This window comes from Ceratotherium simum, chromosome 15 (genome assembly GCF_057802395.1).
Source record: "Ceratotherium simum simum isolate JZ-2026a chromosome 15, ASM5780239v1, whole genome shotgun sequence".
NCBI lineage: Eukaryota > Metazoa > Chordata > Mammalia > Perissodactyla > Rhinocerotidae > Ceratotherium > Ceratotherium simum.
Window position 1 is genome coordinate 38,907,358 of NC_141914.1, and position 288,358 is coordinate 39,195,715.

General features: G+C 40.0%; 4 protein-coding genes across 20 annotated transcripts; 2 read left to right on the top strand and 2 right to left on the bottom strand.

The window, feature by feature from the left end:
• Positions 1–8,322: 8,322 nt before the first annotated feature.
• PARL (presenilin associated rhomboid like) lies at positions 8,323–56,481 on the top strand. The gene is made up of 10 exons (XM_004424670.3): positions 8,323–8,486; positions 17,336–17,531; positions 18,018–18,158; positions 20,577–20,625; positions 37,227–37,322; positions 37,907–38,056; positions 39,867–39,937; positions 52,525–52,626; positions 52,763–52,860; positions 56,156–56,481. Exons 1-10 carry the CDS (start codon positions 8,362–8,364, stop codon positions 56,265–56,267), a joined length of 1,140 nt encoding a protein of 379 aa, XP_004424727.1. The 5' UTR covers positions 8,323–8,361; the 3' UTR covers positions 56,268–56,481.
• A 3,548-nt stretch (positions 56,482–60,029) lies between these two features.
• On the top strand, positions 60,030–70,487 carry MAP6D1 (MAP6 domain containing 1). 2 transcript variants are annotated; one of them, XM_087439941.1, is made up of 3 exons: positions 60,030–60,426; positions 65,684–65,816; positions 66,084–66,356. In XM_087439941.1, exons 1-3 carry the CDS (start codon positions 60,047–60,049, stop codon positions 66,189–66,191), a joined length of 621 nt encoding a protein of 206 aa, XP_087296067.1. In that variant the 5' UTR covers positions 60,030–60,046; the 3' UTR covers positions 66,192–66,356. The 2 variants fall into 2 exon arrangements, with proteins under 2 accessions (XP_087296067.1, XP_004424729.1); XM_004424672.3 differs by lacking the exon at positions 66,084–66,356 and adding an exon at positions 66,363–70,487 and having other exon boundaries at positions 60,032–60,426; positions 65,684–65,801.
• Positions 70,488–70,524: 37 nt separating this feature from the next.
• Positions 70,525–170,637, bottom strand: YEATS2 (YEATS domain containing 2). Of its 10 annotated transcripts, none has more exons than XM_087439934.1 (35): positions 170,459–170,637; positions 169,972–170,101; positions 169,716–169,779; positions 162,687–162,750; positions 162,490–162,578; positions 153,205–153,322; positions 149,958–150,055; positions 149,115–149,207; positions 145,840–146,085; positions 143,987–144,102; positions 134,778–134,939; positions 127,308–127,419; positions 123,568–123,616; positions 118,956–119,132; positions 117,675–117,917; positions 116,004–116,162; positions 113,741–113,844; positions 112,006–112,113; positions 111,321–111,503; positions 103,955–104,213; positions 101,359–101,520; positions 99,775–99,959; positions 98,815–98,973; positions 95,357–95,533; positions 93,810–93,993; positions 87,738–87,866; positions 87,124–87,222; positions 82,042–82,144; positions 80,435–80,508; positions 78,709–78,788; positions 77,834–78,035; positions 75,708–75,934; positions 74,707–74,781; positions 73,856–73,929; positions 70,525–72,381 (listed from the first exon to the last, which is right to left on the bottom strand). In XM_087439934.1, the coding sequence occupies exons 6-35, from the start codon at positions 153,302–153,304 to the stop codon at positions 72,273–72,275; spliced, it is 4,248 nt and encodes a 1,415-aa protein (XP_087296060.1). In that variant the 5' UTR covers positions 153,305–153,322; positions 162,490–162,578; positions 162,687–162,750; positions 169,716–169,779; positions 169,972–170,101; positions 170,459–170,637; the 3' UTR covers positions 70,525–72,272. The 10 variants fall into 10 exon arrangements, with proteins under 10 accessions (XP_087296060.1, XP_087296059.1, XP_087296061.1 ...); XM_087439933.1 differs by having other exon boundaries at positions 162,687–162,759; XM_087439935.1 differs by lacking the exon at positions 162,490–162,578 and having other exon boundaries at positions 162,687–162,759.
• A 15,718-nt stretch (positions 170,638–186,355) lies between these two features.
• KLHL24 (kelch like family member 24) lies at positions 186,356–230,605 on the bottom strand. 7 transcript variants are annotated; one of them, XM_087439943.1, is made up of 9 exons: positions 230,490–230,605; positions 224,651–224,713; positions 218,706–218,824; positions 217,532–218,512; positions 203,982–204,166; positions 202,880–202,998; positions 199,522–199,710; positions 198,252–198,440; positions 186,356–191,368 (listed from the first exon to the last, which is right to left on the bottom strand). In XM_087439943.1, the coding sequence occupies exons 4-9, from the start codon at positions 218,449–218,451 to the stop codon at positions 191,168–191,170; spliced, it is 1,803 nt and encodes a 600-aa protein (XP_087296069.1). In that variant the 5' UTR covers positions 218,452–218,512; positions 218,706–218,824; positions 224,651–224,713; positions 230,490–230,605; the 3' UTR covers positions 186,356–191,167. The 7 variants fall into 7 exon arrangements, with proteins under 7 accessions (XP_087296069.1, XP_014638631.1, XP_087296070.1 ...); XM_014783145.2 differs by lacking the exon at positions 218,706–218,824 and adding an exon at positions 226,314–226,446 and having other exon boundaries at positions 230,490–230,594; XM_087439944.1 differs by having other exon boundaries at positions 230,454–230,580.
• Positions 230,606–288,358: the final 57,753 nt, after the last annotated feature.

Sequence of the window (288,358 nt, forward strand, 5' to 3'; positions counted from 1 at the left end):
GTGCTCTACTACCCCAAGTGCTAGGAGACTCCCCCGACAGTTCAACTCTAGCCACTTCCTGGACAAGGACAGAAACTTCATGGTCAATGAAGCCTTCCTGCCATTCTTCCTGCCAATGAAGTCTTCCAGCCTTCCTGCAGCTACTGGGCACAGCACTGGGTCCTAGGTGGTGGGTGGGGAGTGTGGTGGGATAGACATAGGGATAACTGCCATCCTCTGACTTTCCCACTGCTTCCACTGCATTGGGTGGACCAGCTGGCTCAGATGTTTGCCAACTGTGAGAGGGGAGCCCGGGGCTTAGGGTGGAGCACATCTTTGGGAGCACTCTGCAGCTCGAGCCCCAGAAGATCTGTGCAATGCCCGGTCTGAGCTGCCCCAGCACAGGTCCTAGGGAGGAGGGCCTGGAGCAAGCTGGGAGTCTAGAGACCTGTCCCTCACAAAGTCCTTCCTCAGTCTCTCGTGGCTTCTGCAAAGTTGGAGAAGAGGAAGAACAGGGGTTCACCCAGCTCAGCTGCTCACAGTTCCCCCTAAGACAAGCTCTGTGGAGTGACATTGGAGAGTAGACTTAGTAAGGATTCTACAAAGGTAGCTCAGTTTCACTAGCTCAGTTCCTAGGTTAGGCTAGTTATGCTTTGGCAGGGAAGGATTTTACAAGGTTAGTTAAGGTTTGGCATTGAATCATTTCACAAGATTAATTTGGGGAGTCAAGCCTCACAAGGTCGAGCTAACTAGGTTCAGAGGGAAAGGCATTCAAACAAAACTATAAATATAATAATGCGTGCAAATACTATTGATGCTGGTGCCACTAAATAAAAAATCAGGCAGCTGATTTTCTGCCCTCTCCTGCCCTCTCCTGACCAGAGGGAAGAAGTGCAGGTCCCTGCAGACCCAGAACTTGGAAAGACCTCCCCTAGTCTCTGTGTCAGGCAAAGCCAGCAGCCAATCTAACTGTTTCCAACAAATTCCGCACCAAGTACTCCCTTTACTTTTCACCCAAGGATCCCCAACTTTTGAAACATTGTGTCTCCAGACAGGTCTTGTTTATTAAAAAAAAATGACTTGTATTAAGGAAATGCAAATTAAGATCAAAATGAGATACCACTACACAACTATTAGAATTGCTAGAAATAGGGCCGGCCCTGTGGCTTAGCGGTTAAGTGCGTGCGCTCCGCTGCTGGCGGCCCGGGTTCGGATCCCGGGCGCGCACTGACGCACCGCTTCCCCAGCCATGCTGAGGCCGCGTCCCACATACAGCAACTAGAAGGCTGTGCAACTATGACACACAACTATCTACTGGGGCTTTGGGGGGAAAAAAAAAAAAGAATTGCCAGAAATAAAACCCTGACAATCTCAAATACTAGAACCCTCATGCACTGCTGGTGGGAATGTAAAATGGTACAAGCACACTGGAAAACAGTTTGGCAATTTCTTGTACAATTAAACAATACACCATACAACCCAGCCAACCCACTCCTAGATATTTACTCAAAAGAAATGAAAATATATGTTAACACCAAAATATACTATATGATCCCATTTCTGTAAGATACTTGAAAAGGCAAAACTATAGGACATAAAATAGATAAGTGAAGTGGTTACCAGGGTCTGGGAGTAGGGTAACGGGGTAACTATAAAAGAACACAAGGGAACTTTCTGGGGTGATGGAAATGTTGTGTATCTTGATTGTGGTAATGATTACACAACCGTATGTTCTTGTCAAAAATCATAGAACTGTACACTTAAAAGAGTGAATGTTATTGTATTTAAATATCTCAAATCTGACTTCTAAGAAAGGAATGTCTTACCTTTTTCATTTGATTTAAAAGATGTACATATGAATGAGCCAATGTTTCTAATCAGTAGGATATTGATCATCACTGCTACACTGAGCTGGGAGAATTCCAGCCAGAAATAAGGAAACTTGCTGTATTAATTAGCCTCTGGCCTTTTTGCAAGCAAATGTATAAGCTCCTCTAGGCTTTTTGAGATCTTGAAGCTTTCTGACAGACACCTCATTTTCTGTGTAGAACCAGACCCAGGGCCTGGGGAGCCCAATCTGGGACCCCCTGGGCAAGTAGGGTTCCAGAAAGCAGCAGAAAGCCGAGGTTCTCTTGCCTGGGAGATCCCCACCTTGTGAGCCAGGCAGGCTATAGGGTGAAGAAAACAAAGCAGGGCCCTACTTCAACTGCTTCGTGCTGCACTCTCCTAACCCTCTGTCAGTTCTCTCCTCGTTAGAGCCCTGTGGTATAGCAAGAAATTTATTTGGTCTCTGTCCTAAGTCCTGGTGCAAAGCTCCTTAAACCCTTGGAATTTCCTGAGTGACAAGAGTGTCTTTTGTCATTTGTAAGGAGCCCTTTTTGAGTTTATGCTAATGAGGTGACTTAGGGTGGGGCCCCCTTAGATAGATAACCAGATGGGGCTGGTCACCAGAAGACCAGAGATTAGAGGATTGGAACTTTCAGCACCACCCACCAACCTCTTAGAAGGGGAAGGCAGGGGAGGGAGCTGGAAATTAAGCTCTATAAAAACTCTTGAACAGGGCCGGCCCCGTGGCTTAGCGGTTAAGTGCGGCAGCCGGGTTTTGGATCCTGGGCGCGCACCGACGCACCGCTTCTCTGGCCATGCTGAGGCCGTGTCCCACATACAGCAACTAGAAGGATGTACAACTATCTACTGGGGCTTTGGGGGGGGGGAGGAAAGGAGGGGGTTTGGCAATAGATGTTATCTCAGAGCCGGTCTTCCTCAGCAAAAAAAAAAAAAGAGGAGGATTAGCATGGATGTTAGCTCAGGGCTGATCCTCCTCAAAAAACAAAAACAAAAACAAAAAACCTCTTGAACAATGAGAGTTGATGAGCTTCTGGGTTGGTGAATGCATTCACATACCGGGAGGGTGGAGCACCCCAGTTCTATGGGAACAGGAGCTTCTGTGCTGAGGACCTTTCTGGATCTCGCCTTATGTATCTTTTTATCTGACTGTTCATCTGTATCCTTTATAACAAACTGGTAAATGTAAGTAAATGTCTCTCTGAGTTCTGTAAGCCACTCTAGCAAATTACTCAAATCTGAGGAGGACATTGTGGGAACCTCCAATCTATAGCTGGCTGGTCAGAAGCCCAGGCTACAACCTGAACTTGCAATTGGACCCTGAAGTGGGGAGTGGGGGCAGTCTTGTGGGACTTAGCCCTTAACCTGTGGAATTCGACACTATTTCCAGGTAGATAGTTTCACAGTTGAGATAATTGCTTCATGGTGTCGAAACAAACACATCAGATGGTGATGGATGGTAATTAGTCTTTGGGTGGTGAACATGATATAATCTATACAGAAATTGAAATACAATGATGTACACCTTAAATTTATATAATGTTATAAACCAATGTTACCTCAATAAAAAAAATAAATAAACACATGAGGATCGCCTATCTGGAGCCTGCATTACCCTCTCAAACCCACTCCTACCACTATCCAGCCTCCTGTCTTTTATCCTACCTGACCCCCCGCATGTTAAATCCATTCAAAGGCCGACTCCTCCAGGAAGCTTTCCCTCACGTGGGCTTTGACCTTGGTTGAAATCCTAATATTGCTGTCAATAACCCAACTCGTGTGCCTCGGTTTCCTCATCTGTCAAATGAGATGATAAGAAGAGCTCTTCCTTAGCATTGTTGTGAGTCACAATGCTCAGCACAGCGCCTGGCATATAAATGCTCAGTACACGTTGGTGAGGATCTCTGTCTCGTATACACACATATAAATACTTTGCACGTTTGTTTATGGCCCTAAAATAAAAATGATGATGAGAGAAGCCCTCTCCTGTGGACAGGCTTCCAACTTAGTTTCTAATTATTACTGCATAATGATATGATGATAGCTACTATGTGTTGAGTGCCAACCATGTGCAATGGGGTACCTGACACATATGAAGTCATTTAACCATCAAAATCACAAGGTAGGCATTATTATCTGAATTTGTAGGAATGAGAGTCAAAGCGTCAGAATATCAATAAGACTCAGTTTCCTCGTCTGCAAAGTGGGGATAAGAATGCTAACCCATTGGTTGATACTAAGATTAAATTAAATATGATAATGCATGCAAAATACCCAGCACAATAGCTGGTACATAATAAGTGCACGATAAATGGCAAATAATAATAATAAATACTCCTATGCCTGGATCATGGTCAGTACACCCCCATAGATCCTTTCCACTCATCATCTCAGCTGACTTACCCCTGACTGTCCCTTGAAGACTCTGCTTCTCCTGCAGCCTTTGAATGGAGTCGGCTTGTTCTTCCTCTGTCAGTTTAGGTTCCTCATTCAAACTGAGCAATGAGCAGAGCTTAATAAAGAGCACAGAAGCCAGCCCATGTGGATTGCAGAGGAAGGGAGTGGACGGAATAAGTACCCCTCTCCTCCCATGCTCCAATCTCTTGTTGGTGCCTGAAGTTGGCTGAGACCAGCCGGAAGCCAGAGGGCAAGGGAGCCCATTGATGTGGTCAGTAAAGGTCAGTCTCAAGGGGCCTCGAGCAGCACACAAGAGTGATCTGGAGGAGCAAGCAGAGAACATCCAGCACAACCCAACCTCAGATTTGGAGGTGGACCATATCCTCCTCATGCACTAATGATTCTTTCAGATCACTTGTCTACAGATCACCTTGAGCATGTATTTCTCCTCTGTTGACACTCTGTCCTCTATCTCTGGCACTTCTCTAACACGATTAGTCTGGCCACTGCCTCTCTTCCACTGAAGTCTCAGGATTCTACTCCCAGTCCTGCCATCATCCTGCTGACGCCAAGTTAATGTGAGAAACCCAGTCAACATCCAGGACTCTCAGTTTCTGGGCTTTCTCATCTTTAGTCACTTCCAGCTTTGTTCCTCTTCAGCCATCAGCCCTATGGCCACACCCAAGTTCTTGCCAACACCTAGGGAAGCTCTCCTTCTGAAATTGCAATTCACAGATCCCTATCAAGAATTGTTAAGGCTCTGATATTTCACCCTACTTGAAAGCTAACAAGTTAGCCTGACAGAGTTTCATGGATGCTGGTAGAAAACACAAGAATCTTGGGTCAGAGATGAAGGACAATTTATTACTCACAGCAATAGCATTAGCCAGAGTATCAGCATTTTTCCACTGGCTCTCTGATTTCCAATTCCCACAGGGCAACATGAAGGGGGGTAAATGACACCTACACACTCAGTGGGTTACATTACAGGAGAGGCATGCTGAGCTCAGGGAACTGGAATCTTTTATAATGGGCAGTAAGCATGCCTTTGCCCTGTTGGGTGCTTATGGTGCTATGGACTGAATTGTGCCCCCCTAAAGTCCTAACCTCTAATGTCACAGTATTTGGAGATGGAGCCTTTGGGAGATAATTAGGCATAGATGAGGTCATGATGGTGGGATCCTCATGATGGAATTAGTGCCCTTATAAGAAGAGACACCAGAGAGCTTGCTGTGTCTTTCTGTCATGGAGGCCATAGCAAGAAATCAGCCATCTGCAACCAGGAAGAGAGTTCTCACCGGAACTTGACCATGCTGGTGCCTTGATCTCAGACTTTCAGACTCCAGAACTGTCAGAAATAAATTTCTATTGTTTAAGCCACCTAGTCTATAGTATTTTCTTATGGCAATCCAAGTAGAACAAGATGCAAGGTTATAGCAAACCTGCCTCTTTGCTCTGGAGGAAAACACATTTATCCTCCAAGGTTGTTTGCTTGCTTACCATTTACTATTAAGATGGTAGATATCCCAAGCTCAGTGTTCTTCAGTTGAGATGCAAATGCACTGCATGTTCAGCATCCATCTGACCCATGGCATTGCCACTGTAGGACTTGGAGAACAAGTGGAACCCGTGCAAACATGATGCTTATGCTGCTTGTTGTGCTGTGGGTGATAAAAGTCTCTCGTCTCTGACCCCGGAGTCTCCTGTTTTCTGCCAGCATCCAAACTTATTAGCTTGCAAATAGGGTAAAATCAAATCCCAGACTTGACACCTATAACATAGCCAAAGTGAGTTTATTTTAGTTTTTCAAACAAGTCGTGTCCTGGAAGACATCACAAATGCTATTCTCTCTGCCTTAGAACATTTCAGCCCTTCTCTTCTTTTGGTGACCTCCAGCAGTTTTTCTGGGAAGCCTTCTCCCCTGCCTCCCATTCCTCATCCCTCAACTGTGTCATCTCCTCCTCCTCTAAATTCCCACAGAACTGATCATAGCACTTCTCCCAAAGTATTGTAATTGCCTGTTTATTTACCTGGTCCCTTCTCTCCCAATAGATTAGGATTCTGTGAGGTCAGAGATAGTGTCTCCTAAAATACATCCCAGATTTACTACATTGCCTGGCATACTGTAGGGGCTTAATAAGTATTTATAGAATGAATGTGGTGCTATTATAGTGATTTGCATTGATAAATAAATGAAAAGCAATAGGATATATTGGAGTATATGAGGAAGCCATTTGGTGTAAAACTAACTCAGCCTGACCTTGTTTTTCCAAAAGGGCCTAATGTGGCATGTTGAGCATGTATTGTACATCTGCTTTAAACATTTACTATGTCCCAAAGACAAGAATGATGTCCTTAAAGATAGGGATGTAGTTTCCCCCTACATCAGCATTTCTTTAAGGATAAGTATCTCGTCCTAGAAACTAAGGATTAATTATCGACCTGCTGTGTCACCTTGTGACCACTGACCTGCTGACCACCGACCTGCTATGCCAGCTGAGCATCTCGTGACAGCAGTAAAAGAGATATTCCTGTCATATGTGATGTATGCTCTTTGTTCCAAGACAGTATCTAACCACTCTGTACCCCTACTTCTTTGGCACCCTTCCCTCCTTGAGGCTATAGTCCTCAGACCTGGCCCATAATAAACTCATCCCAATTTTGTTTTGTAGATTGATTGTGGATTATGTGTGTTGACAGCATAAAGCAGTATGAAAGCACAAATGAAGGTCATCTAAATCAGAATGGAGGTCTGAGAAAGATGTTAAAGGAAACCAGAATCTGTCACCCCAAAATATGCCTTTTTGACATAAAAATTATTTTGAGCTGAAGGCAATTAAGATGAAGTAAATGCAGGAAAAGCTCCCGCTTTTCTGTCTAAAGGCAGGAAAGGTCTTTCTTCCTGGAGAGAGGCTCTTCTCAGCCCAGAGACCAGGCACCAGAGGAATCTGCAAACAAACCTTGTTAAAGTAACTCGTATCTTCCTAGTTAAGGAAGATAAGGACCACCTAGTCCTAGTTGGACTACCCCTAGCCCAAACCCCTTTGTCTTGTCAATTCTTCACAAATTTATTGTTTCTTCTTCTAAAAGGTATAAAAGCTTCCTGCTCTGGTCACTTCTACTGGTCCCCTACAGCCTCCCAGAAGAGGTGACGATTGAGGGTGGCCTGAAGGACAAGTTGGTTAGGTAGGTTGAGAAGGGAGAGAAGGGAAAGGTGTTTCAGGTGGTGAGAATAGGACGTGAACTTGGGAGAAGTAGGTGCAAATGATTCAGGATGGCTGCAGCTACGGTCTGAGGCAGGGGTGGAGTGGCAGGAAATAAAGCTGACAGATGGGTAGGCAAGGGCAGTATCATGAAGAAGTTTGAATTTTATCTAGAAATCCAGATTTTCATTTCAGGCCTGGACATTTTGTTAAAGGTATGAGGCACATCTTCTTAAGTGTGTTATAACATGAAATGATAAAATGCATAAAAAAGAAGTCATTTAAGAAAACTTGGGTTGCAGGCCGGCTCCGTGGCTTGGCGGTTAAGTGCGCACGCTCCGCTGCTGGCGGCCGGGGTTCAGATCCCAGGCGTGCACCGAGGCACTGCTTCTCTGGCCATGCTGAGGCTGCGTCCCACATACAGCAACTAGAAGGATGTGCAGCTATGACATACAACTATCTACTGGGACTTTGGGGGAAAAAATAAATAAATAAAATTAAAAAAAGAAAAGAAAACTTGGGTTGCCCTGTTGGTTCCCCCATTCACTTCTCTCCGAGCCTCTGAGCCACTGTAAATTAGTGATGACAATATCTACCTCAAGCGTTTTGTAAGGATTAAATGCAACAACCTAGGTAAAGCGCCTGGCACATGGCATTACTCAACAAATGCTAGTTGTCTTTCCTCTTTTTCCACTGGGCCTCAATGTGGCGGAGGCAGGGCGCCTGTCCCGCGCCGCTCCCAGGTGCGGCTCTAGCGGTGGGGGCAGAAGGGCGGCCCCTGGGCAGGTCCCCGGTGACTCCAGCCAGTCGGCTTCGGCTAGGCCGCGCGGGGGCGCTCTAGGCTGCGCCTCGGCGCTCTATGGTTCTTCCTCGCCCCGGAAGTGGTTCCGTGGCAGGGTTGGTAAGGTCGGGCCATGGTGGGGCAGAGGTTGGGAAGATGGCGTGGCGAGGTTGGGCGCACAGAGGCTGGGGCTGCGGCCAGGCGTGGGCTCCGGTGGCGGGCGGCCGCAGCTGCGGGGAGCTCCCTGCGGCCCTGGGCTCGCCGCGGCTGCTCAGAGTCAGGTAATGACCGCCGCCCTGGGCGGGCTTTGCGCCTCTGGGCCCCTCGGCTCCGGCCGCGCAGGCCCCTCTTGCTGCTTCCAGCTCACCCGGTCCTCGTCCGTCCCTTCCTCTCTCCCTCCGCCTTTCGCCTCCGTCCGGTCTTCGCTTCTCGCCGCGCCACCTTGCCCCGGGGTGCCCAGTGACCAGCCCCCGCCCAGCTCTTCGTGAGCCCGCGCTGTCCCCTTGGCCATCAGGAGGGACGTGACGGGAAGGGCAACTAATCTCTGAGGGCTAATTGCGTGCCACGCCTCATAATCCCGCGAGGAAGGTGTTGGACCCATTGTTTAAGTGAAGCAGTTACACAGCTGGTAGAATGGCAGAGCTGAGATTTTATTCTCTATCACTCTTTATAAAACCTATGTTCTACTACAAATTACCTTCTTTAGAGTTTAGAGAACTAAGAAGACGGAGTCAGAGGAGGGCGTCACTTTACCTCTTGCAAATTGGTAGGAGAGGCTTTTCTATTGGAGAATTGAGACGGTGGAATATTTGGTTTCCAGGTGATTTGGGAAGAAAACTGCTCGAGTCTTCCCGAGTAGAAGCTGTATGAAGATTTTGGTCTATCAGTATTTGTTGTTTTTGCGTTAGGGTAATTCAGTTCTAAATTGCGAGGAGAAATCCCTCAACTGTCCAAGATTCGGATATTTTTTGGCTCTGAAATTTGTTCCTGTTCTTTAATCCAGAGTTTCAACCTTCCCGATTTCTGACTTGGTTAGATGGGTGCCTGGAATCCACCTGATTGATGGTAGCAGAGAACGTAAAGTGTTGATCAACGCGGGGGCGAGCCATGGTAAAGAATTGAGGCTCCAGTGTGGTGGAGCCGTTGCCTAATCTTAAGAATCAACTGGAGTGGTTGTAGAATATATTATTTCCCAGGACCCACCCCGGTCCTGTCAACTTAGAGGGGGGCGGGGGGGGGGCGCAGGGAGACGAGTGGCAGAACCTGTAGTTCTAACAAGCACTCCAAGTGAGTTAGATCAGGGATTTGTGAAAAACTTGCAAATATTGTACTTTAACTTCATGGTACCCTGTAACATGGAGCTTCAAGCTCTAATCTTAACCTCCTGGGGAGATGGAGAATGAGGAAGGAGGTCAGGTGGAAGTGTGAGAGTTCAATGGTCCTGATTCCATTGTTTAATTCGAAATTGCTTAAGGTTTGAGGGGGAAGAAAAATGAATATGGCTAGAAGGAAGCAACAGGTGTGTTAAATATTAAAGATATGCATTAGGAAGGGAAAGGAAAAGAAAAATAACGTGATTATTGAGGAGCCTCCAGTAAAAATTGGAGACCGTTCTAAAAAACAAATGAAGAAATGCATGTGATGTTGAAGGTTAGCATCTAATTTTTTTAAAGTTTGCCGTTTATCAAAGTTTGAAATCAAAGTTTGAAAATGACATTTTTGTGGTTGCATAGAAAAATGAGCATTACGGGAGAACGTAAGTAAGCTGGAAATAGAATATATGCCTACTTGCCTCTGGAAATAAGCACTTAAAGTTAGTAGGAAGCGTGAATTACCTTGTATATAACTTGATTAGGTCTGGTTTGACTTGCTGTGGTTCTAAAATTAGTATGCAGAAGAATAAAGTCACGGATATGGTTAAAAAGCAGAGTTTTGGGCCCAGTCCTTGTGATTCTGATGTAATAGGCCTGAAGTGTGGCTGAGAATTTGCATTTTTTACAAGCACTACAAGTGGTGATAGAAGAGTTCCGTAAACCACAGCAGTCCCAAGGCAGCCCACCAGCCAGAAATGGTTTCTACATTTTTTTTTTTATCATTTTATTGAGGTCATATTGGCTTATAATGTTGTATAAATTTAAGGTGTACATTATTATGTATCATTTTCTGTATAGACTGCATTGTGTTTCTATATTTTGAAAGGATTGCAAAACAAAACAATAATATGTGACAGATTTAAGTTGTTCTTCACAAAGACTAAAATATTTACTATCTGGCCTTTTTCAGAAAAAAGGAGAAAAATCTCAATTTAGGCTCTTCAGAAGCTTTTTACCATTATCAAACTTCTGGCAGCACTTCTGAAAAATGGTTTAGGCTTGAAAGAAGCCTGCATACTTTGTCAGTTGTATGGAACTATCTAAGAGAAAATAGTTGATTGTAGCAGTTACACAGAGCTTAAATTTTTTAGATTGGGGTGACAGTCTTAAGATATATTTAGGTAAAATACTTGACACATTAGTATATCAGGTATATTCAGTTCTTTTCCCTGTTTAATTCACCATCTATTAACTCAAGATGGGTTTTAAGAAAATTTTGGCGTGTAAGAGTTTATGTAGAATTCCCCTCTCTCCTAAATACATCTATTTTCTGTTAAGTAGAATGAATCTATTCTGTGTTTGCTTGGACACATCTTGTCTCCATTTGAACATTAGGCTGTTTCTACTCAATTTATTTGCACAAATCTTTAGTAACATATACGTTAGTGCTGACTTGTACATAAATCTAAGTTGCATTGTCTTTGTCCTCACACTGTTAAAAACAATTCCCGAGACTGTGTTACCTCATTCACCATTAAGCCAACAAATACATAGATATGACTTTTTCTTTTTAAAAGTTGTGGGATCAGGGGCCGGCTCAGTGGCATAGTGGTTAAGTTTGTATGCTCCGCTTCGGCAGCCCCGGGTTCACAGGTTCAGATCCTGGGTACGGACTGACACACGGCTCATCAAGCCACACTGTGGCAGTGTCCCACATACGAAATAGAGGAAGATGGGCACAGATGTTAGCTCAGAGTCAATCTTCCTCAGCAAAAAAAAAAAAAAAAAAAAAAAAAGATTAAAAAAAAAAGTCATGGGATCCTATTAAAAAACTGAACCATAGGGCCAGCCCCGTGGCTTAGCGGTTAAGTGCACGCACTCCGCTGCTGGCGGCCCGGGGTTCAGATCCCGGGGCGTGCACCGACGCACCGCTTCTCGGGCCATGCTTAGGCTGCGTCCCACATGTAGCAGCTAGAAGGATGTGCAGCTATGACACACAACTATCTACTGGGGCTTTGGGGGGGAAAAATAAATAAAATTATAAAAAAAAAAACTGAACCATAACAATTGTGTAGATCTCATGTATTCCTAAGATCTTCCCACTTCGGGCATGTTAGGTTGCTTTCACAAATCGTGAGTTATTGGTAGAAGGAACAAAGCAGCAGAGCGAAAAGGCAGATCTGTCTTCGTGAGTTGGTATATACCTCTAGTGACCACCTCCTCCCATCCCATCCCACCCCCACCCCACCATCCATTTTAGTGTGTTGCTTCAACTTTGTTTCCTGAACTTATTTCAGGTAACTTGTTTATTTTTCCATCTTATATACCCATCTGAATGGGTAGAGCTAAAGAACCGAAGCCTGTAAATGTGATCTCAGGGGCCGGCCCCGTGGCGTAGCGGTTAAGTGTGCGCCCTTCGCTGCTGGCGGCCCCGGTTCGGATCCCGGGCGTGCACTGATGCACCGCTTGCCAGGCCGTGCTGTGGCAGCGTCCCACATAAAGTGGAGGAAGATGGGCACAGGTGTTAGCTCAGGGCTGATCTTCCTCACACACACACAAAAAATATGATCTCAAACATTTGCAATTAGGGACATTTAACATGTTTTTTCTGGTTGGTCTTGCCTTTTAAGAAATTTAAAACAAAAGCTCCCTAAGGACGAGAATGTACCTTGTCATATAATGTGTGATGAAGTACTTATTACATTTAAAGCATGCTTGTACTAACAGAAAACCCAACTCCCACCAACCTAAGCGATTAGGGGAATTGATTGGTTTCTGTAGTTAAAAAGTCCAGAGATAAGGACTGGCTTCTGGTAAGGCAAGCTCCAGTGTTTCAGATTGTCACCAGGACTCCATTTTTCTCCATGGCTTGGCTCTGCCTCCTAAATGTTGGCTTTATTCTCTCGGCATACTATCTCCTTGTAAGACGGCTGCTAGCAGCTCTTGGGGCTATATACTTTTAGATTCAAATCCAGCAGAAAAAGTTCACTTCCCCAATATTACAAACAAAATCTTGAAATTGAACTTCACTGGACCAGATTGGCCTAACTTGGGACATGTGTCCATCCTTGAATCCCTTCAAGTTGCCAGGGAACAGGATGTGTAGATTTAAGCCAGTCAGGAGTTGGTGTGCTTCCCCAAATAGATCAAATGGCTGGAAATTCCAGGTTACTGTTTGGAGAGCCATGGATGCTGGAAGTCAGCCAAAAATGCTCACGGCTGTTAGCTCTAGTGAAACTTTTGTATTGGAATTTTTTGTTTTGTTACAAATCCTAATTTTTGTTCCATAGGGTTAACCTGTAGATAACTGTTCTAATTTAAATAGAAATATTGTCGGAAGAGTGGGGGATTAAAGTGGTTCATGAACCAGTTCAGGCATTATCTAGGACGGGTTGGCAAACTCATTTTGTGAAAGACCAGATAGACGATAGGGCCACACGTGGTCTCTGTCACATATTCTTTGTCTTTTCTTTTAAACAAAATGCATTTTCTTTCAAAATGCAAAAACCATTGTTAGCTGGAGGACCAAATCCACCCTGCAGGCCATAGTTTGTCAATCTGTAATTTAGGAGCTTGTTTAGAAATGCAGAATCTCAGATTTATCCCATCCCAGACCTACTGAATTAGAATCTGATTTTAACAAGATCCGCAGGTGATTTGTGTGTACATTAAAGTTTTTCCCAAACCTGTGGTAGATCTCAACCCTGCCTGCACCTGAGAATCGCCTGGGGTGCTCTTAAAAATACTGATATCTTGGTCCCACTCCTGGAGATTCTCATTTAATTGGTATGAAGTGGAGCCGTGGTATAGTACTTTTAAGAGCTCACCAGGCAATTCTTTTTTTTTTTTTGCGAGGAGGACTAGCCCTGAACTAACATCTGATGCCGATCCTCCCCTTTTTTCTTGAGGAAGATTGGCCCTGGGCTAACATCCATGCCCGTCTTCCTCTACTTTATATGGGACGCCGCCACAGCAATGGCTTAACAAGCAGTGTGTTGGTGTGCGCCCGTGATCCGAACCTGCAAACCCCGGGCCGCCGCAGCGGAGCACGCTCACTTAACTGCTGTGCCACCAGGCCGGCCCCTCACCAGGCAGTTCTAATGTGTAGTATAGGAGAGGAAAAGCTGTTTTCCCTCTACCAATCTTATGTTCATTGGCTGGGGCCCTGTAAATTAGACTGACAAAAGACAGATTAGTGAGAAAAACAAACAAGTTTATGAACTTGTGCATTGCACATACACATGGGAGTACTCAGTGATGAGTAACCCAAAGGGGTGGTTTGAACTTGGACTTATATAGCATTTTAACCAAAGAACAACAAAGTTTTAGAGAAAAGACAAGACAAAGAAAAAGGACTTGGAGTTTCTAGGGCAGCAAATTGTGAGAAGGTAGTATATGAGAGAACTAATGGAAGACAGGGCTAGTGAGTAAAGTTTGTCATGTAGATTTGTCTGGTGCCTTCTCTGGGCTCATGAGGGTCTAGAGTTGTCTCGTGATTAATTTCTCTCCTTGTAGAGAGGGGAGAGTAGGTACACCTTTACAAATTTATATCCTGCTTTTAGGCATTTAGGGGCAGTGCAGAGAGGTTTTTTTGTATCTGCTTCTTCTTAGTTGCCTTCAGCTCAAACTAATCCTTATTCCAAAGTGGTATATTTTGGGGTGTCATATTCTGCTGCTCTTTAGGAGTCAGGATTGAGAATTACTGTTCTAGACTAAGCTTTCAGAGTCATAACTGCCTCTGCCACAGCTGATGTGGTAGATTTAAAAACATGGCCACAATAATTTGCAGCTCCTCGCATCCAGAGTGGGAATCTGTTTCCCTGTTCTTTGAAGCTGGGTTGGCCTGGTGACTTGCGTTGACCAGTAGCATGTGGCAGAAGTAATGTGCAAGGTCCAGAGTCTGGGCCTGAAGAGACCTTGCAGCTTTAGCCTTTTCCCTCTTGGAACACTCCCACTGCCGTGGTAGAAGCCCCTGCCAGACTGTTGATTACTGAAAGATTACTACTGATTTGGAGAGAGATGGCCAGCTGACAACTAGTACCAAGGCTCCAGATGTGGGAGTGAGTCCATCTTAGACTCTCCAGCTCCAGTTGAGCAGTCAAATGACTGGCTGCATGAGTGACCCCAGGTGAGACCAGCAAAAGAACTGCCCAGTTGAGGGCAGGTAACTTACAGAATCATGAGAAATAAGTTAGGGGTTTAGGACATTTAAGTTTGGGGGCAGCTAGTTATATAATAATAAATGAGATGACTGGGGAAGCTGCTGCCAAATCAGGATCTGCTGACCAAAGTAAGAACTATGCTGCCTCCACTGTTATTTTCACTAGCAAAATTGATGCTTTGTGTCCTGCCTTCTCACTAAACTCAATTCTGACTTCAGATATTGTGCCAGTGTATCTGATTAGCAGATCCTGATGACATCCAGAATCCTAACCAAAAGGATACCTGGGAAATTCAGTTTTTAGCTTTCCAGTCCCTGCAGCGTATGAATGTACCCTAGGTAATAGGAATAGATGTTCAATGAGCCAAGACATAGTACTTAATTCTATCCAAGAAGTTCTGAATGTCCAACTGTAATTCCCAATGTGTATACTCTTAATATGTGTATTCTGCATCTGAACTTAACCCTGGGGCCAACTTGTGTGAGATGTTCTTGGAGTCCTCAGCCCCACACTTATTTCTGTTGAGATTCTCAAGGTAAATATTATTCTGGGCAAAAGGTCTAGCTTTGCTTCAAGTCCAGATTCCCAACCTGGTATGTTTGTGTTCCTTTTCAAACATTGTGCTTCAGAATTTTAAATGAGTTGGTGAGATTAAAACCTGCCATTCTAAAGGTAATGTCAGTTAGGAATGCTTTTGGCTGTAAGTAAGTTTATTGTTGTTTAAACTAACAATCATTCTTGACCCCTTCTTTCCTCTAGCAGATAATTACCTTTTCTTTATTACGGCTGAGCGTGGTGGTTGAGCTACAGTGAATACTGAAGTGATAATCTAGTTGTGGTCCAGGCAATAAATGAGATAAGTGTAAGAGTATATTAAGGGTGCTTTAGGACTCGAGGAGTACAGAGGAGACACTCAACCCAAGGGAGTTAAGGAAGGCTTCCTGGAGGAGATAAATGAACTGAATTCTGAAGGGCACAAAAAAGTTAACAAAGGGTGGTATGTACCAGAACAAGAGAGTAGCGTTGCTTGAGTTTGATGGGGTGATGAAAAATTCTTGTGGAGTTTAAAGCAGGGGAACAATATTACATTTGTGCTTAATAAAATGTGGGGGGTGAATTGGAGTACGGCATTATTGGACCCAATGTGTTAGCAAATGGCAGAGTATTCTAGGCCAGAAGGGGTGAGCTAAGGAGTTGTGTTGGAAGTAGAGATTTTGGGCTTTCTGAGAGGGCATTTGAGGAACCGTTGAATGTTTGAGGAAAGGTGATATGAGGAAGGGAGAAGAACATGCAACATGTTAAAATGTCTGAAGTTAAGTGAGCTGTTACTGTAAGCCAGGCATGAGATAAGGGATGAAAACAGTATTTTTATTTGACTGACTTGGTTTTTAATTGGATGGTAAGAATAAAGAAGAGGGAGAACTCCACAATGACTTCTGGATTTTTAACCTCAGTGATTGAGAGAACCGTGGTCCCACTAGAAGAACAAGGAAGTAAGAAAATGGAGCTGTTTGTAGAGGAGGAGGAGTTCCCTTTTGATTTTGTTGGTTTTAAAGTAATGGGGAGCATATCCAAGTGGAAATGTCCAATATATAGTCGGAAATACAAGACAAGAAAATTGAGGTTAGGACTAAAGAAATATATTTGAATAATTTACTTCCTTAGAAGTCATCCAGGGCACAGAAATGAATTTATTCTTTTATTCAACCCAAGTGCTTCAGGGGCTGGATTACAAAGATGAGAAGGCCTGTCTGATTTCTGCTTTCAAGGAGCTTTGAGTCTGGAAGGATAGTGTGTTTAGAGTACAGCGAAAACCAACAGGAACTGGCCACTACATCGTCTACCTCGGGAAGTTACAGTTTTATAAAAGAAAAAAAATGTTCCATGAATTTATATGGGCTGAGTTTGAAATGGAGATTGTAGAGGAACTATTGGAGCCTCCGAGTATATCTATCATTAAGGGATAGGAGAAAAGGGGAAGCCATCAGAAAAGTGAATTTGAAGAGCAGGGAGTGCAGTCTTACAGGAGCTGGGGCTGGAAGGTGTGATCAGTAGTGTCAGATGTTTTGAGGAAGTCCAGCTCTAAGGACTCAAACAGCAAAATCCTTTACAAGACATTTGGTGGGTGTCCCAAAACTGTTAGTGCAATAAATAGGGGGAGAGGTGGGGAATATCCGTTAATTGATATTGGTCAGTACTTTTATAAAAGGAAATAGTTAATTGAATTTGGAGTGACTTCAGGGATAATACTCAATATTTAAATATTTGTTCTGGAAATTGACCAGACTTCAAACAAAATAACAGAGCCATTCTATGCTAATTCAAACCAACAACTTGGAGTTCTCCAGCTTTTTATAGGACTGCAAACTCTGTGTAGAGGATAGATACAAATTATTTTGTTGATTGATACACAGTAACAGCTCAAACAAGGTCCCTGTAGAGTTGGTGTAGTTTTTTGTCTCTCCGCTTTTCCAGAAGGGCACCAGTTCAATGTTTGGCTTTGAATCCTACCTAGGAGTAGGAATCTTGGCTTCGTTTCGGGTACAGAGTGAGAATAAACTGAGACATTGACAATACAGGCCAGGTGGGGAGGTTCACAGAGGTTGACGTTTGCAAGATGCAGCTCTGTTTCTAATCTGTTATTTTCCCCTGTAGGTTTAACTTTTTTATTCAGCAAAAATGTGGATTCAGAAAAGCACCCAGGAAGGTTGAACCTCGAAGATCAGACACAGGAACAAGTGGTGAAGCATACAAGAGAAGTGCTTTGATTCCTCCTGTAGAAGAAACAGTCTTTTATCCTTCTCCCTATCCTATAAGGACTCTTGTAAAGCCTTTTTTTTTTACTGTTGGGGTAAGAGCTCGCGTCACTACGCGTCACTAGGAGTTACCTGCCTTGCGGGTGCAGTGTTAAAGTACTGTTGGTCCTATTTGGGCTCCCTAAAAGTAAAGACAAGTGGAGGAGGATCAAAAGGATCTGGGTATCTGGGGTCATGAATGATTACAGGAGAACAGGAATTTAGTAATTGTTAGAATTTAGTTTACTTATGTAAGCCCTAGAGAAGAAACTTATCTGCCTCTTATTTGGTATAACATTTCAAGTGATGCTAAATTGATATTTTGAATTTTATTTGAAAATTTCTAGCTGTAAATAGGCCCCAGGGTACTGTGAAGTTAGTAAAATAGGAAACAAATGTTCTTTTCACCTAATAGGTTTCACTGTGCCAGATGTTCCTTCTGTTGGTTTGTAAAAGCAATGGAAATGAAATATTGTCCTTCGAACTATGCATAGATCTATTTCTCTCTTAAGTTTCTTTTGTAATATATAAATTTTATATAGTTTACAGGCTGTGCATTTGGATCAGCTGCTATTTGGCAATATGAATCACTGAAATCCAGGGTCCAGAGTTATTTTGATGGTATAAAAGCTGATTGGTTGGATAGCATAAGACCACAAAAGGAAGGAGACTTCAGAAAGGAGGTAAAGATAAACATGGCTTTCTTTGTTCTAGTTGGTCACAATTTTTGAAGTCTGATTATTTATGAAATGTTTTAGTTAATGGCAACATTAGATCAGTAAATGTAAGTAAAATCGGTGCATTTAATATTCTTCTCTAGAATCATTTCATTGCAGTAAATATTTATTAATGTTTTGTATGTCTGGCAATGTTGTATTTGACAGTGTTCCAAGAAGTTTGTCCCTCTGCCCACGGGTATCAAGAAACACCACGGATAGTTGTTAAAAATTAATGTTTTGGGGCCTCTCTCAAATAACCCTGCTGGATTATTTTAGAGTACATATTAGAATCACAGGAAGTTTTTCAAAATATTTATGCCTTAGGGGTAGAGATGCTATGTGGATTTTAAAAAGCTTCTCAGGGACTTGATGTTTACATACCTCTGGTAGATATCCACTGTTGAGTGTTTCTAACTGTGCTCAGGGGATGAGGATGCAAGAAAAGGGTACAAATATAGAGCTTTTAGAGCTTTTCATTGCTGCATATGCAGGTTGATGGCCTTGTTTTCTCTGAACTGATTTTTTAATATATTGCCTTTCAGATAAAACATATTTATTTCACTTGACAATGCTTATTGAGCACTGAAGCCATAAGCTAGTATGTGGGTGCAGGTCCATTTGGTTTTCAAGCACCTTCATTTCTTTATGACATGGTGCCCCTCCAATTTGGAGAGAGGGTTGATGTCCTCTTCAATTTTCTCCTTCCTAGGAACTTAATCCTGGCCAGAGGGAGCCTGAAAGGGCAGCCTTGGGTTTTCTTTTTCCTAGTGATAGTTCAAGGTTCCTTTAAGTAGGGAGAAGGATTCATTCCTCCTTGTTTCCCCATAGACACATACAAGAAGCATGAGCCCTACCTATTTAGAGAGGCTTTATGTCAGAAGAACAATGGATGTAATATTTGCTCTTTTTTTTTTTTGGTGAGGAGATCAGCCCTGTGCTAACATCTGCCAATCCTCCTCTTTTTTTGCTGAGGAAGACTGGCCCTGGGCTAACATCTGTGCCCATCTTCCTCCACTTTATATGGGACGCCGCCACAGCATGGCTTGCCAGGCAGCGCATCTGTGTGCACCCGGGATCCCAACCGGCGAACCCCGGGCCGCCGCAATGGAGCGCGCACACTTAACCACTTGCGCCACTGGGCCGGCCGCAAGGGATGTAATGTTTGCAGGTGAAAACTACGACTACTAGCAGTGATTTTTATTCAGTGCAATATGTTTGAGAAGACAGTGAAACTGAGCTGTTCTGAAATCCTGGATCCCTTAGAAAGCTACAGGTTTCCAGCTCGTCTGCACTATAGAGTTTTGATAGCCAAATGGTTCGTTAGAATGGTGAAAAATGACATAGGCAATATACATAATCTTCATCTAAAGAGGGATGTGTATAATGGTTAAAGTGTAGGCTATAAAATATAAAATTCATGACTATTAAAGAAAATTGAAACAATATATAGATATAACATAGGAAGTGAAAGTCTTGGGAACCTCTGCCACACCACACTATATATATAGTGAATAAGGTCTGAGAGCTCATACATAATTTAGTTATGATTACAAAAATGGAATCATTATTATATATAGATCAATATACATATTAATCTCTAACTTTTTTTTTTTTTACCTTGGATTTCTTTCCATATTAGTGTACCAAGTCTGTTTCAATTTCATAGTTAGACCATGTTTTTTATTAAAAAAACTTTAATCATGGAAAATTTCAAACAGATAAAAAAGTAAAGAGAATAGTATCATGAACCCCTATCATCCAGCTTCATTGATTATTGACACATGGCCAACTTTACTTCATCTGATCCCTTTTCTTTCCCTTTCCTCCCTGCCACTGATTACTATAAAGCAAATCCTAGGCATATTTCATCCATGAAAATTTCAATGTGTCCCTGAAAGATCAGGATTCTCTGTCTGTTTCTTTTTGTAAACCTCAATGCTATTATTATACAAAAAAAACAATTTTAGTAAAAAATATTCTCAGAATTTTTAAACTAGATTGGACCTTGGTGAATAATCACTTACTTGATATCAATCTGTATCTCATAGTGTGCTAGGTGCTTTACGTTACTGATATTCCTCACAACAGTACTGCTAGGGATCTATTACTGTCTCCATTTTATATATCAGGTAACTGAAGTTCAGAAGTAATTTGTCTGAGGTCACAGAGCTAATCAGTGGCTCTGTGTAGAGAATATAGGCTGTTTGCCTATAAAACACCTATGCTTTCCACTCTTCCATATGTTATGTCTGTTGTTCACCAGTGATTTTTACAGATGAGGAATCCCTCTTTTATGCACAAAGCATTTTCTTTCTGGCTTTTCATTTTCTTAGCCTGAAGGTATTTACCATATGGTGATATGCAATTTTCCTTCTGTTTTAGATTAACAAGTGGTGGAATAACCTAAGTGATGGCCAGCGGACTGTGACAGGTTTGTGTTAGCTTACACGTTTTAGCCATTCAAGGGAAGAGAAATCAAACCAAAAGGTACAGTATGTTACAGTCAATGGCTTTTGTACCATGCTCAACAGTGGTTTAGAAGACAGAGTCTCTGTACCTTGAAGCTAATGTAACAATATAAAAAGTAGTGTGGCATAAAGGTATACATGATACTCTGGGTCAGTTATTTTCTAATTTTGATCTAGTATGATACTGATCAAATGATCTATCTTTGTTGTGGAATTCTAGCTTGTAAAATATGTTATGAGTAACTAAAGGGGACATTGATTAAGTACCTTCTTTATGCAGCATGCTTTATACACACTTTCTCCCTTCCTCACAGGGTTGCTTACAGGGTAGTTATCTCCCTTTTTACAGATAAGGAAACTGGCTTTCAGAGAAGGAGCTTTTGGAAGGTCACATGGCTAGTAAGTAGTAGAGCTGAGTTTCAAAACCCAGGTCTGTCTCATTCTAAAGCCAATTTTCTCTTGACTACACCGTGCTGGTTATAAAACCCTCTTTAAATATAAGCATACCATGCATATCACCATGGTAATTTTATTTTTGTTTTTTGTAAATTTTTATAGAAAGACAAATCTGGCTCTTCAAGGTAACAGTTGTGCAATATTCTATGGACTTAGTTATTTGAGAAATTTGGGGAAATGGATTTGTAAGTTCTTTAACAATTGTGCAGAAAGGAAAAGAAATCTTCCTAGAGGAATAGCAAAATATTGCTTTTTCTCAAATATAGTTAGATTTAATGGTACTTTTAATTTTCTGCATCTACCTAAGTGGAGAAAAGGTGCTTATCTTTCTTCATTCAGGCTATTTCCTATGTCTGGAAGGTTTAATTTTTCTGTCTCCTTGTTGGAACCTGGTCCAGTCTTCAAGCTTATGGTTCAGACATTGCTTTCTGCAGGAAGTGCTTTCTTTTTTTCTGAACTCATTATACTTTTTAATCATTTATAACACAACCTGCCTTATATAATTATACATGTAGCATCTTTGAGAACAATGATGAGATTTTTCATTTTGTTGTAGTACCTAGCACATATCTTGCACACAGTAAGGCACTCAGTTAAAATCTGTTGAGTGAATAAATGTTAATGGAATCTTGAATCAAAGGATTGAAATTTTTCAAAGTATATTGTTATGCTGTAGAATTGATTAGTCAGTGAGGTCTTAATAAGTATGATAACTTCAGAGATAGCTCTATAATAGCACATCTGTTTCCATTGAGATTAATAGGTTTTTTTTGGTTTGTCTGCTTGTTTTCTGAAAGTAACCAAAATTAACAGCATTTCCTTAGGGGGTAGCAAAGCTTTGATTTCTTTTGATATTTTCAAAGTATCTCACAATTAGTTGATACCTAGTGTTCTTTGAAGATGGTAAAGATTTTATGCCATTTAACATTTGAAGGAACCTGGGATCTGAATTTAAAACCTTTCTCATGCCAATACATAGTTTATTCAAAGAAGTTGGTATTTGGAGATAGTTAAAAATCAGAATTCTCTCTGTTAGCCACCTTTTTTTTTTAGTCAAATCAGTCATTTGACATGAAGGACATAGCAGTAGAGAGAGACAGATGTGATCTACCTAGAAACTTCGATATAAAGTGCTTTGAGTCACATAAATGCAAATGGTCATGCTAAAGATCTTAAATCCTTATTGTCAGGTTGTCTAAGTGACTTTTAAAGGCTCAGAATGTGATCTGTGCAGTGTTACCTCAGACTTCTTTTGTAGGAAATAAATTATTCTAGTAGCAGTGACTCTAGCTTTACAACATTTGTTAGTGTTCTTTTTTTTTTTGTGAGGAAGATCGGCCCTGAGCTAACATCTGCCAATCCTCCTCTTTTTGCTGAGGAAGACTGGCCCTGGGCTAACATCCATGCCCATCTTCCTCCACTTTATATGGGACGCCGCCACAGCATGGCTTGGCAAGCATTGTGTCGGTGCGCGCCCGGGATCCAAACCGGCAAACCCTGGGCTGCCGCAGTGGAGCACGCGCACTTGTGCCACCGGGCTGGCCCCTGTTAGTGTTCTTAATAATCAATTAACTATATACTAAGATTCTCATGATTAATAAACTTGTGCTTTAGTTATGTCTTGTTTCTTTTCAGAGGGGTCAATTCGTCCAGCTTATTACCTTGCTTAGCTTTCCCGATTGCTTCCTAGGCTGATCCTACGTGAGGTTGGCTCAGCTCCTAGTTTTAATCGAGGATAGATTTGTGGGGTGATAGATTCACACTGTGCCTCTCTCTCCTTGGATTGTAGATGTTCTCTGAGTGTTATTTCTTTTCTTTTTGTGTTTTGAAAGAATTTGACAAGTCCTTAGGAGGCCGCTGACTTAGAGAGTTTCCGGGCTTTGTGAGACCAGTGTGCTTCTTTTCTTTGTAGTGCTCACACCTAGACAGTGGCAGCATGAAAGCTCTAGTAGGTTCAAGATTTCTCACTATCACACCAAACATTTCACTTAAGGATTCCTTGCTGTCTGAATCTAATGGGCTCATGAATTTGGATGGCAAGATTTTGGATATAGCAAGTTCAGACAGCAAAATGTTTTATCCAAGTGCATTTGGTTCCTGAGCTTGAGATAGCAAAAGAAATATCTGAACTTTATCCATGTATCTTTGGTTCCTAGGTTTGGATAAGAACAGTTCAAATCATAAGGAATACTGTAATTTATTTTATTGTTAAGGTGGAGTCCAGTGGTGAGGTGAAAAACCTCCCTTCCTTAGAGCTGATGTCAGGTTTAGAGTCCCTAGGTTTTGGCTCTTCTATCTCAACCTGTCCTTGGGAATCACCTTTTCAAGATGTGCTGGAGAACTGGTCTTAATCCTTTTTGGTTGGTTGGTTGGTTTGCAGATTTTTTTGGTCTTAATTGTTACATAGAACTCTCTCTCCAAACGTCACATTGCTCTGAAAAAAAGTTTTTATAAGTTCAGTTGGTATTTGTGGGATGAGGGGTGAGTGTCAGGTAGCATTTTTCAGAGTTAGACATGTCCCTGGTGCTTTTACATTTCAGCTAGTCTCCTATTCTATTGCCTTGATCCACAGGCCTTTTTTTTTTTTTTTGCTGCGGAAGAATCACCCTGACCTAACATCTGTCCCAATCTTCCTCTTTTTTTGCTTGAGGAAGATTAGCCCTGAGCTAACATCCGTGCCAGTCTTCCTCTATTTTGTATGTGGGTTGCCGCCACAGCATGGCTGACAAGTGGTGTAGCTCTGCACCTGGGATCTGAACCCATGAACCCGGGCTGCCGAAGCGGAGCATATGGGCTTAACTACTATGTCATGGTGATCCACAAGGCTTTTAAGCATATACTGGAGATCCCCAGGCAGACCCCAAGGAGAGTATTTCCCCTTCCTTTCTAGCTTTTAGGGATGCCTATGAGGCACTTGCCAGGTTTTCCTGTTAGCTCAGCAGAATGCTGATTACTATATTGGGATTCAGGTAAAGCCCAGAGAGAAGAACCTGCTGAATTATTGTATCCAATGGAGGAGGGGACAGGGAGGAGGAGGATGGGAAGAGAAATCTCAAACTGTGCCCCAGTTCCTCTACTAGTCCATATCTATTGTCAGCTCCAAGTTTAGGCACCACTGTACCCCAGGCCCTTGATCCTTCTGCCCCAACCTCTAAAGTCTCTTCTTTGTTCTTTGCTGTTCTGTTTCTACCAGGATTGGTTTATTTTTTAGTTTCAATTTTCTTTCCCCTTATACCTTTCAAAGGTTTTGAGTTATACCTCCCAGACTAAGGTCTCCTTTCCTATTCCTGAAGTTGCTGGTAAGGCGGTGTTTCACTTGGTCTTCTAGTTAATCTTGACCTTTTAATCTGTCATTGTTTTTCTTGTAACTCTTGGCTTTCCAGTCTTCAGACAAGTTATTTCTGAAGAAAGAAAAACAAAATTAATTATCGGGTGCCAACTAGGCTTCAAGTACTGTGCAAGATACTTTATATACATACATACTACTATTAATCCTTATTATTATTCTTAATTATAAGAGGCTTGTTAGTAGTATTCTCATTGTTCAGATGGGGTAACTGAGGCTCAGAGAGGTTAAATAACTTGTCTGAGATCACACAGCTAGAAAGGGTGGAGATTGGAAACAAATTCACTTCTTAGTTGAAATAATATGTTTTTTATTACATAATTTCACTTTCTACTACAGCAAACCATCACTAATGACCTTTCTGTAAACCACACTGCCTCCCCTCATCCCGATATCTGGATGCTAATTTACAGCCCAAGTTGCAGCAAATTGTCCCAAGGCAGCAGGCAAGCACTCAGGGAAGAAAGGGAGCACTTTTTGGCTATGTAGGTTAGTCTTAGTCATTGTAAAATGAATAAATATTCATCGTAACAGATTAAAATAGTGTTAAAGAATATGTAAATGAAAAATAAATCTCTCAGTGTAGGCTTCCAGTTCTGCAGTTTCCCTCCCCATAATAACCGTTGCCTTTTTTGCTGCTTGTGTATTCTTCCAAAGTATCTATTTATATATACGCATTTATATCCATCTATCTAAACACAAATGATAGCGTGCAATACATGCTCCTCTGCGCCTTGATTTTTTTTTCCACTTACTATTTTTTTATTTTATTTTATTTATTTGTTTTTCCCCCAAAGCCCCAGTAGATAGTTGTACGTCATAGCTGCACATCCTTCTAGTTGCTGTATGTGGGACGCGGCCTCAGCATGGCCAGAGAAGTGGTGCGTCGGTGCGTGCCCGGGATCTGAACCCGGGCCGCCAGTAGCGGAGCACACGCACTTAACCGCTAAGCCACGGGGCCGGCCCTCCACTTACTATTTTAAAGGACATTCCATATCAATACAAGTAGGTCTATTGCATTCTTTTTCTCATATTTTATTGAAGTATAATGTATATAGAAGAACATGCGCATGTCAGATGTATAGCTAATTTTCACAGAGGACTTGTAACTAGCACCCAGATCAAGAAATGGAAATCTCCAGCACCCCAGGCTCATTATTTTTAATGGCATTGTAGTAGTCCATGGAAATGAATACTATGTAACAAGGCTTTCTATTAGTGGATATTTAAGTTGTTTTTAGTCTTCTATAAATAATACTGCAGTGAATATCCTTATATATAGATCTTTGCACTCTTGTGCAAGTATATTTTTAGGATAAGTTACTGGAAATAGAGTTGCTGGGTCAAAGAGTATGTGTGTTTAAAATTTTGTGTATTGTCAAGTTGCTTAAAAGAAGTTGTATACCAATTTAAATGTCCTCCAGCAATGTATAGAGTTTGTCGATTGATTTCTAAAGGTTACTCACAGGGGAGGTTAGATATTCGCATCTGCAGAGAGAGTGGTTAGTGATTATTGTAAAGGCCTTTTTCTCTTTTACTGTGAATTTGCCCCATTCTTTCCATCTACCCATATTAGTTTCAAACTGTCTATATCCCAGTAGGGGGATGGAAGATGGATAGTCTCTCTGGATTTCCTCTTGATTCCAGGAAGGTGTGGGACCAGTCCTTAACTAGTTTGGTGGATACTGCCCAGGAAGAGAAATTGTAGCCACTTTGTGAGGCCGACAGGATGATCCCTGTGCTTATAGTCCTGGTTCCCAGGGAACCTGAGGTAGGAACCACTTGAGCTCAGTTCTTGAGCTGCTGTGGATGTATGTGCTTGTCAGTGCCTGGACTGACAGGACTGGCTTCCTTCAGATAGAGGAGCTGTGGAGGTATGAACTGGCCCACCTCAGAAACAGAGGGGATCCTGTACTTAGTTACTGGCCTCCAAGTGGGATAGTGAGTCCTTTTTTAGGAAAAGAGAAAAAGAGGTTGTATCACCTTCCTTGGGCTAAGGAGGAAAATAGACTGAGGTCACTGACCAAGCAGTGCTTCCCAAATCACTGCATCTTTCTTTTCAATTGAGATATAATTCACATATCATAAAATTCACCATTTAAAAGTATACAATTCAACAGTTTTTATTATATTCACAAGGTTGTATAACTAGCATCATTATCTAATCCCAGAATATTTTCATTATCCCAAAAAGAAACCTCGTACCCGTTAGCAGCCACTCCTCATTCCCCTCCTCCCGTCAGCCCTAGGCAACCTCTAAGCTGTTTTCTTTCTCTATGGATTTGCCTGTTCTGGACATTTCACATAATTGGAATCACATAACATGTGGCCTTTTACGTCTGCCTCTTTCACTTAGTGTAATGTTTTCCAGGTTCACCCATGTCGTGGCGTGTGTCAGTACTTCATTTCTTTTTATGGCCAAATAATATTCCATCATTTGGATAAATCACATTTTGTTTATTCATTCATCCATTGATGGACATTTGAGTTACTTCCACTTTTTGCCTATTATGATAATGCTGCTATGGACTTTCATGTGTATGTTTTTGTGTGGACATATGTTTTCATTTCTCTTGCTAATATACCTAGGAGTGGAATTGTTGGGTCATATGGTACTGTATGTTTAATTTTTTTCTTTTCATTGTGGCAGAAAACACATAAAATGTACCATTTTTAAGTGTACAGTTCAGTAGTATTAAGTATATTCATATTGTTATGCAACTTCTCCAGAACTCTTTTCATCTTGTAAAACTGAAACCCTACCCATTACACAACAATTTCCCTTTTTCGCCTTCCCCTAGCTCCTGTTAACCACCATGCCACTTTCTGTTTCTATAAATTTGACTACTTTTAGATACCTTGTGAAAGTGGACTCATACTGTACTTTTTTGACGGGCTTATTTCACTTAGCATAATGTCCTCAAGGTTCATCCGTGTTGTAGCATGTGACAGGATTGCCTTCCTTTTTAAGGCTGAATAATTGATGTCATTGTGTGTATATACCACATTTTGTTTATCCATTCATTCATCAATAGACATTTGCGTTGCTTCCGCCTCTTGGCTGTTGTGAATAGTGCTGCTGTGAACATGGTAATGCAAATATCTCTTGGAGACCCTGCTTTCAGTTCTTCTGGATGTATACCCAGAAGTGAGATTGCTGGATTATATGGTAGTTCTATTTTTAATTTTTTGAGGACGCTCCATACTGCTTTCCATACCAGTTGTGCGATTTTACAATTCCACCATCAGTGCAGAAGGATTCTAATTTCTCCACATCCTCACCAACACTTATTTTGTTTTCTGTTTTTATTTTTATTTTTTTGATGGTAGTAGCCATCCTAACGGGTGTGAGGTGACACATCATTGTAGTTTTGGTTTGCATTTCTCTGATGATTAGTGATGTTGTGCATCTTTTCATATGCTTGTTATCCATTTGAATATCATCTTCGGATAAATGTTCAAGTCCTTTGTCCATTTTAATCAGGTTATTTGGCTTTTTTTGTTGTTGAGTTGTAGGAGTTCTTTATATATTCTAGATATTAACTCTTTATCAGATATGTGATTTGCAAATATTTTTCTCCCATTCTGTAGGTTGCCTTTTCACCTATTGTGTCCTTTGCATAAAAGTTTTTAGGTTTGATGTCCCATTTGTCTATTTTTACTTTTGTTGCCTCTGCTTTTAGTGTCATATCTAAGAAATCCTTGCCAAGACCAATGTTATGAGGCTTTTTCCCTATGTTTTCTTCTAGGAGTTTTATGGTTTTGGTCTTTAATCCATTTTTAATTTTTGTATATGGCGTAAGGTAAGAGTCCAAGTTCGTTCTTTTGCATGTGGATATCCAGTTTTCTTTTTGAAGAACTGCCAAATTGTTTTTCTAAAGTGGCTGCACAGTTTTAACATTCCCTAAAGCAGTATGTGAGGATTCCATTTGTTACTGTCTTTTTTTCCTAATATATCAGCAACTACAATTTTTTTTTGTATTTTTTTTTAAACTTTATTTATTTTTCCCCCCAAAACCCCAGTAGATAGTTGTATGTCATAGTTGCACATCCTTCCAGTTGCTGTATATGGGACTCGGCCTCAGCATGGCTGGAGAAGCAGTGCGTCGGTGCGCGCCCGGGACCCAAACCCGGGCTGCCAGCAGCGGAGCGCAAGCACTTAACCGCCAAGCCACGGGGCCGGCCCATGTATTTTTTTTATTGTGGTAAAATAATACATACCAAAATTTACCATTTTGGCCATTAAATGTACAATTCATTGGCATTAAGTACATTCAGTGTTGTGCAACCATTACCACTATCCCATTTCCAGAACTTTTTCGTCATACCAGACAAACTCTGTACCCACTAAATAATAACTTCCCATTTCCCCTTCGCCCCGGTAACCGCCATTTTACTTTCTGTCTGTGAATTTGCCTATACTTCATGTAAGTGGAATTATAAAATATGTCTTTTTGTGCCTGGCATCTTTGGCTTACCCTACTATTTAAGGTTCATCCATATTGTAGCATGTATAAAAATTTCGTTCTTTTTAAGGCTGAATAATATTGCATTGTATGTATATGCTACATTTTGTTTATCCATTCATCTGTTCGTGGGCATTTGGGTTGTTTACACCTTTTGGGTATTGTGAAGAATGTTGCTATGAACATTTGTGTACAAGTCTCTGTTTAGAGTCTCTGCTTTCAATTCTTTGTGGCATATATTTAGAAGTAGAATTGATGGATTGTATGATAATTGTATGTTTAAATTTTTGAGGAACTGCCAAACTGTTTTCCACAGTGGCTGCATCAGTTTACATTCCCACCAACAATGTATAAGAGTTTCAAGTTAGGGGTTGGCCCGGTGGCGTAGCGGTTAAGTTCGCATGCTCTGCTTCGGTGGTTTGGGGTTCCCCGGTTCGGATCCTGGGCGCAGATCTACGCACCGCTCATCAAGCCATGCTGAGGCAATGTCCCACATAGAGCGACTAGAAGGATGTACAACTATGACATACAACTATCTCCTGGGGCTTTGGGGAGAAAAAAGGAAAAAAGGAGGAAGATTGGCAAGAGATGTTAGCTCAGGGCCAATCTTCCTCAAAAAAAAGTTTCAATTTCTCCATATCCTTGCCAATACTTATGTTCCTTTTTGATTTTTTTTGATAGTAGCCATCCTAATGTGTGTCAAGTGATGTCTCACGGTTTTGACTTGCATTTCCTTAATGCCTAGTAATGCTGAGCATCTTTTCATGTGTGATTGTCCATTTATTTTTCTTTGGAGAAATGTCTATTTAAATCATTTGCTTATTTTTTGAGTTGTCTTTTTGTTTTTTTTTTGTGAGGAAGATCAGCCCTGAGCTAACATCCATGCCAATCCTCCTCTTTTTGCTGAGGAAGACTGGCCTTGGGCTAACATCTGTGCCTGTCTTCCTCCACTTTATATGGGACGCCACCACAGCATGGCCTGACAAGTGGTGCATTGGTGCGCACCCGGAATCCGAACCCGGGCCAGGGTCCAGCCCTGTGGCGCAAGCCATTAAGTGCCCGCGCTCCGCTGTGGCGGCCTGGGGTTCGCCGGTTCAGATCCCGGGCATGCACTGATGCACCGCTTGGCAAGCCATGCTGTAGCGGTGTCCCATATAAAGTGGAGGAAGATGGGCATGGATGTTAGCCCACAGCCAGTCTTCCTCAGCAAAAAGAGGAAGATTGGCAGGTGTTAGCTCAGGGCCGATCTTCCTCACACACACACACAAATATATATATATATATATATATGTATATATATATGAAAAAAATACGAACCCGGGCCACCAGCAGCAGAGCGCGTGCCCTTAACTGCTATGCCACGGGGCTGGCCCCTGTCTTTTTGTTGAGTTGTGAGAGTTGTTTATATATTCTGGAGTCTAGATTCTTATTAGATATATGATTTCAATATATTTTCCTATTCTTTGGTTTGTCATCACTTTATTAATAGTGTTCTTTGAAGCACAAATGTTTTTAATTTCCATAAAGTCCATTTTATCTGTATTTTTATTTTATTACTTGTGCTTTAAGTTTCATATCAAGGAAACCGAGGCCTAATCCAAGGTCACAAAAATTTACAACTACCTTTTCTTCTAAGAGTTTTATAGTTTTAGCTCTTTCATTTAGGCCTTTGATTCATTTTGAGTTAATGTTCGTATTCAGTTTGAGGTAGGGGTCCAAATTCATTCTTTTGCTTGTGGATATGAACTTGTCCCAGCATTTGTTGAAAAATTATTTTTTCCTCATCGAATTATCTTGGGACCACAGTAAAAAATCAATTGACCATAAATGTATGGATGTACTTCTGGACTCTCAGTTTTGTTCCATGATCTGTATATCTATCCTTATGCCGTATTGTCTTGATTACTGTAGCTTTGTGTTGTGAGTTTTCAAACTGGGAATTGTGAGTCGTCCAATTTTGTTAATATGGAGTAATTACATTGATTGATTATCATATGTTGAACCAATCTTACATTCTTGGGATAAATTTCACTTGGTCGTGATTTATAATCCTTTTTATATGCTGCTGGATTTGGTTTGCTAGTAATTTCTTGAGGATTTTTCCATCTCTGTTCATAAGGGATGTTGGCACAGTCATGTGCTGCATAACGATGTTTCAGTCAACAACGGACTGCATATACAACAGTGGTCCCTTAAGATTAGTACCATAGAGCCTAGATGTGTAGTAGGCTATGTCATCTAGGTTTGTGTCACTCCGATGTTTCCACAATATCAAAATCACCTAACAAAGCATTTCTCAGAATGTATCCCCATCATGAAGTGTGATGCATAACTGTAGTTTTCTTGTGATGTCTTTGCTTTTGATATCAGGGTAATACTGGCTGCATAGAATGAGTTGGGAAATATTCCTCCTCTTCTGTTTTTTTGAAAGAGTTTGAAAAGGATTGGTGTTAATTCTCCTCTGTGTTTGCTAGAATTTACCAGTTGTAAGTTGAATGGTGTCACCCAAACTTTATGTCCACCCAGAAACTCAGTGTGTTTTCTTATTCGCAGTAGAGCCTTTGCAGGTGTAAGTAGTTACAGTGAGATCATATTAGAGTAAGGTGGGCCCTAAATCCAATGATTTGTGTTCTTATAACAAGAGAAGAGGACATAAAGAGACATGCAGAAAAGAAGGCCATGTGAAGAGTTGGAGGCAGAGATTGGAATGATGTAGGCACAAGCCAGGCAATGCCAAGAATTGCCAAGAGCCACCAGAAGCTAGGAAGAGGGAAGGGAGGAGTCTCCCTAGAGTCTTCAGAAGGAGTCATGGCCCAGCCAGCAACTTGATTTCAGACTTCAAGCCTCCAGAACTGTAAGAGAATACATTTCTGTTGTTTTAAGCCACTGAGTTTGTGGTAATTTATTATAGCAGCTCTAGGAAAGTAATATATCAGTAAAGCCATCTGTTACTGGAATTTTCTTTGTGGGAAGTTTTTTGATTATTAATTCAATCCCTTTACTTCTTACAGGCCTTTTCAGATTTTGTTTCATCTTGAGTCACTTTCAGTAGTTTGTCTTTCTAGGAATTTGTCAGTTTCATCTAAGTTATTCTCATTTATTGGTATACAGTTGTTCATAGTCCTCTTATAATCCTTTTTATTTCTGTAAGGTCAATAGTAACATTTCACTTTTATTCCTGCTTTTAGTAATTTGAGCCTTTTTTTTTTGTTGGTCTAGTGAAAGATTCATCAATTTTGTTGATCGTTTCAAAGAGCCAACTTTTGGTTTCATTGATTTTTTGCTATTTTTCTTTTCTCTACTTTGTTTATCCAAACTCTTGTCTTTATTATTTTCTTCCTTCTGCTTGCTTTGGTTTTACTTTGCTCTTTTTCTGGTTTCTTTTTCTAGTTTCTTAAAGTGGAAAGTTAGGTTATTGATTTGAGATCTTTCTTCTTTTTTAATGTAGGCATTCACAGCACTGCTTTTGCTGTATCCTATGCTTTAGTATTGTCTTAGTCAGCTTGGGCTGCCATAACTAAATACCATAGACTGGGTGGCTTAAACAACAGCAATTTATTCTCTCACAATTCTGGAGGCCAGAAGTCCAAGATCAAAGTGTCAGCATGATTGGTTTCTGGTGAGAGCTCTCTTCTTGGCTCATAGACTGCCACTTTCTTGCTGTGTCTTCTTATGGCAGGGAGACAGAGCAGGAGCAAGCTCTGTGGTATTTCTCTTATAAGGACACTTACCCTATCATGAGGGCCCCACCCTCATAACCTCATCTAAATCTAATTACCTCTCAAAGGCCCCATCCCCAAATACCATCACATTAGGGGTTAGGGCCTCAGCATATGAATCTTGGGGAATACAATTTAGTCCATAACAAGTATGTTATGTTTTTGTTTTGATTCATCTCAAAGTACTTCCTAATTTCCCTTGTGATTTCTTCTTTGACCCATTGGTTATTTAGGAGTGTGTTATTTTCCACATGTTTGTGAATTTTCCAAGTGTATTATTGATCTGTAATTTCATTCCATTGTGGTCAGAGAACATACTTTGTATAATTTCACTGTTTTAAAACTTATTGACATTTGTTTTGTTTTGTATGAACATATGGTTTAGCCTGGATAACGTTGCATGTGCACTTGAGGAGAATGTGTATTCTCTTGTTGAGTGGAGTGTTCTGTAGATGTCTGTTAGGCCGAGTTGGTTTATAGTGTTGTTCAAGTCTTTCTTTTTCCTTGCTGACAATCTAATTACTCTATCCATTATTGCAAATGAGGTATTGAAGTCTCCAACTATTATTGTTGAACTGTTTATTTCTGCCTTTGGTTCTGTCAATTTTTACTTCATATATTTCGGGATTTTATTGTTAGGAGAATATATGTTTGTAATTGTTGTATCTTCTTGATGGATAGCAAGACGATAGTATATCTTCTTGACTCTTTTATCACTATATAATGTCCTTCTTTGTCTCTAGTAACAAATATTGTCTTAAAATTTTGTCTTGTTATGCTTGTGGCCTTCTAGATCCCGGGAATATGTTAAGAGGTTTTTGGAAGCCCCTGTGGACGTCTCATTCCGCAGCTTTTTCTTTTAAGATTTTTTGTTTACTCTGTTTGCCTCAAATATTATCTACCACCTCAGGCAGCCTTGAACTTAAAACACTTGCCTGTAATTGTTTTTGACAAACACCCCCTAGGAAAAGGAGTTTTGCATTTGAGCTCCCAGTCAGGTCAAATGCAGGCAGCCTTGCAAGTGAAGTCTTCCAGGGAACTGTTATCACATAGCTCAGATGATAACAGTTCTTTGGTAAAGAGGCTTTGAAAGAGTTCCAGCTCCGTTCTGCTACCTCTGATGATTGCCAGGGTGCACTGGGAATGTGGATTGTTTTCATGGTTAACTTATAGCTGGAAAGTAGGGAGTGGGACTAGGGCAAATTAAAATTTCTCAAAGCTTGCTGTTCTTGTCGAGATTCAGCCATTTTTAAAAAATAAATGCTGGGTTGCTACAAGCCTTTGGCTAATTTTTAGAGTTCTGAAAAAGTTGATTGTGAAAAATTTTGCCAATTTTTTCATTGCTTTTATGAAGGAGAGAATTTTTGAAAGTCCTTACTTCATTATTCTTGTTGGTGTAATCTAGTGCATCACTTTTGGTAAAGGTAGGCACTGAGGCAGCAGCAACCTTCCTGAATCAGTAGTGCCAAGCTTGTCTAAGAAGTTACTGAGTCAGGAGCAGGCAAGTAACACTCCTAAATGGAGATACTAGCAGAGACCTTAAGCAGTTCTACTTCTTGAAGGAGGAGGAGGGAACCATTATTCTTGGAGCAGCTGCATACTAGGTGCATATACCTTATTTAAGCCTCACTACAACCTTTATGAGGTGTAGTATGTGTTATCCTCATTTTACAAATGAGAAAACTGAAGTGGAGGGGATGAAATGCCATAGGTCACAAAGCCACTAAGTGGCGTACCTAGGATTCAGACCTGAAAAGGCTGTTCCCTTTCTACCATGTTTTTCATATATTGAATTGTCACTGTGTGACTGCTACATTTAATTGTGCTTTCTCATTTAATCATCACTCAACTTTTCAAGGTAGATTTTATTACTTCCATTTTACAGAAGAGGAAACTGAGGCTGAGAGGTTAGGCCTCTTGTCCAGGTTATAGTGTAAGTAGGACAGAGTCAGTTCTGCTAGACTCCTTCACCTTACCTTTAGACAGTATGCAGTGCTGCCTCAGTAGGCCACACATCCTCTCCTGCTCACCTGCTTCTGCGGACCAGCCTATGCTATTTCCCAGATAAAGAGCCCTTTTTCTGGTGTCTGAAGTCCTAGAGTGACCAAGGTCAAAAGAAATCCTCTTAGCTACCCATGTCTTTGTGTCTCATAGAAAGAGCACTAGATTAGGAATTCTGGCTTGGCCACAAATTTGGCTCTCTGAAAACATGTACGTCTTAGAGCTTCAGTTTTGTCATGTGTAATTGGCCTTCAAAATGGATATGCAAGGAAGAAAATACTTGCATTTGACTTTTCTCATTTTTTTTTTTAATTTGTTAGTGTGTTTTATAATGCAGTACAGCGGTTCATATAATAATTTGGGTACGTATAGTCAGTTGTTCACTGATAGGATGCCACTGGTCTAAAGAAGTGAGGGGTTTGACTATAGTGTGTTCCAGTGCCAATATTCTGTCCTGATTTACCAGAAAGGCCCTCTTGCATTTGGGTTGAAAACTTGGCAGTGTTAACTCTTTGGCTACTGTTAACCCTGATGTCTTTAGTTATCTTTCCCTGTTTCAAGTCTTTTTCCCTAGTTGTAATGTCTTCAGAGACGCTGTCTACTTCTCTGCAGTGCTGTGGTGCTTGCGGTTTCCAGAAGTGTGTGCTGTGTGTCACCAATTTCAGGAAGTACCCTGTGGAACTGGCAGAGTAGGCAGAGTAGTTGTTGCCATTTTTCAGCCTAGCAGGCAGAATCAGGGGCTCTCTCTTTCCGTTGAACCACAATTGGAACAAAGTGCAAAGCCCTGACTATCTTTGTGATCATGGAAACCTGGGGCCAAACTATTCTCTGGTCTTCTTTACCCTGAGATGTCAATAGCTATGTACGACAACCTAGACCTCAGAGAGTTCTCTGAGTAGTAAAGATGTTTAACTCTCCCAAAAGAAACTGAAGAACCCCAGGTAACACTAATCACTGCTCACTTCCTTTGGGATAAACCCGCTGAGGTCTGTTCCTCTGTCTGAGGAGGCTCTGCCCTTTCTCTGCCCACCTCCCCTGCCCAGTGTTCCGGGCTCCTCATTGGAAGGTACACACAGTGCTCTTATTTGCTTTGCTTATGACCCCTTCTCCTCATCCTTTCATAAATACTTCTCACCAACTTTGAAAGAGTTCTAGTTAGTTATTTACCAAAAATGATATAAAAGCTGTCACAGTTCCTACTAGTAAGATATCTGGTAAAATTGATAGAGTCAATTCAGTTAAATGCAGTGAAACACGATTTAATGTGCTATGGAAAAAGGAAAAAATGCTGCCAATTCATCTGTGACACACCACCAATTGTAAGATGCGTCCTGATTTCGGATATTAAAATGGGAAAAATATTTTAGAATCTATGAAAGTAGTAGCTTCATTTCCTGCTTAGCTCTCAAGTGGGAGAGCAAAAATCGGATAGACGAGGACTGCCAGGAGATAGCTGAGAGCCTTACAGAGTGAGCAAATATGGAAGCCAAAGGTAACTCCAAGAGGTAGCAGCTGGCAGGGACTGTACAATGAGCATCTTCTAAAATAAATCCTCTCACCAGGATGTGGCTGGAATCAGTCCGTATTGTCATTAAAGAAGTTGGAAGGTCTAGTTGCCAGTTGCCTAAAGAGACTGGAGGAATCAATAAATGTTGAAATTCCTTTAATTAGTTCAAGTAGATGAGTGCATACTATGTGCAAGGAATTGTGGTACTTACAATCAATGAATTTTTTATGTTTTTATTTTTTTATTTATTTTTTTTTATATTTTTTTAATTTTATTTATTTATTTTTTCCCCCAAAGCCCCAGTAGATAGTTGTATGTCATAGCTGCACATCCTTCTAGTTGCTGTATGTGGGACGCGGCCCCAGCATGGCTGGAGAAGCGGTGCGTCGGTGCGCGCCCGGGATCTGAACCCGGGCCACCAGCAGCGGAGCGCGCGCACTTAACCGCTAAGCCACGGGGCCAGCCCCAATGAATTTTTTAAAGTTTGTGGTTTTCATGGGTAACTTAATTTCTTCCCTAAAATCTGACTAAATAGTTAATTTTATAATTAAGTAAACTTACTCAATTTAATGGTAGTTCTAGCAACATCAGTTCTTGGAGAAAAATAAAACAGTCACCCAACTCCGACATGCATCCATATCCATATCTATAGGTTTAAGAAGCGTACCATTCCCTGTGGAAAAAGAAGTGATGTTATATAGCTTTTCTACTCAGCAAAAGAACCTAATTCTGTACGTTACTTCTGTCTTTAGCTTGGCCGTTTTCAAACAATAATTATAGATCTGTTTATTGAGAAGAGTAAACTGAAGAAATAAAATATGGATCTGAGTGAAGGAAATTAGCTCCTAGAGTATTTGCAGTTTTCCAGGAATTCTCTGACTTTACTAACCTGTGACAGTTTTGATATTAAAAACATTGATTTCACTTACTTTCCTTAGCTCACTTTTCTTCCCAAGTATATAATATTCTTATATAATTGTGGTAGAAAATATTATTCAGGTGGACTTTTGGTCAGACTTTCTTTGCTCTCATTTTTAACCTCCCTAAATTGTAAATATTTATTTTGTAGGTATCATAGCTGCAAATGTTTTTGTATTCTGTTTGTGGAGAGTACCTTCTCTGCAGCGGACAATGATCAGATATTTCACATCCAATCCAGCCTCAAGTAAGTCTAACTTGTGCGATTTTATTTTGAGGTAGAGATAATATGAAAGAAATATTCTTTATGTTAATTGAAATGCTATAAAAAAGATGAATTACTTGTCAACAATTATAAGCAAAATCTGGAGGATAGGCTGTAAGCTCCTTGAGGACAGGACCTCATCATCTCTCATACTGCCGTGTCCCAGGTACCCATAATGTGCCTTGGGCATAGTAGGTATCTAAATATTTTTTAATGACTTAAGATCCATGATCACTACAAGTTTACTTTTTGAGGAGACTATTATGTATATACAACTGATATCTATAATTAAAATAATTTATTAATTCTGTTTTCTAACTAACGTTTGCCATAAAGACAAGTTGCTTTCATTGAACTGAGAATTTTTATTGGTTGTTTACTAAGTAGAAAAGAGACTTAAGACAGCTTTTTACCACTTTGAAAAGTGCTATCTTAAACCATCTTATTTAAACTTTTAACTGGCTCTGTTTTTGTTTCTCATGTTTGATTTGTTTCATAATAATACCAGAAAAAGTTTAGATAATTTTTACTGTGTGTTCACCTGACTGTTTTTCTTTCTCTTGTAGAGGTCCTTTGTCCTCCAATGTTGCTGTCCACATTCAGTCATTTCTCCTTGTTTCACATGGCAGCAAATATGTATGTTTTGTGGAGCTTCTCCTCCAGCATAGTGAACATTCTGGGTCAAGAGCAGTTCATGGCGCTGTACTTATCTGCAGGTAATAAGCTTTAATCTCGGGGCCTTTCAGAGTGTGAGCACTCTCACCCATCTGGAGCAGGGACAAAGGGAATGATTAAAGCCACATTCTATATATAGTAAATGCTCAGTACATATTTGTTTCTCGTATTGTTTGTACAAGATACCACAGGCTGGTGGGGCTCTTATCTTTCCTGCTACTGATTTTGCTGATTCCCTCTTACAAGAATTATTTAGGTATGTTTAGTTTTAAATTAACCAGGAGAGACAGGAGTTAAGGTTTAGTGTAGAATTTAAGCATGTCATTATTATCTTACTCAAGCCCGCTATTTTATAGATTAGTGGTTCCGAGACTTCCCGGCTGTCTCAGTCATCTGGATCTTTGTTAAATTACCGTAAGCTCATTTCCCGCAGTGTATTCAGTTTCCAGAAAATGTTAGATCAGAGCTATCCAATAAGATTTTCAAGAATGAGTTTATTCTATCTTTGTTGCAAGCATATATGTTATTAGCATGGAACCATTTGAGTCATGGTACTGGAGATAGCATCATTTCCTTATTTTGACTAGGAAATGGTAGCACAGGATCCCAGGTTCCTGGATGCTGCTAAATTGGCAATTGGTCTGTTAAATTTTATTTATCTGTTGGCAAAATGTGCTTAATTAAAACCACAAAGTATAAAAATTTATACTAAATAAAAATTTAGGGGCCGGCCCAGTGGCGTAGTGGTTAAGTGCACGTGCTTTGCTTTGGCAGCCCAAGGGTTCATAGGTTCAGATCCCGGGCGTGCACCGATGCACCACTTGTCAAGCCATGCTGTGGCGGCATCCCATATAAAGTAGAGGAAGATGGGCACGGATGTTAGCCCAGGGCCAGTCTCCCTCAGCAAAAAGAGGAGGATTGTCATCAGATGTTAGCTCAGGGCTAATCTTCCTCACCAAAAAAAAAATAAATAAATAAAAAAAAATTCATTCCTGAAATCCATTCATTTAAAAACAGTATATCTGGCAGTTATGTTATAGTGAAAAAAGCACCGAGCTTGGAGACGGAGGACCTAGGTTCAGATCTTATTTCTGCTGCCAGCTGTGTGATGTTGCAGAGAAGACTGTACCTCCTGAGGATAATAATACTTAGTCTTTCATGACAAGGGGTTGTAGAAAGGATTAAAGAAAAGCAACTACCACAAGGCCTAGAGTGAGTACTTAGTGTTAAATAAATACTCATCTAGTCCTTCAAAACTAGAAGCTGAGCAATCAATATCTTTGGCCTGTAGGATAAGTGTAGTTCTTTTCCCCAACCACTAGTTATGTTGCTGTAGGTACAAAGTGTCTGTTTCAGGTGCCATTAAGTCTTGCTCTATAGGAAGTTGCTTTTTAAAATGAGCCACACTCAACGTAGATGACATTGGAGCCAGAGGGACCTGTAAAGGATCATCTAGTCTAGACCTGCGGCAGAATCATTTGGCGAGCTGGGTAAAATATAGACTCTCTGGTCTCACTCCAGAGATTCTGATTTAGTGTTTGGAGTGCAGCCCAGAGGATTCCCAGACAGTTGGTTAGTTTGGGAACTAGTCTCTTTTCATGTGATAGATGAGGAAAATGATAACTGAGAGGTAAACTGAGTGACCCTATGTCACTCAGCAAGTTGTACAGTAGGTCAGACTTTTCTTTCCCTATAAGATACCTGAAGTAATAAGGCAGGATAAGTATTCATGCCTGTACCTTGTAGTGACCCAGGTAGAAACCCGACACTGTTAGTCTCTTTGGGGTGGAGATCAGAAATGAAAACCATTTTTATATCTCACTAAAATTACTGAAATGTTACTTTTCTCAGGCGTTATTTCCAGTTTTGTCAGTTATGTGTGTAAAGTTGCCACAGGAAGATATGGACCATCACTTGGTGCAGTAAGTATTTCTAATTTAAATTTTTTTTTTTTTTTGAGGAAGATTAGCCCTGAGCTAATATCTGATGCCAATCCTCCTCTTTTTGCTGAGGAAGATTGGCCCTGGGCTAACATCCGTGCCCATCTTCCTCTGCTCTATATGGGATGCCACCACAGCATGGCTTGATAAGCGGTGCATCAGCCTGAGCCCGGGATCCGAACCTGCGAACCCTGGGCTGCCGAAGTGGAGCACACGAACTCAACTGCTACACCACTGGGCCAGCCCCCAAGTTCTTTTAATTTAGTTTTTAACTTCATTTTCAAATTTTAGACTTAGAAAAAAGTTGCAAAATGAGTACAAAGAGTTCCTATATACCCTTCACCCTACTGTTAACTGCAGAATTACAGTACAATTATCAAAACCAGGAAATTAACATTGAAACAATACTATTAACTAATCTATATCTAATTTAGAGTTTATACATTTGTAAAGCCTTGTAAATTTCAGGCTATAGCTTTTAACCATTGATCATTTACATATACTTGCTGGAACAGAGTACATATCAAGAGGAGTAGTGAGAACAGTGGGTATCCAATCTCCATAAACCAGAGAGCCTAATCTAGCATTGGAAAATTCTACGTAATTAGATTTGAATCTGGTACTGTATCTTCCTATTTAGTCAATATTTGAGTGTCTGCTCTGCATATTAAACTACTTAGACACTGTAATAGAGACCGGGGATACAACCAGTGAATAAGATGATCAAAATCCCTGCCCTCAGAAGCTATCTTCTGGATGCTCAAAAAAAATATTTACAAATATGTTTTCTTTTGAGTTTAATGGCAGATTTCTAGGCACATGGAAATCTTTACATAATATTTCTTTAAAGACTACATATTCAATTTGTACATATTTAAATACTAATGCACTTAAATGCGTTCAAATAGGGAATTTCATATTTAAAGGAACTCTAAGAAGGTCCAATTTTGGAAAAGAATCCTTATGTAAAATAATCATCCCGTAATTTGTGTGTTCCTCAGATTTGTGTATACGTAATTTTCCTAATGAAGCCTATATCTTGTCCTGTGACCTACATTCTTTCTTAGCTTTAGCCTCCTTTTTTTCCTTCATGGAATGTTTGTTTTCTATATAAAATTTGGTTCTGGTATAATTTATGTATTTCAAATCCTCTTCTCAACCTCATTCACCAGCTAAGCACCTGTTATGTGAAGGCAATGAAGACCACTAGGATGGATAAGAAGTAGACTCTGACTTCAGGTCTAGTTTAGTTAGGGAGAAAACATTGTTCACACATCTAATACACACTGAAAGGCCTGAGTATTCTCTAGAGAACTTTGGGGGTTCTGAGGGTGGGGAGAGTTTTCTATTAGCTGAGAAGATCTGGGAGGGCATTTTAATGTTATTCCCATTTTAAAGATAAGAAACTGAAGTCCGAGATGAACAGAGTGTCACAGCATGGTGTTGGGAATTAGACTGAGTTTGAATCTCAGCTCTGCCACTTACCTGTGATTTCCAGGACATATTACTTAATCTCTCTGAACCTCAGTTTCCCCGTATAAAATGAGGATAACACATGCTATTTCTCATCTGCAATGCAAAGGGTCTTGCGAGTGCTTAGCATAGTAAGGAGCATGTAGTAAGAAATGTGGAAGTGATAGTTCCTATTCAGTCACCAGAATCCTATAGAGCCATGGCAAGATAAAATTATTATCCTCAAATACTTTCATTCATCTTGGTTAAAATTAAAAATATATTACCACGTATAGTGATATTTTTAATGAGAAATCTGGGGAGGGAAATGCTATTGACAAAATTGTGTTAGAAAATAAGAAGTATTGGTCTTACTGGCTTTGTCATAATCCTTTGTTAAAAGATGAAAGAGACTTAAAGAATATTTGTCAGTTACCACATTGGCACTAGGGAGCAGGAATACTGACTAGTGTTGGTAAGGGTTTTGTTTGGTTAGAGCTATGCGTATCCTAAATCTCCTTTAAAAATTGAGTTTCTTACTAGTTATTGATAGGAAGCTTTTCTCTAATCTGCTTTTCAAAAGTTTTTTATCTGCGAGATGTAACACTTAATCTTGAGATGGCAAAGATCAGTCAAATGTTTGTTGTAGGAAACAGCATTTGTTAAAATGTTAGAGAAATCTTTTTCACTTGAAGTTGTAAGTAGTTTATGATAGGCTGAATTTGCTCACCAACACTGTGATAACCTGCTTGCTATAACTTCATTGGTTTGACTATCATTGATCTAACCTGTACATAAAGTGAACTCGCTTGCTAAGTTAGGAAAGTGTCTTTAGTCTCTTCCTTACAAGGTTGCAAGTTAAATAAAATGGTCACTAAAGCAGATCTATTTGGAATTCCATTTTGATTTACCTATACTGTTTGGAGTACATCTCTTTGTGTCACTTTTTTAATGGCTGCTCTAGGTTTTGCAATATGTGTACATCACTTATAACAGTCTTTTGGTGGTGTCATTTTGCCAGTTTAAGTGAAGTGAACTGTTCCTCCCTTTTTGTCCGTATGCCCTCCCCAAATTCTAATATAATTGTCTTAAATATTTCCTTTACATACATTTAGAATATCAGTCACTATTAGAATTTTTGCCTCAACCATTAAACATAATTTAGAAAATTCCAAGGGAGAAGGAAAGTCTATTGTATTTAGACATAATTTTAACTTTTCCATTGTTCTTCCTTCCTAATGTTCTAAGAGTCCTCCTTCTATGATTTTTTTTCTGTTTAGAGAACTTTCTTTAGCCATTCTTTTAGGTAGGTCTGCTGGTGACAGATTCTCTCCATTTTTCTTTGAGGATGTCTTGGTATCCCCTTTATTTCTGAAGGATATTTTCATGGGATATAAACTTCTAGGCTGACAGTTCTTTCAGTGCTTGAAAAAGGTTGTGCCGCTTCTTTTTGGCCTCCATAGTCTCGGAAGAAAAATCCTTTGTGTTCGAATAGCTTTTCTCATATAGGTGAGGTGTTGATTCTCTTACTGCTTGTTAGACTTTTTTTTTCCTTTGTCTTTAGTTTTCAGAAGTTTGACTGTATGTCTTGTCATGGATATCTTTGTGTTTTCCTGTTTGGGGTTCGCTCAGCTTCTTGAATCTATAGGTTTATGTCTTTTGGGAAATTTTCAGCCATTTCTTCAGATACTTTTTCAGCTTCACCCTTTTTCTCTTCTTCTGGAACTCGGTTGACATGATGTTAGATTGCTTGTTATAATCTCATGGGTCCCTGAAACTCTTTAATTTTTTTAAGTCTGTTTTCTCTGTTGTCCAGATTGGGTAATTGCTGCTTTGTTTCAAGTTCATTTATTATTTTCTCGGCCCTTTCCATTCTGCTTGAGTCCATCCGTTAGTGTTTTTATTTAGGTTATTGTATTTTTCGGTTCTAGAGTTTACATTGTTCTTGATATCTTTTATTTCTTTGCTGAGCCTTTCTGTTTTTGTGCTGTTTTTTCTCTTGTTTCAAATATGTTTGTAATTGCTTGTTGAAGCATTTTTATGATGGCTGCTTTAAAATGCTTGTGAGATAATTCTGACATCTGTGTCATGGTGTTGGTGTCTATTAATTGTCTTTTCTCATTCAAGTTGAGGTTTTTCTGGTTCTTGGTATAATGAGTGATTTTTAAATGAAACTTGGACATTTTGGATATTAGAAGACTTTGAATATTGTTTAAGTGTACTCTTTAGCAGGCCCCTCTGGCGAGCAAAGGGAGTGCACTGAGCATGACTGCCAGGTGAGGGTGGGAGTCCAGGTTCTCCACTCAGCCCCCTTTGACTCTGTGGGGAGAAGGGCTCTTGTAACTGCAGGGCAGAGTGGGGAGTTCTGGGAGTTCAGGCTCCCCAGTAGACCTCTGCTGATACTGCGCTGGCTAGGAAGAGCAAGGGTAACTTGTTACTGCTGCCCATGGGACCTCCACTGACACCACCCTGTCAGGGGTATTGGGGTACTTCATTATAGTCTGCAAGGGTGGAAGTCTAGCTCTCCACTCAACCTTTGCTGATGGGGATTGGGCCACAGTTTTTTCTGTGGTGTTTGGCTGGAGTAGAGGGGTTATTGTCTAAAAGCTTTCTGTCTTGCTAGGCTACCCTTTCTTGGTCCTTTGGCTGGAGAGAGCATTTTTGGGGGGAGCAGACCTATCTTGTCTGAGTTCATTGATATTTATGGGTTGTGAGCTTCTCCAGAGCCCAATTTGTGCTATATGAGGCCAAAACAAAACCCAGGGAACTCACCACTGTGTCATTCCGTAGATCCCAAGGTTCCTAGCTTGTGTGCTTTCCTCTTGCAGCTTTTCAGAGTCTAAGTTCTTATGTTTGTTTTACATATAAGGGTTTTTAGCTGTACTTAGCTTGTGGAAGCAGAAGGCCCCTTAGACCAAAATCTTTTAAATTCATAATGCAAAAAGAAAATCACATATGGGGCCGGCCCAGTGGTGCCAGCGGTTAAGTGCGCGCGCTCCGCTGTGGCGGCCCGGGATTCACCGGTTCAGATCCTGGGCGCGCACCAACGCATCGCTCGGCAAGCCATGCTGTGGCGGCGTCCCATATAAAGTAGAGGAAGATGGGCACAGATGTTAGCCCAGGGCCAGTCTTCCTGAGCAAAAAGAGGAGGATTGGCAGATGTTAGCTCAGGGCTGATCTTCCTCAAAAAGAAAAGAAATCACATATAAAAGCCATTGATATGATAGATATGAAGATTATATAGATATTGAATATCATTTACTTAGAAAATAAGTGAAAAATTATATGTGCATATTGATTACAAATACATAACCAGTGTACATAAACAAATTATTGGTGGAGAATAAAAGAGCTTCACCTCTAACCAAGAAGGCAGACCTCTGGGGTCTACGTGGATCAGGATTCATGACTCTCTGAAATCGTATCTAAAATATATGTGAAATCTTTCTGAGGATAAAGGGCCCATTTTCATTATGTTCTTAAAAGCCTCTGACTAGAAAAGGTAAAAATAAAGAATCTCTGCATGGGGGTGGGCCCGAACATTTGTCAGAAAAGCAAGTTGTGATTTATTCAGACACATAAATATGTTTAAATTTGTGTAGATAAAGGTCCCTTTGAGAAAATTCTAGAAGGATAATGGAACTGCCTATCTTTAAAATAGTATATAATAAGTACAATAAGTTATAGTTAGAAGGAAACAGGCTTTACATAGAAATGCATAGCTAATGAGAATTTTCTTTAGTATTAAAATACCTGTGGGGCCGGCTCCGTGGCGTAGCGGTTAAGTGCATGTGGCAGCCTGGGTTCAGATCCCGGGTGGGCACCGACGCACTGCTTGTCAGGCCTTGCTGTGGCGGCGTCCTACATAAAGGGGAGGAAGATCGGCACCGATGTTAGCTCAGGGCTGATCTTCCTCACAAAAAAAACAAAAAATATATATATCTGTAACGAGCATGTTAGAGAATATAATCATCCATGGAGAAGTAATTTAGAGGGACCTAACAGAAATTTAGCTCTTTCACATCAGCTAATCAAATTATATTTGCTTCATTTTGTGAAAAAGTGTAATTTTGGGTTTTTTCTCTGAGAAAATAAGGTTTCAACTTGATTTCTTCTGGGTTTTGTTGAGTTGACTTTTTTAGGTTTTGTTTAAAAATAAACCTAGGACACTGAAGTTGCACATATGCTGTAAAGCCTGGAAGGTGATGGGCTCCTGTTCACTTTCACATTCTCAGTTACATTGATATCTCCTCTGCTTAATACAGTATGTGCTGATAGATTTTGGGGGCAGATGTTGAAGTTCCAGCCAGAATACATCTTTCAGAATAAATATAAACACGGCCATTGTAACATGCTGCACCCTAGAGGAACTGTGACCCAGCAACTTTTGTGGGGAAATAAGCCAGCCATCTTCTGAGGTAGTTCTGATACCCTGGAAAGTTGCTGTGACCCATTTAGGACATGGAGTAGGGAACCAGGGAAAGGTTGAACAAGTTATGGAGGCTGTGTGCGTGCATGTGTGTATTTCCACAAAACCAGTGATCTCCCTGTTAAGGGAAGTCAGGATTTCAGAAGACCCTCGTGTGTTACAGACTTGCCCAGAAGCCAGTTTGGTCAATATACAATAGCAGACAATTGATCTTAAATATAGCATGTGGAATTCTGACTCCTAACCCCCACTGTCAGATTGGCCGGTAACACTGACACCCAGCCTATCCCCTTTACTATGTAGTTGAGGCTGTTGTTTCCTTGTTCTTTCACTTTTTCAGCCTAAGCGCTGGGTTGTCTTTGTCCACTTACCTTAACTCAGATCTTAAGTTCTCCTTCCAAGGGATATTCATGCTGTCTTTCCATCTTGCAGTTACCCCAACCCATTCCTAGGAATGCAGCTTGAGCTGGTTTCCCTATTTAGGCAAACCGGCAACTAGATATTAGGGGCTGGGGACATCTGGGATCCCTGGAACTCATGGTGCTCTTCTTTGAAGTGTTAGTGAATGTAAGATAATCCTGTGTTCTGAAGCAACTCCTCACGTAGAGGACACCAAATAAACGGTGATTAAGAGAGGTAGATGCTATTTTCCAGAAATAGCCTTTATAATATGAAAAAGTAGGGATTTTTCCTTTTAATTACAGTCAATTGTAGGAGCACCTTTTAAAAATCATTTTTCTCTTACGTGTCTTTTTTTAACATCCTATTTTGAAATAGTTTAAATCTTACAGAAAAGTTGCAGGAATAGTACAAAGCATTCCCAGGTTTTTGAAATAAAACCTCAGGTTTACTGAGGTATAATTGATATACAAAAAACTGCCTGTATTTTAAGTTTATAATTTGGTAAGTTTAGACATGTAGATCCCCATGAAACCATCACCACAGTCAACATAGTGAACATATCCATCATTCCCAAAGGTTTCCTGGTGCTCTTCTGGAATCCCTTCCTCTTCCTGTCCCCCCCATTCCTAGGCAACAGCTTCTCTACTTTCTGTCAAGGTAGATTCATTTGTACTTATTTTTTCGATTTTTATATTCATAGAATCATACAGCATATACTCCTTTTTGTTGTTGTTCTGGCTTCCATTACTCTGTATAGTTATTTTGAAATTCATCCATGTAGTTGTGGTATCAGTAATTTATTCCTTTATATAGATGAATAATATTCCATTATATGGATTTACCATAATATGTATATCCATTCACCTGATGGACATTTGAATTGTTTCTAGTTTTGGCTGTTATAAAAAAGCTGCCATGAGGGCCGGCCCCGTGGCTTAGTGGTTAAGTGAGTGTGCTCCGCTATTGGCGGCCCGGGTTCGGATCCCGGGCGTGCACCAACGTACCACTTCTCTGGCCATGCTGAGGCCACGTCCCACATACAGCAACTAGAAGGATGTGCAACTATGACATACAACTATCTACTGGGGCTTTGGGGGAAAAAAGGAGAAGGATTGGCAATAGATGTTAGCTCAGAGCCGGTCTTCCTCAGCAAAAAGAGGAGGATTAGCACAGATGTCAGCTCAGGGCTGATCTTCCTCACAACAAAAACAAAACAACAAAAAAGCCACAAACATTTGTGCACAACTCTTTGTATGGGTGTATGCTTTCATTTCTCTTAGGTAAACACCTAGGAGTGGAATGACCAGATCACATGGCAAATACATGTTTAACTTTTAAGGAACTGCCAAACTGTTTTCCAAGTGGTTGTAGTAGTTTACTTTCCCACCAGCAGCGTAAGGTTTCCAGTTTCTCCACATTCTCACCAACACTTGGTGTGGTGAGTCTTTTTAATTTGTGATAGGTATACAGTGATATCTCAGTGTGGTTTTAATTTTCATTTTCCTAATGACTAATGATGTTGATCATCTTTTTATGTGCTCATTTGCTATCCATCTATCTCCTCTGAAGTGTCTGTTCAGTCTTTTGCCTATTTTAAAAAATTTTCCTTTTAATTGAGTTTTTCTTTATATATTCTGGATACAAGTCCTTTAGCAGATTTCTGATATGCAGGTATTTTCTTTTAGCCTGTATCTTATCTTTTCTCTTAACAGTGTCTTTTGAAAGAGTGTAAGTTTTTAATTTATATGAAGTCTGATTTATTTGTTTTCTTATGTATCGTGCTTTTTGGTCTCATAATTATGGAATTGTTGCCTAACCTGAAGTCACAAAGAGTTTTCTCCTAAAAGTTTTTATTTTATGTTTTACGTTTAGGTCTGTGTTTCACTTTGAAAGAATTGCAAAATACTCTTGAACCAGTGTCACCAATTTTTAACATTTTGCCACATTTTACTTATCATTTTCTCTATATACCCATGCTTTTTTTTTTCAGAACCATTTGAGAGTAGGTTGGATATATCATGCCCTTTTTTTTTTTTTTTTCTGGTAAGGAACATTAGCCCTGAGCTGACATCTGTGCCCCTCTTCCTCTGTTTTGTTTATGGGACGCCGCCACAGCATGGTTTGATCAGCAGTGCATATGTCCGCACCCAGGATCCGAACCTGTGAATTCCGGGCCACTGAAGCAAAGCACGTGAACTTAACCACTATGCCACCAGGCTGGCCCCGTACATCATGCCCTTTTACTCCTAAATACTTCAGTGTATATTTCCAAAGAACATGAACAGCCTTATGTATCCCACAGTACAGTTATCAAATTCAAGAAATTTAATGTTGATATAATACTTTCATTTAATCTATAGAACATATTCTAGTTTTGTCAATTGTCCCAATAATGTTCTTTGTAGCTATTTTTCCCCCCTCTAAGATCATGTATTGCATTTAGTTGTCGTGTCTTTTTGGTCTTCTAAAAGCTGGGACATTTCCACAGCCGTTTTTTTTTTTAAATTGAGGTATAACTGACGTAACATTATATTAGTTTCAGATGTACAACATAATGATTCAATATTTGTATATATTGCAAAATGATCACCACAATAAGCCTAGTTAACATCCGTGACTATACATAGTTACAAAATTTTATTTTTCTTTGTGATGAGAGCTTTTTTTTTTTTTTTGTGAGGAAGATCAACCCTGAGCTAACATCCATGCCAATCCTCCTCTTTTTGCTGAGGAAGACTGGCCCTGGGCTAACATCCGTGCCCATCTTCCTCCACTTTATATGGGACGCCGTCACAGCATGGCTTGACAGGTGGTGCATTGGTGCGTGCCCAGGCTGCCAGCAGCAGAGTGCGTGCACTTAACCACTACACCATGGGGCCGGCCCCATGATGAGAACTTTTAAGATCTGCTCTCTTAGCAACTTTCAAATATGCAATACAGTATTATTAACTATGGTCACCATGCTGTACATTACATCCCCAGGACTGACTTATTTTATAACTAGAAGTTTGTACCTTTTGACCTTCACGCATTTTGCCCCCTGCCTCTGGCAACCACCAATCTGTTCTCCGTATATATGAGCTTGTTTTTTGTTTTTGTTTTTGTTTTTTAGATTCCACACAGAAGTGAGATCAAACGGTATTAGCCTTTCTCTGTCTAACTTATTTCACTTAGCGTAGTGCCCTCAAGGTCCGTCCATGTTGTCGCAAATGGCAAGATTTCCTTCTTTGTTTATGGCTGAATAATATCTCATGGTATATGTATATATAGCACATTTTCTTTATCCGTTCATCCATCAGTGAACACTTAGGATGTTTCCCTGTCTTGGCTATTGTAAATAATGCTGCAGTGAACACATGGGGGTGCATATATCTTTTTGAGTTAGTGTTTTTGTTTTCTTTGGATCAATACCTAGAAGCGGGATTGCTGGGTCGTATGGTAGTTCTATTTTTAATTTTTTGAGGCACCTCCATACTGTTTTCCATATGGCTGCACCAATTTACATTCCCATCAACGGTGCACAAGGGTTCCCTTTTTTCCACATCCTCGCCAACACTTCTTTCTTTTTGACAATAGCCATTTTAATGTGTGTGAGATGATATCTCATTGTGGTTTTGATTTGCATTTTCCTGATGATTAGTGATAGCACTTTTTCATGTACCTGTTGGCCATCCGTCTTCTTTGAAAAAATGTCTAGTCAGATCCTCGGCTCATTTTTTGATCGGATTGTTTGTTTTTTTGCCATTGAGGTATGTGAGTTCTTGGTATATTTTGGATATTAACCCCTTGTCAGATATGATTTGCAGATATTTTCTCCCAGTTGGTAAGTGGCTCTTTCTTTTTGTTGATGGTTTCCTTTGCTGTGCAGAAGCTTTTTAGTTTGATGTAGTCCTACTTGTTTATTTTTGCTTTTGTTGCCTTCACTTTTGGTCAGCTTTTTTTTTTTTTCTTTTTTTATGGCATTAACAGTTTTGAACAATGCAGGCCAGTTATTTTATAGGGTGTCTCTTTCCTCACGATTAGCCTCTGATTGTGTATTTTTGGTTGGAACGCTGCATGAGTGATGTCGTGGCCTTGGGTGTCATAGCTGGAGGTATGTGGTGTCCATTTGCCCTCTTGTCCATTTGGTGTCTGGTTAAGCTGTTATCCAGCTTCTCTATTGTAAAGTTAGTTTTCCTTTTCTTTTTAAAATTAACAAGTAATTTGTGAGAAGATTCTTTGTGATTATGTAAATATCTTGATACCTTGTTCATCAACCCTCCTCCCCTACCCAGAAATAGCATCCATTGATTGATTGATTATTCTAGCTTGAATCCATTTTTACTGTGATGGTTGTTGTAAGGGTGAAGGTGTACATCTAATTAGCTTCCCCTAATGTTAACATCTTCCATAACCATGGCTCACTTATTAAAACTAGGAAGTTAACATTGGTATATTACTGTTAACTGCAGACTATATTTGGATTTCCCCCATTTTTCCATGATGTTCTTTTTTTTTTTTTTTTGGATGAGGAAGAGTAGCCCTGAGCTAACATCCGTTACCAGTCCTCCTGTTTTTGCTGAGGAAGATTGGCCCTGGGCTAACATCCATGCCCAACTTCCTCTGCTTTCTTGGTGGGACGCCTGCCACAGCATGGCTTGATGAGTGGTGCGTAGATCCATGCCCGGGATCCAAGCCTGCGAACCCCGGGCCACCAAAGCAGAGCACGTGAACTTAACCACTACGCCACCAGGCCGGCCCCTCCATGGTGTTCTTTTTTTTGGTTTCAGGATACTACATTGCATTTAATTGTCATGTCTTTTTAGTATCCTCCAGTCTGTGATGGTTTCTCAGTCTTTCATGACCTTGATACTTTTAAAGAATAGTGGGAAGATACTTTGTAGAATGTCTATCATGGGAGTTTTATTATTTTTAATAAGTAAGATTTGTCTCTATTAAGAACTTTGGTAGAAGACAAATAAACCAAACTGACTGCTTCCCTTTGCTTTCTCCCTGGTCTCGAGCCACACTCCACACTCCAGCCAGACTCAGCCTCTTTGCAGTCCTCCACCTCACTGTACTCGGACCTCCAGGCTTGGTTCAAGCTGGTTTTCTACCTAGAACACTTTTCCCATCTCCTCCCCTTTTATCTGGCCAGCACCTGGTCACCATTCCGTGCAAAGCTTGGTGTCACTTATGAACCCTGAGCTCTCCCTCCCACATGCTGCCACAGCATGCTGTGCTTCCCCATCGTAGCTGGTCATAGTTTGTTGTTTTTACGTATGTCTTTCCTGCACTCTGTAAGCTGCATTAAGGAGGGACTGTTGGTTTTGTTTCCCTTGTGTATCCCCCACATCAAGTATAGTGCCTAGTACGTACTAGGACTCAAGTATTTGAATGAATAATTACCGTGAGATTTAATGTGAATTTGGGATTATGATCCAGTTCTACCATTTAGAGGAATTGGGAACATGTCTAGCATTGAGAGAGGTTAATTAAATTAGCATAATTTATCCAGGAGATATTTCATAGCCATTATAAATTTAAATTATGAAGATTACATAACAACCTGGAAAAACATATAGTAAAAGAAAAAACTATCTAAACAACAATCATAATTTCAACAATAACAAAAAATGGCTGATTTATTGATCATAAGGTTGTGAGGTTTAGATTTTTAGTCTCTAACGTGAGGTTGTTGGGGGAAGTGCTGCTCACGCAGGCGGATGCCTGGTCCCCGGGAGGATGCCGTAAGGGGCAGATTGTGCAGAGCCACGGGATAAACATGGCATGCTTTCCTGAAACAAAACTTTTGCTCAACGGTTTTAAGGAAAATGTTTAGTTTTATTATGAAGTAGTATGTAAATTTCACGTGATTTTTTTTTTTAAGATAAAGTATTATAGTTGGAAAAAGTTCCATGCATGTGGGTTTCTTTGGGCAAATTTCATGCTCACTCACTCTGTTTGGGGGAGCTTTGAAGTTTGAGAGGTTCTTTTATGTCATTACATAAAATGATGCATGTGACACGCTTAACACTCTCCCTGGAGTTCATGAAGCACTCACAGGCTGGTTGTTACACATCTTATTGCCTGTAGTTGATCCTTTCCAGGTGGTTACTGCGTGAGGGACTTGGATCCCCTTTGGCTGATATTTTGTATGTTAGTAACTGAAAGCTTTTAAACTTTGTGTCACCTAGAAATATGTGGCTTATAAACTTCCTGGAAAAAGTATTGCTACTTTAGACATTAGTCACTAAGCAGTTGAACATTGAGAGTGTCACATTTTCACCAATGTGTTAATTTGCAGTCGGGCGCCATCATGACTGTCCTCGCGGCTGTCTGCACTAAGATCCCAGACGGGAGGCTCGCCATTATCTTCCTTCCAATGTTCACGTTCACGGCAGGGAATGTGAGTATTTTTATGAAGTGAAGTGCTGGGGTCAGTGGTGATATTTTTACATTGGATTCTTGCCCTTAAATTAGAAATGTCCATGCTGGAGGAATCAAAGTTGTACTAGTTCTTTTTCTCTTTTGCTGGCTTTCAGGCCCTAAAAGCCATTATTGCCATGGATACAGCAGGAATGATCCTGGGATGGAAATTTTTTGATCATGCAGCGCATCTTGGGGGAGCTCTCTTTGGAATGTAAGTTTGTGTGTGATTGATTGCTACACTGCTTTCTCTCAGGTCATTTCCCTCCCCCCACCCCCACCCCTAAGGAAGGCAGAGTAAGGCAGTTAGCTCCATGAAGCAGGGGCATGTGGGGTTGGGAGGGCGAGGAAACTTCAACATGGTTTGCCTCGGCCTTGCCCAGTTTCACCACGTAAGGTGGGAGGTAGGAATATCAGCCACGCTCCTGCCTCGCTCATTTATAGAGAAAGACCATCTGTGCCTCTACCCTACACTCACCCTCAGGTCAGCCCAGTGTCTGTGCTGTCCTCTCCTTTCCCCGCTCTCAGGCCTCCTCTCCCCTGCCCAGCCCACCCTGCTTCCATCTCCCCATTGCTGGGCAGACGCACTCAGTGGGTGGAGCTCTTCCTCTGCCTGTGGTGAGTGTGCGGGTGCCTGCGGTGTGACCGGAAGAGAGGCCAGGGATCATCAGCCAGCCGTTGAGCACTTACTGAGCATCTGCTGTGTGGCAGGCACTGAGCTAGTCCTTATGTTATACTGTAATTACCTCCATTTTGCTGATGGGGAACTGAGGCTCAGAAGTGATCTTTCCCAGGTCAAACAGCTCTTAAGTAGCAGAGCAGAAATTGAAACCCAGACCCAAAGCCTTTCCCCACTTGTCACATCATATTGAGTGCAGTTGCATTGTGCTCACAGGATCTTCCTTGTGCTTCAGACAGTGGACTTTTGCCTAGAACCTAGTATTGCTGTAGTGACTCTGTTGTTGTCTGTCTGATGTGCTGGACCCCCTAATGGCCTATCTTTTCTTGCATAAATGTTGCCCTTTGCCCTTACTTGGTTTTTACTTTGTTTGATGACAATGGAAAAACTTAGATTTTTCTACCTTTTTTTTAATTAAAAAACTTATTCTAAGTGGAGCAGTTTTGCCCAGTAGGCGGTGGAACTAAATGCTATTATGCCATTTATAATTTTCAGTGATGGTTAAAGAATAGCATATGTGAGTTCTAGCTTTAATAGCAGCACATTATAAATAGTCAAAACTGACCCAATATTACAGTATGAGGAACATAAAGACTTTTATGAAAAAGTGTTCTGTTTCATGAACTCTAAATTTATCTGGATCATTCCATGTATACTTAAAGGATCTTCTCCCCAGCAGGTTTTTATTCTTCTGAAGTATAATTAGATGACCTTTTTCCATTCTGAAAATAATTGGATCAAATGCATTTTAAAGTCCAGGATCTGAAAGGCAGAGGAATCCTTTCTCTTTGCTGTTTCTAATTTCATCTCCTTTCATTTACTAGATCTTAGTCATATCCAGAATTCATCTTTTCTAACATCTTTAATCTAGATTTAGAAATCTAAAGATTTAGAAATCATTACTAATGGTGAAGATTCCATTAGTGTCCAGCACATTTCCTTGACTTTTATGTCCTCCACCATATTTTATGATCTGTACCTAGTACTGTTGCAATAATAATAGCTAACATGTATTGAATATTTGCTGTGTGCCTAAGCTAAGGGCTAATTTAATACTCTTAAAATCCGTTGAGGTATTCCATTTTACAGAAAGGAAACTGCTTAAAGAAGGGAACTTGTCCAAGGTCACACACCTACTCATTGCAGAGCGTAAGTTTGCGACTGAGCATAGACTGTGAGGCTGCTGCTGCAAAAAAAGATATCTCAGAAATTGGTCATTTTGAAGTGTTTCTCTAATTTTAATTTAGCCAAATGACCAGTTATACTTAAACTTACGAGTATAATCAGAACAGTGTACCTGTAAGATTTAGCGTATTTGACCCTTTGCTTGAAATAAGTAGGTTAAAAAGATTTGGGAAGACGCTTTATTAATGGAGAGTTCCTGACAAGTGATTGATTTCTTGCAAGAATTTTACAATTGCATTTGGATCTTAGGGTGATCCTTTTTCTCTTGTTTTACGTTCACCACAGAATTTGACTCTAAACCCAAAAGAATTTTGCTACATGCCTATTAATTTGCATGTTTTTTAAATGCCTTTTTTCTTTCTGTAAATTTGATTGTTTATTTTTCGGAATTTTAATGGTGATTATTTTGATGGTCAGATTTTAACTATATTTAGTGAATATTAAGATTCAGGTACAATCCAAGCACTTTATAATAAATACATATCAGAACATTTAAAAAAGTTAAAACATTAAGCTGCTATTCTGATACCAATGTTAAGTCAGAGCCTTTTTCAGTCAGGTGTCTGGGAGATGCAGAGATCAACAAAATCTAGTCTCTGCCTCAGGGAACGTGAAATTTGTTTGAGAAAATCAGGGCAAAAATAAAGGTTTCAACAATAGCAGCTTTCATTAACAGCCATTCCAAGTCAACCCCATGTCCTCCAGGAAGCCCTCCCAGCTTTCCCCCAGCCCAGCGGGGGAGTTAGGTGCCCCTGAGTTACACTTGCAGCCTCTGCTGCCCTTGGCTAGAGTGCCTGGGCTTGCAGTACCTGGGCCTGTGGGCTTCTCAAAGGCAGGCGGGCCTCTTCTCGTTCGTCACTCACTGTGTGTTCCTCATCTTGTAGTACATGCTCCCGGATGCTGCAGAATAGTACAATGGTTAGAGCATAGGTTTCGGAGTCAGATTTGGGTTCTAGTCTCAGTTCTGGTGATTCCCAGTTGTGCAGCCCGAGCAAGTTAAGTTAGCGAACCTCTCAGTGCTTCAGCTTCCTCGGCTCGTTGCTTCCGGCTGCTTTTAGGCAGTTTTTAACAGGAGAATGGGGATTGGAACTATATTTTACAAGGTGGGCGGAATTTGGATCAGCAGACCACCCTTTGTGTAGCCAGGCAGAAGATGACGAGAAGCATTTAAACTGTTATAGCCATCATTAGTAAACTCTAATTCTGACATTTCTTACACTTGACGGAATAAAGAGTCCAGGTATAGAATCACTTTGACCTGCAGGTGAGTCCTTGATTGACCACTTAGGAGCTGTTAGCACCTCGGGCAAATGACTTGCTCTCTGACTTGGTTTCCTCATGTCTGTGATGGGAAGAGGGATGCTTAACTTGTAGGGCTGTGGTGAATCAAAAGTAGTGTGTGTGAAGTGCTTACTCTTTTCAGAGCAGTCACACGTGGTCCCATCCTACTTCCGTCTTTTTCATATTCTGTATATTAAGGGTAAGTCAATGATCTACATTAAATAATCAGCTATTTTAGTAAGCTAGATAGTAAATGACAGTGGCATTCAATTTTTAAAATGTCAACTTGATATCATCGTGGTACTTAGCATTTGTATGTCATACTGTTTGAATGTCGGACCTGGTTTGTTTTTCTTTTCCCCAGATGGTATATTACTTATGGTCATGAACTCATTTGGAAGAACAGGGAGCCTCTAGTGAAAATCTGGCATGAAATGAGGACTAACGGCCCCAAAAAAGGAGGTGGCTCTAAGTAAAACTGGGGTGAGACGATACTGGTGCGTCTGGTCCATGCTGCCTGAAGCCCCAGGAACGCGTCAGCCCTGGAGTGACCACATCTTTGTTCCTGCCTGGAAGACACCCAGCATCTAGCTTTCCCAAGTATTATAAACTATGTCCGCAGTACATGTCTTATTAGACGTGAATTATGACAAAGTTGTGAAATAAAGGTTTGTATCTCTAGTTTGTAAACTCGAGGGTGTGTCTCTCTTTTGAAGAGCACTACTGCTGCCCTGGAATCTTGCTGTTAGTTGTAACATTTGACATAGTTTGAGCGGTGAACCTGGCAAGAGTGCATAGGAAAGACTTGATTGCAACTCAGAGGTTCATGTTTTTTGTACATTGGCCTTCTAGCATCCCTGCTAAGCCTTTACTCTTACTTACCTACCCCTTTTCTTGGTTGGTTTAGAGGTAAAAGTTGAATATCTTCTCCCTGGCATGGTCTGCATAACAGCTGCAGTATTTTCTAAATTTTCCTAAGAAAGATAATGTTTTCTGGCAGTGAGTGGCATATACAAAAAGCTATTTTTAAGTTTTGCTTTCTAGGTTAAACTTGTAGCTAAATTAAGAGTTAGAAGGAAGTATTTTGGATAAATTCAGACTTGAATCTGAGCCTAATTGCATCTTATGTTTGAAAGTGTACATTCTTTGAATTGCAGGATCTTACTGAAGTAGCAGGCAGTGGTCGTCACCAGAGTTTCACAGTAGTGGAACTCACTTGTTGCCCTCCTGTTTAAGAATTGTTTCTAGGAAGTACAGTATAAGAATTTTAAGGTTTTCCTTTGAAGGATTTATAGGAGAGTTTTTAGTCCTTTGGTGACCTCAAAAGGATTATACCAGATCTTGCACCTTGCACTGGAGAGGGAAGGTCCCCAGCTTGTGAGGTGCTGGGCTCGGAGCATCAGGCTTTATGGAAAGGAGAACGACTCGTGCCCACCTCACACGGTATTGAGAGCTGAATGACAGCACGTGCCTAGCACAGAGGAATTGTCCAGGGTTGGCAGTTCTACATCTTTTTTCCACCAAGCCAGCCTCTTCTCCACTGTGAAGTGCCAGGTGTGTTCTTACCAGGCAGAGGATTGTGTTCTAAACTAATGTCACTTCCAGGAGGGATTTTTTTTAACCCAGGCTTCATTTTGCTAGTAAGGAACCAGGGCGGGCGTGTGTGGGAACCACCCAGTGTCACACTGCTCTGCTTTGACATTTCTGAGTACGTTAAGCTAACAACCCTGTGACATACAGATGAGGCAAGAAGTGTTTTTCAGAGATGGAATGGGAGGCTGAGATCACATGGACATTCCATATGGAATCCAAAATGAAATTCATGTCCTGCTGGGCAGACGAGGAAAAGTCAGTGAAGGTGTGTCTTCTTCCTGCTTTGGGATGGTTAGGGAAGGAATTAGAAGGTCAAGTCCCTAAAGCACTTCTCTGTCCCTTACATCTGTCTGTGCTGGAGCCTTTGAACAGCTGAGTACCGTTTTCACCATGAGAGGCCCTGGGGAGGTCAGCACCCGGCTCTGGAAGCACAAGCCTTACTGTGCACAGCTTTGGCAGTTGTCCCTACACTCCTGTTTGCCCACTAGGGTATTTTACTTTCTTATGTCTTCTCTGCTGACGCTTATCACCCCAAGGCCATGCTCTGCGGAGCTCATGTGCCTCTCAGGCTGTGCCGCCTCCACTGGCCTCACGTGTGGGGTCCCCAGGAGTGCACCCTTAGCTGCTCTTGTCTCACTGCACTTCCTGTGGCTTCAGTTATCTTCACGAGGATGTCTTCTGAGCTCGGACCCACTGAATATCTGTACTCTAACTCAGTACGTGTGTCTACTGCAGGCCAGGTATGGCTCCAGGTGCTGGGACCCCACTGCGCAGGCACCTCAAATATCTCTCCTGGCTCAGGGAGTGATATCACCAAGTGGAAGCCAGAAACCTGGGAGCCATTCTAGATTTCCCTCTCACAACTCTTATTTCTAGAATCCAGCCCCTCTCCACTCCGAATGCCTGTGCCTTAGTCCAGTCCCTCGTCTCTAACCTAGACTGTTAAAACTATTCTCCAGCTGGTCTCTAAAATGTCCTTGTACTTCTCCATATGGCCGGAGAGTGCTAAAAACACTTTAGTCATTCCCTGTTGTCGTCTGTGAGAAACTTTTAAACTCCTTAGTGGGGCTACCGAGGCCCTGCGTGGTCTGGCCTCTGCTGCCTGTGGCTGAATTCTTATCCCCCCGGGACCCGGCATTCCCACCTGACCCAACCACCCTCCTTCACTGCCTGCTGGACAGGCAGCAAGTCCAGCCCCCACCCTCTTTTTGCTGTTGCTTTCTCCGGTTCTAGTACATTTGTTTGTGGGTCTCTCGCTCACTACACTGTAAACCTCTCAAAGGCACCCAGCACTATTCCAGGTACACAGTAACTGCTTTTTGTTGTTTGATGAATGAAGAAATAAAAAACAAGAAAAGCTGCTCTTTTTTCTGCAGGATGGAGTATTTTAGTCACCCAGTCTTCCAGGTTGCTAACGCAGGGCCCCAGTGCACAGAGGTCACACAATGGCAGCTTGCCCCTGGCGGGAGAGCAGGTGTGTAATCACGCATTTTCTTCACAGTATGCCCCTCTTCTGCTGCCTCTTGGGCCACGGCCTGACCAGGGCAGCTGTTGTCACTTTGCTATGACTTCAAGCTGAGCCAGGCAGTGGTTTGCGAGTGGAATGTATATTCTGACTGGCCAGGGCTGTACTGCATTCCTCTCGGAGGTGCAGGCTGGATACGGTCCAAGTATATGCTTGGGATGGAGCTCTGGGTAATTAATGCTGTTTCAATAGTGTTATTAGTAATTGGTCTGCGGTGCACACTGAGGGCGTGTGTCAGATATTCAGGAAGTCTTTTGAGTGTGGCCAGGGAGGAGTTTCGCATACTGTCATGCATTAAACAGACTGACCTTTAGTGGGCAGGATTACCCAAACTCAGCTTTGCATGCAGGAGGGAAGGGAACTTTTTTACGCATAGTGGCCAAAGATTTGTGGCAGCTTTATAAAGCTAAATAAAGCCTTTGTGGCCATGCTTTAAATTAGGGATTTTAGAACTTGAGGAAAGGTCAATTGAGGGCTAATGCCAGTTCTCAAATGAAAACTGGATTGGTTGTCACAGATTTAGCGTCGTAAAGGCAAATAGTCGGTGTCTCACCGGCTGATCAAACCCATGTTCTCTGGGAAGCATGGCCCCGAGTCTTGCCTGTGATCCCCTCACCGCCGCACCTCCCCTGTGTGCCCGCGAGTCCCCGCGGTGCAGCCGAGCACAAGCGCCGCGGCCCCCGGCCGGTGCGCGAGACCGAACGCCCGCGCGGAGCGGTCTGCGCCCAGGTGCCGGCCGAGGGTGATCAGCCAGGAATTCTTGCCTTCTGGTCCTCTGTCTGCGAAGCTAGATCCGATTTATGAGATAACATTTAGGGAACTTTGGCTTACATTATGAAACATTTTTCAAGTTGGACACTTGTAAATGCTTCCAGGCCGTTTCAGTCTCCCCCGCATCCCCGCTTCTGCGCCCCTCCAGCCGCGCGCTCTTCCCCGGCCGGCGCCCGCTCCAGCCGTGCACACCCGGGCCCCGGTCGCGCAGGGCTGTCACCGAGCCCTCCCGGCTCCCGGGATGGCTACCCCCAGGCCGGGGGGCGGCGCTGCGGCGGCGCGGGGAGGGCCGCGGGGGCGGGGACGCCGAGCGGGGGCGGCGCGGCCCGGAGCGCCGGGAGCCGAGCAGCGGGCGCCGGGGTCGGCATGGCGTGGCCCTGCATCAGCCGCCTCTGCTGCCTGGCGCGGCGCTGGAACCAGCTGGACCGCTCCGACGTGGCGGTGCCGCTGACCCTGCACAGCTACTCGGAACTCGAGAGCGAGGAGCCGGGCCCGGGCGGTGCCGCCTCGCGCAGGGGCCGGGCCCCCGCCGGCGCCCGGAACCCCGGCCGGGACGTGCCGCTCACTCAGTACCAGCGGGACTTCGGCGTGTGGACGGCGCCCGCGGGGCCCAGAGATGCGCCGCAGGAGCGAGGGCCAGGGCGGGGCGGCCGGAGGGGCAAGCCCCCCGCGCCCTCCAGCCGGGGGGTCTACGTGCTCCCCATCGGCGACGCGGACGCGGCTGCAGCGGCGACCACGTCGTACAGGTACGGGGCTGGGGGCAGGGGAGCGCATCGCATCCAGACCCCGTGGTCGGAGGAAACTGAGGCCGGGAGCCATGAGGACCAGGGTGGGTGGGGAAGAGGAGGCGCCTGGAGCTCCCATCCTACACGACTTCGAGAGGTGCAGGTGGTCTCGGAGGTCATCCCCTTTGGTCCCTGGTCCACATCATGAATTTTAAGACTGCAGACGTCGCCTTCCCTGCTCCCTGCCCAGCCTCAGAGTGAATGAGCACCTCGGCTGAGGGGTAGCTCACTGCCTCACTCACAGCCCGCTCCCGTCGTGGGCAGCCATGTCAGAAAGCCCTGACTTCGACCGAGTTAAGATCTGCTTCCCTTTAACTTCCTCCAGGTGGGCCTAGCCGTAGGAGGGGTGCGCGCAGGCTGTAGGGGCGTTACTGGTGAGGACCAAGAGGGCTCCCGAGTGGGTGGTCCCCTCCATCCCACTGAGTGACTGAAGCCAGTTGCCTTGGCTTTCACTGAGGACAGGTCTGTGGGTCCTCCCCACCCAAACACCCCTCCTCAGCTCTGCCCCTGGACTACTGAGGGCTTTCTCCCTTCTTTCTCTTATTACAAAAGTAATACATACTCACTGTAGAAAAACTGGAAATTACAACAAGGAAAATTAATATCCCCTAACTCCACCCCAAACTTTCTAATCCTTAATCTGCATTTGAGTGCATATCCATTTATAATTCTTACATGGTTAGGTTGTTACTGTACACATTATTTTCACCTATGGTGGATATCTGTCCATGTTACTAGATGTTCTTCCACATCATGAATTTTAATAGACATGCAGTATTTTGTCTGATGGGTATACATTTTTCCATACATTGATCTAGCCTGCCAGCTATCTATAGGTTTATAGATAGCTAGATAGATCAGTCTCCAAATATTATTAATCTACTCATATCATTGAATATTTAGGGTGTTTCTAATTTGAGGCTATTAAAAACACTGTTCCTTTGATTCAGTGACTCCACTTCCAGCAATTTTCCCTACAGGTATCCTTGAACGTGGGGTGGGAGCTAAGGATTATATGTATAAGGTGTGTTGCAACGTTGTACAGCAGGAGAAGGAAACAGTCCCACTGTCCTCTGATGTGGAGGACTGGTTAATTATAGCTCCACCATAGGCTGGGCTACTGGGAAGCCCAGAATGTACTGATAACAGATCTTCAATACGTACATGTCAAAAGTGCAAGATGCAAAACAGCATGTCTGCTATTTGTGTTTTGAAAAGGGATATTGATATACACATATCTGCTCAAATAAGCACAGGATATCTTTGAATGGACTTGTGAGGAAATGGTAACCTTTGGGGAAGGGAAGAGAGGGGAGGAGGGATGCTGCTGCCAGGGTGGGAGGAGACTGACTTTTCACTCTACTCTGTCTCTTTCGAACTGTTGTTGTTGTTTTTTTTAAACATGTACATGTATTACCTTTTAAGAAAAATTTTATTTTGGAGAGAAAAATAACTTCTGGGGCCAGCCCCCATAGCCTAGTGGTTAAGTTTGGTGCACTCAACTTCGGCGGCCCAGGTTCAGTTCCCGGGCGCAGACCTACACCACTTGTCTGTCAGTGGCCATGCTGTGGTGGCAGCTCATATAGAAAAAGAGGAAGATTGGCAACAGATGTTTGTTATCTCAGGGAGAATCTTCCTCAGCAAAAAAAAAAAAAAAAAACAGACTTCTGTGATTAGCATCCTTAGACCTAAATCTTTGCTGATATCATGATTGCTTTAGAATAAATCCCTACCCATGGAATTAAAGGGCCAAAAAGGTATGAACTTTCCCCCTCAATTTTATTATTTTTAAAATCAACTATATTGAGATATAATTTCCATACAGTAAATTCATCCATTATAAGGGTACAGCTGGATGACTTTTGTATACACCTGGGCACCACCGCCATTATCAAGACATGCAGAACATTCTATCTCTCCAGAGGTGCCTTCATGGGCGGGGAGTTTTTAAGGAACTTGATGGGGAGCGGTGGTTGCAGGGTGGGTGGGTCTTGTGTGCACGGAGCTCAGGCTGAGCTGCTACAAGGCCTGTGGGAATGTTGCGGGCAGAGCAGACACTGAGTCACAGTGCTCAGGCCCCAGCCAGGCTGTGTATGGTTCTGACCACTGCACGATGGGAGAGGTGCCTGAACGGAGAGGTCTGCACGGCCGGAGGTCCTGGGTGTGCAGCGCCTTCAAATGGCTGCTGTTCCAGGTGCCAGAAGCAGGACAGGGGTGGAGCTTGCAGGAAGCCAGCTTCAGCTCAGGGAAGGAAGCGCTTTCTACTAATTAGAACTGACTGACGGTGGAGTGAGCTGTCTTGCGTGGTGCTGAGCTCCTCCTTCCTGGGAGTGTTCAAGCAAAGGTGATTAGAAGTGGTCCCTCACCCGTGAGGAGCAGATTGCACCCCAGCTCTGCTGATACTCAAGGTAGCAGTTATTACTCTCTGCTTAGCACGTCCCAGGCACCAGGCTCGGGACTCCCCACGGATTATCTCCCCAGACTTCACAACAACCCTCTGGAATCACTTCAATTCTTGCTGTCCCTGTTCTGCAGATGAGGAACTTGAGTGAGCGGCTGGCACAGGCCACAGGGAGCAAGGAGCGGAACCCAAGTGTGTCTCGCCTCTGAGACCCCCACAGGTTATCATCCCCTAAGATGCTGCCTCCTCTGAATCACTTCGTTTCTTGCACTGTGTCCTGCAGTGGTGGCAAAGTACTGGCAGGGGTGGGGACTCGTTGGAGCTCTCACTTTCTGGTTTATGAACTTGGTGGGTCATTTGGCCTCTCTGACCGTCTCATCTGAAAAGCAGAAATAGCAAGAGCTTGGCTGCCTGGGCTCCCAAATCCCCACCTCCGGCAGAGACATGGGACCACTGCTGACCTTGGCTCCCCCCAGTGCTGTGCCAGCTGACCTCTGGGACCCTCCCTCCACCTCCCAGCTCTAGGACTGGGCATGAGCAACTCCATCCTGCCTGCCTTCTTTAAACAGTTCAAACACAAACTGTTTAAAGAAATTCAGAGAGCAAAGAAAATGCCATCAGGGAACCAAAGATATCGGCACTCGTGGCCACTCCTCTCCCCCAGCAGATTCTGCCTCGCCCGGCCCCTGGTCTCCACATGAGAACGGGCCTGCCTCACTTGCTTGGCCAGATGGGCACAGTGGATCCTGGCCCCAGCCAGCCTGGGGCCGTCCTCCTGACCAGCTCCTCCCGGAGCCTCCCTCCAGAATTCGCTCTGCCCAGGTTCTAGCTCCACCCGCTTCTGGAAGAGCTCCTTCCTCAGTCTCCTCTTTCCTTCCTGGGAGAGTCAGTTAAAGGCTGAGAAAGTGCCACAAGACTTGACTCCCGCTGTCCCAAGCGCCCACATGAAGGCTCAGAACTTGGTGCATGTGGATCAGTAGCCCCGCTTTTCAGCAGAGAAAACTAAGGCTCAGAGAAGTTAAGGGATTTGTTTGAAGCCACATTGGGCTGAGAACCCAGGCCTCCGGATCCTCTTTCCAGGGTCCAGGGCTCTGCTCTCCACATTGCCCCGGGCGGCCCCTGCCCCTCAGTGGGAGGGATGGCAGCCCTCAGGGTCAGGCTGAGGCCCATGTGAGGCCGACAGTGTAGAACCTGCCTGGTGAGAGGAGGCACACTGCACTCGGCTAGTCCTGGATTTTTATCATCTTCTTTGGCCAGAGCCATTAGTCTGCCTTCCTCCTCCCCTGGGCAGTCCCCCGGTCCTGCTGCTTCCATCTTTGATGTCCCTTCTCCATCCTCACTGCTGTCCCCTCTCTCACCTGGGCTCCAGCACCAGCCCTGCCCCAGGAGCAGCCACAGGCACTGCTCTAGTCCCCGGCTCTGGTCGCTTCCTGCTCTGGGGCCCCTGCAACCACCCTGGGGCAGGAGGATTGGGCTGCCAGGCCCAAGGTGCAGCCCCACTGGGGACAGAAGGGCTCGCCCAGGGGAGGACCCGCTTCCCCAGGAGAAACAGAGCAGCAGATGGCTCGGGCAGCTGGTCTTTGGAGCCTCGCAGCTTCAGAAGCAAAGATTATCTGCTAGGGCCCTGGCCCAGCTCGCCTCCTGGCACCCGCGTGCTGACCACGGACGGACACAGCTGCTCCCTGCACACGCGGCCTGCCCAGTGGTGCCCCGCCGTGCCGCTGCCGAGGAGAAAAGGCGGCTTTGTTGACCTCAGGGCCTGAAACCCTGCCAGGGCTGTGGGTGGGAGGAGACAAGAGCCGACCCAGCCCAGAGGTGGGTGCTGCCCCTGGCCACAGAACGTCACCTCGGCCAGGTGCTCCTGCGGACACAGGTCTCTGCCTTCCCGAGCCCACCATCTAGAGGGGGAGCTGATAGAATTAAAATAGGGCTTTTTTGTTCAGAGGAATTAAGTCTTCTTCAAAAGAATGCTACTCTGAGGACACGGAGCTAGGCTCTGCCCGCTTTGTCTCTTCCCTCCAGGGAGCCAGCTTTCCCAAGTGCAGACCAGCGTCCCATGCACGAGTGTCCATGTGCACAGCAATGCAAAAGCTGGACCATCTTGTAGTTTTTTGAGATGGTCATTAGATTTATTCTCTTTTGTGGGAGTTAATAAGACAAATTACTAAAAACTCAACACTGAGCCTTATTCTTCTTTCTCCATTGCGACCAGGCATGGAGGACCTTCGCTCTGCTGGGCGCTGTCTAGGCTGACACCTCCTCTGGACACAAGGGCTGCCAGTGACCTGGGCTGGAGGCGAGCAGTTGGTTCCGGGCCTCTAGGGCCCCTTGAAGTGGCCTGGAGACAATGCAAGGAGCACCAGAGGGAAGGGCTGGGGCTTGCCTTGTTTCCGAGGCCCAGCACACCCAGGTGCTGGCAGTGTGGGATGAATACGATCCAGGTGCTGACTGGGCTCCTTCCTAACTCCCTGCACAGCCTGAGCCTGTTGCTCATCTGCAACGTGGGAGTAAGCCTCTGCTCCGACTTCCTTCCGGGATCAGGGGGAGCGGACTTCACGGTGGAGCGCTCAGAAGTCAAGGGCAGGGCAGCTAAGACCTGCTGCCCCCGGAGCTGGCTCTGTCTGGGGAGTGCACTTCCTCTGCTAACTCTGTCTTTGTAGGGGGAGAAAGGAGCATCTGAGGCTGAAGCAGGATTTCAGCAGTGGATATTCGCCGGGAAAATATTCCAAGAAGCACGGGGCGAGGGCGGTGACCCCTGGGGAGTCGGGAAGGGAGGGCTGACCCTGTGCAAGGTTGTCACCGTGTTCTCTGTTCCAGACAGGAATTCCAGGCCTGGACTGGAGTGAAGCCGTCGAGATCCACAAAGGCGAAACCTGCCACAGTCGTCACAAGCCGCAGCTCGGGATGGGACAGCAGCCCTGGGGCCAGCTTCCAGGTCAGCCTGAAGCTGGTGCTGCAGGGGGTGTGGGACAGAGGCCTTTTTTCTAGGTTAGGGACTAGGAGTCTTTTTTTGATGGTGTAAAATGGCATTAAGGCCAGGGGCAGCAGTGTCTGAGCACCCAATCATCCCTTGTCTTTGTCGTTAGCCAGGCGGCTGTCCCCCTAGGGCTGGCTTCTCCGGTAGCAGGGTGTCTCTTCCTCCCCTAAATCCCACTCTCACCCTTGACCACTGGGCACTAGTGATGAACCTTCCAAGTCCCTGGCACTTGTGTAAGAGGGAAGAGAAGATGGAAGGGAGGTGGGGATGGTTCGGCTTCCTGATTCCACCCACAGGAGGCTTCAGGGAGCAGAATGGAAGGTCCATGTGCCGTATTTGACCTACTAATGCAGTGACCCTGCCCACTGTGGAAGTTTCCCCTACGGACCCTTGGTAGTCTGAACTCTGGGAGGACAAAGAGGAGGCTCTGGGAGGAGGGAATTTTTTTCCTGGAGCTGGGGCGGAGGGGAACAGGCGAGGAAAAGGCCCACTGATACGTGGCCACATTTCATTTTTCAGGTCCCTGAGGTGAAGAAGTTTGCTCCTAACCCCTCAGCCATCTTTCAGGCTTCAGCTCCCCGGATCCTCAACGTGTGACTGCCCATCGAGAGGCGAGTGCCACGGGCTGGGCCAGAGCCCACAGCCACCAGGGGACTGGGGTGAGATCTGGGCCCGGACGGTCCCCTGCTGTCAGAGGAGGGGGAAGGGTCCTTCTTTCTCACTGTGGGGCACCACTCCTCTCCAAGCTGCCCCCAGGGCTGCAGGCCTGGCACAGAGCAGAGGCTCAGATGGACACGGCACCACCCAGCTCAGCTCTGGGCCTCACCCATCCTCTTCTTCCTCGAGAAGTGTGCAGAAGGCTTCAGATCTGTTTTTAATTGATCATAATTTTTGGCCATCCTTCAGTTTTTAAATCTGAAGAACTTGAGGATCAATTCTATTGTGAACTGAATTGGTCCATGGGGGCTGAGAAATATGGACACAACAGTTCCTTGAAAGAAACAATAACGTCCACTTTGTTGTTTTCCCAGGTTGTATAATTTTATACCCTCTGGTAACCCAAGGTGATGTCCTTGGATATTCCTACAAACGGCCCCACATGTTCAAGTTGCAGAAGAAATCATAGGTTATCACTGCATGTGACTCATGACGACGCTGAGTAACCAGGAAGGAGTTTCCAAAAGAAATAGAATATCAGTCACAGGGTTTCAATTTCAAAGACATAATTTCATTATGGCCAAGATGACCCTCAGGTTTTAACGAAACATTTCTTGGGATGAGTGCTTGAAGTTTTGAATGAATGAATGACTTTTACCTTACGGTAGCTTTCTGAGCCCCACATTTTATTACTAATTCTAGTTTTTCCCTTAACATAGTGATGACTAGAAGGGAACTACCACACACACTAAGAATTGGGAGCATTTTTTGGAAGAAGGCGGCGTTAGCCTCATTCCCTGAAAGACCTCAAAATGTTACCTACACCAGTCCTTACACCTCACGCCTGCCCTGCTTTCACACTCAGTCACGAGGAGCTCGCTACCTGTGGAGGAGGAAAGCTCTCCTGACTTTCGTGCTCAATTCCAGCCAATGAGGCCACGTGGAACAAGCCTGGTCCCCTCTTTGCACAGCTGCTCTTCAAACATTTGCAGGAGTTTATGTCCCTTCTTAGAGATTAGAGGCACAAGCTTAGGAGTTGTTGGTAAGGAAACTCAGGATTTCCCTGAGCATCTTTATCCCTCCAGGCCGCAGTGGCTCTGGTCTGGTGAGCACTTACTTAAGCCACAGGAGGTGGCATTCAGCTTTTAGAGCCACCTCACCCGAGGAAGTGGGGCCATGTTTCCAGCTCAGGCTGCAAAGGGGGCTGTCCCCTGAGGTGCTAGCTCTGGCAGGCACAGCCCCCCCTCACTCCAGCAGAGGAAATGCTCTGAATCATTTTAAAGGGAAAACCAAAACCATATGCTTACACAAAGGTTCTATTATTTCAGACGTCACTGGTTGGCATGTTAGATGTTTCTACCAGAAAAGAGACTGCCTGCTGGGCATGGTGGGAAATGAACAGATTAACTGTACAATCTCAGATCTTACTAAAATGTAAAAATGTACTGTTTCAATTTCCTGCTAATTTCTTTAAATTAATTATAAATGAGCACCTTCTCACACGTCTTCCTTTATCCTCCTCTTGGTATTGAGGACTTGAATGTATCATGGCCACTGCTGGTGTCCGGCAGAGGCTTGTGAATCCTGAGAACGCTCCTTTTGGGCTGCAGGCCACACTGGTGTTATCTGAGTATTTCACAGAAGCCACCAACCTCCCCTCTTTCACGTCCCCACCCCCAGGAGCCTAGGACAAAAGGACTGTCTTTGAAGCTAGTCTTGGCCTCAAATCCTGGCTTCTCCATGCACTAGCTGTGAGCAGCTGAAGCTTCCGTTTTCCCCGTCTGCACAGTGAGGCTAACATCCCCTACCGTGCTAAAAGAATCTGTGTTCACGTGCAGGTGCATGGTGCAGTAAATGGCCAACTAAGCATGGCGGTTGTAATTCTTCTTTCCTGCCCAGGCGCCCTTCCCCACTTCCCAAGGAGCCGGCTCTATTCTCATCTGCAGCTTTGGTCCATCTGATGCCACTGACAGTCCCTCCCACCAGACCCTGCCCTGTCACCCCGCACAGCTGGCAGTGGCCCCTGACCCCCACCCCAGCCCGCCTGGGAAGCCCCAGTCATTCTTTTGCCCTACAGATGGACCCATCATCAGCTCCGCAGTACCTTGGCTGGGACGGAGCAGACCTGCCCCTTCCTGGCAGTGTTGACTCTGCAGCAGCAGTGGAAGCACCCACTGCCTAGGGCACGCTGCATGCTCAAGAACCTTTTTAGAATGCACCAGAACAGACAGCTTTTCACAAACACCTCAACCCGATAACCTTCCTCACTAGACTTCACTAATTATTGGGAGATCTGGGTTCTGAAGAAGAAACTTCCCACTCACGCTAGGTTGTAGTAAGGGCCAACATCATGTAAGTGGAGTGGCCTTAAGAAGCACCTGAGACAGGGGCCGGCCCCGTGGCTTAGCAGTTAAGTGCGCGTGCTCTGCTACTGGCAGCCCGGGTTCGGATCCCGGGCGCGCACCGACGCACCGCTTCTCCGGCCATGCTGAGGCCACATCCCACATACAGCAACTGGAAGGATGTGCAGCTATAACATACAACTATCTACTGGGGCTTTGGGGAAAAAAAAGGAGGAGGATTGGCAATAGATGTTAGCTCAGAGCCAGTCTTCCTCAACAAAAAGAGGATTAGCATGGATGTTAGCTCAGGGCTGATCTTCCTCACACACAAAAAAAAGCAGCACCTGAGACAGAAGTCTCAACCATGGGGTCCTAACCCACATATACATATAATATACACAAAGACAGGAAGAAATGCACTGGAATATTAACGGTGGGTATCTTTGAGAAGGGGAATTATGGGTAACTTAAAATTTTTTACACCTTACTATATTTGCTAAAGTTTCATATTATATAATAAACATTTTTGTATTCTGTAAAAAGTTTTTTAAAAATAAAAAAATAGTTCAATCTGTTAGCTAATTTCAGCGAAAGAAAGAGTCCAATATTAATTATTCCATAACCAAAGTTCACACTGCCAGTAGCCGCCTCGGCCAGCCGTGAGGATGCACTAGGAGGCCCAACCAGAGGGAATCCCCCAAGGTCCTTTCCACAGCCATGTAGACCAAGGTCCCACCTCTGTGTGCTCCCTGGTGCTTCAAACTCAGAAAAACTCACCAATACTAATACTTTCACACCTGTAATAACTTTTGGGTTTTAGGCCAAACTCCAAAAAGCAGCTTCTGAGAAAACCTTGGACCCGCTGGCTGGTGGCCCTGTGGCCCACCTCGGGCAGATGGGGGACCTTCCCCTTGGAGCAGGGTCACCTCTGCTGGCCCCATTCACACAGGCTCCTTCAGTCAGGAAGAGCGAGTCCTCAACTAAGGCACTGCCTGTGACACGGAGTTTTAACTCTGTTTTGTGGCTCCTGTCAAAGCATGGCTGCAACAGTTAACAGGAAGGGATCTAAGCAATGGCCCTACTCTCCTTCCGCCAGACCACTTGCTCCCTAAAGGCTGACACTGAGTGAAGTCTGGTCCCATACTTGGACTGCATCACGTGCCTCCTCCCCGCAGAACATGTTGCCTTTGAAGAACCAAAGCTTTCAAAGCCTTTAGTTCTTAGTAAGAGTGGATATAAAAAGTGGTCATTTCTGGAATGTTTCTGCATCTTTGGTAATTTTTTAGCCATTATGACAGCAGATGGTCACAGCAGGGCGGTGTCACAGGAGTAACTCTTTCAGACCTTGGCACAGACAAACCAGTACATTTCTCGGTCAGACAGCAGGAGCTGTTTCCCTCTTTGTCTTGTTTTTGAGGAGGCTCTGAGCTAAGTTAGGTAGTTTTCCTTTGCCCCAAGCAGTCAGAAATCATTATGTCCAGGTCAACATGGATCCTCCAAATTTTTTTTGGACTTTTGTATAACTGTAATCTTTTATCTTGCGTAGCTGCAAATTCTTTTTGGAAAGAAGTGGAAGAATTAATTTAAACACACAAACACCTACCCTTTTGCCCCACCCCAGCTCTTTGTGACCTAACGTAAGAACCCTCCCAAAGTGTAGTGCTTCACACTCAGAAAACCCATCACAAATACTAAAAGATTTATTGTAGATATTTTTGTTACACAATTATGTTACACATTATGATACAAATATATTTGAAACATTAACACATACAGGGACTGTTAAATCATTTAATATTTCTTTTGCAAAAAGATAATTTCCTTAGGCTTTCATACCTGTAACAAATGACTCTGTTCTCACTGGGATCGAATCTTCCACCCTGTAGGCTGCAGGCACAGTCCCAGCTGAATGGATCTGCACACTTGCCCAGTAACCCTGCTTGGAGCAGTTCATGTACAGAGTAGCTGAGCCTTTACTACTAAGCTGTTTTATTACTAAGCCAAGGCATGGCCTACACCTTGCTGAATAGATTTCCTTCTGCATTTGCAATCCCCAGATGCTGAATAAAAAAGGGCGGATTTCTCATAGTCACCTCCCTCCTTCTTTTCCTGACTCAAACATCTATAGGACTCGTGAAAACATGAATTATGTTGCTTGGATAAGTTTCTTTGACTCTGACTCACAGGTTTCAAATTTTCTTTGAGCAGATTCCTAACTGAGAGTAAATTCTTTCCTTGACTTCCACACAGATTGTTAGGAAGATTGGGACATAGTGTCTTTAACGGGACTGGACACCATCCAGGGCACTGCTAACCTTCCTTCTACTCACTCTCCCTCCCGCTGAGAGGGGCTCTGCTCATGGACACAGTCCACTCTCACAGCCCCTGAGCACCGACCTCCTGTCTCCCAGCTCTGGCAGTCATTGTCTACCTTTAAGGCACTCACAAGTAAGTGTTTCTTTGAAACACTTTTCATCTTGAGAAAAACTCCCTGACAGAGAACAGGACACTAAATCCACTGACAGGATGAACAATGCCAGCGGGCCCGTCGCAGGGGCTGTTCCTCATCGGCCACTCAACACGATTCAGCAGCAGAAGCTCCTGCAGACCACACAAATGGTGTGGAACCAGCTCTCTGCCTGGCACGCAGGCAAAGCTGGTACGAGTCTGCCAAGTGCCCAGGGTTTGTGGGTGCTGTCTATTACTAACACACTAACATGACTTCTTGGTTATAGTCAGACCTTCTCCTGACCTATGCTGGGATCTGTCTGTCCCTTGGCAATGCTGAGACTGGTTGTAGTAATGCTCCTGTGCTTCATGAAAAAAAGAATTCTGTTCAGTTTGCAGCCTCTCAGGCTTTTATATTTTCTCCACGTTATTACCACTTCCTGTAGCTGACCCACATGGGCGGAGTGTGGATCCTCCATACCACGGCCACCCGCTGAGTGAAAGCCCAATCCTCCTCCAGATGTTTCCAGCTAACTGTTGGGGTGCCTGTAGCCCCAGCCCACTGAATGGGTGAGATCTCTAGCCCACCAGACTCATTTTCTGCCTCTTGGAGGGAGACTCAGGCCCAAGGTGCCCCCCGAAGACACCCAGAGGAGAGAAGGACCTGATCCACATGGCCCAGCCAGCTCTGAGACTCGCTCACGGAGCCTTCCCAGAGGGTGAACAAATGTAAGCTAAGAGAGCACGCATCCACTCACAGCTTCACTCCAGAATCAGGAAACAAACTTCTGCCCTAAAGGGATCTGATCTGGGACTGAACACTCTGATGTTACACTAAATTAGGTGGAGGCGATGGTTTGGCAGCCATGATATTCTGAGGCACACAGAAAACAACCTCCTTCCCCAAACAGAACAGTCATCACAGTTGAAAGCTTCGGATACAGCTTCAAATCCTGCTCTTCTAGGGGCATCTTCATTCCATTCACTGATCTTCATTCAGTATCCCCATGTGTTTGTTTGTGAGGAAGTCCAGAAAAGGAATGTTGCAAATGGCCTGGTGAATATTACTCACTGTAATTTCTTTGGGAATCCTGGCCCAAAAAACAAAAGGTGTTAGGTATAATTCTCTCAAGCGTTGAATAATTTAATCACTTAATTTATCAGAAGGCCCATCCTCTGCACAGGCCCTAATAGACAGGGATAATAATGAGTGACAAGGCATGGTTTAGGGCCACTTTGGGGAAGGGGAGTGGCCGGGAGCGTTCTCTCTCTCTCTCCCCCTCCCTCCACCACTCTCTCTCTCTCTCTCCCCTTTCCCATTAATTCCCTTTAAGTTCGGTGAAGATCTGGCCCACCCTCTTCCCAGTCAGCCCTATTTAGGGCTCAAATCTGACTTCCCGGTCACATGCATGAGATGGATTTCAAGAAGTTGGTTGAATGATTAAGAAAAAAGATTGAGGGTTGAGAAAAGAGAAAGGCAGTAAAGTGGACGGCAGAAGAGATGGTATTTTTGTAATTCAGTCTTAGACTGAAAGCACCTTGGAACTCTGGGACCACATTTCCCATCTCTGGGAAAGATGGGAGATGGAGCTGTGCCAGGCCAAGTGTGATGTTAGATGTTCTTACCAAAAGCACCCAAGTCACTTTATCTCCACAATCAGGACCACGGAGGGAGCAGGGGCCATAGAAGGCGCTCAGCCCCCCTTGGGTTTCAAGCAGGACAACGAACAGCACTACCGGAACGCCTTTGTTTCCCTTTCCCCTCCTTGTTCTTAAAGAGCTCTCCACACTGCCCGATGCATTATATTCCTATGAGTCTGACCTAACAGTCCTCTGATGCAGGCCTCTTCGTGTCCTCAGGCACTTTGTGACAATTTTACAAATTTACGACAGCCTTAAGCATAATGGGATAAAAATCTGTTTCCTTTGAAAGGAATGCCAGGATGTGAAACAAAGGCTCCCTGTCTACCATTCTTTCAGGGCCTCGGAAAAGAGCAAAATTCAGTGTCCCAATCAATGATAATCAGAGAGGCAGCAAAGAGCAGTGATGAGCCTGTAGGCTTTAGAGCCAATGAGACTTGAGTTCGAATCTAGGTTCTATCATGTACTTGCTGGGAAAGCCAGGTAAGATCACCTTTCAAAGCCTGGTTTCCCGATTTCTAAAAAGGGAGTAAGAGTTTTGCAATGAAAAACAAATTATGTAACACATGCAATCTTGGCCCCAACATCTGACACTTCACGGACACTACTATCATCTTTACTTGCAAAGAGCTGGTATTTGTTCAACCCTGTAACGTAACTGAGTCCTGCTGAACAGTGTCTATGAAGTAGCGATTGGGAAGATACAAGCCCTGTAGGCTTTCACAACTAGGAGATTCTCTCAAAATGACCAAGCAGACCCTTGAGTCTGTCTGGCTCTGAGAATGTCGCAAGCACTACACCTCCATCTCCTCCACACCTCCATCTCCTCCTGCACTGATGTAAGTATCAAACATCTTGACGGGCAACTGAACTGTCAGGAGATATCTGTAAGCCTGACACCACCGACTGAAGAGGTCACAGTACCTGTTGTGAGATGCTGTCTGGTATCCAACCGCCAAAGCCTGTCTCAGGATGTCACTCACCAGCTGCTCCGTAGCCTGCAACAGAAGATGCTGTCACTCTCAGAAACAGCCATCTGCTTGCTGGCAAGAAGGGATGCATTTGACCCCATCCCACACCCTAAACTTTGGAAACAGTTGTATCTAAGGATCAAAAGTCCTTAAGGAAAAATTAAAGGTCCGAATAATAGACCACAAATAATAGGTCACAATGATAGAGGCCATGATTCTGAGAAATTATGAATGGGGGTAATTTTCATTAATCAGACATTGTTTTTAAGGAAAACAGGGGAGAGTTATTCGTCAGGTATCCCTGCTACTGGAGGGGGCCCCCAGGAAAGGAACTGTGAGCCAGGCTCAGGCTGGCTAAGGAAACTGGTTTTGTCATCTTCCCACATAGGGATGGAAGAGTTGTGGCTGTTTCTCCATTGCTGCTGTGACACGTGGAGGAAAGCTTTACCTCTGTCACCTCCTAAAGCAATGAGAGCACTGACTCTCACCTCAGACTGCTTAACAAGCACTTGAAATGGCACTAAAAAATATCACTAGAGTGACATCAGTGCAGAAATCTTACTGCAGATGCTTCAACACTCAGAGGAACCACAATTTAATTCATTTAAAGATCAGAAGGCAAAAAAAAGAAAACTTTATGCCTAAGATGAGAAATCTTAAAACTTGTCATCTCTGTTCCGTTTCTGTCCTTGTCCCTTACTCAAAACAGCCTGGGATCAGACTGTCCTGCCCGCCTGGCCCCTGAGTGCTTCAGTCCCTGGTGGCAGCTCATATGAGGCCCCTCTGCTGCCACCACACACCCACCTTTAAAATCATGTCCTCCACCACTGACGCATACACATTCTTGTGAAGTGCCACGGGCTGCAGGGTGATCCCAATCTGGAAAAGCAGAAGAAAACCATTTGTTCCTATTTCTACATTAAAAACAACTCTGCAAACAAGCACACTTCTCTGATACCCAGAGAGATGTCTGGTTGGAAGATAACTCTACAAATGTTCTGGACAAAACTCACAGGGAAGGAACACAGAATACAACCACTGGAACAATATATTATCCTCTTTCTCCATGTTTCTGAGTGATTATTACAAATGCCTTTAACATCCTGCTTTTTCTCCTACATCTCCTTCATGGGAGAACATGGTCAGGATCTACCATGAATTCTGACGGTGGCATCAACACCCTGGAAAGCCTGGAGTCAGACTCTAAGGCCATGTTTGCAAAAGGTGATGAAGCACTTGGAAACTGCATCTTGCCCTGTTTGTCATTTCTTCCTGGAAGTGAATACAAACGCTGTCTTTCACTTCAGGGCCTCAGCAGCTGTGCAGGTGGCGACGCTAAGGGGCTGCTGAGTTCCATCCCGGTGGATAACTGATACTCTCCAGTCACAGGTGGTGTGTGGTCTACCACACGGCAGGCAGGGCACTGGGGAGCTATACACACATCAGGGAAGGCTCACCCTCGGAAGCGTTAACTTGGAAACATGAGGACATGACTCGTGAGGGAAAGGTGCTTCTACTGAGGCAAATGAGAAAAACGGAGATGAAAGTAAAAAACCGCCTATATCTAGCTGCCTTTGCTTCAAGTCCATGTTCAAGAAGCAACCTTTTCACGTCATTAATTTTCTTGCCCAAGGGCCCTGCTGTGGGAAGGTGGGTGCCCAGAAAGCATACCCCAAGTTTGCTGGGCAAAAGTAAATCACAGATTTACTTCACCAGGAAAGTCTGGTGTCGGTTTACAAGGCTGGACGTCTCAGCATCTCGCACCTGGCTTGTGATCTAGCAACACCACGGGCCTCGGCCCCTACCTTCTGTGTGATGTCCCCAATAAACTCAGACCCCGGTGTGGGTGGCAGGTAGAATTTCATTTCTTCCTGTTTCTCGTCCTGTTCTTTCTTGATGTTTATCTTTAGCGGCTCCGAGAGGTTGAGGATATCCACCTCCTCCTCATTCTCCGGTTCTCTCTTCTGAAACTGCTGCAGGTCCTCCAGTTTCCGGCAGAGCTTGTCAGCAGAGGAGAATGACGACGGGCACTCTAAACGAGAGGTAATCAGTCTTAGGACAGCTGTCTGACAGAGGAAAGGACTTTCCATCTCCATAAGGCCAACAGTCTGAGGCCCAGTAACAAGGAAGTATCAAGGGAGCTGACCTTCTTTCTGGTTCTCAATTCTGTGGATCTATAGTCACAAGAACTAGTAATTCATGAGGCAGACAAGCACAGGGACAGGCTTCTTGTGTTAAGATATGTGATGTAACTGCAGTCTAAGACAAAACGACAGTACATCTTTCTAACTTATGCCACCCAAATCTAGGCCATCCCCCCACCTCCCAAATATTAATGACTAAACTGATTTTTTTCATGTTTTAAATCTGGAAAATTTAGAAATACACAGAGAAAATAAAAATCACCCATATTCTCACTGCTCAGAGATAAGAACTGTTAACATTTTAGTGTATGCTGTGCATCCGGTCTTTCATAAGCTGATTTATACAAAGCCTGACAAAGAGTATCAGAACTTTAAAGACAGCAGGGGCTCTGGGAATCTTCTAGTGCATCCCTTTCTCTTTATGGATGAGTAAGTGAGGTCCAGACCAGGGACAAGATGGGCTGTGAGGGCACCCAGCAGGGTGGTGGCAGAGCATCCAGTTCCTGGCTTCTGTTTTACTGACTGGGCGCTCACAGATTAATCAGTCATATTAACAGAAAGCCTAGTATGTGCAAAGTACTGTGCTTTACACACTGCCAGTGAAGCACGGAATAATCAACATGGTCTGTGCTCTCAAAGAGCTTAGATACACAAATCTGACAAACCCTCAAGGTTCTGATATTAGGTACCGCTGGAGATCAGAGAAAGGAGAGGTTATCCTGCCTCAGGGCTCTCAGGAAAGCTTCTCGGAGAAAACAGGACCTGCGCTAAGTCTTAAAGGACCCCTCACACCCTCCCTGTGCTCCAGGTTCCCTCAGACCAGGAGGTGGGGCTTCTGGTTTTCTATAGAAATGGGGGTGGGAGAAGAAAACAAGCTTTCTTTTTTTTTTTTTTTTTTAATAATTTTATTTATTTATTTTCCTCCAAAGCCCCAGTAGATAGTTGTATGTCACAGCTGCACATCCTTCTAGTTGCTGTATGTGGGACGCGGCCTCAGCATGGCCAGAGAAGCGGTGCGTTGGTGCGCGCCCGGGATCCAAACCCGGGCCACCAGCAGCGGAGTGCGAGCACCCAACCGCTAAGGCACGGGGCCAGCCTGAAAACAAGCCTTCTTATTCTCTAAGGTGAAACTCAAAATATTCTTCTTACCATGTATCCTTTATGCCCTGCTCCCCAGCTCTCCGCATACAGCACAGCTGTTTGTGTCTTTATCATAAAACAATTCATTTTATCTGCAACACTATTATTTGTTTACATCTGTGCCTCCAACACTGGGTAGTGCACCTCCTAGCGAGGTTTGAAGATACAGTAGCAGATAAGGCAGCAACCGCATCTTCAAGGAGACTGGATAGTCCTCAACTATCAGGGTTATTAAGGTCACAAAGGAAGAAGTCGCTTCTACCTGGAGGAAAGGAGGTAAGTCTTCAAAGAAGAAATGATGCTGAGGAAGGGGACGCCTGAACACACAGTGTGTGCCTGTTGTTTGGCATGGGCCAGAATGTTCCCAGCTGGGGCACAACACTTAGGACACTTGGGCACAAATAGTTCTGCAGGGAGTGTACTGGGCAGAGGCGGAAAGGAATATATAGCCAGAGGTAAGCAAAGGCTCCTGTTCTCTAAGGCAACTCTTCGAGTCCTCGGTCCCTTTATCTCAGCTGACGGAGAGAGCACCGAAAACCGCCGGGGTTGAAGTGGTCTGAGAACCGGAGGCTGAAGAACGTGAGTGTGCCCACGGAGACAGCTCTCAGGCTGCCGATGAGGCTCAGCGAGTTCCCGTGCCGGCTTACCTGGCTCGCTGTCGATCTGGGTCAGCACATCCTCAATAGAGTCCCCGTCGCTCCTCAGGCTCTCGGGATCAGGTGGGGTGTAGCCGTGGCAGCGACACCAGTGAGCAATGTGCTTGGTTTTGAGGGGAGTCAGGTGGTGAAATCTTGGATTCTTCTCCAGTATTTCTTGTAAGACTTTTCGCATTGTCATTGCTCTTTGCCACTTAAAAAAAGATTTTTTTGAACCATAATCAAATTCTTCAACTTAGCAGCGTGTTCAAACAAATCACCCAGTTGTAAATTACCATGCTAACTTAACTTGTTAGAATCATTTTTTCTAAGAAAATCTGATTGTTACTCCTCAGCTTAAAAAAAAGTAAAGGAACTTCTACCTAATGCTTATAAAATTAAACTGAAACTCCTAGGTTTGGCGTATAAGGTTTTTCACCTGGTCTCAACCTATGATCTCCCACTCTCCCTCCCTTCCCAACCTTCCCCAAGCCCATGGCACTAACTTTCTCACAGCTTCCCAAGCATTGCTTTGTACATGCTCTTTCCTCTTACAACCCCACTGTCTGGCACAGTAGCTGCCACATTAAGTTCTCAAGAAATACTTGATTTAATATATTTAAATTCATAAAAAATTTTTAGAAACTTTTACCAACACAGGAAAAGAAAGTTGACCTCTCAAAGGCTAGCTACAGGTCTCTGAAGAATGAGTTTTTTAACTGAGGAAAAAATTCTACCATCAAATATTTAACAAAATATGCTGCAAATTTTATCATTGTTCCACATGACAAGATTTATGGAAGCACCAGGATGCACATGTTCTGGTTCCTTCTCCCCATAGGCCCTCGGTAGTGGCCTGCATATCAAACAGGCAGACATGGGGTTACCTCAGCCGCTCTCCTTTTTCCAATGTTCCAGCCGTAATACTGCTCCACAGACTTTGCAGAAAAACAGCTGGCATCTTCACCTAGAATGCACATATCCAGCAAACTCTGAATAAAGTTGTTATGATTTAAATCAAATCTTATTTGCTGGAGGGATATCCAAAAGTTTCTTTAGACCTCTTTATTGGATATATGTTCATTACTGGGCAAGTTCAGAGGCAGTATAACACAGAAGGGCTTCCCCTTAAAAGAGATGGCATCCCATTTGTGTGTACTCAAACAACATCCCTCCCTGGGAAATCAGCTACTGTGGTAGAGAAAGCTTCATGGCAGTAGATGACCTGTTCAACTAAGTGGAACTAGCATTCCACTAGGAGCAGGAGTAGCGGACCTGAGATCTAGCCCTGGCCTTGCCACTGGCTCACTAAGTGGCCTTGAGCAACCCACATGACCTCTCTCGGTGTCAGTCTTCCCATCTGTAAAATGAGACTCTTGGGAAAGATGGTTTCTGAACTGCCTTCCAGCTCTAATATTCTGTATTTATATCTAAACTTTAAAAAAATGAGAGAGTTTTGATTTTTTTCTGGTGGGCTAGGAAAATGTCACTGAAAGTTTACTTTGAACTACCTCGAAATGACCCCTCGAACTTCAACCAAGAAAAAAAGAGGAAATTTCTTTGCTATTTCAGTTGGAAAAAAGTCAGCAAGGTTGGGCTGGCCCCGTGGCTTAGCGGTTAAGTGCACGCACTCCACAGCTGGCGATCCGGGCCCGGATCCCGGGCGCACACCGATGCACCGCTTCTCCAGCTATGCTGAGGCCGTGTCCCACATATAGCAACTAGAAGGATGTGCAGCTATGACATACAACTATCTACTGGGGCTTTGGGGGGAAAATAAATAAATAAAATTAAAAAAAAAAAAAAGTCAGCAGGGTAGTCTGTGCCTGGCCTATCATTTTCATATTCCCATGAGTGTGATGTGATAATCTGCCTCATCCTGTCCCTCTAACTGTCCGTGGGGACCCTGCCCGAGAGCATACACCTAAGGATCCACAAGCTGTCTGCCCCTCAGGAAGGGCTGTCGATTCTGTCAGAACAACTGGGGCTGGGAAGCAAATCACTCAGTCTTGCTAACAATGAGCAGTGATAGAGCAGACTTCATTGCTGGAGGTCTTGATAATCGTGCATTTCTACAAAGTGAGCGATACTGAGTGTCAGACGAAAGATTATCGGCTTTGGAGTCAAATAGAACTGCGTTTGTGTCTGACTCACCACCCACAGCTAGTGATCTTGAGCAAGTTACTTAACCTTGCTTATCCTTGGTTTTCTCATGTGTAAAATGGAGATGATACGACCTATCCCATGGGAGACTACGATTAAACAAGATAGTAAACGTAACGAGCCTGCATGTAACCACTAGGCAAATGCTAGCTTCTTTCCTTATTAAAAAACATTAAAAACTAATGCAGTTTTAATGATATATACAAGAGATTTATGATTTACATACAACTATAAGTGTAAAAAATTCCTTCCACAGATCAAACACAGTGAAAACAGTACAAGACTAACTGGTTGACCAAGATATTGTGAATTCCAAAACACTGCAAATGAGCTGTAGCTAAAACCTCTTAAGATAACTACCACATCAATATTAATTTACAATACCAAGTGAATTAAGTTGACTCAATAGCTTAAAAAAATACATCCATATATTCAGTATAACTGTCTTACTTTTTGCAGTGATTAATGGAATCTTCTTAACTACTGCTGTTAAGAGTTGCTGAATAGTTTCTAAATGGTCAATCCTGAGAAGGATAAAAGAAAACAAATTAAAGTAGTAAATACATGTAGCAGTTTCTAGCCATATGTATACACACATGAATTTATGTACACAATCCCCCTTTCCAAGGGAATTAAAACTTAACAAGTTACATCAGCACGTCTTTCCTTCCATAGATAGCCTTCTTTATTAACGAAGAGTACTCTGTGCTTAAAAAGAAAAAGTCAAGGGGCTGGCCCGGTGGCGCAGTGGTTAAGTACTCTCGCTCAGCTTCGGCGGCCTCGGGTTCCCAGGTTCGGATACCAGGCGTGCACCGACGCACTACTTGTCAAGCCATGCTGTGGTGGCATCCCATATAAAGTAGAGGAAGATGAGCACGGATGTTAGCCCAGGGCCAATCTTCCTCAGCAAAAAGAGGAGGATTGGCATTGGATGTTAGCTCAGGGCTAATCTTCCTCACAAAAAAAAAAAAAAAGAAAGAAAAAGAAAAAGTCAAGACTAAATAAACAGAGGAGATGCCAGGAATGGCAAATTACGCAAATATCACATTTTATTTTATCTGTATTTTTAAATTAAATAGGCACATAGGGGGCCGGCCCCGTGGCTTAGCGGTTAAGTGTGTGCACTCCGCTACTGGTGGCCCGGGTTCGGATCCCGGGTGCGCACCGACGCACCACTTGTCCGGCCACGCTGAGGCGGCGTCCCACATACAGCAACTAGAAGGATGTGCAACTATGACATACAACTATCTACTGGGGCTTTGGGGAGAAAAAGGGGGAAAAAAAAAAAAAGGAGGAGGATTGGCAATAGATGTTAGCTCAGGGCCAGTCTTCCTCAGCAAAAAGAAAAAGAGAGGAGGATTGGCATGGATGTTAGCTCAGGACTGATCTTCCTCACAAAAAAAATAAATAAAAAATAAATAGCCACATAACCTTTTTGCAGTGTGACTGCCACTGGAGCAGAAAAATTCCAACACACAATGCCTCTCTGAGTTGTTAAATTTATGCCATCACCTATCATGTGGAAGTAGCTAAGTTTCTATCATCCCCAGCAGTTTGAGACACTTCAAAATACGTGGTCAGAGGTGGGTTCCCAATTTGGAAATTAGAAAATCTTATGCAGTCTTTTCAGAAGAAGCAATGAGTGTGTATGGCCGTGTGTGTGTATGAAAAGGCAGCTGTTTAAGATGAGGCAGGTGTGGAGACTCAGACACAAAATGTATGCACACCTGAGTAATGACATCAGGAGAAATTTCACACCCGAGGATTTAGCAAAGAAAGTGCATGTTGGCAAGCTCAGCCGGAGGGAGGTCTGTGATTCCACCTCAGCTGATCAAGCGCCGCCCCGGGTCACGTCAACGTGTTAAATGAAGACTCCCGAGCTGCCCTCAAGTGGTAATACTTGCTCACTGCACATGGACAGGTTTCCACCCATCGAGGGCGCTTAGCTCTACACACACACAACCCTACACAGACTCAGCTGTCACAGGAATGGTTTTTAAAAAGTATCATAAAAACACTGAAAGCACAACCCCCTTAGGAAGGATTGAAATAATCACTTAATGACATAGTTTCCCAGCTCAGAACTTTCTTCTGTTTTCACTGCTGTCTGACCCTCCTGAGAGAGGCAGCTCGGCCCAGGCGTTTCTGGTTCAGTCTTCACTACAAGGGAAGAGCAACAGAGAGAGAGCTGTCAGGGTTCAAGGATGGAAGGACACGTGCAGGCAGAAACAAAGGCTTGTCCATTGAAACTCAGTGAGGACACTGCCACACCAGCTGCTGCAGGGACACAGCCAGGGACTGAGACGGCGCCTGCCATCACAGGACCAGCAGACAAGGGGGAACTGTTGGCCTGGTCTCATGAGGAGCAACTCCAGACTCACGACAAGGAGGGGCACCAAAATGACTTTTTAGATGTTTCTCAAAGGGCCAACCACACTGCTATGTGAGACCACTCACACACTCTCTCTCTCTCTCTCACACACTCTCTCCCTCTCCCTCTGTCCCTCTGTCCCTCTCTCTCCCTCTCTTTCTCTCTCTCTCTCTCTCTAACAATGCCACATTAAAATACAATGCTGGCCTGTTCTAAGGATATCATCTCTTGCATATCATCTCTCCAGTCAAGTTTGTCAACTTCCAGCATTATCTCAGTGTTCTGAGACACAAGGCAGAAAGCAAAAACCACATCCGCTGTGCTTGGAAATATTCCTGCTAATCACATTAGGCTTTTAATACAGTCACGCGTTGCTTAACGACAGGGATATGTTCTGAGGAATGCATCGTTAGGTGATTTTGTCATTGTACAAACATGACAGAGTGTACTTACACAAAACCTAGATGGTCTAGCCTACTATACACCTAGGCTCTACGGTACTAATCTTACGGGACCACCGTTGCATAAAGGGTCCGTCACTGACTGAAACGTGGTTATGTAGCACATGACTGTATTACCACGTCTACTGAGGAAGACAGCAATGTCTCAGGACCATGTGTCTTCCTTTACTTCCACAGTCTTCTCTGACCAAAAACCATGACCACACACTTAGTTTCCACACAGCTTCCCTCCTTTCAATCTTTCTCCTTATAAACCAGCTTCTGCATCAGCACCAGACAATTTACCAAAGACCTTTGTAGTGTCATTTCCCTATTCAACATCCTTCAGTAGTTTCCTATATAACAAGAGTCTACAAATGATATCTATTAGTACATCCTTTTCCCCTTTTTTATTGATGTATAACTTGCATAAAATGCACAAATACTAAGTGTACAATTCGATAAATTTCATCTATGTATACACCCAGGTACCCACCACTCCAATCAAGATATAGATTATTTCCAGTCCTCAACGAGGCTCCCTTATGCTTTTTGCAGTTCCTCCCTGCCAAAGATAACTACCTTTTGTCCACTTTGAATTTCATATAACTGGAATACGTACTCTTTTATGTCAGCATCTTTTTAGCTAGTAGAAATAACAGTGTAATGGACTTTTGCTGTATACGTCTTTTGGTGGACATATGCACGCATCCCCTAGAAGTGTATTTGCTGGAACATAAGGCAGATGCATGTTTAACTATCAGAAACTGCCCAACTGCTTTCCAAAGCGATTATATCAATTTATAGTCCCACCAGCAGTGTTTTCGAGTTCCAGCTGTTTCGCATCCTTGCCAACACTTGGTATTGCCAGTCCCTTTAATTTTGATGATGCAAGAGTATCTCACTATGCTTTTAATTTGCATTTCCTTGATGACTAATGCGGGTGAACAACTTTTCATATCCTTACGAGGTATTTAGATATCCTCTTCTGTGAAGTGCCTGTTCACATTTTTGCTCTTTAAAAAACAGATTAGTGTCAGTCTTTTTCATATTGATTTTTAGAAGGTCTGTATATATCCCAGATGTGACTCCTTTGTTAGATGTATCTATTGCAAATATCTTCAAGTATATGGCTTGACTTTCACTCTTAATTTTGTCCCTCTGATGAAGTGAGGCAGTGTTAATAAAGTCCAATTTATCCATCTTTTCTTTCTTATGGCTAGTTTTCTTGTGTGTTCTGCTTACAAAATACCTTTGCCCAAGGTCATGACGATAGTCTCATATTCTCTTCCAGAAGCTTTATTGTTTTACTTTTCACATTTAGGTCTATGATCCGACTCAAATTAATTTTTGTTTATGGTGGAAGTAGGGGCCAAGGTTCACTGTTTTCCCAAATGGATATATCCAATTAACCCAGCAGCACTTATTGAGAAGAACATCCTTTCCCTACTGAATTTGTCATAAATCAGGTGACCATATACATGTGGGTCTATTTCTGGGCTCTCTTTTCTGTCTGTTATTCTGTCTACTCTTGAACCAATACCACATTCTCTCAATTACTGTAGCTTTATAGTACACCTGGTGGTCCCAAGTCCCCTAGCTTTCTGTTCTTCAAGACTGTTCTAGCTATTCTAGGCCTCTGCATTTCCATATACATTTTAGACTTAGCTTGTCAATTTCTACGTACACACAAAAAACAACAATGAAGGGATTCTGAATGGAACTGTATTGAATCTATGTGACATTTTTGGGGGGAGAACTGATAACATATCAGGTCTTTCAGTAAAACATAAATAAATAAAATAAGTAAAATTTATTATATGTATAATAAATTATTTATAATTTACTGTATTTATAATTGTATATCCTTCCATTTATTTAGGTCTTTTTAATTTCTCTCAGAAATGTTTAGTAGGTTGTTAACATTTAATTTCTGTATGAATGACCTCGCTAGTTTCACTGTTAGCAATACATATTCCCCCAACCCCTAGTGATTCCAAGAAACAGAAGAAAGTCCTCAGAATAAGCTCAGATACTAGGGTCCTATAGGTGTTACTCACTTTAATCTGGCACTCAAACAATTGTAGAATTACATAATCAGCACTTTCAGGTTGAGACAGCTATTCTACTATCTCAGAGAAATGAAATGCTCTCAAAGACTTGTACATTATAGCCCCAAACTGGAAACAACTAATGTCCATCAACAGGAGAAAGGATAAACAAATTACGGTATATTCCTACAACGTGCAATACTCAGCAACAACATAGATGAGTCTCAAAAACATCACAGGGCGTGAATGAAACCAGACACAAAAGAATGCCTGCACTTCCATTCATAAAAAGTTAAAACATAGACACCACTAATCTATCGTAATAGAAATCCCAACAGTGGTTGCCTAGAGGAGTTGGGGATTGACTGGAATGGGCACAAGGTGATGGAATGTCTATATCTTTAATGGGATGTTGGTTACATGGGTTTACACATTTGTCAAGACTCATCGAATGGCATGCTTAGTATCCCTGCATTTCACTATACAAAATTTTACTTCAATTGAAATCAAAACAGAGATGCTCTGGTCCCAGTCCAAAATTAACAGAATCAGAATCTGTGTGAGGAAGGCCTACGATATATCCCTACTATTGAGGAGAAATGCTGGTCCAGACTAATACCAATTCTTTCATCATCACCTTTTGATAAGAGGTTGGCAAATTTTTCCTATAAAAGACTAATCAGTAAATATTTTAGGCTTTGTGGGTCATATTATCTTAGTTGGAACCACTGAACTCTGAGGCTGCAGCGCATCCACAGACAATATGTAAATGAATGGGCATGGCTGTGTGCCAATAAAACTTTATTTAAACAACAGGCAGCAGACTGTAGTCAGCCAACCTCTGCTTTAGACGGTCATGCTGTAAGTTACAAATCCACCTCCTCTCTTTTCCTGGCAGGCCTGAAAAGCAAACATATTTCAAATTCTGACTGCATTGCATTCTAGCTTTCTAGACTTGGGAAGTATATACTTAATATCTCCAAACTTCAGATTCCTCATTTTCAAAATGGGCATAATAGCTATCTTGAAGTATTGTGATAATCAGTGATATACTGAAAGCAGCTAGCATGGGGACTGGTACATTTTAGGCTCTTAACACTTGGTAGCTATCATTATTGTAGATGTTACAGATGTCAAAATGTGTTGCTCTCAGGGCTGGCCTGGTGGCGTAGCACTTAAGTTCCCTCGCTCTGCTTCGGTGGTCCGGGGTTCGCAGGTTCAGATCCTGGGCACGGACCTATGCACCCCTTGTCAAGCCATGATGTGGCAGCATCCCATATAAAGCAGGGGAAGATGGGCACTGATGTAAGCCCAGGGCCAATCTTCCTCAGCAAAAAGAGGAGGATTGGCAATGGTTGTTAGCTCAGGGCTCATCTTCCTCTCACACACACACACACACACACACACACACACACACACACACAAAATGTGCTGCTGTCATCCACTGCACTATCTCGATCTATTCAATAGTCAGAAATGTCCCCACTGTCAGCTTGCCAGAGACTGGCCCTATCTAAAGCTCCTTTACGGCAACTATACACCTCAAATGAGTCCCTCTAATTGGTCTACTTCCCCAAACAACCCCTCTGAGTCTCTGTCTCTACTGTTCCCTTAATGTGGCATGCCCCTTGATCTCTCCACAGCTAAAAATGCTCCACGCTTTTAAAGTCCAGGTTATAATCCATGTCCCACATACAAAGTCCTATGGCCCTTCACATCCCCACCACCCTGACCAGATATCCTAGATTGAAGTATTTCAGCATTCATTTTCCAGATCACTAATCCAGCATTTATCAGTCATTGCTTGCTGTCTACTGCAACTCTCTTCAACCTGATTATAAGTTCTTGGAGGGCAGAAACAATGCTTTATACATCTCTGCTCAATGTCAAGTATACTATATAAACACTCAGTACATTTTTTTGCGTGTGTGTGAGGAAGATTAGCCCTGGGCTAACATCTGATGTCAATCCCGCTCTTTTTGTTGAGTAAGATCGGCCCTGGGCTAACATCCGTGCCCATCTTCCTCCACTTTATATGGGACGCTGCCACAGCATGGCTAGATAAGTGGTGCATCAGTCCGCACCTGGGATCCGAACCTGCAAACCCCGGGCCGCTGAAGCAGAGCACTTGCACTTAACCGCTATGCCGCCGAGCCAGCCCCTCAGTACATATTTTTGAAGCAACTGATTCACAGATGCTGAAAATTCAAGGGATTCAGATTACATTAATGTCTTGCGTGAAACTTCTGGGCAAAAATACTATGATAAACTACATACCTTTTGTAACGGTTGCTGGAGCAGAGCTGGGGACAACAGGAGTCGGGGCAGCTCCAGGCAGAACGGTAGGGGACTTGTTGGTAGAAAATGACTGAACCACTAACAGGCAAACAAGGAGAGGAGGATACAGGAAACATAGAAATTATTTTAATGAGGATGATCTCACTCCCAGGTGATAGCCAATTTTAAACTAAAAACACAAAAACAATTTCAGTACAACAAAAATGGTAAGGTCCTTTTTTAATACAGTGATTTGACAAGATGGGCTGTTTACTATTAGTACCAGGGTAACTGAGCTATTATCTTCAACTGTGGAATTGGGGGCTTGTTACTAAACTAAGAAAATAAAAATCCAATTAACCTGAACTCTCACAAATGCTAAAAATGTTCCCCCTCTACTCAACTCCAGAAACGGGCAGCATTCAGAAGGCAACGGACCATCTGGGCTTTCCTTTCAGTCCTCGAGTTGGTGCTCTACAGTTCAACGTGCCAGGGACACTGCGACAGCTGAAGGGCAGGCTGCACAAGGGAGCGGCAGTCACCCACTGACAGGATACGGACTTTCCCCCAAGACAGACCTGGAGACAACCACACCCCGAGGGTGAAGGACGTACCTTTATTCACAGGCATCAGGATAGTCTGCACTCCTCCCGAGGTGCTGACACCGAGCGGTTTGAGCTGGCTGGGGATTGTCAGGACGGCCTGCTGGGGATTGGATTGACTGGAGTGAATCTTTAACAATCCTAAAATAAGTTGGAAGATAAGGCCAAGCTGAAGATCAGATGCTTCCTTAAAGTTCCTGCCCTCTTTAGCATTCATATTTTCTCACAGGAGGAAGTTTTAGGACATTTACCCTTTTAATAAACAAAGAGCTAGAAGCATGAGGCAACAGACTGGGCAGATTTCACAAAGAAACAATGATGTGACTATAATGATTTATTTTTACCCCATAATCATAAAGTAATACAGAAATTTTTGGAAAAGCAGAACTAATAGAAATGAGAAAAAGTCACCCAAACTTCTACTGCCAAGACAACTAGTATTAACATTTTGAGATAGTTCTCTTCCATGTTTGTTTTCTATGAAAATTTATTTTGTACATAGCTGTGATATGTGCAAACTGGATATAAAATTTTGTATTTTGATTTGGGTAATTGTCATTTTCCTACTTAAAAAACTTCTCTGGTTCCTGACTGCCTAGAGAATGTTTCCAAAATTAGTTTCAAAGCATTCAGAGTCCATTTTAATCTGGTCCCAAGTTATCTGCACCCCCTTTACACCATCCCTATATATCTAATACTTCAATCTGTCTACTCACCATGCCTTATAGTTTCCTATCTCTGCGCAGCCCTTATTTTTCAAACATCAGATATGCTCCACTTGTTTTAGATAGGGTCATCCTCTCCCATTTACCTTTAAAAGGAAATTTCCATACTCGCATTTTGAGTACAAAACCATTCTAGGCATTCAGAAGGCCAGGAAAAAAATGACAAAGGGCATTTATTGTGAGACAGAACACAAGACACAACACAGCACATGTTATAACATGACAACTACTTAAAAACAGCATCAGAGGCTAAACATACTTTAAGGCACTGGAAAGCAACTGGTTTGAGTTAAGGAAATGAATACTCAAATACTTTCTAAAACAAAGCCTTAAATAAACAAGAAAATCTTTTTTTGGTACAGATGAGTGTTAAATCAGTCAAGTAGCAAGTACTTACTGAGATGTACTCTCAGAGAGTACAATAATGACCTGAAGTTTTCATATTTTTCAAATTCGTATTTTTATCAAAATATTATATCCTTGTCAGTTGAAAAGTAAGAAAGTGCTAAAAGGCTTATAACTAAAAATAGCCTTTCTTTGCTCCACCTCCCTATGCTCACCTAGTCCCCAGTAGCATGCACTTTTAACCCTTTTGGTCCTTTCTTTTAATATTTCCTTCAGTATTTTAAAAGAATGTGTATATTGTAGGCCTTGATTCATTTTGATGTAACATTTTGATCTTATATACTGACTTACTAGTAGGGTAGATAAGCATTTTAAGGCACTTATACCCTCTCTTCCCCATACTCCAATATTGTTCTCTATTGATCCAAAGAATACATACCATGATATGACGAGTCCATTTTATTTTCTGGAGTTAATAATTTCCTCCTTTTTCATTTGCTTAGTTCTCTCAATATCTTACTAAGTCTGCCTGCCTCCTTCAAAAATGCTATAAACCACCCTGTAATACAATTCTCCACGTAGTCAAAAATAATTTATAGCTCCATTTTTATAAGAGTTATCCTTCCCAGGGCTCTCTGATCTGCTCCAATTTGGACTGTTGATTTCTAGGCCTGCTGCAAAGTTCTCATCCTAGGAACATCCTTCACCATTACCCTGGGAATTCCCTTTGCCTTCCTTCTATGTTGGATCCCATTTCTTCCTCTTTCTTGGTCTACACCTCTTCACTCTGGTAAAACATATATTTTCGTAATGTCTTGAGTCAGGGTGCAGAGGAAATAAATACATTTGAAACTCTGCCTGTCAGAAAATATTTCTACCCTCACACTCAGTGATGATCTGGCTGACTACAGAATTCTAGATGGAGAGTAAATTTCCCCTAGAATTTTGAAAAGCAATATTCTAGCTTCCAGCACTGCTGCTGAGAAGCTCACTAATGTAATTTCTAACTTTTTTATTCCTTTTTTCTCTAACAGCTTTTACGATCTTCTCTGACCCTGGTGTTCTGATTTCACAAACAAATTGTGTCTCGGTGTGAGCCATCTTTCATTCACTGTGCTGGACACTGTGCCTTTTGAACCCGGAAGTTGGTGCCCTTCAATTCTGGGATAAATTGTTTCATTTCTTGGATCATTTCCTTCCCACTATTTTCTGTTTTCTTTCTGGAACTCCTTTTAGTCTGATGTTGCCGGGACTCCCTGATACATCCTCAAATTTTCTTTCTTAGTGTCTATTTCTTGGTCCGTTCCCTGCTTCCACCTTGTGGCCCACAATTTAGTCTAAAGGCTTCAGCCAGTGACCCTGTTAAAAGGTAAGGCAGATCATGTTACTCCGTAGCTTAAAACCCTCCAATGGCTTCCCTTGGAGTAAATGTCAAATTTCTCACAACAACCTACAAAGGCCCTATGGGATTTGGCCCCCATCACTCTTTGTCTCCTAGTACTCTTTCCCTTGCACACTCTGTTCCAGTCACAATGGTGACCTTACCCAAAACTTAATTTAATTTAAAATTTTAATTTAAAAATTAATGGTTTGATGACATGCCTACCCAGACTAGGGAAACTAAAGAAAAAATAAACAAGTGGGACTTTATCAGATTAAAGAGCTCCTATAAGACAAACGAAACCAGAATCAAGATGAACAGACAACCCACCAGCTGGGAGAGAATATTTGCAAAACATACATCTGATAAGGGGTTGATCTCCATAATATATAAAGAACTCACACAACTGAACAACAAAAAAACAAACAACTTGATCAAAAAATGGGCAGACGAAATGAACAGACACTTCTGCAAAGAAGATATACAGATGGCCAATAGGCACATGAAAAGATGTTCAACATCACTAATCATCAGGGAAATGCAAATCAAAACAACACTAAGATATCACCTCACGCCCGTTAGAATGGCTATAATCACCAAGACAAAAAACAACAAATGTTGGAGAGGATGTGGAGAAACAGGAACCCTCATACACAGCTGGTGGGAATGCAAATTGGTGCAGCCTCTATGGAAAACGGTATGGAGATTCCTTAAAGAATTAAAAATAGAGATGCCCTATGACCCAGCCATCCCACTACTGGGAATCTATCCAATGAACCTGAAAATCAACAATCCAAAGAGGCTTATGCACCCCTATGTTCATTGCAGCATTATTCACCATAGCCAAGAAGTGGAAGCAACCTAAGTGTCCCCCGACTGACGATTGGATTAAGAAAATGTGGTGTATATATATATACAATGGAATACTACTCAGCCATAAAAAAAGACAAAATCGTCCCATTTGCAACAACATGGATGGGCCTGGAGCGTATTATGTTAAGTGAAATAAGCCAGAAAGAGAAAGACAAACACTGTATGATCTCACTCATTTGTGGAATATAAACCAACACATGGACAGAGAAAACTGTACTGTGGTTACCAGGGGCAGTGGGGGTGGGGGGTGGGGGGTGGGCACAAGGGGTGAAGGGAGTCATATATATGGTGATGGACAAACAAAAATGTACAACCCAAAATTTCACAATGTTAAAAACCATTAAAACATCAATTAAAAAAAAAAACAACAGAATGCAAAAAAACCAAAAAACAAAAAAACTTATTTCTTGCAACTTTGGGAAAAAAAAAACTGGCCATGAAAATCTGATGAATAGCAGCAGAGCATTGTCTGATACAGTGCCAGAAGATGAGAGGACGGCGCAGGGTTCTGCTCTGCTGTAACAGGATCATTAGGAGTCAGAATCAACCTGACAGCACTAACAAACACAATGGGTAAACAGTTATTTGTACCTAAGTAAACTGTACCTTTCTTCAAAAAAAAAAAAAAAAATTAATGGTTATACTTCAATTAAAAAAAAGAGTATACACACAAAAGAAATATTAATAGTCAGTGAGAAATAGTTTGATTCTTTTAAGAAAACGTTATACAGAAAGTTTCATGAGCAGCATCTTAGGAAATCACAACTTAAAGCACAGAGACTTCACTTACTACATGTTAAAACCTTCATCAGAAAAGGGACGGGGCTTCACTTATTATTAACAGTAATTCCTTCTCTTTCCACACTTTCCACTCCAGTCCTAACACAGTGCTCCAAACACTCAGTCAGCAGAGAACAAGTACTCCTATGCTAGAACTGGAGGTGGACGCCATGGGAAAAAGAGACCAGCCTTGACCTTCTGCTCTCTAACTACCCAGAAAGCAAATGAGACACAGGGGCTTGATTTGGAGTCATGTATGGAATGCAGTGTTAATAGTAACAACAAAAAGAACAACAATATCCACAAACTTTTATCCAAAGGCACTAAGGGGTGTATCTGTATGTGGGTGGGTGGGTGGGTGGGTGGGTGTGTGTATATATCTCGGTGATACTCAACTTTTTCTGTATTATCAGTGCCAGCTGGTAAACTGTTATCAATCTGCAACAAGGCAATATGTACAGAAATTAAAAGTGTTCAGAAACTTCTGTAACTGTTTGACATTCTTGTGACATTTTTATTGTACTTTACACAAGTATCTATACTGGATTGTAGAAAAACAGAACTGATCTTTCAAATGTGAGAAGCAGTGCTGTATATTATATCAGCCCCCTGGCATCTGGGACAGCAGTACATAATCAGACACATTAATATTTCAGCGGCAAAACACAAATATTCATATTAAGTAGTATGAATAGCCTGTCAACGGAGGTCAGATTTTGCCCTAAAATTAGTTATGAAAAAAAACAACCTTCGGTTTTCACAGCTTTTTGGATTTTAGAATTGCAGTTAAGGGAACGGGGACTAATGACAACACCAAAAATGATAAAGCAGCAAGTATTTATATAATGCCTACTAGACATCAGACAGTATTCTAAGCATTTACATAGTAACTCATTTTAACCCTCTCAACTATATGGGGTAGGTATTATTATCAACTTCATCTTGTAGCTGAGAAAACTGAAGCGAGTTATTTTAACTAAGACAATCTGGCTCTAGGATTTGTGCTCTATGTTACCCAAAGAAGTAAAAGGCACACTTTTCTGGGGCCATTTAGCATGGGCACAAAGATATCGTACATCTCACCAGACCTCAGGCATGTCACTCTAACACTGCCCAATATAATAACTATAATAGTTAAAAATCATGACTTGGGGGCTGGCCCTGTGTCTCAGCCGTTAAGTGCGTGCGCTCCGCTACTGGCGGCCTGGGTTCGGATCCCGGGCGTGCACCGACGCACCGCTTGTCCGGCCACACTGAGGCTGCGTTCCACATACAGCAACTAGAAGGATGTGCAACTATGACATACAACTATCTGAGGCCGCGTCCCACATACAGCAACTAGAAGGATGTGCAACTACGACATACAACTATCTACTGGGGCTTTGGGGAGAAAAAGGGAAAAAAAGGAGGAGGACTGGCAATAGATGTTAGCTCAGGGCTGGTCTTCCTAAGCAAAAAGGGGAGGACTGGCATGGATGTTAGCTCAGGGCTGATATTCCTCACCAAAAAAAAAAAAATAATAATAATAATAATAAAAAATCATGACTTGGAGTCAAAGCTAATTTGTATTTTATAAACTTTGTTTATGAAAGCAAAGAGATATATGATGTTTTATATTGAGTTCCATACAAAACTGATGATTTAAAAAAAAAAAGAAATTGGTACTTTAAGGAAAGCAAACTCTCAGTTCTCCATAAAGTTACATTATAAAAGCAGCTAAAATACCCAAGAGTTCCAGATGGCTAAGGTTTTATTATATCACTTAAAAATTATTATTCAATCCATAAAATCACCTCAGACTTAAAAATTTATAGGTAAATTTTAAATAAGAATAATTTATCTAAAAAGCAGCTATATGGAAAATGTTGCTGAGTTTACTATTTTTAACAACTTATCATACAAAATATTGTTTAAGACCTTCCAAAAATATTCTATCCCAAAGAAGGGAGAGAGAAATAATATCATTATAATACAACTGACCCGATACTGTGGCTTTTCCGGAGATGGGGTTTGGTGTGGACACCAGGGATGTGGCACTGATGACAGAGGGGGCAGCAGTCTTGCAGGTTCCCACGGCGGCCTGGCTCACACATACTTGTTGCTGCCCAGAAGTTTTCATTACAGAACCTATAGTAGATGATGAACTGGGAGCTATTCCCTCTGTCTGCTCATCCACAGGGCCAGAAATAATAGAAATTAAGAAGAAAGCAGTGTAACTTACTTAGAACAGTGACTGCCATGTAGCATACTCAATAAATATTATCTATTAGTTATTTATTACCTACTTATTAAATGGCACGCCATTTAAAAAGACTGCTTCTCTAGTTCGGTGGTTCCTACACTTTTGGATTTCATGGACCAGAAAAATTTTTTTATTTTAAGACAAGGAGGTATCATAGGGTTACCACATTAAAAAAAATTCACCACCATAGGGCTGGCCTGGTGGTATAGCAGTTAAGTGTGCGTGCTCCGCTTCAGAGGCCCGGGATTCACAGGTTCGGATCCCGGGTGCAGACTGATGCACCACTTGTCAAGTCATCCTGTGGCGGCATCCCATATAAAGCAGAGGAAGATGGGCACGGATGTTAGCCCAGGGCCAATCTTCCTCAGCAAAAAGAGGAGGATTGGCAACGATGTTAGCTCAGGGCTAGTCTTCCTCCCAACCCCCCCCCAAAATAATTTACCACCTATTATATCACTTTATAAAAGGGTATTTCAACACCAAAAAGTAGGAGGACATAATGTCAGAATGTAAAAATGGAATAAAATGAGCTTTATTAAAAATTCATTATAATGTTTTAAAGTTTGTCACATTCCTTCAGCAAACACATGGCAGGCATAGTGTTAAATGCTAGGGCCCAGAGATAAAAGCCTTCAAGGAGGAGAGGGTTACCAAACCATGATGAATGTTACAGCAGGCATAGGTACAAGGCACCATTACAACTGAGAGGAGAGTTACTACTTCTACCTCGGGATGGGGTGGTGAGAGCACTGGAAAAAGCTTTATATAAAAATATGGCACTTTCAGGAAATAGTCAAAAGGTAGAAACAACCCAAACGTCCATTGACTAATGAATGGATAAACAAAACGTGATACATCCGTAAAACTGACTACTATTCAGCTATAAAAAGGAATGAAGTACTGATACATAGTACAACATGCAAGAAGCTTGAAAACATTATGCTAAGCAAAATAAGCCAGACACAAGAACAAAAGTAGATTAGTGGTTGCCTAGGACTGGGGGGAGGAGGGAATGGTGAGTGACTTCTATCGGGTACAGAGTTTCTTTCTGGAATGATTAAAAAATGTTCTAGAATTAGATACTGGTAATGGTTGCACAACCTTGAGAACATAATAAAAACCACTGAACTGTACATTTTAAAATGGTGAATTTTATGGTACGTGAATTATATTTCAATTTTTTACAAAACAGCAATATGGCCTACTGGTATGCCTGAATATCTTCCTTATGTTTTTACTACTTTTATGTTTCACCATGGTTTTCTACTGTCATGCTAATTCTCACCTGTTGCACAGGACCATTTGCAGAGAGGGCCACAGCTGGGGAAGCGGCAGCTGTGATAACCCCTCCTGCTACTCTCAGCATTGTGGTTCCAGGCTTTGTGAGTTGTGATGTGGCTGGCACAGACTTCAATGTGCTATCAGATATTTTCATTAGAGATGCCTGTCCCCCAGGGGTTGCCTGCAGAAACAAAATGGGTTGAAGTAATAATGTTACCCTGGTCAATACGTACCAGTTATTCCTCACCTACACACGCCTCAAGAATTAGAGCAGGTCTAAGAAAGTCTTGCTAATCAAAACTACAGGAGGTGGTGTTTGTGCACCTTTTCAACAAGCTCTTGAGTTTATGACTTTTACCTACAAATGTTCCTTTACCCCTAATGTAGAAGTCATTATTTGGCAGCAGCGTCTTCAAAGATACCAGGCCATCTGTTATCAAAATAATTGAGTCCAAAGTTCTCTTAAATGTACAAATAATCTTTAAACATGAAAATTTAACCAAGAAGAGCCAGATTTAAGTGGGTAAATTAATGGTGCTTAGCATTTTAATACCAGAGAACCATTCAACAAATTAGCTTTAGTGGTTTAAATCAAGGATCAGCAACCTTTTTCTGTAAATGGCATGAGTAAGCATTTTCAGCTTTACAGGCCATATGGTCTCTGTTGCAACTCCTCAACTCTATGTTAGAGCATGAAATGGGCGTGAAGGTATTCTAATAAAATGTTATTTATAAAAACAGAAAGCCTTAGGCTTAGTTTGCTGACTCCTAGTCTAAATGATTGCTTTGTGCCAAAAATTAATGTACTCCATAAACAGATACCATTTATCAGTCTCTGAGGGCTATGTGCTAGGAATGGCAGAAAGCATTTTTACATATTTATGTCATTCAATTTTTGCATAAACTTCACAGTGTAGATTTTAGTCCCATTTGACAGATGAAGAAATTAAGCTCAGTAACTTTTCCAAAGTCACACAGCTAGTAACTGGAGGAGTCAATGATTAGAATCCAGAAGTAGTAGCCATGGCATAATTTGCATTGGAGTCTTATGCAAATTAAATCCACAATGAGATATCTCACATGATTTATGGGAGAGTCAAATGGTACAACCACTTTGCAAAACCATTTGTCAGTTTCTTATAAACATATACTTACCTTATGACCTAGCTATTCTATTGTACTAAAGATCTATACGAGAATGTTCATAACAGTAACATTCGTAAGTCAAAAACTGGAAATAATCCAGTCCATCAATAGAATAGTCATGTAACAAAATACTACTCAAGAATAAAAAAGAACAAACTACTGATACATATATGGATAAATCTCAAAAACATTGTGTTGAACAAGCTAGACATAAAAGAGTACACACTATGTAATTTTATTGATACAAAGTTCAAGAACAGACAAAAGCTAAGCTAATCTATGGTGAGAGAAACAGAAAAAAGGTGATTGAAAAAAACTGGAAAGGGAAATGAGGGTATGTTTTAGAGTGACGGAAACGTTTTCTATCTTGTTTGGGATAGTGCTTACATGAGTATATACATTTGTCAAAACTCACTGAGCAGTACACTTATGATCTGTGCATCATTTTATGTAAATTACACCTTAATAAAAGGCAACAGTAATTGTCTCAGCTGAGGCAGAACAGGGAGAATGTCACTGTACTGGCTGCAACATAAGCAGATAAGAAGAAATCAGCTAAGATTTTAAAGAACTGTCTAAAGAGTTGGGGGCCTCATATCTGATTGAAATAGCTAAGAGCATCTGACCAAAGGGAACTTAGTACTCCAGGAAACCAAATGCTGGTAATTTGAAAAGATCAATAAAATCGATAAACTCCTAGCAAGACTAATCAAGAAAAAGAGAGAAGATACCTAATTATCAAAATCAAGAATGAAAAAGGGGACATGACTAAAGATTCTACTGTCATTAAAAGGCTAATAAGAGAAAACTGAACAACTTTATGCCAATAAATTCAACTACTTGGATGAAAGGGACAAATTCCCTTAAAGATATAAACTACCAAACCTCCTTCAAGACAAAATAAATGAACTGAATAGTTCTGTATCTATTAAATAAATTGAAATTGTAGTTAAAGACCTTCTCAATTAGGAAACCTCCAGACCATTCTGGTTTCACTGGTGTATTCTAAACAGTTAAAGAAGAAATAACACCAATTCTACACGAACTCTTCCCAAAAGAGTGAATAGGAGAGAAAAATTTCCAACTCATTTTATGACGCCAGCACTACTCTGATATCAGATACCAAAACCACACAGAAATTACAAAGAAAACAACTGACCAATAACCCTTGCAAAAATTCTAAACAAAATTTACTAAATTAAAAGCAACAATATATTAAAAGAGGATAATACATCACAACGAAGTGGGGTTTACCCAGGAATGCAGGGTTGATTTAACATTTGAGAAATCAATGTAATTCACCATATTAACAAATTGAAAAAGAAAAACCATATCATCCTCTCAATAGAAACAGAAAAAGCATTTGACAAAAATCCAATATCCAGTCCATGCTTTGAGAACTGCTGATCTACATATAGTCACAGAAAATACATTGTTTTTTGATAAATGGTATCATATTCTCTCCTTTTTTTTTTTTTTTTTGTGAGGAAGATTGGCCGTGAGCTAACATCTGTGCCCATCTTGCTCTATTTTGTATATGGGACGCCACCATAGTACGGCTTGATGAGTGGTACGCATAGGTCCGCACCCGAGATCCAAACCTGCAAACCCCAGGCCACCTAAGTGGAGCGCACAAACCTAACCACTAAACCACCGGGCCAGCCCCCTATTATACTGTCTATATCCTGCTGTACCTTGTTTGTTTCACTTGGTTAAGTTTTTGAGATCTAGCTATAGATTCTCCTGCAGATTATTACAATATCCCTCACCCAGTTAAAATTCCTTGTCATTATTCTTTGGCTTATACTAAAGAATGCTGTGGAAACATGTGCCAAACCCCCTATAGCATTTACTTACTATATGGATATTGTGGCTGAAATCACCTATTACACTATTCAGAATCTCCTATACAAAGTCCCTCCAGAGAAATTTTAGAATGAAGCGTCAAGAAAACCTTTGTTTCTTCTTAGGAAACATTACGTGGTTATTTTTTTTTCCCCTCTCACAAATAGTGTGAACTTTATAACTGCTCATTGCTTCTCATTTTGCTTTGGCAAATTTTATTAACTATACAGGACATTACTGTTTGCATATCTAAATAACTCTCTGGCCTTATCTTCTCATTCTACTTACATTTTCCCAAATCTCAAGATTTTATTCTTATTTTTCTACACTATTGTTCATTTTCTTATGTAATCTTAATTACTTTGTGGAAAGAGATAAGCTGTCAATATTTAAATAAATGCCATAATCACATAACCACATATTTGGGGTGTGTGTGTGTGTGTGTGTGTGTGTGTGTGTGTGTGTATTCACCTGGGTAAACAAAGCGGTCTTTTGTCCAGAGATGACTTTTAATGTCTGCTGTCCTTGAGCAGAAGATGTGCTGACTCCCAGCGTTCCTTGGACCACTGACCCAGTAGTCAGCTGTTTTCCAGATGTCTGGGGTGACGGCTGGCCAACTAAAAAGGTGCCCTAAGTTAGAAACAAATCAAGACCAGTAATTTAATCAGTAATTTGTTAAGTTCAAATGACTTTCTCTGATCCTTTAAATCACAAGGTCCCATGTTACAAGCTACAATGCTCCCCTTCAATTCTGCAACTAAGTCAAAACCATTGAAAAGAAGAGCTCTGCTCTCAGTGTCACTACCAACAGTCATCCCCACTTCTCAAACTTTGCACAGTAGTTACAGAGCAGGCTGTTGGAAACTCAGGTTTTACAATCTAGTCCTCAAAGCTGGATTTAATCATTCCGACTGATAACTATCCATCCTTCTCAATAAGAATGTCTGGAACCTAAATTCCATTACCATCCTTAGAGAGAAGCCAAGACTTCAGTGACAAGGGAAAGAAGGTGGAAACCTGTTTCTAATCTTAAACCAACCTAACTCCAAATACCATAACTTGATACTATCTCCTTGGTTACTCCCTTCTAAGAGAAAATTCTCAACTGCACATTAATACTATTCATTACCTCATGGATTTAGGAGGCAGTAGCATAACAAAAATCTTTGAGTCAGAAAGATCTGGGTTTAAATCCAAACTCTACCACTAGCTTAGCAGAGAGATCCTGGATAAGTTACTTAAATCTTTCTGAATCTCTATTTCTTCTTCTCTCAAAACAAAACAAGCCCAAAATAACATAGATTTATAACATGGCGAAAACGTTAGTACTGACCCCTGATCCCAGAGCTGTAAAGGTAAATTCACTATAATTAAAGGCAGTTATTAAATAACTAAATGGTTTTAAAAGATACCAGTCACACACGACCAGACCTGAGGAGTCTGCTTGAGGATGTACGATGTGTAAGTCAGGTGCTGGGATATCCCTCCCGGGCCCGCGGGGCTCTGGGTTCCTCCTGTTCCTCCTCCTCCACCGCCGCCACCTCCACTGCCACCACCACCGCCACCTCCTCCTCCTCCGCCACCACCACTACTGGCAGCTGAGCTGGACTGGAGGCCTGAAAATAGAATGAATGACAGCAACATCATAACAAGTATTCAGACTTAAGAGAAAAAACAGATGAGCCCAGAGATATTTCCTATACAGCACTACCTGTTCCCTTTCCTGTTTTGCTCCTTTTTTGTAATATATCCATTCTGTGACAAGAGTGAGGAGAACGTCCTAGAGTTAAAGACTGAAATTTACTTACTTTCAACTCAATGACAGTTGACTAGTTCAGCTCCGAGCATGAGGAGGAACTTATCTTTGACAAGTGTTTTGACTTAGTTGTGGGAGATAGAGTCTGAGGCTGACATTTTCTAACCAAGTGTTCATTTTAACCAACACTTGAATGTGCTCAGAGAAACGCTTTCACACTTTTTGGCATCTGATTCAACTACAGTGAAACCGTTGGAATTTAGTGTAATGCTACAGTACTCTCTCTTTCCTTGTCTCCTCCTGCCCTGGAAAAAATTAAGATTTTCCTCATATTTATGACTCCAGAGCCCCATTCTTTTTTGCTTTTCAAATTCCACTTTAAAGGCTTTGGATCCTTTTTTACTTCCCTTTCAGTGATTATAACATATATAAAATAAAATCTAAGTAGCTCTCTGGATGAATTTTGGAATACTTACATCACACTTTGCTTACGTATCTAACTTTCTGATATATCATTGCTTAGATATGAGGAAAAAATACTAGGGTGAGAGAGTGGAAATGACCCATTACAGTCAGTAAACAAAAAAAAAAAATTAGCTTACACACTGCATTTTGGCAATTCCTTTTACCCTTTTAATTCCTTTTATCCTTTCCTTTTCAACACTATCGAAATTGTTTTTCTCTTTATGTCAAAGCAAAAGTTTATATAAGTCTAGATAAACCACCTCATTTCCTTGGGGCTTTAAGACTTATACACTAAGGTTGAGCCTATTATTTCTCTTTCCTTCTCCAAACCTAGCAAACTTAGGATGCACGTCTAAATGACGGCAAGCAGAGCCACTTGATTTCAATCCTATTTCTATCCCCTTCAAAATAAAAACAGGCTTCCAGCTACCTTCTCTCTAGGTGTCACCAGTTTTCAGATACCACTGAAAGGAAGAACTCTTCTTCATTTAGGTTCACATAGACAGCTTTCTCCAACACGGCCTCAATAGCCATATCTCTCTGATGTAATTTGCTCCTGATCCCAACCTCTGAGTAGATAAACCCAAAATAAAAGTGTCACCTCCTAAGACTACGATTATTTAAACCCACTTCCAGTTAAATTATGTTTTAAATCTATTTGGGCAAATGCTACCATTATACCACCAAACAGAGCAAAGGAAATGCTTGCCGAAACAGGTAAGAACAGCCCCTCTGGTGGATGAGATGAACATACTCAGAGCCCCAAGAACCAAATGACTTAATGGTGGACTAACTAGCATTGTTGGTAGCTCGCAGGATGGCTCCTTGGGGGATCAGCAGCAGTTTTCCTTTTCCTGAGGGGTTCTTGCTGTTCGTTGTAAGGTAAAGTTTAGTGCCAGGAGGCAAGTTCGCCAAATTGGCCAAATTAGTGGCTGGTAGCTGCAACGTTGCCATTACTAAAATGGTAAAGAAAAAAATAAGAGGAAAAACAGTAAGATAAATTGGAACTGAGGGCAATGCTATCTCTAAAATTAAAACACAGAGTAATAAAATACTTATTAAAAAACACTACAGTTTGTTAGTGTTTTTAATACTTACTTAAAAACTCTACAGTTTATTTCCTAGATGTACAATGCTTTAAAGGCTGATATTCTTGAATATCTTGCTAATTAAAAAATCATTTACATACTAGAAGAGCCTGCTGCTATATAGGAATTTATATCTGTATATAAATAGGGTGACCTTACATCCTGGTTTGCCCAGCCAGTTTCAGTTTACACCTATAATAGCGACTCTTTTTACTCTCAAAGTACTGTGGCTTAAACAATCAATGAAATAATCACCCCATCTGTGGATGAAGACACATTTTCCCCACCATTTGTCTAAAGTCCCTTTAGTCAATTTCTAGTAATGGATGAATCTACTGATTTGAAACAAGACTTCTAGCCTCCTTCACTTTCTAAGAACAAAAAATGCTACAGTCAACAACTGGCACATTTACTGCAAAACTATAATTCCTCTTTTTAAAGTCTCACCTACGTCAAAGAGCTTTTGCTTACCCCTTAGAATTTAATTCTCAATGCACATGGCTTAAAACCTCTAAACATGAGTCTTAAAGGACACTGGCATTACCACATTTTCTGCAGTTACTTTGAATTCAAGTCTCCATGAAATGAAGCCTACAGAACCACAGGAGTCACCACAGGGAAAGGACCCTCACAGCCCCCTCCAGCCTCTGGAGGAGTCCTTCTCCTCATTACCACCTCACTGTGCAAAGCCTGGGAAGCAGGAATCCTGGAAGCTGCCCCCAAATACCAGGGACTGATATTAAAACTGAGTGCCATCCCTCTCCATTATCACCAGAACCAATCCCCTCCTACAGCACTGTGCCTCTCAGCCACGCCAGAAGCTCAAACCTCTCTGGTCAGCCACCCCAGAAGCTCAAACCTCTCTGGTCAGCCACCCCATCTGGAGTCCCATCTCCACACTGCTCACAGGTCTGATGTGAACCCATCTCATCCCTTCCTCCTTCCCAAACTCTTTCATCATGCCCCCCAGGAAGTCCTGCTGTGATCATTACACCCTCTAGAACCTCAGCCTCTTTGAACATGATCTCTTTTTGTGGTAATTAAACCTGTCAGTCCTCTGAAGACGTGACCTCCCCAGCAGCCCCCTTTAGCTAAGGCTGTTTTTCATCTCACCTCAATATCTGAGGGCTGGAATTAGAGAGGAGCCTTTTTGCTCTCCAGTTTGGCTTTCAGACCATTATCACATCTCAATCCAGAAAAAAAAAATCCAGGCTCCTTTGAGACTCATGCTTGGCTATGCCATCTCATCCCTCTCTTTTCTGCTCTCATTTACTGAACTCCCAGTCACTTCTCATTTGCTAAAGACTGACTCCTGACTCAAAGTCTTGCTCTTTATGCTAAAGACTGTCATTCCTCAGTGACGGCATTGTAGACGACTTATTAATTCTCTGGCTTCTCAGCTGCTTGATTCTCTAAACTCCAAAGCTCATTTCTTCCAATCCATCTCAAGCACTCATTTTTAATGCCACAAATGAACACTGTCATCACCAACAATTCACCACCTCTGAAATCCTTATTTTGGACATCCACTACCTTCTGTCCTTCCCGCTCACTGCAACAATTCTTTAGCCTCATCAAGACCTTCAAAAATTAGTAAATATCTAATGTTTTAGGGATATTTTTTCATGCCCTCACAGAAATAACATATCAAGGCCTAAAACGCATTCAAGGTGTTTAAACTTTTGTTTGGTAGAGAATGCACTAGTCAAGTATCTCAAAATGCTGCTGGCAAATGACCATACCAAGATTTTAAGTCTGAAATACAACCCAAAGTGGAGAGGAGGAAAATGAGAATTATTCTTTAGATCTAAAAGCAGTATCAAGAACTACCCTGGGGGCCGGCCCTGTGGCTTGGTGGTTAAGTGCGCGCGCTGCGATGCTGGTGGCCCGGGTTCGGATCCCGGGTGCGCATCGAGGCACCACTTCTCCGTTCATCCTGAGGCCGAGTCCCACATACAGCAACTAGAAGGATATGCAGCTACGACATACAACTATCCACTGGGGCTTTGGGGGGAAAAAAATAAAATAAATAAAATCTTTAAAAAAAAAAAAAAAAAAAAAAAAGAACTACCCTGTATTTTTATTATTCTTGCTAAAACATACACACACAAAACTTAAAGCAAACTACTTACAGACCTCTGTGTAAGATGTTACATGAAAAAGACTAACATGTTTTTATACCGTCCTAATAGCATCAACCTACTAGATATTCCTAGACAGAACAAATACTAAATAAAATCACTAGCAAAGAACATTTTGGAACGGGCTGCTGCTGAAAGGGCTCTCAATTAGTATCAGTTACCTGAACCCTGGGATCCACTCTTCTGAGGGCCAGCAGCAGTGACCTGGGCCTTGGTTAAGGCTTGGACCGGCTGAGCGACAATGGTTCCTCCACCTCCACTCACAATTGCTTTGGCAACTCCTTGGGTCACAACGTGCTTTGGACCAACCGCTTTGGCGACAGAAGAGCTGGCCTTGGCTACGAGGATCTGGCCACCACTGATTGCCACAGCCTGTTTCACGGTTGAAGGTAAAGTAGACCCAACTGGCACCCCAACAACCTGTGCAAAATAGAGGAGAGTCCAGCAAGTGCTTCCCAGGCCTTTCGGGAGCTCTTAGAACAGAACAGTCACTCTGTTCTAAAAAACAAAGCAAAGGCCTAGATATAATACTTGGAGTCTAATTCAATCATCTAGAAATGCTACCCCCTGATAGATGTGAACCACAGCAATATTTCTTACGTTTTGGATATTATTACAATAAAAGGTTACAGGTTCTGTCTTAACCCCAGCTACTATCTATAATTTATTTTAATTCTAAAAAGTAATACGTTTTTTATAGAAAATCTAGAAATACAGAAATATAAAGAAAAATATTCTACACATCCAGAAATAATCTCTTAATATTTTTAATATATTTACTTTCAATTCTTTTTAATGTACATTTTAAAACACAGATTAGAATCACACATATAGTTTTGTAATTTTTAAATTTAACGTATTATAATTTCCCAATGTTATTAAAACATTTTTAGATGACCAAATAATAATATATTAGATAGATATACCATAATCTATGAAAACATTTTACTACTGTGTGGATATTTAGGTAATTTTAAACTTCACATTACGAAAAACTGTGCAATAAACATTCTCACATATGAACTATAAACTCCACTATATACTTTTAAGTATCACCTCTTCAGTAACCCCTTCTATAGTATCCTCATCTGAAATGATTATTTCTTCATCTCTAGAATGCCTAACAATGCACATCATGTATTATATACTACATGGGATACCTCTTCCAACTGATTTTTAAGAAAAGTTATCTTTTTCTATATACTTCTAATCTTTCCTTTCCTTAAGGGTAGACATTTGGTTAAAAAAGAAAAAGTATAAGCAAGAAAAAGACTCGAGTACCCAAATTATGAGAGTTAGAAATATCTGGTTCTGAAAATACTGTAAAGTTAACTCTTTCAAGTAAGAAAATACTATGAAGCTCTTTGAAAACAAAGTTGATAGTAGGATGTTACATTAGAAGAAAAAATTTAATTAATAGCAAATTGGGGCAGTGTTCCCACTCCCCAGTTCTTTATTTCATAAAAAGAACTTCTCATCAGAAACTAGATGAAAAGACTTTTATAAGGTTATAAGAATGGCAAAAGATCTGCCTTCTAAAGGCAAAAAAATAAAGTAGGAAGCACTTCTCACCCATTTTTAAAGGGTGAAATTTTAAAGTCTAGTACTACCAAGAATTGGCTAGAAGATATGAGGAAACAGGAACTTTATGTCACTGCTGGTAGAAAGGTAAATTTGTACAGCCACTCCAGAGAGTACTGGCATATCTACTAAAATTGGAAATTCACATCCCCCATGTTGCAGCAATTCTACTTTTAGGAACACATTCTAGAGAAATCTTAGACATGTGCTCAAGAGAACATGTACAGAATGTCCAAGTTAGCATTATTTGTAATTACAAAGGATTGTAGACAATCTTAATGTCTACAACATGTAACAACATGCTTAGAGGAATGGATAAACTGTGGTATAAGACAGACAATGGACTAGCGTACATTAGTAAAAATGAAATGACCTAGAACTATATATATCAACATCAACAGACTTGGAAAGTACAAACATTGAGTGAAAGGAGAGCTGCAGAAAAATAAAAGTATAAACATCTCTTATGTAAATCTTCAAAACACACTAACAACATTACATGTTACTTATGGCTATATATTTACTGTAATAAAAGTACGGACTAAAAAGCTACACATCCAAATTCCTGATGATGCTGCTTTTGGGAAGAACAAAGTGGACTTCAACTTTATCAGTCATGTTTTATTTAGAGAAAAAGTGATTTGAAGTAAATATGAACATATTAATTCAGGGTGGAGGATGTGGTTATTGATTATATTATTCTTTGTATTTTACTGAAATTTTAGAATCTTTCTAAATTAAAAAATAACAGGATTACTTAAGAGGTGAAACAAAATGAAGGGGATTTTTAAGTTAAATAATTACTAAATCATACATGGTTTCTTTTCAAAGAATATGAATATAGTAAAATACACTTGCCATGTGCTTGGATAATATGGCTGATGTAAAGAAAGTGGTCCCCTAACCAACTGGTATAAGCCACAGTGTAAAGAGAAAAGAATATATGTTTCTATAAGCAGTGAGACCTGGTTTCCCAGTGTTGTTCCACCAGTTAGTAGCTGGATAAGTTGTTAACCTCTTTGAGCTTTAGCTTTAGACACTGTAAAATCTATATAAATATGGATCATCTATAAAATATGGATAATAATATTTAACACCTAAGATCATGAGGCATAAATGAGAATAAGTTTATACAATGCCTAGCCAACATGATATACATAGTAAATGACAGCTGCTGCTCAACACAATGCTCGTTATTATTCACTGAAGAATGGTAATCTGTGAGGCTGCATGGAGACTCAAAGGACAGAGAGCCACAGGACAAATATTTGTCTCCGTCTTCAGCATCTGGCCAGGGCAGAGGACCTTGATCTTAAACTCTAGATTCAGTTAATCAAGTAGAAATTAAAGCATGTAACATCTGGTACCTGCTTTAGAATATTCTAGGAAGAGAAATAAGATTAGCAAAATGCTGATAATGGCTGAAACTGGATAATGGGTACATATGATGCATTATAACAGTCTCTCCACTTTTTATGTAAGGTTAAGGAAGGAGGGAAGGAAAGAAAGAAGAAACAGAAGAATCAACCAGTGAAAGAAAAAGCAAGTCAACCTAGAATGGAGAGGAGAAATTTTCCCGGCTATCCTGGCTTGGTTAAAACAACCCCAACCCCTTATGATTATCCAAATCTCTTTATTCTGACTGTCTGAGCCTCATTCTGTAGGCAACAGAGTGTTGTTGTGGCTGCAGAGCTGGGCACAGTCAGTCCCCCTATTGATGTGGAAGTATATGAACTCTTCTTCCTAATCAAGAACTTTTCTGTGCATTTATAAAAAAAAAAGTTCCTTAATGTAGAAAAACATTTTTGGGGTATGGCAGAAACTGCCAGTTGAACCCCAATATCCATTCTTTGCTTCTCTCTCATAGCAATAGAATCCCCAGTTTTCAGCTGGAGATATGGCCACATACAATATCGGCTGTATTTCCCAGCCCCCTCACACCTAGGTTTGCCATCTGACTTCCAGCTAAAGAGATATGAACAGAAGGGATGAGTGTTTAACTTTTGGGTTATGCCTCCTCCCTTCCGTTTCCCTCTTCCTGCTGGCCAGAAAAGTGAACACGTGGCATGAGATGAAGTGGCCATCTTAGCCCACCAGATGAAAACAAACTTTGGAGAATGGCAGAACAATGAGAAAACAGTCTAGACTCTTGATGATTACGGAACCAATACAGAACGACCTACAGGTCTTTTGTGTGTGAGACAAATAACCCTATTTAAGCCTCTGGTTTTTGGATTTCTCTGTTATAGTTGTTGAACTTTTTTTCCCAAGACAAGAGTCTTCACATTTCCTAAATATATCAAACTTAATAATCCATTGTATAATGTTAGCTCAGGGCCAGTCTTCCTCAGCAAAAAGAGGAGGACTGGCATGGATGTTAGCTCAGGGCTGATCTTCCTCACACACACACACACACACACACACAAAAATACTACTACTAATAATAATCTATTGTATAAGCTAAACTACAGTCTGTTTTCACGTTTCTAAGCTAACAAAAAAAGCAAAGATCTTAAAGGAAAACAATACATACATATTGGACCTATTTTACTTTCTTTCCCAAAATTCCATGCATCTGACTTGCTTTTCCCTCCTTGTGCCAACCTCTATCCTCACACTCAACTGTTTCAAAATTTCCAGAATATGACACACTTAATCTCTCCAAGAGCCAAATAAAACGTGGTATTCCAACATGGCCACAGGAGGGCAGTTTTTATTAGCAGAGTTTATCCACTAAAAGCATAGACTCACAAGTTTAACTCCCTACCCCGGCACCCTTTTTCCTAAAAAACTGAGAATGAGTTAGTCTGGCATTATACTGGGGAAAACTCTACGCACAGCTGTCCATGGACACCACAAGGAAGGCTCTTAAGTAGGACACTATAATCCCCCATTAGTTTTTCTTTTTTCTAACAATACAACATTTTGACCTAGAACCCAAATTTACCTACCAACCCTTCTCTTCTCATTCCATAATACTTCTCTCTGTATTCTTAATTTCCTTCTAATTTCACAAAGCAGACATCCTTTGTTCTGTATTATTATAAACACTTCACTTTGACTGATGCCTTGATTCACTGTTTCTATTTCTACCCTCCCTGTGCCCTGTACAGATCTTTGCAAGTCAGAATTTACTTTAGTAACCTGAAGGTAAGGATTCTGTATATGTGATTCTCCACCCAGACACTGAAAAATGCAGCCAATTATAATTTAGTACTTAATGATAATAACTATTACCAAGGTACTCATGCATGGATACCATATAGGACTTGTCCCCAGTCACATAACATTACCTACTATCATTTACTGGGTCCTTTATATACAATGATCTCTAATTCTACACTCTGAAAGACAAGAGGGTATTATTCTCTTTTACTAGATGAAAAAAACAAGGTTAAGAGCAGGTCACAGAAGGAATGAGTGGCTGAGATCTGAGATTTGTAACAAGCCCTAATTCCAAAGCTCATAATCTTTTTTCTCTACCACACTGCTTCCTTCCCACATGAACCCACTAATTCCTCAGTTGTCCCTCTTCATGTCAAAAGCAGCACCTCTCTCTACTTTCATGAAAAAGATAAGCTGTGTTTCTATTGTGCCCAAGCTGTATGGAAGGTAAACAGTACCATTTTGTTCACCCTTCTGTTTTGTGGCATAATTTCTAGGAATGCACTTCAGCAATAACCAGGACAGTCTGTACTTGTACACAGCTCCTCATCTCGAGTCCAAAGCACGTACTAAATTTCCTAGATAAACAGTGAAGACTTTTCTCCTGCTCTACTGTTTCTTTGCAGTTCTTTCACACTCTTCTGTGGCTCTTCTTTTCAGGTGCCCTTAAACTTTATTCAGGGCATTCTAGCACAAATCCATCCACTTTCTCTTTGTCCTACATTGCCATTAGATAGGTGGCAATGTGACAAAAAAACTAATACAGTTGTTCAGCATTACTGGATGAGGGGATGTGCAGAATGCGAAGTGGCAAAAAGCGAAAACTAACTTATCCAGAGCTTCTGAGCATAAACAGCAATGCTATATTGATTCAAAAACCTAAATCAGTAATATCATGCATCTCTAGGCGAAGCAAAATAGATTGTGAAGAACATATAAGATGTGTCTGAGTAGAAGTCCAGATGACAATAACTGATTCACAAAAAGACTTTGAATAATGCTTGCTCCTAGGGCCAAAACAACAGAGGGAGGATTAGGAAGCAGTGGGGGTGCCTGTCTTAGTGATTCTGGCTATGGAAGCCCCAAAGTCAAATTTGATGCTGTAGCTCCACGGTTCTTAAATTTGTCTTATCATATGAGTCAGTAGGGGAGCTTGTTAAAAATCCAGATTCTCAGGGCCCCCAAGAAGATTCTGATTCAATAAGTTTGAGATGGGGACCTCAGTATCTACATATTTTTAATCATCAGATGAGTCTTATGACCAGATAAGTTTGGGAAAGTGGTTAATGGACTCTTACAGATTTTAGAACCACCTATAACACTACGAATTTCTACCTTGATCCACATGTAGCTATCTAGACTAACCAAAATATCTAAAATCTTCTTGTATTTTAAACTATTCCTCTCAATTCACTCTCCCTACATAGGCTGGCTTTCAAGTTGAAAAACAAACACTTCACGTAACATTCTTAATAGCTTTAGAAAATAGCTGACCAAAAAGTGAGATACTTTAACTCTGGATGTTCTAAAAGCATGCTTAGGTTACAGACAACGACTCACAAATTTTAATTAGTTCTAGAATGGGCAGTTTTGAAGTCAGCAGACCTGGGTTCAAATCCTCTATCACTTAATACCTGCAGGCTCTCAAGGCAGTTGCTTAACCTCTCAGAGCCACAGCTTCCTCATTTGTAAAATGGGGGTGAAAATATCCACCTTACAAGGTTGTTTGAGGATTATTATAGATAGTGTATAAATAAGAGAATGACATGCATAGACACTCATTAGCACACCAGATGCAGGAAAACATAGATCTATGAACTACTTTACAGCTCTCCCAATACATCAATTTCCCACACCTCTAAATCATGAAGAAAATAAACTCTCGAAAGAGCCAAGAATCATTAAACAGATCACACAGCTTGGACATCAGAGATGTAGACTACAGGGCTGGCCCCGTGGCTTGGCGGTTAAGTGCGCGCGCTCTGCTGCTGGCGGCCTGGGTTCGGATCCCAGGCGCGCACTGGCGCACCGCTTCTCCGGCCATGCTGAGACCGTGTCCCACATACAGCAACTAGAAGGATATGCAGCTATGACATACAACAATCTACTGGGGCTTTGGGGAGGGGGGAATAAATAAATAAAATCTTTTTTTTTTTTTTTTTTTAAAGATTTTATTTATTTAATTTTTCCCCCCAAAGCCCCAGTAGATAGTTGTATGTCATAGCTGCACATCCTTCTAGTTGCTGTATGTGGGACTCAGCCTCAGGATGGACGGAGAAGTGGTGCCTCGATGCGCACCCGGGATCCGAACCCGGGCCACCAGCATTGCAGCGCGCGCACTTAACCACCAAGCCACAGGACCGGCCCAATAAAATCTTTTAAAAAAAAAAGAGATGTAAACTACAGCACTCTCTTATCAGAAATAAACAAGTAAAACAGCAGACCTCAGTCCTGTCAGTTACCCATTTTAGACTTGAATGAAGTGGAAAGCTGTGTCCCTGAAGTCAATCACCTTGACTGGCAGAGAGAGAACACAGCATCCCTTTGCCTCTTCAACTGTTCCTGGACCCTCTATAATACACACCCCTGCGCTTGTCAAGGATTGTTGCAAGAGCAGATGGGTTTAACATCAACTGACTTGCTTTTCCAGTGGGGCTTTCAGCTACAGGTTTTTCTGGGGTCAGCAACCCTGTCACCCTGAATCTTCTCAGCACCTGCCAACTGTTTAGATAAACAACTTTCATTTACATGCTGACTTCCCCATCCCTACCCAACACAAACCTTGGAGGGCTGAATCTTTGGTGACTGGGCAGTCCCTTCTCCAGCAGTTATGACCTGTTTTTGAGGGGACACAGCTATCATGTGACCCCCTTTCACAGTCACATACTGAGGGAGTGGTGACTGGCTGGCAGCTCCTGTTGTGGGCACGTGAGAGGCATCACCAGGTTCCTGTTTGATGATTACCTTGCAACAAACACGATAATGACACTGAATAAACATCCGATAAAAAAAGTTACTAACATCTGAATCTATTCTGTTTGCAGGTATTAATGAATTAATGAAGCTTTGTCTGTAAAGAATGACTCCATCATAAGGGTAAAAATACTGCTTAGATATGGCTCATAACACCTATTAAGAAGACCAAAAGTAGGATCTGGACTTGATCGTGTGTATCTGCAAACTCAATCTAGTCATTTGTTTTAGATATTGGTGGCAAAATGGCAGCAGAGAGAAACACACACACTGTTTGCGTTCTCTGAAGTTCCCATCTTGCTGGACTCCAAGGGCTGCCCTGTGGACACCTTTAAATAAACGGAAGCATGTCTCAGAAGTGGATCTGGTCTTAGAATTGAGACATACTAAAAAGTTACATGTTGTGGGTTAGTGTCCATCAATTCAAGCCACAAAAAAGATTATATAACAAGACCACAGCAACTTGTGGGATAATGCCCTAATAAATACTCACTTTTGTGAAAGCTCCAAGTCCTCCAGTTATAGGTTTGGGGCTTTGAACCTTAGGATGACTCCCAATTGGGCAAAGTGGTGGCATAGACGCAAACAAAGAATCCTCCTGCTGTGTGTGTAAAAATACATATTATACAATTAGGATAAAATGAGTGATTTCAGATATTCTAGTCACTTGTATTTAATACAAACCTATGACATTCTCTAGCAAGATAAACAACCAAAAAAAACAAAAGAAAATGAAAAGCCCAAAACTCTTTGAGTCTTCCAAGCCTCTACACCTGCATTTTAATACTGTTTTAGAAACCAAATGCAAAGAAAGGCTATAACTTGGCAAGAACCTACCATCTGTGCCCCACTGTGTGCTGGAAAGACTCCCATAACACTACCTCTAATACGTGGTTGACTCACTGGTTTGCATGTCTAGTCCCCTGCCAAAGGGTATGCTACTAAAGGACAGGCACAGTATTTTATTTCTTTTCTACTCTTAGAGCCTCGGCACTAAAGAAATAAGTGAATGAAATGGGCAGTTACGGTATTTCAGTATATACACTCTAGAGTACTCACAACTTGATTTGTTATTTTTACTCCAAATAAATACTCAAGACATGGGGATATTTTTCAACAAGGATTTAAAAAACAAAACAACAAAAAGAACTTGAACAATTTAGCAAATATAAACACAACAAAGGTCAACATCCAAAATTACCATCATTTGTTTCTAATTCTCAATTACAAAATGCAAAGCTCAGAGGCAATTTGCCATAAATAAATGCTAGGGGCAAGACACAAAGTTAAGAAAACTGCTTAAGTGTAATGAAAAGATCATCAACAAACATTAAAAAATAGACTGGCAGAGAATTAAGACCTTCAAGGGAATTATTACAATTCAGGCATTCATATAACACAGTGGTCACAGATTACACTCAATTTAGAGAAAAACCTTGCCTTGGACCAGGAAACTATTCAGTATCATCAATATTAAGCGCCTAAATATAAGAAACGCTGTGTTAGCATTCGTCATTAAGAGATGATCTTTGAATTCTCAGGAGTTCTCAGCCTGAGAGGCAGCCATGACAATACCAAATAAGCTGAATAACTAACCAAACAGCAGGGACTGTCTTTGCCAAACAGTGAGCAGATATCTACTACCCTGATCTGAACAAGTCAGATCATATCTGAAGTTCTAAATCTCAAAGGACTTCTTACCCTGAAGAAGCAAAAAAAAAAAAACAAAACAAAAAAACAACCTTGTGGAAAGATAAGAATTATTTTCAAGTAACTAAATGGCTAACGTAGAAAAGGAAATATATTTACTCCTTGTTGGTGCAAATACAGGAAAAAAGGAATGTATTGCCAGATAAATATTTTTATAAGGAGAAATTTATAACAAAGCTGTCCAAGAGAAAATTAGGCTACCTCCTCATCATAGTAAGTTTTCATATAGATACTGGGTGAACAACTGATAGAAGTGTTGAGAAATATTTTCTACACTAGGAAAAGATCCAGGGTAAAGCAGGGGAATCTGGAGATGATGATCTTCAAGATATTTATTAGCTTAAGATTCTACTTTATGAAATTTGCATTATCAACTGAAAAATTCTTGAGTTTAATTTAAATGTACTGTCTTCAGAAACTAAAATTTGCATTATCAACTGACAAATTCTTGTTGAATTTAATTTAAATGTACTGTCTTCAGAAACTAGCAAAGTGCAATAACACAATGAGAACGTTACCTTGACAGCAGATGTTACAAAACTACTTCCATGAATTTTAGGAATGGGGGAACCTGTTCCTTGGGAGGCCTGGGAGGCAGTAGAGAGCTTGTTTGTAGGACTTCCTGATAAGTAAGGCAGATTTAAAAATAAAGTATAAACAAAGTAAAATTTACAAAATGGAATTTTCCACCACCCTACCTTTTTCCCCACTATTTTTTTTTTTTTTTAATAATTTCATTTATTTGTTTTTTCCCCCAAAGCCCCAGTAGATAGTTGTATGTCATAGCTGCACATCCTTCTAGTTGCTGTATGTGGGACGCGGCCTCAGCATGGCCGGAGAAGCGGTGTGTCGGTGCACATCCGGGATCCGAACCCGGGCCGCCAGCAGCGGAGCGCGCGCACTTAACCGCTAAGCCACGGGGCCGGCCCATTCCCCACTATTTATTTTTCATTTTCAAAGGCTGAAAACTCACGACCATGAAAATTATTATAGAAAAACACTTAAGGATTCATCCTACGAAGCTGACCACTCTACTAACCTGAAAAGGGACAAGAAGCTAGTAAAGACGTGTAGACGAATAAGTAAACATTATAGACTCTGCTACTTACATAAAAAGACATACTATAGCATAATGATATTGGTTATTTAACAATGTGTCAAAATGTACGCATTCAAGTGAATGCTAGCTCCTTCAAAGTAGAAGGTTACACCTATTCCAAAATGCTGCCAACATTCAACACTTTGTATTCCATCTGTACAACTGCCTTTAGGGCTGATAAAAATAAGTCATATTATCTACAGTCAAGAATAAGTCAAGACCGGGGGCCTGCCCCATGGCGTAGTGGTTAAGTGTGCACGCTCCGCTGCTGGTGGCCAGGGTCCGGATCCCGGGCGCGCACCCAGGCACCACTTGTCAGGCCATGCTGTGGCGGCATCCCACATAAAGTGGAGGAAGATGGGCACGGATGTTAGTTCAGGGCCAGTCTTCCTCAGCAAAAAGAGGAGGATTGGCATGGATGTTAGCTCAGGGCTGATCTTCCTCACAAAAAAATAAAAAATAAAAAATAAGTCAAGACCAAAAATGGCATTTCCTCACCTACTCCTTTTATCAAACTTGCCTGCAAAGACTTTCAGCTGATTCCTAAAACTAAACATCCTCAAAGGACACCTATTTGGCATCGCCAAGGATATTCAAAAGGCTATTAGGTAATCTCTGAAAGCAGTATTTTTAAAAGAAGTTCCACAATTATAATCATCGTTAAAAGACATAACTTTTTCAAAAAACTACTTAGAAAGGCTCGACATACATTCACGTGTGTTAAAATCAAATATGTAAAAAAAAAAACAAAAATCAGTCTCATTACCTTACAGTCATCTCCTTTATTCCATTTCACTTTTCCCTATTTCTCTTAATTAGAAGTGAAAGCTACAGGAAAGTTTACACTTAGGAGCATGTATTTAAATAGTTTAATTGAAGGAAATACATAACTCGTTAGTGAAAATACTTTAAAAAAAAACCTGAAAAGCACTCTGTAGCTATAGGAGATTATGAAGACAAACACAGTGAATCCAAAGACTTCTTATTATAGAGTTCTCTTTTTATAACCAAAGAGTTCAGTCTCCCTCTCACATGCAAAAATTTTTTTTTTTAATTTTTATTTATTTTTTTTCCCCCAAAGCCCCAGTAGATAGTTGTATGTCATAGCTGCACATCCTTCTAGTTGCTGTATGTGGGACGCGGCCTCAGCATGGCCGGAGAAGCAGTGCATCGGTGCGTGCCCGGGATCCGAACCCGGGCCGCCAGCAGCAGAGTGCGCGCACTTAACCACTAAGCCACCAGGCCGGCCCTGCAAAATTTATCTTAGTCACAGAAAAGCAAACATCACTTTTTTATTTGACTGGGGAGAAAGACATATGGCTCACAAAGCTATTCTTGTTCTAAAGCTTAGTTTGGAAAAAGTTAATAACCACATTGCTTGCAGGCTCAATAAGAATGTCTTCCAAATAAAAATAAAATCAACTCGCATTTTTTTAAGAAAATTGTCTCACTTTCAATTTTTAGATTTTAAAAAGAAAATAAATTCCTAAAAGTATAACTTTTACAAAAAAGTAAATCTTCCCTCAGAGAAACAGTACTGGAGTTCTTCTTATATATTCCCTCCTCTTGTTTATGGATGAAGATTTCATTCTCCTATTGTATGGCTACTAAGTCACGCTAGGATTTCATCTTTAAAAAAGATCACATCTTTTGGATTGCACAAATATTGATCAAACACACACCTGTAGTTGGAGTGGTGGCTCCAATTACCTGCCCCGGCTTGTCCATGATAACATAGGGATTACTGATAACAGAGCTGGCAGTGCCCTGCTTCACGTGGACTGGAGTGGACGTTGGGGTTCGAGGCAATGGTGATGGACTTGGAGTTGATATAGGGGAACCTTTATAATAAAAAAGAGAAAAGACAAACAAAATAAACTAAACAAGATGGATATATTCAACCCATCTAAGATGCTGAAGGTAACGGAAGAGCGGCAGGGCCACCAGGACAAAGGCGACAAATTGGGAAAAGAGAGTGGAACTGTATGTTTCAGGCACTGAGCAGCAGCAGCAGTGTAGCTGAGGCCAGGGATTAGTGTGCTTCACCTCTAAATCCTCATCCCTGGACCAGCAGCAGCAGCAGCATTGGGGAGCTCATCAGAAACAGATTCCAAGATCCTACCCCAGTCCTACTGAATATACATCTGTATTTTAACAAGATCCCCTGGTAGGCACATGAAAGTTCAAAAAGCAGTGCTTTACATAACAGTGTGCAACTGAAGAATCCCTAGATAATAAATGTCTTAACAACTTGAGCAGGTTGTTATAATACTGTTTATACTTGAAGACACTAAAATTAGGGAGGAAATTAGTAAGTGAACAACTAGACTTAGGCACCAGGAGTCTCGATTTGCAATTAATTTCCAATAGGAAAATAAGAAATTTACGCACTCAAAAAACAAAAGTCTCTGTCAATACTACGTCACAGCCACAATCCAGAGAGATCCGAGTTCCCACAGAATGCTCTCAAAGGTTACCAATGTACTGTTAAACATTCTCAACTGTTTTTTATTGATCAAATTGTCATCCACGAATTTCTCTAAACTTCAAACTAATTTATACGTTCAGCCTCTTCCACCTCTGAAGCAGCAAGTTCCAAAATGCTTCTAACTGACAGGTAAAATTACACATTCTTTACGTTTCTTCAATTTCAAAGACTTGGATCATATTTCTGCTTAGTTGTCTATTTTTAGCACCAAAGTCTCCTTTTTTCCCCTTCTTAAATGAAGTATGATAAGGAAGCCTCCCACTAACGAGATATTTCTACTGACTCTCTTCTTTATCTTTTCTGAGGTGGTACAGCCAAAATCATGAAGTATATTCCCACTAGAGGTTTACCTAACATAATGGGAAAGTGTCGTGAGGCAATGGACGATTCAACCTTAGTGAAAATGAAGCTTCGAAACTACCTACTAATAATAGGAATAATTTTCTAGAGTGGTTAGAAAGTATAAAGGATATTTCAATCCCAAACCAATGCCAACTCTTGAAGCTTAACTCTAAACTAAAAGCCTTCTAAATTTTCTTCTATCTCTAGTCACTCTGGCTTCCATATATAATCCCAAAACTTAATCCCTACTTTACTTTCAACCACGCATCTTTGCAAACATTTGACCTGTGCTGATTCTAGGAGATGAATATTTGCTTTGAATTTCATTTCTTTCCTCATTCAAAAATTGTTTCCACATGAATGACTTTTGCTTTTGCTTTGTGACAGCTTTGCTTTGCTAATTCAATAGTGATTAACTTGCTTGTTAAATAAACAAAAACCCTGCTTAGAAGTACCAAAAAAGAAAAGCCATGGTACTTTGTTTTGTCATTCCAACATTTTTGCACACATCATCTGTGTATACCTGAAACAATCTTGCAGCTCATGGTGATAGGCTGGAAGGATTTTCCAGGTGACTCAGGATTAGGAACCTGACTTTGTGGCACAATTTTGCAGCTTGATGCTATTGGCTGAAAAGCTGAATTGCCATGAGAACAAAAGGTAACTTTCTGGGATGTTGTCATTTTGGTAGGTGTTCGTTCCAATGAAGATGGCAAAGAATAAAAGGTAGTGTGTCTCTCAGCTTCAGTGTTGGCTGGGAATCCTGCTTGAAATGAAACAGACAAACGCTAAAAGTCATCAATCACTTCAAAATAATAAAACCTTACCACTGCAGGAAAAGAATGAAACAATAAAAATCCATTATTATTTCAATAACCATTTAAACCATTACCAGTAGTAAAACAAATAGAATCAACAGTATTTATTATCCTTTATACATTTTTTGGTGAAATGTAAATATCATGCCTCGAATCATATTTTATTAAAATGCTTTTTTCAAGAAATTAGAAAATATATTAATCATAAACTGTATATAATATAAAAAGTACACAAGTTCATTATGTTCTCCCATTTTTTTATATATGAATTGAAAAACTGTTTACATTAGAGAAGAGGAAAAACTCTAAAGCATTCACTTAATCTAATGATGTCTTATCTTATTAAATGCCCAAAAAGATAAAACTGGAATTTAAAGAGGAATGAAGTCGAGATTCTATAAAAGAACTAAAGTATTAACATCACATTAAAATGTAGGCTTAGAATTCAACTAACACCATTTAGAATCAATTTTGTATCTCATATGTATATGTTATATAAGTGAACATTTAAACACTTAATTATACACATATACTTATTAAATGAAGAAATGTCACAGTCAAAATACATTTGTTGATGATGAATCATCTACTGTATTTTAAATAAGATTAGATACTTAATATTCAAGATTCTTGTTCACACAATTAGAGACTGAATCAGAAAGTCTACCTGTAACATATTAGAAGAAACTATTATAATCAAAGAATAAAAATTTAATGCTTTTTAGCGAGTTCTGTGTTCTATAAAATGTTGGTAGAACTTTATGAAAAAAAATCTTCTGAGAAGAGTAAGGCTTTAGCTATTTTCATAACAGGACTGTGTAGTAGAGGCAGCATGCTCACTTGTGGAAAATTTATTTTCCATACACTCTTAAGTCTCTGAAGGCAGCAGTGCAATATCATATTATGCAAATGAGAGAAACAAATGATCCAGAATGACTCCTCTGTACAAGAAAAAATGCATTTCCATATAAGGAAAAATATATTACCTTTCTCCACACAGGTATCAAGTACTGGCTCATGTGACTGCTTTATCGGTGAGGAAGCTTTCACTGGGGCTGGAATGGTCAAAGGCAAAGATGGTGGGGCATCAGAGATGTCTGACTCGGAGGATTGAGGATAAACGGAGTCTTCTCCGAGGGAATGCCGGTGGAGCTCAACATCCACTACCTACACAATGGGGCAACAACAGGGCTCAAGAATCCATCATCAGTGTCACAGAAAGCCCCACACCTGTCTACGAACGTGGAACTGTAAAGAGATGTGACAACTGATTTCTAACCATACTTCAAAGGCAATTTCAATCCCAAGAACTAAAGGACTTATCCCAGAATACACCTAGTGTGCCTTAATAGATAACTCAGTGAAACCAATCATACAATCAGGGCCTTTCCATTTGCTGTTTCAATGCCTTAGAACACTCTTCCCCCAAACCTTCACATGACTGCCTCTTTCTCACCATTAGGTCTCAATCAAATGTCACCTTCTCAGAGAGGTCTTCTCTAACCAACCTAGCTAAAGCAGCCCCTTTGTGCCTTGCTCCTCTCTTCTTTATTGTGCTTATTTTTAAGTGAAATTATCTTATTTGCTTTTATGTTTACTGTATACTTTCTCCCCATTCTCAACACAACTAAGAAAATAACTCCTTGATATCAGCTATCTTGTTCATTTCTGTGTGTCCCTAGTACCTGGACCACTGTCTAGGACACAGTACAAGCTCAATAACACTCTCCGACATAACACAGCACACTTCTCTAAGCAGAGTAAGGTTTAACTAGCTAATTCTAATTGTAATGGCTACTGCTGATACATCACGAATACCAAAAAAAAAGGAGGGGAAGCAGTAAGGGGAGGGAAAACAAAGTTGGAAGTCTCCCACTTCCTGATTTCAGAACTTATTATCACAAAGCTATAGTAATCAAAACACTGTGGTACTAGCATAAAGACAGACATATACACTACTGGAATAGAATACACCCTCACATATATGATCAAATTATTTTTGACAAGGATGCCAAGACCATTCAATGGGAAAACGACAGTCTTTTCAACAAAGGGTGCTGGGAAAACTAGATATCCACATGCATTAGAATGAAGGTGAGCCCTATTCTTACACCATATACAAAAATTAACTCTAAATAGATCAAAAACCTAAACATAAGACCTAAAAGAATAAAACACTCACAAGAAAATATAGGGGCTAAGCTTCATGACATTGGATGTGGCAATGATTTCTTGGATATGAAACAAAAAGCAGGGGCAACAAAAGAAAAAATAGATAAAGTGGACTATATCAAAATTTAAAACTTTTGTGCATCAAAGACACAATCAACAGAGTAAAAAGGCAACCCACAGAATGGGAGAAAATATTTGCAAATCACATATCTGATAAAGGACTAACATCAAGAATACAGAGAGAACTCCTAATACTCAACAACACAAAAACAACCCAATTCAACAACGGGCAAAAAATTTGAATAGACATTTCTCCAAAGAAGACATACAAATGGCCAATAAACACATGAAAAGATGTTCAACATCAATAATCATTAGGAAAATGCAAACCAAAACCACAATGAAATACAACCTCATATCCATTAGGATCCCTACTATCAAAAAGATAGAAAACAACAAGTGCTGGTGAAGACGTGAAGAAAATGGAACCCTTGCGCACTGTTTATGAGAATGTAAAATGGTGCAGCTGCTAAGGAAAATGGTGTGGCGGCTTCTCAAAAAATTAAAAATAGAATTACCATATGATCCAGAAATTCCACTTCTGGGTATATACCCACAAGAACTGAAAGCAGGGACTCAAACAGATAGACCCACCTTCTTAGCAGCATTATCCACAATAGCCAAAAGATGTAAGCAATTCAAGTGCTCATTGCTGGATAAATGGATAAACAAAACGTGGGATATACATACAACTGAATATAGGTATACCTTAGAGACACTGCAGGTTCGGTTCCAGACCACCGCAATAAAGCAAAATCACACGAAATTTTTGGTTCCCCAGTACATATAAAAGTTATGTTTATACTATACTGTAGTCTATTAAGAGTACAATAGCATTATGTCTAAAAAAATAATGTACATACCTTAATTAAAAAATATTTTATTGCTAAAAAATGCTAAACTTCATCTGAGCCTTCAGCAAGCCAAAATCTTTTTGCAGGTGGAAGGTCTTGCCTCGACGGTGATGACTGCTGACTGATCCGAGTGGTGGCTACTGAAGGGTGGGGTGGCGTGGCAATTTCTCAAGAAGTAGAACTTCTTTCAAAATTGGAGTCCATCTTCTCAAATCCTGCCACTGCTTAATCAGCTAAGTTTACCTAACAGTCTAAACCTTTTGTTGTCATTTCAACAATCTTCATAGCATCTTCACTAGGAGATTTCATCTCAAGAAACTACTTTCTTTGTTCATCCATAAGAAGCAACTCCTCATCCATTAGTTTCATCATGAGATTGTAGAAATTCAGTCACATCTTCAGGCTCCACTTCTAACTCTAGTTCTCTCGCTGTTTCTACCACATCTGCAATTACTTTCTCCATTGAAGTCATGACCCCCTCAAAGTCATCCATGAGGTTGGAATCAACTTCCTCCAAATTCCTGATATTCTGCTTCTTCCCATGAATGAGGAATGTTCTCAATGGCGTCTAGAATGGTGAATCCTTTCCAGAAGGTTTTCAATTTACTTTGCCCAGATCCATCAGAGGAATCACTCTCTACGGCAGCTATAGCCTTATGAAATGTACTTCTTAAATAAGACTTGAAAGTCAAAATGACTCCTTGATCCATGAACTACAGAATGGATACTGTTAGCAGGCATGAAAACAACATTAATCTCATTGTACATCTACATCAGAGCTCTTGAGTGACCAGGTGCATCGTCAATGAGCAGTAATATTTTGAAAGGAGTCTTTTTTTCTGAGCAGTAGGTCTCAAGAGCATGCTTAAAAAAGTCAGTAAATGGGGCCGGCCCAGTGGTGCAAGCAGTTAAGTGCGCGCTCTGCTGTGGCGGCCTGGGGTTCGCCAGTTCGGAGCCTGTCCTTTGAAGCTTTGAAGCCAGGCATTGACTTCTCCTCTCTAACTATGAAAGTCCTAGATAGCATCTTCTTCCAATAGAAGGGTGTTTCATCTACACTGAAAATCTGTTGTTTAGTGTAGCCACCTTCATTAATTACCTTAGCTAGATCTTCTGGATAACTTGCTGCAGCTTCTACATCAGCACTCGCTGCTTCACCTTGTACTTTTATGTTATGGAGATGGCTTCTTTCTTTAAACCTCATGAACCAACCTCTGCTAGCTTCAAACTTTCTTCTGCAGCTTGCTCATCTCTCTCAGCCTTCACAGAATTGAAGAGAGTTAGGGCCTTGCTCTGGACTAGGAGACTGGCTTAAGGGACTGTTGTGGCTGGTTTGATCTTCTATCCAGACCACTCAAACTTTCTCCTATCAGCAATAAGGCTGTTTCACTTTTTTATCATTTGCGTGTTCACTGGACTAGCGCTTTTAATTTCCTTCAAGAACTTTTCCTTTGTATTCACAACTTGGCCAACTGATGCAAGAGACCTAGCTTTCGACCTATCCCAGCTTTCAACATGCCTTCCTCACTAAGCTTACTCACTTCTAGCTTTTGATTTAAAGTGAGAAGCATACGACTCTTCCTTTCACTTGAACACATACAGGCCATCGTAGGGTTATTAACTGGCCTAATTTCAATATTGTTGTGTCTCAGGGAATAGGGAGGCCCAAGGAGAGGGAGAGAGATGGGGGAATGGCCGGTTGACAGAGCAGTCAGAACACAGACAATATTTATTAAGACACAACACTGTCTTACATGGGCACATTTTGTGGCACCCTAAAACAATTACAATAGTAACACCAAACATCACTGATCACAGATCACCATAACAAGTATAATAATAATGAAAAAGTTTTAAATATTACGAGAATTACCAAAATGGGACACAGAGACATGAAGTGAACAAATGCTGTTAGAAAAATGGTGCTGAGGGACTTGCTCGAAGCAGGGTTACCACAAACCTTCAATATACAAAAAATACAACAGCTGCAGAAGTGCAATAACATGACGTATGCCTGTATCATTCAGCCTTTTTTAGGAAGGAAATTCTGATGCATGCTATAATATGGATGAACCTCGAGAACATTATGCTAAGTGAAATGTGTCAGTCACAAAAAAAAAAAAAACCACTGTATGATTCCACTTATATGGTACCTAGAGTAGTCAAATTCATAGAGACAGAAGATAGAACAGTGGTTATCAGGGGCTGGGAGGAGATGGAAATGAAGAGTTATTGTAAATGGGTACAGTTTCAGTTTTCCAAGATGAAAAGAGTTCTGGATGAATGGTGGCGATGGCTGCACAAAAATGTGAATAGATTTAACATTACTTAACTGTACAATTAAAAATGGTTAAAATTATAAATTTTAGGTGTATTTTATCAAAATTTTTAAAAAATGAAACAAAAAAAGAGGAGATAAACTTTTAAAAAAATTTAGCACTCATTTTTTTTCCTAATTAAAAATGAAGATCAATTTTCATTCTACTTAGTCCCAAATAATACTGTAGGGAAAAACCTACCGTCTCTGCTCCAAGAGTCTGCAAACCAGTGTAAGTTCTATCCAGCTATTGAAAGACAAAAGCAAGAGTGTTAAGTTTCACAGTTCCTTACATATAAATCTTAGGATACAATCTTATTTAAAACCCCTTTCACCACAAGTCTTTATACCATAGGATCTACGTTTTTATGATGTAAACTATCAATTCATCACTTCAATAAAAACCCTCAATTTTCTGGGGGAAAAATTGAGTAAAATTAATAATAACAACCTCAGACATATAGGTAGTTATTATACTTTTAATATAAACTATATACTTCTAAAAACCTATTCTAAGGACAATCTAAAAATGGAGGAAGTTTTACACAAAAAGATGTATACTGAAGCATCATCTATAACCACAAACTGAAAACAATATAAATGTCCAGCTATAGAGGAATGCTTAAGTAAACCACAAACCGTCAGTTTGTGAAGTATTATGCAGCCACTTAGATGATATTTACAAAGACTGTGTAAAAACATTTTAAAAGACAGACTATAAAAATACATATGCAGTGATGACACAATTATATACTTAGGATGTATTTACTAAGCACTTCTGAAAAAATGAAAATCTAAGCAATATAGGCAATGCTAATCACTTCCAATATATTAGCATCATGGATGATTTTAGAAAAGAGAAAGGAGCATAAACTGAGGGCATGTTGATAAGATAAACAAAAAAGTTTACAATTACATACCAAGACGCTAAGTTCTTATTCCCGTGTTTTAATTTATATCCTATCACTTTAAAAAAAGGATTTGGGGCAGCTTATCAATATAAACATTATATAGTAAGATCAATGGGGGGAAATGGTTAAGTTGGGTAGAAAGGAAAGAAAAGACAGGGAAAACATGAAGCCAGGGGTAGGCTGGTAAATAGAAAATTCTAAAGGCTTGCAAGAGGTAGATTCAGGTCTGGCTGAGGTCCTTAGCAGCCAACACAGAGAGGGGACAACTCAGTCACGAGATCTAGTGCTCATAACAGAAACGCAGTACAGGGTGGCGTCACGGTAGTTCCATGGAAGAAATCTCGAGTTTTATACTTAAACCTTGGCCGATAGTATGACTGTTAAAAAGATACAGGCAATTTTAGGCTACATTCATTTTCATATTCTCCAGAGCATAGACGTCTCTCTGTAATCTGCACTGGCCTGTTTCACTCTTGGGACCACATTTTAAGAGAGATGTTGATAAAAACAACTGGTATCAAAATGGCAGGAGGTATGGGAAAGCATAGCATACAAGAAATGTTACAAGAACAGGTTTTGCCTGGAAAAGAAGTGACTTAAGGAGAGACATGAAGGCTATCATTAAACATTTTTAGGCTTCTTATAAAACAAAACAAAGTCCTGTTCTGTGCTCTTCAAGAAATCAAGCTAGGACAAATAAGATCAAGGTTTAGAAAAAAAGGCAGTTTTAGGTAAATTTATGAAAGAATCTTCCAAAAGTTTATTTACTAAATGGATAAATGTTTTGGGAATTACTGTACTCCATGGTGATGGCTGTGGATGACTACCTGTCAGGGATACAGGATACGGGAATTTCACACAATCTGGGAACTTTAAATTTTACATAACTCTAACACTTAGAGTATTTAGTATTTAATGTAATTATTACAGTATCAAATATATTATGTACTACAGAATTTCAGAATACACAGAGATCACTATGGGCTTAAATAGCCAGGAAAAGTTACATAGGAACTTGAAGAACGGAAAGAATTCAAACAGGCATTCGAGGAGGGGAAGAGCATGAAAGAAGACACAAGAAAAGAAGGCCCAATGCATTTCTGGGACATGAACAGACTGACCTGGCTGGAGTAGGATGTTCACGCAGGGGATTAGAGTGAGAGAATTTAGGGGAAGTATGTCAAGTCAAAATGTGAAGAGCCCTGAATAAGGGGCAGGGGAGTCTGAACTTGAATAACAGGAATTCAAATCAAGGCTTCTCAGAGAGGAATAGATTAATGGTTCTCCTATTTCAGGAAGACTAATCTGATGGTGGTGTGCAGAATGGACTGAGGGAAAAAGAGACAGATTAGAATTAAAGAAGCTAATCAGGAGAGGGTAGAGTAATAGCCTCACAAGAGCAGGAAGGGTGAAGGGTAGAATATAAGAAAGATTATGAAGAATAATGGTCTGCAACTGAACAAATATTTAGAACAAAGAGGGAAGAATCAAAGATGGCTTTGAGAGTTAACAAAGAAATAACAGGGAAAAATGATACTCCAGTACAAATAAAGATCACATGGTCACAATTAAGGTCTCAAGGCCAATCAATACATAATAAACAGTAAAATTAAGTTTTCCAGAAAGACTGGTAAGAAATACTTTAAATACTATTATTTTAAAACACTGTCTCAATCTTTCACTAGAAACTCTAAGCGATATGGACAAGAAAATATGTATGAAAACTATGTAAACAATTCCCTTTATTTTGGGAATTAGGGTTGGGCCCAGTGCAATATAAGATGGTATGTGCAGTGTTTAAAATAAAAGGAAAACAAAACTATTTTAGATCTTCTTCTGAGTAAGTGGGACCATATCCTGTCCTTCTGTATGTTCTTTATTTGTTTTCAGTTCTTCTCTGAGACCGTAAGGCAATCCAGTCTTACAGTAATCTCTAGAAAATAACTTAAACATGAAGTTAAGCAGTGCTCTCTATCACCAATGGAGGGCAAATTTCAGCATGCCTTAAGGTTGAAAAAGGTGCATTTGTAGAACAAAGGGAACAAAAAAGGAATTCTGCAGATGTACTCAGATTCATTTAGTTCAATTTTGGGAGCCATTAATGGGAACAATACGGTAAACCATAAAGCAAGGGTGCTTTGGGAGAAGTTCAATATTAGGATTACATCTTACATAGAGAAAATGTACATGAAACTATTATAGAGAGGGCCCAAGGGAACATTAAAAAAAAATGGTCTGTCTTCCAACAAGTTAAATATGTTTACTATATAAAATTGGGAAAATATTAAAAAAAAAAAAAAAAAGACAGAAAAAAAGGGCAGGGGAAATTGCCCACAATGTCATTACTTTAATTACTCCAACATTTTGGTATACTGCTTTTGTGTTTTTTACACCTATTTAAAATCATGGTTGACCTCATACTATACATATAGTTCTACACACTCTGCTGACTTACTATAATGGTAGTTTTCCCCCATGTATAGAAAACACTTTGTAAAATACAATTTATAATGGCTGCATAATAAAGCAGGTGGACGTAAGAGTAAAAGATTTCTTATAATCTGAATCAAAAGTATTACAACCTCGTAGAGTACTTTATATTTTCTAAAACATGTTCACTTCTATCTTTATCCTTAGGAGATAAGCATATTCTTTATCCTTATGAGATAAAAAGACAAGGCTTATTATTTGCCTCATTTTATAGCAAAGTAAATAGATTAAAAAAAAAAATTTCAGTAACTTAGCCCCAGGTGACACAGTAACAGTGAGCTCTGATCAAAGGTTCAAGTCTTCTGATTATCTGACCAGTTCATCTTTTTAAAGAGTACAGATTCTGCTGTAAAACGAGCCCTCCCCCAATATTCAGAGGAGAAAGGAGTGTTGCAGCAGCAAGCATAACACATTCAACAAGATCTACTCTGCTTCCACACCCCTTGGCCTCTTGTCTCAGAAGGCCTAACACTACCACTATGTGTACCAGGTGAAAAGAGACTTTGATTTCTGGGAAGTAAGGTTTTGTTACAATACCTTCAGATTGTGTATGATATCTATCCGCTTGTTCTGGCTGTCCTTGAAGTGAACTTGAACTCTGACAGGAAACTCACCCCAGCCTCTCCTGGTCAGGTGAAAAGGAGGCTCTCTAGGGGAAAGCAGATATTAACACATTAATCCACGTTCACTCTCTCATTCTAGACAGGAAAAGTTTTCTCAGATAAGTTAGAAAGTCACATCCTTCTGACAATCATTTAGGTTTCCTCATTTGAAGTTAAATTAATATAGTGAATTCTGCTAAAATGCTAATAAAAGAAAAATACAACTCAAACCTACATTAAATTTCCAACTACTGAATACTTAGAGGTAAGACACTTATATAATCCAATGTCATTATTTTCACAGACAGGGAACTAAGGTGATTTGATGGATGTCACAATATTAGAGCCAGAATCCTTGTCTGGTACTTGACAGACACAGACCGTGAGGTACAGGTTCCCTACCCCCGGCACTCATATTTATTCCTCCACTTGGCAAAAACAAAATAAATCACGAAAATGCTCAATCTGAAAGCGACAATTTATTTGAAACTATCTGCTAAGAGAACTTAAAAAGATTTTATGTTCACAAAATCATCTTCCTCAAACAGTGACTATGATTTTAGTGGACAAAGGGGAATATATGTGAATGCTAACTGGACTAGAGAATTTTCAGGCAAAATGTAATTTGGGAAGGAAAAAAAAAAAGGAAAATTGATGAAAAAAGACTATCAAACTTAGTAATTGGTGATGGGTACATGAGGGTTCAGCACACTATTTTTGTGAATGTTTGGAATTTTCCATAATAAAAAATCTTTTAATTTGACTGAGAGATCTTTAAGTACTCAAAAACAACATGGTTTAAGTTAATGGGGAAAAGAGAATGCCTTTAAAATGAAAATGTTCATTATGAATCACTGGCTAGGAATTACTGTAATGAGAGAGGATGCCAAGATTGCAAGGAGAAAGGAACTTTCAGCAGGATGTGCTGTTGGAAAACTAAGGAGAGACATGAATTCAGTAAGGGCAGACTCCAAGGACACAACCGGGGAGTAGTCTAACAACAGGTCTGAACTGTCAACCACAGAGCCGGAGGCTACCTGGAGAGCCCAAGACAGGAAAAATCCCTGAGTATGAGAGTAGCCTAGAAAGTGGAGAAAGCAACACTTGTGTTATAACCCAGAGAGAAAGGAAAGCAAAGCAAACTAGAGTGCCCTGGATAAAGAAACCAGTTGAATACCAGCTCAGTTAGTAAGAGAAGTAGCCACAGTGTTGGCAAAGATTCAGACAGAAATTGAAAGATAAGCCTGGGGTCAAATGAGAAGGTGGACTTGAGACAGCAGTTTGAAAACAGATCCAAAGCCCGAGGTACAGTGGGGCCTAGAGCGTGGTGGACTTAAGAGTAATTAAAGGAAATTCTACTGATGGCAAGTTTAAATTCCAGTAAAGCTAAGCAGATAGTCTAAACTCACTGTGCAATATGTGGCAATTATACTGTTTGTATGCTGAATTTCTCTCACTCCGGATACAGTAAACTAGCTGTGTTCCTCAATTTTACGTACACAGGCTAAACTTCAGTGAACGGACAGGAAGGACTGCTGCCAAGGAAGACAGACAAACAGCACAAAGGCCAGGAAAAACAAACAATGCTTTTAACAGGAAATTCCTCCATAGCCATATTTTTGGAAACAAAAAATGAATCTAAGACCTACCAACACACAGGACATCACCTATGGAAACGTTATACTTCAAAAGATATACGTATTTCACACAAAAAAGGACTGCCTCTCCTGAACAGACTTCCATATTTCTACAGCCATGCGTCGCTTAACAATGGGGATAGTTCTGAGAAATGAATCATTAGGCGATTTCGTTGTTGTGCGTTTGTGTAACTACACAAACCTAGATGGTACAGTCTACTACACACCTAGGTTATATGGTACTAATCTTACGGGACCACTGTCATATATGTGGTCTGTCGTTGACTGAAACGTTGTTATGCATGACTGCAGATTCCTCATAAAAGGTGAAACACATTGGTGACCAAGAAGGAAAACCACAGAATATAGGAATAAAAAAATAGCTTTACTAGAAATACAGAATGGAGTATAACTCCTTGCACAACTAATTAATTCAAGTAACCAACCAGTCTTTCAGGATCATTTCTAGTGACCCAGAACTGATTACTTAATGAGACTCTCCATTACATTTCTGAATAGCTCTGTTATAAAAATATTTCACCTTCCTCCTGCATGTTAGTTCTAGTATGCCTTCTGGAGTCACAAACAAATTTTCCCTCCCCATGAAAGAACTTCAAAAGAACTAGGACATTCCCTTAAGGTTTTTCTTTTCAGGATGAATACATTCTGTTCCTTATAACAGCAGCAGAAGCAAACACATTGTTTACTATGATCCAACCACTGTACTAAGCCCTTTATATCTATTAACTTATCTAATCTTTATAACCACACTATACAACATCCCGAGACACAGAGTGGCTGAATAACTAACGTGCCCAAGGTCAGAGAGCAAACAAGTAGTGGAGCCAGAACAGAAACCTAGGCAACAGGCTCCAGGGCCCACGCTTTAACCACTAGCTAGTCCATGTCCCTGTGGTATCAGATCTCCTCACTACCCAGACGACGCTCCTCCCAGATGCAGAACAGCATGGCTAGATCTTGTCAGACTATAGGGTATGGCAAGTCTACTTCTCATAAATCAGCCTAAGATTGCAATACCCTGCGGAGTGATTTGTTTTCACTTTTTACTTTTCTAACGTGCCTACTAGAAAATTTAAAATTACATATATGGGTTATAATATATTTCTATTGGACAGTGCTGCTCTAGAGAGTTCCTACATTTGAGCTAAATGAAACAGATACAAACGTTTTGAAGAGGCTCACTAGGATGTTTTCAAGAGCCCAGCCCACTCTAGTCTCTCATGCACCAAGGGCAGGATTATTTTACTAAACTTCTCAAAGGCAGGAACCACTGTTCCTCATCTCTGCAATGTATCAAGTCCTGAGCCTAGCATACATTTAGTGACTGCCTTGTGCCTAAAAGCAAAGTTTATGAGCACAGTTTTTAGGAATTTGACTAAGGATGGTCACAGCAACTGAACCAAATGTAAAAAAGATGTTTCTATAGGAGCAGAATCTTCCCATGCTCTTTACCAGGTAATGTGCTGTGATGAGAAGATTCAGTGTGCATGAAACACACACATGTGCTTCTACTCATCACATTACTTTAGATACCTGATGCAAGAAACATCCGAAGAGCCTTATACAGAACACAAAGAGTTCTAGTTAAACCTAGGACACATGTTAATGTTCTGTCCTACTTTATATTGGTTATACCATACCTGGAGTTTAAAGTTCAGTCCTAAGAAGAGTATTTTAAGAAGAATATAAATAAACTGGAGTGTGTTAGGGAATATAACCTGGATAGCAAAGGAACACAAAACAAAGTCACATGAGTGACAACTGAAACAAAGGTGGATATGTGGCCTGGAGGAGACTGGAAGAGACCCAACAGTTGCTTTCAAAAATATCTGAACAACAGCTACATGGAAAAGGGATTATAATGATTCTGTGTGGTGTCATAAAGCATATTAAAGTTTACTGTTTAGAACTTAAAGGAAGTTAGGTCTCCCCTCAATATAATGAAAAACTTCCAAATACAGCCACCTACAAATGGAATGGCCCACTCAGGGATTCAATAATTCACTCAACAACAAACACGAAGTGAGCATTTACGTCATGCTAGGTAATATGCTAGACCCTGGAGATATATAAAGACAGGAAAGAAAAGGTCCCAAACATCAAGAAGCTCCAAGTCTGGTAGGGGAGACATATATGCAAATTAATACATGTAATCATAGACTTATGTATATTACTTGCTAAGAAAACACAGAGGTGTGGCTGATCACAGCAAATTATTTCTCCAGAAGTTTTAAACACCAGAAGCATATATGCAAGGATTTCTTTTAAAATACTATTTAAAAATCATAACTTCATAGTTAATAAGTATGACTTGGGATGTGGTAATGGTGTGATTCATAGGCTGTGAAAAACTAAGCAGTCAGATATGTCACAGCAGCCGATCCAGGCAATACTGTCAGAGTGGCATGGACTAGACTGAAAATAACTGTCAGAGCTATTTTGATGATGTGAAACCTCATAAATTGCACAAAACCAAGTTCACTTATTATTGGCTGAAGATACCCCAGATGTACAAGATGAAAGAGAAATTTGAAGATCTTGTCCTTGGCTTTCCTCACTCTGTTAACCACACATCCTGATAAGTGTGATCTGCCACACATTTACCTACAGAATAGTAAAGACTTCTTAGTGAACATAATTTTATGTATTATGGCATGATACATTTTTTGCAATTAAAGTAAATGAGTGTGTTTTACAAATTCCAATTCTTGGAGTGAGAACTGAGAAATAAAACAGACATTGGCTTGCATTGTTAAGTATTAAGGGTTTTATCTAAGGAGTTTTTAATCTCAGTTTTTGGTAAATCAGATGTTTATCATCAATAAAAAATGTGATTAATATATTTTAACTGATTTACATAATTTATATTAAGTGAAATGTTTTCCTAAGGCAGCATGCTTTATTTTTTACCATAAGAGAATTTCTTATTGATCTGGACACTGAAATATATATTCTTTTTATTATTTATATTTTTATAGACATAGCACTTTTTAAACTTATCTATTTCCTATCAAACCCACTAAAATATCTTTATTAAAACACTGGGCTAATTTGGAATCAGGATATCTAAACTCAGAAAATATTGTCACTCTGTCAGCTATTTTAAACTATAAAATATTGTTCGTATCCCAAGCATTCAAGTAAATAATCATTTACTGTAATTTAACCTACGGAAGAAAGTAGGGCAAAGAAGGATGCCCTGAGGAAGTAACCTCTGAGTTATGTCTTGGAGGATAAACGGCAGATCTTCAGAAAGATAGCCACAGTGTACGTGTGCATGGGTGTGAATGAAGGAGACAGGCTATAGGAAGATGGTACTCCTGGCAGAGAAAACAAGTCTAGTCACCAGTGGACTTCTAGGAGAGGCTAGTTGAGAAACAGGGCATTTCTGAAGGTTTCATGAATCAGGCACAGATTTAAACCAAATCACAGACAAGTTCTTTTCAACACTAATGTTTAAGAGCCTAAGAATGAAATTGCTCCTTTATCAATTAAACTCTACTACTGGAATAAAACAGAGTATCAACATTTTTCTAAGGTTGTATTCAGTGAAGTATGTCAAGAAAATGAAGCAAGTTTAATAAACAGTAAAAGAAAAAAATCTTGTTAGCATTGGAAAACTACTACACTGATTGATTCTCCTGGGTAGAGAAGAGAGAGAAAGATTTATTATCATAAAAAATGTGAAAACTAATCATTAATTCAATGCAATTTCAATCTATAACTTGATAGTTGGATTCTTTTTTTTTTTTTTTTTATTGCAGTAACATTGGTTTATAACATTGTAAAAATTTCAGGTGTACATCATTGTACTTCAATTTCTGCATGGACTACATCATGTTCACCACCAAAATACCAATTACAACCCATCACCACACATGTACTGAATTATCCCTTTCACCCTCCCCCCTCCCCCCTTCCCCTCTGGTAACCACCAATCCAATCTCTGTCCCTATGTGTTTCTTTATTGTTGTTATTATTGATAGTTGGATTCTAAAGTAATATGGAACAACATATATACTCAAGACTGGCCAAGAAAAAATTTTAAAATAATAATTATCAGGGGAATACACTCTACCAGATATCAGAATATGCTATAAAGCAAAACAATTAAAATAGTGTAATACTGGTACAGGAATAAGTATTATTAACAGAGTTTAGCATCGGATCCATATTTATGTGGGAATTTAGTGTGTGTTAAAATGTAGGGAAAGGACAGATAAGCTGATAATTGATATGTGGACAACTATCATCGATATGAAGAAGCTAAACATACTGTATCACCTAGAAAACATTTTATTTCCCAGGCTGGCACAGTGGCATAGCAGTTAAGTTCACGTGCTCCGCTTCTGCGGCCCAGGGTTCAGAGGTTGGGATCCCCGGCATGGACCAACACACCACTTGTCAAGCCATGCTGTGGCAGCATCCCATATAAAATAGACGAAGATGGGCACGGATATGAACCCAGGGCCAACCTTCCTCAGCAAAAAGAGGAGGATTGGCAACAGATGTTAGCTCAGGGCTGATCTTCCTTACCAAAAAAAAAAAAAACCTTATTTCTACATATTCCACTTTCTGACCACCATCTCCACTCCTAATCCAACTCTTCTTTGACCCCACTGGGACTTCCACTTCTTGCCCATACCAACTTCCACTGCCCATCACTGATCTTATATAATTTCCTTCTCTCCTTACTCAACTTTGATTCTATGTATATCACTACCATAACCTCATTATTAAAGTGAGGAAATCAATGAACTGGGAGATCAGGGTTTTGGGTGAACTGTCTATTTGCATGTCAAAGTATGAATGATCAAGAGTGCTGGTAGAGAGAATCAGTAAACTAGGTGCTGAAACTGTTTTGAAAGAGGAGAGTGACTGGGAAATTAGTAGGTGCTGCAACAAGGAGCAGCAGATCATACGGTGCTTCAAAGGAGGTAAGGTTTTTCAGGAAGGAAGGAAAAGGTGGTCTGGAAGCCACAAACGTGAGCAAGAAAGACACGCACCCCACCCCTAGACACAATGGCACATGGTGTCTGAGGGAAAAAACAGCTGCTACTTGAAAGTTGTTCTCAGGAGAAGCAGTGTTCTCAGGAGACAGCCATGTTTTACTTAAGAGTCAAGAGTCAAGGGAATGTTCTGAAGAGAGCTGAAGATATAGATTTCACGGATAATAAACCACAACCACTTCCAGATACAATGAATGTATACGTGATATGTAATGTCAGAGAAAGGCGTAAAGAACACATCTAAATGAAACAAATTTCACAAGTGTATATATTACCATTCCATCTTTGTGAAATAACAACAACAAACAACTACACTAGGTTAATATATATAGGAAATATATCATTAGGGGTTAATTCTAAGAGGGTGAGATCATAGGGAACTTTCGACCTTAAATATTTCTGTAATGTTAAAATCCTGTATTTAATTCTATTATATTCTAATATTCACAAAAAAGAGTAACATTTTTCTATTTATCTGTATTTATATAAACAAGTTTAGCTATTTCCAGGTGGAAGCAAAATCAGCTAACATAATTCGTATGGTAACAATCTGACAGGAGGCAACAGTGCCTGTTCAGTGAGACAGTAACATGCAAGAGGAAACCACAGTTAAAACTATAATATGACTAAAAGTCAAAGCTGAGTAAATTATTAATACAAGAATTTCAAGGGAGTGTTCTCCAGTTAAATCACTTTTCTTCCACTTCAATAAATCTGTACTTCTTCAAGTGTGCTTACCGAACTTCCACAAGGTCATTTGGTTTATAGCTGGGATGAAGGAAGAACCAAACTTTCTTGACAAAATGATTAATGCTGGGTTCTCTACGAGACCCTCGGACATATACCATCCACTTGTGGGTTGATTGATCATTTTCTTCTCTCTTATCAGGAGGTATATACCTACAGGAGAAAAAAAAAAAAAATTCTTTTTCCTTCAAAAACCTAACAAAAGAACTCCTACTTAAAACAAGATTAAAAATCAATTACAAGAAGAAAACTGGAAATTCACAAACACATGGAGATTAAACAACACGCTAGTGAACAACCAATGGGTCAAAGAAGAAATCAAAAGAGAAATCAAAAAATATCTTAATACAGGGGCCAGTCCAGTGGCATAGTGGTTGGGTTCACACGCTCCACTTCAGAGGCCCAGGGTTCGCAGGTTCGGATCCCGGGTGCAGACCTGCACACCACTTATCAAGCCATGCTGTGGCAGGTGTCCCCCATATAAAAGTAGAGGAAGGGGCCAGCCCGGTGGCACAAGCGGTTAAGTGTGCATGCTCCGCTGTGGTGGCCTGGGGTCCGCCAGTTCAGATCCTGGGCACACACCAATGCACTGCTTGGCAAGCCAGGCTGTGGCGGCCTCCCATATAAAGTGGAGGGAGATGGGCACGGATGTTAGCCCAGGGCCAGTCTTCCTCAGTAAAAAAAAAAAAGAGGAGGACTGGCAGATGTTAGTACAGAGCTGATCTTCTTCACAAAAAAAAAAAAAAGTAGAGGAAGACAGTCAGCAAAGAGAGGAGGATTGGCAACAGCCGTTAGCTCAGGGCTAATCTTCCTCGCCAAAAAAATAAAAACTTAAAGCAAATGAAAATGGAAATACACTATACCAAAACTTAAAGGATGCAGCAAAAGCAGTTCTAAGAGGTGAGTTTTTGAGTGATAAATGCCTACATTAAGAAAAAAGATCTCAAATAAACAGCCTAACCTCATAACTCAAGGAATGAGAAAAAGAACAAACTAACCGCAAAGTTAGTAGAAGGAAGGAAATAACAAAGATCAGAGTGGAAATAAATGAAACAGAGACTAAAAAGACAATAGAAAAGATCAACGAAATGAAGAGCTGGTTTTTTTGAAAAGATAAAACTGACAAACTTTTAGCCAGACTAAGAAAAAAAGAGAGAAGATTCAAATAAATGAAATCAGAAATGAAAGAAGAGACATTACAACTGATAACACAGGAAGACAAAGGATCATAAGAAACTACTATGAACAATTATATACCAACAAATTGGACAACCTAGAAGAAATGGATCAATTCCTAGAAACATACCAACTTCCAAAACTGAATCATGAAGAAATAGAAAATCTGAACTAAACAATTACTAGTAAGGAGACCAAATCAGTAATCAAAAACTTCCCAAAAAAGAAAAGTCCAGGACCAGATGGCTACACAGGTAAAGTCTACCAAACATTTAAAGAACGGTTAATACTAATCCTTCTCAAATTCTTCCAAAAAAATAGAAGAGGGGACACTTTCAAACTCATTTTACAAAGCCAGCACTACCCTGATATCAAAGCCAGAGAAGGACACTACAAGAAAAGAAAATTATAAGCCAATATCCCTGATGAACATAGATGCAAAAATTCTGAACAAAATATTAGCAAACAGAATTCAACAGTATATTAAAAGGATCATACACCATGATCAAGTGGGATTTGTTCCAGGGATGCAAGGATGGTTCAAGATCCACAAATCAATCAATTCGAATATGATACCCACATTAACAAAATGAAGGATAAAAATCAGACAATCATCTCAACAGATGCAGAAAATGCATTTGACAAAATTCAACATCTATTCATGATAAAAACTCTTAACAAACTGGGTATAGAGGGAGCGTACCTCAAAATAATAAAGGTCATATATCACAAGCCCACAGTTAACATCATACTCAACAGTGAAAAGCTGAAAACTTTTCCTCTAAGATCAGGAACAAGATAAGCATGTCCACTCTTGCCACTTCAATTCAACATAGTATACAGTCCTGACCAGAGCAATTAAGCAAGAAAAAGAAATAAAAGGCATCCAAATCAGAAAGGAAGCAGTAAGAAGGAAGTACTACTGTCTGATAAATATAGAAAACCCTAAAGACTCCACCCAAAAACTGTTAGATCTAACAAACAAATTCAGTAAAGTTGCAGGATACAAAATCAATATACAAAAATCAGTTGTGTTTCTATACACTAACAATGAACTATCAGAAAGAGAAATTACGAAAACATTTCTCTCAGAAAAGAGAGCCCAGATATAAACCCAGGCATACATGATCAATTAATTTATGACAAAGGAGCTAAGAATATACAACGGGAAAAGGATAGTCTCTTTAACAAATGGTACAGGGAAAACTGGACAGCCATATGCAAAAGAATGAAACTAGACCCCTATCTACACTATACACAAAAATCAAATCAAAATGGATTAAAGACTTAAATTTAAGACCTGAAACCATAAAAATCCTAAAATAAAATATAGGGGGTAACCTCCTTGACATGCATCTGGGCAATGATTTTTTTGGATTTGACACCAAAAGGAAAGGCAACAAAAGCAAAAATAAACAAGTGGGACTACATCAAACGAAAAGATTCTGCACAGGAAAGGAAACCATCAACAAAATGAAAAGGCAATCTACCGAATGGGAAAAAATATTTGCACATCATATATCTGATAAGGGGTTAATATCTAAAATATATAAAGAACTCACACAATTGAACAGCAGAAAACCAAATAATCCAATTTTAAAATGGGCAGAGGAACTGAACAGACATTTCTCCAAAGAAGGTATACAAATGGCCAACAGGTACATGAAAAGGTGCTCAACATCATTAGTCATCAGAAAAACGCAAATGAAAACCACGACAAGATATTACCTCACACCTGTTAGAATAGCTATCATCCAAAAGACAAGAGATAAGTGTTGGTGAGGATGTGGAGAAAAGGGAATCCTTGTGCCGTTGGAAATGTAAATTGGTTGCAGCCATTATGGAAAACAGTATGGAGGTTCCTCAAAAAATTAAAAATAGAACTACCCCATTTCTATGTATATATGCAAAGAAAATGAAAACAGGATATCGAAGAGGTATCTGCACTCCCATGTTCACTGCAGCATTATTTTCAATAGCTAAGATATGGAAACCTAAGTGTTCGTCAATGATGAATGGATAAAATGTGATACAGATATACATGGAATATTATTCAGCCGTGAGAAAGAAGGAAATCTTGCCATTTACAATAACATGGATAGATCTTGAGGGCATTATGCTAAATGAAATAAGCCAGACAGAGAAAGACAAATACTGCATGGTATCACTTATATGTGGAATCTAAAAAAGAGTCAAACTCATAGAAACAGAGTAGAAAACTGGTTTCCAGGGGCTGGGGGGTGGTGGAAATAGAGAGGTTGGTAAAAGGGTACAAACTTTCAGCTATAAGATGAATATAGTCTGAGGATCTAATATGTAACATGGTGACTACAGTTGACGACACTGTATTGTATACCTGAAATTGAAAGTAGTACAATCTGAGAGTAGATTGTAAATGTTCTCACCCTTCCCCACCAAAAAAAGGTAAATATGTGAGGTGATGAGGGATGTGTTAATTAACTAGAGGGGAGGAATCCTTTCACAATGTATACATATATCAAATCATCACAATGTACACTTTAAATATCTTACAATTTCATATGTCAATTATATCTCGATAAATCTGAAAAGGAATTTTAAAATTAAAAAAAAAAAAAATTCCAGCAATATTTAACAGCTATATCACCTAACCAAACGGGGTCTTTGCGGTTAATGTCTTCCTTTTTTAAACATTTTTTGTGGTCTAAGGAGCACTCCCTTGAAGTTTGTTTTGTTTTCTGATTATCACTATACAATTAAAAAAAAAAATCAACCTCGCTTTTCCTGCGAAGTGGGTATATGTGATGGAAATAAACTGCCATATTTTACTCCTAGGTTAGGGACTCTCTGGCCTTTGGGTTGATTTCATTCATTCAGGTTTCACGGAGCGAGAACTCTGTACTCCTCTGGTTCCTATTCATTGCTGCAAAGAAGGTTGCAACTGGTCTCTTGCCTTTTAAAACCCAAAACAAGCCATTCCCTTAAGTCCTGACCATGGTAAAACTAGCACCTTTAGCCCTCCCTCTTGCAGGTTCTGTCTTTAAGAGGCCCGCTTGTTACAATCCGTTGGGAAATATGATCATGACCTTCTATACATTCATCTCTGCCTAAGATTATCCTTAGTAATGCAGGAGGCCAAGTTGCCTAACCTGGTTCTTCTTCAGGAGTGTTCTTGTCCAGTTTTGACCCTTTGCTCTTCATATATAAGAACCAGCCTGTGAATTTCATGAATGCTGTTGAGATTTTAATCAGAATATCTACATATCAATTTGAGAAGTGATATCTTTACAATATTGAGCCTTCCTATCCATGAACATGGTATACTGCTCTACTTGTTTAGTTCTTTCATGTCTTGCAATCAAGTTTCTATAATTCTTCATGAAAAACCAGCATGTATTTTGTTTGACTTACTACATTTTTTATTGTTATAGTAAATATATCTTTTTTAAAATCATGTTTTCTAAGTTTGTGGCTGTCATACAGAAACAATTGACTTCTGTATATTTATAGTGTATTCAATAACCTTGCTAAGCTCTATTATTAATTCTAAAACTTTTTTTGTTTGGAGGAAGATTGGCCCTGCGCTAACATCTGCTGCCAATCTTCCTCTTTTTTTTTTTTCTTTTTTCTCCCCAAAGCCCCAGTACATAGTTGTGTTTCATAGTTGTAGAGTTGTGGCTCTTCTATATGGGACGCCACCTCAGCATGGCTTGATGTGCGGTGAGTAGGTCTGTGCCCAGGATCCAAACCGGCAAACCCCGGGCCACTGAAGCGGAACGCACGAACTTAACCACTATGCCACCAGGCTGGCCCCTAATTCTAAAACTTTATCAAAAATTGTTTTAGATATCTCTACATAAACAATAATATCATCTATCTGTTGACAACATTTTTTCTTTTCTAATCCTTATACTTTTAATTTTTCTTTTTGACTACATTAGTATCTCCAAGTGCAATACTGAATAGGACTAGTGATACCAGGCATCTCTCTTCTTGTTCCTGACCCTAAAAGGAAGGCTTTTAACAGTTTACCGTTGAGTATGATTTTGCTGTAGGTTTTTTTAAGATCGTCTTTATCTGAACTAACTAAATTCCCAGTTTGCCATGAGGATTTATCACAAACAGATGTTGAGTTTTGTTAAATGTTGTTTCTGCATCTTTTGAGGTGATCATGTTTTATTTCCTTTAATCTTTAATGTGATTAATTATATTTATTAATTTTATAATGTTAATCCAAACTTGCTTTTCTTCGTCATAAAGTATTATCACTTCTACAATTACTGAATTGTTTGCTAATGATTTTGTTCAGTATTTTTGCATCTGTAATCATGAGTGTGAATGTCTTATAATTTTCCTTTTCTTATAAACTCCCTGTCTGACTTTATTAACAAAGTTAGGCTACCCTCATAATGTAAGTTGACAAGTGTTACCTCTTTTTCTCCAGATTTTATATACCACTGGAATTATCTGTTCACTCAGCCTGTAAAGCAATCTAAGCCTAGTGGTTTGGTTTGGTTTGGTGACGGGAATGTTTTAAAAATAACTAAACTTACTTAGTAGTTCTAAGACTATTCAAGGTTTTCTCTTTCTTGAGTCATTTTGATTAGTCATTTGTATTTTTCTAAGAATTCTCCATTTCATCTAAATTTTCAAATGTACTGGTATAACGACAGTCATAGTTTCTTCTCTAACAGTGCAGCATTGTTAGTTTTTTTCATTTCTTATGTTTGTCTTCTCTTTTTTCCTTAATTAATTTCCCAGGTTTGTACCTGTGTTTATTATTTTTTCCTCTCTAATTTCTTCACTCTCTCCACTGCACTAATTAAGTGAGATGCTTAGTTCATTAATTTTAAGCTTTTCTCCTTTTTTTTTTGTGAGGAAGATCAGCTCTGAGCTAACATCCATGCCAATCTTCCTCTTTTTGCTGAAGAAGACTGCCCCTGGGCTAACATCCGTGCCCATCTTCCTCTACTATATATATGTCAGGCTTACACCGTGGCCCGACAAGCGGTGCATTGGTGCGCGCCCAGGATCCAAACCCGGGCCACCAGCAGCGGAGCGTGCGCACTTAAACGCTACGCCTCGGGGGCGGCCCCCAAGCTGTTCTTCTATTGCAGTCATTTAATACTATAAATTTCCCTTTAAGTATCCCTTTAGTATTATCCTACAAGTTTTGATGTTATTATTTAGTTCTGAATATTTTGATGTGATTTTTTAATGACTTATGAATAGCTTGGAAGTGTTTTGAATTTCCAGAGATACAGAGGTTTTCTAGTTATCCTACTGTCATTAATTTTTCACTTTACCGCACTGTGGTCCAAAAAAAAGAGTCTGTATGATACAAGTCCTGTGATATTTGTTTAAACTTGCTTTATGGCTTACCGTGTAGTCCATTTTCATAAATGTTCCCTGTCTGCTTAAAAATGTTTCTCTTTCAATTGTTACGTGTAATCTTCTATTGTGTACATTAGATCAAGTTTTATTAATTGATATTCAAATCTCTTATATTGAAACAAGTATTTTGCTTGATCTATCAAATTACTGAGAGGTATATAAAATCTCTCAGTATGTTAATGCATTTGGCAATTTCTCCTTGTGGTTCTGTAATTTTTGGCTTAGACATTTTTTTTTTTTTTTTTTTTTTTGTGAGGAGATCAGCCCTGAGCTAACATCCGCCAATCCTCCTCTTTTTTTGCTGAGGAAGACGGCCCTGGGCTAACATCTGTGCCTATCTTCCTCCACTTTATATGGGACGCCGCCACAGCATGGCTTACCAAGCAGTGCATCGGTGCGCGCCCGGGATCCGAACCAGCGAACCCCGGGCCGCCGCAGCGGAGCGCGCGCACTTAACCGTTTGCGCCACCGGGCTGGCCTCTGGCTTAGACATTTTAAGACTATGTTGTTAAGTGCATAGAAGTTTAGAATTTTTGTATCTTCTTGGTAAACACAACCTTTTATCATTATACATAATAACTGTCTTTACCACCAAGCTTTTGGTCTTAAAGTCTATTTTGCCTGCTATTAATATGCTACACTGATTTTCTTTTGGTTAGTATCTGTTGGTTGTATCTTTCTTAACCATTTGTTTACTTTCAATCTTTCTTTATTTAGATGTCTCACTGATAAACAACAGAGATGAATTTTAGGTTATTTTGTCTAACACTTTTTATCTTTACCTAGATAGTTAAATCCATATGCAATTTTTATGACTGCTGATTAGATTTAGATTTGTTGTTACTAAATTATTTTATACTATGTCTTGTTTTTTCTCTTCTCCACATCCCTCCTCCTGCTCCTGTCTGCCTTCTTTTGGAATCAGGGTTTTTTTTTTTTCTTTTATTCATTCAATTCCCCACTCATCCTTACTAGTTTTAAAGTTTAAATCTCTTGTGTGTACTTTTAGTTGTTATCTTAGCTATTCTTTTTTTTTTTTTTTTTTAAAGATTTTATTTATTCATTTTTTTCCCCCCAAAGCCCCAGTAGATAGTTGTATGTCATAGGTTCACATCCTTCTAGTTGCTGTACGTGGGACTCGGCCTCACATTGGACGGAGAAGTGGTGCCTTGGGGCGTGCCCGGGATCCGAACCCGGGCCGCCAGCATCAGAGCGCGCGCACTTAACCGCTAAGCCATGGAGCCGGCCCTATCTTAGCTATTCTAACAAGCATTCTTAACAAAGTCTAAAGTAAATCAATATTTTTATCCTCTTCCAGGACAAACAAGGACTTCACAACACTAATGCCAATCATTCTATCTCTACTTAAAATTCATGGTTAACCAGTATTTCATCTAGCTGGTCTTTATAAGAACTCAAAAACCTAAGAATTAGACATAATGGTTTGAAAATGTCAATGACTGTTTCTCCCCAGTCTTCTTATGGCCTGGTGGGTCTACCTGGATTTCCAGTTTTCACCTTTTCTGGGTCGACCTGTTTTGTACTACAGTTAAGCCCTCAACTCTTAACACTTCACATGGACTACTAGTTCCCTTAGTTGAATGCATGCTAACTCTAAAATGATCTATAGAAATTAGTTGCTTTAATCATATTTTATGCTATTTAATATTATTACATAGAGCATTAAGAATCTCTGTTTTTGTCCTGAGATTTTTAATGCACTTCTTTTTTTTGCTGTTATTAGTGGTCCATTAACCGGGGCCATTTTTTGTCGTTGTTATTAGTGGTCCATTAACTGGGGCTTGGAAGTTTTCCCCCTCCAAATCTGACTATTTCCCCCAAGACAATTATTGTAATACGAAATCCTTTATTTTCAATAATTAAACCTAATTACAATTTTCATAAATACATCAATTTATTCATCAAATATTTATCAAACACCAAGTACTATAAAGTACAAAAACAAACCAAACATATTTTCTATCCTTAAGAGATTCCAGTCTAATTTGAGAAAAATATACGAAAACAGGAAATGACCATATAATATGATAAATATGACAAGAGAGTATAAAGGAAATATATCTAATGAGGGAAGAGAAGGCAAACAAGACTTTGTGAGGAAATAACATTCTTATGCTATTTGAAGATTTATGATGTCTTTATCCATTCCTAGACACTTAGCAAAAACGATGATGCTCCCACAAGATATCATGAGATAGCCTTTTAGCTTAGAGGAATTCTGCCTTCAAGACCTGCTCTGCAACCTTTTGTTATACATTAAAAACATTTCAGTTTGGGCAATTAAATAAACATTTTTAGGAATTAACTAAGGTGCCTAAGGACAGAACTAGGTCAAGAGAAGTCAAAAGTTTCCCCAAACTTATCCATCCTTAATGCTTGATGAAATGCACCATTTGTATAAAAGCTCATGTCTTAGAAACTTTTACCAAGCACAATGTACTCTGTCAAAGATTAGCAGACACACTGAGGCCGAGTCTCAAGTCTGGACCTTGGTTTACTTTTGAAACAACTAAGAGTCTGGGAAAAAGAACCCCTGAGGCCTCTTCCTACTGTAATACTATGATAAGAGTATGCCAGAGTATTAACATAAATGGATGACTGATAATAAGACAATTCAACTGGATACTCACTTGGACACATTGCCCACTACTATTGTTTTCTTTACAAAAAGTCGTGAAGTCTCATCTCCTGTGAGATCAGCATTCCGCTGCTCTGTTTTATGGGAGCCAGTAACACTAGAAGTGTCCTGAAAGAAATCATAATCAATTTTCATTTTCAATTTGGACAATTTTTCAATAGGCAGAAACCACAAAATCATACATGGTATAAATGGAATAACTCAGAATTTTTTTGTGTGTGTGTGAGGAAGATTAGCCCTGAGCTAACATCCACTGCTGATCCTCCTCTTTTTGCTGAGGAAGATTAGCCCTGAGCTAACATTCGTGCCCATCTTCCTCTACTTTATATGGGACGCCACCACAAGCATGGCTTGACAAGCGGTGCGTCGGTGCACGCCCGGGATCCGAACCTGCAAGGCCTGGGCCGCCGAAGCAGAGCGTGCACAATTAACCGCTTGTGCCACCGGGCCGGCCCCCCCCAGAATTTTTTATTATTACAAAATCCTCTGGCTTTGTGGCATCTCTCAGAGCATGAAAGAATACTTTTACTCTAATTTTTGCATTAGTTTATATAAAATTTGTACACTATAACTCCATGTGTATGTTTTTAATACTCATACACGTCTGCTTTGTATTTACTATCACAATGGTTACCTCTAAGAAACGGTAAGGGGGAAAGGGGTCAATGGAATTTACTTTCTTTTTAACCTTCTGTACCACTAAAAAATTTTCAGTGAGAAGTAATATAAACACAATGGTTAACTAACAGTTTGACCATGGAGACAGACTGCCTGGGATTAAATCCTAACTTTTCCATTTACTAAATGCGTAACCTTGGGTTATTACTTAACTTCCCTGTCTCAGTTTTCTCATCTGTAAAACAAGGATGATAACAGTACCTATCTCACATGATTGTTTTGTACAGTTCTTAGAAAAGTGCCTGGTACACAGTAAATACTAAATATTTATTACATAAACATGAGCATGTAAATTATATAAAAGACAGTAAGTTTTTAAATCCTATGACCAGTATCACCTAAATTTTTTTAATTAGAAAAAGAAAAACATGCAGTATTTGCCCAGAAATAATACTGGAAAGAATCAACTAAATCCAAACATTAAGAATTCTGATTTTTGGGTGGTGGCATTATGAATGACTTTCCTAATTTTTTTTTAACTTTTCTGTATTTTACAATTTTCAACAACGAACACATATGAATTTATAATCAGAAAAAATTTTTAAATTTATTTTTATCAAAAATAAATCAAATCCTTGATGTCTGAGTATGTGGAAAGCATCCTGGAAATTTACTCTACCACAGAACACCTGACTGAGAAAAGCCATTGGTCACATCCAATAAGGATTCTACAGGCCAAATATTACACCAAGAAGTTCCGAACAGCTTGAGACGGGAACTCAAATGACAAACTGGCAGGTTCAAAGAGCAATAAATGGTTTTCAATTCTATTTATTACTTGTCGAATTTCCTCCAGTTATTAAAGCATCCAGAATATAAAACTTCACAGAGAAACTGCTGAAGAGCTATTGCTCTTGAGAGAACAAACATGATAGAGTAGAAGGACCTTGGGCAAGGTCACAGCACTGCCAACTCCTGAAGGTTTCTTTCCTATCTACACGAATAGCATCCAGGAATTGTGCCATGCACAGGAGCACTGAATTCTAAAATCAGAAAGACTTCAGTTTAATTCTCAATTCTGATATTTTTGTACAAATATAACTTTAACCTCATTGAGTTTCCCCATCTCTAAAAGAGAAATAATTAACTTAAATGAAATAATATGTGCATACTTAATAAATACTAGTTCCCTTTTCCTTTGGCTCCCTCCCACTCATCCAACTATACCCTTCCAGTATTTCGGCTTGGTCTCTGCTCCATGTTGTTTGAGAGTCTTTCCTCTATATCCATATTGCTGTTATTGTCTTTGTCAGATAAGAAGTCATTGTGCTGAGATAAAGAATCACTTTCTGAATGATTGGCTGATGGTGTTTCTGATCTCTGATTGGCAGGAGATGATGACCTTGATGGTGATTCCAAAAATTTCTTGATAGCAGGATGATTAAAAACCATTGTATCACATGTCTTTGATCCCTGCAAAAATGAAAGCAAGCAAAACAAACTTTTAACCAAATCACCAAAAGTAGGCAAAATTTTGATCTTTCCAAAACCCTCATCTATTTCGGGATCATGTTTAAAATCCTTCAAAATTTCCCCACACCCAGAAAATAAAGTCCAAACTCCTTTAAATGGTCTGACCAATAAAACAAAAACTAGAGAGTGATAAATGATTATGCAAAGATCCTAACACTAAAAGCTAAAAATGCAAGGTCCTCTGAAGGTAAATGAAAAATAAAGATAAACATATAGTAACATATAGAAAATAAGATTTGACTTGTAAAAAAATAAGTCTCACATTCCTTTACACAAACACATCAACTGCTCTAAATAAAACATTCCTGTAAGAAAATATAAAGATAAAAAAAAGTATATGTAAAATAGCTCCAACATAAAAGTAAAATATAGTAAAGAATGTTTTAAAATGATTAATACTGATGTATAAAGTTTGCCCTCAGTCCAGTACTGAAGCCTAGGGCATTTCTCTGTATCTTGTTACTTGCATACAAAATACAGTGTGTTCTTCTCACGTGATACACTGTAGTTACGTTCCTAGGAAGCCCAGCTTTTAAAAATTTTACTATTAAAATAATTGTTTTAGTGAGGAAAAAGGAGCCAGAGACTAGTGTTTCAGAGTCAAAGCAAAAAGTTGATAAATTTCAATAAAGGTTTCTTTTAAAGCTATAAATTATTCTGTTCCAGCAAACTAAAAATAATTAAATGACAGATCATAATAGACAAAAAGATACCTAAATATCCTTGAATAAATCCTAAATCAGAATATAACACGACAAAAATGAGTGCATTTCTAGACCATCAAATAGCACAGTTCAGAACTGCTAAAGAGTGTTAATAAAAAAAGAGGCAATAAAATATTAAATGAATAAACAGCTCTTCAGAGTAGCTACAGTCCTACATCATGCAGCTGCTAGCTCGTGATGTCCATCTTGTTGAATCCAATAGCAAGCCATAAAGCTGATACCAGAATCTGCCCTGGATTAAATAGTGTCTCCCAAAAATTCATGTCCACCTGGAACCTGTGAATGACTTTACTTGGAAATGGGGTCTTTGCAGATGTCATCAAGTTAAGACGAAGTCATACTGGATTAGAGCAGGCCCTAATCCAATGTTAGTGTTCTCTTAAGAGGGAAACTTGGATACAGAAAAAAACAGAGACGACATGGAGAGAAAACATCCATGTGAAGATAGAGACAGAAACTGCAGCAATGCAGCTACAAACCAAGGACTGCCAAGGATTGCCAGCAACCACCAGAAGCTAAGAGAAGGCAAGGAAGGATTCTTCCCTAGAGCCTTCAGGGGGAGCACGACCCAGCCAACACCTTGATTTTGGACTGCTAGTCTCCAGAATCATGACATAATAAATTCCTGTTGTTTTAAGCCACCAAGCTTGTGGTTGTTATCGTAGCTCTAGAAAAGTAGTTCAGACTTTAATATGTATTATGGGAACTCCTGCAGTAGAAGAAACATCTGTCTACCATCTAAAATTAAACTCAAATAATGCTCCAGTTTCTCTAAGGCACTATCAGGAGTATCACCAATACCAGGTACAATAAAGCTCCACGGGATGACGTGAAAGCCATGACAAGTACCTGTTATTTGTAAAAAGCATGGAAAATGATACAAAGCAGTATCCCATCATATCCCCCACCAAGCCCTTCCACCATTCTCACTGAGCCAGTACTGTACAAGACGGAAATTATCTAATTCTAATAGAAAAAACTTAAGGAAAAGAAATTTAAAAAAGAAAAAACAATCAAAAGTTATGCTGAAATTATCAAAACCCCAAACATGAAGAAATACTCCTGTTTCAGCAGTTCAATCCTATTCCCATCCTAGTGGTAATCACATTAACCAACTGATTAAACTTAATATCACCAACAGTAGCACAACCTGATATTACATGTCTCCTGATGTGATACATGAGGTATACAGCACCACCTACGAAGTATCATTGTCCAAAAGATGTAACATTAACCAAATCTTTAGACCTGACTACCAGTTTACAGAAAAATAAAGGGAATGAAGGAATAACCCAAGGAAAAACATAAATCCAAAACATGGGACATTCTACAGGATAAATAACCCGGTCTCTTCAAAAAAGTCAGTATCACGGAGGAAAAAAGTTGGGAGAACCATTCCAGATAAAACAAGACTAGAGAAACAAAACAGCCAAATGTAACCCATGAATCTTGATTGCATCCCGGTTCAAAAAAAACAGGTTTAAAAGGTATTTTGGGAGCAACTGGGAAAATATGAATATGGACTGGTTATCATATAATATTACACATCATTCTCCTAGGTATTGTGACTACATAGAAGATTGTCCTTTAGGAAATATGTGATTAAAGTGTTTAGGGGTGAAGTGTCATGATGCCTGGAACTTACTTTGAAATGTTTTAGAGAAAAATAAGATAGATAAACCAAAGATGGTAAAACATTATAATTGCTGAAACTAATGATGATGCATAAACAGGTGCTTATTTCAACTTTTATGCAGATTGAAATCTTTCATAAAAAGTAGGGGGAAAAAATCAGGGCTTCTTATAAATAGGGTAAATCTACCGAAACCAAAAATTGCCGTGAATTCATTAGCAGTAAAAGGTCAGAGGAAAATCAATCGATCTATGACTTACTCCAAAGACAACCATCAGCAAATGAAGAGGAATAAGATAAGTTAGAATAGGGTCTCAGTCATCTTTGTATCTGCAAAGCCCAGCAACAGTGCTAACAATTAGTAGGAGAAGGATTAAGTAAAAAGGAAAATATATTACCTAAGATTACTGAGTGTAGAGAGGTATGATTAAGGGATTATGGTTGAACACAATAAGTTTAGGTATATTCCCAGGAAAGTAGGCTAGGCTTCTTGAATTCTAAAGGTCAATATGAGAAATGTTTCAAAGGCAGGGATTCCACATCAACACTAATTTCCCCTTCACACAACAAATATGGGTGGCCAGAAATTACTGTATATGAGGGAAACTTACCTCAGAAACTTTTAGAAGTCCTGCAGAAGCATAGTAGTTTGCGACAATGCAGGCACGAAGTTTATCCATCATCCTTCTTGCCTCAATCAGTCGCTAAAAACAAGTATCAACTCATTACTTTAAAAAATGGAAATGACAGAAGAGATATACCAACAACTCATAAAATAAGAAATGCAAATGACCAAAAAAAGTTCAACTTGTCTAATAATCAAAGACAGACAAATAAAAATGACCATTTTCCACCTATCAGACTGGCAAAACACTTACAAGAATGACAAAAACCAATGTCTGCAAGAGTATACGGACATATTAATATGTATATTTATGTGTCTATGTGCATATTTGTTAAGAAAGATCCACAAAGATATTGAGCACAAGAGCAAAGAGGAATTATCTTCTGGAATGGAATCCCAGATAATTTTTTTTATTTATCGTTTTCTGCAATTTCATTTAAACAAACAAAAAGCATATGTCTTTTTTCCAAAAATGAGACAACTCTTTTCAAAAGATGAACAAAAGGGAAAAACAAACCATGATTCTATCTCAATAGATTTCTTCAATTCATCACAGATAGATTTTTTTCAATAGCTTTGTTTTTTTTTTTAATTTATCATCATTGGGCCGGCCCCGTGGCTTAGCGGTTAAGTGTGCATGCTCCACTGCTGGCGGCCCGGGTTCGGATCCCGGGTACTCACCGAGGCACGGCTTCTCCGGCCATGCTGAGGCCGCGTCCCACATGCAGCAACTGGAAGAATGTGCAACTATGACATGCAACTATCTACTGGGGCTTTGGGGGGAAAAAAAATTAAATTAAATTAAAAAATTAATTTATCATCATTATACCTGGTCAATGACTTCAATTTCATGTTCCTTATTCTTCATTTCCAGGGCAAATTGTTCCTTGATAATAGTCTCAATCTTCTGCACAGCAGCATCTCGAGCTGCATAAAAAACATAAAATAATTCAAGGCTTAATTAAGCAGCAGCTGTCTTGATTTAAGTCAGCAAGCAACAAAAGAAACCCAGGAAACAGTAACTCTTAAGTGGAGAAACCTAGAGGCCATCACTTTAACCACAATGATGAAAAGTTAACATCACTAATATTGGGGCAAACTGACCTCATGTATTCTGTGATATGATGCACTGAGAAGACTACATCCCTCTGTGGCATTCCTGCCAAAAATGCTGAATCTAACCATGGGGAACATCAGACAAACCTAAATCGAAAGACATTCTACAAAATAACTGGCTTATACTTTTCAAATATTAAAGTCAAGAAAGACAAAGAAAGGTTGAGGAAATTAAAAGAGATTAAAGAAATATGACAACTAAACGCACTGTGTGATCCTGGATTAGATCCTGGAGAGGGGAAAATAGTTATAAAATAAAATACTAGGACAACTGGTAAAACTTGAATATGGACTGCAGATTAAATAATGCATAAATGTTATCACTTCCTGGTTTTGATATGTGGTTACATAAGAGAATGTCCTTAAGAAATACACAGAGGTCTTTACAGGTGTCCACTTTATTTTCCGATGATTTATAAAGAATGATATGCACATATAAGTACACACACACATGCATTTGTGTATGTTGTGTGGGTGTGTGTTTTGGGGTGGGGAAGAAGAATGATAAACTAAATGAGGCAAAATGTAAACAACTGGTGAATTAATCTGGATAAAAGACATATGGGTACTCCTCGCAATTTTTCTGTTTGAAATTGTATCAAAATAAAATTACCAAAAAAGAAATCAACTCATGAAGGTTGTGAGAGAAATGTTTGGTGACCTTTGAAAAACCATACTCCCAAGGAAAAAGAAAGAGTTAGCTAGAGAGATAGGTAGTCGGTGACACTAGAGCAGTTCATAAGAAGGCAAAAGCTTCCTTCTGTAGAGAAGGATCTAGCAAGCAATTCAGCAGTTTCTGATCACAGCTAGCTGAAGGAATGAGCAAATAAAGAATTCAAAAGGAAAGAAAATGCCTCTGAAGATGATAGAACTCAGATGATGACTACTCAAAGTAATATGCAACTCAAAGAGTTAAAAATATCAGAATATGAAATGTAGCCTGATACTAGAGAATAAAAAAAAAAAAGAGCCAAATGACTGCTTGAAAAAAACTGGGATTTTGCAAAATGATCCTGTGTTTGTAATATGAAAAAATCACCACCCATGCTTTGGAGTATATGAAAAATTGCAGGAAAAAATTGGACCCTTTGATCACCATGCCATTTTCTCTCCATAAAATATGCCATTAGATTGGCAATTTAAAACTAGTAAATGGTATAAACATTCTGGTAGATATGTGTGCACAGAGGCAAATGACTGATTTTTCTCATATTTGAGGAAAAGAGTATTTTCTAGTAATACTGTACATATCCTTGTATATGTAAACCTTGTATAGAGAAACCAGCAGACACTCTTAGGGGAGGCTGAAAGTCAGAGACTGTGATCACTAAAGGCTATTTTATCATAAGCTCCTCAGAAAGAAACACTTCTAAATTATCTTTCATGGAATAAGTAAAAACAAAAACAACAAAACAAAACAAAACAACATAAGCAAAGGGAAGCATCCTACCAAATCTACTTTGAGGAAAGTTCTGAAAAATAAAAATATAGTTTGGGATTAAGTAGAATATGGACACCAAGAGGAAAAACAGCAAATTGTCACTCAGTAACAAAAACTGTCCCTGATTAGGCTGAGTATTTGGGAACTTATATTAGTTTAAACTGAAATGACTTTGTTTACTAAAACAACCAGTTTTCCCTATTCTTATTTTTATTAAAAAAAAAAGTTATGTCATGTGATACATTTGAGTAATGGATTTTAGTTTCATGATACTTGCACATTTATTTGGCTTATTATTCAAACATTTCCTTGTGAATAAAATTACAACTGAATGGAGGGGAAAGGTTGCAGTGAAATGTTGTCATTATTTGGAATTGGATTTGATAATTTTCCATCCACAAAGACTTTTGGGAGGTACACATGACTTGATTCCACTTACAGAGACAGGAATTTTCTTCAACTCTTAAACTCTAGGGATCCTAATCTGTGAGGAACTGTAACACCTTATCTATGACTATGATGACTTCTTTACCCAGCTATACATATTAACTTATGTAAATTTATTATTTAAATAAACAGTAATACATTTCAGCAATAACGTGTTTTATTTATTTTATTTTTTCCCCCCAAAGCCCCAGTAGATAGTTGTATGTCACAGCTGCACATCCTTCTAGTTGCTGTATGTGGGACTCGGCCTCAGGATGGACGGAGAAGTGGTGCCTCGATGCGCACCCGGGATCCGAACCCGGGCCACCAGCATTGCAGCGCGCGCACTTAACCACCAAGCCACAGGGCCGGCCCAATAACGTGTTTTAAAAACTCAAATTTAGCAACTTTTTTTGAGATAGCTTAAAACATTCTGGGTAACTATAAACACACAGTTGATAATTTGCTCTTCAACTAATTACATTATCTTGGGTAAGTAATTTAATGCTTCTCAGCCTTAACCACTAGCAGCTAAGTGCAGGGGTTAAACTAGATTAATGTTTCCCAAATTTGCATCATTCATATATCACCTTCAAGATAACCTACGACATCTGAGAACTATGTGAAACATCTAATTAACACAATTAAATAATATTTTAAAATAATTTTAGCCTTATCCTAAGCAATAGTAGTCATGAAACTGCAAGTTTGATAAGACCAACATCTCTTCTATAGACATTAAAATAATATATATCTACTAAAATAAAAAACCTTAAACCATATACCACCTACAATCATCTCAAATGATACCACACTGTAGGACACATAAGACTTTAAGATTATATCTAACATACAATGATAGCTAAAACTTATAGCCTGTCTCATTATTGATACTTTAACTATCTACCTGATTGTGTCCTGTCTTTTATGCCACACATAGTGTATTACTATCAATAGAACACTTAGTTAATCCCTCTCACAAACCTCTTCAAATTATACACAACGGAAATGCATTTCATGTTAGTTCCTATAAATCAAATGGGGAGGCATATGTCAACAAAGAAATAATTTCCTAAGGCAGGTGAATTTCTACCTGAATTCTCAATTGCTTTATGCCGCTTATTTGGAAGGGCCACAGATACATCCTCATAATCAGGGTCGGTTTCTTTGATTGTTCGCTTGATTCCAGACATGATGACATTCGTTCTTCACTGTGAAGCAATAATAAATTAATTAATAACATTGCTTGATACTAGTACTTATAAATATATGTGTACACACATACAAAGGGAATAAATATTATATAACATTGATACTTATAAGTCTTGGATAAATTTGTACATATCCCTTTTAAAGCCAAACGCCTAACTAACTTCAAAAGTTTACTGAAAAAAAAAATCATCATCATCTGTTACAAAGCATGAGTTTCCCTTTCAAGAGAAAATCCTTTAACAAGGCAACATATTGTTCAGACTTTTCAAAAGGAGCCAAGCTTTCAAAGAAGGGCCCTATAAGGAAAGGAAAGAAACCCGACTTGGATGAAAGCACAGTAAGCCCACACAGTATGTTGGAATGCACAATGCATCAAGCACGTTACAAAATATAAGCAATTGAGTTAAGATCTCAATAAATAATTTATTACACAAATTTTCTCTCTGGTACTTATACAGGGCCTGCTACATAACAGGTACTCAATAAATGATCAGTAACAAATATTGTTACTGATCATTTATTATTACTCATAATAAACACAAACTGTACAGACATAGTAAACTAACAAGTTTGAAATATGGTAAATAAGTCTTAGAAAAGTCTTTGAATAAAACAATCCATAAATTTTCTAGATCTGCATTGTCCCAATATATTAGCCACTAGCCATGTGTGGCTATTTAAACTTAATTAAAATTAAATAAAATTTAAGATTCAGTTCCTTTTTTCCACATTTCAATTTTTCACATTTCAGAACTAGCCACATTTCAAGTGCTCAACAGCCATCAGTGGCTAGTAGCTACTATATTAGCACAGATACAGAACATTTATATCATTGCAAAAAGTTCTCCTGGACTCTGCTCATCTTCCAAATTGTGTTTCATTAAGCACTTATTAATTTTTCAGGAGTCAGTTTAGGAAATGCTGTCCAGACCAGCACTGTCCAAAAGAAATACAATGTGAGCCAGAAAATTTAAAATTTTCTAGCAGCCACATTAAAAAAAGAAAAAAGAAATGGGTGAAATTAATTTTAATAATATATTTTACTTAACCAACGTACACAAAATATTATCATTCTAATAATGCAGTCAATATAAACAAATTAGCGATAAGATATTTTACATGATTATTTTTGTACTAATTCTTTAAAACTAGCGTGTATTTCACACTTACACACATCTCAATTTGGACTAGCTACATTTCAAAGGCTCAATTACCACTTGTGGCTAGTGGCTCCCTTACTGGGCAGCAAGGGTCTACTGATAAACAGATAGATAAGAAAAAAGGTCCAGGGTGGTTAGATAAGTTGCCCCTTAGAGCGTTAATCTATGACACAGAAAATACAAGAAGAGCTCCCTGATTTCCAAACCTCTGCTCTACCACTAACAGAGATTATTTACCTAACCAAAGGCAAAAATACACAATACATATTTACTGAGGAAATAAAAAGTTTTCAAATAAAATTAATGAAAAACTTAACTCAAAAATATTTATCTTTTATTCACTCAATGTTAAAACAGGAATAACAATTTCAAAGTCTCTTAGCTCTCAGTCCAGGCTTGCACCCATCTCAGAGACAGACTCACTTGATTCAGCTTGGGGAGAGACTCATTACGCAACGTAACGATATATACGTAAATCTTGGATCAAAGAGAACATTTTCCCTATAACTGTTATTTTGTGTAATATCCCTAAGCTTAAAAATGTTCTAAAAAATCTCTGGCATTTATAAACATCCTGAATCAAGCCATTTAATGTCTGTTCACAATCATTACCACCTGCTGTAATTTAGAATAAAAATGAGTCTTTATTTTTGGACAGGCACTGAATCCAACTATCATCTTCGGTTTTTAAAGCTTATAGAAAGTGAGAGTAAAGTCTTGTTCTTTTAGCCTTCTCTATTTGGTCTGCAACTAGTTTTAGACACGCTGAGAAAATCTTGGGCATTTATACATTTATATAAATACATTCTTAAAAGTCAATAAACTGCATTCCTTCTTCCTTAAGGCAGATGGGGAAAAAAACACTTTCTACTCTCAAATAAACCTAAACTCAGAGGTAGATACCCCCCAGCAGACCTCCAAATGTGCTCTGCGCCATACCATTTTCCTCAGTGACCACCTGTCTTCTACAATTTGCCAAGAGTCTTATGGGATTATCTGTAACAACAGTGAGTCCAGTACCATCCTCTCTCCTCCATTCCATGGACTTCATAATCTGCATATTCTCCTCCCACCCCCAAGTAATCTCAAGAGTGACAGTAATCTCTGGCTCTTCCCCAGAAAGGCTGGTGATTCCCTGAAGAAAATAGTATTTTATTTTGCCCTCACTTAAAGGATAAAGCAAAATTCTCTCTTTTTTTTAATTGATGTCATAATAGTTTATAACATTGTGAGATTCCAGTTGTACATTATTATTTGTCAGTCACCACATAAATGCCCCCTTCACCCCTTGTGCTCACCCCCAACTCCCTTCCCCCTGGTAACCATCAAACTGTTCTGTCTGTGTGTTAGTTTATATTCTACATATGAGAGAGGTCATACAGTGGCAAAACTCTCTTTTGCCTTTTGCTCTCAAACTGGGGGAACAGAAGGGAAAAATGGGAAGAATTTGGTGGTGAAGGGGGTGGGGTGGGTGAGGAAGAAACCAGCAGTGAGTTAACATGTGCTGCCAAGGTATTTCATATTTCATGCAGCCCTGGTAATAAAGCTTTTCCTGACATCTTTGGGCATAGTCTTGAGCTTCCTAAATAAACACGTTCAGGAAGATTTAGGTCTGTATACACATGCCACATTCAAGTATACACTAGCTAAGGCGAGGCACATCTGCCGAGGCATGCTCTCATCATGATGTAATACATGAGCTAATGCAATGTATAACCATGGACCCATGGCAATATTATGTTTTGGATTCTTCTTGTCTGACTTGGAGATTTATGAAAAGGAAATGTGAGCAGTTGTTAGATATTGTCAGATTCAACTTTGAAACAAAACGTCCTACTAATCCTCTTCAGGTTTTCAAGCAGATGAATCAGATGAAATCGAAAAGAATACCGAGACACGGTTATGTGAACTGTTTAAAAAATCTGTTACTGTTTATAATTTATGTCTACGAGAAAAGACTTTCTCCTTACCGTGGGACCAAATCCAAACACAGAAATACGTGTAATGCTGATTCCTCCAATGTAAAATTTTTATCTCATTGAAACAGCCTCATTATAAAAAGTAAATGTTATCAATTTATTTATTTATTTTTTGTGTGTGAGGAAGATCAGCCCTGAGCTAACATCCATGCTAATCCTCCTCTTTTTGCTGAGGAAGACCGGCTCTGAGCTAACATCTATTGCCAATCCTCCTCCTTTTTTTCCCCAAAGCCCCAGTAGATAGTTGTATGTCATAGTTGCACGTCCTTCTAGTTGCTGTACGTGGGACGCGGCCTCAGCATGGCCAGAGAAGCGGTGCATCAGTGCGCGCCCGGGATCCGAACCTGGGCTGCCAGTAGCGGAGCGCATGCACTTAACCGCTAAGCCACGGGGCAGGCCCAAAATGTTATTTATTTAAACTTAGAAAATACATGTTTTTTTCCCATGCACAACGTAAGAAAGCAAAACTACCCTGTATCACACCCATTCAAATAATATAAACAAAAGAGTTTCTGACAAAGGTTAAAGACCAAAAACAAAACAAAACCTTTTAATGTTCTATACTTTGAAATAAACCCTAAAAGAAAAATAATTTTTAAAAGAAACTGTATAATTAAAAACACAAAAATCATGTACTATTCTTAGTAAAAGGTCTTAATTCTCATGTCAGAGAAGACATAGAACCCCTAGAACCTAGTCCTAGAACTCTGTTTGCAAACACCACATCTTATAAGACATGGCCAATTCTTGGGGGAAGGAGTAAAATCTGATAAATAAGGCATTTGAAAAATCTGCCATGTACTATGTGAGGTATCTTCTCAGCACAAAACTCTACGATCCTCATGGCATTTGAATTCATTAGCACCACTGAATTTTGTGTTCTCACTCAAGACAACTTTTCCCATCTGATTTAAAAGGGGGGACAGGGAGGAGTAGTGCATCCTTTTCTTTCCATCTGCTTCCAGACAGATGTTCCTAAGATGTTAAAATGATTTTATAATTCTTTGGCCCTGTCCTTTCTATATGCTTCATTTCAAACAAAATATTTTCCTCTTTGTAAACAAGACAACTAGTTTTCCTTTATTAAATATCCGAAGGAGAGAATCTACAATCCATTCCCCTCTATTTTAAAAAATGTCTACAAAAACCAAAACAGGAGAATAGACAAACAAATCGTGGTACACCCAATGAACTCCTGATCCAAGCAACAAAAGGGATGAATCTCAAAATCATTACGGTAAGTAAAAGAACACAGACACAAAAGAGTACATACTGAATGATTCCATTTATATCAAGTTCTAGAACAGACAAATTAACCTTTGGTGAAAGAAATGAGAATAGTAGGGTGCTGGTGGTGGGGACTGATTGGGAAGAGGAACGAAGGCTCTTTCTGGGATGACAGAAATATTTTATATCTTAATAAGGGTGTGGGTTACATGGGTATATGCAATTTTGAAAACTCATCCAACTGTACACTTAAAAATTTGTGTATTTCATTGTTTGTAAACTATCCTTCAATTTAGAAAAGGACTATAAAAATATTTATCTGATCATGTCATCCCTGCTTGAAATCTTCCAATGGTTTCCCATAACACTTAGAATAAAATCACACTCCTTAACATGACCCACAAGATCTTAAATGAATTGGACCCCACCTCCCTCTCCATCCTTAACCATTAAGATCCAGACACACAGGTTTTCTTTCTGTTCCTCCAATACACCTCAACCTTTCCTTAGGGTTTTTGGATTGAGCGTTCAGTTCCTCCTGCCTGGAATGCTCTTTCCCCAGGTTAGCGTTCCCAGATCCCAGCTCAAATGCCCACCGTATCAAAGAAGGCCTTCCCTGATCATAGTATCCCACATAGCTCTCTCCACCTTCTCCCTCCAAATTTCCTGGAAGCTCTCAATAAATTATTTGCTGAAGAAATAAAGAAGAGGGCCGGCCTCGCGGCTTAGCGGTTAAGTGCGCGCACTCCCCTGCTGGCGGCCCGGGTTCAGATCCCGGGCGCGCACCGAGGCACCGCTTCTCTGGCCATGCTGAGGCCGCGTCCCACATACAGCAACTAAAAGGCTGTGCAACTATGACATACAACTATCTACTGGGGCTTTGGGGGAAAAAAATAAATAAATAAATAAATAATTTTTTTAAAAAAGAAAGGAATAAAGAAGAAATAACTAAAATACATGCCAAAATATAAATATCCACAGGGAACATAACTACTAGCTTACACTAGCTTTCATCATTCCTTTCATAATACTTATAAATCTATTTGTTGATACTGCTATATCTTCAAAGGCACTATAGCTAAATGTTTAAATAAAAGGATGTGCAAAGTTAATATACACAGACACATGCAAACAAAAAGATACCGGGCACGGCAAGATTAATAACAGACAGAATAATTTAAGGCAAAAAACATCTAATACAATAAAGATGATGTTACTATTAAAAGACACAATCAAAAAGATATGCTATAAATTATACACCAAACAACATAGTGTCAAAATATACAAAACAGGGACAGGCCTGGTGGCGCAGCGGTTAAGGGCTCACACTCCACTTTGGGGGCCTGGGTTCGCAGGTTCGGGTCCCGGGCATGCACCAACGCACCACTTGTCAAGCCATGCTGTGGCAGCGTCCCATATAAAGTAGAGGAAGATGGGCATGGATGTTAGCCCACGGCCAATCTTCCTCAAGGAAAAAAGGGGAGGACTGGCATCGGATGTTAGCTCAGGGCTAGTCTTCCTCACAAAAACAAAACAAAACAAAACAAAAAACCAGAAATATAAAGAGAACTTAAGAAAATTTGAACACATCTCTCTCAGAAATTTAAAAGATCCAAAAGACAACAGATAAAACTACAGATGATACAGATAATGCAATTAACAAGCCAGATTGAACAGATACACATAACTCTGAACCCAACAAAGAATAATCCATTTGAAATATCTATAAAAACTCATTAATATTAAATTATATAATAGGATGTGAAGAAAGTTTCAACTATTGCAAAATGTGGAAATGTTACAGCCATATTCTCTGATCCTAATAAAATTAAATATGAAATTATTAACAAAAGCTCACCATGATATAGAAAATAAGATACTCTTCTAAATAACTTATGGCTCAAAGAGGAAATTAAAACAACAATTTAAAAATTAACACCAATGAGGACACAATATATCTAAACCTATGGAGATGTAGTCAAACGCATCCTCAGAAGAAAATGACAGACCAGTTTTCATTTGTGAATACAGATGTGAATCCAATCCAGCAGAGTATTAAAAGAACAGTGCATCATAACTAGAAGGTTTTATTGCCAGTAATAAAGTGTTGAGGAGATCCAGAAGCAAGGTGATGTGTACTGCACATGCCTGAAGTTGGACCCTTAGGAACATACTAATGCAATCGACTTCCAGTAATCCAAACAGATATGATCCATCTCATGAATTATATTTTGCAAATTAAAAATAGCAGCAGCTTTTACCCCAACACCATCCAGACTTCCCAAAGACTGCCCAACGTGTACTCTAAGAATATATATCCATTTTAATATTATACTGAGAAAAATCATTAGGCATACAGAAGTCCTAGCAAAAGAATCAAAATACATATTGCAGTGTCAATTTAAATTTTTTCCTCTATTTGAAGATTACTCATAGAACTATCATCTGCTATTGATATCTAACTGAAAATATATACAGCTAATTTTCTCCCCAAAATTATGCTAATTTTTCATAATATAAGCAATCTGAAGTAAATTATAAGACTCAGATCAAGGGAAATCTAAAAGGGAGAAGATTCTTTTCTGATTTTCCCTGGAGTTGGTAGTGACAAAAACTCTATCCTAATTATTGTAAGCCAGGTCTTATACACAAAACCATCTGAATATGCTCTCATTTGTTGACCAACATAATCGCTGTTTCTTCAACTCATCTGGTATGTAAAAAAAACAGGTCTTTTAAATAAAAAGAATCACAATTTTACACTGGACCAGAAAGGTGGGAAGCTGACAGAGGTCAGTCATTAGCATCAAACTGTGTGGGCCATTCAGGGGATGTGTATCATGCCCAATATGACTATAAAGAGCTGAGCAAAATGGAAAAGCTAGACAGCTGAGCTCAAAAATTTTTTTTTCATTATTTAAGTATTATATATTTCCAGGTCAAAAACACCTACTTTCCTATTATAAATAAAATAGCTTAAAAGATCATACAAGTTGTTACATAAGGTCCATTCAGGCCAACACTCTGTCTTCAATCTTGCAAAGCAACATGAAAAGAGTTTAGGATAAAACAACTATTCTCAATTACCCACGCCACTGCTTCTATCCATTAGTGCAACAAGCGGAGAGCTTAGGTAAGTTCTACCCTTCCTTTACTCCACCACTTCAACATACTTTTTCTGGACAGAATGAGCCATATAGGATGTTGAAGGGTTTTGAGATATGTAAGGTAAATTCTTCTTAAGTTGACAGAAAGAAGGGAAGCCATATAACCCTTCCAGTGACTTCCTTGGAGCCACTTTCAGACAAAGATCATTGGAATTGTCTAACATGAGAGTTCTGACTCATAGAACAACTCTTAGTTTCAGTTGTGAAGCCATTAAAGTTTTCTTTCCAAGAGAAGGAAAAAAAAATTTGTCTACAAATCCAGGTTGAAAAAGAAAGTGAGGAACTGGACCAGTTCAAGTTTGTGTCAAACTCTTGGACACCGTCACTGAGAATATATAAATTGAGCCAAATCTTGCACACTTCACTAAACAGGGATTTTTCACTGGAGCTTTCAAACTGACAACAAGTCCTATGGGGATAAGTCTCATGCCTTTCTATCTGGAGCTGAGATTCTAGAAAGGAAACAAGCACCTTAAAACATAAGACATTTTTTAGAAAATGGTTTTTCTTTAGATCAATACTGCCTAATCTCGAAAATCTATCTATTTACAAAAGTCTACCTATTGATGAAATTTTCTGGAATTAGATAAAGTGATGGTTGCACAACTTTGTGAATACACTAAAAAAAAACACTGAGTTTTACACTTTAATGAATTTTACGGTATGTGAATTAGATCTCAACAAAGCCATTATAAGAAATAACAATGATAAACTCAATATATATTAACCTTAAACAGAAATCTACTTACAGATTATCCTTCCCCAAATATGCGTGTGTGTGGTATGTGTATGTACACTTGCAGGGGGCAGGGCAGTCAGCAGGGGAACCAACATCAGGAAGACCAGTGGGGGTGGGGGAGGGGTATGTAGATTGTTAATATTTTTAAATTTAATTTTATTTTGAAATATTTCAGATACTCAAAAAAGTATAAAACCATCAGTGAGGGGAATACAAGGAGGTTCAAAAGTATTAGTAATTTCCTATTTCTTAAGCTGGGTGGTAGCTAAGTGGGTATTTGCTGCTTCATTATTCTTCTTAAAAACATACCTCCTTATTATATGTGCTCTTTAGTATATACGATGTTTTTCACAATTTTTTTTTTTTTTTGGTCAGGAAGATCAGCCCTGAGCTAACACCGAATGCCAATCTTCCTCTTTTTGCTGAGGAAGATTGGCCCTGTGCTAACATCCATGCCCATCTTCCTCCACTTTATATGGGACGCCGCCACAGCACGGCTTGACAAGCGGAGCATAGGTACCCACCCAGGATCTGAATTTGCGAACCCCTGGCCACCAAAGTGGAGCGCATGCACTTAACCCCTGCGCCATGGGGCCGGCCCCCACAATTTTAAAAAATAAAACAAATTTAAAAATAAAACAATTATGTACATTCATACTATAGAATAAATCAGTTCCACTATAATGTGACATACGCATTTCTAAAAATCACCATGCTGTGTAAAACTGCATAATAAAAACCACAAGGCTTTATGGGAAAAATGGGGTTGGGGCACAACACTCAAAAATTTTACCAGTGGCATAAAAAAAGAGAACCTAATAAAAACGATAGCACAGCTTTACACATTAAATGGTTAAGAAATACATCAATGCTACAATAAATATGGCACTTTACCTTGAAAAAGACCTCAAGTTTGCTTGTGGAAGTGGGCATTGAAAGGTTACAGCTTTTGAGTTACTGTGCAGTGGTAGAATGAGGGTAATCTGCAATCAATGGAGAGTTGTAACACCAGATGTGGACGGGTGTGGCTCATCACACAGCAGTAAGCTGAGGGTAAACTGAGGTCACTGGAAGATGTTTGAGGTGTGTACCTGTGTGCGGCTTGTGTATTCCTTCCAAGGCTCAGTTCAGCAGGGTGCAGTTTTCTGCATTCACCTAGTATTTCTTGCAGATGAAATCAGACATAACCAAATGAGAAATTCACATTATATCCAAATGGTTCCCTAATATATCAATTGCAATGGAACAAATTCATGTTTTCTTACAGCAAAATTGACTGTTTTGTCATGCAGCCATTAAAAAGAATGTGCTGATATAGAAATACTTCCAAACTAAACTGTAAAGTAAAAAAACCAGGGTGCAGAACAGCATGTATACTTTGATTCCTTCCGTGTAAACCAGGGGAGAAAGCTGGAAGAAAAGATCGAAAACAATTAACAACAGCTGCCTCTGGGTAGAGGTTTTGCTTTTTGTTCTATTTCTGACTACAATGTTTGAATTTTCTAACCATGTACATGCACTACTTGGGGGAGGAAAACGCCAGAAGGACTAATCTGGGAGATGGGTTATGGGTGTCTTTTTGTCTCTTTCAGTTTTCTTCTTATTTCTCTATATGTTGAAAAGAAGACAGCTACAGAGAATACAGAACAACTGGAACCCTCATACGTTGCCAGGGGGAACATCAAATGGTACAAGCACTTTGGAAAAACAGGGTGGAGGTTTCTTAAAAAGTTAAACATACCCTACCATATGACCCAGCCATTTACCCGAGGGAAATAAAAGCAAATGTCCACGCAAAAACCTGTACACAGATGTTCACAGCAACTTTATTTGTAATAGTCAAAAACTGGAAACAACCCAAATGTCCATTAACAGGTGCATGGATAAACAAATTGTGATACCCATACAACAGAATATTATTCATCAATAAAAAGGAAGGCGCTGATAACATACAACATGAATTAATCTCAAAATGATGCTGAAAGAAGCCAGCTAAAAAAAAAAAGTATATACTATAAACGATTCCATTTATATAAAACGCAAACTAGTCTATAGTGACAAAGCTGGTCAGTGGTTGCCAGGCGACGGGGCAATGACAGGGAGGGGGAAGAGAGGGATCACCAAGGGGCATAAGAAAAATGGGGGGGATGATGGATATGTTTACTATCTTGATTGTGGTGATGGTTTCACAGGTGTACAAATATGTCAAAACTTACCAAATTGTACACTTTATATATGCACAGTTTGCGGATGCCAATTGTGCCTAAATGAAGCTGTTTAAAAACACACACACAACTATTAAATATAATCTGCCAAAAAACAAATAAAGAATATACAATGAGAACCCTCATACATTGTTGGTGGAAACGTAAAATGGTGCAGCCACTGTGGAAAATAGTTTGGTGTTCCTCAAAATGTTAAACACAGAATTACTATATGAACTAGCAATTCCACTGAGGATTGAAAACATATGTTCATGCAAAAACCTGTATGTGAATGTTCACAACAGCATTATTCATAATAGTGAAAAGTGGAAACAACTCAAATATCTATCAATTGATGACTGAATAAAATGTGGTATATCTATACAACGGAATACTATTAAGCAATAAAAAGGAATCAAATACTGACACACGCTACAACATGGATGAACTTGAATATATCATGCTAAGGTCATATATATCATACAAAAGGTCACATGTTAAATGATTCTATTTATATGAAATGTCCAGAAACAGTCAAATCCGTAGACCCAGAAAGTGGATGCCAGGGAAGGACCAGAAGAGGGAACTGGGATTGACTGCTAATAGGTATGGGGTTTTTTCTGGGGTGACAGAAATGTTATAGAATTAAGACAGTAGTAATGGTTGCACAACTTCGTGAATATATTAAAAACCATTAAATTATACACTTTAAAATAGTGAATTTTACCTTATGTGAATTATATCTCAATAAAAAAGTATATACATGCTCAAATAAACTAATTTTTTAAAAACAAAATAGATAACAATCACCGATGAATCCACAACTCGGTGAATAAAAACATTACAAATAAAGTTGAAACCCCCGCCCCTTGGCATTCTCTTCACCCTCAGCCTTCATTACCACCACATAACAGGTCTCCCCCAACACACTCCCATAGCTCACTCTTCAGATAAACAGAATAAACAATCCTTGGCTAGGAGAACTAGTTCTTCTACCTCTCGTTGTCTGCAGTCATCAAAGTTCACATGCCTGAACATCTCATCGTTATCTTCCAATGGGTTCATGTTTTACCTCTACCTTCTCTTCGCTCACTGAAATGCTATTCATCCTTCAAGAATCAAATTAAATTCCCACTCATCCATGAAGTGCACTCTAGCTTTCAAAAACTTTCTTTTCTAACTCCCACACAATAGATAAGGAAACAATCTGCTTGGGTAAGTCTTGTTTTCCATGAGGGAAAAGTGCACCGACCCTCAACCCTCACCCTCGATTCAGCAGCAGTGTAGAAAACAAATTGAAAGAGGGGCAGAATTAAAGGCATGGAGATGGGGGCCAATTTAAGGAGGTGGCAATGAAGATTCAAATAAAAATCTATGGTTCAATAAGAGAGGAAGATCAAGTATTTCTGAGAAATCTATCCTAAGGAAATATGCTCAAGGCAGGGTGATATACATCACATGTGGGCTGCACTTACAAATCTACAACTTAAATGTTAGTTCTCCTCTTTCTATATATTTTATAACAAAAAACTGGAAATAGTCCATAGCAAATTATAGTGTATCCACTGTTTTTATTCACAGAGTTGTGCATACATTGGATTTTAATATGGGGGGATATGATCTTATACTAGAAAACCCTAAAGATTCCACAAAACAAACTGTTACAACTAATAAATTAATTCAGCAAAGTAGCAGAATACTAAGTCAGCACATAAAAATTAGCTGCATTTCTATACAGAAACAACGAACAATCTGAAAAGGAAATTACACAAACAATTCCATTTATAATAGCATCAAAAAGAATAAAATACTTAGGAATTCATTTAACCAAGGAGGTCAAAGACTTATACAATGAAAACTACAGAATATTGCTGAAAGATATTAACGACATAAATGGAAACAAATCCCATGTTCAAGGATGGTAAGACTTAATATTGTTAAAAAGTCAATACCACCCAAAGCTATCTACAGATTCAATGCAATCCCCATCAAAATCCCAATGACCTTTTTTGCAGAAATAAAAATAGAAAAACCCATCCAAAAACTCACATGGAATCTTAAGGGACCCTGAATAACCAAAACAATCCCGGAAGAAAACAAAACTGGAGAACTCACACTTCCTGATTTCAAAACTTACTAGAAGCTACAGTAATCAAAACAGTATGGTATTAGCATAAATACAGATATACAGACCAATGGAATAGAACAGAGCCAGAAATAAACCCTTGCATATATGGTCAAATGACTTTTGACAAGAGTGCCAAGACCATTCAATGGGGAAAGGACAGTCTTTTCAACAAATGGTGCTGGGAAAACTGGGTATCTACATGCAAAAGAATGAAGTCAACCCTTCTCTAACACCATATACAAAAATAAACTCAAAATGGATCAAAAACATAAATGTAAGACTTAAAACAACAAAACTCTTAGAAGAAAACATTGGACAAAAGCTTCACAACATCAGATTTGGCAATCATTTCCTGGATGTGACATCAAAGCCACAGGTAACAAAAGAAAAATTAGACAAATTGGATTTCATTAAAATTTAGTGCATCAAAAGACACTATCAACAGTATAAAAAGGCAACGCACAGAATATATTTCATAGAGTGTTGAGAAAACATTTCAAAGAATATTGAGAAAATATTTGCAAATCATATATTTGATAACAGATTAATATCCAGAATATAGAGAGAACTCCTAAAATTTAACAACAAAAAAACCCAACTCAATTCAAAAATGGGCAGAGGATTTGAATAGATATTTCTCCACAGAAGATATACAAATGGCAATGAGCACATAAAAGATGCTCAATAGCACTAATATCAGGGAAGTGCAAATCAAAACCACAATGAGGTATCACCTCACGCCCATTAGGATGGTTACCACCAAAAAAAACAACACAGAAAACAATTAACTGTTGGCAAGAATGTGAAGAAATTGGAACACTTGTGCACTGTTGGTGGGAATATAAAATGGTGCAGCCGCTATGGAAAACAGTGTGGCGGTTCCTCAAAAAATTAAAAATAGAATTACCCTATGATCTAGCAATTCCACTTCTGTGTATATACCCAAAAGAACTGAAAGTAGGGATTCAAACAGGTATCTGTACACTCACGTTCTTAGCAGCATTATTCACAATAGTCGAAAGATGGAAGCAACCCAAGTGTTCATTGACAGATGAATGGATAAACAAAATGTGTTATATACACACACTGAAATATTACTCAGCCTTAAAAAGAAGGAAATTCTGACACGCTACATGCTGAACCTTGCTGACATTATGCTAAGTGAAATAAGCCAATCACAGAAAGACAAATACTGTATGATTCCACTTATATGAAGTACTTAGAGTAGTCAAAATTAGAGACAGAAAGTAGAATGGTGGCTGCCAGGGGCTGGGGGGAAGGGGAGAATGAGGAGTTATTGTTTAGAGCATAGAGTTTCAGCTTTATATGAAAAGAGTTACAGAGACGGATGGTGGTGGTGGTTGCACAATGCTATGAATGTATTTAATACCACTGAACTGTGCACTCAAAAATGGTTAAGGTGAGGGGCTGGCCCAGTGGTGTAGTGGTTAAGTTCGTGCGCTTTGGCAGCCAGGGTTCGTGAGTTCAGATGCCAAGCGTGGACCTACACACGGCTCATCAAGACATGCTGTGGTGGCGTCCCACATACAAAACAGAGGAAGATTGGCACAGATGTTAGCTCAGGGACAATCTTCCTTAAGCAAAAAGAGGAAGACTGGTGAGAGATGTTACCTCAGGGACAATCTTCCTCCCCCCCAAAAAAATGGTTAAGGTGGTAAATTTCATGTTATGTGTATTTTGCTACAAGTGAAAAAAAAAGTAGACAGGAGTTAAATGATAAGTATGGTTTTTCCATTATTAACCATGTCCTTCCTGATGGGGCCTATGTAATAAATGCATTTATTCCCAGGGGGTAAAAATACACTCATGCGCTGCATAACGAGGTTTTGGCCAATGATGAACCGCACATACGAACATGGTCCCATAAAATCAGTACCATAGAGCCTAGGTGTATAGTAGGCTATACCATCGAGGTTTGGGTAAGTATACCCTATGATGTTTGCAGAGAGATGAAATCGCCTTATGACACATTTCTCAGAACATATCCCCATTGTTAAGTGACATATGACTGTACACGGGTGGGAAATTCTGCAAGTTTTATGTCAAGCTATATATTTTTAATGATAGAGAACTCTTGACAATCAATTAGAAAATGACAAATACAGTTAAAAAGATGCACAGAGGACACGAAAAGAAATTCAAAAATGGCCACTAAATGTGAAAAATGTTCAAACATACTAGTAATCAAGGAATGAAAAATTAAACAAGACACTATTTTTCATCTATCAAATTTAGTTTGAGGGTTGGGCCGGCCGTGTGGCTTAGTGGTTAAGTGTGCCCGCTCCGCTACTGGCTGACCGGGTTGGGATCCGGGCATGCACCGACGCACCGCTTCTCCGCCATGCTGAGGGCCCGTCCCACATACAGCAACTAGAAGGATGTGCAACTATGACATACAACTATCTACTGGGGCTTTGGGGGAAAAAAAATAAAGGAGGAGGATTGGCAATAGATGTTAGCTCAGAGCTGGTCCTCCTCAGCAAAAAGAGGAGGATTAGCACGGATGTTAGCTTAAGGCTGATCTTCCTCTCAAAAAAAAAAAAAAATTTAGTTTGAGGGCAGATGGAAATAAGGTGTCTTGAAGAAGGGGTACTTTTTTCTAATTTACACTCATTGTCTTCACTTCCTTATGTTCCATTCAATTATTCCAATCTGGTTTCCACCTCCCACTTCTAGAACTCTGAAAAGTAATACCAATGACCAAAACCAATAACCTCCACATTGCCAAATCCAACTGAGCATCTCACTAAACATCTCAGAAGCACTAAAGAACCCATTCTCCATCTTCCAGAAACTTAGACTCTCTCTCTTGGCTTCCATGACACCAGTCTGCTGCTTTTTCTCCTACCCCACTGGCTGTTTCTTCTGTCCTGTGCTCAATCTTCTTCCTCTACCACACCTCAAAGTACGGGAGTGTCTGAGCCCTGATTTTTCACTTCTCCATCTATACTCTTTTCCTAAGTGATCTCATACAGTCCCATACCTTTGATTATCATCTATATACTCAGTATTTCAAATTTTTATCTCCAGCTCTAGGCTCTCTCTTCCGTGAGTTCCAAACCTGTACATCTAATTGCCTCCTCACCATATCTACTTCATAGCTAATATGCACCTCAAATTTAAAACAGAACTCATTCGTTTTCCCACCTCAAATTTCTCTCTTCCATCCTTCACTTGCTCACTACATGCCATCTACTCAGAGTTGCTTAAAACAAATATCAAAAGCAGAGTTCTCCCTTTCCCTCACCAATCCACTTCCAAGTCTTGCTCATTCTACCTCCAAAATATTTTAAAATCTTTCTAGTCTTCTCCATCTCCACTGCCATGGACCTATGCCAGGTATTGCAAACAGCATCCTAACTAATCTCCCAGCTTCCATTCTTGCCCTCTTCCCCCACAGAGCAGTCAAAATTATTCTACTTGCATTCTTAAAACCTTCAAAATATTCCCATAAAATCTAAACTCCTAATCAGGACATCATCTGCTCCTATCTTTGAAAGACTATACACAACCAAAAACATACACTCAATGATAATATCTCTAGGCAATAAAACTACCAGTACTGTATTTTTACATTTTTCTATGATGAATACTTGCTACTTGCTTATTAAGAAGGAGGAAATGATATTGCTGAATACTATATAATATTACATGTTATGAAATATGAGAAATATGAGAAAACACGTTAATGAGAAAAGAGAGTACAAAACTGTAGGTAAACTCATTGTAACTGTTATAAGCTTAGAGGAAAATATCAGCAAACATACCAAAACTCCAAGAATGATGTGTCAGGGCTGTAGGATTACTGGTGATATTTTCGTCTTCTACGTTCTAGTTTTTAACATAATCACATTCACAATAGAAAAAAAAGGTTATGATATAAACCTCATTGTCTCCTGCAATCTTGCCACAACCCACCAAACCAGCCTTTCTTCCAAGAACTCACTTTCCCAAGCGTTCCACCCCAACCCCGCACTGTCTCACACCTTTAACTCGGACACCATCCCTGGAAGATCCTCCTACCTTTCTACATCCTACTCACCCTTCACCGGGGTGAGGGACGGCAGGGATGGAGACAGGTTGGACGGAGATTCCAGGATTCTTGTCGGTAAATTCACAACTTGCCGGTGCTGGGGCCAAATCTCGTCTCCAACTGGTGGCACAGGGCACCAAGATTAACATCCTAAAAGCTCCGGGCACTGGGGCTCAAGGGACCCCATCCCCTCAGAGAGCGCTGCGCCCCTTAGGAAAGGACCCTCACACACACCCAAATTCCGGGTTCCAGCTTCGGAGACTTGCCTGACAGACACAGTCACCGTGGATCCAGCCCCCGGCGCCCGATCCTCTCCTCTCCGCAGTCACCCGCTCCCTCCCTCCCCTCGGCAGGGGGCCCGCGCGCCGCCGGGTGGGGGAGGGGCGCGCACGTGCCCGCGCCGCCCCCGCCCAGACAATGCTCCGGAGAGCGGCGCGCGCGCCCGGCCGGTCCGATCCCGCTCCCGCCAACACTCACCCTTTTCCCGGTCTCCGGCTGAAGCACAGGCCCCGCCGGGGGCCGCGAGAGGGCCCGGGCGAGGAGAGGGAGCGGACGAAGCCCCGCGGAGCCGCCCCGCCACGAGGCCCCAGCGACCCCGGAGCCCGCGGAAGCACACGGCTCGGCGGAGACCGCTCGGCCCGTTCGCCGCGCACGTCAGCAGCAGGGGCGGGGCGGGGTGCGCGCGGCGGCGGCGGCGCGCGCGCGCGGCCCCGGGGCGGAGCTCGCAGGGATGTGGGCGGGGCCAGGGCACAGGCTGGTGCTGGGGCCCGGGCCCGCGCGGGGGTTGGCGGTTGGCCCGGGCCCAGACTCTGACCCTGGCCGGCGCTGCTGCGCTGCCTGGGGAGTACGGGCGTCGGTGCTGGGAAAGGCAGCGTCATTTATCAGTTTCCTCTTTAGAAGAAGATGGCGAGGTCCAGTCCGAAGTTTCAGAGAATATTCATTCTGCCGGCCTTTATGAAGCTTCGCCAGTAATAACAACAGTGGCTATGATTTTTGTGTGTGTCATCTCGTACCAAGTTTTGTGCTAGGTGCTAGGAATACAAATAACGATAGTTATTTCTAACCTGTTCTACAGATGCAGAAACTGAGGCTCGGAAAGATTGAGACTTATCTAGGTCGCACAGCTAGTGAGTGACAATCCACCAAGTCCAGTTTTCGTCCTAAATATCTCTTGAGCTCACTCTTCGCTTTTCTTCTCCCTGTACCACCCTACCCCAGACCCTGGTCACCTCTCTGTCCAAGACCGCCGTAGCCTCCCAACTGGTCTCCAGTGATCTGTTTCTGTCCGCCTTCAATCTCTTCTCCTCACTATGTAAAGGTTTACCACTGGAACTGGGTCGTAGGTTTAGAGGGGATTCACTTCGTAATTTTTTGTACTTTACATATATGTTACCAATTTTTGGATGTATTTAATGTTTAATAAAAATGTTTTAAAAGATTTACTTCTTTATCTCCAATAGCAAGCCCAGTACATTTCACATAGTATGCACTCAGAAAATATTTGTTGAATGAATGGCTAATAGGGCCAGGAACTGACTCCAGAGCCCTTCATGGGAAAGAAATAGAGGGATTTATAATATGTCACGCTTGGTCTCCTGACCTTAGGGTCTATTAGAGGTAAAGACAGATTAACAATATTTATTAATCTAATTTTTATTGCATTTCTATTCTGTGTTCTGGCACTGTGTGCCAAGCTCTGTGTTAGGCACTGAGGATCAGAAATGAACAAAACAGTTCCTGCCTTTGTGAAATTTGCAGTCAATTTTATCGGAAAGGCCTCCCTGAGCTTAAGCTAAGACCCAAAGAGAGAATAGGAATTGGGGAGATAAAAATAAATTTCATGGAGAAAGAGGTAGGGTAAGAGGTTATCATGAGTGTGTCAGTGTTCCCCTACTTTTGGGGTCTAACCCTGAGGCAGAGGCATAGAAGTACCCAGCTAAGTGGAGGGGGAGGGAGAAGCCCACTTCCCATGGCCCAGCTTGGAAGGCTGCTGGATTCTGGCAAGAAGTCTCACATTGAGCAGGGCTCAGGAGCAGACAGTGGCATTGGGGAGGGAGGGGGTCTGAGATGATGCTGCTGGGTGTCCACAACTTGCAGATGGCGTGCCAGAATCTCAGACTTCTCTGTATGCTCCCTACCAGGCAAGCAGAAAGTAGAATGGTTGAGAGCCATGGACGGGGCAGTGAGCACTGTGCCAGAGGCCTGGTAATCCTAAACAGAGGCAATGATGGACTGATTGGCAGGGAATGGCTGGAGAATGTGGCTCAGACCTCAAGGATGGGCAGAGCCAAAGACCCCAGCAAGAGCTGAAATGCGCCCAAGTCAGCTGGCGAGAGGAGCAGGGATGGAGGAGTGGAGAGTGGGAAGGTGAGACGTCAGACTCTCAAGGTGCTGAAGCAACAGATCATGAGCTTGCCAGCCAACAACCTCAGCAGCTGATGCCAGCAGGGCTGAGGTGACCAGGAGTGACCAGGAAGCACAGGCCAGTGAGGACCCAGGCTACAGCTCTGCACACAGATCTGAGACCCTTCTGGCCACCACCTCGAAGCTTCCGTTGCATCCCACAGGCCATCTTGGGAAGTCAAGAGGAGGAAGGGGAAAGTTCTGACAGGACTGCAACCTTGAATTGATTGAATGTTTACTCAAAATGAGACTATTAAGACCAGATAACTTTCATTGGCAGGTTTAAGTTTAGCCCATTCCCCGATAGGAATGAGAGTCCATGAAAAAGTTTGCATCATTTAAAGAGAAATAACATAGCTACAGATTTTTATACGTATGCATGCAGTGTGTACATTTCAATAACAGATAAGATCTAGGAAGGAAGTGGACAGGGTGCTGAGAAAGCACAGCATAGGGGGACCAGATCTAATGTGGAGGGAGAAAAGCCCTCCCCGAAAAAATAGTAAGTGGAACCTGAAGGCAGTAGGAGCTGCTGGGGCACGATTAAGTCTGAGACAAAGTGAGAGAAACCCAGGGTCACTGAAGCAAGAGCAGAGTGGTTAGGGTGGGGCTGAGAGTGAGGCAGCAGGAAGATCACGCAGGGCAGGGCGGTGGGTTAAGATTTTGATCTTTACCGTGTGAAAACAACAGGAAGTCATCAAAGGTTTTTAAGCGGAGGAGGAAGGTATTCAATTTGCCCTTTAAAAAAGACCACTTACCCAGCAAATGGGTGGGGAATGCCTGGAAGGGTGTGTGAACAAAGCAGCAGCCAGACAGTTGGAAAGCAATTTGAGTGGCCCAGGTGAAAAATGAGGGTAGCTTACACTAGACAGTGGAGATGGAGGGAAGTGGAAAGATTCAAGAATTGTGGAGAAAATACTGAGAGACTTGGTAATGAACTGGGAGGGGACTGACGAGGAAGGGGAAGGGGACTGGCCCCTGCTAGGTCTAATGGCGTGTGAGAAAAAGCTGCCCCAGCCTTCAAGGGGACAGTGCCCTGTGCTGGGGCACAGCTGGTGGTTGGATTTCAGGCCCCTCCCTGGCAAGGCCTAGTCAAGCAGCAATCACCTGCACAACCACTGGAGGTGGGCCTGGAAGGAGAAGATGAGGAGGGAGAAGAACTGAGGGTCACTCCCAGGTTCCTGGCTTTGGCAAATGGTGGGTGGTGGTGCCATTTACCGAGAGGAGGGAGACTGAAGGAAGAACAGATTTTGTATGTTGCGGGGTAGGTGAATCAAGAATTCCCCTGGGGATATTTTAAGTTTGAGGTATCCACCTGAAGAGATTCAACAGGCATCTGTACATGTGGTTCCGAGACTCAGAGGAGAACTGATGGGTGGTGCCGTCAGTTGCCGCCAATACTGTTGTCAACAGGTAGTTGGTGAGAGCTGGTGAGATTGCAGTGGAAGATAGTACAGTTCAGAGGGGTTGCACAGTCACAGCCTACAATGTCACACTGCTTTAAACAAGCCAACACTCCAAATATTGAGAAATTTCACATACTAACCTGGATTTCTCCTTCTCTGAAAAATCAGAAGCTGTGGTAACCTGGACCTACATTCCTATAATTAGTTATTAGCTAACACTATGTACCAGGCAGTGTTCCAAGCACTTCACAAATTTAATCTAAGTAACAACTTTATTATTATTATTCATACTTTAAGGGAGAGAAAACTGAAGCACAGAAAGGTTGAGTAACGTGTCGGACAGCTGAGAAGTGGAGCTGGGTTGCAGACTCAAGCAGTCCTGCACTGAGTCTGAGAGCTCAGCTGCTGCACCACGGATGCATCTGGAAAGCTGCAATCCCATTTAGAGGAGCCCTAGTGCCTTCAGGAGGGCTGAAGTAGGTCCCACTACCCCCTGTTGTCTTCCTGACTCCTCCATCCTACTCTGAGCATCAGTTGCCATTTATGGTTTTACTCACACCGCTGTTTTCTCGTATTAGAGAACGATTTCTCTATACCCATGCCTCTACCAAGTAGAAAATTAAAAATATTAAATCGAGACATCTAACTTCTATGAGTAAGAATTAAAAAATTCTTTATTTGTGAAATCTCTGTGTGTCTGGTCAGATAAAATTGGTAAAAATGGGTTAATATTTAAATTAAATATGTATGAGAAACTCTTAACTGTGTTTCCATGCTTCTGAGACAATCATACTTCTGAGTTGATCTGTCATTCCCAAGTACAGGAGATTAAAATGACAAGGCAGCTGAAACGTTAACTAACTTTTTTATTTCAGACAGTTATACTTAGATAAGGTTGATCTTAGACAGTGGTGGGGCAGACTTTGACAATCTGCTTAAACTTGGTTTCAAGTCTTGGAAAAAAGATATGGTTTAGTCAGTTTGCGGTCTTGTCTTATACACTCTTAACTGGGAGAGGGGGTGGGGTGGATTAGATTGCTCATCTGTCTCTTCCTTAGTAAAAGTATAGGAGGAGGGAGGTGGGGTGGATGTTAAATGTACAATATTAATGAAAGGAAAAGCAACTATTATTGAAGTTAGTCAAGAATGTTCCGGGAGTGTTGACATTGACCCAGGAAAAGGAGCTGGTAGTTGTGGGGACCTCACGCTGGGAGCTGCTGCCCAACAGCCTCTTGCAGGGCTACAGTGGAGTGGGGTGGGGGGCAGCCTGAAAGCAGCAATCAGAGAAACAAGGAAAGCCTGAGAAGGGTGGTGAACCTAAAGCTCTGCCTGAGAGTAGGAGAGGGAAGCTGGTTCAGATGGAAAATTATTGCTCAACTCTGGCCCAGAGATACCCAGAGCCAGTATCCTAGCCTCTTCCCTAGAAAGACCAACCACCTTTCCTAAGATTAACATGAGTGGGACCCTTGGAGCTCTTAGGTGATGAGGTTCCCCTACCAGGATGCAGATACTAATTAGACTTGTAAAATGAGAACCTCACTTTTTTACAGCCCCAAGCAAACTGGTAAGTAGTTAGTGCCTGGGAATTACACTCAGGCAGTCAAAAATAAATGATTGTCCCCAACCAGGTCCAAACAAGAAACCAAATGTCTGGTTGGCCTATTTGGATTTTGGCAAAACCACATCCCACCCTTGTGATCTTACTGGACGCTATCATAACCCAAAAGAAGCCATGTATTTTGCTTCTCCTGTGTGGATTGTGCAGTCACCACAGAATACAAACTTTGGGAACGGGGGAGATGATGCAAGACATGTTTTCATTCATGTGGGGAAAAAAAGGGATATTTGCCCTGAAAGGAAATTTTCTATGGCTGGAACTGGTTGGGTTCTCTGTATTTGTTTTAAATAAAAACAAAGCCTCTAGATTTGGAGAAATTGGAACTCTCATACATTACTGGTGGGAATGTAAAAGGGTGTAGCCACTGTGGCAAACAGCTTGGCAGTTCCTCAAAATGTTAAACACCGAGTTACCACATGACCCAGCAGTTACACTCCTAGGCAAATACCCAAGAGAAATGAAAGCATATGTCCACACAAAATCGGTACACGGATGTTCATAGCAAAAATGTGTATCTCAATAAAGTTGTTAAAAAAAACAAAAGCCTCTAGGCAGAGGCTAAAAATGTCTGAAAATTACTTGTAAAGGTAGGTAAGATAAGTATAAAATTTCAGCTATAAATGGGCTGGTTCTGGTGGAATCTAGACAATGTGAAAGTGGGAACAAACAAAAATAGTTCTACATAAACTTATGGGTCAACTTTTTAAAGATGAAGACTTCTGATTTTAATTTGGTTACATTTCCTTAGATCTTTAATCAGCTTTTCGGTGTCCAGTTAATACAATACTGAGATATTTTCATTTGTAGCTTATTATTATTTTTTTATAAGTTTTTTTTTTTTAATTTTATTTATTTTTTTTCCCCAAAGCCCCGGTAGATAGTTGTATGTCATAGCTGTACATCCTTCTAGTTGCTGTATGTGGGACGAGGCCTCAGCATGGCCGGAGAAGCGGTGCGTTGGTGCGCACCCAGGATCCAAACCTGGGCCGCCAGCAGCGGAGCGTGCGCACTGAACCGCTAAGCCACGGGGCCGGCCCTCACGTATTGTTGCACTTCCACACTACAGCTCTCTGTTATGAAAGATAATGACACTAGTGCTGAGCTTATTTGTTTGTTGACAGAATTTCTAATATCTTTTAATATCCTTGATGATATTTACTTGTATTATCCTCTGCTGGCTTTCATCATGATCTTTTCCTGGCTTCCTATTTTTATGGCTCATCTGTTCTAGAAACGCCCCCAAGTGCCCTTAGTCAAGAGGTATACTCCTGACTGTAAATAGCCCTCATTCCCAAATATATTAAGAGGCCTCTGGTGGCCTAGACTGAGCCAAAACAAATAATGTTGCATATATCAGGAAATGGATTACTGCCTAGGGTGCTATCCTGTTGACCCTGATGTTAGAAGTCTTATCCTGCCTTCACAGTGGGACCCCCAATGGAAGACTGTGGGACATTGTCCCTGTAATCAGATCTCATATTCCTCCAATGCAAGTGAACAAGGGGATTTTAGTTGGGAAGAGCACTCTTCTATAAATTGACCTTGGCAGTGAGACATACCACATGTATAATAACTTTCTTTTCTCCAAACATCTCCCAACTTTCTTCCTTTATATGACCATTATGCTCCTCCTTCTATGCTTATAAAATGCCTTATTCATATGTTCAGAGTAAACTCATCCAGCTTTGGTGTTCCCCAGCTGAGCAGCGGATAATGTCAGAACAGTCATAAATGTGCCTAGAGAAGACTTGTTCACATTATAAAACGAACAAAAGGAGGAGAAACTGCCAGGGAATTTTCCCTGCTGCTTGATGTTCTGTTCACTGCAGATAAGACCAAGCGGAGAATCTGAGTAGTCAGAGTTTGTGTGTAGAATGAGTTTGGGTCTTCATGGCCCAAAATGCAGACAGTCTGTTTTAAAGTAAAAAAAAATCATAATATTGGGTATGCTAGCTGGGAAAGCACAGATTTTTTTTGACCCCTAATTGTATACAGTTTGTACAGTGTCAACATTTATATTTTGTATAAAACATTTATTTATGCGACAAAATAGGGATTAGAAGCTGTGCTTCTCCTCTCCCCCTTCTGCCACCCACTCTCCCTCCTCTTGTAACTCTCTCCTTTGAGATGTGGCCTACACAGTAGCTTGGCAGACTTCACATCCATTCCCAACCCTTTCTCCTCTGCCTTCTTCTAAACAAGCTGGGAAGTTCAACACTCAATTTCCTACCCCAGCTTGCAGCCAGGAGTAACCAGGTGACTTGGTTCTAGTCAAGAAGATGAAACCACAAGTTCAATGAATAAAAAGAGAGACTTCCAACGAAAGGCAAGCATTCTAGCTAGTCTTGCCTTTGCCCCTCTGTCTTCTTATTTCTGCCTTGAATTTGTTTTTTTTTTTTTGTTTTTTTTTTAAAGATTTTATTTATTTTATTTTTTCCCCCCAAAGCCCCAGTAGATAGTTGTATGTCATAGCTGCACATCCTTCTAGTTGCTGTATGTGGGACTCGGCCTCAGGATGGAGGGAGAAGTGGTGCCTCGGTGCGCACCCGGGATCCGAACCCGGGCCACCAGCATTGCAGCGCGCGCACTTAACCACCAAGCCACAGGGCTGGCCCTCTGCCTTGAGTTTGGATGTGATGCCTGAAGGTACAGCAGCCATCCTCCAACCATGAGATTACAAGCCAACACCTTAAAAATGGTGGGGTGGAAAGAAAGCAGGAGCCTGGATCTTTAATGATGGTATCAAGCCTTTGTACCAGACCTGGGTTGCCAACTTGCTATGTAAGAAAAATATCATTTATTTGTTTAAACAACTTGTGGCCAGGCTTTCTGTTATTTGCAGCCAAACACATTCCTATATGACACATGAGATTTCTTCAATGTGTTTCTTTCCTTACTCTCCTCAACTTCTCTGATAGTTCTTTCTCAATCTCTACCCCAGGCTCCTCTTCCTCTGCCTGTGCCTAAATACTGAGGTTTCTATGTCTTCTATCCTTGGTCTGTTCTTATTTCTTGAATAATTTTTTCCATGTGCACAATTTTGACTGCCTCCTACATACCAATGAGTTCCAAATCTGTACCATGAATTTGGGCCTCCATTCTGAATCTGAACCGTTCTTCTCAAGTGCCTTTAAGACATTTCCCCTTGTGCGACCCTGAAGCAAATTCAGCCTACCCGCGATTAAACTCATTTCTTCCCTTCCAAAGCTAACTTCTTCTCCCCGCTTACCTATGTTGGTTAGCAGTTTCACCACCGACTCAGTTATCTGAGATAGAAACTTTGGAATCTTCCACTCCACATTTACCTTCACTGGTCACATCCAGTTAAGTGTCCAGGTGTTACTGAGTTCATTTTCTAAATTCTTCTTAGGTCAGCTCTCTCTCCTTTAGCCTCTCAGCTTTGCCCTGGTCCAGGTGCCCAGCCTCTCTTACCTGGATTCCTGCCCTCGCCTTCTAATTGGTGGTGCTGCCTCCCTACTCTCCCCTTTAATGCATCTCAACTACCGGGTCACCTTTCTACAACACAGATCTAATCACTTCTCTCTACTGTTTAAAACACCTCCCAGTGCTCCGCTCCCATTGCCTAGGGCCGTGGTTCTCAAATTTTGCTATGCATCAGCATTACCTGAAGAACTTGTTCAAACACAGATTACTGGGCACCTCCTCCAGAGTTTCTGGTTCAGTAGATCTGGGGTAGGTCCTAACATTTGCATTTCTAACAAGTCTGGGGTCATGCAGGTCAGGGACCACATTTTGAGAACCATTGACCAAGGCTAAAATCAACAGTAAGTTGAAGGTCATTTATAATCTACCTTCCCAGTTTCTGGCTGTTGCTCACCAGAATCCTTAAGTTATTTCCAAGGTCACCTTCCACTTTTATGGAAGGTCAAGGTCTTGACTCATTCTCTTCCCCCTGCCTAGAACGCATGCCCCCCTTCTCATTCCTGGCAAACTCCCTATCAATTCTTCAAGGAAAGTCCAGCTCCTGCCTTCCCTTCTCCCGAAGAATTAATTTACTGCTTCCTCCTCCACATTCTTTTGACATTTCTTTTGGCACTTCGTGCGTAGGGTACTTTAAGTCTTGCTACTTAAACTGTGGTCCTCAAACAACAGTAGGGACATTACCTGGGAGCTTGTTAGAAATGCAGAATCTCAGGCCTCACCCCAGACCTACTGAATTAAAATGTGCAATTTAATAGGATCCCCAGGTGACTCCTGTTCATATTCAAGTGTGGGGCCTCATGCTAGACCTTGTGATAGATGCTTTGATGACAATATTTCCTTTGATTCCTTCAACAGCCCCATGGCTCATTATTATCATCTACAGTTTATAAAAGAGGAAGTGGAGGCTGGTAGTAACAGAGTTGGGACTTAAACCCAGGGCCACCTGGCTTCAAAAATCTGTGCTTGCTTTACTATACCAATTGTCTCCCTATTACAGGTCTCTACACATAGCATTGTAATTATCTATCCATAAGTCTGTCTCCCTGTCCCTGTGAGGAAATGTGGCAGGGCAAAGTCCTATTGTCTCTAGGCTTCAGAGATGAAAACTGCCCATTGGAAACAAGGAAGAACCTTTGTTCTTTCTTACTGTCAACTCCAGTTCTAATAGCAACTTTGGGTAGGATAGGCTTCCTTTTTTTTTTTTTTTTTGGTGAGGAAGATTGTCCCTGAGCTAACATCTGTTGCCAATCTTCCTCCTTTTGCTTGAGGAAGATTGTCGCTGAACTAACATCTCTGCCAATCTTCCTCCACTTTGTATATGGGACACTGCCACAGCATGGCTTGATGAGCAGTGTGTAGGTCCGTGCCTGTGATCTGAACCTGCAAACCCTGGACCACTGAAGCTGGAGCGTGTGAACTTAACCACTATGCCACCAGGTGTGCCCCAGGATAGGCTTCTTGAAGGAAAGAGTTTATATGAATTTTAAAAATATAACAGCTTTGTTGAGATATAATTCATACACCATATAATTAACCCATTTAAAGTGTACAATTCAATGGTTTTTAGTATATTCACAGAATTATGCAACCATCACCACAATCAAATTTAAAACATTTCATCACCTTCAAAACAAATGGCATACCCATCAGCAGTCACTCTCCACTTTCTCCTAACCCCTCCAACTCTAGGAACCACCAAGCTACCTTCTGTCTCTATAGATTTGCCTATTCTGGATGTTTCATATAAATGGAATCATACAATAGGTGGCCTTTTCAGACTGGCTTCTTTCACTTAGCATCATGTTTTTATTTATTTATTTTATTTATTTATTTATTTATTTTATTTATTTTGTGAGGAAGATCAGCCCTGAGCTAACATCCGTGCTAATTCTCCTCTTTTTGCTGAGGAAGACTGGCTCTGAGCTAACATCTATTGCCAATCCTCCTCCTTTTTTTCCCCCAAAGCCCCAGTAGATAGTTGTATGTCATAGTTGCACATCCTTCTAGTTGCTGTATGTGGGATGCGGCCTCAGCATGGCCAGAGAAGCGGTGCGGCGGTGCGCGCCCAGGATCTGAACCTGGGCCGCCGGTAGTAGAGCGCGCGCACTTAACCGCTAAGCCACGGGGCCAGCCCAGCATCATGTTTTTAAAATTCAGCTATATTGTAGCATGTGTCAGTGCTCTGTTCCTTTTTATTGCTCAATAAAATTCCACTGTATGATATACTACTTTTTATTTATCTATTCACCAGTTAATAGACATTTGAGTTGCTTCCACCTTTTGGCTGTTATAAATATTGCTGTTATGAATATTGATGTATAAGTTTTTGTGTAGACACGTTTTCATTTCTCTTGGTTATACACGTAGGACTGGAAATTGCTGGGTCATATGGTAACTTTATGTTTTAAGTTTTTGAAGAACTGCCAGACTGTTTTCCAAAGCAGCTGTAGCATTTTAAATTCTCAGCAGCGGTATATAAGGATTCCATTTTTTCCATAACCTTGCCAACATTTGTTATTATCTGGCTTTTTGTTTATAGTCATCCTAGTGGTATGAAGTGGTATCTCACTGTGGTTTTGATTTGCATTTCCCTAATAACTAATGATGTTGAGCAACTTTTCAAGTGCCTATTGGCAATTTGCATATCTTCTTTGGAGAAATGTCTGCTCAGATCTTTTGTCTATTTTAAAACTGGGTTATTTATTTTATTTTTTTATTGAGTTGTAAGAGTTCTATATATGTTATGAGTTGAATTGTGTCCCTCCCCAAAAGATATGTTGGAGTCCTAACCCCCAATACCTCAGAATGTGACTTTATTTAGAGATAGAATCTTTACAGGTGTAACCAACTTAAAATGAGGTCCTAGGGTGGGCCCTAATCCAATATGACTGGTGTCCTTATAAAAAGGGGAAAACTTGGACACAGAGAGACATCCACACAGTGAGAACACCATGTGAAGAGGAAGGCAGAGATCAGAGTGGTGTAGCGGAAGCCAAGGAGTGCTAGAGATTGCCAGAAAACACCAGAAGCTACATTGAGAGGCAAGGAACAGATTCTCCCTCACAGCCCCCGGAAGAAATCAACTCTGTTGATACCTTGATCTCAGACTTCTATCCTCCAGAACTGTGAGACAATAAATTTCTGTTGTTTAAGCCACCCAGTCTGTAGTACTTCATTGTTGCAGTCCCCTGATACTAGTACACTATATATTCTAGATGTAACTCCCTTATCAGATAATAATACATTCACAAATATTTTCTTCTATTCTGTGGATTGCCTTTTCAGTTTCTTGATGTATGCTTTGAAGCACAGAAGTTTTTAATTTTCATGAAGTCCAATTTGATATTGACTCTTTTTGCAGGATTAGTTTTTGAGGCCAGTCTTTGAGGTTTGTTCTGATCTTGGGAGGGATCTTCTTAGCTGTTTCTTTCCCTGGTTCTCACTGGTAAACTAGCTGGGCTACAATGTCATCTTTAATCTCCTGGAGCTACCAGCCTCCTCTTAATTGCCTACCGCCTTGTTTTCAAGAGCTCTCTTAGGCTTGAACTTCCCCATACTCTGGTTAAAATAAAGTCAGTCAGCTTTACAAGCAGAGTGCTGGGTTGGGGTGGTAGCCTCTGGTCTGCCCAGCTTGCGTTTTTTGGTGTGGAACCTCAGCCATACAAGTGGGAGCTGAGTGGAGGAAGGGTGCCTCCATCTCTTAGTGCTACTTGCCTGGAAATTAGCCTATGCAACACAAAGCTGGGGGGGATCAGATATGCTAGTGGCCTGCCCCTCCCAGGGAGATTCTCTTGACTGGGAGCTGGGAGGAGCAGCATCTTCTTGACCACACTCATTTGGAGTATAGCTTCTGTCGTATTGAGTTCCGGGGGGAGAGTGAGGTAGAGAGTGTGTAGCGGCTTAAGTGCTACAGACTCTGTCTATTCTTACTAAGTTTTAGTAGATTTTCTTGAGTAAATGTTTCTTCACTTACTATATGCCCTTAGGACAATTTCTAGAGATTTAAATTTTGTTTTTAAATAATTTCCACCAGTTACAGGTGTTTTGCTGGAGTATGGATCTGTGGAACTCTTCACACCACAATTCTAGAAGTAATTTATGTATATTTGGATAAAAATGGGATCATTGCAGACGTAGGGGTAGGGGTACAGGTGCGTGTTATGGATAGCAGTAGCGGAGTAAGTCAGGAATAAAAGATTGGGCAGCAATCCACTGGAACTTCCAGTTAGTATAACAAGAGAGAGGCAGTAGCTGTGAACCAAACCGGGGACCACTAAAGAACTTTGGAGGCTTTATAACTTCCCTATTCCTTTGTTTTTCAACATACCCTTTCTGCTTCCCATAGTGATTATCAGTGTAATAAATATTCATTTCCTACTCTGTGCCAGGCCCTTTGCTAGGTCTTGAGGATACAGTGTTAGGTTAACAAGACAGACTTGGTCCTTGCCCTCAAGGAAAGAAAAGTAAATCAATTTGGCAAACCCAGAAAGGCTTCATAGATGTGGTAGCATTTGAGCTGGGCTCAGAAGCAAGGAGAGGGTTGCTACTGAACCTAAATTCAGACAGAAACCCAAAACCTAATTATAAGGTCAGGGAAAGACACTATGTGTTATGTAAGATGCCAGGAAATCATCAGAAATATGATCTAACATATATTGATGAGATTTTTCAGTTCTAGGCAAATTCAAAAATAGGCCATTTGTCATTGGCACTTTACTTTCTGGCCATTTTCTCTCTCCTTTCACATTCCAGTGACCCCCAGGCTTTCCAAAACCACCCACTAGTCTTGTGTCCTCTTAGAAGCCGATGCCAAGATGAGATCAAATGCGCAAGGATTTTAATAAAAACGTGCAAAGAAACACTCTGTGAAGGACAACATGGAGGGAGAGAGCCAGAGAAGGCTGGGAAAGCTATTAGATCCTAAAAGCAAGTCAAAGAGAGAGGCCAAGGTTGGCTAGAAACATCCTACATTGCCGTGTCATCTAATGAGGTTGGACAAAGCAGAAAGAGAGCCTCGGAGCCAAAATCCACCATCAGAAGAAACCTGTCTCCCAGGAACAGGTGTGCCTTGGTATTCCTGCCACGACTCATTGCTGGGAGCAGCTGGTGGGAGGTGTGGCCTCAGCACAAATGCAAGATTGATTTCAAAGCCAACAGCTGGGGCCTCATTTGGTCATTTATTCTCCCTGTGGTTGGAGGTCAGTCAGGCCCATTTCTATGGCTGCCACACCTTGCTAGAAAGCTTCTTGGAAAAGGATTGCTCTCTATTTTGCTTTGCCTCCTGTTTACCCACCTGTGAGCACTGAATTCCTATAAAGCTTTACCATCTTTGGTATCACCCACCAAAACTCAGTAGAATGGAGTTTGTGTGTTATGTTAATATGATCTTTTCCTCCTTCCATTTGGGCAAGATGCCTCCCTTGATCACATTTTCTCAAAATAAAAAGATATGAGTGCTCAAAGCCTTGACACTTTGGGCTGATTCCTCTTTAGCACTTTGGTTATAGTACATAGGTATCAATTATTATGTTTATCAAACTATGACTCAAATTCTGTTTTAAGGTCTATTTTGAACAGGCTCGTGTATAGCCATAAAAACCAGAATGCTGCTTTTTTATTCACTAAAACATTAAGCACCTCTGTAATAAGTATTAGCATACAAAAATGAACAAGTGATTTGTGCATCTTAATTTATGAGTGACTTAATTTATGAGTGACAACAAGGAGTGCTCATGCCATTGAAAGAAAAGTTTAATGCTATTCACAGTTTTCCTAGAAACAAAGAGGCATGGCATGCCGTGCAGGGCCACAGGGGAAGCACCAGTGTCAGTCAGGAGGCAGAAAGAAATGAGGGGAAAACATAGGCCAGAGCCTTTATTGGGGTTTGCATGGGAAAGTCAAGGCAGGGGAGGGTAAACAGTTTAGGATTGGCTAGTTTGAGTAATCCCGGCAGGTTTGAGACATACGGGTTGTTCTTAGTTGTCTGGTACCTGGCTCTAGAGTGATTTAGGGCAGATAGAAATATTGGCTTGGTATGTGAGTTAAAGGAGGTGGTTGGGAGCATGGACGAGGGATTACTTGGTTTATATATGAAAGGTGAGCTCACTGACACACTGTTTACTGTCTCTAGAATTAGCTAGTCCCGGGAGGGGCAGTCTTTCCCTAGATAGGAAGGTCCCCCAAAGATGTCAAAATATCATAAAATATAGAAAACAAAAAGACCCCCAACATAATTAGGAGGAAACCACGTCTTCTGATTTTCTTAATCTCCATTAACAGTTACAGCAGAGAAGCAGAAGGCAGGTTTAGCCCATTTTTTCCTTCATTCCATTGAGAGTGCAGGTGATGTTTCTAAGAGAAAATTTAAAGTATAAAAGGCTTCTATTCTTTACCCATCATCCCTGGTTCTCCAAATATAAGCCAACGAATACTTTTAATTCTTTCAACTCCTTCCCTGCCTTTGCATATTGCATTTTTGTCCTGAACCAGCTGCATGGAGAAGGAACCAACATTCTCCTCTTGTGTGCCAGAACTGTGTTCACTGTCTGACATACATCCCAGTATCTCATCTCCTTACAACAAGCCTGTAAGGTGAGTATTTTGACTGCACTTTCTAGAATGAGGAAAGTATGGCTCAGAGAGGTTAAATGGCTTTATGGCAGAGCAATGGTTGGAATCAAGTCTGATAAAGCCTCTGCACATTCCAGGTGTGGCTACAGAGGAATTAAGCCAAATGAAAACACTTGTTAAAGCACTCTAACTCTCCATTTTATTTTGATGGCATAATTTAAAAACGAAGCATAAAAAGCTAAGCATTGCATGCACTTCTATAACATATTTTATATCTTTTCAAAATTTTACTTTTGCTAATGTAAAATCAGACATTGCCTGTCCAGCAAATAATAGGCCCTCTCTTTGACACCTGAAATAAAATTTCTTAAGTCCTTTACTTTCAGTATTACTGTACGGGTACTTTTGAGAACCAAATCAAAAGAACACTGGAATGCAAGTGTTATGGATCACTTTCTGGTACTTAAAATTTTTTTCCCTTCTTTTTTTGAGGAAGATTGGCCCTGAGCTAACATCTCTTTTTTTCTCCCCAAAGCCCCAGTGCATAGTTGTATAACCTAGTTGTAGGTCCTTCTAGTTCTTCTATGTGGGATGCCGCCTCAGCCTGGCTTGATAGTAGGTCCATGCCCAGGATCCCAACCGGTGAACCCTGGGCCACCGAAGCAGAACACGTGCACTTAACCACTGTGCAACCAGGCAGGTCCCCCAATTTTTCTTTGAATAGGTAATACTTCCATGTGGTTCAGACTAAAAAATTGATTATATATATACACATACAGGTATATGTGATTATATATAAATATGTAAATACACACATATATTAATAGGTATTTTCCCCTATCATTTTTCCACAACTACTTAGATATATTTAAAATAAAACAAAACAACAAAATTTTGGTAAACAAAATTTAATACGACCACATAGTCAAGTAATAATGGTTAAAAGACATTTTATTTGATACAACTCTTAAAAAATTAAAACTATGCACAAAATATATTTAAACAAGACAGAAGTATTAATGTGCTACAACTGAATTGAGAACAAAGAAATATAAAGCACTTTTTTTTTTTCACTGTGAAGACTCTGGAGCCTCTAACTGAAAGCAAATGACATTTGGCTGCCACAGGTCTGTACAAGTTGTAAGCATATTATACTCTTGCTCAACTCTGTAATTTTGTTGTCTTAGCTCCAGAAACTCTCATCAAAAATTTAAATAAGGAAACTGCAGGGAGGGGTGATGGGGAAGGGAAGAGTAAGAACTTTTTCGAGAAAGATAAATGAAAAAGCCTGTAGAGGAAAAAGAAATAGTACATAAGAATGGAACAAAAATAAGTAGATTTACTTTTTTGACATTAGATGTAGATAATGCAGATGATGTTTACAAGGGTTTAATCAATATAAGATAGACGTTTTTCTGAATATCTTAAAAAGCACCTTAGTATAAAAAACAAAACCCAAAATGTAATAAAACTCCCAACACCCAACAACCTTTCTTAACATTCGCATTCTGCCAAGCAGCCACACGGTTGGTGCTTATTAAAAAATTTAAGAAGGGAACTTTATTTACTCTATAGGAAACAAATATGAAACTTACCTAAGGTAAGCTTTATTTAAATTGAAAAAAAAAGTTGAAATAGCACTAGAGACCTTAAGGCACATACACAAACTCAGATGCAGTTATCTTGAAAACAGTAAAACAAATTTGTTTCTTTGGAACAATATATAAAATAAGTTATGACTATTGCTGTTTTTTAAAAAAATTATTTATGATGATCATCTCTAGCACTAAGTAAATTTAATATCTAAGGAAATCACATAAATGTAAAACATTCATAAAAAACATTTAAAAAGGTCTGAAGTATACTGAAAATGTCTCTGGAATTATCAATTCACACTCCTGGCTCAAGTGGTTTCTGGTGCCTAGTATTAGATGTGACAATAAGTATAGCTAGCTAGTCAAACCTACTGCCTTAAAGGTCAACCAAATTCCCCATTCTCGTTACTTGGTATGGTGAATTTATTTATTTAACTAAAAATAATAATGGGGTGAGGTGATATAAACCTGGCTTTCAATATAATGCACAACAAATTCTAATAAGGCCAAAATTATGTTGAGGTTACCTGGTGTCTTGAGTTTAGTAAAATAAAGGCAGTCCATAGGAAGCCTTTGAGAGATATGATTTTATCACTTGGCACCACATAAATAACAATCTCTCCTCTTTGAAAATACAGTCTGGAGTAGAAGATGTCTTTTCCACACATAAATCTCAAGACAAAAGGCACCCACAAACAACTCAATCTCTCTCTTTTCATGTATGCGTTCTCACAGCAATTCTTTTTTTAAAAATCTATTGCCATATCCAGACAACAGGAAAAAAACACACCTGGTTTGCATATTGACAAAAGTGGTATCATTGAACCTTTGTCTTTCCTGAGTTTCAAAAAGGGTATATGACAGTAGAAATACATAAGCAATTCATATTCACTGAGAAAATGTGTCAGTTCACAAAACATTTTCATCTTTCTAAATATAAAAAAAATGAATGTTCAACTACTGCCATGTGTGAAGCCCCTTCACCAAATTAAATTTACTCTAGAATCATGAACTGAAAGTTATTTAGTTATGGTACTTTAAACACCTCAAATACACAAAAATGACAAGTTAATACCCTCCCTGAGTATTTACATCATTTTCTCTTAACACCTGGTTTAAATGGAGTAAATACCTATATTTCAGCCATCTAGGGAAAAAAAAGATTACTTAAGATCCAATAGGCTACCATTCCATACCTGTGTAGTAAAGTCAGTGGGAAGTTTAGAGTAGAAAAGGAAGAAGGTCTTCTGTTGTAAGAATCAGATCACTTTATAGCTCACTCACATATAGGAACACATGAAAAGGACTGAAGTTCATGGGGGAAAAAAAAAAAACCCACCCAAAACTGTACTTTTCTATTGATCCACAAAACATACCCTTGAATTCCCTTTCCACTGAGGTATCACAGCTGGGTATAGCAAACTCCTTTCTACCTCCAATTTGTTTTCTGACCTTGTAAAACTGTATGTATCATATAGATTCTGACTGTATACAAGTCATACTAATTAATACTCATCATGTGCTTTCAAATGTAAAAAAGTATTCTAGAAATGCCCAAATTAAAAAATCTTCTGGAATTAAATTTAATAAGGTCAACTAATTTTTATTTTATGTGCTTTTTTCTGATCATCACAAACTGATAAAATTCTTGGTGTTTGTATATATGTGTGTACATGACCACACTACCTATCTACATATATACACATGTATATACATACATACTAACCCAAAGGCTTCTATGAGCATCACCTATCAAAAGAAAATCTTGTCAACTATGTGATGACAGTACAAATATAATCTGACACCAATTTGGTTGATAAATCCATTTTGATATACTAATTATACCTTCAAATTCTTTTTTATTTTATCAATGCTAACAATATTATTTATCAAAAATCAGTAAAGGAAGATAAATAACTAAAGGAAGTTAAAATATCAGTTGGGTAACTTTCAAAATTGCTACTTTAATTTCATAGGATTCAAGCTAAGTTCTTGATGGCCTCCTTAATTTATGTAGTTTTAACTTATGTAGCGAAAAAAATTCAACAATGTTGGTATGAGGCCTATGTTTAAACAAATTCTGTTTTGTAGGATTTGATTTCAAATTTACTACAACAAACACATGAATATTAAAAATAAATGTATAACAAAATACAAGCAAATAGTTAATACTTTTACAGTAGACAAAAGTACTAGAATACAAGTTATCTTCAGAAATTTTTTTGTGTGTGTGAAGTATCTGTATTTATGGATGGGCATGATCTTACAAACACACATGAAAATAACAAGTATCATTTGTATAATCCTCAGCACTTACAAAATACTTTTCTCGTACATTATCTCATACCACAAAGAATTTCTGAACTAAATAGGTTCCATTATCTACAAAAGGTATAATGCAGAAGTAGATGTTTACTCTAAAATTAAAACAAGTATTCCATTTGTACCTACAATGGTCTTTCAACTAAAATGATAGAAAATTGTTTTCTGAATTGCTCTGATAATTATCATAAAAAGTACATATTTCCTATTATGATTTGAAAAATAAAAATTCCCTAAAAATTTGTAGGTTTTTTATAGAGTTTTCCTCAGAATTCAGATTCCAGCTAAGCATTAAAGTTGATGCCCTATAACCATAGGCATAGGGTTATTTGAAATCTCTGTATCATTCTAAGATAAGAAAAAAGAGTAGTTTTGATTATCAATGATAGGTTTTTGATTACTACCCAGGTTTTAAAAGGAATCTGGTGGCACTATAATCACATATTTGCATCATCTCTCTTATGACAAGGAGTATATAATTATGATGTGAGACGACAATAGTGCCTAGGAAGTAAAAATACAGCCGGCTGCCTGGAACATCCCTCAAATGTTGTAAATTACATCTGTCCACCCAGGAATAACAATAATGACTTAATGCTGTACTTCCTGCCATTCCATTTGCCTTAGAAAAAAATTTTACATTCCTCTCTGAAAACTAGTAAGCTTTATAAACTGGAGTTGACAAATCTAGACAAAGGCAACTTGTTGTACAGAAGCTTAAGAATGTTGATCAATATTTTACACAATGGGTACCAAATGAAAGATTTATCTTAGGAGACTGCAACCACTGCTGTTAGTTTTTTCAGATAGCTAATTATAAAAGAAAAATGGACCCACTGACATAGGTGGTCCCTGCTTTATCCTTTAAAGGCAACTTAACAGTAGAGACTCCCAGGATTTTTAGTTGTTTTCACAAGAAAGTAGGATAACCAGGGAAGAAGTCCTCACCCAAAGCACCATACTAATGAGGTCAAACTCTACTGGGCTAGGGAGAAAATCTGTCTCTGTTTTTCACAATATTGCAAAATGGATTTCAATTCTTTTGCCCAGTTCAAGAAAAGGCGCTTCCTTTGAGAGATGATACAAAAATATTTTGAGAGCCACAATGGGTCATTTTCCCTCCAATGGTCTTAAATACTTTTTTCTTAGGAATTAACCTATAATTCCAATCCCCATTTTACTCGCTTTTGTATCTCCTACTCAACCTCCTCCCAAAAGTATATATAAGATAGCAATTCTAATAACGAAGTCATGATAATTCGGTATTTTATGATACTCAAATTGTTCATTACATTTTTATCAATTGTAGGAAAAAACGCTCCAATAGAATTAATCAGTTTATTTTTAGTGACAAAAATTTTTAAAACTGATTTTTCCCCCTTAGAACGCATTCTAAGCATTATGTGATTCAACATAAATGAAGACTTAAGTTACGTAATTTTCTATATATATATGACAAAAAAAAAAAAACAGTCTTGCAGATAAACATACATAAATGAAGAGACCATTCACAAATTCCTGAAAGTTACGCAGGCAGACATTATTTCCTACTCCACATAGGTTTCTTACAAATACTTACAAAGGTAGACTCTCAAAGCCAAGCAACAACCACTATTACCTTCAACAACAACAACAAAATTTTTTTTCAATTACAGAAAGGTTTTATTACAGTTTGAAAGATCGATATTTTGGGGAGAAAGGCACCACAATTATTATTTTTACTTTTTTGTGCATATGGCACAAAGGAGATATGTCAAGTTCCCACTCTGGAGTTTTTAAAACCTCTCATCTTGGATGGGTGTGGCTTCTTGGGTGAGGTATCCTGGCTTTAGAGCTTAAAGCATTTCTCATTGTATCTATGAATAGTCACACAGCCATGATAGGACACTGGCCTGGGCATTGCAGCCACCCCTGTGATGATACTTGTTGCAGGATCATAACAGAGAATAGTGTCTGTGGCTTCTCCATTTTCCCGTCTTCCACCCAGGATATATATTTTACCATTACACACAGACATACCACAGTTTTCCTGTTTAACCAAATACATAAAAAAAAAAAAAAATTAACTGTTGAAGGTAAGGGATTTGGTAGCAAACAGAAAAGTAAAATAATATATGCTTTAACACAGTCAAAAAAAGGAGACATGAAATAAGCTCCCCTTTGCCCAACTCCTGCTCTAGGTGTTGGGTGTTAGATAATTTTGCACAGGTGAAGTGAGTGTTAAAATAGAATATATGTTAGTAATTGGGGCCAAGATGTGGGAGGTGAAGTGGAGGTGGAGCACTGAGAGAAGGGTTTTAACTTAATGGTAGTCAAACAAAAACATCTTTGAAGAGCTTGGCTTGCTTCTCCTATTCCAGGAAGCTTCTTCATTATAGAAAGTGGCTGTTACATGACCAAGGAGTAGGTACATTATTCATTATATGGGATTACTCACAAGTTGAATGAATGAATGAGAGAAAGAGCTATAACCAAATTAACAAAACACTGTTATTAGGGGCCTTGGCTGGACATAGAAACTCTTGAAATAACATTTTAGTTAACTTTCCACACAATGGGATTCTTAGCTAAATTTTACTCTTCTCTGTAAATAATATAATTACTATATAAAACAAATATTCTTGCAAAGATGAGAGTGATTCTTCAAAGAAAGAAATTACACTAAAATTGTCTCACTATTGCATAGATCTGGTTATGCTGCAGGTCAAATATTCTTCTATTTACATTTCACTTTAATTCAGAAAGTTATTGCATATCATTATCCTGTTTCCATATAACCAACAATGAGATGGGTTCTACCAATGAGTATAATAAACATTTCTACTTGACCAGATTTGCTATATATAAATTTTGCTCTTGTACAAGAAATTAAATCTTGGTGGACTTATATAATAGAGGATAGTATCTTCAAGCCTAAAAGAATTAGTGAGTACTTAAAAATGCCTATGTTAGAGTTTATATATACCCAGAATTACTTGGCCCACTTTTATCATTAATGAATGACAAACTTTTATCCAGAATACCACCTATGAATTGTACCAATTACGTGCCAAACTATAACATTTTTCGTGTAAGGCACAATAAGCTCTTCTCTAAATTCTAAAAGTTCTGACTACAATAAAAAATAACATCCTGAGTTTTCAGGTACAAGCTAGCTCACTCTATTGACCCTTACAGTCACTTTGATGATGATTCTTAAATTATATAATTACAGGATCTTGTTATTAACATTATTTCAGATAATGCTCAGAATTAAATGAAGCAAGCAACCCTGAAAACAGTTATTCATTCATATCATAAAATTACTTGTACCAGATATAGTCGTTTATTTCATTCTATGAGAATCTCAAGAGTAATAGCAGTTAGTAACAAAAATAATTTATCGATACATGAAGTTTTAATTTTATTTTTCAAAACTGAAATGAAACACAATCTTTATTTAAAAAATATTCTCCTTAATTATTATTTTTTATAATGCTTAAATGTTAAAATGCCAACAATAAAGAAAAAGAATCAGATTTCTTTTCCCTTTTTTTTTTTTGAGGAAGATTGGCCCTGAGCTAACATCTGTTGCCAATCTTCCTCCTTTTTTTTCTCCCCAAAGCCCCAGTAGATAGTTGCATGCCATAGTTGTATATCTTTCTAGTTGCTCTATGTGGGACACTGCCTCAGCATGGCTTGATTAGCGATGAGTAGGTCCGTGCCCAGGATCCGAAACCCAGGCTGCTGAAGTGGAATGCCCAAACTTAACCGTTACACCACCGGGCAGGCCCCATCTTTTCATTTATGATTCTAAATTTTAATGACTTTTTTTTTTTAATTTTATTTTTTAATTTATTTTTCCCCCCAAAGCCCCAGTAGATAGCTGCATGTCATAGCTACACATCCTTCTAGTTGCTGTATGTGGGACGCGGCCTCAGCATGGCCGGAGAAGCGGTGCATCAGTGTGCGCCCGGGATCTGAACCCGGGCTGCCAGCAGCAGAGCTTTCACACTTAACCGCTAAGCCACGGGGCCGGCCCATAATGACATTTTAAATATCTGGTCTAATGAAGGATAAAAAAATCTTCATCACTGACTTAAAAAAAACTTCCAGGGCCGGCCCCCTGGCTTAGCGGTTAGGTGCACGCGCTCCGCTGCTGGCAGCCCAGGTTAGGATCCCGGGCGTGCACCGATGCACCGCTTCTCCAGCCATGCTGAGGCCACGTCCCACACACAGCGACTAGAAGGATGTGCAGCTATATGACATACAACTATCTACTGGGGCTTTGGGGAAAAAACAATAAATAAATAAAATTATAATTTCCTATTAAAAAAAAATTTCCACATTTTTAAAGGATGTTCCTGATGAAAGTTAAAAAGCAAAATATGTTTCAAACAGCAAGTTGTGGCTTTTAGGAATTATGCAAAGTCAGGAAGCATGGAAATGGTGAGGGACAGACAGAAAAGAGCTGGATCCATTAGGACTGCAAAAAAAGAGCTCATTTTTTCAGCTCCTTTTTGTTGTTCAATATTCTAAGCATTTTAAAAAACATAGCCTTGGACTCGAATAACTGTCTACCATGAAATAACAGTTGATTTATCTTTTTTCATTGATTAGCATTAAAAAGGTAGGCAAATACTTACAGATGGTTCAAAAACTGCCTATCAATAATGTATACATAGATACAATTAGAGATACTGGTGGCAAGAATGAACCAGGGGAGAAAAGATAATCTCAGAAATCTCAGTATTTTTTGCTTCAAGAGATCTGATATAGAATACTAGATATGGACTTCAATGGTTTGTCCTTTTTATAATAACATTTAATGTACTCCTGATCTAAATGTTTCTCCTTGGAAGTTCTAAAGTCAATGTTACTCATTGTTTAATTAGAAAAAATGTGCCAGTGTATCCTGTTGTTTTTTCTTAGTTTTATCTCAATCATTTAGTTAAAAACATATTCATTGTATGCCTTGTATTACGCTACATGCTGGCAATTATCTTCCTAAGGTCTGTTATCATTTCATACAGTATAGCCAAGTTCTAAATGAACAGTAATTCTTAGTGAAAATGCATTATACTTTAAAATATTCACTGTAATAAACCAATAAAGAATAGCTTTAAAAAATTTAGAAATAAGACTAAACACTTGTCACATGGTGAATGTGACCATAATGTGAGTCTTATGGGGTAGGGGACACTCTCACCTCTACAGAGTTGGAGACTGTCCTTTCCAGGAGAGGCCACTGAGCTAGAGAAATGTGGTCCATTTTACTTAAATGTGATATACGAGGGACAGAAGATTATATTCCCTCTGTACCATAAAGCTGAAGATCCTATTATGTCCCTTTCATCAGTTGAGGCAATGTTACTCTGAATATATTACTAATTAGAGACTATACCCCAACGTCAACAACTTTAGAAAAATGGCGTTATACTCAAACCCTATTCATTATCCTTACATATCTCTTACATATCTTGCATATAAGATTGTCTTAGGTCCCTCTGTTACTTCACTCTCTCATTTGTTTATTCAATAAATATTTACTGAGCACCAATAAACACAAGATACATAAGAGATGAGTTATAAAAAATAGTATCCTTAAGAAGACTGAATTCTAGTATAGAAATAAAGATTTATACCCATAAGGGAATTTATGACTGCCATAACAGAGGTATAAGTGCAGTGACAGATCAGAAAAAAAGACATCAATTCTGATCAGGGTAACCTCAGTTTGTTGTAACTCTGAAGTGGTCCTTGAAAGATGAGTAGAATTACAAGTAGAGAAGGCAGAAAAGGCACTAGAGGCTAAGAGGACAGCATGAACCGAGGCAAGAACACATACGATTTGTATAGCAAATGCAAGTAACAGATACTTAATGTAATTGGGGTAAAGTTGCAGAAATTGAACTTGAAAAGGCAAGCAGAGGTCAGACAACAGAAGGCCTAGAATGTAGTGGGAAAAGCTTTGGTTTTTATTCAGTATGTTTCCAATCAGAGGAGAGACATAATTAGATTTACTGGAAAATAACTGGTGGCAAAATGGGTTAGAGAAGCAAGACATTAGAGAGAGGAACACTAGTTAGAATATTATTGTTTCAGTTTAGGTAAGAACTGATAAGAACCTGAACAAAAGCAGGAACTATAGGAATGGAAAAGAACAGAAGAAACTCTGAGGACACAGAACTGATATGCTGGATTGAGGCAACTTAAGAGAAAGTGGGGAAAATCTAAGAAGTTAAGTTTCTAGGTGTGAAATAATAGGAAAAAGAAATATTGGTCTGTGCCTCCAGTTCCTGCCATCGACCTCCTAAACCCCTTGGAATTTCCTGGGTGATAGCAGTTTTTTTTTTTGTTCTAATGAGGCAATTCTTGGTGGGCTCCTGGATGGGGGCTGGTCACCAGAAAGATCAAGCCATAATTCATCCCAACCCCCCATTTTCTGGAGAGGGGAGAGGGCTGGAAATTGAATTAACAATTGATCATGTCTACATGATGAAGCCTCCATAAAAATCCCAAAAGTACAGGATTTGGAGAGCATCAATGTGTCAGGAGGGTAGTGTCCTCCAGAAGGACAGAAGCTCCCATGCTTGAGACCCTTCCAGACCTCACCCTATGTACCTCTTCATCTGGCTGTTCATCTGTGGCCTTTATAATATCCTTATTATATAATAAACCAGTAAACTAAGTGAGTGTTTCCATGAGTTCTATGAGCTGTTCTAGCAAATTATCCAACTGAAAGAGGGGATTGTGGGAACCTTGATTTATAGCCAGTCAGTCAGAAGTACTGGGGACTGGGGGCCGGCCCGGCCCCGTGGCGTAGCGGTTAAGTGTGCGCGCTCCGATGCTGGCAGCCCGGGTTCGGATCCTGGGCGCGCACCAACGCATCGCTTGTCAGGCCATGCTGTGGTGGCATCCCACAAAAAATGGAGGAAGATGGGCATGGATGTTAGCTCAGGGCCAGTCTTCCTCAGCAACAATGAGGAGGATTGGCATGGATGTTAGATCAGGGCTCATCTTCCTCACCAAAAAAAAAAAAAGAAGTACTGGGGACAACCTGGGACTTGCAACTGGCATCTGAAGTGGTGGCAGTCTTGTGGGACTGAGCCCTTAACTTGTGGAATGTTACACTAACTCCAGGTAGATAGTGTCAGAACTGAACTGAATTTTAAGATACCAGCTCAAGATGGAGAATTGGTTGTTGTGGGAATAAACCCACATACCTGGTGTCAGAAATGTTGTGAGTCTAATGGAAAAACAGAGTTTGTCCATTCACTAGGTTGTCTGGGGAAAAAAAAGTAGGCTTGGGGAAGAAGGTGAATTATGTTTTAAGTTTGAAGTCTTGGAACATCATGGAAAATATCAAACTGGCAGTTGGAAATTTGAGTCTGGAGCACAGGAGAGAGGCTTTAATGGAGAAGATTTGAAGTCATCAGTACTGAGCAGTAAATGTGATCACTTAGAACAGAATATAAACTGGGAAGAGGGGAGGGGAAAGAGGCTCAAGGAATACCCATATTTAAGGGTTGGGTGGAAAAATAAGAGAATATAAATGAGACTGAGGAGATTATTAGTAATGACCTTTGGGGGTACCACACCTCTAGAGCTGTTATAGGTAGAAGCAGATTTCCAGCGTCAGAACCATCAAGCATTTTGGTGGTGGAAGGAAGGAGAGTAGAACCACGAATCAAAAGGCCGAGGTGAGGCCTTTCTGGGGGCAGGGGGTGGAGGCAGAGTAGGGGTATAGGTGGAGTGTGTGGATGAAGGAGACCCGAGCACAGCCATTTCCTTTATAACAAAAAACAACAAATTACCTAGCTTCTAACCACAGAAAAAAAAGAAACCAGTTTGGGAGCATTTCTTCTCTTTTGAAATATGCAAGAGAAGGATAAGGACTGGAGTGGGAATCTGAAAAAGGTCAAGGGAGAAAAACCAACAGCCCAAGTGCAACAGCTACTTCACTATGCTGTGGGGGATCAGATTGGCCAGCCCAAAATGTGTCTCTTCGGCTTGAGTTTTTTTTTTTCTTTTTTTTTTGGTGAGGAAGATTGGCACAGATGTTAGCTCACGGACAATATTTCTCAAGCAAAAAGAGAAAGATTGGCTCTGAGCTAACATCTGTTGGCAATCTTCCTCCACCTCGTATGTGGGACGCCGCCACAGCACGGCTTGATGAGCAGTGTGTAGGTCTGTGCCCAGGATCCGAACCTGCGAACCCTGGGCCGCAGAAGCAGAGCATGCGAACTTAACCACTGTGGCACTGGGCAGCCCCTGGGCTTGATTATTTTTAAGAACAAAAGACTCTCAAAGAAACTTCGACCTTCCCCCTAACTGCCTGAAAGAATTTAAAATAGAAAGGCCTGTTCCAGGAAGGAGCTAATACCATAAGATACCTGCAGTGTAATGTAAAATGTGTCTCTCAGGTCACACTGTCTACAGTTGGACCATCTACACTTCCATCTCCATGTGAATTGCCTTCCTCCCCCTTGAAGTCCCAAACCCCTACCCCCAACATCCTCCTTTGTCTTTAGCTGAAAATGGTATTTAAGGCGGCAGTTTTGGCCATTTTGGTGAGTTACTCAGTTTTCCTGGGTTTCTCCCATGTATACATGTTATTAAACTTTGTTTGATTTTTCTCCTGTCATTCTGTCTCATGTCAATTTAATTCTTAGACCAGTCAGAAGGACCTAAAGAGTAGAGGAATTGTCTTCCTCCCATACAATGGGATGGTAAAAAGTAAGTTGTTTGAATAAAACAATTCCTTGGAAGGAGTTCAAATACCATATGGTTTATGTGGAATTTTAAAAAATAATGAAATAATTCAAGCATATATGAAATATATTAATAGTGAAATTACAGTGTATTCATAATGGTCATGTAGTTGGTCCTTCCTCAATTGATTTTTCATTTAGACCGTTTTATGTTATTACCTGTCGGCTGAATGTATTCTGTACATGCATCCAGTAATCTTCAACTGGATCATAACAGTATATTGCCTTGGTCAGTCCACCAGCAACATAAATCAGGTTGTTTAAGGAGACGGCTGTTATACACCTCTTGGCAATAGGGATAGCTGCACGAAGTAGCCAAGAATTGGTTTCTGGATCATAAGATTGAACCTAATGATATATAGAAATATTTAATTAAAATTTATAAACAAAAATGCAAATTTACTTAATAAAAAGTCTACTAATACATAGAAACATGATTAAAAATCAAATCCTATTAATTTACAGAATTAAGGGAGGTTAGCTTGATAGTGAAATGTCTGAATTATAAAATTCTCAAAAGAAATGCAAATTTATTACTTTCAAGCAGAAGAGAGTAACAAACACAGATTGTTTCCAGGATGAATGGTTGCCAGCTTTTTACTTACTTCCATTAAAATTAAGTCTAGATTTTTAAAAAATTGCATTATATAAGATAACTATGCCTCAATCTGAATACAACTTCTTTACACCTCTAAGGAGTCCTTTCTTCAAAAGAACACAAGTAAATCTCAATTCAGCATACTCTGATTTATCACAAATTCTGACTTAATGAATTCTAAATATGTAACATTTGACCACATTACATTAAAATTTAATTGAGAAAAAGAATGAGTTGATTGACAAAATTCAGTTAACTATTGCTAAATGAGTTAGGCACTAGAAACCTGTTTCCAGAATAAACAGGGTATTTTCTGAGGTGTCAGGATGGCACATGTTCTTTCGTCCCAGGAGTTCAATGAACGGCAACAACTTTGAGCCGTCCTCTACTTACATTACAGAGGTTTCCTTCCCTCTCCTTTGTTCTAAAAAATACTTTTAAAGTACGCAGAAAATGACCCAGTTGGAAGCAGTATAATTAGTTACTGTGTCTTCCCCTTTGCTAATTCACTTCCCAACTGTGTTTTGTGTGAATATTTTGATTCTGTAGAATACAGAAGTAAAAGGTTTATTTATTTAGTACAAGATCTCCACATTGAGATTAGTCTCATTTCAAAAAGATTGGATCAAGCTTTTTACAGAAAATTGTCAGATATATTAGGATCTCACTTTAGTAACGTGAAACTCAATGTTTTCACCCAAAAGTATAAAATACCAGACAATTTTTAAAAGGCCCCTTACACTAAGAGACCCAGCTACCTACTTGATAAGACTTCTGTATTTTTCTTCTTGTATATTTTATTGGTAATTTCTGTAAGAGAACATGGCTTACCTTATCAGAACAAGTATTATCATCAGGTCCTCCACCAATCACAAACAATTTGCCTACACAGCTAGTCACGGCAGGAGAACTCACTGCTTCCTTAAGGGGAGCAACTTCAGTCCATCGATTTGAAAAGGAATCATAACATTCTACGCTGCTAAGTCTGTTTTGCCCATCATAGCCTCCAACAACATATACCTATATGTAAAATACATGGAAAAATCTTAATTATCAAAAGTCTGAATTTTTAACTAGTTGGCTAAAGAATTAAGGGATCTCTCACCTTTAAAAAGCCCTTGATAATTATAATTGCAATATGTTTAGCTCAGTTTCTGAAACTTTTTTTTAATTATCACCCTTTCACCACTACCAAGGAGCCTTTTTAGACTTTTTTTTCATAATAGCCCCCTCTAATGAAATCTTAATACACACATGTATTGTATATCTGTTTATGTACTGTCTGTATATCTGTGCTTTATACATGAAACAGGACAATTTTTTTCACCCCTCTGAGAACCAATCTTCTCTCCCTTTGGGGTGATGTTGCTCATGTTGAGAATTACATGATTTAGCTTAAACGCTCACACTCATGGATGAGGAAAATATTCAATTATTATAAAGTAATAAAGCTATAAAACTACAATATTAGGTAAGGATTACTAGACTATGATATCTTTGAAGGCAGGGCCTATCTTGTTCCTTATTTTAGTCTCTACAAGTACCTAGAAAAGTACCTGACACATAATGAACTTCAAAAGGCTTTCATGTACTTTTTCTTTTCACAAATATGACGAAAGTAGGGCAAGTTCATATCTTTATATGAAGTGAACTAATCAACAAGCCATTTATTAAATGACTTACATGCAGAATAATCCATTAAGCATCATGAGATACACAAGAAACTTGCAACCTAAAGGACCTCTCGAGTTTAACATCCACAATTATTTTAATGGACAGTCACCATCAACTCTTCCCTCCATATCTAATGAAGACCTATGGAGTCTTTTTTCACAGCATCTCTCACATCTGGTCCCTTCCTTTTGTTTCCCACTGCCACTATCCTACCTCAGGGTCCATATCATTTCATACCTCTCAATTAATCTCCTGGCTCCACTCCTGTGCTCTCTAAACCATAAATTAATCTTCCTAAATCACCTCATTAATTCCTTTTAATAGTTCAACAATGAATGCCTAAGGGTCAAGGCCACACTTTAACACTGTCATTCAAGTCTGCCTACAATCTATCCTTCTGTGTTCCTCCAGATTTCCACAGCAGCCAATGCTACCTTGCATTTCTCACATTATGTTAAAACGATCTGTTGGTGGGTTTGTTCTCTCAACACCATGCAGCTCAGGGAGGTTAAGTAACTTACTGAAGGTCATGCAGCTAGAAGGCTATGGAAACTGTGGCACAATGTAGCAATTAAGGGTTTATAGGCTTTGAAGCCAGGAGAGGCAGGGTTCATACCTAGCTCTGCCTGCAATGCAGGACCTTGGGCAGTTTACCTATCCTCTCTGAGACTCAGTCTTAATGTTCTCAATTTAAAAATGTAGTCAATAGTACCTATCACATAATATAATTTTGAGGCTTAATACTATTCCCCTACATACATACATTAAAAATAAATGCTGTGAGCATCAAGATAAAAGCCCTCTAGATTAGGATAATCGGAGCTTTTGCCCCTAGTTTATAACTGTCTATGTAACTTTGGGCAAATAACTTGATCTCTTTGGGTTCAATTTCTCTACAAATTGAAAAAGTTACATTAAATAGTCTCTCAGATTCCTTCCTGCTCTAAGATTCTATATTCCAAACCATCGTAGCTTTCTTTAACAGAGAGCATTTATAAATTTAAATAATTTTATAAGTTTGAATTCAGCCTACATTGTAATTTTTAGGATAATGGTTTCCATGGATTGACTACTTGTTGTGTAAGGTAGAAAGAATTCCTTTTATTTCTTAAGTTAGTGCTTCCAAGTTTTGGGTACCTTCAAGTCAAGTATACTAATATTTGTCAAATAAATTTGTGTTCACCAATCCATATATGGTATTTGAGACATAATAATTTTCATTATCTTTGTACATCCAGACTAAATAATTATAATTTTTTAGTTAGACTTCATCTCTTTCCAATCCCTTATTTTAGCCACCCCTCTCCAGTAATATTTTGTCATTCTTGAGGCATAGCTGCCAAAACTACAATATAGTAAGTACTGACAAAACAGTGCTTTTAGAAAATATTCTATTAATATTTTATTTCCACTACATCTATCTCAAGGTCCTCATTATTTCATTGGCCTTGTAGACAGTGGCAGCACACTAGATCAACATCCTTAGGAATTAACAGTAGCTTTCAAAATGTGCTTTGAGAAGCTCCAGTATTCTATAGTATCGAGATTTCAAGAAGCCTCTCAGGGGGTGGGGGAGGGGAAGAGGACTGATGGGAGGCTGAGTGGGAAGGGTTCCTGGCACCATCTCTGCTTCAACCAGAGCAGTTCTGTTTTCTCATGGTGGCTCTAAAATGTCTCCACAGGAGGCCTAAGAGGCAGTAATCTCTTTAGAAAGGAGTACTAGGGAACCAGTCAAAAATACATGTGCAAGCAGGTATGCTGCTTTTACTTAGATTGTTCACTAATTTGAGAGTGCTTTGGAGGACCTGATAGAGATGGAGGCAGGGAAAAGCTAAAGAGCCCAAATTAGCCCTTGGTATAACCACTGTATTTTTATCTGTTTTAGGTAATGGATTTTTATATTAGATTTAACTTTAAAAACGAGGGTGTAGTTGCTTTTAACAAGTTAGGAAAGCACTAGTCCACAAGTGATTCTCATGTTCCTAAGAACAGCGAATCATTCAGAACTAAATTATATATTTAGCTAATATTTATTAGCTGCAGTAAGTTTTCTTCAAAATATGTTGGTGAGTTTATCTTAACACTTATTTTAAATTGTTTTGTCCCTACTTGACCAAACAAAAAGATAAAATAACATTTGTCTAGATAAATATATCTCTGCCTGACTGCCAGAGTCAGTAAAAGGAAAGAGACTGCTTGGATTAGACATTGGCCTGTTTTTGTCCTTGATGTAACTCCTTTATTTTCCAATGCTTCTCAGGCATTTAGACTCCAGTGGTGCATGAGAAGAGAAATGTGCTGCACTGCCATGAATTCCAAATTGGGAGAACAAAATACCCATTCAAAAGTACAGTGTCAAATTGTTTATATCTTCAGTTTATCTATTGAGGTTAGAAATGGAAGGAAATACAATTTAAATCCAAAATACTCACAGGATGAGTAAAATGAAGGATTCAACTGTGGTATTTATTTTGGAAATGTACCAGCAAAAGTAATAAAAAGTACTTTCTCTTACTTTACCAAGGAGGACAGCCATTTTGTGACGCCATCTGCCTTTATTTAGAGAAGCAACTCTGATCCAAATATTTAACTGTGAGTTATAAATCCAGACATCACGGCCATTAATTCTTCCACCTTGAAATGCAAAATAACGCACATACAATAATATATATATCACCAAAGGATCTAGGCCAAGGCACAGATAATGAAAACATGGGATTTATTCTCCCAGTCCAAGAGTTTGAAAATTCAGTTCAGTAAATGAAACAAGGACCCTCTCAAAGCTTAAGGGAAATAGTTCTACAGAGCAGATTTAAACTGCCAATTGTTATCTTGAGAAATAATCATCATAGGTCCCAAATAATAAAATGCAGAATATGAACTTTATAAATGTATAAGATTGTTAATGCAGGAGTCAGACATTAGAAGTACCCAAACAACAGAATTCTTCTAAAAAGATTTTTTAAAATCACCCATTTTTTAAAAAAGATACCATTGTACAAAATAAAAGTATGTGTTGTTATATTGTTCAATGTGTAGTAATACAGTAATCTGCAAAGCTGGTAAAATTATTTAACCAATTAACAGACTTCAGACCAGAGATACTACAGCTATGCTTTGTATAAGTCTGTCATTTTATTGTCTGTTTGATTTTAGAGGTAACATATCACATATTATTATAAAAGAAGTTCAAATTAAGAATTTTAAGGAAAATCCTATTTCATAAACTTCAGGGAGGATTTCAAAAAACACGGGTGGATTAGAGATGCTTAATTCTATGAGTACTTTTCACTTTGCATACTTTACTGTGTTCCTTAAAACAAAGTAAACAGTTAAAAGTTTTAAAAATTATACCATATTCTATATGCATTTGAGAGCATTTAAAATACGGTATGACTAAAGGCATTTTCTGATGGATCTTTTGTAAATCATTCTACATAATTTTGTGCCTGTTTTTAAGAGTAAAAAGTCATTCTCGGTTTTATTTGTTATATAAACTGACCTGCCTAAAGTGGGCATATCCACTTTCGTTGTTTTCTTTTGAGACACTGTTATCATTTAAAACATCCAAGCTGTGTTCAAATTAAAAGTAACTACTGTTATTAATCTTTATTTACCTGAAACAAGAATGTCATTCCTTAGCGCACAGACAGCATACTCTGATTTGGTAAATTCTGGAAGCTTAGCCAAAGACTTCCATTCTCCTGTCACAGGATCATAGCACTCAGTGTAGGGAAGATTAAATCCTCCAACTCGTTCACAACCTCCAACGACAACTATCACCTCAGAATAGCCAGTTGACCTAAAATAATTGTTATAAGAATGTATAAATAATAAATTAAAATACACTAGAGATTGTTTAAAACTCTAAAAACCATTGTCAGAAAGAAAGTGGAACACTATTATAAAGTAAACAGTTAAGTCTATTCTCTGGGTGTGTGTCAAATAATACAGGCTGCCAACTATTTACTTTGAGAACATTTACGAGGGATTTAGTGACATCATTTTTCCGTGGAAAATTTCAATGTGTATTTTTTTCTATGAGTTTTGCCTTAAAAATTGGAAAGCAGTCCGAAGATTCTAACTCAATTGAAACCCTGGTAATATTAAGGATGACTTTCAAATGCAAATTTTGCAGTAATTCACATATGTATAACTACACAAGGTAAGATAATGCACTTTTTCTATTAAAAAAAACTGATTCATAGTATAATCTAAGTACTCTTTAAAGGAGTATATGTATTGTTCAGAAATTATTTTTTAAGATAATTTTTTAAAAGTTAAGTAAATTAAGGTAATCCAACTCAAAATGTTGGCCAGTCACTAAAAATGTTAACAGAGTTTACAACAAAGGATGTTAAAGGAAAAAAGCAAGATGAAGAACTGTACAGAAAGTCCGATCAATACTATGTAAAAAATGTGTCTGGAAAGAATATACCAAAGCACTAATGATGGTTATCTCTGGATTGTGTGGCTTCCTCCCTTCTATCAACACAAATTTTCCAAACGATAATGAGCATGGGCTATTTTTAGAGTGGAAAAAACAACTTTTGAGAGGACTAAGAGCATCCTAAGGTTTGTGTTAATCACTGGCTTCTCTCATTTTGTAGTTTAAATTTAAGAGAGACAGGAAAAACTAAAAGCTTATCTAACCTTTTTTTTTGTTCATAAGGCTCTATAGATAGTTTGGAATTTTAAAGTTATTTGGCTTTTACGTTTTTTCACAAATATAATTAAAATGAAAAAGTCTAGTAATTGCCTTCTACGGTTGCTACAATTTTAAGTCTCATGACTAAAAATGCTAACAATCCCTTTTCTCTTACTTAAACGTGGAGGGGAAAAAAGACTACAGCAGATACGGATTTGTATAGTTTTAGGTAGTGTGATGTTTCACAATTACACTAGAAAAAACCAAAATTAAGCAATACTGCTATATCCCTTTAACAGAGCTCCTACGTTCTAGCTACACTTATTTACATCTATTTCAACTAACAATCATTCACTTATTCACACCAGGCATACTTTTTCCATTATCAAATCGGAAATATATATTATAGAAAAGAATTCTGCCCATAGATGCAATAAAAATTACTTCTAGGAACCCATCAACTTATATAACCCTAACCTAGTATTTAGTAACACATTATCAGAAGAACTCAGATACTATCAATAATATTTACTATTTTCCAAATAATTCCAAAATGAAAATACTGAAATACAGGGTAGCACCAGAGACTTAGTAGTATAATTACTGACTAATTTATCCTTCTTTCTACAGAAGTATCATTTCCTAAAATTACACTTAAAGTACCTCTAAGACAAATCCATGGTGATATTCCTCAAAGCTTTATTTATTGATTGACCAAAACAAAAACTGCTACACACTGTCACTGGATTTCAATCATTCTTAATTGTTTTAACGTAAAATCAAGGTAATTATTACATATTATAGAATTTTGTTTTATACTTCCATTATAGCATTTTACTTGTTTTATATTTTCCTTTTGCTTGAACTTGCTTGCCTTTTTCAAGACTTCTTAGCCCAATCAACATATATTGTCTGTTTTTGTACCTTGGAACAAGAAGCAACAATAGCATGAAAAACTAATGGCTAAAACATTTAGCCCCACTAAATAAAGGATCATTTCAGTGTCTAGTAGAGTGTGTATTTATCTGAAAGGATCAGCAAACTAGTAGCTTTGCCTGTACTGAAGGTCTTATTTGCAACCAAATGGCTTTTAACTTAATTAGATACAAGTCTGGTGTTCTCATTAGAGACTGTTAACCCAACAAAAACAGTTATTTTTATTTCTTGAGCTTGGAAAAATACTTATCTCAGGCAGGGAGATGACTACCTTAAGGGAAATAAGTTACTCCAGCTTATGAAACAAATAAGAGAAACCTCAACTAAACTGGAGTCGGGAAGGCTTGTAGGGGGAGCTCTCACACCCTATCCTATACCATACTTCCTCAATTACTCCAGATAGGAAGAGATGGAGGCCTGCATCTTCCACAGGAAGTAAAACTATTTTACTACTGAAGGAGACTTCTCTCCCAACCCAGCAACAGCCCAATGAGAAGCGCCATAGCTCAGCCAGTCAGAAGCTGCTGCGGCCCTGAACTGTTCCTTTCCCTCAATGGACTTTTGTTTAGAACAGCCCCTCCATACTCCTCCTTATTCTCTATAAAAGCAGCTCCCCTCCTTTCTTTTCCAGATCTGCCTATCATAACATGCACATCCTGAATTGCAATTCTTTTGGCTATTCCCGAATAAACTGACTTGAGGGTAAAATAGGTGAATTTGCCTTTTAAGTTGACAAGCTGACAATGGTAACTAGAACAAAAAGGCAGTCAAGATGATAGTGTAGGATGAATAAAATTCTAAATACTCATGCAATCTATTTTTTAGAGTGAATGTTACTTTCTCACTGTTTGTTCCTATGAAAGCATGACAACCAAAGTATCTTTTTTGACAATGGTAACTATTTTTTAAAAAATCATCATCCTCTTTTATCACAAATTTGAGAAAAGATTAAATTAAATGATCACATTCTTTGATTTATGTGAAAAATAAAATAGTTATAAATCCACAGGATATTCTAAACCAAATTAACAAAATGTATAATAATTACCAGGTTAAGAATCTCAAAGGACTTGCTGGCTGAAATAACAAACCTACTTATTATTAATACCAAATATGTCAGAGACAGGTGAACTGCCAAACTTTCATCAACAAAAAGGGGTCAAAACATGATCTTTGCTAATGGGAAGAGTAACTGAATATATTAGAAAAACACAATAGGAAAGGCAGTGTGTTTCATATAGTGGGAATTTGGAAGGGAGAAGAGAGAGACGTTAGTGATATAGTCTATTCACCATTCCAAGACTCAAAAACATCTGAAAATCAAGCCATCAAACCAAAATAGAGATATGAGACTTTGAGCCCCAGAGAGACTAAACGGCTCTCTAGTGTATGAGACATGATAGTTACTAAATTCAATGTATTAATTTCTCTAAAGAAAGAACTACATATCAAAAGAGGGGATTGGTCAGCCTTAAAAGCAATAAGTAAATGAATGAATGAAAGAGTAAATAATAACCACAGAGGCAAACATTTCCTGTACCCACTCTTGTTAATGTCTAAAGGAAAGAGAATCTTAGCTAACTTGAACATTATTGGTTCTTTGGTAAGAATATTTTTATGGTGGGTGAGACTTCCACAAGCTATAACTAGGTGAGAGGATTCTGGTCCTAAAGATCTACTAACTCTCTTTGTTTGGATTTCGTGCTTGCAAAACAACCTTTGAAAATTTTGGCTTCCCGTGTAGTGACTTGCCCATAGTAAGAGAAATACGCTGGACAGACTGACTTAAAATATCCAGTCTGTCAACAAAATGAAAAGACAACCTAACAACTGGGAGAAGATATTTGCAAACCATATATCTGATAAGCGGTTATTCTCCAAAATATATATAGAACTCATACATCTCAAAAACAAAAAAACTAATAACTCTATTAAAAAATGGGCAAAAGATCTAAACAGTCATTTCTCCAAAGAAGATATAGATTGGCCAACAGGCACATGAAAAGATGTTCAACATCATTAACTATCAGTGAAGTACAAATCAAAACTATAATGAGACATCACCTCACGCCCGTTAGAATGGCTATAATTAACACAGGAAACAACAAGTGTTGGAGAGGATGTGGAGAGAAGGCAACTCACATACACGGCTGGTGGGAGTGCAAACTGGTGCAGCCACTATGGAAAACAGTATGGAGATTCCTCAGAAAATTAAGAATAGAACTACCATATGATCCAGCTATTCCACTGCTGGGTATTTATCCAAAGAACATGAAAACACGAAGGTGTAAAGATACATGCACTCCTGTGTTCATTGCAGCGTTATTCACAATAGCCAAGATGTGGAAGCAACCTACATGCCCATCAAGGGATGAATGGATAAAGAAGATGAGGTATATATACACAATGGAATACTGCTCAGCCATTAGAAACGATGAAATCCAGCCATTTGTGACAACATGGATGGACACTGAGGGTATTACGCTAAGCGATACAAGTCACAGGGAGAAGGTCAAATACTGTATGATCTCACTCATAAGTAGAAGATAAAAACAACAAATAAACACATAGAGACAGAGATTGGATTGGTGGTTACCAGAGGGGAAGGGAGGAGGGAGGAGGACAAAAGGGATGATTAGGCACATTTTTTGTGGTGATGGATTGTAATTAATTAGTCTTTGGGTGGTGAACATGATGTAATCTATGCAGAAATAGAAGCATAATGATGTACACCTGGAATTTATACACTGTTATAAACCAATGTTACTGCAATAAAAAAAAAAAAAGAGGGAAGCAGAAGGGTCAGTTAAAAGGTAACGTGACAATAGAAGTTGAGAGAAAGATTGGAAGATGCTACACTGCCTGCTGATTTTGAAGATGGAGGAAGGAGCCAAAAGCCAAGGAATGTAAGCGGCCTCGAGAAATCAAAAAAAGGAAAGAAACCAGATTCTTCCCTAGCACCTCCAGGAGGAATGCAGCCCTGCTGATACGTTTTGAACTTCTGACATTCAGAACTGTAGTATGATAAATCTGTGTTTGTTTTAAGCCTCAAAAAAAAAAAAAAAAAAAATCTAGTCTGTCTCACAGTTCCATTTCTTATTGCAAATAAATACATAAAGACTAGAAGATAAACGAGTTATCAGTCTCTCATAGTAAATGTTAAATCTGCCCCTAATAGTCTATTCTTACTGTATTAAAAGAAAAAGTTGCTGAGCCTAGAGGAATCATTGGATCATGGTGAATTCGTCAGTATAAATGACCCCTTATAAGCTACTCCAGCCATAAACCTTATGGCTTTCTAAACTTGGTGAGGACACAGGCTTTCCATCTGAAACTGGAATAGGCAGAATGGGTTCTATTAGGAAATGGCTGTACTGATCAAAAGACTCAAAATATTTACTTTTAAAAATCAGCAATTATCTAAGAATTTATCATCAGGAACTAATCACAGATGTGCTTAAATACCACAAAGATGTTCATCTCACTTACTGGTAAAAAACCAAGATGAGTTTAAATGTGGGGAAATGGTTCTGGTATATTGTAGTAGATTTCATGTCATGCAAATATGTTTACCATCTATTGAAAGATAAAAGCAAACTATGAAAAAGATTACAACTCTGTAAAAAAAAAAATATATAATATAACAAATTCATAGAGAATAAAAGTGAAGGATAAATCCAAATGTTACAGTATTACATCTTGGAGACAGGAATATGGGTGATATTTTTTGCTTATCTCATTCTCTAAATTTTCGCCAATTAACATAAATTACCCCATCCTCCTCCTCTTTGCCCCATGTTAAGAAAGAACAAAGGAGGGCCCAGCCCAGCGGTGTAGTTGTTAAGTTTGTGCACTCTGCTTTGGCAGCCCGGGGTTCACAGGATCGGCTCCTGGGCATGGACCTATGCACCACTTATCAAGCCATGCTGCGGCAGGTGTCCCATATGGGATGTTAGCTCAGGGCTAATCTTCCTCATCAGAAAAAACAAACAATAAAAAAGACCAAAGAAAAAAAAAAAATCACACCTTACTGTTAATAGCCACTGCTGGGTCCTCTGCTCAACCTAGTATGGGAGGAGATTTTCGTTTTTTTTTTTTGTTTTGTTCTTGTTTTTTTTTGTGTGAGGAAGATCAGCCCTGTGCTAACATCCGTGCTAATCCTCCTCTTTTTGCTGAGGAAGACCGACTCTGAGCTAACATCTATTGCCAATCCTCCTCCTTTTATTTCCCCAAAGCCCCAGTAGATAGTTGTATGTCATAGTTGCATATCCTTCTAGTTGCTGTATGTGGGATGCGGCCTCAGCATGGCAGGAGAAGCGGCGTGTTGGTGCGCGCCCGGGATCTGAACCTGGGCCGCCAGTAGCGGAGCGCGTGCACTCAACCGCTAAGCCACGGGGCCGGCCCTGGGAGGAGATTTTCAGTGATCACATTTCTGCTATAGGATCCTGCTCCCATGGCCATAGGTAATGGTCCAGAGAAGGCTGTCTGGCTGAATCAGAGATTCTCTCTCCACAAGAGAGGAACAGATTCAGTCTCGCTAAGTGAGTAATACAGAAACCTAAAACCCATGAGTGGCCATATTCAGCCAGATTAGTAAGAGAGACTGATGCAGAAACACAGAGAAAAGCAGAACCGAGAGGCAGAGAGGGGGCACAGCGTGGTTTCTGATAGCTTTTCAGTAGCCTATTCCAGGCTTCTTTGAGGTCTCGCTGAATTTTCACCCTTAGGTTCTACAAGATAATGACTCCTGTACCCTTTTAATAAATCTCCCTTTTATGCTTAAACTGGTGAGCTGGTTTTAACTACTTGTAATCAGAATTCTGATATACTAGAGTTCAATGGATTGCAGGAAAAAAAACACCTACAAAGAGTTTTCAGACTTAGGAAAAGATGCCCAATCTTCTACATTTAAAAAGAAACGCATCCACTTCTCCCGCCATGCTGAGGCCGCGTCCCACATACAGCAACTAGAAGGATGTGCAGCTATGACATACAACTATCTACTGGGGCTTTGGGGGGAAAAAATAAATAAATAAAAAAAAAAAAAAAAAAAAAAAAAAGAAATGCAGGGCTGGCCCCATGGCTTAGTGGTTAAGTGCGCGCGCTCCGCTGCTGGAGGCCTGGGTTCGGATCCCAGGTGCGCACCAATGCACCGCTTCTCCAGCCATGCTGAGGCCGAGTCCCACATACAGCAACTAGAAGGATGTGCAGCTATGACACACAACTATCTACTGGGGCTTTGGGGGAAAAAAATAAATAAATAAAAATTATTAAAAAAAATAAAAAAAAGAAATGCAAATTAAAATTATACCATTTTCACTTTCCAGAGTAGCAATGATTTAAAAAAACTAATAATATGCTGTGTTGGCAAAGGAGTAGGGAAATAGGTACTTTCATATTTTTGGTTGAAATATAAATTGGAAGACAATTTTTACAGTATCTACCAAAATTAAAAATGCACATATCCTATGATTGAGCATTCCACTTCTAGTAATTCACGCTATAAATTACCAGTGTATATATGCAGATATATCTTCAAGAATATTCACTGAGTGTTGTTTGCAATGGCAAAAATCTAGAAATAACCTAAATGTCCATCATTAACAGATGGATCAAATAAATTATGGTATCCATAGATGGGATCCTATACAGCTCTTAAAAAAGAATGAATTTGAAAATTTCCATAAAAAAAGTAAAAAAAAAAAAAAAAAAGAAAGAGAAAAGACCTGTATGTGGCGATGTAGAACAATTTCCAAGATATTTTTTTTTTTTTTGGTGAGGAAGATTAGCCCTGAGCTAACATCTGTTGCCAATCCTTCTCTTTTTGCTGAAGAAGACTGGCCCTGGGCTAACATCCGTGCCCATCTTCCTCTATTTTATATGGGATGCCACCACAGCATGGCTTGACGAGCGGTGCGTCAGTGCGTGCCCGGGTTCCGAATCTGCGAAGCACGGGCTGCCGCAGCGCAACGCACACACTTAACCACTATGCCACCAGGCCGGCCCCCCAAGATACTTTTAAGTGATAAAAATACACACATACACATTTCTATATGCAAAGAATATTTCCAAAAAAGAGTTCTAAATGCTGGTAACAGATGTATCCTTTGGGGAGGAGAACTAATATACCAAGGGTCAAGTAGAGGGAGGCTTACAATGTATACCTTTATGGAAAAATGTTTGAGTTCAAAATAACAATGAATTAACATATACAAACATGCATATAAACATGCATCCTATAATACAATAGAATATTGTTAAGAGAGACTGGAACAAAAAATTCAGAACACTGAATTTTAGCCCTGGTCCTGCCGCTAACTAGCTTTGTGACCAAGAGCAAGTCGGTTCACTTAACTGTGGCTCTGTTTTATCACCTATAAAGTAAGGAATGAAGGAATTTATTAAACAATCTTAAAACACTATTTCTTAAAAAAAAAAAGTTTATCTTAGTCTTCTCAATTGGTTTCCAATAGGAACTTGAACCTTGTCCTCATTATGGCAGTTAGGTTCCTATATTCATTATACAGTAACTGATTATTAGACAAGAGGTAGTAGACAGTACTAGAAGAGACAAGTGCTTAACTGATTCCAACCTCGAAATAATGAGCTTATTAAATCTTAGCTATCCCTATTGCTCAATGGAGTGTGGCAAAGAACATCAATTTTTCCCATATATATGAACAATTTATGCTTAAAATACACTATTTGATACTAAGTATTTCTGACTCTCAAACCACATTTCCTATTCTGTGAAAGTATAGCATAAATTTAAAATGTATTTTGATTATTTTCCTCATGAAACCAGCAAGAATTTTTATTAGGCAGTTTTGTGTCAAATACTAGGTTATGTTGGGCCAGCCCAGTGGCTTAGCGGTTAAGTGCGTGTGCTCCGCTACTGGTGGCCCGGGGTTCAGATCCCGGGTGCGCACTGACGCACCACTTCTCCGGCCATGCTGAGGCCGCGTCCCACATACAGCAACTAGAAGGATGTGCAACTATGACATACAACCATCTACTGGGGCTTTGGGGAAGAAAAAAAACAAGGAGGAGGATTGGCAATAGATGTTAGCTCAGAGCCGGTCTTCCTCAGCAAAAAGAGGAGGATTAGCACTGATGTTAGCTCAGGGCTGATCTCCCTCACAAAAACAAAAACAAACAAACAAACAAAAATACTAGGTTATGCATTTTTCATATGGTATTTCCAATCCTCACAACAATCTTAAAGGCAGGTAGTATGCTTCTTTTACACAAGAGGAAACTGATACAGAGAGAAGTTAAAGTGCCTTGCCCAAGGTCATGGAATTAACTAGTTGTGTACAGCCAGATTTTAATCCAGGCCTGTCTGATCCTGAAGCCAGTACTCTAAATATATCATGATGCTTGCACTTGGTGTTTATTAAAAATAGTATTATGTATCAGTCCAAGAGATTTAAAGTGGCGTAATATATATTAATAAAAAGACAACCATTGGGGCCAGCCCCATGGTCTAGTGGTTAAGTTCAGCACATTCCGCTTTGGCGGCCCAGGTTCGGTTCCTGGGCACAGACCTACATCACTCATCAGGCCATGCTGTGGCGGTGACCCCATACAAAATAGAGGAAGATTGGCACAGATGTTAGCTCAGGGCGAAATTTTCCTCAAGCCAAAAGGGGAAGACTGACGGCAGATGTTAGCTCAGGGCAAATCTTCCCCAGCAAAAAAAAAAAAAAAAAAAAAAAGACAACCATTGTTCCTAAGCTTTATTCCTTCTGTGATTGGTCTCCGCTGTTTTTCCTCCATGCACCCAAGGGTTTACAATTGACAGTGCAGATTATCAAAACCTCTCATGCTCTTGGATGCACCTTGGGGTTTTCTCTGTCATTTAAGAGACATGTGGTATATGTAGGTAGAATATCCACTATAGGTTGAGCTCTGGAGAATACTTAGCACAGGATAAACCCTAAAGAAATATTGGCTGATGTGAGGAGTATAAACTAACTGTTCAGTGGTGGGATCAGACTGTCATCACCCTAATCCAGAGTTAATCTTTGCATCACTAATGGTGGGACAACCAGGTATGCTGTGTCTCCTAACGTGATGTATTACCTTGGATGACTCTAGCCAAAAATATTTAACTTGTCTCCATCAAGCTGAAGCTTGTGGAGCCAACTTCTAATTTCGAGGAAACATAGCTAAATGCAGCTAAGTGACACCAAAAGGAAGCAACCAGACTAATACAGAAGGTGGAATATTTTTTCTGGACAACCTGCTCCTCAACAAATCAGAATCATGAAAAAAAGAAGTTGCTCTGGAATAAAAGAGACTTCATGGAAATAACCAGATGCAATGCATACTCCTGCATTGGATCTAGGTTCATTAAAGAACACTGGGGAAATCTGAATATAGATTAGGTATTAGATAATATGAAAGAATTATTAACTTTAAGTGTGATATTATTTTGCCTATATTATTTTTTTAAAGATGCATCCTCTAGTGAAAAAAAAAATACATATATATGTAAAAGTTTAAAAAAAGAAACACTGGCTGAATGAATGAATGAAAGAGAAAGCTCTGGGCTGGAGATAACAGGTTGATAGTGAATAACCTGCACGGTGATTAAAACCATGAGAATAGATGAGATCACCCAGGAAAGTTTATAAGGTAAGACAACGAGATGTGAACCAAGGGGAGTATCAACATTTCCAAGACTAGATATAGAACATCAAATTGAGAAAGAGAAGTAAACGGACCATGAGGAAAATGGTATTCCAGAAGTAAAGGAGGAGCGAGTTTCAAGAGGAATTAAAGCAATTAATAATGTCCAATCCTAAAGAGAGATCAAGATGGATAAAGACTGAAAAGAGGCTAACAAATAATAAATAGAAGGTCAGTGATGACCTGATTGAGAGGAGTTTCAGTAGAGTGACTGGAGCAGAAGTCAGAGGAGTGAACTGCAGTTGAAGAAGTGGAGACATCACTCCTCTTTCAAAGAAGTTTGGAGTATTTCACAAAGATGAGAACCTGTACAAATAATACACATTGTTCAGGTAATGAAATTCCTAGTGACTGGTACTAACATGCAGTAACGAGTAAGTGCAAGACTTCAGAATATAAGGGACAGAAGGTGATGGCAGAGTTGTAACATTTAAAAAAAAAATTCCTCCTTACAGTCCTCATATAATGTCTACATAAAATAAATATCTGCTATTATATTTACAATAGTCTGCAAATTCAATATAACCATAGTTTGGTTTTTTTCTACTTGCCTCCTAAAGAAAGGTGATACTGCAATCTTATATACATGTGTGTTTCACTGTACAAAATGGATTGGTTCCCTTAAAAATTGGATGTAAAATAATTTTTGTAACTGAAATAATTAAGTGAATCAGGAAATTTATCTATTCACTATCTGAGCCTAATTACCCTTAGGCTGCAATCTGATTTCATTCAGGTCAGACCTTTATAAATATTAATAACAAATGACTTATTTTGATTTTATAACATATAACCCTTAGTCCCTATTCTAATCCTATGAGGTATATGGGATAGGTATTATTAGCCCTATTTGACCCCAAACCATTCTTCTGCTACAAGGGGAAATGTGTGATTTTCCCCTTAGAGGAATATTGTGTATCCAGAAAAGTTCTGGAACAGCCCCCAAACTGTTTAGCTTTCTTAATACATTTAAAAACCCTGGTCTTTCCACATTCTTAAGCTTAGTCCAAGCCTCTAAACAGTCCTCAAAAAAAAAAAAATCAGTATATTTATAGAATAAAATTGTATGTTTTTTGTCCTTTGTTAAAAAACTCGGAGTAAAATATTTTATATTTCTTTCTTATAAAACAATTACTTTTTTTAACTGAAGTCAGCTATTTTTTTCCAGTTTTGAGATATAACTGACATAAGTCAGCTGACTTTGAAGGAAAAAATGCACTCGAACCCTAATACAAAGAAATATTACATTAATTTTTGAAATAATAGTTACCCTATATTTTATGCAATTTATAAAAAGTTTAGACTGTCAAGTACTGGAAGTTTTTTTAAAGTGGGTCAGATCTACACTATACTATATAAACAATAGCTAATAATTTTTAAGCAGTTTCTATGCATTACTTTCTATGCTGAGTACATTAAGGATTATTGCATTTAGTAGTTTCAATGACAAAACCTGTAAAGTAAGTACTATTTATCATCATTCTCATTATACATATGAGGAAACAGATTAAATCTTGCTATATCCAAACTATTATAGATTTTAGACATGCGATCTCACAATATGCTGAATTTTAGTCACATTCCAAAACAATGATAATCAAAACCAAAGTTAAAAATGTGGTTTGAGAGCGATGCTATAGGAAATTGATAGGAAAAGTAAAGATGGTACGGGAAAATAAAAATAACCCCTAGTTTCACAACAACGTGAATATAACACTACTGAACAGTACATTTAAATATGGTTAAGATGGTAAATTTTATGTGTTTTTTACCACAATAAAAAAACTCTAACATTAGCTTTGTTAAAAAAATATTTAAGATTCTTTACTGTAATATTTCTCAAAATAGCCATTTCTTGCTTATTCACAGGAAAGTATATTTACTATTATTCCTTCTATTATTAAGCCATGGAGATTATTTTTCTATAGTTTATGAGTTAAAATCTATGGGTATTTTACAGAACTAACCCATTGTAAGAAGATACAAATATAGTACAGTACTTAACTGCATTCCTACCCCTAAACATAAATTTTTCAAATTCTCTATGATGATGATGTGATTTTTATAATCAGAAAAAAATTTAAAAATTGAGATTGACATTAAATACAGTAACTGTGGCAATGAGAAAAGATCTGAGGCCTGGGTTTTACATCTGCGAATCCACTCAATGTATACCAGCTTACTTACTTCACCTCTATAGTTCATGTTGTCTGTTGTGAAAAAGCTTAGAATGTGAATGTGCAAATTGTTTTTTTTTTAAAAATAGAGGCAGTCCAAGAAAGTCTACCAAAGTCTAGCTATTTTATATCCAAACACCTTCCGGAAAGAAAAGTGGAGTGGGCCGGCCCCGTGGCTTAGCGGTTAAGTGCACGCGCTCCGCTGCTGGCGGCCTGGGTTCGGATCCCGGGCGCACACCAACGCACTGCTTCTCCGGCCATGCTGAGGCTGCGTCCCACATACAGCAACTAGAAGGATGTGCAACTATGACATACAACTGTCTACTGGGGCTTTGGGGGAAAAATAAATAAATAAAATTATTAAAAAAAAAAAAAAAAAAAGAAAAGTGGAATACTTTGGGACCCAACACAGGTTATAAGAAATTAGCAGAAATATGTTGAGACATGCACAGTTGCAGAGACTCTTTGTAACAAACACTCTCTGATAGTTCAGAACAATAACAAAAAATGCTATTGTTGAATCTAGTCTTCCCTGGGAGAGACATTCTAACAATTTACATAATCCAAAACAAATCTTAAATTATATAAAGCCACATGTAGACAATACATATAAATGACTACACTGAGATTACATTTGAGAGGTTTAAAAATATTTTAAAAACAAAATCTTTTGTTACCTATATTGTAGTTAACTTGTAAACAGTTTTCTCACCTTCGTGGCCTAGTCCTTGGGGACATCATTTCATTCCCAAGTATGTGGTACCGTCTTGCTTCATGCAGCAACTGGTAACACTCAGGAGAATTCTGAATCAATTGGTCCACCTCAACTGTTTGAACGAAGTAGTTGGGATGCAGCAGAGGGAGTCTCACATGTGTTAGGAGCTCATGTAACAGCGGTCTTCTCAGATCAACAGCACGATAGACCCAACGCATGACGGCTTCAAAAACCATCTCCTCTTTACCAATAACAAGTTCATCACTACAAATATAATCAATAAGTTCATCTTTGTCAAGCTCAAGAAATTCTTCATGCTGGGACACATCCTCAAAAGTCTGTAATGCAAAATTCTTGCATTTTGTGAAGAGTGTTTTGAGTGAATGGGTATCCGCAAAGCGCTGGATTCCCAAGCAATTACAAGGATCAAGTTGCTCCTCCAAGAACTTCGCACATGCATCACGGAGAACACTAATCTGAAAGAGGCTTGATGTTTCAAAGAGATATTGTACATTCTCTGTGGTGATCTTCACCTTTCCAGTATAAACATACTGCAGAAAACATTCCATAGCTTCAGCTAAAATACCATTGATTTCAACCAACATTTCTCGGCTTTCCTTGTGGTCATTACAAAACATAGCTCTGAAGTAGCTACTACAGGCTGAGAGAACAGCTCTATGGCAAGGAAATTCTTTTCCTTCCACACAAATGATAACATCTGTGAATAAGCGGCTATCTCGGAATTCATTAAATATCTGGAGTATGTTTTCAGCATGGGATGATCCTGAAGAGAAGTCAAAAAACTCACGGCCTGTCAGAGATTTAGGGTCCATTTCAAAAACTTTACGCTTAGTTGCTGGGGAATCACGCACCCCGAGATCCTCTCTGTTTAGTCTTCGTCCCAATATTAGTACCATTGTTACATCAGTTGACTATATAATTGTTGAGAAATTACTGTTAAGGATCTTCTTTATGTGGCTAAAAGTCAAAAAAAAGGAAAAGAAAACATTTTAATATGTAAAAAATTCAATATTTAAATTACATAATTTCATTTGATGTAAATGACAACAAAATCACATAATCAACAGAGTATAGAGCAGTATTTCATTTTAATAAAAATTGATAAATAACAATTTGCATTTGCATAATTAGAAGATTAGGGGTAACTTACAATAGTACTCCTTAAGCCCCCCCAGCTGAAATGGTACTACGAACTTTGTGAATTACTAATAACTTCTGTCTCCCCTTTTACACAGCTGGGTTTCATCTGACTGGAGCGTTGTCAGAATGCTGTAAGACAAAATTTGACTACACTCAGAATCCTAATATAAATGTTTATTACCTTAATATAGTGTTGTTAGAGAGGAATTCAGCTATATCAGTAGTGTTTAAAAATACACGTATTGTTTGACCAGCAAGGCTCTTTCTAGCAATCTATCCTAAGGAAATAATGAGGAATACGTGGAAAGATTTATCTACAGAGATGTTCAATCCTGTATTAATAGAAAATACTTTTTTGTTGTTGTTAGGGCCAGTGGAGTCAATTCTGACTCCTAGTGACCCTGTGTACAGCAGAGCGGAACCCCGTCTGGTCTTTTTGTGCCATCATCTTACCTTCTGGCACTACATCAGACAATGCACTGCTGCTATTCATAGGATTTTATGGCCAATTATTTTGGAAGTGGGTGGGCAGGTCCTTCTTCCTAGTCTGTCTTAGTCTGGAAGCTCTACTAAAACCTGTCCACCATAGGTGACCCTGCTGGTATTTGAAATACCAGTGGCATAGCTTTCAGCATCACAGCAACATGCAGCTGCCACACTGTGACAACCGACAGACGAGTGGTGTGGTTCCCTGACTGGGAAAGGAACCTGGCCACAGTGGTGAAAACACTGAATCTTAACCACTAGAACACCAAGAACATACTTAAAATAACCTAAATACCCTATAACAGGGGATTAGTTAAGCCACACTACATCTTAAGGATGGAACACAGTCTAGGCAGCCATTAAAAAATTATGTAGACTATTTAATGACATGGGGAAGTATTAACCAGATAGTAAGTGAAAAGCAGATCACAAAACATATGCTAAGAAAATAGAAAAAAATTATGTATCAGTGCATTTAGGGATAGAAAAAAGAAGGCACATATGCCAAAATGTTGTGATTTATTTATCTTCTGTTTTTCTGCATTTGCCCCAAAATTTCTACCATAAATATGTAGTACTCTGTTTTTAGATTTTTAAAATGCATATTATCTATGCCCTGCTCACTTTTGCTAATAAGAAACACCCCCACATCTCCCTCAGGAATGACTATGAATAGGTAACTAATGGACTGAGGCACTGGGCTATAGCTATCAATTCTCTGAAATTTTCATTTTTAAGATGGTTCTTCTACTCCTACTCTCTTTTCACATTTCTCTAAGTTGATATGTGACTCCAAATGAAACTGGCTTAAGAGCACTCAGAGTAACTCTTAACTATTCTTATGCCTTCAGAATCTCATACACAATCCCTTCTAAAGGTCCCAGCTTCTTCCTGAAATATTCCAGCAGTCAGACATCCAGACCTAACTATGGCAGCCTCAAGAAGGTGGCTTAAAAACATCAGAGATAACCCCCAAAATGGGATGCCATCCTACATTCACAAGCCACAAATAAAATTGAGACTTGAGAGTTAATAATCTCAATTTAAGACTGTAATTTGTATACTCTATCACATATTAAATTGTATCCCGTTTTTTAAGTCCTTATGTGACATAATGGGCAAGAAAATATGAAATATCAAAATCAAGAAGCAACTCATTCTATTATATATATCTCCTCTTTTTCATATTCTTATTCATTCTTATCTTTGTCCTCTTTTCTCAATCACCCTCAAGACCCAGACATCCTAGTTCTAATCGTTCCAACTTTCATCAATTCCCTCACTGGGTTTACTTAATTTTGTTACTTCCATCATTATCATCATCAACAAATACTTACCGCGTGCCTACTATTGTCAAGATACTGTGCTAGGCCTACGGTTTATAGTGTAAGATATTGATGTTGAAGGTTTTCTTAAAAAATGTAGCTGAGACAAAGCATATTCACAAAAAGATAAATAACAATATAAGGTAACACAGGCAATAGGATGCCACATTGGTATAGGCAGCATAGTTCCCACTTAAACTTCTATTAAATGTTTTTTACCTCTTCATATAAATTAGCACTTAATCTTCCTGAAGTCTAGGTGATAGGATTTTCCCTGGGCAGATGTACACCAGGCTATTCTAAGTACTTAGGGAAAAGTACCTGGCTGTAACAACACCTGAAGGACACCTAAATGCTTGCATTTTGTACAGAATCTTTTCTCTTCCATTCCTCTCTCCATCTCCCAATTTTGCAGGTAAAGTCAGAAAAAATTCAAGCAATTTTATCAGTCAAATGGAATAAAGACTCAAATAAAACAAATACTATTTTCACCTGGGATCACTAGGTAGGGCTTCAGAGGCAGTATGCTGATGGGGAAATCCCTGCTGTGGGCATGTGGACTGTGATTTTTAAAATCCTAATATGACCGAAAAAGGGTCATTTTGGTTCCCTCTAAGAATCCTGGCAAAAAAATGAGGAAGTTCTTGGAAATCTACCAGATAAAGCTTAAGGAACTATTAAGCGCCAAATCTGTGTACTGTCTGTGTATCAACTAATTTTATGAAACCATGGAGGCTTTATTTCCTTATATTAAGGAAAAAAACAGTAAGAAACAAAACAGAACACCACCACCACTAATCTTTTTTTAACGATTACCATGTACCTGGCACTTCCTAAACTCTTCATAGGGATTATTTAATTTAATCCTCATAACGACCTTATGAGGTTGGTACTATAATTAACAAAAAAGTTGGTTTACAGGCTTAGGACTTTGTATAAGATTAAGATAGATTTTTCTAAATACGTAGGAACTATTTACAAAGTATATGACAGACTGACAAAGGATAAATTTTACCCTTACTTCTAAGTTTAAAAAAAACAACAGAAAATTCCAAGTATACAAATATACACGCAATTTATTTTCTAAATGTGTAACAAAGGTTTGTAATGTAATGAAACAGTTATGGCAACGGAAGCTCAGGTAGAAGGCCTGTTTAAGTGAACACACAAAAGTTAGGGCCGGCCCCGTGGCTTAGCAGTTAAGTGCGCGCGCTCCGCTGCTGGCGGCCCAGGTTCGGATCCCGGGCGCGCACCGACACACTGCTTCTCCGGCCATGCTGAGGCCGCGTCCCACATACAGCAACTAGAAGGATGTGCAACTACGACATACAACTATCTACTGGGGCTTTGGGGGGAAAACAAATAAATAAATAAAATCTTAAAAAAAAAAAAAAAAGTTAAAATAAACCCAAGAGAATGCTTATGAATGGCTGGTTTTTGGAGCAATGTCAACAAAGTAACTACCTGATATTTAGTCAGTAAAATTAGTTTCTCTTAAATTTGAGGGAATATTTGTCTACACATATGTTATGGTCTAAGTAACCCAGATTTTGAACTGTGATCTAATTATACTTTGGAGGTTTTAGGTAACAGATTTGCCTGAGAACAAATAACAGCTTCATTTCATTTTGTTAATTTTAATACCTAAATAAATAATATTACTGCTGAGTTTAAAATATTTTATTATTAGTTTTAAAATTATCACTAACCAAAAAAAAAGGAGGGGTTTCCTCTCATCTCTTTTAAGATTTTCCTGATTGCTTAGAGAGTTCATGTTTGCCTCACTGTAGGTCATCCCACTTCCTGGGTTGTATCTGTCCATGCATGTGTGTCCATGTCCACGAGCACAAGCACATATATACAGGTTAAAATTTAAAAATTAATTCATAAGGCATAAAAACACTTCCAAATTCCAAGCTCCCATACATGGGCAGTAGCACAAATCTCAAACATGCTTTTAATTTGAAGCATAGAAACTTATCCCACAGAGAAGAGAGATCACTACTTTGTCTGAATGTCAACTTTTTGTTGTTGAAACTGCAAAAAGTTCCAAGTATGTAATATCACAAGTGATAAACATTCAATTATGACAAACATAAACTGTGTTGATATGGAATATAACTCATATTTTAACCTTAATGCTTTATTAATCTAAAATCAAATTATGGTTGAATTAGTCATGAGTCAGCTTCCCAAATCAAGAACTTATTCTCAAAATCAGCTTATTTAATTTAAATTCTTATTGCATTTCAGCTTCAAAAAATTCACACAATCTATTGTTTTTGACCAGTGATACAATTATTGGCCTTAACAACAACAAAAATCTTGAGCCTTCTGCCTCCAGTCATTTTTGTTTTCTCAAATGAAAATGTGTTCAGAATGCGAAACAAAATAACATACTGCAAGAACTAAGAATTTCCCTTTTTGGCTAAAAGGGATAAGTTGGAAAACATAAATGAAAATTTACTTTGCTTTCTGTATCTAATAATCTTACTGTATCTGATATTTGTTGTCTGGTATGTTACTGTATCTGTATCTGATAAATTTGGAGATAGCATACTAAGTGAGTTAAGTACTAATATAAGGCTGATTAAAATTTTACAGGAGTTAAGAGTCTGTCTTTTTACGCTATTTTCTGCCCCTTATTCTCATAGCAGGTTCCTTGACTGCTGGCTGACAAGGTCTTCCACTGCTTTTACCCAATGTAAAACTGAAAATCCTGGATTAGAACAGCTATACAATCACCTTCTATTACAAAGCATTCAACAACAACAAGATACTTGTCTACTGCTTTGTATGTAAGAGAGACTATCTCATAGATTGGGGTTGTTTCCTTCCAAGTAGCTTTGGCCTGGCTTTTTGGACACCCTCACTTTCTCTGGACTTTCTGAGAAGTCTCCCATTACCAGTCTCCACAACAGCATGAAATAGAAACTCTTCCTATTGATGACAGGGTAAATGATTTCCACAGGAGGGTCTTAGAAACTTGAGATGCATTTCAAAGCGTACCTTTTGGGCTTTCAGATGTAATTTACTAGTCTGTTTTCCCATTTTACACAAATAAAGTATTTTTATTTTAACTAGTAATGGTTAAAAATGTAAAGAGAAGTTTAATCACACCTCAAAGTACAGTATCTAATATAGGTTCAAGATTTATCATAAATGAACTCATACACAATCAAGCAAACAAAATGAAATTACAGATTGAATTCTCCTAAAAATTTAGCAAATATCAAAGCATCATTATTTCCATCAGAAAAATGTAAGCAACTAAGTAGGCATCTCTGGACAAAACAAGAGGAAAGTGTTTGTTCCAAAGAAATACAATGACTGAAAATTCTATCTAGATAAGTTAGTGGATGCAAGGGTGATCAGACTGTCACGTCAATGATTGACTGCCAAAGTCACACTATTTGTCCAGAAAAGCTAGTATCCCTTTCTTTTTTCCCCTCATTTCTTCAGGAGCTTTATTCCTGGAGCTACACTCTCACTTTTTTTTTTTTTTTTTTTTTTAAAGATTTTATTTATTTTTTTCCCCCCAAAGCCCCAGTAGATAGTTGTGTGTCACAGCTGCACATCCTTCTAGTTGCTGCATGTGGGACGCGGCCTCAGCATGGCCAGAGAAGCAGCGCGTCGGTGCGAGCCCGGGATCCGAACCCGGGTCGCCAGCAGTGGAGCACGCTCACTTAACCACCAAGCCACGGGGCCGGCCCATACACTCTCACTTTAAAGGAAGACTTTTCTTAATGGAAAGATTCTTCTGGTTAGGGTATGGAGGGTTTATTTCCAACTGCAGAACTGATAAATGTTGTAGAACTATTTTCTGATTGCTAAGTAGATTTAAAATTACATGTTTTTGGCCTATGTCCCAGAAAAATGAGTAGAAAGAACTTATTTTATTGTCTTTAAGATTGGAAAAAAATGTAGAAGAGGGACTGAGGATATCAGGAAGGAATAGAAAGGAGTGGGTAGTTTATTTAGTAATGGAAATGACTGTGATACTCCCTTCCTTTATGATCTTGAGGATAGAACTGTTCCCTGTGACTCTGGTTGTCCTAAGTGTCTCCTAGTTAAAGAAAGGAAAACGGTTTAGATTCTCTAATAACAATGTTTAGATAGTTTATAAATATTATAAATAAAATACCTTTTTAGCATTTGCTTGATCAAAGCCACAGTCAAAATATCTGTGTTGTTTTAATTTCCACACCTAAAATAAATGGAGAACAGTGACATATAAATCAGATATGAATCACTTCATGTACAGCTGGCATTATTTATTAATATGTTGAAAAAAGTTTTTAGTAGATATCAGTTTCTGACTGGAAGTTTACTTTTGCATAGAAAATCATTACTGAATAACAATTCCTCAAAGCAAATTAATAATTTTATGCTATTTTACATACATACAAATTAGTTTCCTTATTTATCAACTTCCTTACTTGACAATTTTATCCTGAAATAAGGTTTCTTGAGTGAAAGATGAGTAAACAAATATTCGTGTCAACAGCAAGCTATTGGTGGCATTGAGATGAGAAAATTCTGCCTTGGATATCTGAAGAGTGTCTGGTAATTGAAATTTCATCTGAGTTTGGGGGCATTAAGTAATTGAGTTGGTCTATCAATATTACCAAAAGCAAACAATTTAGTCACTATATATTATATAACTATGGAATCAATCTGAGAAAATTTCAAGTATTTTGGGTAATTCAGGAGAAAAATTTCATTTTTTAATCCTTAGTTATCTAGATCATCCATATAAAATCTCCAAGGTTATCAAATAATTATTTTTTAACCTTTTCTTTTTGGTGAGGAAGATTGGCCCTGAGCTAACATCTGTGCCCATCTTCCTCTATTTTGTATGTGGGACACTGCCACAACCTGGCTCAATAAGCAGTGTGTAGGTCAGCGCCTGGGATCTGAACCTTTGAACTCCAGGGCTGCCGAGGCGGAGCGCGAGAACTTAACCATTATGCCACCAGGCCGGCCCCTATTTTTTAATCTTTTAATATATAAATGCATATTTCTTCTGCTTTATTGACACTTATAGGCTTAGTACCTGTAGAAACCAAATAATTCAGCACAATTCCTTTTTTTTTGGTGCAAGGGGAGGAGAGGAATGCTTAAGAGAAAATACGAGAACCTTGTACTGTGCACAGAATAGGAATAGTATTTAAACACAGTGGTTCTGGTTTCTGGCCCAGATATCTATAAATAGAACTCATAAATTCTTAACAAGTTTAGGCAAATTTAAAAGTTGATCCTGAAAACCAAGATATGGACTACCGATTTTTTATACATATATACACAAACACATATCTCTATACCCTGATTATGCTATGACTGTGAGCTGAATGTTACCTTGCATGTTTCCTTACTTGTCAGTCTAACTTGTGTGCACCCTTGGTAAAAAATATTTCAACTTGGTCAAATTAGGGAAATGTTAATTCTAGCTAAGTAAGTGTTTCTTCCCGATGGACAGTAAGATCCTAAGTCCACAGAGAAATTCATATCAATTCAAGAAACATTATTTACAGAGAGCCCACTCTCTATCTGGCACTGGGGTCGCAAATATTGGATTCAGAACCAATTTTAGACTCTGTGGGATTGGCTAAGATTAGAACCACACAAGAACTCCAAGACTGAGACTAAAATAGATTCAAATTCTCGGTGCTTTTCTAGCAGAAAACACAGGTGTAAACTGAATAGATTCTCTCATGACTGATCTGGTCTAGAATTGTACTTTAAGGAGTGGAAGGGCAAGGCAATTTACCTGGGCATTTTCTGCAGGGTTCTGAGGTAATACTTACCAACCTAATAGGTAAGGGCAAGGGACAGAGGAGGTCAGTGTACAAAGTCCAAAGGAGATATATAATATCAGAATTGATCTAGAGTGTAGCTGTACTGCAATCAAGCTTATTTTTCCTTTAGAATGCAGAAACCCTATACAAAGAAAGAAGTTACTATCAGCCTTAAAGACACTATGGATTAATGAGGGGCTTATAAAGACTAACAATACCAGAAAGCAACGGAAACCAACAACATTTTGACTAACACGGTCCCTACAACTCGCAACATGCTATGCTCTACGCTAATCCATTTTCTCAAATTGAATTTCGAGTGAAGAACCACATAGCAGAGACAACAAAAAGACTAACCAGAAGAGGTTTATCTTTAAAGATAGACAGTAACTCAAAAGAAGGAAAGCCAGAAAACACCACAACATAGTAGAAACATTATTTTAAAATAACTAGAAAATTATATTTAACATGGTACCACATATAACCAAGCAGTTTTTATGAATTTCGATATTTTCACCCTATTTTCTCAAAAGCTAATTTATTTATTTGAACCATTCTATTTAATGACGACTTTTTAAGAATTATGTTTACACTCTTAAATTTTCAATTTAAAGCTTTACTCTTGGAGCAGTGGTTCCTGAACCAAGTTTTATAAATGTTATATTTCAAGTCCAGTCTTCAAGCTATTTTCAACATTTCTAATTTCTTAATGGGACCACCAAGAACATATTTACCCACCATAAGATATGAGAAACCAACTGAAATCTTAAACTTGTTTGCCTAGAATTATAGCAACTAATGATTATCCCTTGTTTACTAGAACCTCAAGTGGTCAATACATTATGACTACGATTAATAAGACAAAGAGAAATAGGTATCTGATGATGAAAAATTTAGGAGTGCTTAAACGTGTCAGACTAAACAATATGTTTCTATAAAAAATAATACTATCTTCTCCCAAATCACAGAACAAAAAAATCATATTTGTTCATTCAGTGTTTCTCTCCCTTGCCTTAAAACTTTTGGCTATTAATATTCCCCAACCCCCAAAAGAAGAAAAAAAACACTGTTAATCATCAGACATCACATCTACTATCAAGCTGCCTTACTGAGCCTACTCATGCTTCTCACTAGATTTGACATGTAAACTTAATGTCTTTCGGTTTTGTCCCGCTAACATGTTTACTTTTAGGTATTTAATGCACTGTTTTACTTTAGAAACGAAAGACCTATAGATATATAATACAGTTATGTTTTCTGCTAGCAAAATTGTTTTTGGTTCTTATTGGAATTAATTAAATCTGCAGTGCTCTCCCACTTTAAAAAGTTTGAGATCCAGTATTTCAGATGACTTCTCCCATATATAAAATTTAGTGATTTCTATTTATCTTAGGGGTGACACAAATTAATTACAGAAATAACTTTTAGAAACCACTTTTAAACTCTTAAATATCAATTTAGTAGTCTTTAAGGTGTGACAAATGTTGAAAAATCATAGCCCTTGGGTATTGAATTTAGACAGAGTGACAAACACTTCAATTAAAAGGTTAGTTTAGCTATTGTATTTTTAACAGGAGAAAGAATAGGATTTTAAAATGTCAACAGCTGTCAGGTGGCCACATACCCTTTGTTTCAGTTAACAACAGAAATAGAATTATACAAAATGTATTATTCATATACTTGAGAATATTTTATTTACATTTTTCATTATACAGTCCATATCTAAATACTTATTGAAAAAGGATGTCCCAAATTTCTAGTAAGAGAAAAGTATACACAAAAATAACTGCAGTCACTTATTTAATAAACAGTATTTATTGTCCACAGGCTTGACCTTTGGGTTTTAATGAAATGGCAGAAAAACAAGGAAGTTAAAACAAAGTTTTTTGAAAAAGCATAAAAGTTAATGCTTTAACATTGCATGCTTTAACAATGCTAACAACTTCGACAAAAGCCAGGAAAATTTAAATTAAAGCTAATAGTCAGCCCCAATTCAGAATGTTATTTCTTCTTCCTGTTGAGAGACTAAGTCACAGGCTATGTCCGGAAAAGCACACTTTTAAGTGGTGGTTTTATTTTTCAAAAAGGTTAGAGGTGTGCACTTTGTACTTATTTAGATATGTTACATGCCCTCAATGCACAAGTGATGAGGTAGTTCGGGATTACGGAAGCTGCTCCCACTGGTGTAGTCATCTCTATTTGAATTTTAAAAATATATTAAGAATGCGTAATGAGAACCGTTCGCATTCAATTCCTGCTTCACTCAGGGAGCCCAATCCACCTCCTACAGAAACGCATTAGTCTTGGGTGAATTCCTAAAGACTCACACGAAAAGAAAATCTGATAAAACCCAAGCACCCTATTAACTCATGAGATTAGGAAAACCACATCTTCAACACACGATGGTTAAAACGGTTGTTCTAGTAGATTTTATTACTGTTATCTTAATTTACAATTTTAAAACAACAAATTTGCAATTCGCTCTCACAAATTTTGAATTACCACGGGGAATAACACATAAAAAGTGAACCATAATACCCCAAACACAGAAAACAACTCATCTAAACTGGGGGCAGAAGAATCTTTAACTTTTAGAAGGATATCCTCAAGCTATCTTTTTTTAAAAAGTAGAATTCTAATTTCACATTTTAGTCGACAACAGGCAGATCTTAAATCTATTTTACGTGTCTAACAAAAATCAGCCTCAGCTGGTCGACCTAAACGGTAGCTGCCAATACTAAGGCGTGATTTTTAAAAAGCTGCTCAAGAGAGCAAGTGATTAATCATTAAAATCCAACAAAATTAACTGTGAATAGTCACTGCCTCGGGGGTGGCTGCGAGGCACCCTGAAACGTGGCGTTATGGTCCTTATTTAGCTATTCAAGCTTTGTTTACAGAGCCGAGAAGAGCAAATTCGCGGGAGGACTTCCTTCCCACCATCCCGACAGATACGCGACTCCACTTAAACAGGGCTCATTTCCCGGCCCCCGAGGGCAGGCGCGGCCGCCGTCGCTGGGGAAGAGAACTGCCCACAGGCTAGGGCAGACGGGCCGCTGGGCCCCGCGCGAGTCCTCCGGCCCGGGAGCGCGCGCCGCAGGCTCCCCTCAGTCCCCAGCTGCTCGAGAAGCGAGAGCGCGCGCTCCCGCGCGTCCTCCAGATCACCTTCAAGGGGGCGGGGAAGAACTGCCTGGGCACGTCCACCTAGCGACAAGACACCCGCCAATAAACGCTCGGAACTCGCCCCGTCGTCCCGCCCGCAAGCCGCCGCAAGCGCCCAATCGCGGCCGCGTTAACAGTCTTCGCCCGAAGCGCCCAAGCCTTGGGGGCGGGGACCTTAAGAACTAAATTAAGAAACCGAGTCCTGGAGTGGTAGGGATGTGGGGAGGTTAGGCGGGGACTCGGCCGGCGGAACGCCCGCTCCCCCGCCCGCTCCGGCTCCCCGGGGACGGTCGCTCCAGGGCTGGCTTGCCGGCGCGGGCCCGGCCGCGATCCGTGGTAAACAAAGGCTCGCGGGGGGTGGGGGTGGGGGCGGGCGTAACGGTCAGGTGACAGCGCCCAGCGCGTTTCGCAATCGCTTTAATGGGCTTCTCTGGCCAGTAGCCCCGGGACCCACCTTGACCCGGTCAGTCCACCCCGACAGAACCAAAGGTCGCCCCCACCAAACCGCAAGGTTTGATTTGAGAACTTCGCATTTTCAGTGCTTCCTTCGGTTAAAAAAGAGCAGCGTCCCGTTCGAAACCCATCGGCAACAAGCGGGACCCGTCTCCCCAGCCCAGTCCGCCAGCTGCTCCCGCTCCCGAGGCGGCGGGGTGACCCCGCACCTGCCACCCACAGCCCCGGCGGCCAGGCCCCTCCCAAGCCGCCCCCGGCGGGGCGCGCCGGCAGCGCCGCGGTTCCGGGGCGGTAGTGCCAGGAGGCGGGGGTGCCCTCCCTTCAAGACAGTCGTTATTGAATCCAGGCTGAAGACGCCCAGGGGAGCTCTGGAGACCCCCCGCCCCAAAGAGGGGCCCTGCAGCCCCAGCCGCAATCTCTCCTCAGACCCCTTGCCTGGCCCCGAGAGGCCGGCCGCCACTGGCTTCCCTCCTGCAGACACCCCCGTGGTCGTGATCTCGGCAGCCCCTCCGCCCCCAGCTCTGGCCATTTCCTCGCCTTTCGCCCGGTCCCGGTGCTGTCATCCCCGGGTACCTCTCGGTGAAGGCTGGAAGCGGCCAGCAGCAGTGAGCAGCAGCGGCGGACCCCGCGGTCCCTTAAAGGCCAGCAGCGCAGCGCTCTCTCCAGCGCCGGCGTCTCCTCGAGCCACCAGTCTGCCGCTGCTCACAACAAAAGAAACATGTGACCGTCTGGGCCAAAACACTGAGCGTCACCGACCCCTGGCCAATCCGAGTGCGCATCCCTCGCCCCGGGGCACCTCGGGAGATGTAGTTCCCACTCCGGGTGGGATCACCGGGTCCACTTGGGTTTCCCACTATAGGGCGGGTGTCGTGTGTGGGGCGTGACGAGACCCAATCCAAGACCTGGATTCGGAAACACTTTGTTTTAGGTAGAGACGGGTTAAGGAAATGCATCCGTATTAGGAGCTTAGAGATAAATCTGAGTTGTGTGTTTATTGCCACGTCCCAAGGCAAAAGGGCATTATCAAGAATTTGCAGAACCTTGGAATTTGGGACGAGGCTTACAGATCTTTTTATTTGACCCCTTGATATACAATCGGGAAATCTGTGGGCCTGAGGAGGTAAAAAGACTAGAACCTTGGTCGCTAGAAGGCGCAGGGAAACCACCTTTCTCTGTAAATACGTTACTGTCACCCGTATCAAATCCTAGGTTATCTTTTTATTTTAAATGTACGTACAAATCAAAGTTGTCACAAATGCCTATTTTCCAAGGCAGATAGATTCCCCAAAGGACATTATTTTGTCTTTTTTGTTTCTGCAATGTTTTTTTCAAGGATGGGTATACCTCCAGATTTTGAAACATTTAGCTAGTTTTGGGTTTCTGATAATCAGAATTATAACTTCTCTCTATTTTATACTTTATGAATACAGTTATGCCTTTGTTAAATAAAGAGATGTGTTCCAATGACCAGAGGTGTATATCATATAAAAGGCCTGTGTCCAGGCCTTTTAAACATGCTTTTTAAACCTCTTATCCATCTCTTATTAAAAATGAAAATGCCAGGGCCGGCCTGTGGCTTAGCGGTTAAGTGTGCATGCTCCCCTGCTGGCGGCAGGTGCGGATCCTGGGCGTGCACCGCCACACCGCTTCTCCGGCCATGCTGAGGCCGAGTCCCACATACGGCAACTAGAAGGATGTGCAGCTATGACATACAACTGTCTACTGGGGCTTTGGGGGAAAAAATAAATAAATAAAACTTAAAAAAAAAAAGGAAAATGCCTGCCATTTATTGAGTTTTTACTAAGCTCCAGACCCAATGCTGGGCACTTCGCATACATCCTTTAATCTTCATAATAACCCAGCAGGATAAGTGTTTTTATCCCATTTTACAGGTGAAGAAACTAAGCCACAGAAAGGATAAAGAGTTGGTCCCTGGTCACTGAATTATTAAGTGATGAAGCCAGAGTTCATACATAGATTTTTAAAAAAATAATTTTATTTATATTAATATAGGTACACAATTATCTTTCTAAAAAGTTTATTTACAAAGTTAAATATTATAAGGCCAGTACTGCAATAGCACTTCCGTCTCCCACCCTTCCCCTTTCCTGATTCTCCAGAAACAATTACTTTCAACTATTTGAGCTATTCTGGTATTTACATCTATATTTCCATGTAATGTATGACTATTTCCTATTAAGGAAGGCATCATCCCTGTCCCCCATCCTTCCAATATTATAATTTTTGGTTAAATAATTATTTAATGATTATCTTATTAAAAATATATTTATTATTCAATGCTGAGTCAAATGGTATACAATTTCCTTTCTTGTGTGGCTTTTTGTTTTTCCTGGAGTAGGCAGGCAACTAAGCACCTGTGGGTCCTCACTGCCTTGATAAAGTCCCAACTCCCTGGCAGTGCATACAAGGTCCTTCCTGATGCACCCTGGGGCCTACCTGTGCAGACTGAACACCAGCCTCAGTGAACTACCCCCAGTTGCCCAAAGGACTGGCTTTCTCTGTCTCCAGACCATTCCTATCCTTATCCTGCTTCCTGTGCCTCTTATGCCCCCTCCTTCCCTTCACCCCATTTGCTAGGCTAGCTCCTACTCTTCCTTCCAGGAGTCAACTGGGGGTCTTCTCTCCTGGGAAACCCTCATTTTCTCCCCAGAGCCCTCTGGGCTATGTATCTCTCCTCTGTCTTCCCACAGTAACCCATCCTTACCTCCTTCCCAGCAGTTATCACACTAATTGTCCAGGTTTATTTACATGCCTTTCCTAGCTGAGTACCCTCTGAGATCCCTGAGGTTAGGCATCATGTCTTATTCATTTTCTATCGTAGTGCACCTAGGAGGTGTTCATTATGTACTTGTTAACTGATGGGATCACCTTCCTCAGGTTAAGGGGAACTGAGAGAAAAAAAAAGTGCCGCTAGACCCCCTGGGATCCGCTTGGACTCTCCTGCATAATGAGGTCCTCAGACTCTCTTGGGGCAGATAGGTGCAGGGTGACCAATCACAACTCTGAGAGAGGAAGGGAGGGAGGGGACCGCCAGGACAGGCAGCACTGGAGACAGGCAGAGGCCTCCTGGTGGGTGTGGGAGCTCCTCAGGCAGCCAGAATATGAGTGGTTTCAGCACTGGCGGAGGACCCTGGAAGTTACGCCTACACGACAAGTCAGTGCATGGCTGGGTAGCAGCCTTTTCCTCAGCTGGGGCTGGAATAGAAGCAGAGCTGTCAAGTCCAGGGGGAATCTGCTGAAACTGAGTGAGATTAAGCTGTAACATGATTTATTTTATGCAATGTTTGCAAACCAGGTTGGCCTGGTCATTTGAAGGAGGCAGATACTTGGAGTGGGGGGAGCCAGAGGATTTTCAGACGTATTTCATCTCCTTTCAGGAAGATAGTATATTGCTCCATATCCTTCTTCTTTCAAATACCACATGGCAGTCTGTTTTGCTCTCCAGAGCATCCATGACAGCCTTTAAGGTTTGAAGGTGGCCAAGCATCCATAGTTCCTCCAGTCTTTTTCTTTCTCATCAGCCCGCTCCCCTTTCCCGTGCAGACAACCGTCAGGACATAGTAAATCATCACTCCCTAAACACACCGAACACTTTCAGACCTCCCTGCCTCTGCTCTCGGCCTCTCGTACTTGAAGTCCCCTTGTCCCCTACTGTAGTAGAAATGTTGGTCATCCTTTAAGGCTCATCTCTGGTGCTACTTCTTCTGTGGGGCCTTCTCTGATTCTTTCCTGTCTCCTCCACCTACTGTGGAGCTGTGCACACCTCCTGCATCCTTTAGATGTGACACTCACACTGTTTATACCCAGCCCCTGAATGCAGCTGGTCCTTTGACCAGCTATGGCTTCAGCACTCTGAGCTCCTCCCCTGCAACAAATCCAGTTGCAAAACACTGAGGAATGGAGAGTTTGCTGAAGGTTTCACAAAGGAACAATTACATGGCATCTCATACCATAAAACTCCATAATGATTCCCTTTAAATGTCTCTGCTCCCTCACCTCAGCTCCTTCCTTGATACCAGCTTCTCCTTTTTTCCCACTAGAAACCCTCTCTCTGGGCCTCTCTCCAGCCACAGGCTTGGGTTTCCTCCCTTTGCGTGATCTCTGCCACCGTCCTCCTAGACAAACCCTGCCTCTCCCCCATCTCTTTTTCTGTAATTTGCATTTTCACACTCATCACCTTTCAAACAAGAGTTCCATTCTTCAGAAGACAGAGAATATCATAAATAACAAATTGTTGCTGCGTACCCCACCCCACCCTGTTTTCCTCCAGAGACATATTTAACATCTCAGCAAGTCTGTTACACAATACCCTCTTAGAGTGTTGAGTGAAGGGAAGAGTAAACACAATAAGGCTATTTGCTTATGGACCTGAGTCTCTCCAGTCTTGAGGCCCACCTCCTCCCCACCTTCTCTGGCCAAGTTAGACGTGACTCACCTCTGCAGCACTTCTGGAGGTCTGACCCTCCCTGGCTACGTAGTTACCAGGAAAGGTTTGAGTAGCCCCTCTGGAGCCCCACTCCCACCCCAGCCCAGACAGTCTTGGGCCCCACTAGGCCAGTTAAAGCTTAGGGTCAAACATAGTAGCAGTAGGATTCGACAAGGAAAGACATAGCTGGAAAATTTTCCATTTTGAGATCTGAGAAAAGAGGTAAATCTTCTGCCATCTGGAAGGTGAGCTCCCTCTCCCCGTCCCTGAGTTTCTCTCTCACAAGTACAGTCTGCCACAAGATGTCCTTCCTTACAACTGAAACAAGAAGTGAGCTGTCCGTCTCCTGGCGGTGGGGTGGGGTGGGGTGGCAGTCCTTGCTTTGTTCCTGGAACTGTCCTTCTCAGGTTGAGGTTGATGAGATGCCAGAAGTTGGTGACTCGGAGGCCTCAGGATCCTGTTTGTGACCAAACTTGCCACACTAGGTGCAGATAAGCGTGACTGGTCATCACTGTGAACCCTGGGCTCTGACTTCAGGGTTCTGAGGCAGACTTGCATCCTCCCTGCACTGTGATGCCAGTCCTCGCTCTTCTCATCATTTTTCTGCCTAAGGACACCTGATTTCACCTCCTTCTCTTCTTCCTTAATTACTTCCCCAGTAGTGAGAATTCAGGTGGCCCCTCTTGTCTCAGAAGAACCCTGATGTTTTGGAAAAATTTTGTCATAAATTACTCCTGCCGTGACTGCTGTAGGGAGGCCTGATTCTCCAAGGGACACCCCAAAGCACCTTTTCACACGAGTTGCTGCAGAACCCTCTCGGGTATGGACACATATGGAAAGTCTCTTCTCCTGCTCATGGCATCTGGTCACAAGCTTGCGCCAGTTTAGAAAATGACCATATTCCCACTCTTAGTGATGCTCAGCAGTCTGTCCCACAGATGGCTGTGAGTCCCTACAGAATTCCTGCTGCTGGCCTCAGTGGACTTTGACTTCATCTCCAGTTTCTTGCTGCCCTGTGACATTTAAGAGGCATGTCGTAATTCCACCTTGATCTTGCTCTGCTGTCCCTGGCTCTGCTCTCCTTCCATATGTCTGCAGTTTCTGAGAGTGTGTCTTGTCCATCTGTGGTTTCATTTTGCTTAATGGGCAGCCCTCCCAGGAATCCTTCGGCAGGTATGAAAGGGCCGGACCTGTCCAAGAATATTTGCAGCAGACCTCTGCTGTTCTTGAATGACCCCATCCACTTAAGAAATCGTGTCTGTTGAGGCTAGTGCACCAATCTCTAGCCGATGAATTCTTGCTTTAGTATCCTCACCTGATGCTGTGCTCATCAGTTGCTCTGTCTGAAGTGTCCATTTTGAACAGTGTAACCTCCCCAAAGCTCTAATGCAGATCTCAGAGTAGTTCCCACATACTGATGATCCAAGGACCACTCTAATTTGTGCTGTCATTTTTCACTTCTTTTTTTTTTCATTTTTCTTATTGTGAAATTTTTGTTGAACATCAGTCACCATATAAGTGCATTCCTCCACCCCTTGCATTTTTCACTTCTTTACACAAGCTCAGCACTTTGACAGTCGTGTCCTCTGTCTCCCTATAAAGACTCAAAATTTACCTGTTTCCAGTAGGGCTTTAGAGTTGAAGAGTCTGGGTTCAAAATTTAGCTTTGTTTCTTAGTAGCTATATATCCTTGAGTAAATTACTTATTCTTTCTCAGTTTTCTTATCTGTAAAAATGAGGATAAAAACACCTACCTCATAGAATTGTTATGAAGATGAAATGAGGGCCGGCCCCGTGGCTTAGCGGTTAAGTACGCGTGCTCAGCTACTGGCAGCCCGGGTTCGGATCCCGGGCGTGCACCGACGCACCGCTTGTCCCGCCATGCTGGGGCCGCGTCCCACATACAGCAACTAGAAGGATGTGCAACTATGACATACAACTATCTACTGGGCCTTTGGGGGAAAAAAATAAATAAATAAAATTATAAAAAAAAAAAAGAGATGAAATGAGAAAAAATAAATATAGTGCCTGGGATATAGTAAGTGCTCAATAACAAGCAAAATTGTTACTGTTATTATTATTGCTCCCTCCCCCACAATTCTAGCTATGTCGTCTATGCTTTGTCCTTTGCTTTATGAACACGAGAGGTAAAGAAGGAAAGAAAGGAAGAGTGAAAGAATGTATAACCACTATTTTCTAGATTTGAAAAACAAGCCTGCAGAAATGAAGTGATTTAGAAACCTAGAAACCAAAGCCAGCCTTTCTGAACACTCACCCGGGCCCTGTCCTCTAACTTCTTTTGTCTTTCCAAATGGGCATTTATAAGATTAAAAAAAAAGAGAGAGAGAGCGAGAGAGACTGCCTACCAGATGTAGGAAAGCAATTTGTCTCTGCTCTTAAAATATCCACTCCCAACAGCTGCATAACTGAGCTTAAACCATGGTTGCCTCTGAGTTACAGACCAAGGGACTAGTAGTCAGAGGTTGAGGGAGACCTATGTTTCTTTCAGTAAGCTTTTTTTGTGTGTGTGAGGAAGACTAGCCCTGAGCTAACATCCGATGCCAATCCTCCTCTTTTTTGCTGAGGAAGATTGGCCCTGGGCTAACATCCGTGCCCGTCTTCCTCTACTTTCCATGGGACACCTGCCACAGCATGGCTTGATACATGCCCGGGATCCGAATCTGCAATCCCTGGGCTGCCGAAGTAGAGCGCATGGACTTAACCACTGTGCCACCAGGCCAGCCTCACCTTTCAGTAAGCTTTTGACATTAAAAAAAAAAAAAACTGTGCACATATATATGCTTTTCAAATTAAAAAAAATGTTTAAAAAAATCCTTGCTTGACTAATGTGATCAGAATAAGCCCCTATGCTCACCATTGTGCAATCTCCTTTGCTTCCAGCCCCAGATCTCTCTGTGACTGGCCTAGAAAACAGCGAAGGCTCCCAGGTCACCAGCGCACAGGGACAGATACTCTTGACCCTGCTGTGACGGCATTGCAAGCACATGCCTGACATACTTTGGAAAGCCTGCCTGGTGCTATTACTGGTGCATGAAAGTTTTGCTCTGGCAGCAAATCTCTAAATTTAGATGCTTTTCAGGATGAACTCTGAATGACCTTTGTCCCGAAGACTAGTAAGGAATTGGAGGGCACCTTGCTTTTTATTTATTAATTCAAATGCCAGAGGTGATGTTTTATAATGCAAAACTTTTGAAGACTGCTGTATTAATGGAAAATAAAACAAACACAGAGAGTATCTAAGATTTCTCCTTTACAGTTCTCATAAAAATTTTACCCTAGGTTACTTTTTCTTCCCATTTGAGTTTGCAAAGCGTTACCATATTATAGTAATACATCATAGTAATACTTTGCAAGTTCAGATAAAATAAAAACAAATCCAGGGTAAAAATTCTTATCCTGGGAAGTCTATGGAGGAGTTTAGAATTAATACAATTTAGGAATTTAGTTCTAATATAATGTCAAGAGGCTTAAGTGTTGCCATTTTAATTGAAGAAAAGACAATTTCACTAAAGAGAGAACTTTAAGGAATGCTAAATTTACTTTAGTAAAGAACTAGCTCCTCGAAAGGCCAGCCCCACCAGGGTATTTTTTTTTTTTTTTTGGTACTGTCAAGGTATTTTTATTTATTTATTCAAAAATTTTACTGGGGCGGGGCCTGCCCCATGGTGTAGCGGTTAAGTGCCGGTGCTCTGCTGCTGGCGGCCTGGGTTCGGATCCTGGGCACGCACGATGCACTGCTTCTCAGGCCATGCTGTGGCAGCATCCCATATAAAGTGGAGGAAGATAGGCACAAATGTTAGCCCAGGGCCAGTCTTCCTCAGCAAAAAAGAGGAAGATTGGCATGGATGTTAGCTCAGGGCTGATCTACCTCACACACAAAAAAATTTTTTTTACTGGGGTATATATGACAAAAATTATATATACTTAAAGGGTACAATTTGATGATTTTATATACCTATACATTGTGAAATGATTACCACAATCAGTTAATTAACATGTCTATCACCCCAGATGGTTACCATTTTCTTTTCTTTTCTTTTTTTACATGGTGAGAACACTTAAGATCTAGCTCTTAGCAAATTTCAAGTATAGAATGAAGTATTGTTAACTATAGTCATATTGTCATACGTTGGATCTTTAGAACTTATTCATCTTGCATAATTGAAACTTTGTACCGTTTGACCAACATCTCCCCATATCCCACACCTCCCAGCCCCTGGCAACCACCATTCTATTCTCTGCTTCTACAGGTTTGACTTTTTTCAGATTCCACATATAACTGAGAGCATGCAGTTTTCGTCTTTCTGCGTCTAGCTTATTTCACTTAGCATAATGTCCTCCAGATTCATCCACACTGTTGCAAATGGCAAGATTTCCTTCTTTCTTCAGGCTGAATAATATTCAATCGTATATATATATATATATATATATATATATATATATATATATATACCCACCAGCATATCTTTTTTTTTGGCCGAGGAAGATTTGCCCTGGGCTAACATCTGTGCCAATCTTCTTCTATTTTATATGTGGGTTGTCGCCACAGCATTGCTGACGAGTGGCGTAGTTCCATGCCCGGGATCCAAACCCGTGAACCTGGGCTGCTGACGTGCAGCACGCTGAACTTAACCACTACACCGTGGGGCCGGCCCCCACCAGCGTATCTTTATGGAGAGTCAAGAAAGCAACTTTGGATTCAGATGGACTGGGTTCAGATCCTGGCTCTGCGACCACTAACAGGGTGATGGTGGATCGTTTATTTAACTGCTTTGATGCTCAGCTTCTTTGTCTGAATATAGAGTCTGATAGTACCTTCTTATTGTGAGAATTAAATGATAGCTTAGAAAAAGAGCACATAGGTCTCAATAAATAGTAAGTATTGTTGAGTCAGGACATAATCGTAGTATTATTCTGTCAAGATATGCTGAGATAAGTACTATTATGACAGGACATAATGTTGCATTGACGTATCCTGGCAAAAGGAACAACATGGGGTAAGGGAAAAAAATACACAGAAAAGAGAGGGATCCTGGGGAGGCCTGCCTTAACTTAGTCACTCTGGACAAATCCCTTAATCCCATTGGGTCCCAGTTTCCTCATCTCTGAGAGGAGCACCGTGCCTTGCACCCATGCAGGCGTTTGGCTAAACTATTTCCAAAGGCCTGTCTAGTTTTGGAAGCACAGGAAGTGTGCATATTTTTTGATTGACAGGACTTCAGTGGAAAAGTCCTTTTAGTTCAAGAAGCACCCAAATCAGGACATACCTGGGGACACATAGAATTCTTTGGGAAGAAATTGGGTGGCTATAAGAGGCTACAGATGAACCAGAAATCAGATTCTAGCTCTGGGAGCGAAAAGTCTGCTAATGAAATTTCGGGAGGACACAGCTGCTTATTTTGGGATCAAACTGAACTTGGTTCCTCCACTGAATCTTTAAAACAACTCTCCCACTCCTGAAGCAATACCCTCACAAAGCCTTTCCAAGCTCGATCCCTGGATGAGCACCTCCTCCCCAGGCAGTCCCCCCTCCTAGAGGAGAGCCCCAAGCCAACCTTCCCTCTCTCCAAGTCACCCCACTCCTGCTCTTCACCTCAGTTTGCCCTGCTCACAGCCTTTCTTGTGGGACTCGTTGCCTCCCCAAATTCAGCCCCCAGCTCTTTCTATTTTTAGCTCCCAACTCAGGGACTTTGTGGAGTAAACAATCACATGGCACTAGGGAATTTATGACATTGGCTTGCGTTCTCCCTCTTACTTCTCATTAATAATCCCTTGCTTTAAAAAGTTTTTAAAGTTCTCTTCCCCCAAATTTAAAAAGTATTACATGCCACTCACAGAAAACTTTAGAAAAGACGAGGAAGAAATTGCATATCCTCTATGATCTTCCAATGCAAGGATAGCTACTGTTAACAATATATTGCAATCTTTTATTTCTTTATATCTGCATTTATAGTATAGCTATAGCTGTTTATACATATTTTTGCAAATTTGAGTTAATACTATACATACAAAATAAACTCTTATATGTCAACATGTCATATGTGGCTTTCTGTTTCCTTCTTTCTGGTCTGTCTTGATCTTCCACCTCTCGGCAGTCCCGGGGATACTGACTTGCAGCTCGGAACTAGCTTCCATCTGCATGTTATTACTAAACATTGAGATGAGTTAGAGTTTTATACGCTACAAAAAGATGTCTCTTCCCAAATTCAAGGTGATTTAGGCTCGTCAACTCTGCAGCCATGAGTCCCAGCACAAACTTATTTTTGATGTTTTTTGAATTTCTTAGCGTACAATTACTTCTAGTGGTTCCTTACATTTTTATTTTTGTTTTTAATTCTGTATTCCTCTCTTTCATTTTTCATTCAAGAGAAATTTGCAATAAGATTCAAATAACTCTTTTATTAAAATATGATTCATAATGCCATTATGCTATCAATACAACTATTTAAATATTCTGTATGTATTTCTCATAGGCTCAAAATTGGTTTACATATTATTTTATGTATATTTTTTCACTTAAGACTGTAGTAGGAACATTTTCCATGTTTTACTAAGTCCACCCAATTAGTTGTTTGCATTGACTTCACATTAATCACGGTAACAGTAATGGCCGACGTTTACTGAGCACCCTTCTAGGTGTCTAAGTGCTTTACCACTTTATCTTATTTAATCTCCGCAACAACACTGTGAGATAGCAACCATTATTAGCTAGCCCCATTTTACAAATGGGAAGACTGAGACTCAGGAACATTAACCAGTCTACCCAAAGACGGGAGCTTAGAAAATCTGACTCTAGGGTCTGTGCTCCTTCTGAACCGTTATACAGTTCTTTTTGCTTCATAATGTGTTTTGGTAGATGTGCTATACTTTGTCCAACCGCCACCTTATATATATGATTAATGGGATATTGGTGTTTATATATATATATCCCATTGGCTCTGTTTCTCTGGGGAACCCAGACTATTACAGAGGGGAAGGGAGTCTGGTTTTGTTTGACCCTATCCCTCCTAACTATAGTCATAGATGTCCTCTGCTGGCTAAGCCCAGCCTAATTTAGGAGCCATCTCAGAGCCTGACAGGACACAGGGCAGAGCCCCAGTAGCTAGTGGGCTTGGGATCAGCTTCTAAGGCTCCCTTCCTGCTGAGATCTGGCTGACACCCCTTGGTTGCCACCCAAGGTCCATGCCCTTTGCCTTGGGCCAGTGCTGAGCCAGGACTGCAGATCGAATCCTTTTACCTTTGCTCACAACACTTCACAACAGCACCTGTCACAGCATCTGAGACAGTACCTGAGAAGGACACGGCCCTCCTACAGGGTAACTGCCTTCATGTCTCTGGGATGCCAGGCTGGCTTGGCCTTGGGCACCGGGGCAGGGAATCAAGGTCACCTGAGGTTTCAAGACAGGGGCTTAGTTATAAGCCACTCCTATTCCATTAGCGGATTCAGAGTGGAACTGGCCACAAGACTAGGATACAGAGGCCTGAATTATTGGTCCAGGTGCCTCAAATTGCTCAGGAATGAAATTTGCCATAGAGTGTAAGGTTAAGCTGAATTTGCAGCCTAGGGAGAGGTAAAGATAAAGCCCTATAGAGCAGGGAGCTGGGCAGTGCTGCTGGAGACATTTCCCTCTGCTTATTTCACAAGGACCCAGACTTCATTCAAGAACCACTGGGAGCTGAGGCACTTAAGGTCTGGTTGATGGGTTAGACTCCACTCAGAATCGGAGAACTTCTATTTGAGATAAAATTTAATGGTAACAGCAAAGCTTAGTGGAAAAAGAGAGGCAGCAGCAAGTGCAGACAAAAAGATAGAAACAGCAAAGATAGACGGCACCCGAGTTGTCTGAGCTAGTTTCTGTGCTGTTAACCATAGCTGGGAGCTACTCAAACTCCTGCTGATGTCATCACCAGAAATAAAATCTGACTCCTCCTCTGGATTACTACCTTCGCTAACAAAATGTTGTGTCTATGTGTGTGCTAAGGACAGGACCGAGAGCTGGTGCGAGGGTGCTGGCTGGGTGGGTGGCCAGCAGGGGCAGGGAGCAGGGAGTCAGAGGCATAGTGGAAGCCAAAGGCTGGGTCACCAACAGGCTCAGACAGGATTGGGGTGAGCTGTGGGCAAAAAGAGGTATCAGATCAGTAAACAATCAGAGAGAAGCTGGGTTCTCTGGTTTACAAAGAGATTCTGAATCAGAGGAGTGGATAAGGCAGAAATGGAGGTTGGGGGACTGAGGCAGTACGAGGAAATTTCTAAATTTCCCTGAGAGGGGGTCACGGCCCTGTGGCCTTGGATCAGGTTTTTTTTTTTTTTAATGAAGTTGAATTAATTTTAATTAATCAGGAATGGCTCAGGTTTTTAAGATTTAATTTAAATTTAAAATTAAATTAAATTTTATAGATAGCTGCACACACAGGATGGTCTTTCTAGGCCTTCAGGGGACCAGACCTCTCAGGGAGGCCCAGTGCCCACCTGCATCCTCACGTCCCCGGAGGTTCATGACAGGTGGCAGGCTGGGTCTTTGGGCAGAGCGGATTCATTTGAGCCTAAGGGATCATCGTTGGATTTTTCCTTCAGGACCCTGCCTCTCACCTCGGGATAGGAATAATGGGTGGAGTATGGAAAATATATAAAGCAGTATAAAGACATGGAGTACACCACCTGAAATTCCACTCTTCAGAGGCAACACCCTGCTTCTGCACCTGTGGAGTAGGCATAATTATTATAACAGGATTGTTGTACTAGATGAGGGAGAAGCTATTTTAACATTTTGGTATATTTCCTTCTAGTCCTTTTGTTAAGCATTTTAAACATGATTGGAATCACACTTATATACAATTTTTTTTTTTTTTTTTTTTGGTGAGGAAGATCAGCCCTGAGCTAACATCCGATGCCAATCCTCCTCTTTTTGCCAAGGAAGACTGGCCCTGGGCTAACATCCGTGCCCATCTTCTTCTACTTAACATGGGACGCCGCCATAGCGTGGCTTAGCAAGCGATATATCAGTGCGCGCCTGGGATCCGAACCTGTGAACCCTGGGCCGTCACAGCAGAGCACGCACACTTAACCTCTTGCACCGCCGGGCCAGCCCCAAACACTTAGATATATTTTTTATCCCACTTTTTTTCCTTAACAATGTATCATGACTATTCTTGTGGTCACAAAAATACTCTGTGTGTTTGCGTTTGCGTGTGTGTGTGTGTGTTCCAATAAAACTTTACCTACAAAGCAGATGATGGGCCAGATTTGGTCTGTGGGTGGCAGCTGGCTGACCCTGGGTGTAGATGCCTCGCCTGCTCCAGTGCAGAGCAAGGGGCAGCCGCTGATAAAATCACGACTGACAACAATGAAAACAATGATGCTGTCCTCCTCAGGGATTCAGAGGTGAACTGGTCACATCTCTACCCACAGGAAACTCACCATCTAGGATGTGTAGGGTGCTAGAGTGTAAGCAGTTGTAAGAGGTGAGATTTAAACAGACTGCCTTCTGTTTAAATCTGTTTAAGCCCCATTTAGTCTGGGGTTCTCTGGGTCCATATTTAACCTGTAACGTGTTGGGGTGAGTTCTCTGAGAAGGAAAGCTGGGACTTTGACTCATAACTGAGATTCTCCAGGAAGCCCCAGCATAGGTGCTGATTTTTGCCTTCTGTGGCCGTGCCTCTCACCACCATTTTGGAAAGATGTCTGGGCCCTGCGTCTAGGGGCAGCAGGGTAGGGACAGGAGCCAAGGTCTTGAAAAAAATACTGTTTTTAACTGTCACTTTTGATGCTTGCTTTATAGTCTACCACATGACTGAACCATAATTTATTTATTTATTTATTTATTTATTTATTTTTAAAGATTTTATTTATTTATTTTTTTCCCCCCAAAGCCCTAGTAGATAGTTGTATGTCATAGCTGCACATCTTCTAGTTGCTGTATGTGGGATTCGGCCTCAGCATGGCCGGAGAAGTGGTGCCTCGGTGCACGCCCGGGATCCGAACCCGGGCCCCCAGCAGCGGAGCGCACGCACTTAACCGCTAAGCCACGGGGCCGGCCCTGAACCATAATTTATTTATTCCTTTTCATTATGTTGGATATTTGGGTTGCTTCTAGTTGTTTGCTGTTAAAATACTGTAAAGAACATCTTGGTACATACATCTTTCTCTTAAACTTAGGCTATTTTGTGAGTATTAGATGGGGAGAAACTATTTTAACATTTTTAATTATTCCCCTCTAGTCTTTTTATTTAGCGTTTTAAACATGATTGGAGTCACACTGTATATATAATTTTTATTCCACCTCTTAATAATATGACTATTCTCATGGTTATGTTTTGTTTATAGGTGTAGTTGGGTCAGCATATAACAGCCTAAGGCTCTTTTTTTTTTTTTTTTAAAGATTTTATTTATTTATTTATTCTCCCCCCAAAGCCCCAGTAGATAGTTGTACGTCATAGCTGCACATCCTTCTAGTTGCTGTATGTGGGACGCGGCCTCAGCGTGGCTGGAGAAGCGGTGCGTTGGTGCGCGCCCAGGATCCGAACCCGGGCCGCCAGCAGCGGAGCGCGCGCACTTAACCGCCAAGCCACGGGGCCGGCCCAGCCTAAGGCTCTTACTACATATTATCAAATTGCTTTCCAGATAATTATACCATTTAGTTCCGACAAGCCTTCAGTCTGAAACATAGACTTTGATTAGGCTTTAAGAAGGATTTTTCAACTGGGAAAGACTGGGCTTGGGTTCCTCACTCCCATTTCAGTCCTGAGTAGAAGAGCTTGTCCTCCTTGCTCTTGCCTGTAGGTCATCTCCTCTCCGTGGAGTGGAGAGCCTGAGAGGAGGAGAACAGGGCGAGACTGCGATATCCTTTCATCATCCTATCTGGTCCTGTCCATCCAAGAGCCAAGCCCATGTTCTGATCTTGTCCTAATCTCTTAATCATGAACTCTTTTCCCTGAAGCAGTGGGCTGGTGTAGAAAAATCTTTGGGTTCTGGATTCAGAGAGAACTGTGTTCAAATCTCAGTTCTGGTACTTACTAGCTGAGTGAAGTTGGGCCAAAGTTCTTTAATGTCTCTGAACCTCAGTTTCCAGATCTGTGAGATGGGCATGATAATAGGGATATAGGGAGGATTAGATAAAAGGAACAATGTGAAGCATAGGACCTGGTGTATACTCCATATTTAACAAGTGGTAATCCTTCCCTATTCTATTTTTCTGTTATGCAGGGACTGAACTGGGCCTGGAGTTGCCATCTCAGATGAGGCACTGGAATCATCAGTCTCATAACTGGAGTATGATTCAGGGGAGAAGGAAGCCATCTTGTCTCCAAGCCTTTGTACATTTTGTTCCTCAGCCTAGAGCAGTGATTCTCAAACATTACCATGCATCAGAATCACCTGGAGGATTTGTTAAAACAAATATTGATGAGCCCAACAACTAGAATTTCTGATTCTGTAGGTCTAGAGAAGGGCCTGGGAACTTGCATTTCTGACAAATTCTCAATTGATGCTGCTGCTGCTGGTCTGGAAACACATTTTGAGAACTGCTGGCCTAGAACATTTTACTGCTTTTCCTATCCTTCTGGCTAACTCCTACTGATCTTTCAGGTCTTGGCTTTGATTTTACGACCTCTAGAAAGTCTTTCTTAAATCTGAAGTCCAAATTAGGCATCCATCCTCTGCACTTTCAAAGCTCCCTGGACTTGCTTGCTCATTGGACTTATTGCAATGTTCTGTAATTGTCTTACTACTTGTCTGTATCCCCTACTATGCTGTAATTACTTTGGAAAAGTGACTTTGTCTGTCCTGTTTGTGGCTGTAGCTCCAGGATCTTGCTCAGTGCCTGGTACATAGTAGGTGCTCAATAAATGCTTGTTGAATGAATGAGTGAGCCAAACCCTGGGTAGTAGGAACCAGAGCCTAGGGACTATGAGAGCCTTACTCATAAGGGAGTAAGTTATAGTGGCCAGTGGCCAGGCAAATCTAGGAATTTGGTGCCAGCGAGATAAGCAGAACATTGCAGGAGCTATAGGTACAGGGACTGGACCTCAGGAGCTTGGTTTACCCTCTAGGGTATGAAGAGCAGGGCAAAACCCAGTATCACAGAAACTGAGCAGGGACTTAAGACTCAATTTCTGATTAAGATGTTTGATCCATGGATGGACCTCAGGGCATTATGCTAAGTGAAATAAGACAGAGAAAGATAAATATTGTATAATCTCTCTTATACGTGGAATCTGAAAAAACAAAACAAGTTCGTAGATACAGAGAACAGGTTAGTGGTTGCCAGAGGCAGGGGGTGGGAGGTGGGAGAAATGGATGAAGAGGGTCAAAAGGTAAAAAGGAAAAAAAATTTTGTATATATAATATGTGGTCGTGAGTTTGGAATTGTTTTCTGGGACTTGGGACTTCCTATTGATTTGGGCCACAGATATTTGTGGTGTCTTTTGTGTTTAACGTCATTTGAGAGGATTTTCATTTACTTTTAAATATTTAGAAATTTGTAGTATTTAGCATTTTCATTTTCTACTGTGTCTGAGTGACACAATGTATACCCCATTAAACCTCTCCCACCTCCCAAAAAAGATACTTGATCCAAAAAACAGAATTTAAAACATTAATGGTCCTATTCTTGTTTGGTGGCCCAACATATGGTCTACCTTGGTGACTATTTTATGTACACTGGGAAATATCTTCTATTGTAGTGTGTTCTATAAATGTCAATTAGGCCAAGTTGATCAATAGTATTGTCCAAATCTTTGATGTCCTTACTGATTTTCTGCCTACTTGTTCTGTCAATTATTGAGTGAGAAGTGTTTGTATCTCCAAATATAATTATGGATTTGTGTTTATCCTTTCAGTTCAATTGATTTTGCTTCATGTATTTTGAATCTATATTATTAGGTGCAGACATATCAAGGATTGTTATGTATTTTTGATGAACTGATCACTTTATTATTATGAAATGTTCTCTTTTCCCTTTCTAATGTTCTGAGGTCTACTCTGAGTGATATATATATATTTTTAACAATTTTATTAACTGCCTCTATAATAATTTTTTTTTATGTGTGAGGAAGATCAGCCCTGAGCTAACATCCACGCCAATCTTCCTCTTTTTGCTGAGGAAGACTGACCCTGGGCTAACATCTGCCCATCTTCCTCCACTTTATATGGGACACTGCCACAACATGGCTTGACAAGCGGTACATCGGTGCACACCTGGCATCCGAACCTGGGCCGCCAGCAGCGGAGCGCTCATGCTTAACCGCTATGCCACAGGACCGGCCCCTGAGTGATATTAATATAGCCACTCCAGGTTTCTTTTGTAGAAACAGCTTTATTGAGATATAGTTCACGTACTATATAATTCACCGATTTAAAATGTACAGATGAATGGTTTTTAGTATATTTAGACTGTGCAATCATCAATATAGTCTAATTTTAGAACATTTCATTGTCCAACTTTCTTTTGGTTAGTGTTTGTATAGTATAATGTTTATCTTTTTACTTTTTAAAAAATGCTTTATTGAGGGGCTGGCCCGGTGGTGTAGTGGTTAAGTGCCTGTGCTCCGCTTCAGCAGCCCGGGGTTTGCAGGTTCGGATCCCTGGCACGGACCTACTCTACTCATCAGGCCATGCTCACCAGAAAAAAAAAATGCTTCACTGAGATACATCTTCTACTTATAATCATTCCATATCTTATATTTAAAGTGAGTTTTTTATAGGCAGCATACAGTTAAGTCTTGCTTTTTTACCAAGTGTGATAATCTCTCCCTTTAAGTGGAGTGTTAGATCATTTACATTTAATGTAATTTTTCGATGTAGTTGTATTTTAATCTACCAATATGCCATTGGTTTCCCATTTGTCCCATCTGCTTTGCTCGTTTGTCCCCTCTTTTCTTGCCTTCTTTCTGAATTGAGTATTTTATTTCCACAATTGTCTTATTATCTATACCTCTGTTCTTTGGCTTATTTTTTAGTGGTTGCTCTAAGATTTACAATATCCATCTTTAATTTGGTAGTCTATTTTCAAATAATATTATACTGCTTCATGTATAACGTAAGAAACTTACAGCGTTATACTTCTATTTCCCTTTTTTGTCATTTGTGCTATGGTTGTCATACATTTTACTTCTATATATGTTATAAACTCTACAATACCTTTTTTTTGCTTCAAATAGTTAATTATCTTTTTTTTCCTTTTTTTTTGGTGAAGAAGATTGGCCTTGAGCTAATGTTTATTGGCAATCTTCCTCCTTTTTTTTTGCTAGAGGAAGATTGGCACAGATGTTAACTCAGGGCCAATCTTCCTCAAGCAAAAAAAACGAGGAAGATTGGCAATAGATAACTCAGGGCCAATCTTCCTCTATTTTGTATGTGGGTCACTGCCACAGCATGGCTTGATGAGTGGTGTAGGGCTGGACCTGGGATCTGAACCTGGGCCGCTGAAGAGGAGCATGCTGAACTTAATCACTATGCCACTGGGCTGGCCCTCCAATCTTCCTCTTTTTCTTGAGGAAGATTCACCCTGAGCTAACATCTGTTGCCAATCTTCCTCTATTTTGTATGTGGGTTGCCACCCAGCATGGCCATGAGTGGTATAAGTCTGCACCTGGGAACCAAACCCAGGCCGCTGATGCAGAGTGCGCTGAACTTAACCACTACACCACCAGGGCTGGTCCCATTAACTATCTTTTACAAGAATTAAAACATAAGAGAAAAAAGTCTTTTATATCTACCACATATTTACCATTTTGGGCACTCTTCATTCTTTATGTCCATCTAAGGTTTCATCTGGTATAATTTGCCTTTTGCCTGAACAACTTTTTTTTAACATTATTATATGACAGGTCTACTGGTGGAAAATTCTCTCAGCTTTTGTGTCTCTAAAAAAGTCTTATTTAACCTCACTTTTGAGGGATATTTTCACTGGATACCATATTCCAGGTTGACTTTGTTTTTTAACTTTCAGCACATTATGGATGGCTCACATAGTTTCTGATGAGAAGTTAGTGGTCACTCTATTTTTTTCTCTGCCTGCTTTTAATATTTTCTTCTTATCACTTTTTTAGCAATTTGATTATGATTATGATATGCATTTTTATTTTTTTATTATTTATTTATTTATTTATTTGTGAAGAAGATCAGCCCTGAGCTAACATCCATGCTAATCCTCCTCCTTTTGCTGAGGAAGACCCACTCTGAGCTAACATCTATTGCCAATCCTCCTCCTTTTTTTCCACAAAGCCCCAGTAGATAATTGTATGTCATAGTTGCACATCCTTCTAGTTGCCATATGTGGGACGTGGCCTCGGCATGGCTGGAGAAGTGGTGCATTGGTGCGTGCACGGGATCTGAACCTGGGCCACCAGTAGCGGAGCGCGCGCACTTAACTGCTAAGCCAGGGGGCCGGCCCAGGTAGGCATTTTTAAAAAATGTGTGTGAGTATGTCTGTGTGTGTGTTTATCCTGCATGGAGGTTTGCTGCAATTCTTGGATCTGTGGGTTTAGAGTCTTCATAAAATTTTCTTATGTTTTTATTTTTTTTCTGTCACTCTCCCACTTCTTCTTCTTGTACTCCTATGATATATATGTTAGACCATTTGAAATTACCCTGTAGGTCACTGAGATTGTTTAGTTTTTCCCATCTTTTTCTTTCTCTATGCTTTAGTTTGGCTAGCTTCCAAAATTATGTCTCCAAAGTCACTGATCTTTTCTTCTGCACTGCCTAATCTGTTGATAATCCCTTTCAGTAATTTTTTTTTAAATTTCAGACATTATTTCATCTCTAGAATTTGCATTTGGTTCTTGTTTATATCTTCCATTTCTCTCTGCATTACGTTCATTTTTCTTTTAAATATTTTAACATAGCTATAATAGTTGTTTTAGCATCTATTTTTGATAATTCCATCACCTCTGTCATTTCTGGGTTTGTTTTCAACTGACTGATTTTTCTCCTGGTCATGGTTCACTTTCTTTTTTTAATGGAGTCTTTGTATATCTTGTAATTTTTAATTGGATGTTGGACATTTTAACATTTGTTGCGTGCTGGATTTTTCTTTCTTCCTTTACAGAATGTTGGACTTTGTTCTGGTAGGCAGTTGAATTATTAGAAGATCAGTTTGATCCTTTTGAAGCTTATTTTTAAGCTTTGTTATTGTAGGTCTAGAGTAGCCTTTACTCTAGGACGAGTGTCGTCCTACTGGTGAGATGTGACCCTTCTGGGGTCTTTACTAAATGTCCCAGGTGCTCAATGAGGTTTCTTCACTCTGGCTGATCAGAACTCAAATGTGTCTCAGATCTAGGTGAGCTCTGGGAATTTTTCAGCTTGCAAACGTTGATAATAATTCCCCAGGATTGCTGTGAGGATTAAATTAAATAATGCATATGAATAATATTGCAGGGGGTTGTGACAGGAAGGGATATATGAGAGGCTTCTGGGGTCCTGGCAATATATTTATTGATTTGGATGGTGGTTACATGTGTCTTCACTTTATAACTATTTGTTAAATGAACATATTCTGTGAATGTGTTATATATCACAATAAAAATTAAAAGAAAGAATATAACATAGTACTTGACATATTGTATATGTTTAATAAATTTTTCCCAATGTGAACACACCCAAGTAACCAGCAACCACATCATGAAACAGAACTGAATTGTTGTTAATGTAAAAGGATATGGAATGGAATTTTTCTGATGTCTCAGAATTTTGCTTAAATTCTCAAAGCAGGTAATAAGTACCTCTCCTCCTTCCCAAAAATGTTGTTAGACATACCTTCAGGGCTTCCTAAAAGATGACAGAGCTCGTCCTGTGACTATCAGCCTCTGTTGCCCACCTCCAGCCTCACAGGAGACTAGGATTTCAAAGTCTGCCTAGGAGGGAGTGATGTGGTTAAGTGATGGACACTTAAGTGATGACAAGGAATCACAGCCCCCGTAATTCCACAGCGCCAGAGCTGAGGTGCTAAGAGAGTTTTGAGGAAGGCTGACATACAGACCCTGGAGTTTGAGGTAGAGGGTGGGGACGGGGTTAGGGATGGTTCTAGTAAACATAGACACTGGCATTTGTTTCCTACCTGGAGAAATCTGAAAGTAGGAGGCAGGCTAGAGAAGACTGTGATGGCGTGGTAAGGAGAGACGGCAATAGTTTGGTGGGGTGAGGGTGTCTGAGTTCCCTGGCCAAATGGACTCTGCAGTGGGCAGTGGGCTTTGAGCTGCCTTGATGGGGTCCTGTCTCAGAGAGCTATCTGCCATGACTCCAACAGCATGGGGAAGTGGTGGTTACCTCCAGAGGTTAGGAGCTGAGGGGGTGGATCACAATAAATTAGCCGGAGAGTACATCACGCATACCAGGGAACCATACACTACAAAGGTATCATGGAGGCCTCTGAAGAACCCACAAATGCTTCCCCTCTAAAGACCTAGCATTTGAACATCGGCCAGCAAAGTTAGTCAAGAGAGACCACAAACTGTACCAGCCTAAGTTAAAAGACTTTTCCCTTCCCCACAACATGATCCTGGAAGAGCCAGAAGATGAGGTGGGTGAAGTGGAGCAAGGAGCGTGAAATTGCAGACCACACATGCCTTCTTACCCAATGTTGATCCCCCAGCAACAGGTCAGGCCTGTGAGGTGGGAAGAAGTATTGAATTGGGTGTGAGTTTTTTGGTTTGCCACGGACTTGACTTCTTGAAAGGTCCCCAAATGAGGCTATTCATATAACCACAAGAACCGGAAAAAGTTTAAGATCTTCCTGAGATTTGTCCAGGGGCTGAAAAAAGAGATCTGGCAAGATGTGTTACAGAACAGTGTTAAGAGACAAATAAAGCCATTTCCTGTTTGTACCTCTTGAGTTCAGTCCAGTGTGCGTGCGTGTGTGTGTGTGCGCGCACACCTGTTTCTTCAGCTGGGCTATGACAGAGTGGAGAATTTCTTTCTCACTATAAGGTGCACTTTTCTAGGGATTAGAATTCACTATGTCCTGTCTCTCTCCTGTGGACGAGGTAAATGCAGGTAGATTCTCTCTCCTCTTTCGTTATCAATTACTGAAGTATTCTGTATCTGAAACTCTTCCTGCTGATTCTCAGACATGACACTTTTTTAAAATCTATAGCTCCTCTCCCACCAGTTGCATTTTAAATTCATGCCTTCCACATAATGAAGGCATCCTGGGCCCCTTCATAGGAATTGATGAAACAATTAAATTCAACAGCACACGTACAAGTTAGTGACTGAAATGGCAATATTGGTATTTCTATGTTTATCTCAGAATTTGTAAAATAAAATAAAAACCATTGAAAGTACATACTTAATATATTTCAATAGAAAAAAATTTAAATCTATTATGAAACATCCCTCTGGTCACTCCTGGTGTGGCTACTCCCTTGAACTTCAGTCCCCTCTGTCTGGGGAAGCAGGCCTGTGATCAGAGTGGTCACCTGGAGTTGCCGGATCCACCTGCTTCAGTATCTTTCTGCCCTGTTCAGCTGTCAGGAATGAATTTTCAGGACCACTTGTTGCATCAGTTTTGAATTCTCTTTCCCAACTCTGGAGAGATGTGCTCCGTCCCTTCCACAGCACAGAGATCTGCCTTTTCGGAGGGGAGGTGTGGGGGATGAGTAGAAGAGATGGGAGGAGGTGGGGGACTGGCGGGAATTGATTGAACAAGAGGAAGGGTTTGTGACAAGGGTGTCGAGGAGGCAGAAAGAAGGTGCAGAGAAAGGGTTTGGAGAAAGGGCCAAAAAGGGGACATGAAGCTTTTGGTTGTAAATGGTATTACATCAACAAAAACACCAGTATTTGGGTACTTAAAAAAGAGTACAGTGTTGAAAATTTGTATTGCAATCACAATTACAAATCTTCATGGGAAGATTTTGATAGGGAACCAGTAATATAGAATTTTATTTTGATTACTGCATCCTTTGGTCTCAAAGATTTATGTTTTCTGACTTTTTCTACAAACTTTGGGGTTTTCCCTATTTGGATCCTGGAATTCCATATGATAAAGTGGAAAGGGTTTTGGAAATTTTTGGAATCAGACAGACCTGAGTTGTCTGTCTGCTATTATTAATTGCAAACTTGAGCCCATTACATAACCTCTTTGAGCCGTAATTTCTCCGTCTATAAATATTCATATAAGATAGAGACTATTCAGTAATTAAATGCAAATACAAAATAGGATATTTAAAACACCCAGCACAGTACCTGACACACAGCAAGTGATCAGTGGATGGTTAAAATTGTTAATATTGTTGTGTATAGTATTCCATCATGTTAAAATATCTGAGTTTGATTAATTATTTCCTGTAGCTGTAATTTTTGGTGTTTCTAAGGTTTTTTTGTCTAAATTATTCAAAACAGTACTACTGTAAATGCTTTTGCCCAGAATGCAAATTTCCTTGGTGCTATATTCCTAGAAGTGAAATGATTAGGTCAAAGGTGTAAACAGCTTTGTAGCCTGACAGTTGGTGCTGAGAAAAATTGGACCAACTTGAAATGAGAATGCAATATCTGGTTGTATTTGTTTCCAAAGTCTGGTCAATAACGATACTTTTAAAATATTTAAATTCGTAGTGGGTTCTGAGACCTGCTCTTTTATATAAGGTTTTTACATGAGCTTTTTCAGTCACATTTGCCTTGTATATTTTTCCCCAGTCTGCATTATTTGTGGTAAGATCCTATTCCATTTCTTTGTATTGAAGTTTTTGTATATATCTATATATAAAATATATCTATCCTATAATGGAAAATGCATTTTATTTTTTTAATAGTCATAAATTTATCATACATTAAAATAAAAATTCAAAAATATTTAGTTCTTTAACACATCTGCAGTTTAAAATAGTGAACAGTGGATGTTAAAGACATTACTAATCCATTGGCCAAGGTTTATTAAATAATGTTTAATATGTGTTGCTTATTTGGTATAGTAGGTGCTTATGGTCTGATATATTGAGTCTATTTCTGGGATCTTGATTCAATTTCATTTGTCATTTTTTCCTGATTTTAGCCCCACAGTAATAGATTTCATAATTATGATTATGTTTATTGAAATGGTCACTCATAGTCCTGCCAATTTTCTTTTATTAAAACTCACCAAGGAGTTTTAGTTTTTTGAAATATCTCATGGTATTTTAATTGTTATTTCTTGCAATCTGTATCTAAACTTTGGGTAAATGTTCATCCTACTTTTTTTTATCTGTGTGTTCTAATTTTTTTCTATAGTGAACATGCTGGAACAGAAAACAATTAAAAATAAGAAAAATATGATCTAAAGGATCTTTAGTGGTAATAAAATGAAATATAAGAGAGCAGCATGATTGCAACTTCATGACTAAGTGTTGGTTAAAAAGGCAGAGAAGTGTGGGTCATCATCTCACTGGTTTCTGTGCATGGATTCCCCAAGTTCTCCTGTTGGTTGAGGACTGGAACATTTTACTCTTCTTGACTGCAGCTCTCAAAGAACCATGTTAAGACTTGCATGACCAAGAATAGTCTTGGCACAAGAGAGATAGTTTGCTTGGATTTGTGAAATACATAATAATGTCACTTTGATATTTTTTTCTTTTCTTTTTTTGCCCTGACTAGTAATAATTGCCATAATTATTAGTGATATTCTAAATAAAAGGGGTGATTTCTATCTGATCTCTGCTTTTAATTGAAATGAGCTGCTTTGCTTCCAGATGTGATAGAATACTAAGGACTGGATTTATCCTCCAACCTCAAACAGCTAGAACTCTGAACAAAATATATAACAAAAACTTTTTGGAATTTGGACAGCAGGTCGAACAGATATGTGATCCCCAAGAAAAGGAAAACAAATGAGGTGAGTTTTACAAGTGACTCTGTACTGCCTGGGTGGACTCAGTGCAGGGAGAAGGAACTCTCTGAGCTAAAAACATAAATTGGAGTTCAGAGAGGTTAATGCAGCTGGAACTTGAGGGGCAGAGCACAGGAGAGGAGGGAACTGCACAAAGAGAGAGCTCTGGGTATTTACAGAGAGACCCTCTTAAGTCTTTGGCTGAGTGATCTGCAAGTGAGAGGAAACTACTGAGGCCATGGAAAGGATCACCACAAAGCAGTAAATTGAACACTTCCTGGAGCTCCCACGGAGCTAGGAATGGTTTGTGCTCCAGCGGCCAGAGTCGAAAGATCTCATAATTTCCAAGACGTTAGGTAGAAAAGGGTATTTCCTTAGTAGAGAGGATAAATTAGGCTGCTCTGACTTCAAAGGAAGCTTTGAAAGGAACAAACTAATTCTAAGTAACATAACTGTACACCAGAACAACCTCCAACACTAGTTGAGGAAATTCAACAAAATGCAGCACCCAAGTGTAAAATTCACAATGTCAGGCATCCAATAAAAAAAATTACCAGGTATGCAAAGAAGTGGGAAAATACAATCCATAAACAAGAGAAAAGTCAATCAATAGAAACAGACCCAGAAATGACAGAGATGATGGAATGAGAAAACAAAGATGTTAAAACAGCTTTTATAAATATACTCCATATGTTCAAGAAGGTAGAGGAAAACCTGAGATAGAAATGGAAGTTACAAAATGGATCCAAGTGGAACTTCTAGAGGTGAAATATAGAATATATGAAATAAAAAATATAATAGATGAGAATTAACAGCAGATTAGGTATAGCAGAAAAAAAAATCAGTAAAACTGATGTCATAGCAATTCAAATTCAAATTCAAAATGAGGCACAGAGAGAAAAAATACTGAAAATATATGAACATATATAAATATTATGACCTGTGGGACAACGTAAGCAGTCTAGCATCTGTATAATTGGAGGTTCAGAAAGAGAAGTGAGGAAGGGATAAAGGAGAAAGCAGGAAAAAACATTTGAAGAAATAATGGCTAAAATTTTTCCAAAATTGATGGAAACTATAAACCCAAGCATAGTGAACCCCAAGCAGAACAAACATCAAGAGAATGACACCATGGCACATTATAATAAAATTGCTGAAAATCAATGATAGAGAAAAACTTAAAAGTAGCCTTAAAAACAGAGTGAAAAAGGAACAAAGATAAGATTGAGAGTAAACTCCTTATCAGAAACTATACAAAGTAATATCTATGTAATTACTTACAAATTTCCTGTTGATCATTGCATTTAATGGAATATAAGTAATAGTTCTTCCTAAATTAAAAAAAGATTGTTTTCTTTCTCATTTGTGATTTTACTTTGTTATAAAATTTAGCTAATGACTTTGAATTTTGCTAAATATTTCATAAAACAAAATTTTGATGATTTCTATAGTTTTAAATTCTTTTTATTTGCTTCAAATATTATTATTTTTCTTTATTTTATTTTGGTGTTTTTCCATTTCAATTTTTAAAAATAGTTATAAACTTTGTTTAATAAATTCATGTTTTCTATTTCTTTCTCTGAAGTCAATATAAGCATTCATGGCTTTATCTTTTTTTTTTTTCTTGTACTGCATTCATTTATTCATGTAATTATTTCAGCAAATATTTATTTATTTATTTTTAAATTTTTTGTTTATTGCAGTAACATTGGTTTATAACAGTGTAAAAATTTCAGGTGTACATCATTATACTTCTATTTCTGCATAGATTACATCATGCTCACCACCAAAATACTAATTACAACCCATCACCGCACACATGTACCGAATTATCCCTTTCACCCTCCACAAATATTTATTGACCAACCACCTTAGATCAGATACTATGGCAAGTACTCTTGTTTCAATATCCTATTTATGTATACCTGTGTATAAACTGATTCATGATGCAAACTGTATTTCTTACTGTGTTTTGTGGTCAGAAACGTTTTTTCCAGCTTTATTGAGATATAATTGGCACATAACATTATTTAAGGTGTACAACATGATGATTTGATACACATATATATTGTGAAATGATTACCACAATAATGTTAGTTAACACATCTATCACCTCACATAATTATCATATTTTTCTGGTGAAAACATTTAAGATTTACTCTCTTAGCAAATTTCGGGTATATAAAACAGAATTGTTTACTATGGTCGCCATGTTGTACATTACATCCCCAGAACTTATTCACCTTATAACTGGAAGTTTGTACATTTTCACCATATGTCACCATTTCCTAGCCCCTGGCAACCACTATTTTACTTTCTGCTACTATGAGTTTGGTTTTTTTAGATTCTACATATAAGTGAGATCATATAGTACTTGTCTTTCTTTAGTACTTGATACTTCAATAAGTACTTGACTTATTTCACTTAGCATAATGCCCTCAAGGTCCACCCATGTCACAATTGGCAGGATTTCCTTCTTTTTTATAGCTGAATAACTATTCCATTGTGTGTGTGTTTGTGTGTGTATATATATACAGTTTCTTTATCTATTCATTCATTGATGGACACCTAGGGTGTTTCCATGTCTTGGATGTTGTGAATAACGCTGCAATAAGCACGGGCATACAGATATCTCTTCCAGATACTGATTTCATTTCCTTTGGATATATACCCAGACGTGAGATTGCTGGATCATATGGTAGTACTATTTTTCATTTTTTGAGGAACATCCATACTATTTTCCATAGTGACTGTACTGATTTACATTCCCACCAACATTACACAAGGGTTCCCTTTTCTCTACATCCTTGTTAACACTTATTATCTCTTATCTTTTTTATAATAGACATTCTAACAGGTGTGAGGTGGTATCCCATTGTGGTTTCGATTTGCATTTCTGATGGTTATTGATGGCAAGCATCTTTTCATGTACCTGTTAGCCATTTGTGTGTTTTTGGAAAAATGTCTCTCTAGGTCCTCTGCCCATTTTTAAAACAGATTACTTGCTTTTTTGCTATTAAGTTATATGAGTTCCTTATATATTTTGAATATTAACCCCTTAGCAGATATATATTGCTTGCAAATATTTTCTCCTATTCCATAGGTTTCCTTTTCACTTTGTTGATTGTTTCTTTTGCTGTGAAGAATCTTTTTTTTTTTTTTTGTGAGGAAGATCAGCCCTGTGCTAACATCTGCCAATCCACCTTTTTTTTTGCTGAGAAAGACTGGCCCTGGGCTAACATCCGTGCCCAGCTTCCTCCACTTTATATGGGATGTTGCCACAGCATGGCTTGCCAAGTGGTGTGTTGGTGTGTGCCGGGATCCGAACCAGCAAACCCCGGGCCGCCACAGCAGAGCGTGTGCCCTTAAATGCTTGTGCCACTGGACCGGCCCCTGAAGAATCTTTTTAGTTTGATATAGTTCCACTTGTTTATTTTTGCTTTCATTGCTCATGCTTTTGGTGTCATATCCAAAAAACTGTTGCCAAGATCAACATCAAGGAGATTTTTTCCTATGTTTTCTTCTAGGAGTTTTATGGTATCAGGTCTTACATTTAAGTCTTGAATATATTTCAAGTTAATTTTTGTGAGTAGTGTAAGACAGGGCTCCAATTTTGTTCTTTTGTATGTGAATATTCAGTTTTCCCAACACTATTTATTGAAGAGACTATCTTTTCCCCATTGATTATCCTTGGTTCCCTTGTCAAATATTCGCTGACTGTATATGTATGGGTTTATTTCTGGGCTCTTGATTCTATTCCATTGTTCTATGTGTTTGTTTTTATGCCAGTACAATGCTGTTTTGATTACTATGGCTTGTAATATAGTTTGAAATCAGGAAGTGGGATGCTTCCAGCTTTGTTCTTCTTTTTCAGGCTTGCTTTGGCTATTTCAAGTCTTTTGTGGTTCCATATGAATCTTAGGATTGTTTGTTCTATTTCTGTGAAAAATGGCACTAGAATTTTGATAGGATTGCATTGAATCTGTAGGTTGCATTGTATGGATGTTTTAACAATATTAATTCTTTCAATCCATGAGCCTGGATTATCCTTCCATTTACTTATGTCTTCTTCAATTTATTTTATCAATGTCTAATAGTTCTCAGTGTATAGGTCTTTCACCTCTTTGGTTAAATTTATTCCTAGGTATTTTATTCTTTTTGATGCAATTATAAATGGGATTGTTTTAAAAATTTTTTTTCTGATAGTTTGTTATAGTGTATAGAAATGCAACTGATTTTTGTATATTGATTTTGTATCCTGCAACTTTACTGAATTCATCTATTACTTCTAAGTTTTTGGGTGGAGTCTTTGGGGTTTTCTCAACATAATATGTCATCTGCAAATAGAGACAGTTTTACTTCTTTCTGACTTTTATACCATTAAATTCTTTTTCTTGTCTAATTGCTCTGGCTAGGACTTCCAGTACTATGTTGAATAAAAGTGGTGAGAATGGACATCCTTGTCTTACTCCTGATCTTAGGAGAAAAAGTTTCAGTTTTTCCCCATTCAGTATGATGTTAGCTGTGGGCGCGTCATATATGGCCTTTATTATGTTGAGGTATAGTCCCTCTATCCTACTTGTTGAAAGTTTTTATCATAAATAGATAGTGAATTTTGTCAAATGCTTTTTCTGCATCTGTTGAGATAATCATATGATTTTTATCCTTTATTTTGTTAATGTGGTGTATCATATTGATTGATTTGCAGTTGTTGAACCATTCTTGCAACCCTGGGATAAATCCCACTTGATCATGGTGTTTGATCCTTTTAATGTGCTGTTGAATTCAGTTTACTAGTATTTTGTTGAAATTTTTGCATCTCTATTCATCAGGGATATTAGCCTGTAGTTTTCTTGTAGTGTCCTTGTCTGGCTTTGGTATCAAGGTAATGCTGGCCTTGTAAAATGTGTTTGGGAGTGTTCCCTCTTCTTCAGTTTTTTGGAAGAGGATGAGAAGGATTGGCATTAATTCTTCTTTAAATGTTTGTTGGAATTCACCAGTGAAACCATTTGGTCCTGGGTTTTTCTTTGTTGGGAGGTTTTTGATTACTGATTCAATTTTCTTACTTGTTATTGTTCTGTTCAGATTTTCTATTTCTTCATGGTTCAGTCTTGGTAGGTTGTATGTTTCCAGGAATTTATCCATTTTTTCTAGGTTATCCAATTTGTTGGTTTGTAATTGTTCATAGAAGTCTGTTATGAACCTTTGTTTCTCTGGCATTAGCTGTAATGTCTCCTCTTTCATTTCTGATTTTATTTATTTGAAATTTTTTTTTTTTTAGTTAGTCTAGCTAACTTGTCTATGTTGTTTATCTTTTCAAAAAACCAACTCTTAGTTTTGTTGATCTTTTCTATTTTTTTTTTCTCGTCTCTATTTCATTTTTTTCTGCTCTGTTCTTTGTTATTTCCTTCCTTCTGCTAACTTTGGGCTTAGTTTCTTCTTCTTTTTCTACTTCTTCAAGGTGCGAAATTAGGTTGCTTATCTGAGATCTTTTGTTTTTTGTAATGTAGGCATTTATTGCTATAAACTTCCCTCAAAGAACTGCTCTTGCTGCATCTCTTAAGTTTTGGTATGTTTTGTTTCCATTTTCATTTATTTCAAGATATTTTTTGATATACCTTTTGATTTCTTCTTTGACCCATTGGTTGTTTGGGATTATATTGTTTAATTTCCAGATATTTTTAAGTTTTGCAGTTTTCCTTCTGTTATTGATGTCTATTTTCATACCATTGTGGTCAGAAAAGATAGTTGGAATGATTTCAATCTTCTTAAATTCACTAAAACTTGTTTTGTGACCTAACATATGATTTAACCTGGAGAATGTTCCATGTGCACTCGAGAAAAATGTATTCTGCTTTTGTTGGGTGGAATGTTCTGTATATGTCTGTTAGGTCCATTTGGTCTAAAGTATAATTCAAGTCCAATGTTTTCTTATTGATTTTCTGTATGGATGATCTGTTTATTGTTGAAAGTGGGGTATTCAAGTCCCATACTATTATCATATTGCTGTCTATTTCTTCATTCAGGTCTGTTAGTATTTGCTTAATATATTTAGGTGCTCTGATGTTGGATGCATATATATTTACACTTGTTATATCTTCTTGATGAATTGACCCCTTTTGTTATATAATAACCTTCTTTGTCTCTTGTTACAGTTTTTGACTTAAAGTCTATTTTGTATGATATAAATATAGCTACCCCTGGTCTCTTTGGGTTTCCATTTGCATGGAATATCTTTTTCCATCCTTCACTTTGAGCCTATGTGTGTCTCCTGTGGGTAGCATATAGTTGGATCTTGTTTTTCTTTTTGTTTTTTTAAGCCATTTAGCTGTTCTATGCCCTTTCATTGGAGAATTTAATCCATTTACATTTAATTATTGTTAGGTAAGGACTTACTAATGCCACCTTAATAATTTTCTTTATTATTTCATTTAATTTTATTTATTTACTGTTTAATATTGTTTGCTCTCTTTCCTTGTTCCTTTCTTCTTCTCTTGCTGTCTTCCTTTGTGAATTGATGATTTTCTATAGTGGTATGCTTTGATTCCCTTCTCTTTATCTTTTGTGTATTTACTGTAGGATTTTGCTTTGTGATTACCATGAGGCTTACATAAAACTTCCTATAGATATAATAGTCCATAGCAACTTAATTTTGAGCACATATAAAAACTCTACCCTTTTACCACCTCCTCACATTTTATGTTTTTGATGTCACAATTTACAGCTTTTTATATTGTGTATCCATTAACAAATTATTGCTGCTATAGTTATTTTTAATATTTTTGTCCTTTAACCGTTACACTAGAGTTAAATGAATAACATGTCACCATATTCTAGTATTAGAGTATTCTGAATTGGACTATATTCTTACCTTTACCAGCATGTTGTATATTTTCATGTTACTAATAGCATCCTTTCATTTCAACTTGAAGGACTTCTTTCAGCATTTCTTGTAAGGCAGTGCTAGTGGTGATGAACTCTATCAGCTTTTGCTTGTCTGGGAAAGTCGTTTTCTCTCCTTCATTTCTGAAAGACAACTTTGACAGGTAAAGTATTATTTGTTGGCAGTTTTTTCCTTTCAGCACTTTGAATATATCGTTCCACTCTCTCCTTGACTTTGTGGGGGGTTGGAATTGGTCACCCCAAAATGTGTCTCTTTGCCTTGACGCTTCTTCTTCTTCTTCTTTTTTTTTTTTTTTTTTTTGCTGAGGAAGATTTGCCCTGAGCTAACATCTGTGCCAATATTCCTCTACCTTTTTTGTATGTGGGACACCACCACAGCATGGCTGGTGAGTGGAGCAAGTCCACACCCAGGATCTGAGTCTGCGAACCTGGGCCTCTGAAGAAGAGCACACAGAACTTTAACCACTTGGCCATGGGGCTGGGCCCTGCCTTGATTATTCTTAAGAACAAAGGACTCTGAAAGAAACTTTGACCTCCCCCCCACAACTGCCTAAAAGAATTTAAGATAAAAGTCCTGTCCCCAGGACAGGCCATCACCATAGATAACTCTGGGTATTGGTAGACTGTGAGGGTGCTTGCTCAGCTCCCTCTTATCTACTAAACATTGCTGTTCCATCTCCATGTAAATTGCCTTTCTCCCCTTTGAAGTCCCAAACCACTGCCCCCAGCATCCTTCTTCGTCTACAGCTGAAGATGGTATTTAAGCTGGCAGCTTCAGCCATTCTGGCTGAGTTACCCAGTTTTCCTGAGTTTCTGCCATATATACATGTTATAAAGCTTTGTTTGATTTTCTCCTGTTATTCTCTCTCACGTCATTTTAATTTGTAGCCTACCCAGAAGGACCTAGACGGTAGAGGAATTCTCTTCCTCCCCTACAGCTTCAAGGATTCTGCTAAGAAATCCACTGATAGCCTTATGGGAGTTTCCTTGTATGTGAGGAATTTTTTTCTCTTGCTGCTTTCAAAATTCTCTCTTTGTCTTTGAATCTAGTATGTTTTATTATAATATGTCTTGGATAAGATCTTTTTGAGTTGAAATATATTGGGGATCTATGATCTTCATGAACTTGGATGTCTAAATCTCTCCCCAGATTTGATTAGTTCTTAGTCATTATTTATTTAAATAAGCTTTCTGCCTCTTTTTCCCTCTCTTCTTCTTCTAGGACTCCAAGAATGCATAGAATGTTTCTCTTAATGCTGTCCCATAACTTCCCTTGGCTTTTTTCCCTCTTTTTCATTCTTTTTTCCTCTGTTCTCCTCTGGATAACTTCAAATGACTTGCTTTCTACTTCACAGATTCTTTCTGCTTGATCCAGTCTGCTGTTAACACTCTCTATTGTGTTTTTCATTTCATTCATGGCATTCTTTACCTCTAGAATTTCTGTTTGGTTCTTTTTTATGATTTCTATCTCTCTGTTAAACTTCTTATTTTGTTCATGTATTGTTTTCCTGATTTTGTTGACTTGTCTTTCTATGTTCTCTAGTAGTTCACTGAGCTTCCTTAAAACAACTATTTTGAATTCTTTATTGGGAAATCACAGTTCTCCATTTCTTTAGGGTCAGTGACTGGAAAATTATTGTGTTCCTTTGGTAATGTCATGTTTCCTTGATTTTTTATGTTTCCTGAAGTCTTGCATTGCTATCTTTGCATTTGAAGAAGCAATCATTTCCTTCAGTCTTTACTGACTAACTTTGGGAGAGAAATACCTTCTGTCAGCTCTGTTAGGGATTCTGAGGCTTTCTCAGATCTCTTCTATGGATATGACTGCTCCACAATTCTTGTTCCCTCTTGGGCGAGGGTCAGGGGGTTCTTAAGATTGTATGCAAAGCCAGGTTGGGTGCTGATAGCCTCCCGTTTGTTTTCCCTAGGTTGGGGCTCAATGCTCAAGTTTGTTTACTTTCTCCCAATCTGGCAAGGCTGGGCCAGCTTTCTGTGTGTATTCTCGCTAGCTGTCTACAAAGTCTCACTCTCTCCACCCTTCAGCGTGCACACAGGAAGCCAGCCATGGAGTAGGTGTGTGGGGGTGAGGCTCATGGAGCATTGGGGGTGGCTGTGAGCCAGTTGGGGGATCTGTAGCTGAGGCATCCCCAACAGTTCATGAATGGGCTTCCTGATGGAGTCCATGACACAGTTAATAGGATCTCTGTTCATTTGATGCCCTCTGAGAGCCCTGTCTGTTGGTCTACCAGCCACTCTCTGCCCCTGCAGTTGTGCAGCACTCCTCACTATTCTGAATGGGGTAAGAAAGAAGTGGGTCTCTTTGGCAGCCTCTCACACAGCTGGGGAAGCTAGGGGCTCACTGACACACTCTCACTCTCTCCCATGGGAGAAATCATGCACTGAGTAGGTCTCTCTTGGTACTGAGCTGTGCTGCCACGGGGGAGGGATGACATGAGTAAAGTGAAACTTCTCCATTGGACAGTTGGACTTCCACAAAGGCACTGTTGTCCATGGATGATTGTCAGAATCAGTGTTTTGTGGGAAGATAGTATAAAACTCTTCTTTCTCTATTTTGATCATGCCACTCTGTGTTCTGTGGTTAGAAACATTTTGAAAGCGTTATTTAGTCTATATAGGTGCTTAACACATCAAAGAAACAAAGATCCGACCTAAGAACTCAGCAAGCATAGATTGTGGAAATTTAGTGTTGTTGTTGTTGCCAGTTATTCTTCATACTTTAATAGGCCCTGAGGGCCTCATTGTCCTTTTAGAGAAAATTTAATTCAGAGTTCCAGAAACTCACTCAGACTTGCACAAGCTGAAAAGAGACACAAGACTACAAGGGTGTTTCACAGAACTGAAGGTCTAGGGAAAGCCTCATGAGGTATTTGATTAGGTACTGGAAAGCCAATGGAAACTAAGCTGTCCCTCCCTCTCTACCTCTATTTTTGAGGCACTGTGGTCTTTTATTTCTGTTCTCTCTGTTTATCTTTCATTTTTTTTTCTTTCCTTTGCTCTTCTGTCTGCTTAGTCTCCTGTCCATCCTCTTAAGTACCCATAAAGCCTGACTAGAATGGCTATATCCAATTTCAAATTTCTGTGAAATCAATCTGATTGGCCCATCTTGGCCAAGCATCTATCCTTAGACGAATCAAATGTGGCCAGGAGAATGAAATCAACAAGAGCATGTCTATGGAAATGACCCCTACAGGAAAAGGCAGTTCTCACAGGAGACTCCAAAAAGGAGTCTCCTACAACCACATATTGTTGATGTTCATTACAAGGACTCATCATCAAGAGAAGGATCATTGCAAATATAATTAATTAATAATTGTCTTATTCTAAAAAAAGGATATGAGGCAGTTAAATCTTAAAGTATGCACAGGTGCAGACTTTAATATAATAAGCCCCCCAAATAAATAAATTTAGTATTAAAATTCTTTACTCCAAAATCATTAAAAATCTCAAGTGTGTTAGTTTAAGCTATTGTTCTAAGTGGAAAAAATCTCATTCCTAGTGATTACAGGTAACTGTGGAGATTTTAAAAAGTGAGTATTTGACTGATTTGTTTCTCTTTACTTAAATACAGTCTATATTTTAGCCAAAATTATGTTAGCAAGAAAATGTGGTAAAACAAGAACTAGTAAATCAATTCAAATTTAATTAACAGAAGGAGCTGGTTTTAGATATTTAATATATTTTGGTCAATTGTAATGTTTTGGTTAACGAATTATTGAAATTTCATAAGGAAATGAAACCCAGTTGTCTGGCTTTTACCAGGTGTTTCTATATGACTGTAGATAATTGTACCTCATAGCATGAGTGTTAACCGTTTTAGGCTACATATCTTGTTTTACTGCTAAATGAGTAGGGGAAGTGAAATGCGGAACAAATCATTACTCTGGACAGGAAGCAATAGAAACGCAAATCAACGTTGTTCTTGACTGGATCCTTTGTATTGTTTTTATATTTTTATTGGAAATGCTTTAGAGCAATGCCTTTTTGGATCACCATTTTGTTGTTCCGTAAAATATGTTGTCTGATATAGCTCAAGCCCTAGCTGGGACTGAATGTTTCTGTTCCCCTAGGGAAAGACCCTGTAGCCTGAGTTAATTTGCATCTGACTTCAGGTGGCTAGGAAAGGGAGAGAGCTGCTGACTTGGGGACCAGGCTTCCCACCGTGGAGGAGAGGGGCTATATACTCCCAACAGGCATAGGGACATGTCCTTTTGTGCAATTATAATTGTGAAGTAGAATGTTAAGGAGAGAAGGGGTTAAGTAACAACAAACTTCATTAAGTTGAGCTGCCCGCAACCCTGAGTGACGTGGGGTGGAAGGGTAGGCTCAGCTTGGAGGATAAGCAAATAACTCCAAGCTAGGCTGTAGGGTAGCCTGTGTTTCTTCATGGGGGAAAGTAAAAATTTGTAAGATTGGGGTCTCCTTGGGAAGAACCTTAAGAGAATAAAAAGCTGGGCTCCTGTCAGCCTCCCTTGAGCAGGCCTTGTCCCAGAGAGATCAGCCTGGCAGGAATCAGCCATTGCTTCTTCTGAAAGAGCTCAGAGATGGCTGGAGGGGATCCACCAACAGACCACTAGGGAGGAAGCATGAAAGCAGTTGTAGTCAGCCAGTGAAAGCAGTAGTGTGAGAACTGCTGGCTCTTCGTGGGGCATCAGCAAGATCAGAGGGGGAGACTCCAGGAGAGGCTGTGCACTGTACCCACAGCTGTACCCACAGCTCTGCTCTCTCCCCGTTCTACTGGATCATTCCCGTCTACTTACAAGCTAGCTACAGTGTCTCCCATCTTTAAGAAAGCGTTCACTAGATCCTTCATTCCCCTCCAGCTGCCAGATCATTTCTCTGCCTCTCTTCCCAGAAAAATATCTCGAAATTGTTACCTACACTCTTTCTCCAATTCTTCACCTCCCTCAAGCCTACCATTTAGTATGCTTTTGGCATTAAATAACAGAAAACTTTGAATCAACCAGGTAAAATTAAATGAAGATTTATAAGTTTAAATAATAAGAACCCCACAGGTAGAGCGGGCTCCAGGCATGGGTTCTGGCTCTGCTTTGTAGAAATTCTCTTGGCTCTGCCCTCCTCTTTGGCATTGGCATTATTCTCAGGCTGGTACCAAGAAGGTTTCCACAGAACTAGGTGTCACATGCAGAAATGACAATAACCAATGGAAGAAGAAGAGCTGTCTTCTGTCCAGAAATCCTCCAACGGACTTCTCCTCACATCTTGGCCAGAATTGTATCACATGCCCATTCCTAAATGAATTATTGCCAGAGGAAAGTAGATTATAATGGTTGGTTTGAGCCAATCAGGATTTACACTAGAGCTGGCCATAGGGGTTCTGTTTGCAAGGAAGAAGGGGAGAAGGGATTCCAGGGAAATATCTACTTGTCGATTTAACTTCTGTCCCCATCACTACACTGAGATGGAACTGCACAAGACAGCAAATCCAGTGAGCATTCCTTTGTCTTCATCTTACTTCACCTTCAGCCACATTTGACAGCTTGACTTTCCTGAGCTTCTGCTACGTCATATTCTCCTGGTTTTACTTTTCCTTCTGGTTGTTCCTTCTTGGTTTTCTGGGTACACAGGATTGCAAAACAGGATTCATTCTATTTTGTCTTCAGTTTTGTCTTCCCAACACAATGGGAGCAAATGATTCCCACATTTCAAAGCGAGGAATGAGACGATTAGCCAGGACTTGCAAATGAGGCTGCCAAGAGTGGGTTTTATGTCCCTTAATTGATTAAACACCTCCGGCTTGTAAAAGAGGTTGAAGAGATCAAAGTGCATAGGAAATTGGAGAGAAAATTACTTCAGAGAGATCTGCAGTATAAATTTTCCCCCACAGTATGGAAGCAGCGGGGGTACTTGCTCTTCCCTGCCAGTTTAGTGAACGTGGCTTTACCAGGAAGCACGTGGAGAGTCGGGGGTAGAGGATTGGAGTCTGATTGACCGGCTAGCTCTTCTGTTGGCAGGGTAAAGAAATGAAGCTCTGTTGGGGATGGCTACTCTCCCAGAGTTTTGGGCAAATGATGCTTGAGTGCTTTCCACAGACCTGATGTAGCACACACACAGAAAGCAAGCATGGGGTTTTCTTAGATCCCGCCCAGGAGGGCTGCTTGGAAAAAAACAAAGAAACCACAAACAAACCTAGATTCCAAGGTGGTGAGGGAAGAATTATAAATGACCAGCCCTAGGACATGCATCTACTTACAGCAACTGAACTGCCACTACGAGATTTCCTGAGATGGTGCAGTCTATGAAAAAAACCAAAGAATAGTCCCTTGAGAAAAAGAATAAGCTCTAAATACCTGCCAAGCCCAGGTAGCTTTGTTTAGTTCATAACTAGACTAGTCAAGCAAGATATTTCCTGCTCTGTAACTTTTCTCCCTCCTCACTCTGCTTCAACTCTGGAGGAACCAGGAGCAGCCTAGTGAGGGGGAGAGGGGACTGCACATTTTAGGCAAGGGAAATAAAGAACCAACTATACACTCCTCTCCCGCTAGAGGCAGCCAGGCTGGAGCACACCCAAGCTAGGGGAGAGAGAAGCTTCAACTCTTCGTGAATTTGGAATTTTTTGTTATTATCCTGTACCATTCATAATACTTATTGAAATGAGACTGTGTGTGTGTGTGTGTCTGACCAGAGGTGACTGGATGCCTTTTCATTACTTAGGAATGTCTAGAAAAGTCACAAAATTGCCTTTGATTTTATTCAAGGAGCAGAGAACAACTGGTTCCACACTGAGGGAATGGTTTAAATACGTAATGGAAAAAAAAGAATAAAAGAGTTTCCTTTTTTTTTCATAAAATTTACCATCTTGGCCCTTTTTTAAGTGCACAAATCAGTGGTATTAAATACATTCATAATGTTGTGCAACCGCCACCACTATCCATCTCTGTAACTCTTTTCATCTTGTAAAACTGAAACTCTATATCTGTAAAATGTCTTTCTGATTACACCAAGCTCATCTCTCTTGCTCACTGTATCATTTAGACTGGCTTTCTCCTCTTCTATCCAACCTCTAAATGAGATTGTGCCCCAAGACATGGGCTGGGTGCTCTCCCCTTCTTTGCCTACATTTTCTTGACATATTATCCCTTTCCATTTTATGGCTTTGACTCATCTTATGCTGATGACTTCTAAATGTGTACCCTTAGCCCAAACATTTTGTCCTAGTCCCAGAATCATAAATCCAATTGGAACTCATTGGCAACTCCTCTCATTGCCAGTCTAATAGGCATCTTAATATGCCCCAGTTTTTCTTGTCCCATCTCCACCATTTGTTTTCTCCAATTCTTTCCTGTGATAATAAAGAACATCACCTTCCAACCAGTTGCTTAAACCCGAATCTTGGAGTCATTTTAGATTTTTCCCTTTTCCTCAACCCCTACTTCCACTTCATACCAAAGTCTTGTCAGTTTTACCTGAAGAATATATCCCAAGTCCATCTTCTTCTTTCCATCTCTACAGTCGTCTCCTACTCCAGGCACCATCCTCTTTTCCTGGACTGCTGCCAAGCCCTCCTATTTGGTCTCCCTTTTTCCACTCTTTCCGTGTTTAGTCTGTATTCCACATCACCAGAGTGAATTTTAAACATTTAAATCTAATCATGTCACTGCTCTGTCTAAATTCTCTATTATTTTCCTATTTCATATAGAATAAAATTCAAACTCCTAACCATGGCCTACAAAAGCCATTATGATCTAGTCCCCGTCTTCCTCTCTCTTTTGCTCACTATGATACGGCCATTCTTCCTTGAACAGCCCACTCTCTTGCTTACCTCAGGGACTTTGTACTTTCTGTTCCCTCTGCCTGGAATGTTCTTTTACTGACTCTGATAAGGCTGGATCCTTTTCAGCCTTCAGGTTTCTATTCAAATATCACCTCCTTGGGAAGGCTTTCCCTGAGCAGTCTCTCTAAAGTAGCTCCTCCTGAGTCCTTTGTTCCCCTCTCTATCTAACCACCTTATTTCTTTTATCCATAGCACTTATCACAAATTTAAATGATCTTATTACTGGTTTGTTTACTTATTTTATTTGCTATTTCTTTTACCAAAATGTAAATTTCATGAAGACAAGGACCTTTCCATCTTGTTCCCACCAGTATTCTTGGCACCTAGAATAGTATCTGGCAGATAGTAGATGCTCGATAGATAGTCAGTGAATAAATGGGCAACATCCAGCAATGAATAGGCGTCCTCTGGAGGAACCACGTGGACCTTAGTTAGAAGAGCCCAGAGTGAAATCACAGGGCCCTAAAACTTGTTCAGAGGGGAGGATGCCCCTTCAAGGTGGAGTTTCTTCCAACTGAGTGGGCCATTGCCCATCCCACCATGTTACCTGGGAAGAGGGGGACAGGATCCTCAGGGTTGGGGGAAGATAGAGGTTAACAGTGATTAGTTTTGTCTTCTCTGCAGTCAGAAGATGACAGAGAAAGAAACTTAAGGCTTGGGCAGCCTCTCCCCAAGAAAATCCTGTTCGAACGGCAAAAAGAGCAAAATTTTAAGCATTTCACGCTGTAGTGGCCAGATTGAGTGACAAATCCTTTAGAGCAGAGGGTCCAGGTGAAGACCTCCCTTCTCGGGCACAGATTGCTTGCCTGTACTAGAGCCCTCAACACCTCTGAAGGCTGAAAACATCTAGTGTACACCCAACAAATAGAGGAACCAAGATGACTTGGGTGAGGTGCTGTGAGTCACAGAAGTGACGAGAAATTCTGGGGTACCATCCTACCTTTATAAATTCCCTTCCCTCCTCTACAATCAAATTCAAATTGCAAACAGCAATAGATGACAAGAACTATTTGATTACAACGATGTGGTGAAAAACACATGGGGTTTGGAGTCAGAGCCATCTGGGTTCAAATTCTATCTCTGTCACTTACTGGCTTAACGATCTTGGGCAAGTCACTTAGCCTCTCTGAATCTTAATTTCTCCACCTAAGTAATAACTACCTTTGCAAAGTTGTTTGGGTTTAAGGGTCTGATACGTGGAAAGGACCCAACAAATGATGGTATGATCATTATGGTGGGAGATTTCAGGCTTATACCTCAGCATGCTAAAACACTTCATAGGCATAATGAAATGCAAAGCCTCTCTTACCTTTCTCCTCCCACCTTTTTAAACCTTGGAGGATCTGAGCCTTTTAGAGAAGACGAATGCTTTAAAGCAAGAAGTTTATTTTAAGTGAATTTAGGGCAAGGTTGACATCTAACATATCATTAGTGTATTTTAAGACTTGGAAGCACCTGTAATCCATGTTGGAAACTAAAGGAAATCTAATTCCAAGGGATAGGAGGTTACCAGGCAGTAGCAGGGTTATAAAGTGGCAGGCTGAGTCATGACTTAAGAGGTCAAGTCTATGTAGGTAATCTAGGCCAATTCAACTTCTCGGTAGACAAGTGGAAAACTATTTTCCAAAGGCCATGAGACTATGTTAATTACCCCATCATATCATTCAGTTTCTTCAAAGCCTTTATTTTCTAGCCCTTTACCAATGACATCTTATATACCCCCTCAAGCACTGGGTAATTGTTTGCTATGAGAGGTGAGATGATAGCACATAAATGTGGGTGGCGGTAGCAGCTGTGTTTTCTTATTACATGGATAAAGAAGCTAAAAGAGCCAGTCTGAGAAAAAATAAATAAATCAGACGTTAGGAGAAGAGAGTGTCTACTGGTTCATTCCCTGCCCTAGGAGAGCCTAGGAGCCTTCCGGGTTATGGGTTCAAAATGATCTCCCTGTATCTGCAACAACTTCTTTTTTAACACATGTGTCAAGTTGGGTTTTGTTGCTTGTAACAGCGAGAGTCTTATTTTTTTTTTCACTTAAAAAACACTGTTTTGTACGTCCCCAGAGGGTACCACTTTTATAAACATTGTTATTCTAAGTGTTTTTAAACACTTCTCTAAGTGCATTACAGAACAGCTATCACATCCATTCCCTGAAATAACACTCTTCTCAAAGTAGCTTGTACAGAACACGCAAGAGTCTTATCTAATACAGCATATGACCCTGTGCTTGGTACATAGCAGCAGCTCTCTGACAAATGATTGCTATTATTATTACTGTTGCCATTGGCCCCAGTCCATGAAGATCGTACCCCTAGCCTCGTTGGGGCATTCCTGAAACTCAACTGTCAGTGTGGTCCTCGGAGATAGTTTGGGGAGTGTGATAAGTCTTGGCCTTAAACCAAATCCTTGCTGCTGGTTCTTCTATGGAATACACCTGTTACTACTTCTCTCTCTCTCTCATTCATTCATTCACCCATTCATCCATTCAATATGCCACAAACTAGGAAAGTTTCCTGTTAGTCAAATCATCTGATAGCAAGAAGCAGGGATTCTTCAACCTCCCTTAAGGAAATGCCAGTAGAAGCCACTTGGGATTGAAAAAATGGATCTGATGGTGGGGTTCTATGAAGGAAGACTTGTTAGATCCCTACAGTTAGAGTTTTCTCATCTTTGGACAGTGTTTAGATGGGTCATTCCTGTCTGTTGGCGGCTAATGGGTATTTGACAGGCCTGAGCTGAGCCATGTCCTGCCTGGCCCTGCCTGACCTCACAGCAACCTCCTGGCCCCCCTGTACTTTGCCTGATTTTAGTTACCCTCTAACAACTGCTGCCTCTTCCCTGGTGCTACCACAAAGCAGGCCTGGCTTCCAGCTGGCTTCATGAGAGCAGGCATCCAATAGGCTGGAAGAAAATTTCTGCGTGTCTTTGCAGAGGGGCGTTTTGCCTGGTAGCATGGCCTCTTCGAGTTGCAGAGGGTCTCTTTTCTGTACTCCTGGCCTCTAGCAGAGGAGATTTCTGCTATTTGAGCTCACCAGTGCCGGAGATAGCTGAAGAAGCAGTACATATCACATCAGGAATGTGTCCTTGGACATGGATCACTTTCATCAGGCAGGGAACCAAAACACCAGTCATTCTCCCTCTCTTGACAGCCACAGCCATGAAAGCACAAACTGCATGGAGAAGCTGAGCAGCTGCCTTAATAGCCAGAGAATGCCCCAGCCAAGGCATCAGGGCACAGAGTGGCCCTGGGACAGTGCCACCACATCAGTCAGTGCTCGGCCTACAGGGCTGAGGCCTCTTCCCAGGGCTCTGTCAGCAGCTTTGGGGTGTGGTATTGCTGGGAGTTTTAAGGGGGTGGGACAAGGGAACCAGGGAGGAGCAACTGCTCTTGGGCCTTCGACTGTGGATTCCTGGTGGCTGGATGCCATTCTCAGGGCTGGAGATCTTCTACTTAGAGGAGTGACGCCAGGGCACAAGGATCACAGATGGCAGAGGGCTGTTGGCTTGAAGCAGCCTGAGGCCACATGCTCAGGGTGGAGAACCACAATCATCCCCCAAACAAGCAATAATCAGAATGGAATAAAGCATGAGGACTGGGTCGAGGAGACTGGTTCAAAACAAAGGCTGTGAACAGCAAGTCTGTGAGGGAGTTTCCCTTCATGTAGGGCTTGTGTGATTCTGGGTGTGGGTGCAAGGGCTTAAAGTGGCTGTACAGGGCGCACAAATGGAAAGCTGAGCCTGGAACCTGGTGGAAGGGGAATCCCGCAAGTTCCTAGGGCTGTGGAAGTGTGGCCTTGATGGATTCCTCATAGAGCTGGCCGCCCTGACTGTACAACTTTGCCTTATATGGATCTGTGGATTGTTTTTGTTTCCTTTATCTGTGATAATGAAAAGTGGACTGTTCTCACGTGAAAGGCAACTATGACATTTGCAAGCCTATAAACAATCTCCCTTCCTTTTAGGTGCTTTTCGTCAGGTCCAGTTTGGGGGCTTTGGTGTCTCACCTTTGCTGAGTTCTGATTTGTCACAAGATGCAGACTTGCCAGGTTGTAGGCCATCTCTGTGCTCGCTATCAACATCAGTGGTGGCTTCTGCAGCCTGCTGATCTGCGAATTAGGTATGACTGTTTGGCTAAATGTTTTCCATCTTTTCTCCATCATGGCTCCACAATGTTTTTCTTGAGTATTTTTTTTGTCGTGTCATCTAATCGTTTTGTCCTCTACCAACAGAAAAGGAAACCTCTGAAAGTCTTAAATGTTTTTTAAATTTGATTTTTTTAAAAACAGAGGCAAGCCATAGAAAGCTATGATAAACTTGAGAAAGACTACATTATACACATTTTAAGGAATACCTAGCTATTGGCTAAATCTGAAAAATAATAATGTATTGGAAATAAAAGGTCTAGTAATGAAGAGTTCTGGGCTCCAGGCTGGTTTGGGTCTCTAGTTAACAGCATGACCTCTGAAGTCACTTAGCCTCTCGGGGCCTCATCCATCAAATGAGAGAATAACTAGAGCAGTGCTTCTCAAGCTGCACGAGCATTACCTGGGATCTTGTTAAAATGCAGGTTCTGATTCAGTAGGTTTGGGGTGTAGCCTGAGACTCTGCATCCCGGGTGATGCTGCTCTGCTTAGAAGACCTCTTTTGTTTTCAGTGCCACCAAGTGGATTCCGACTCCTGGTGACCCTATGTAGAGCAGAGCGGGACTCTGCCCCGACTTTTTTGCGCCATCTGCTCATCTTCCAGCGCTACATCAGACAATGCTCCGCTGCTGTTCACAGAGTTTTCATGGCCAATTTTTTCGGAAGTGGGTGGCCAGGTCCTTCTTCCTAGTCTGTCTTAGTTTGGAGGCTCCATTGAAACCTGTCCACCATGGGTGACCTTACTAGTATTTGAAATACTGGTGGCATAACTTTCTGCATCACAGCAGCTGCCACAGTGTGACAACTGACAGATGGGTGGTGTGGTTCCCTGACTGGGAAATGAACCCAGGCCGTGGCAGTTAGAACACCGAATCTTAACCACTAGACCACCAGGGCTGGCTGATAGAAGACCTCTAAGGAGTTCTTAATGCTGGCTATACATCAGAATCTCCTTGGGAGTTTAAAAAGGACTCATACAAAATATAGGTGCCAGGCCCTACCTCCAGAGAGAATGATACAATGGGTCTAGGATGGGCCCAGGCATCAGTCTTTTTTTTCAAAAGCTCTTCAGGTGATTCTAATGTGTTGTCATTATTTCTATGATGAGCTCTATCAGGAGCTCCAGGGGTCTATGAAAAAATGTACATACACAAACATACATATATATGCATGTAATATATATGTGTGTGTATGTGTATATGAATGCATACACACATACATATACACTAAAGACAGTGTTCCTTTTTATTTTTTCAGAGAATGTGGAAAATTAGAATCTGCCCCCTTTCTGCTTTTCATGTGCGAGTAGGGACGGCAGAGAAGGGTCAGAAGAAACAGCAAAATGACTCTCAGCCAAAGAAGCCTCAAGAGTAAAAACGGCCAGCCCTTTGCCTTGTGTAACCCATGGAAGGTCCAGGCGAGCATGAGCCGCTGTAAGGCCGCGCTCCTGAGACAGGCTGCCTGACACAGAGCTTGTCACCCAAATGGGGCCTGCCAGACTTGGGGCTGCGACCTGACCGAGATTTTAAACCGAAACTCTTTCTGTCTTGAAACCTAAGTAGCTAGCACTATTAACCAGGAGGGCTAAACCGCTTGCCAGCTCATAATTTGGGAAATTTATTCTAAGCTTGGAAAAGTTGAATGGGCTTACTGTTGACCAGGCACCTGCAACAAAAAGGGAGGGAAAAAAAGTTTCCGCTGTTTATTCAAGCTGAAGAAGAAGGTTCAAGGGCCTGATTTCCATTGCCCCATTCACCAGAAAAGCAGAAGCAAAGAGAAAATGGCTCTTTGAAGCCACAGCCGTCTTCAAGGATGGTGAATGTTGTCAAAGGAAAAACCCATCAAGTCAAGGCCTCTACTGAGGCGGTACATGGCCCATTTGTTTTGCTGAGCCCCTTGAAGGGTTTGCCTGATGTTGGGCCTGGGGTGACCTGGGAAGGAGGGGCTGAATGGCTCATCTCAAAGTGTGAGGAGAGTTTGGACCTAGCGGTGGTGGTGACTGGAAACAGGGGTGAGGAGGAGGGAGAGGCGTGAGCAAGGCCAGCACGTCCGGCCCAGGTGTGGGTAGTGAGGTGTGCCCAGTGCCGAGAGTCTAGGGACCTCTGAGAGCAGGGTGTCTACGCAGCATCAGCAACATCTCCCCACAGCAGCCTCATTTTCACGGTTGCTTTGCAGGGTCACAAGTGAAAGGGCTGGTCCCACGTGAATCACACGAGGTCCAGGATAGAGGAACAATCTCAGGAGACAGAATAGAGCCCGAATTCCCGGAGGCTGGGAATCAGAACTGAAGGAGCTGTGAGCAAATCCCTCCTGCCCTGCCCCATTTGCAGAAATCTCTGGGGAGCCCGGGACTTTCCACAGGACCCGGAATTGGGATTTGAACCTGTCTTATCTAGATCTTAAAGGGGAAGGGCTGTCTCAGCTGACATTAAGGCCACATTTCCCAATCAGGTTTATTGAACGATGTGATGGAGGAAATGATTAAGATCATGTCTTTTCCTCATGCCTGTGCTTTGAACTATTATCAATTTACAGGCATTTGGAAGCAGTTGAACCCAAAGTGTACAGAGAGTGGCTTATTTTAATACATGAAGGGATTTGTTGACTTGCTACTTGAGAAAAATGGTTTAAGCTCTGAGAAACTCAAAATCTACTAGGCTGCAGTTCTTTGGTGATATGACTTTGGCAAGTTGTGGAAACACTGACCTTGGTATTTGTCCAGTGGGGTGCAGGGCTTCGTCCCAAACCACACAACTGGAGACTCTGCTCATTTTCCATTTCTGAGTTGCTCAGAGCTCAGTGAAGTCACACGTTCTGAAGAGTTACAGAGTTATTTGGCAGAAACAAGTTGCAATCTTGGAAAAAGTTTAATGAGTTTAAATCACGTTTAAAGTTTCTATGGCTGCTGCTGCGATTTCAGGAAAGGATTTCCATATAGTTCAGTAATTTCCCAGAAAAACTGGTTGCCTTAGTTATGAATATTAATTTAAAACATACGTAATGTAAATGCATGAATGCATTTTGCACCCAGGGCACGGACTAGGGAGTTGGTAGCAGGGCTTCAGGGTGGGACTATGCTGAGGGGGCAGGTTGGGATTGAAATCCTGGCTGAGTTTCGCTCTCCCAGCTGTGCATTCCTGAGTGAGGCTGCATCTGCTGGGGAGGAAGGTATATTTTTCTAACATGCCTGCCCAGAGGGGGCGCCTTTCCCTAATTCACACAAGGGTGTGTAAGCAGGCAACTGAAAGACCTTAGCAAATGATGTCACATGATGGTGGTCATCACTGCCTCCCTTTGGCTATCCTGAGACAACGATTGGGCGGGGTATCCCTGTGCAGGTGCTCACCTTGAGAGAGGCCAAAGGAAATTTGCATGGGCCTCAGTATGGATCCCTTTGGACTGATCAGTTCTCAGTTGCCTTGGGAAAATTAAAATACTTTAGCAGACTTGTTATTTAACTCTGGACGGCAAACACCAGATGTTCCTGAATTATCACCGACTTGTCTTATCAATGTATTACATTTTAAAAGCTTAAAGATAAAAATGTATTATGCCCACGTGGCAGTCTCAGGGTCTTTGGGGTTTTGGAGGTGAGTAGGCTCCGGTAGACACCAGACTGTAAGCTGTGTAAGGGCTGGGTTCTGTCATGTTCAGTGCTGCATATCCTGCCTTTAACACAGTGCTTGCCATAGAGTATGCACTCAATAAATATATTTGAATTGAAGGATGTATGAATGGTGTCCCGTGGAGGTAGACCAGAGCAGAAGAGAAAAGGCAAACTTCAGTAGTGGCTGACCAAAGAGAAAACCACATTTGTTTGGGGCACATCTAAAACAATTCCGTCTGCCAAAGGACTTTTCAGGGAGGCAGATTTTGTGTTAGTAGTACAGCTAGGAGTCAATAAGATTTTATAAAATTACATGTTTATATATATTCAACTCTAAGCATCAAAGTATCTTTACTGATAATAGAGTTGCCCGAGAAACATGTGTCTAGGGTCACTATTTTATTTATCAGATTTTATTGAGTATCTACTGTGCCTGACACTAGGGAGATGCAGATGTCCAAGACACAGTTTCCGTCCTCACATTGTACACTTGTGTAGTGGAGGAATGGGCACTGGAACAGATATTCCCAGTATGGAGTTTCAAGTGACATGGCAGAAATGCCTAGAGTTCTATATGAGCAAATGGGAGGCACATCTAACCCAGCCTGAATGGGATGAGGGAAGGCTTCCTGGAGGAAGTGGCCTTTTTGAATCCTTCTTAACATATATGGCTCCTTTGGATTGAGTGGGCTGTGGCTTTCCTATTGTCTCAGTCTTTAAAGGTATAGTCCTGATATAGGTTCTGTCCTGGGCTTGGCCACTTCCATGGACAGCAGCTCCCACCTGGGAGAAGCCTACACCTGAAAAAAATGTCACCACTTCCCCGCCTGCAGCTGCTACCTGACCCATTGTGGGGGAGACCAGAATTACATTTAAATATCTGCCTCCCAACATAGGCCAAAATTTGTCAAAAAGAGCCTTGTGCATGGTAATTTCTGAATTAAAAATAACCACTTATTTGAATGTTTTAGCTATAACATTTTCTGATTCTAAACTGGCCACATTCTCAGATTAAGAAATCCGATTTGATGTTATGAAGCTTAGAATTGTCCTTTCAAGAATAAAAATCCAAATAACTTGTGTTCCACTCTTTAGTGTTTAATTTTGTGAAGAATAATAAGACAGGAAGACATTACAAAACATAGGCCCCTCTATCCTGGCTGATGGTAGCAAAATAAAGAGCAAAAATTCAATTTGGGTTTAGAAAGTACCTATCAATTGAATAACAATGGTCTCATTTTTATAATTATCTTTGTTTCTTTATTTATTTTCCCCCAAAGCCCCAGTAGATAGTTGTATGTCATAGCTGCACATCCTTCTAGTTGCTGTATGTGGGACGAGGCCTCAGCATGGCTGGAGAAGCGGTGCATTGGTGCGCGCCTGGGATCCGAACCCCGGGCCGCCAGCAGCAGAGCGCGCGCACCCAACCACTAAGCCACGGGGCTGGCCCATGGTCTCATTTTAAATAGAGTTCACAGTACATATATAATTATCTCTTGGGTGCACCCACATCCTGTTCTGGCTTAGGATGAATTTTGGAGGGGAACAAATTTAAATTTATTAGTTATCAAAACGAGAGGTGAGAGGCCAGCCCCGCAGCGTAGCGGTTAAGTTCACGCGTTCTGCTCAGGCAGCCCAGGGTTTGCCAGTTCGGATCCTGGGCGTGGACCTACTCACCGCTCATCAAGCCATGCTGAGATGGTGTCCCACATAGAAGAGCTACAACCCTACAACTATGATCCACAACTATGTACTGGGGTTTTGGGGAGAACAAAAAAGAAAAAGGAAGATTGGCAACAGATGTTAGCATAGGGCCAATCTTCCTTAAAAAAAAAAAAAGACTAATAATACTCTAGAGTACCACTCTAGCAGGTGGTACTCAAGACACTTATTGGTTGGTTCATAGAGAGCTCAGCTGCTTAGAGATGTAGGACTCTGGTCACCACTCACCAGGTGAAGTGGGAAAATAAGACATGATTGTTTGCAGAGAATCCAGTTACCTACAGATTGCCTCCATTTGGATGACCCTTGTATGCTTCAATACATCCTAAACCTAAACCTAAACCCATCATCTTCCATCTTAAACCTGTTCTGCCTCCTTTGCCCCCATCCTGGTAAAATGTGTCACCATCTATCCAGTTGCCCAAAGTAGCAACTTGGGCATTTTCCTTTATTTCTCTCTTTTCTTCTTCCTCTTTCCCCTCATTCTTTATTTCTAATCACTTGCCAATCCTCTTGGCTTTACCTTTTAAATATTACTTGAATCCATTCATTTTTCTCCATCCCCATGGCCACTTTCTTATCTCAGATCTCCATCATATTTTACCTGGGTTGCTGGCAGGTAGCAGCTTTCTGATTTCCCCAACTCCCTTCTTACCTCACTCCAAGCCATCCTCCATGTGGCATCCAGAACAGATTTTCTTAAAGTGCACATCCGATTGTCACTCACTTGTTTACAACCTTTCAGTGGTCCTACACTGCCGTCCAGTTAGTGTTCAGGGTCCTGGGGCTCACATAGCCCTTCAGGAACAGGCCCTGGGGAGCTCTCTAGCTTTATCTGTTGCCCACCCCAACTTCCGTGCACAGTCAGATTCCTTCAGTTCTTTGAATGCTCCTTGCTCCCTCTTGCCTCTAGGCTTTTTCTCATGTTCTTCCCTATGTTTGAAATGCTTACCAATCTCCTACTTGTCTTTCAGATTTCAACTTAGATATGACATTCTCCATGAAAGCTTTCTCTGATTTCCTCAAATCTACATCAGGTTTCCCTGTTATAGGCTCCCAAATCATCTAATATGTCCTCCACCAGAGCCCTTATTCTGTGTTGTCATTGCTTGTCTAAGTCTTTAAGTGGATGATGGACATTTGAAGATGGGGCTGTCTCTGTCTCAGTGTTATATCCCCAGCAATTACCACATGGCTAGTGTTCAAGAAATATTTGTCTACAGTTCCTGAGAGTCCAAAAAGCATGATTGCCCTCAGAAAGATTTGCTGGCAAATATATTATGATAAAAAATTTTTTTGGAGTGCCGTCAGCATCATGGTGGAGTGAGTTGTTCCCTCCATCTCTCCCCTCTAAGTTACAACTACACAACATTCATTAACCAACAGAGGATTCCCTGCACAGTGTAACAGGATGCCTGAGAGATCCAGCCATACAGCTGAAGGTAGCTGGACTGGATCCCCGGCAAGCAGTGGAACTAGGTAAGTGCACCCCACCCCCTCCCCGGCAGCAGTGATCCAGGTTGCAGATCTTCACACAGCAGCCAGTGCAACTGTAAGAGGAGGCGGGGGCAGCCCGGCCATGTGCAAATGCTTTCAGAGTGGTAGCCCAGCCTGCAGGAGCGTCCACTCTGCCATGGCAGCCCTGCCCATGGGAATGTTCCCCACCAAGTGGCAGTGGCTCAGCCCTAGTGAAGGAGCCCTGCACACCAAGTGCAGCAGCTCAGCCAAACCACCCACAAGTGCAGTGTGGGCTTTGGGAAAGAAAGCACCCCTGCCGCCTAGCACAGCAGCTCAATGGGTCCCCTGCTGAGCACAGCAGCTGCACAGCATAAGAGTGACCCACTCACCGGGCACAGAGCCCTGCCTGCATGAGCATGCATGACCCTCTGAGCAGCTAATGCAGAGCAGCCCTACAGGCACAACTTCCAGCAGATGGGGCAGGATCAGAAAACACAGCTCCTACCCCCCCCCCACAGTGGTGGCAGGTGGAATCTGTGACCTGGTACTACCACAAATGCATTGGCAAAGGGTCAATTCATCAAACGCCATGAAGAACTACAGTAACACTTCAGCGCAGAAGGAAAATAACAAGTCTCCAGAAACAAAACCTGACATCATAGAAATTTACAATCTAAACTACAGAGAATTCAAAATAGTTGTCATAAAGAAACTCAACAAGTTATGACATAACCCAGAAAGACAGTTCAATGAGCTCAGGAATAAAATTAATGAGCAGAAGGAATACTTCACCAAAGAAATTGAAGCCCTTAAAAAAACTATACAGTTCTGGATATGAAGAACACAATTAATGAGATAAACAATAACCTGGAAACCATAAAAAATAGACCTGACTTTATGGAGGAGAGAATAAGTGACCTAGAAGATAGAAATCTAGAAATGCTTCAGATGGAGGAGGAAAGAGAACTAAGATTTTTAAAAAATGAAGAAATTATTCAAGAAATATCTGACTCAATTAGGAAAAGCAACATAAGAATTATAGGTATTCCAGAGGGAGAATTGAGGGAGCAAGGAGCAGAGAGCTTGTTCAAAGAAATAATAGCGGAGAACTTCTCAAACCTGGGGAAGTAACTGGACTCACAAGTACATGAAACCAGTAGAACATCTAATTACATCAATGTAAAAAGACCTTCCCCAAGATGTACAATATTAAAACTGGCAAAAGTCAGTAAAAAGATAAGTATTAAGAGCAGCAAGGCAGAAGAAAATAACCTACAAAGAAATCCCTATCAGGCTTTCAGTGGATTTCTCAGTGGAAACCTTACTAGGAGAGAATGGAATGATATATTCAAAATACTGAAAGACAAAAATAAACTTTCAGCCAAGAATACTCTATCCAGCCAAACTATCCTTCAGATATGATGGAGAAATAAAAGTTTTCCCAGAGAAACAAAAGCTGAGGCTGTTCATCACCACTAGATCCACCTTACAAGAAATGATGAAGGAAGCCCTCCTACCTGAAACAAAAAGGCAAAGGATTACAAAGCTTTGAGCAAGGAGATAAATAGACAGATAAAATCATAAAATTACATCTCTCTATCAGAACAGATTAGCAAACACTTAATTATAACATAAAAGATAAAGGGAAGGAAAGCATCAAAAATAACCATAAACATTCCGATTTAGTCACAAACTCGCAACACAAAACAGAATAGTTTGTGACAATAATAACTCAGAAGGGGAAGAGGAAATGGATGGAATCTGCTTAGGCTAATAGAGATAAGAGGCTATCAGAAAACGGACTATCTCATCTATGAGATCTTTTATACAAACCTAGTGGTAATGACTAAACAAAAAATCAGAGCAGAGCCACACATCATAAATAAAGAGAAAACTGAGAAAACCATCACAGAAAACCACCAAACTGAAATGGCAGTCAGAAATACAAAGGAAAAGAAACAATGGAAATATAAAACAAGCAGAAAACAAGAGATAAAATTAAGCCCTCATATATCAATAATCACTCTAAATGTAAATGGATTGAATTCTCCAATTAAAAGAAACAGAGTGGCTGGATGGATTACAAAACAAGACCCAACAATATGCTGCCTCCAGAGAACACCTCTCAGCACTGAAGACAAACACAGGCTCAGAGTGAAGGGATGGAAAATGATACTCTAAGCTAATAGCAAGGAAAATAAAGCAGGTGTTGCCATACTTATATCAGACAAAGCAGACTTTAAGATAAAAAAGACAATGAGAGACAAAGAGGGGCAGTATATAAAGATAAAAGGGGCAGTATATAAAGATAAAAGGGACATTCCACCAAGAGGACATAACACTTAAGTATATATATGCACCTAACACAGGGGCACCAAAGTATATAAAGTGACTATTAACAGACTTAAAGGGAGAAATTGACAGCAACACAATAATAGTAGGGGACCTCAACATTCCACTTACATCAATGGATAGGTCATCCAGACAGAAAGTCAACAAAGAAACAGTGGCCTTAAATGAAGCACTAGACCAGATGGACTTAATAGATATACATATATATTTCACCCCCAAACAGCAGAATACACATTCTTCTCAAGTGCACATGGAACATTCTCAAAGATAAGTATGTTGGGAAACAGGCAAGCCTCAGTAAATTTAAGATTGAAATAACATCAAGAATCTTTTCTGACCATAATGATATGAAACTAGAAATCCACTACAAGAAAAATGCTGGGAAAGTTACAAATATGTAGAGACTAAACAACATGCTACTGAACAACCATTGGATCAATGAAGAAATTAAAGGAGAAATCAGAAAATACCTGGAGGCAAATGAAAATGAAAACACCGCATACGAATTCTTATGGGATGCAGCAAAAGTGGTACTAATAAAAGGGAAATTCATAGCAATGCAGGCCTACTTCAACAAACAAGAAAAATTTCAAATAAGTAGTCTTAAACTACACCTAACAGAACTAGAAAAAGAAGAACAAATGAAGCCCAAAGTCAGCAGAAGGAGGGAAATATTAAAAATTAGAGTGGAAATAAATGAAATAGAGATAAAAAAACAATAGAAAGGATCAATGAAACTGAGAACTGGTTCTTCGAGAAGCTAAAATTGACAAACCCTTAGCCAGACTCACTAAGAAAAAAAGAGAGAAGGCTCAAATCAATAAAATTAAAAATGAAACGAGAGATTACAACAGATACCACAGAAACACAAAGGATTATAAGAGAATGCTGTGAAAAACTATATGCCAACAAACTGGATTACCTAGAAGAAATGCATAAATACTTAGACTCATACAACCTCCCAAAACTGAATCAAGAAGAAATAGAGAATCTGAATAGACCAATCGCAAGTAAAGACATTGAAACAGTAATCAAAAATCTCTCAAAAAGCAAAAGTCCAGGACCAGATGGCTTCTCTGGAGAATTCTACCTAACATTCAAAGAAGATTTAATACCTATCTTTCCTAAACTATTCCAAAAAATTGAAGAAGATGGAATGCTTCCTAACTCATTCTGTGAGGCCAACATTACCCTGACACCAAAACCAGGCAAGAACAACACAAATAAGGAAAATTACAGGCCAATATTTCTGAAAAACATAGATGCAAAAATCCTCAACAAAATATTGGCAAATCAAATACAGCAATACATTAAAAGGATCATGCACCATGATCAAGTGGGATTTATACCAGGGACACAGGGATAGTTCAACATCTGCAAATCAATCAATGTGATACACCACATTAACAAAATGAGGAATTAAAAAATCACATAATCATCTCAATAGATGCAGAGAAAGCATTTGACAAGATCTGACATGCATTTATGATAAAAACCCTCAATAAAATGGGTATAGAAGGAAAGTACTTCAACATAATAAAGGCCATATATGAGAAATGCACAGCCAGCATCATACTTTATGGTGAAAAATTGAAAGCCATCCCTCTGAACAGAAACAAGACATGGGTGCCCACTCTCACCACTGTTATTCGAAGTAGTGCTGGAGGTTTTCGCAAGGGCAAGAAAAAGAAATAAAAGGTATCCAAATTGGAAAGGAAGAAGTAAAACTCTAGCTGTTTATGGACACATGATTCTATATAGAGAAAACCCTAAAGAATTCATCAGAAAACTATTAGAAATAATCAACAACTACAGCAAATTTGCAGGGTGCAAAATCAACTTACAAAAAATCTATACTCTATACTCTTACATTTCTATACTCTAATAACGAACTAGCAGAAAGAGAAGTCAAGAATACAATCCCATTTACAATTGCAACAAAAAGAATAAAATATCTAGGAATAAATCTAACCAAGGAGATGAAAGACCTATACACTGAAATCTACAAGACATTATTGAAAGAAATTGAAGAAGACATAAAGAAAGAGAATGATATTCCATGCTCACGGATTGGAAGAATAAACATAGTTAAAATGTTCATATTACCTAAAGCAATCTACAGATGCAATGCAATCCCAATCAGAATCCCAATGACATTCTTCATGGAAATAGAACAAAGAATCCTAAAATTTATATGGAACAACAAAAGACCCCAAATAGCCACAGCAATCCTGAGAAAAAAGAACAAAGCTGGAGGTTTCACTATCCCTGACTTCAAAATATACTACAAAACTATAGTAATCAAAACAGTATGGTACTGGCACAAAAACAGATACACAGCTCAATGAAACAGAATTGAAAGTCCAGAAATAAAACCACACATTTATGGATAGCTAATCTTCAACAAAGGAGCCAAGAACATACAATAGAGAAAGGAAAGTCTCTTCAATAAATGGTGTTGGGAAAACTGGACAGCTACATGCAAAAGAATGAAAGTAGACCATTATTTTACACCACACACAAAAATTAACTCAAAATGGATTAAAGACTTGAATGTAAGACCTGAAACCATAAAACTCCTAGAAGAAAATATAGGCAGTACACTCTTGTACATTGGTCTTAGCAGCATCTTTTCGAATACCATGTCTACTCAGGCAAGGAAAACAAAAGAAAAAATTAGCAAATGGGACTACATCAGACTAAAAAGTTTCTGCAAGGCAAAGGAAACCATGAACAAAATGAAAAGGCAACCCACCAACTGGGAGAAAACATTTGCAAATCATACATCCAACAAGGGATTAATTTCCAAAATATATAAAGAACTCAGATAGAACTCAACAACAAAAAACAAACAACCTGATCAAAAAATGGTCAGAGAATATGAACAGATACTTTTCCAAAGAAGATATACATTGGCCAACAGGCACATGAAAAGATGTTCAACATCACTAATTATTAGGGAAATGCAAATCAAAACTACAATGAGATATCACCTTACACCTGTCAGAATGGCTATAACCAACAAGACAAAAAATAACAAATGTTTGAGAGGATGTGGAGAAAGGGGAACCCTCATGCACTGCTGGTGGGAATGCAAACTGGTTCAGTCACTATGGAAAACAGTATGGAGATTTTTCAAAAAATTAAAAATAGAAGTACCATACGATCCAGCTATCCCACTACTGGGTATTTATTCAAAGAACTTGAAATCAACAGTTCAGGGAGATTTATGCACCCCTATCTTTATTTCAGCATTGTTCACAGTGGCCAAGACTTGGGAGCAACGCAGGTGCCCATCAACTGATGACTGGATAAAGAAGATGTGGTATATATATACAATGGAATACTACTCAGCTGTGAAAAAAGACAAAATTGTCCCATTTGCAACAACATGGATGGACCTTCTGGGTATTATGTTAAGCGAAATAAGCCAGACAGAGAAAGACAAACACAGTATGATTTCACTCACATGTGGAAGATAAACAAAGACATGGATAAAGAGAATACATTAATGGTTACCAGAGGGGAAGGGGGTTGGGGAGGGTGGGCAAAAGGGATAAAGGGGCACTTATATATAGTGACGAGTAAAAACTAGACTATTGGTGGTGAGCACAATGCAATTTATACAGAAACTGATATATAATAATGTACACCTGAAATTATACAATGTGATAAACTAATATGACCTCAATAAAATGATTTTTTAAAAATTAAATTAAATTAAAAAAAATTTTTTTAAGGAGTTTTGTTCCCAGCCCCATCTCTCTTCTTCGCAGTTCTATCTTCCAAATAGTGTGAAGTTTTGACAATGAGTGCATGTAGTGGGACAGCCTTGTATGGTAGAAAAAGCCCCAGACTTGGGATTTTAATAGTGGCCAACATTTGAGTTCTTACTACATGCCAGGCTGTGTCCTAAGCACATTACACACTACATTACACAACTCGACTTCCAAATTTTTAGTTTTCTTACATATTATACATATTACACAGTGGCCTTCCATAGCTCACTTTTGAAGGCCACTGCTGCACTGCTGTACATCAGTGGACAAATGAATGTGAGCTGCGGCGTGGAGGTTCCAGCCCACCAGCCATCAGCACAGCTTCAACAGTGCAGCCAATATGTTTGTTCAATTAAATATTTTATTGCAGGGGCCGGCCCTGTGGCTTAGCGGTTAAGTGCTCGCCTTCCGCTGCTGGCGGCCCGGGTTTGGATCCCAGGCGTGCACCGACGCACTGCTTGTCAGGCCATGCTGAGGCCGTGTGCCACATAAAGTGGAGGAAGATCAGCACAGATGTTAGCCCAGGGCCAGTCTTCCTCAGCAAACAGAGGAGGATGGGCATGGATGTTAGCTCAGGGCTGATCTTCCTCACACATACACACACACAAAAATATTTTATTGCAATTTTCCCTTATTATATTATAAAAAAGTGTGGAAAATGAAAATAAAAGTTCTGATGCTAGTGACTAATAAGAATAACTAACAATTATTCAGCTTTCAGCTTTAAATCCACTATATTCTGCTTTATAGGGCAGGGTCTGGGACTCTGCAAACCACATTTTTATTTTGCTGGCTCCTTCCTTTTAGGCTCTGTCAATAAGTGACGTTAGGGGGAGATTGCAGAGCTAGATGAGGAAGAAGGGATTTATTCTTTTCTCTTTGCTTCTGGTTTATTTCTGGTTGGCTTCCTGTTCCTGTCATCAGGATCCAGCAGTGGGGCTTCTTCAATCAAGCAGAGGCAGTTCATTCCAGAAGCAGTTTGTTATGGGTTGAATTTTGTCCCCCTAAAATTCATAGTTCTAACCCCCAATACCTCAGAATGTGACTTTATTTGGAGATAGGGTCTTTACAGAGGTAACCAAATTAATGAGAGGTTATTAGGGTGGGCCCTAATCCAATATGACTGATGTCCTTACGAAAAAGGGAAATTTATGCCCTGGGATATGCAAAGAGGGATGATAATGTGAAGAGACAACGGGAGAAGATGGCCATCGACAAGCCAAGACAGAGGCCTGGAACAGATCCTTCACAGTCTTCAGAAGGAACCACCCCTACCGACACCCTTGATTTTGGACTTACAGCCTCCAAAACTGTGAGACAATAAAGTTCTGTTATTTAAGTTACCCAGTCTATGGTACTTTGTTATGGCAGCTCTAGTGAATAATGTATAGTTCAATCCA

Excerpts from the sequence above, each read along its gene's own strand:
- PARL (XM_004424670.3), top strand. The coding sequence starts at position 8,362 with ATGGCGTGGCGAGGTTGGGCGCACAGAGGCTGGGGCTGCGGCCAGGCG. Across the intron at positions 18,159-20,576 it reads AAGGAGACTTCAGAAAGGAG|ATTAACAAGTGGTGGAATAA; the intron begins GTAAAGATAAAC and ends CTTCTGTTTTAG. Across the intron at positions 39,938-52,524 it reads ATGGACCATCACTTGGTGCA|TCGGGCGCCATCATGACTGT; the intron begins GTAAGTATTTCT and ends GTTAATTTGCAG.
- MAP6D1 (XM_087439941.1), top strand. The coding sequence starts at position 60,047 with ATGGCGTGGCCCTGCATCAGCCGCCTCTGCTGCCTGGCGCGGCGCTGG. Across the intron at positions 60,427-65,683 it reads GCGGCGACCACGTCGTACAG|ACAGGAATTCCAGGCCTGGA; the intron begins GTACGGGGCTGG and ends TCTCTGTTCCAG. Across the intron at positions 65,817-66,083 it reads TCCAGGTCAGCCTGAAGCTG|GGAAGAGAAGATGGAAGGGA; the intron begins GTGCTGCAGGGG and ends CTTGTGTAAGAG.
- YEATS2 (XM_087439938.1), bottom strand. The coding sequence starts at position 153,304 with ATGTCTGGAATCAAGCGAACAATCAAAGAAACCGACCCTGATTATGAG. Across the intron at positions 119,133-123,567 it reads TCTTGGAGCAGAGACGGTAG|TGGATGTTGAGCTCCACCGG; the intron begins GTTTTTCCCTAC and ends TTGTGTAGGTAG. Across the intron at positions 113,845-116,003 it reads AGCCACCACTCCAACTACAG|GAAGTCCTACAAACAAGCTC; the intron begins GTGTGTGTTTGA and ends CTTACTTATCAG.
- KLHL24 (XM_014783147.2), bottom strand. The coding sequence starts at position 218,451 with ATGGTACTAATATTGGGACGAAGACTAAACAGAGAGGATCTCGGGGTG. Across the intron at positions 199,711-202,879 it reads TGGCTGTCCTCCTTGGTAAA|GTATATGTTGTTGGAGGCTA; the intron begins GTAAGAGAAAGT and ends TTTTACATATAG. Across the intron at positions 198,441-199,521 it reads ATAATACTTGTTCTGATAAG|GTTCAATCTTATGATCCAGA; the intron begins GTAAGCCATGTT and ends ATATATCATTAG.